This window comes from Hemitrygon akajei, chromosome 21 (genome assembly GCF_048418815.1).
Source record: "Hemitrygon akajei chromosome 21, sHemAka1.3, whole genome shotgun sequence".
Lineage (NCBI taxonomy): Eukaryota > Metazoa > Chordata > Chondrichthyes > Myliobatiformes > Dasyatidae > Hemitrygon > Hemitrygon akajei.
Window position 1 is genome coordinate 18,170,301 of NC_133144.1, and position 288,358 is coordinate 18,458,658.

General features: G+C 41.1%; 2 protein-coding genes across 5 annotated transcripts; both read right to left on the bottom strand.

Moving 5' to 3' along the window:
• Positions 1 to 9,656: 9,656 nt before the first annotated feature.
• Positions 9,657 to 56,467, bottom strand: LOC140714124 (deoxyuridine 5'-triphosphate nucleotidohydrolase-like). 3 transcript variants are annotated; one of them, XM_073024913.1, is made up of 7 exons: positions 56,329 to 56,467; positions 38,967 to 39,096; positions 35,794 to 35,885; positions 21,882 to 21,926; positions 13,143 to 13,217; positions 10,062 to 10,132; positions 9,657 to 9,976 (listed from the first exon to the last, which is right to left on the bottom strand). In XM_073024913.1, the coding sequence occupies exons 1-7, from the start codon at positions 56,336 to 56,338 to the stop codon at positions 9,920 to 9,922; spliced, it is 480 nt and encodes a 159-aa protein (XP_072881014.1). In that variant the 5' UTR covers positions 56,339 to 56,467; the 3' UTR covers positions 9,657 to 9,919. The 3 variants fall into 3 exon arrangements, with proteins under 3 accessions (XP_072881014.1, XP_072881012.1, XP_072881013.1); XM_073024911.1 differs by lacking the exon at positions 56,329 to 56,467 and adding an exon at positions 55,772 to 55,957; XM_073024912.1 differs by lacking the exon at positions 56,329 to 56,467 and adding an exon at positions 39,323 to 39,539.
• Positions 56,468 to 92,678: 36,211 nt separating this feature from the next.
• slc12a1 (solute carrier family 12 member 1) lies at positions 92,679 to 243,479 on the bottom strand. 2 transcript variants are annotated; one of them, XM_073024915.1, is made up of 26 exons: positions 242,913 to 243,479; positions 229,305 to 229,430; positions 227,435 to 227,510; positions 222,150 to 222,245; positions 191,015 to 191,154; positions 189,737 to 189,847; positions 189,486 to 189,597; positions 189,263 to 189,390; positions 189,077 to 189,161; positions 187,694 to 187,845; positions 184,220 to 184,327; positions 164,118 to 164,241; positions 161,361 to 161,462; positions 160,972 to 161,127; positions 157,960 to 158,059; positions 152,633 to 152,744; positions 149,717 to 149,857; positions 148,422 to 148,528; positions 120,923 to 121,005; positions 117,002 to 117,154; positions 113,253 to 113,375; positions 112,262 to 112,373; positions 99,024 to 99,110; positions 94,124 to 94,259; positions 93,945 to 94,012; positions 92,679 to 93,613 (listed from the first exon to the last, which is right to left on the bottom strand). In XM_073024915.1, exons 1-26 carry the CDS (start codon positions 243,321 to 243,323, stop codon positions 93,478 to 93,480), a joined length of 3,285 nt encoding a protein of 1,094 aa, XP_072881016.1. In that variant the 5' UTR covers positions 243,324 to 243,479; the 3' UTR covers positions 92,679 to 93,477. The 2 variants fall into 2 exon arrangements, with proteins under 2 accessions (XP_072881016.1, XP_072881015.1); XM_073024914.1 differs by having other exon boundaries at positions 117,002 to 117,157.
• Positions 243,480 to 288,358: the final 44,879 nt, after the last annotated feature.

Below are 288,358 nucleotides of genomic sequence, written 5' to 3' on the forward strand. Positions count from 1 at the left end.
TCTGCTAAATCTTCTTTTGCAGCCAACCAGGGGTTTTGATTTGCCTTTCTAGCAATCCTATGAGCAGTTCTCTCCGAAAGTTTTCTTGGGTCTTCCAGACCTCAACTTGACCTCCACCATTCCTGTCAACTGCCATTTCTTAATTACATTACAAACTGAGGAAATGGCTACCTGAAAACACTTTGCTATCTTCTTATAGTCTTCTCCTGCTTTGTGGGCATCATTTATTTTAATTTTCAGAGTGCTAGGCAGCTGCTTAGAGGAGCTCATGGCTGCTGATTGTTGGAATAAGGTTTGAGGAGTCAGGGTATTTATAAACCTTTGAAATTTGCATCACCTGGCCTTTCCTAACAATGACTGTGAACAAGCTGTAGCCCTTACAAGCTAATTAAGGTCTGAGACCTTGGTAAAAGTTATCTGAGAGCTCAAATCTCTTGGGGTGGCCAAACATTGGCATGGTGCTCCTTTCCTTTCTTTCCACTCAAAAATTGTACAAAACAAAAATAATACTCACCTTGCTTAAAATGTTGAAAAGAATGTTTCATCTTTAACTTTATGACTTTTGGAGATCAGTTCATCTTCTACTCACTTAACTATTCACAGTAACAGAAATTTTGACCAGGGGTGTCCAAACTTCTGCATGCCACTGTATTATCTTCAATCCCACGAAACCCTCTTTTGTGGAGAAACCTTTCACATGCAACTCTTACAAATCTTTAGAAAATGCAAACAATGACATTCATTGGCTTCCCTTGCCTAGTTCACCAAGAGATCTCTAATAAACTTGCTACACAGGGTTTTCTCTCTCGTAAAAATTGTGTTTGACCCTGGTTAAAACTGTTATGTTTGTCTGAGTACTCTGCTATCCCTTCCTTTAATAAAGAGCTCCTGTCTTTTTTTTTAAATAGATAAATGACAGTAGCCCCATGGTTCCCTCTTTTCTCTCCTTTCTCAAAAAGAGGTGATAAACTGTGTTTATCAATCCATCAGCATATTTGCAGAATCTAGTGAATTTGTTTTCCTCAACCCATTGTGTTTCATACAATTTGTATACATTTTTCAAATTCGTCACTGGGTATCCCAAGTTAATTAAAAATGCTATGTGAGAGTTCTTTCAAAAATAAATCAGTTGGACCAAATTAGCTATCAGTAATCTCTGATACTGCTTTGTCTCAGAATGGGAGTTGGTCCTGGCATTCAGCAGTACTGAGCTACATTATCATCTACCCTCTATCCTGACCTCAGGAATCTGAAATAGTATTGTAGTTCCTCTGTAGATAACCAGGGTAAAGGAGGAAAGGGTATAGTTCAATTTTGATTCCAGCTGCACGCTCTTTTTTTGCAATAATTCACTTACTTCATTCACAAAGAAATCTGTCATTTTCAGTTTCAGGCACTAGCCATGTTGCTTAGCTTACAAGTTATTACTACAGTTTACAAGTATGCATTGTCAATCACCTCACATCTAACAAAGTTTGACAAACTGATCTACGTGGTCACTTGAGATTAATTTAGCAGATGAGAATCTAATTTTTTTTCTGCGTCATTTCAATTTTTTGGCTACAAATGTATTTCTAAGGAAATCCAAACTTTCAAAGATAGTGCTACTGACTTTGTTTCTGTGAACTCCAATCCTAAAGCTTTACTTATCCAACATACTAATCTTCAGAGAAATGCATCTGTCCAACTGAGAACACGTTGCTGAATCAGGACCTAAATTTCCTCCCAGCTGCATTAATAATTCTGTCAGCTTCTCCCCCATATATCCAGCACTAACTGTACAAGTATGAACCAGACATGTTATTACTCCTGCACTGTAATTCTCCAGTGACTGTCTTCTGCACTAAGAACAGCAGACAGAAGCAAGGAGCTATACCACATTCAATTCTACTGAATTGTTAATTACCGAGGCAGTATATCTACAGCAAAATCTCTATCTGGCACACCAGACTTGATAGGTGTCCATTAATCAAATACACTTGGTTAACCTGATTAGCTACGGACATTCCCCAGCACCCTCAGGACTGATTGCTCAGCAACATCTTCACGTGGACCGCAGTTCCTCCCTCTGATGTGCTGGTCACTGCAGGGTGCCAATTAGTGATGTGCTGGAAAACCAACCTCTTATTGCACCTGAAACATTCAAATGTCACAGAATTGGGATTTTAAATAATTTTTAAAAGCATGAGCTTGCAATAGAATATTACACAATTTTCTTAGGTTCAAGAATGAAACTTTCCCTCCATTTCTGACCTGTAGGATTCTGGGTCTGATAGGCTGACTCTGTAACAGATGGGGGTTGATGATGAGTTTTCAGCCACCTTCACTTAACCCTCATAAGCTCCTGAGGAGAATCGGTTACTCAATGCCTTCCCGGTAATGTCCTCTCTGTTTTGAGTAGTGATTCTCTGGTTGTCCCAGACTCACATGAATGGATGAGGATTAATAAACCTTCCCAAGATCTTGAAAAATGTTCAAGAAATTTCTTCTTGTGTTGGAATCTGGAGTAGTTTCAAAAGCCTAGTATCAGGCTTTAAAGCTATCTCAATGTAATTGAGTCTCTGTGCTGGGAGAGAACATTAACATTTGCCCACTTTGTGAAATTGCTGAGACTACAGATTACCAATATATACTTTATGACATAAAATTGTATTGCTGTTGAAAGGATATAGAGGAAGCAGTGTCCCTGAGTAATTGAATTATAAGTTATTATGTAAATTGGGGATGGTCTTATTGAAAAACTAATGCAAATGTTTACTGGATTTCAGTGGATCTGGTTTATGTAGCCCATAACTTTTCCACCTTATCTGAAGCAGTGCAATACGGGACACAACCTGAAGTTGAAGAGGATACCAAAAAAAACCCAAAATGAATCTGTAATAGTTCACTGAACAACTGTGCACAGGAAATTAATGCAGAGAACACTGATTCATTACAATATGAAATGAATTTCTGGAAAGACAAATAACTTAAAAGTAATGAGTGGAGTATGCTTGACCATAAGACATAGGGACAGAATTAGGCCATTTGGCCCATCAAGCCTGCTCCATTTCATCATGGCAGATTTATATTCCCTCTAAATCTCTTCCTTTTGCCTTCTCCCATAAACTTTGACACCCTTATTAATTAAGAATCTTTCAACCTTTGCTTTAAGTATACCCAATGACTTGGCCTTCACAGCCACCTGACAATAAATTACAAATTCTCCATCCTCTGGCTAAAGAAATTCCTCCTCACTCGTTCCAAAGGGACATCCTTCTATTCAGAGTTTTTGTTCTCTGGTCCTAGACTCGTCCCCATCCCCTTAGAGAAAACATCCTCTCTATATTCACTTTATTTAGATCTTTCAATATTAGATTATTTTCAAGAGATTCCCCCCCCCCCCCCCATTCTTTTGAACTCACTGAATATAGGCCCAGAGTGATCAAACGCTCATGTTAGCCCTTTCATTCCCAGGATCATTCTTGTGAACTTTCTCTGGACCCTCTCTAATGCCAGTAAATCCTTTCTTAGATAAGAGGTCCAAAACTGTTCACAATACTCCAAGTACAGCCTAATCAATGCTTTACAGAACCTCAGCATTACATTCTTGTTTTTATATTCTAGTCTTCTCAAAAATAATACTAATATTGTATTTGCATACCTTACCATTGACACAACCTGCAAGTTAACATTTAAGGAATCCTACACGTGGACTCCCAAGTGCCTTTGCACCTCCTATTTCTGAACTTGCTCCTCTTAAATAAGTCTACATTTATTCTTTCTACCAAAGTGCATAACCATACACTTCACTACATTCCATCTGTCACTTCTTTACCCATTCTCCTAATTTAAGTCCTTCTGCAAACTCACTGCATCCTTAACACTACCTGCCCCTGCCAACCACCTTTGTACTGTCCACAAACGTGGCAATAAAGCCATCAATTACATCATCCAAATTATTGATACATAACATGAAAAGAAATGGTCCCAACACAGACTGCTGCAGAACAGCAGTCACTAACAGCCATCCAGAAATGTCCCCATTAACTCCCAGGTATCACTAGGGAGAAAGAGTAAAGAACTGAACCTTTATATGACAGGTAACCAGAAACAAACACATCATTGGCTAGTAAACTCAAGGCAGTTGCACCCAAAAAGTCTCAGCTTTATTTCTTCCAGGTAGACTGCAATTTTTCCCCCACATGTATTAGTTGGGATGGAAATAGGGAAGTGGGAAACACAGCAGGTTTACTGAGCACCATCTCAAGCAGCAATGCCATTGCTGCCTTTAACAAATGAAACTCCAGTACTGCACTACTTCTTCACTGGCCATTCTTTGTTTTCTGCTTTGTCAACAGTTACAATTAACCTTTGTCAAACTATATATTAAAACACATTAGAAACCTTTGCAATAAAAGCTATTAATATATTAATTGCCATGGGCAGCATAGCAGAATTTAAATTGAATCTATCACTCCCAGTATATAACTGAATATACTGCAAATACATGCCAAACTGAAAATTCAGGGAACTTGCCAATATTGGATAAGTTAACCATACAAAATCTACCAGGTGGTAAATGCCCAATTAGGAAATATAGTGAAATCACTGTGTAACCAGGATTTAAACTGTTTTTAAATAGTTGGGTTCTAAATTAGCGTTCATTGCAAATTATCCAGTACTAAACCTACCCCTATTATGAGCATTTTACATTAATCAGGAACTTCTCAGTATTGGACCTGTGGACTGGTCAGTTTTCTGCTGCCAAATGTTTGCTCGTGCCTTCAAGACTCCAACATCTGCTTTCACGTTTGCCTTGAGGATATCCTAGAAATGCTTTCTCTGTCCAACTCCTGAGCTAGTGACCTGACTAAGTTCAGAGACGTGGCTGGGTAGTGATATTTATGTTGGCTCCTCATTTGTGAGCAACGCCTGTTGTTCAAGGAACAGTGACTCCAGCTCAGAGGAGACTGCTAGATTGACTAGAGCCTGCTGCAAGGGCCTCAGACCTTGAAAGTATGATGATAAAAGGAAATGGAAAAACAGGACTAGCAGAGAAAAACTGCAGAGAATGAAATCAACAATCCAGACTTATCCATCCCACTCTGAAATATATTTGCTAACAACTTTCAGCATTCTTTGCCAAATATTCTGATCAGTGCCAAATTTTACTATTTATACAGTCTAATATAATTCCTCTTTGGTAAAGATGAATGCTTATTTGTGCTGCTTGGCTAGTAGACATCTGAATATATCCAGCTACAAAATTTCATAAATTTACTTGCCAGAAGTGTCTAAAACTCAAATGTCACATTGACTCCCTTCAATATAGATTATAAGCAAATTGGCATGCTTTTAACTTAATTAATTCAACATTTCCCTTTTCAATCTACAGTTATCTTCTCTGGGCAGCTGCTCACTATGTCTGTCCACACAGCAGCACCTGCATGCCCAAAACTTCTGCAGAACAGACAGTAGACTTGAATAATCAAAACAATCAGCATTCAAGCACTATTACTCAAAAACTGTACAATTACTTTTTAAGTTAACAGTAAACACATGCAGGGAGGTTTCAAATAGTCAAGAAATCATCCATAGACTAGAATAACTGACAAGATAGGCAGGGCTGCATCAGCTTCCAAGGCATTTCATACCCAGAGAGCATGGGATGGGGGAGGCAGGCAAATGAGTGCTACTGCCTTAAGAGACTATCAATATCACTACAGCAAAGTAGCATTGGAAAACTAATGTTTCAAGTGGCACAGGAGGCTGAAAAGCAACACTCAATTATTTAGGAACAGCCCCTTCACCTCTGCCATCAGATTTCTGAATTGTCCATGAACTTGTTAACACTACCTTGTTATTAGCTTTGTTTTGCACCATTTATCTACTTTGTCACATAGCAACGCTTATTTGCACTGTACTGCCATAAAATAAATTTCATGTCATACATGTCAGTGGTAATAAAGCGGATTCAAAATGTCAAAGTGACATTTTCTCATCTCAACTATAAATGGCCATTCCTTATTCTAATACTGTGGTCCCTGCTTCTAGATTACTCATGCAGTAGGAATATTCTCAACATCGTGTGCAGGTTTTAGTGAACCACATAATTTTCCTAAGCCTTGAAAATATAGGTCTAGCTCAATCTCTTCTCATACATACAATGCCAGGAATCAGAATCTGCTGCTCTATGGCTCTAAGAAAGACCAAACTATAGTGAAAACTCCAGCTTCAATCTCTCCATGTCACAGCGTCCCTCTTGGATTCAGAACCTCTTATAATAAAGACCAACAGGTCATTTGGCTTAATTGCCACCTGCATCTCCATGGTAACTTTTAGTAATATGCAGAATACTGTTTTGATATAATCTAATCCACATTTATCATCTGCTATGTCCTTGCTCACCTACTTAATTCACTTTTATCCTCCTTCCCATTTGCAATCCCAGCTGGTTTTAGCACGAACAAACTTGCAAGTACATTTAAATTTGGTACCATCAGGGCCAACTGTTACTGTGGCCTTTGAATAACGAATCAATTAGCCATGTAGAACCAACTGATCACAACTTGCCAACTTGAAAAATACTTGCTTACCCATTTTTCATTAGCCCATTTCCTAAGATCAACCTTCTGAACATTTTAGTACAGCACAATCAGCATCTCAATACCTATCATTGCGGTCTGATCTTGAGTCAAACAGGATTTCCCTATCATAGATTAATTCCTTGTCACTATGTCCAGAATTGAAGAATGCTAAACATTGTTTGCCAGGCATGGCCTTGAACTTAGCAGAGATCCTTCATGCAGCTACTGAATCTCAGAACATGGAAGGTCAAATTGTACCAGGTGGGTAAGGCCATTCATGTAATATGCTCCTTGTCAATGGAAGTTAGTGATATACTTTATTCACATTTAATCTGGCTTTTCATGACAGTCTTAAAGTTGCCATTAGGAATCACTTGGTCATTGCTCATTACTAATGTCACATTTTAATCATACTCAAATGGCTTTAAGTAGAAAGATACCAGAGCAGTAGCTGATCCACCTCTGCAGCATACAGTGGAGTTGTGTGTGGGAGATTTGTTAGCTTACTTTCAGGAATTGGACTGTTAAACAGGTGAAATTTGCAGTTGAGTTATTGTTAGTATTGCAGTTCCTGAAATGTGCCACAGCAGGATTGGACAAGCTGGTTCCCCTGTATCAATGATGCAATCAATTACTACAACTCTTTCTACCCTAAACTGGCAGTAGAGTTCAATAATGCGGCAGAATGAAGCTGCAGTTGAAGTTTTTGTGGAAACAGCACTCGTTGGCATAGTCAATGGGAAAGTAGTATTTACTTCAGCCTTGGATTCTTGATATAAAGTAGCTAGATCCATTGATGAGGACAAAATTATGGAAGACCAGTGCAGAAAAAGTTAACTCATTGAATTGGAGCAATCAGAGCAAATGTAAATCAGCTTTGTGAAAAATCATCACAATAGCAAAAGAAAAATCATAGCACAGCACAATGGCCTCTGTTCATGTACCTGCATCCTGGAAACAGGCCACATTAGGAGCACCTCTGTCTGGATTACTCCTGTTGAATTTTGTTTGGTGGAAAACAAATCTTTATTATATTGCAAAATGGCATGTTTCCACATTGGTTCCAGCAGAAATTCTCCTCTCTAGGGCTTATAGCAAAAAGACTTCAGCATTAACTATCACCAAATCGTGCAGATATGCATACTATCTTAAAATAAGCTTAAGACCACAAAGTTTAACTTCTTCAGAAAGTCTTTGGCGTACCTCCAGTTGAAAATATTTGGAAGTGGTCTGAATGTTGATTCCCCTCTCTTTCCACCAACACCCCCCAACTATTTTTAAACCAACTTGGATATAGCTGGTCACTATTTGGATTTTGAATCACATTTGCAGAAATATTATGTTAGTATCACCCCAGATTGGGGCAGAGCAGAATTTAACCACAGTGCAAGCACTGTATAATCAATGAACTATTCTGTAATACATCTAACATATAAAACACTCATATGGATTCAAATTTGAAAGATCAGCAGAAAAGGAAAAGCTGCAAGATTGCACGTGGCATGGTTGACAGAGAACTAAAACTTCAGTTCACTAACATGAGAATCACAGTGAATACTCGAGGAAGCAGGATGGGGCCCCAATGATTGAACCGAAATTCTGTCCTTTTCAACATTTCTGCAGACTAAAAGCAATGCTCCTTGCTTACCTATAAACTCTGAGCACTGCAGTTGCTACTTCTGTGCTCCACAAATCATCCATGCAACTTAAACCAGTGATCACTTCCCCTACTATGGCGAAATCAGTATCACTTACTGGTTAGTACTTGATGAGGAAGTCCAACCAACCATGTACAAGGATCATCTCCACACCCTCTCAAGGACCCCACTGCCACAGAAACCAGTATTCAGCCAATTCAATTCATTCCACATGAGATTAAGTTAGTCAATTTAAACATCGCTATTACCTTAGGAATAAATTCTTGAAACTCTAAGATAGCACTACATTACATACACAAAAGTTGAAGGAACTCAGCAGGTCAAGCTACAGCTATGAAGAGAAATGAACAGTCACTATTTCAGGCCAAGACCCTTCATTAGGACTGGAAGAAGAGTAGTTTCAGGCTTTTACCCTCTCAAAACACCAACTGTTCATTTCCTTCCATAGATACTGCCTGAAGCACTCAGTTCCTCTAGTACTTTAAGTGTTGCTCTAGATTGCCAGAATCTGCAGACTCTTCTTGTAGCAGTTCAAGAGCAAGCCAAATTTCAAAGCCAATTATACTTTGGACTGGATTCATAAAATTTTAATAATGAAGGGTGAAATGACCCATTTGAAGCTTAAAATTGTTAAAAGGTCTGACTGGATAGATCAGAGAATATTTTCCCTGGCTGGGTAGTCTAGAACCAGATCGCTCATAGATTGGGAGGTAGCCTCTTTAGGAGGCAGATGAAGTGAAATTTCTTCATGAGGGGAGTGATGTAACTTTGAAGTTCTCAAATTTAAAGAACCTCGGAGATGCAAACATTAAATCTATGGAAGAAATTGATTGGTTTCTGGGTAAAGGAAATTAACAAGATATGGAAACTATACAAGGGTGTGGCAGCATTGTAGATCAGCTATTATCGTGATGAATGGTAAATTGAAAGGACCAATCAGCCTATAACTGATCCTACTACTTGTTTTGCGTAAATGAACATGGAAGTGGCAGCAAACGTTTTATTTCCAGAAACTACATGACTGTTTCCCCACCGCTTGCCTTCAAATTAGCAAGTACGACTTCATGCTTTACCACTTTTCTACCAAGAAAAGCAGGCAGCACAGTAATGTAGCAGTTAAAACAACGCTTTACAGTACCAGTAACATCTAGTTCAATTCCCGCCGCTGTCTGTAAGGAGCTTATGCCTTCTCCCCTTGAGTTTCCTCCGAGTGTTCTGGTTCCCTCCTAGTCCAAAGGTTGGTAGGTTAATTGGTCATTATAAATTGTCCCATGATTAGGCTAGGATTAAATCAGAGGAATGCTGGACAGCTGGAATGCTGGAGGAAAGGGCTACAGGGGCCTTTTCAGTGCTGTATCTCAGTAAAAAAAAAACATGAAAACATTTTCGTATACAGATTGGTGAAGACATAAGCTTTAACAAAATGCAGTCTATATAAAAAAGTTATTTTTATTACTAATGAAATGAATTGCATAATTGTTCTAGTAATAGTTCACATAGTCACCATAGAAACAATTATCTCATAACCACATAACATACAAGTCTGTTTGTTTGTGTTTTGCTTTGGAAACATCCTGACAAAATGCAAAACAAATGCACCATAGATCACAACTTTTCATGAAGAATCCACAGTATGAAGCATCTTTGAAGAGAATTGGGCAATGCCTGACATGTTCTGGCAGAACATCCCGTTCAGTTTGTACCAGAGGAACCAAAGCCACCTGCACCTCGTTCAGTCTCATCCAGGCTCTGAAGAAGACAATAGGGTAAATGAAAGGAAAAGCTTCTTATCCAGAAAAAAAAATTAATTAAAGAGAATTTTAAAATTACTTGCCTTTAACTCCTCAAGTTCTGGATAGCAGATCCGTTCACATATCAATTGAGCAATACGATCGCCTTTTTTAACTACAAAAATAAAAAGTTGTAATTCAATACTCTTTAGATTTAAAATATTTAGCCCCCCCATATGCCTTTCATTTCATTGGTTCATATCTGACTGAACAGTTTACAATGTGTCCATCTGTAGCATACAAACAAATGTTCAAAAATCTTTCAAGTTATTTGAGTTCTAAGAATATAAAGCTTTTTTTGACTGAACCCTAGAATTTTTGCCACAACTTTAAAGATAACCACTTTAAAACCCTAATGCAGCAGACCAATCACAAAACATGCAAACATTTATTCCCCTTTGGGTTAAACTTTATTACTTAAATATTAGAAACAAACAATGGTCTCATTATTGTATAATGAAAATTTTATGCCTCGTTATTTTCTGTTTCAGTGTGGTAACCAAGACACCAAACAAATAACAATTTCTGGTAATCATCAAAGCAATTGGATAAATCTGCGCTATCTCTTGGTAGGACATTGAACATGAATCTGTTAAAATGCGGTGACGCATAAGCATCAGTTTCAGATGCCAACAGTATCTTTGTTATACCAAGTGCCATTTGTCATGTATTGGCCTAGGTCTCTTCAAACTTGGCAAGAAACTTGACTATGAAGCAAAGCCCAATTCTCTTCTCATCCCGTGCCTAAAACACAGGCATTCTTACTGTTGTCAGCAGAGATTCCAATGATTCCCCCCCCCCACCAAAGAGAGTGACTGTGGCCAATGCACAAAAAGTTCTACAACTTAACTCCTGACAGCAACAGATTAACAGTTCAATTCGGCCCTCCTACAAAGTCATATTTATAGACAATAGACAATAGGTGCAGAAGTAGACCATTCGGCCCTTCGAGCCTGCACCGCCATTTTGAGATCATGGCTGATCAATTCCTATCAATACCCAGTTCCTGCCTTGTCCCCATATCCCTTGATTCTCTTATCCATAAAATACCTATCTAGCTCCTTCTTGAAAGCATCCAGAGAATTGGCCTCCACTACCTTTCGAGGTAGTGCATTCCAGACCCCCACAACTCTCTGGGAGAAGAAGTTTTTCCTTAACTCTGTCCTAAATGACCTACCCCTTATTCTCAAACCATGCCCTCTGGTACTGGACTCTCCCAGCATCTGGAACATATTTCCTGCCTCTATCTTGTCCAATCCCTTAATAATCTTATATGTTTCAATCAGATCCCCTCTCAATCTCCTTAATTCCAGCGTGTACAAGCCCAGTCTCTCTAACCTCTCTGCGTAAGACAGTCCAGACATCCCAGGAATTAACCTCGTGAATCTACGCTGCACTTCCTCTACAGCCAGGATGTCCTTCCTTAACCCTGGAGACCAAAACTGTACACAATACTCCAGGTGTGGTCTCACCAGGGCTCTGTACAAATGCAAGAGGATTTCCTTGCTCTTGTACTCAATTCCCTTTGTAATAAAGGCCAACATTCCATTAGCCTTCTTCACTGCCTGCTGCACTTGCTCATTCACCTTCAGTGACTGATGAACAAGGACTCCGAGATCTCTTTGTATTACTCCCTTAACCAACTCTATACCATTCAGATAATAACCTGCCTTCCTGTTCTTACTCCCAAAGTGGATAACCTTTATTTATATTTAAATCAATATTTATATTTATATTTAAAATCAACAGGTGGAAATGATCATCATATCATCATTCAAAACAAACTGGAGGCACAGCCTTCCACGATAAACATGAGCTTAATTACATGACACATCTTGACAAGTTGAATTTTGTCCCAATCAGCAAAGTATTTTAATTACAACTGCAATATCTAAACCCAATCAAGCTTTCAAAATACCCAAAATACAATGACACTGACATTATATACCGTAGATTCCGGACTACAGAGCGCACCTGATTAAAAGCCGCTGGCTCTAATTTTAGAAATAAAATCAATTTTTTACTTGTAAAGGCCGCACCGGATTTTCGGCCGCAGGTGTCCCACGTTGTAATATGAGATATTTACACAGAAAGATATTACACGTGAGGATTTTTTAACTTTTAATTAAATCCATATGGTAACAAAAACAAATACATATTGCAAATGCTTTTTTTCGAACCGTGCCCGTAACGCGGCTACTTTTAAATATACGTTGCGTATACTTCTTTACTGAACAACATTCCAATATCTCCTAACGACTGGTAAAAAATATATATACTGCAGCCTACCAGGAAAAGTTATTGATCGCCTTTAACTTAAAAGCAGCGTTTTCGCTCCGCCGCTCGACCCCCTCCTTCCCGTTTATCGCAAACGGCATTTAAAAGCAGCGTTTCGCTCGGGTCTAATGCCCCCTCCTTCCCGTTTATCGCAAACTGGTATCCCACAAGACGCGGCGAAACCAGGTGTGACGTCATAGCATCCCGCGATGTAGTACAGAAAACAAATATAGTTAAAACTCTTCTAACTTTAACTAGAAAATGAATTACTAAGTGAAAATATTATAAACTAAATAACTGCCATAAAGGCAGCACAATGCTTTTCTTCGAGTGTTTTCCATGTTGATGAGGGTGAGTACAAATGACTGATTTACAATAATTTAATTGTGAAAGTGCGCTTGATTTATCGTACAATTTCATTGGACCTCTGTGAACTACTCATCAATTTTATTGGTCTACTGTTACGAGGCAAAATGTTTTCGGCGGCATGAAAAAAAATAATGTATTAGCCGCTCCGTTTTAAAGGCCGCAGAGTTCAAAGCTGTTCAAAATGTGGGAAAAAAGTAGCGGCTTAAAATCCGGAATCTACGGTATTTGCATTTCAAAATGCATTTTGTAAAATACTTTGTGACAAATATGAGCATCAAATTAGCAATTTTAAGGATTATCTCAAATTTGAAATGTTCTCTATGCCAGTATTTGGTTGCTTCACGTTAGTTAAATCCTACTCAGACGGCAGTTCCTATTTAGTAGCCACAGAGCATGTGGTTAAGATGCAAGATAAATAGAAAAAATTAGTGAATATGCTTTCATGTCGAAGTAACAGTAGTCAATGAATATTTACTTACCTTCAAAACTTTTTTTCCCAAGGTTGAATAGAACTACACCAACATTTCCTCTGTAATCCTCATCAATAACCCCAGCTAAGAAAAAAAAAGACAAATTATGAGGATTTGAACACAAAAATCATATTAGCAGGCATGCATTATTATTCACAGCCAGGCCAAGCAATTCATATAGCCAGTCTTTTGAAAACTTAAAAACTGTTTGATACTTTGGACAAGCAAAGCTGATCGGGGATTTGTAAATTATGAGACAGTATGTATTTGTACCTTTCGTAAGTAACCAAAGTGAGAGATAAGCTATTCTATAATGGATTTCAAATGGACTTCCGAATGATATTTCATTGGGTTTAATTTAAAAGTGAGAAAATATGGAACTGGATGTACTTGTGGTACATACTGGGATGTGACTAGCGTTCAGCATAACAAAAAATCAATTTGGAGCATGCTGACAATGCTAAGCTGGTAGCCAATTCAGAGCACGAGTTTCAAAAAGACAATGGGCAGGCTAAGTAGAAGGACATCAGTTCAGTATTTTAATCAAAACAAAAATCTCAGAATTGTGGATGAGCAGAGATTTATGGCCCCCAAATATTAAAAAATCTTGAGGATTTTTAAGTCAAATTTAACAGCAGCAGTAATTCCAAGAGAACCAGAATATAAAAGCAAGGATGTAATGCTGAGACTTTATAAGGCATTTGTCAGACTGCACTTTAGAATACTGTAAGCAGATTTGGGTCCCTTATCCAAGAAAGGATATGCTGGCTTTGGATGGGGTTCTATATGAATTTCACAAGAATGATTCTGGAAATGAAAGGTTTAATGTATGAAAATCACTGATGGCACTGGTCCTGTATTTGCTAGAGTTTAGAAGAACAGGGTGGGAGGAATCTCATTAAAACATATCAAATATTGAAAGGCTTAGATATAGAGAACATCCTCAGACTACAAGAACATCCCTTTAGAACAGAGATGATGAGGAAACTCTTTAGCCAGAGGGTGGTGAATCTGGTATTCATTGCCACTGAAGGCCGGAGACCATCATTGGGTACAATTTAAAATGGAAGTTGATAAGTTCTTGATTAGTAAGGGCAAAGGTGTGCTGAGAAGGTAGGACAATGGGGTTGAGAGGGACAATAAATCACTCATGTCAGAGCAGACTCCACAGGTTTAACGGTCTAAATTCTGCTCCCGTGTCTCATAGTCTTAAGGACTATATAGAACTGAATTGTTTAGCAGTGTAATTAAAGGTTTAGCATTAGCCATCCTTCAGCATTTTTTTAAAATAAAGCTACAATTCTTAACTGCCAGTAAAAATCACGGCCCAGCTTAATTAACTGTCATGGGAAAACTTTGGCAGATGTTAAATTTACTATTAAAATGTTTAAATAAACTTTAAGACAAATTGCTCAAAACCTCTCCTTAACACATTCATCTCCACTGAGATTAATAATTCAATGCGTTAGGGCTAGCTTAGGTTCAATGCTCAGATTTCCCAGCATACCCAGAGACTACAAGTTGATACTCAAACATAGACGAGGATGCATCAGGAAGTTTGACCCTTTAGTGTTCATATAAGCAGCCCTTATAAATGAATTATATGATTAATCTAGGCCTCACCACAAAGTACTGCTCACCATTGCTTAAAGACACATGTTCTTAAAAATAACAGGGAGTAATTATGAGGATACAACTGATACATACTTTCATAATAAATTTGAAAAGTCTAATGAAAGGGATTGATAAACTTGTGACAGCTTCTACAGTGGTCAGATGGAAAGTTATTTAGTGTTCCAACCACTAACCCCACACTGGATTCTTTTATAATCCCTAATGTAATCTAATCATAAATAGTAAAATGAAATGCAAGAATTTTTCCTTTTAGATTTGCTGTCATTCTCTCCCAATACTTCCTCTCCCTTTTATTTGCATGGGAACACCACAACAACTGTTTAGATCATGTTATTTACTACAGAATATTAATATCAGGGATAATTTTGCAATTTTCTCAGCAGAAATAGGCTCAAGTCCAAGAATTTGAAAACTAGCAGATCAATGAACTATGTTCACCACTTTGCAGGGTTCAGTTGGCATATTAAAAGTTTCTCAGCATCTTTTATTATTAAACGTAACAATATAATCAGCATTGAGTGCAAGGAAACAAAGTATGAAAGTATTAGCCAGTATGCAACATTGATAACGAATGACAGAAAAGCACACACTCAAAGCTACAGATTAAATATAAGAGTAGCAGTTAAACTAGTAGCAAATGGTTTTGTGCAAGTGTGACACTAACGAAGAACCACTTAATACATGTAACATTATCCTGGACCCCGAACAGAAAATGCCAGATTCTTCAGTTACAAAGATTTTTACAAGTATATGAATTCAGAGCATAACAGAACAATACAAGCCCTTTGGCTCACAATCTTGTGCTGACCTTTTAACCTACTCCCCCAATCTAACCCTTCCCTCCTATATAGCTCTCCATTTTTCTTTCAGCCACATGCCCAAGTCTCTTAAATATCTTTAATGTATCTGCCTCTACCACCACCCCAGGCAGTGCTTGTAAAAAAAAATAAACACCTACCTCTGACATTCCCCCCCCCCCCCCCCCAAATACTTTCCTGCAATCACCTTAAAATTATGTCCTCTTGTATTAGCCAATGCCACTTTGGGATTTGTTCCTATTAGTTTCTTGAAATATATATGTAGCAAAATGTAACCAAGGCAAATACATGCTTGATAGAGCTCTTTAGAAAAGCATATAATTCAGATAATGGCAGTAGAATCATTTCAAGCATGTATAAGGGGTTGTCAAATCTTAAAACACATTCGACTTCATACATTAAAACAAAATGGGAGAAGGAAGGAGGGATAATTATATCTGAGGAAGAATGGACAACAATATGGAGGTATCAATGGAAGTGTACCAGTTCACAGAAATGGAGTGAGTTTGGATGGAAAAACTTGGTAAGATCTTTTATTACACCCTCTCAGAAATCCCATTATGATAGTAACCTCCCTGTTTGCTGGAGAAATTGTGGAAATCAAAATGCAAATCATTATCATATTTTTTGGAACTGCCCTGTTATCAACAACTATTGGAGGGGGATGCACAATACCCTTCAAGACATCTTTAAATGTGAAATGCCCTTAGAGAGTAAGACCATATATTTTGGATATATACCTCAAGAATGGTTGAAAAGAGATAAATATTTAATGAATATATTGTTGGTGGCTGGTAAAAAGACTCTTACTAGGAAATGGTTATCACAGGAGAGCCCAACTTTAAATACATGGATGGAAAATACAATGGACATTTACAAAATGGAGAAGATAACAGCATCTGTTAACCATAAGCTGGAACAATTTGATTCATACTGGGAAAAATGGTTTAACTACATAATGCCTCACAGGCCTGATTTTATTCTCACAAATCAATGAATCTGTTGTTAAAAAAAGATCACTCCCTACTTGTACATAGTTCTTTCCTTTTGCTTGTTTTTTCTTTCCACTCTTTTCTCTAAGTGTATACCTCAGATAAATACTTTGTGGAGATTTGTGATATATATGATATATATATGTACGATGTCTGAAATACATCTTATGGAAATGTTTGTTTGATGATGAACTTCAATAAAAAAGTAAATTGCCAAAAAAAAGAAATATATATGTAGCATGGAGACATTGCAATTGCATTGATGACTTACAACTCAAGACACAGCTATTGTCTTTATGAAGTTAACACTGACATCATGGGTTTCCTCCAGGTGTCATAGTTTCCTTTAACAGCCCAAAGACAGATTAATCTGTCAGATCAATTACCCCTTAGTGTATGCAAATAACCAAAGAACCCAATGGGAGTTAACAGGCATATGAGATGTAGTTGCTGGGAAACAGGAAGAGAGGGGTGGAAATGAATGAGATTGCTCTGCTAACAGCAAACCTGGATTCAATTGACAAAATGGTGCCTTTGTGTTATAGTTAGTAACTTCACATTAATACTTGAAAGCTTCATGCTCTAAAAACTAGGACTTGAACTCTCCATTTTCCCTTTGGAGTGAGCTATAGTTAGATAGTTCAATTTAGTGCAACTTTCAAATATACCAGTTACCTAGTGAGAATACATTTTTTTAGCCGCTAGTCATTTTCACCTCATTATCTTCATTATTTCAAAAGCTAGACCTTAATGCCAAAATCATTAATGTAATTGGATTTGCTCATGCTTAATAATCAGCCATGTATGTGTGAAATGTACCATTATTTTGTTGCACTCATGTAGAATAACTATTTACTGCTGGCAACACAAGGGGGAACACGAAAAAGATGGTGTTGCAGGGAAAGATACATTATTCATAGATGTTGTCAATGCGTTTTTTTTGTTAAAAAGCACTAGGTTTACACATATTAAGCAGTTTATCAACAATAATAACAAGATTAACAAAAATTATGGGTCTCATCTCCACCTGGGGAATTTGAGAACAAGACATATACAAAAAGTCAAATACAGCGGGGGGGGGGGGATGTTAAAGTCGGAATAGTTTTGCAGTGTAATTATCTTGTTGTCCATCATATTCTGAACAACATTTCCTCCTTATTCACTTGCATTCAGTATGGAGCAAAAATATGAACAGCCTTTGATTTGCAAAGAACTCAAGACATAATTTAAAAATAAAACAGTATTTTTAACAGTAAAAATCAGATGAGTGCAATGCATCAGAATCTGCATCACTAGAAAGCAAATCTGACTTGGGGCTAAAATTAAAGCCACATTTTAAAAGCACACTAAAAGGAACAATCTGCAGAGGTTTGTGATCACAGGTATTAAAAATACTATCAAAATCTTAAAGAAAATCTTTAATGGATGATCTAACCCTTCCCTCACATATAGCCTTCACCAAGTCTCACTTACCAACAACACACATTACTTTAAATTCATTGCAACTAAGTCCAGATGTTTTGCTACACTTTTGGAGAAGTGGGTGAAAATCAGTTATTTTGCTAATACACAGAGCCAAGATATCATGTCCAGGCAGAACTATTTAAACTTATGGATGTACACAATTCCTTGGCTGACAAGAAATGCAAAGACTTCCATGCAGTTGGCCACACTCGATTACCCTGGAGATTCACCAAGTAAAAGGGCAAGATCAAACAAACCACATGAGATGAGAGGACATGCCTTTTTCAGCAATAAAGAACTGGCACAAAAGAAGGCAAAGCATGAAAGTTCTAGTCTGCACGACCCTCAAATGAAACAATTTAATTGCTCACGCACAAGGAACTAAATGACAATCTGCTTACACATCCTTTATATTTCAGAACTCCCAGCCTAGCTCTCTACAGTGATCTATTGTGAAATGTTGAATTTTATTTGCCCAGCTCCATCCTAGATCTACAAAAGGAACCCACTGGCATTTCATCAGGTAGTTCTCAAGAAACTTCAATGAAATGCCAGTGATCAAAATTTGCTATAGATGGTTCAATAAACTCAGCACTGTATTGGTTCCACTTGTGGAAATATTTCAGTAGAAGTTGTATTTCAGTGCAGTATCAATGAAAACAAAGAAAACCACTGAGCATGAGATATATATTAGAATATATCCGTAAATCTCAAACACATATCTCAATGTAACTAACAAGAACCCTGCTTTAATTTAAACAAAAAATTATTTTATCATAAAATTATTCTGACAATGTTACTTGTATAAGAGTTTACATGACTGAAACTGGAATCATATTGGGTGGCAGGTGTCAAGACAACACTACACTTACACCTCACATGTTGATATGTCCAATGCTGAAGCCCTACAGCTGCATGAAATTTCAGTTTGTAAATCTGGAGAAAGGTGATAAGCCTGAAATGTTTACTGTTTTGCTCCCTACTGATATTAATTAATCTTTTTCTGTTTGAATTTACATTTTTAGCTTATTGAGTTTCCTATTTCCAAGTCCTGATCACTGGATCTGGAGCATGGGTAGCCAGCACAGGAAGAGGAGACTGTTGTAAGGACAGAATGATTGGAAAATCCCAACTAAATTACTGTGTATAGATAATGGCAGAGAAAAAGACTGAAGAGGGAAAAGGTCCTGCAGATCTCCCTTCTAGATCTCCAACATGTTGTAGCTGTTGTTGTGTTGGAGATGATTAAGGGGATTCCTGTAATTCTTTGGTAGCTGACAGTCGGTTGAATTGAAGTACACTGAGGTAGTACAAAAATGGGGGAAAAAATGCAGAAAACACTTACATTACAGAGGGCAAATCAACAAAAGGGAAGACAAGATAGAATAAGACATCAGAACTGCATCTTTGGGGTACAAGAGATCCATCTAATTCTCTCATAACAGCAGTATTGAGGTTGTCCATGAGCCTAGTGATACATGTTCCCAAGCTACTGTCCTTCTGACCAATGGGAAGGGGAGGAAAGCCAGTGAGACCCCCTTGCTATTGTTGGCCATGAGAAGTGTAGATAGAATTCCAATGCATTGAGCAAACATATGATCAATTACTTCTATAAATGTCATATCTACAATGGGACAAGCAGATGCAATATTTGCAAATTTATATTTGTATGGGAAGTTGCAAAAAAAAAAAAAGAGGGGAAGCCACTCGAGACCATACAAAAGATATTTGCACTATCACAACCTTCATCCCTCCCTTATTTTAATTCCCTTAAATATCACCCCTCAGTCAACCCATCCACTGAGGCAATCCCAAGCCTGGGTTTCCAACTCTCCATACCTCTCAGCAACTTTTTTTTAAAGCAACGAGACCCCTTGATGTAGAATAAAAGCCCCAATTTTCCTGACATTATCTATCCTAGAGCCCAGCACACAGAAGCACCCATGAAGGCAGCATCTGTACTTGCTTGAAATTTTAAAGAGATTCTGTATGTGAAAACTGACAAACTTCTATAGACATAGAGTGGAAAGCATTCTGACAGGTTGCATCCCAATTTGGAAACTCCAGATCACAGGAACCCAAGAGACTAGTGTGGTGGAGTTAACCAGTTCCATCATAAGTACAGCTCTCCTCACCAAGGTACTTTCAAAAGACAATGTACCAGGAAGGTGCCATCATTAAGGGCCCCACCATCTAGGTCATGCCTTCTTATTGCTATCATCAGGCAGGAGGTACAATGAAGGCCCACATTTCAAGGTTCAACAACACCCACCCCGCTGCCATACATTTTCCTCAAAATGCACTAAGGTCATTATGTTTATTTTGCCATTCAAACTGTACATAATTCAAGTTTGTATTCACTGGTAGCCTTGTCTTGTAATGTACTATGATGCTGCAAAAAAAAAACATTTTTATATAATTGTCACCATGGATACTACGCCTATGTCAGTAAAGTGAATTTGTTGAACTTGAATTTAAACACTGTCCAACCCAACATTTAAACCTAGACAATTTTTTTTGGCAACAAATATGATACACATTACGCAGAACAACCTCAAGTAGCACTTAATGTATAGTCATACACAATGAAAGGGAACAGACCATTATGAAACCAAACATTTAACTCCAAGTTAGACAAAGGGAAAGTAGGTCAGACAAAGTGCCAAATATTAGACAGCAACATACAGGGAGAGAGGGGTTTATGCAAGGAATTCCAGAGCTTAGGGCCAACATGACCAATTATTGTTGGAATGAGCAAAAATCAATGCACACGCCAGAACTGGAAGGACAACCATTGAGGCTTCTAGAGCTAGAGCTGGCTGCAAAAATTGGAGGATTATCTGGAGAAGATAATGGCACTAAGGAATATAACAATTATTTTAATTAGGTCATGTTGGGGGAAAAAAAAATAGCATTTAGAGTCAGTTATGTCCTAGAAAGCACTATTCTCCTAGAAAATTGACTAGAAGACCATTGTAATAAACTTAGCTAGAAGTTATAACTAGTCAGCCAGCGGTGTAGTGGCATCCACAAGGGACTCTGAGGCAAGTGGCCCTATGTTTGAATCCGCTGGCCCCTTGCAGTTTCCATCTGTGCTGGGCTGAGCTCACAACACGGCCTTGTAAAACAGACAAATGCTAAAGGAATGGCAAGGTTGCCGCCTGATGAGCAGAAAGTAACAACAATAGATTACTAATGCACAGAAGCTGGACTGAAACAAAGCAGGTTTAGTAATAGATTGGATATTTCTTTAAAGACTTAGCTGTCAAATTTAACTCATTCAAAGGATGAAAACCGGGAATTTAATAAATCAATGAACTCCTCTGGCTGCTGGAAGGAGGAATGAAATTTGCAGGAAATTCAGCTTTAAGATGACAATTGGTGGTGTGGAAGGGAAGCTGTGGGCTACCCCTGTATTATGGAATGTTCTAGGGAAACTTAGGACTAAGACAATATCATGCATAAAGCAGTCCAACTAAATCTGGGATTATCAACAAGTGTCCATTTGTCATGTTTCATTGCATTTCATTGTCAATTAATATTTAATTAAATTAGCAATGCAAGAATTTATCTTGTAATTTTAAGTTCACAATTAACTCTCCAGATATGCCCTGCAAGTTAGTGGTGCTGTTCCGCATTTCAGATATTTTTCTTCCTAAACAGGCAACGCCATTCTGGAGATCAGCAGACTGTGCAAACCCCAATACCATCTATATTACCTTGCTCATTCCTCAGGCCAGAGCAGTGTTTATATTTGTCTGCTTATACATAATTTCCAAAAAAAGTGTACCGTTGATCACATGCAAATTTTGTATCGTATTTTAGTGCAAATACATCACCTCCAACATCAATGAAGTGTTTTGCTGCCAGTCCAGATCTTGGAGCTAGGAAGGATTAAGAAAAAATTGACAAGTTATTTACAGTCTCAGTTAAAACATATCTTAGTTATAGACTATTAGCACATATTCTATTTTGCCAACTTAAAATATTATATTCAGTTTTCAGTATTTTTAATTTCTGATGCTCAATAAATCTTTATACAACTCTTTCAAAATATGCAAAATACACTATAGACAGTAAAAAAAGTTAAATACCATATTAAAACATGCTATAGGAAAAACAGACAGTAAAAATTGAGCAGAATATAAAAACAGGAAATGACTAGTAGTAGTGAAAATTTTAAGATTAGACAGGAAAATTAAGAGTTTCTACTGGCTTTTAATAAAAAAGTTAACTAAATAAGCATTAGTTCTAATGAAAGAAAGTCTGGGAAATTAATAATGGAAGTAAAATGGCAGGAAATCAATTAAATGGGTACTTTTCAATAATCTTCACATTACAGGAAACAAGTAATGCCCCAGATATAGCTGTAATTTTGGAATGAGAAACTCAAAAATTGCAGCTACCAGAAAAGTGCACTGAGAAAACTGGTGGAACTACACAATCTTGATGGGTTTCATCCTAGAATATTATAAGTGACTGAGAAATTGGTTTCCAAAAAATTCTTGATTCAAGGAAAGCTCCCTAGATTTGGAAAATAGTGAATGTAACTCCTCTATCCAGAAAGTGAGACAAAGCAAGAAAGGCAAGGAAAATGTGAGAAATTCTAAAGGCATTTTAGATGGAAGAACAATTTCTGAAAATAATCAGGCAGTCAATGTGATTTTGTAAATCAGAAATCATGTTTAACCAATTAAGTTGTCCTCCTTTGCAAGGACTGTGCAGAAAGGGTAAAATGATGAATTCCATAAAATGCTACATCAAAAGTTATTGTAAAAAATAAAAGCCAGTGGTGCTGGAGGTGAATGTTCAGAGGAAGACTAGCAGGCTGACATGAAACAGCACAAGCAAATGGGTCTTTCTTTACTGGTTGCCAAGTGTGACAGAAATTGGTACTGAAGCCTCGACATTTTAATTTATATAAAAGACTTGAGGACAGCTGGCAAATTTACTGATAACACTGATAGGAAAATTAGCTACAAAAATAAAAAGAGGTTGTAAAGGGACATAGATATACTGGGGAAAAATCTGGCAAATGGAATACTACTGGAAAATGTAAAAATTGAACATTTTGCCAAGATTAATAAAAGTCTATTATCTAAATGGTAAGAGATTGCAGTACTTAATGATAGATCTCGCAAAATAAGAATACCAACAGGTTGTAGTTTATTGGTGAGAGAATATAAAAATAGGATATGCTCTGTCAGCCATTTGCAAGGCACTGTATTGTTTTTCTTAAGGAAAGATCAATGCAATAGAAACAGCTCAGACACTAATAATGGTCATGGTCTCATGAGCAAAGGCCAAACAGGCTAGGCTTGTATTTGTATTAGGAAATACATGGGCGATTTGATTGAAGTAACAAGGGAAGAAGAACAATAACTAAAAATATGGGGTCAACTGTTTGAAACAGACACAAAATTCTCAAGTTGTGCGACTGTGGAACTCTTCCTCAAAAAGAAAGTGTAACCAAAGTCTGAATTAATTTTGTTTTTAAAAAGGGTAGAGGTAGGTAGATTATTGATAAAGGGGCGGAAGCTCATCCTGGATCAAGAAATTTGCAGATTAGAGATTACAATTGCAAAGGTACAGCAGGGATTTGAGGATACAGTCTGCCCTCCTTATCCGCGGATTCAACCAACTGCGGATCAGGAAAACCCGGAAGTGCTCTTCCAGCACTTGTTGTTTGAGCATGTACCGACTTTTTTTTCTTGTCATTATTCCCTAAACAATACAGTATAACAATTATTTACATAGTATTTACATTGTATTAGATATTATAAGTAATCTAGAAATGACTTAAAAGTACAGTCGGCCCTCCTTATCTGAGGGGGATTGGTTCCGGGACCCCTCATGGATACCAAAATTCGCATATGCTTAAGTCCCTTATTCAACCTGTCTCAATGCCGTGGTTCTTAGGACCCAGCGGAACCCCAGACCTTATTTAACCTGTCTCAGTGCAGTGGACATTAGGACCCGGCACCAGAGCTCTGAATGCGCAGTGTTTCTGTTCACGAAAATAATCACGATCACAATTGAAAATAAAGTGGAAATAATAAAGCGATCGGAAAGAGGGGAAACATCATCAGTCATTGGAAAAGCATTAGGCTACGTCGGTCAACGATCGGAACAATTTTAAAGGATAAAGTGAGAAAGGCTCTGCCCCGATCGTAGCTACAATTATTACTAAGCAACGCAGTGGTTTAATTATTGGGTTTTGGAGTTTTGAGTTTTTGATCCTCCACATCAACCCGGCATGGTGGAGAGCGCATTAGAGAGCGATCTGTCCCAAGTCCCGAGTTTAACCCAAACAAGCTTCCAGCACTCTCTCGCAACAAAGAAGCATTCCTGCTTTTAACAAAACAAAGAAGCTATTTTGATTACATACACAGTAACAAAGAAAAAAGAAGAAACCCCCTTTACACGAGAATTTCCGTTCCCAAGCCTGGCGCTGAAACATATGTTCTTAAGTGTTTTATATGCATAGAAAGGAAAAATATATACTATATACTAAAACAAATGTTTGACTAACTGACGCTAAATAATACCGGATGTACCTGTTCTGACATACTAAGAGAACTTACGATTTTTTTTTATCCTGAAGCACGATAACCCACACACATCCTCCCGTATACTTTAAATCATCTCTAGATTACTTATAATACCTAATACAATGTAAATGCTATGTAAAATGGTTGTTATACTGCATTGCTTAGGGAATAATGTCAAGAAAAAAAAGTCTGTACATGCTCAAACAACAAGTGCTGGAAGAGCACTTCCGGGTTTTCGCAATTTGCGGTTGGTTGAATTCGCGCATGCAGAATCTGCGGATAAGGAGGGCTGACTGTACAGGCAGTCCCCAGCTTATGAATGAGTTCCATTCCTGAGTCCATCTCTAAGTCGGATTTGAAGTTGGAACAGGTACATCTGGTATTATTTAGCGTCAGTTAGTCAAACGTTTTTCTTAGTATATAGTACATATTTTACCTTTCTGTGCATATAAAACATTTAAGAAAAGTATGTATTTCAATAATTAAACTACTGTGTTGCTTAGTAATAATTGTAGCTTTCATCGGGGCAGGGCCTTTCACATGCTCCATTAAAATTGTTCCGATCATTGACCGACGTAGCCTAACGCTTTTCCAATGACTGATGGTGTTTCACCTCTTTCTGATCGCTTTATTACTTCCACCTTATTTCCAATCGCGATCGTGATTATTTTCGTGAACAGAAATTCAGAGCTACGCCAGGTCCTAACGTCCACCGCACCAAACATGTTAAACAAAGTCCGGGGTTCTGCTGGGTCCTAAAGACCACCGCACTAATTCAGGTTAAATAAGGGACTTCAGCATCCACGTTTTTTGGTATTCACGGGGGGGGGTTCAAAACCAATCCCCTGCAGATAAGGAAGGGCGACTGTACAAGTTGTAAGGAAAGGTTGAGTGGGTTAGTGAAGTGTACTTAATTTCAAATTTGAGTAATATTGATTAAGCATTCTTTTTACATAATTCTTTCCATAATAATAATATTGATCCCAAGTGGGAAATTCATTTGTTAAAGCAGCAACATTTAAAAACACATGTAACGCCCTGGTAAAGGTTTCACTGCTAACAATGTTCGGGTTATTGTTAGAGATAAGGGGCGCTTAGCAATGTGGGCCATTCAATCAGGAGAGAAAGCTGGAAGAGTGGGTTAATAAAGACAAGTTGCTCTCATTTCTGTGGAGTGAGGGGAAGGAGTGGTCTGATGTGGAAGGTCTGAGTCCTCCAGTGAAGGGTGAGAATTTTGAGCTGGTATCGGCCCTTTCATCCCTGGCAAATAAATAGCCACGTGCACCGGTGGAGAATCCCAGTTATCATAGGCTGAAAATGTTCTTAGGAATGATGCCCACCCACAAGGGGGAGGAGGAATGAGACTTAGGCAGAGCAGACCTCTCAAATGCTGGATGAGTGGCAGTCAATGTTCCCTCTAACTTTTAGTAGTCAGTGTGCACAAAAGTCTTATGTTGTGCAAATTTTTTTCTTGTGACAAAAGTATGTGCGCACTGAATGCACACATGGCAGTTTATGGAGGTTTACAAAATATTTGACATAAAACTGCACAGAGTAACAACAAAGTAACATACATATTTAAGTCACTCAGTTATTTTTTCTCTCTCCTCTTTGCCATTTACCCGTATTTTGTAAACTATCTAGACTAATAGAACTTGCATCCAATTGATAGCTTTTGATTCTCATTAACATATCCAAATGACATTCACCTAAACGTTTTCTCAGCTTGTTATTGAGTTGATTCATTAGGCTAAAACCTCGCTCACAGTCCACACTAGATGCAAGAAAGGTTCCCCCAATGTCCCTCAACTGTGCAAGGTCGCAAAACTATTCATTTTGAAGTACAAATGCCACCATTTGAGCAAAGCTTGAAATCAGTTTGGATTTAATTTTTTCTTGCACAGAAAATTTGAAATCATTAAACTGTCTAACTATTACAGTATTTTCAGCTAGAAAATCATATTTTAGACACAAGGCATTAACTTGTTCATGTGAAGTTTACGATATGAACACTGTCTGCCAAAGATGGCTGCCGCCGTGTTGCAGCTATACAAACCAGAACAGGAAAGGTGAGGTGACATAAATTAGTGACGTGCACTGCGGTACAGGTGTTCCCCCCCCCCCCCCCACACCACTTTACAAATGTAGAGCATTCCTATGAAACCCTTCTTAAGCCAAAGTGGCGTAAAGCGAAGAACCATTAATTTATATGGGAAAAATTTTCATAAAAGCGAAAATCTTCTTTTTAATTGCGAAAACAAGTTACTAATATAGGTCTTTTGTAAAAGCAAAGTGGCGTAAAGTGAACATTCATAAAGCGGGGAGGGCCTGTATTTGAAAAACCAACTAACTAGTTAATAGAAACATTTGGCTAAAAGATTATTTTCAGTAAGTATAATTACTAATTACTACATTATTTTAGGTAACTAACCTTTCATGCACACATTAACTTCCTTTGTGCGCATAGCTCAAAGGGAACATACGTAGCAGTGCTCTGATAATGTGAAAAGACAGCGACTGGTAGAGTCAGAGAGGTCCAGCTCATGAGGTAGTGAGATCCTTAAAGACAGAATCCTTTGGCTACTTCTGCGGGCTATACACAAGCAGTAGAGAACATTTTTGCATGATGGGAAGCCCAACAGAGCTTATGACAAGGTTTAGAAACATGTTTCAGAAGGTAGAGAAACCTTCTACCTACATTTTTTGGCTAAAGAGACAGCTGAGTTGCTTGCGGCATAGAGGGGCCATCCAAACGGCTGAGGTGAATCAGTGAAGGATGGCCCAAGTGGCGAAAGGCGCAATCACAGGATATGATTGTTCAGCTTCCGAATGTTTCGTAAGACGTGCCCCCCCTCCCCCAACTTGCTGAGCTGATCAGAGAACTAAGAGGGAAACACAATGGAGGAATGGGATGCCTGTCAGCAGGGTACAATCCTCGTTAGTAGCCTCCATTGCTGAAGTGACCCCTGATAGCCCATAACCAGGAATGTTACAGGAGTTTGTGGCAGATTTTAGAGCGGAAGTGTCCAGGTTGTTAACAGCAGCTGCTGCCAAAACCGATAGGGAGCTGGCCCCACTGATGGGACGTCATAAGGCTGCTGTTGTATGGGGTCCCCTGAAAAAGGGATGAGCCAGTATTGTCTGTTACAAATGTGGCAAGGAAGAATGGGAAAGGACAAGTGTGTGTTGACTGATATCAGACTCTGAGCTGGCGCATAGTCCCCAATCAGTAGACTGTTCTGAGGATCAAGGACACACTGGCCTGCCTTAGTGGTGCAAAGTGGTTCAGTGTGCTGGACCTGAGGAGTGAGTATGATCAGATACCCACGAGTGAGGCTGACAAGAAGGCAGCATGTATGTGTCCACTTGGATTCTTTCAGTTTGAAAGGATGCTCCAGGGCATATCAGGAGCACCGGCTATTTTCCAGCATGTCATGGAGAAAACTGTTGGGGATTTGAACTTGTTGGAGGTGCTGGTGTACCTGGAGGATCTCATAGCATTTGGATCCACTCTCGAAGAGCAAAAGGCGCAGCTACTGAAGGTGTCAGGCCTCCTGAAAGATGAAGGATTAGAACTGTCACTGGACAAATACCAGTTATACATCTTTCAGCTATGTTGGGAATGTAGTCTCACAGGATGGAGTAACTACAGAGATGGTGACCACATGGCCAAGGCCCAAGAATGTGAGCACCCTACACTCATTCCTTGGATTCTATGGGTACAATCAGAAGTTCACGAAGGACTACTCTGAAGTGAATCACTTTTTGAATTAGCTTCCATACGGTTACCTGCCCTTGGGGAAGAAAGGGAGGTGGAAAGGAGAGGATGGTAAAGATTATCTTAGCTCTTTGAAGACTTTTGGAGCAATATGGGATGCAAAATATGAAGGTCTTTCAAGTTGCTGAAGGAGCTGCTGACAAAATTGCCTGTGTTGGTTTTTGCAGACCTCCAATTGCTGTATGTATTGCATAGACGCCAGCAGAGGGGGTTTGGGGGCTTGCTGTATCAGGATTAGTGCACGGGTCAAGACCTTTCTCTTTCGTCAGCCAGAGTCTGTCACACTCCGAGCGAAACTATCCACGTGCACAAATTGGAGTTTTTGGCATTGAAATGGGCAGTGATGGTAAGTGATTATATGGCACCAAGTTCAAGACGAGAATGGACAACAATTCATTGACTTGTATCCTGACCTCGGCAAAATTGGATGTCACAGGCCATCGTTGGTGGGTGGCGCTGTCTATTTATGATTTCAGCCTGAAGTACCGGCCAGGGAGCAGATCATTGATGTGGACACCTTGTCCCCAAAATGCTCATGAAGGGATGGAAGTGGATGGAGTGTGGGAGAGATTTCCTGAACCTGAAGTTAAAACAATGCGCCAGTTTTCAATCATGGGGAAGTCAGAAGCAAGGCAAGGGCAGGATCCAGAGTAGTGGACAATTTGGGAGCTTCTGATTTTGCCATTCCACAGCTTACTGCAACCTGACTGCTCTGAATACTAAGCAGTTACCCGAGTTGAGCCCAGGGGAACTGACTGCCGCTCAGCAAGATGACCCTTGCATAGGTACTATTTGGTCAGCGGTTGCAAAAGGGGATATGGCCCAAGCTGAAAAGATGAAACATACTGCTGAGAGAATGGCGCAAACTGGAGTTGAGGAACCATGTTTTGTACTGGGTCACATCTCCTCCAGGTAGGCCTCGGCATTCCCAGTTGGTCTGCCTGAGAAGTATCGGAGGATTATGTTGAAGTCACTTCATGATGATTCAGGTCATTTGGGGTTTGACAAGACCCATGGATTGGTCAGAGATCGGTTCTACGAAGCCTGTATTTGGAGGAAGACGTTGCCTACAAGGGCCAGTCCATTATCCCATCTGTCGAGTGCAGGGCCACTTGATCTGGTATGTATGGAGTTCCTATCCATAGAGTTCAATCCCAGCACCACGGCAAATGTCTTGGATATTAATGATCACACCAGATATGCTCAAGCCTCCCCTACAAAGGATCAGAGGGTGTCCACCATGGCCAAAATATTATAGAAAAAGTATTTTGTTCATTATGACCTCTGCAGACAGATACATAGCAATCAGGGTAGGGATTTTGACAGTAAGCTCACACGAGTTAATGAGCATGTTTGGAGTTGAGAAGTTTAGGACTATGCCTCATCACTCTCAGGGTAATCCCCAACCCAAGAGGTTCAACCAGACAATGCTGAACATGCTGAGAACCCTGAAGAACAGCACGAACAAATGGAATCAACATTTTGGGAATCTGGTCCACTGCTACAACTGTACACAGAATATTCGGGCACAAAGCAAGGTTGCCCATTGACCTCTGTTTTGGGACTGGCAGGGAAGATTTGCCATAGAAGACTTATCTGAGTATGTGTCTGATACGAGGAGAGAATTGCAAAAGGCATTTGAATGAGCTGAGGTCTGCTACATAGCAGAATCAAGGAAAAAAGAGATCAAAAGGTTAGGTTCTCCCAACTGATGCCTGAAGGCGAGTTCTCAAAGAATTTGGGGCTACCAGGGAAGCAGTTGTTTGACCACTGGGTGGCTACACTTTACATAATGGGGAGTCAGATGCCAAATGTACCAGTTTTCCAGGTGAAACCAGAGGATGGGAATGGAGCTGTCAAAGATTCTCCATCTGAACCACCTTCTACCTCTAGGACAAGAGGTATGTGTTGACCCAGAGCCTGACATGGATCTTACACCTAGTAAGACTCTGCAGCGATGTGGGAGAACAGAAGGGCAAGCAGCGGACATGTTTGGAAGGGACGTCACCACTAAATATGGAATGGACTCAGAGGATGATGAAATGGAGGTGTGGTATATGCTACCCTTTGCAAACTTCCCAATAACTAACTAAAGGATTTCTAAACCTCCACACGCTGATGCAGATGAAATGGGGGAATAGCAGTGGGCAGGCATGTTTGTGGCTGGACATTGACGGGAGACAGGGCTCTAAAGTAAATGGGTATGGAGTGGAGCTCAACCAGTGACAAACCGAGTTGTTGGAAGGCCATGTAATGGACAGGGAGCAGCCTCTCCATGTAAACAGGAAAGATCTGGAGGGGACAATGATTTGATGGAAATAAGGTGCAGGAGTCCACTGGGGATCGGTGAATATGACTTTTGGATTTGAGCTCCAACCTGTGCACGTTTGACTGTTTAATCATAACGGGCTCTTTTTTTTCTCTATTAACTCTTTAGTCAAGTTAATATTCATAAAGATACTCCTTTTAATTGTTTGCCATGTGCAGTCCATTATTTCCTGTGACAAGCTGAAACAGGGCAGCAAACACACAACATACACAAACCAGGGCTTGGATGGGCGAGACATGCCAATTTCATGGATTTGGCAAGACCGGAGTGTGTATACCCTAGATGTACAAAGCCAGAGAAAGATAAGTTTCTCGACGATGAATTGGGAGACTGCCAACGACAGCTAATGAGCTGTTTTCCTAGACGCCCAAGAAGAAAGCGGGATTCACGCACTTAACAAATAATAGAGAATAGAGTAAAAACGGTAATAAAAAGAGTACCAATGTGTAATAATAATGTACAAAATAACATATTGTGTGTTCACCTGTTGCAGAGATGAACTGTTTGTATGTGCTTATTGTATTTAGTAGGAAAGATTTTCTGTAATGATCCTTGTGACAGTGGAGTTAAATGAGTCTGTCCGAAAAGGTACTTCTCTGCTTATTCAGCAGATCATGGAGAGGATGCTTCAGATTGTCCATAATGGATAACAGATTGTTTAGTGACCTCCTCTCCACCACTAACTCAAAAGAATTATTTAATTAGTACATGAATAGCATATGGAATTCATTGCTACAGGCAGCTGTGGAGGACAAGTCTTTATGTATATTCAAGGCAGAGCTCGATAAGATCCTTTATTGGTCAGGGCATGAAGGGATACAGGGAGAAGGGAGGAGATTGGAGCTGAGGAAAATTGGATCAGCCATGATGAAATGGCAGAGCAGACTCAATGGGCCAAATGGCCTAATTCTGTTCCTATACATTATGGTCCTATAGTTATTACATCACCATGTCATAAGTGTGCACCTTACTAAAGTGGAACTACGCGCATGAGCATCTCCTAGCTCCCATATTTTTCTTTCAAATCGTCTCTGGTGTTACAAAACAAAGGCGACAAGTAAATTCTGGAACAAACATGAGACGACTACCTACTTGTTGAACACAAGAAATAGGAACAGGCCTGTCCTGACCTGTCAAGCCTGCTCCACCACTGAAGCGCAGCACTTTATTTTTCTTCGCAAGGCGAGACACATCAAGTTAAAAATAAAAATGACAGATACTGGACGAGATTTATGAGTTTGTAAGCAGTGAGTACCAGGTGATAATAATAAAACTTTTAAAAATCAGAAATGGCCTGCTACATTGTAAAAACAGACACATTTGATTACAAAAAAGATAACTGGTTGATGCTTACTGAATGAATTGAGCAGTATTTTTAAGCAACTGGAATAACCAATGATAAGGGAATGCCAGTTTTGCTGAATGTAATAAGTGAAAAAGTTTGACCACTCCAACCAAACCAGCCAAAACAAGCTTTGCAATTAATGTAAAAATAAAGCAGGAACATTTACAACTGTGACCATTGTTGATTGGAGAATGCTTTCGCTTTTACAAGTGGAATCAAAAGGAAGGGGAGTCCATTTCAGCTCAAGTGGCTGAGTTGCCGAATCTGAGCATTTCAGTACTGCCAATTCAGTAGCTTAATGATGCACCAAGAGATTGTTTAGCTTGTGGAATCTTACAAGAAAGTATTCAAAAACAGCTGCTAACTGAAGCACAACTCACATTTAAAAGAGCTGTTGAAATCGCTATATCAATGGAAACAGTCACCAGAGACGTCATTAAGTTGCAGTGTGGAATGAAAGTGAGCATTAACAAAAAAAATTCAACATTTGAACAGACACCTACCTGGCCGAACCAAATTGTATTACATTGTGCCAGGGGCTCACAAAGATCAGACCAATGCAGGTTTAAAGGTGAAACTTACAGAGAGCATGAGGGGCAGACAAAAATAAATGGAGAGTACAGGGAAGAGAAAAATATTTTTTTTTAAATCAAGATGCAGTTTCAAAAAGAGCACTAATCTGCATGCTGTTGATAAAAACTGATAGTGATGAGAGTGACACATGACTGAGTAGCCTTGAGATTTACAATGTGAAAACTTACAATAGACAAATATGGCTTACACTAGAAGTGAATGGCAAATTAAATTAGAATTGGACACTGGCTTGGCTGCTTCAGTCATACCAGAAAGAGTTTGAACATTTCAATGATACTGAACTGAAGCCTGTAGATGACCCGACTAAGAACTTGTACTGGAGAGAAGACAACTCCTGTGAGAATGATGTTTATGACAGTGAAATTCAACAACTAATAAGCCACATTGAGTTTTATGTGGTAAACAGGAGTGCCAGCATCATGGGTGCATGATTGGCTGAGACAACTATAATTTGATTGGAGATCCAACCACAATTTGCATGCGACATCCCTTTATTAGTCAACTGAAAGTGAATTAAGGAAGGTACTGAATGATGCCACAACAGTGGTCCTGGATGACATTGAAAAACTCAAACATACCAAGGATAAAACAGTGTTAAATGCCACACCCAAGTTTTACAAAACCCATTCAGTTCCATATACTATCCATGATAAAGCAGCCAGTGAGCTGGATGGCACAGAGGCCAAAGCAATTCTTTCCAAAGTTGAGTGGAACCCACGGGCAACATCAGTGGTCCCAGTAGCAAAGAATAGGTCCATCGAGATCTGTGATGATTTTAAGGTCACCATCAACCCAGTACTAGAACCTAATGCCCAGGATAGAGGATATCTTTGCAAACCTCTCTGGAGGGAAACACTTCTGCAAAGTGGACTTAGCTGAGGCCTACCTACAGATGGAGATGGAAGAAAAGTCCAGCGTTTTCCACCATAAAGACTCATCAAAGGGCTTTATCACTGAAATAGGTTTATTTTTGAGGTGGCATCTGCACCTACACTTTGGCAGAAAGCTATGGGACCAGATGCTGCAAGGTTGCCCAGGCAGTGTTACCTAGACGACATCACTGCTACCAGTGAGGATGACAAAGAACATCTCCAAAATCTGAAGACACTTAAAAAGATTAAAAGATCATGGGCTCAGAGCATGACGTAACAAGTGCTAATTCTTTAAACCAAGCTTCACTTATTGTGGTCACACTATTTACACACAAGGATTACATAAGAGTGCTGAGAAAATTCAAGCAGTGGTGGATACCCCAAAGCCAAAGGACATGTCACAGTTGTGGTCCATTTCAGAAATTCTCAATTACTTTAACAGGTTCTTGCTAGATCTGGCTACTGTGCTTCACTCCTGGAACTCACTACTACAGATCGGAGGGGAAAAAATGGCAATGGACAAGGCAGTATGAGGTGGCTTTCAAAAAGGTAAAGGAAGTGGTGACGTCAGACATTGTACTCGCACACCATGATCTACATCAGCTTGCCTGTGACACTTTCCCTTATGGAATAGGTGCAGTCTTATCACATGGTAGTAGTGATGGAAATGAACACCGCATAGCCTTTGCATCACATTCCTTTACTACTGCAGAGAAAAAGTATGCACAGGTTGTAAGAGAGGCCTTGAGTCTGGTTTGGGATGCAAAATGTTTCAAACAGCACCTGTATAGCAGAGTTACTGATTACTGGCCATCAACCACTAGTGTCCATTTTCAATCCCCTGAAGGGTGTTCCACTAACAGCAGAAGCATGGATGCAGAGATGGGCTCCATTTCTTAGAGGACACAATTACGAGACTGAATCCAGGAAAACAATTAATCATGGAAATGCTGATGGACTATCCCATTTACCTTGGAAAAGGAAATACCTGAAAACTTACTCCTTTTGACGTGTTCTCCTTAATGCAAATCGAAAGTCTCCCTACTATGACAGAGATGATCCAAAGGGAAACTGGAAAAGACTCCAGTCCCTGGTTTACATGGCAACCCAAAACAGCTGCAATGTGCAGCAGAAACTTCAGTTTCCCACAGATTTACCAGAGCCAGGGCAAACTTGATAGGGGGTTACCTTCTGTGGGAATTGAGAGTTCTTGTACCATTCAAGCGGAGAGCTAAATTCTTGGGGAGACCTACATCCAGGAGTGGTCACAATGAAAGTGTTAGCTCAAAGTTTTGTCCAGTGGCTTGGAACTGATCAACAGATTGAGCAGCTTGCCATACACTGCTTGGGATGCCAATATGTCCAGAAGATGCCAAGAACAGCTCTTCTCCATCCCTGGGAATGGCTTGCATTGCTCTGGCAGAGGATTCATGTGAATTTTGCCATCCATTCATGGGCAAAAATTTCTTGGTAGTTGTGCATGCAGCTACAAAGTGGCCACAAGTGTTCCCAATGGCCTCCACTACAGCCTCACACTCTGCTGGTGTATTGGGAAGCCTATTCTTAAGGACTGGGGTTCCAGAACACATAGCCAGTGTCGATGAACCACAGTTTGTTGCAGGACAGCTTCAGCCATTCCTGGAAACAAATAGAATAAGCAACATATTACATCCAGACTGTATCTTACAGCTACAAACAGCTTGGCGGAAAGGTTTGTCCAGTCTAAAGAATGCACTGCCTGCAATGTCAGTAGAACACACTACACCAACTCTGAATCAGAAGCTTGCCAATTTCCTTCTTGCATATAGTAATGAACAATTGAACCAGCAATTCACCAGCTACGCTGTCGCTGGCTTGTCCCTTACGTTCATGCTTGGAGCTCCTCAAACCCAATCTCAGAAGGAGTATGCAAGTCGAACAGCTGAGACACAGTGAGGGATCCTCAAACACGGAGCTTCTACGTTTCACTGCTGGACAAGTGGGGAATTACAGAGGTGATCAAAAGTAGGTGCTTGGAAAGATGAATGGAGATTGCATCTGATATCATCTGGAGACAACGCATTGATAAAATAAGAAGAGTCAAATGTTAGAAAAGAATTGTGTCCAAAGCTGTCACAACCACTTTGTGCAGTCTGAGTCATCTCCTACAATCATCGAGGAGTTCCCTGAACCTGAGATATATAGGCATATTTGAGTTGAGATGCATTCTATAGTGAGTACTTGATAATTTAAAATAAAACAAAAATACATGAAAGCTAAGAGTAGCAATTATTAACACTTACCCACTCTGCCATAGAAACCAGGAGGAAGTGCAATCTGAATATCAGTCTTCACAATAACTTTATCCTGAGGAAGGATCACATAATCATAGGCACTGCAAGATAACCAGAGAATTGCACTGAACAAGCTGGAGTAAATAATCAAGAAAAAAGTGCACCATCCATGCACTTTAATACCCACCTCGTTCTTGAATTTATATGTCACATGATAAGTGGTTACTACCCACCAGGGGTGCAGTGCTGCCAGAGCTCACCAGAGCGTCGCTCCGGCACCTCGAAAAATAAGTGTCAAAATAAACAAGTGGAATTTAACAGCGGCCGCATATTAAATAGAGGGAATTTCACAAGAGCGGAGGTTGGGGAGAGGAGTTGGTGGCTGGTGGGGAAAATACCACTAACATTACGATAGGATAATTGATCATTTTTGGTGAAATCCTGGAGCTGTGACTGTTTTTTATTTAGGTATTGTGAAATTCATCCTCGCTCGACTCGTTGTTTCCCCAGCATACCCTGCTGTTGCCTCCCGCCATTTCACAGGTCCTCAGTCTCTCTCCAGCCGAGGGACGATTGTACACAAGTGTGAGCATTTTTCCGCTTTTTCCAATGGGTACCATTGGATTCCAGGTAGGAGCTATATTAAGCAAGGAATGAACATCAAAACCTAAGGTTAAAAGTCAAAAATAATGAAACAAAAATTCACTGCTCGCTTATCTTCGGCCTGATTTTGATGAAATATTCAAGATAATCATCCAAAATCCTCTTTACACCTGGATAAAGTGAATTTAGTTTTTTTTAAAAACAAGCCAAATGGGGAAAAACATTTCCAGGCTATAAGCTAGCTTTACGTTATTTCAACTATCATTAACAACGGATCAACCCCTTGGCCTCGCTCCACCAACTGTAGTTGATTGGAAAGAGGCTCTTTTTCTCTTTTTGCTGATAGGAAAAAAGAGTAATTTAGTGAGGCAATGAATGAGACAAAATGCATTTCCAAACCTCCCAAATGGTTGTTCTCCTCCCCGTTAACATTTGTCACTTCCAAAATACAATATTTTTTATTCATATACATATAATAACTTATGTAAAGATTCAAGCTTCTTTAACTTTTTATATATTTAAAGACTAAATCCTGAGTCAGTGGTGGAGGCAGATTCTTAAATTTCACTAGTGTGAGTACTAGACAGTTATATGGAGGAATTTAAGGTGAGGGGGTATATGGATGGTAGGGCAACATTGTGGGCCAAAGGGCCTGTATGTTCTAAACAGAAGCTGTATTGGTCTAACCATGTAATACCCGACATGGGAGGGTATTGTGAGTATCGACATTCAGAGGTACATTTCCTGTCCAACCACTTCTGCGAAAGAAACGGTACGAGGCAGAGTTGCCAACCTACTGCTTTTGATAGTAATATTCAGCAATACTTGTGGCTTCATTAGACGTTCTTTTTTTCATACTTGATTACTTGGTTCCAATTCAGGTGGCTGAAAGTGTAAAAAGCTTATTTGCTTTACTTGTTATTTTTATACCTGCTTAGGAACACTGCTAAGCGCTGCGGGCCCTGCTGTCCGCTCTGACTCTGTTGTATTAAGGCTGATTTATACTTGTGCATACAGGCTGCACCGTAGCCCTGATTTTCACTTCTGTGTAGGCTCTCGCATGCATTGGTCTACACCAAAACGCTAGTTGGCGGTGGGGTTTCTATGCCACTGTGTTGAGTTTCTTCGTGAGAGACATGGACGAGGAAATGCATTTCAAAGATTTTCGCATGTCAGCAGGTAGATCTGACGATTCAGTTCATCTATTTCTCATCAGTGTACAGACATGGCGGAGAAGAAGCAACCGGAAATGTGCAGGAGGAAATGCAATGCTACCAGGCGGACCAATCACAGTTGTTGCGGTCTGCGTCGCCACAACGTGGGAGTTACTTTTTTGGGAAGGTGCACGTCACCCTACAGCGTAGGGTAGGCGGTACGTTCGGCGTAGATGCGACGCACAAGTATAAATCAGCCTTTAGTAAGGCTACACCTGTGATGGTCCGTGGATTACTCGCCAATACAAAAGTAAATTTTTCTCACTAACAACCCTATGGCTTCTAAGCAAACAATGTTAACTTCTTTCTTTCGTAAACAAGCTGAGGAGCGTAACAAGAATAACGTACAAGACTGATAACAGTAAAAGTGACAAAAGCTGTTTCGCCTGCTTCTGGTTCAAATTTTCTAACTGGGTCCAAATGCAGTTCTGAAAGTAATGGCCCTTCAAAGTCAGGCTTGTATCCCTGTTCAGATGTTTTATTGTACCAGTTATACACTGAAATGTAGTGATAGGCTATAATCTTGTTAATGTCTTAACTATCACTATATTTCTGTAGAGCTCTGGAATTCATATTTCTTTCATCTTGGTTTAGTGCTTGACATTATAAGAGAGGGGTGTGTGTGGGCGCGCGTGCGTGCGCTTTAAAAAACCTAGCAATTTTCAATCATCTGAAACAGAAATACCACAAAAGTTATTAACTTCAAACTTTCTGCATAATCAATCACTGCACGTGCATGAAATGAGAGTTGTATAACTCATCTCCCACCTTAGGCCACAAACTTATCAATCAACCCCCTCCCCCGTACAGCTCCGGTACGTAAAGAATTGGCACTGCACCCCTGCTACCCACCCTAAAATGCCCCTTGTACAAGCAAGTGGTCATAAAATTAGAACAGACAGGCACCAGAAAAAAAGATGGTCAAGGGGAACAGAGAAATGTGTTCGCTCTGTTCAATGTTCAGCATTGGTTCAATGGACAGAATGGCCTCCTGCAATGCTATAACCCTAGAATTGTGACATACGATTGGGTGATTGGGTGCAGGAGGGATACACTCAACCCACAAGACAGAGTGGCAGGGGGAGGGGAGAGAAGAGAGCGCCGGAAGTGAACATATCGCGCGGGAAAGAGGAATGGGAAAGGAAGAGCATCAGAGCCCAGGGTGAAGGATTTGGTGGCAAAGTGAAAATAAAAACACGCGATAGCAGTGCAGGCTTCCTATTATGTATTTTCTTTTGAAGTGCGTCACTTTTGAAAAATCAATAAAGAGTGATGGGTTAATTGGAATAATAAAATGCGAAGGAAGATGCAGCCCAGAGCTCGGGAAACGGAGACAGGAGGCAGTTCCCCAGCCCGAAGACTCACCTGTAAAGGTCGTAGCCCGCCGCCCGGGCCGAGCCCCGTGTCGGCCGGTACGCATTCTCGCTCAGCTTGGCGAACTTGAGCACGGTGTTCTTCACCGGTGAAACGGGGTCAGCTGCTGAGTTCGGCATGGCTGGGGGAGAAAGGGACAATGACTTCTGCAGCTCTACCGCCTGAACTTTATCACTACCTTGCCTAGGAGGCTTTGTTACGTTAAGTTGCGCCTGGCCTTTTGATGGAGTTCTCCGATTTTTCGTGACTTGAAAGGTTGCTAATTCTCGGTAAAGTGTTGCAGTGGCACAATTTACAATAAACTCGGACCCATACAAATGTTCCTTCCCATTTGCTATTGTACTTACGATCGCTGTCGTTACACGCTTTCCGTTTCTTTGTCGGCATGGTCACGGGAATTGATAATAAATGATTTATAAAAACAGCCGAAGGCGTCACAGTTTCACCACAAAACGTTATTACTTATAGAAAGTACACTTTGCAGTCGATTTGTATGATTAAGAATCACATCCAAACACTTCGGAGATCCGAGGCAAATTGGACCCGGACGTGACAAGTCCAAAGAGCCCGCCAAAACCCGCGCTCCAATCAATCGCCACGTCAATCAACGTAAGCTCCAATCGGCCGCCCCGATTGGCAGCCGCCGCTCCAATCAGCGGCAGCCGTCGTCTCAGAGCGGGCGCGTAAGTCCCGCCCCTCCGCGGTGCCCCTCCCCCCGATTCTCTTCAATTCTCCCCTCAGCGACCTGTCGGCCTCTCTCCACTCCCTGGGTGAAGCCAAATGCACCCTCGCGGGGCAGCGTTTCATATTCTGCCGTGTATACTTTGATTAATACAGAATTGTGCATTTTCAAGTATTCCTCTGCTCTTTTCTCCTCATCTACCCGAGTTATACAGCGCTCCAGCTCTCATTACCTAACTTTATTTCCCTTCCCCACTAGTTTTATCTTCCCATCACCCCTCCCTTATCATCTAACTTACTGCTCAGAGTCTAGCATCCGCAACCCCTTATTCCCATGTCACCCTCTCCCCCCTTCATGAACAAGGCCGTTGCCGCAAACTGGGCCCACGAATCAACTACATGAAGGGTCTCAAGCCCGAAGTACTGATTCAACTCCTCTCCACAAATGCTCCCCGATCTGCTAAGTTCCTCCAGCATTCTGTGGCAACCCACCAATAAACCAAGCCAACAGATCGCCACAAACCAGGTCAACAGTTGAAACAAGATCATTCAGTCAACACACTAATAGGCTATTGGAGGGGGGGGGGGTGTAGGCTTTAAAAAATAGTAGCCATTAGTGAGGAAGAACATAGACAAAGAAATTAATCTGAGAATTTCTGGTATCTCACTTTCTCTGTCTCAGACCGGACCAGGTCATCTGACTGTGACACTGGCTCAGACTTTCTCTATTCATCAGCAAAGCCTTACCTGCTGGTCTACACTAGTGTCCTTATTGACAGGCAACCTCATTTACAACAAAACCCTAAGGAATCCTGGCCACACCCTGTCAGAGATGTTCCCTTTCTCTTATCCACCCCGTTCCCCCACTCCACAAATTAAAACTAATTATCTTCTCTCTTCTTCAGTTCTGATGGCAAGTTCTTCAACCTGTAAAGATAACTATTTCTCTTTGCAAGGATGCTGCCTGAACTGCTGAGATTTTCTGGCATTTTCCTGGGTTTCTTCTCATTCTTAAAATCTCAGGCATCTGCACTTTCTTTCTTGCTTTTCATGCACATTTATATGGTGTATCCAACAGGAACGTTCACCTCAGAATAAATTATGAAAATACTCGACAAGTTCATCAGCGTCTGAGGAACCGGAAATATGATGAGCGGTTCAGAACCAAAACTGGTTTAAGTGAAAACGATAGCAGCAAATGAGGAATTCAGCAGGTCATGCAATATCTATGAAGGAAAATAGACAATCAACATTTCAGTTGGAGACCCTTCATTCAGCAAACGGTTCAGTATCAGTAGATACTCAACATCCAACTACAACAATGTACCCAAAGGGTCCAAATACATGGTGCATGACTCCATGACATGTTAATACAGCACAGAGTTGCAGCAAGAAGATCTCACCACTCCAGCAACCTAGGTTTAGCCTTGGCCTCCGGTGCTTTCTGTGTGGAGTTTACACGTTCTTCCTCTAACTATGTGGGTATCTTCTAGGTGCTCCGGATTCCTCCTACGTGTGTGAGATGCTAAGTTAATTGGGCAATGTAAATTGACCTTAGTGTGTAGATGCGGCGTACAGTCTGTTGAGTTGATTGTAATATGGGGAGAATAAAATAGATTATGATAGGAATAGTGTAGAAATGGTCAGAAAACTCCGTGGGCTGAAATCAGAATCAGGCTTATTATCACCGGCATATGACATGAACTTTGTTAACTTAGCAAAAGCAGTTCAATGCAATACATAATCTAGCAGAGAAAAAATATAATAAAATAATAATAAATAAACAGGTAAATCAATTACAGTATATGTATATTGAATAGATTTTTTTTAAGCGTGCAAGAACAGAAATATTGTATATTTTTAAAAAGTGAGGTAGTGTCCAAGGGTTCAATGTCCATTTAGGAACCAGATGGCAGAAGGGAAGAAGCTGTTCCTGAATCGCTGAGTGTGTGCTTTCAAGTTTCTATACCTCCTACCTGATGGAAACAGTGAGAAAAGGGCATGCCCTGGGTGCTGGAGGTCCTTAATAATGGACGCTGCCTTTCTGAGACACTGCTCCCTGAAGATGTCCTGGGTACTTTGTGTGCTAGTACCCAAGATGGAGCCGACTAAATTTACAACCCTCTGCAGCTTCTTTCAGTCTGTGCAGTAGCCCCCCCCCTCCCACCCCATACCAGACAGTGATGCAGCCTGTCAGAACGCTCTCCACGGTACAACTATAGAAGTTTTTGAGTGTATTTGTTGACATGCCAAATCTCTTCAAACTCCTAATAAAGTATAGCCACTGTCTTGCCTTCTTTATAACTACATCGATATGTTGGGACAAGGTTAGATCCTCAGAGATCTTGACACTCAGGAACTTGAATCTGCTCACTCTCTCCACTTCTGATCCATCTATGAGGATTGGTATGTGTTCCTTCGTCTTACCCCTCCTGAAGTCCACAGTCAGCTCTTTCATCTTACTGATGTTGAGTGCCAGGTTGTTGCTACGGCACCACTCCACTACTTGGCATATCTCACTCCTGTACGCCCTCTCGTCACCAGCTAAGATTCTACCAACAATGGCTGCATCATCAGCAAATTTATAGATGGTATTTGAGCTAGCCTAGCCACACAGTCATGTGTATAGAGAGAGTAGAGCAGTGGGCTAAGCACACACCCCTGAGGTGCACCAGTGTTGATCGTCAGCGAGGAGGATATGTTATCACCAGTCCGCACAGATTGTGGTCTTCCGGTTAGGAAGTCAAAGATCCAATTGCAGAGGGAGGTACAGAGGCCCAAGTTCTGCAACTTCTCAATCAGGATTGTGGGAATGATGGTATTAAATGCTGAGCTATAGTCGATGAACAGCATCCTGACATAGGTGTTTGTGTTGTCCAGGTGGTCTAAAGCCATGTAGAGAGCCATTGAGATTGCATCAGCCGTTGACCTATTGTGGTGATAAGCAAATTACAATGGGTCCAGGTCCTTGCTGAGGCGGGAGTTCAGTCTAGTCATGACCAACCTCTCAAAGCATTTCATCACTGTCAATATGAGTGCTACTGGTCAACGGTCATTAAGGCAGCCCACATTATTCTTCTTAGGCACTGGTATAATTGTTACCTTTTTGAAGCAAGTGGGAACTTCTGCCCACAGCAGTGAGAGGTTGAAAATGTCCTTGAATACTCCCGCTTGTTCTTTGGCACAGGTTTTCAGAGCCTTACCAGGTACTCCATCCAGGCGGAGGTGAAGCTTAGGAGGGATAATGGCACATAACAGCAACTCCTTTGCTTGCCTCTTCGGAAACAGCTCTATTTCTATCTTTAACATCTTTATTTCTCCCTTTCAGGGTTGTTTTGAAGACCCTGACCTGGAGTTACACGCAGGCTTCAGTTCTTTGAGGGAGTGGGACCGGTTCTCCACGACTGGCCACGTTATTCGACATGCCAAGGGTTCGGCCTGAGAATCTCGATCGTGTTCGGAAGCCTGAGACCTCGGGGCTCTGGAGACGGGCGGATCGAGGGTCAGTTTCACAGCAGGAGACTCGTGTGTCATCGGGGAGGCCAGAAAATCTTTCACTGTGGGCCCGAAGACCCCAGGTCTTTGCAATCTTCGGACACAAAACTCGAAAAAAGCGACGGAACGGACTTTTAACATCATAAACCAGCGGGTTGATGTTATGTCTCCCTGCTCGCTGTGAAAAGGGGGGACACCTCCCTCTCCCTTGCCAGGGAGAGAGAGAACCTGTGGGTTGTCGAATTTTGGATGAAATGTGAAGCCTTTGGGATAACTTTGGTCTGTGTCTTTGCTATTGCTTGGCACATGCTTGGGCTCGGTGATTGTACCGATGCTTTTTTTTGCTGGTGAGGGGAGGGAGGATTGTTGCTCGGTGCTGCTTACGCGCGGGAAAGGGGAGCTGGGGGGGAGACTGGGGTTCTCATGTTTAAATGCTGTTCATTCTCTGGGGCACTTCTCTGTTTTCATGGATGGTTGTGAAGAAAAAGCATTTCAGGATGTATATTGTATACATTTCGATGACATTAAATTTGACCTTTGAACCTTCTGCCTTGCGAGGGTTCACTCTCTTTAAAGACAGCCTAACATTGGCTTCTGAGACAGAGATCACAGGGTCACCGGGTGCAGCGGAATCTTCACAGCTATAGTTGTGTTCTCCCTTTCAAAACGGGCATAGAGAAAATTGAGTTCATCTGGTAGTGAAGCAATGCTGCCATTCATGCTATTGGGTTTAGCTTTGTCCGACGTAATGTCCTGCAAACCCTGCCAGAGCTGCAATGTCGCCTCCAATCTCGTTCGAAATTGTCTCTTCGCCCTTGAAATAGCCCTCCGCAAATCATACCTGGTTTTCTGGTACAGGCCTGGGTCGTCAGACTTGAATGCCACAGATCTAGCCTTCATCAGACGACATAGCTCCTGGTTCATCCACGGCTTTTGGTTCGGGAATGTACAGTAAGTCTTTGTGGGCACACACTCATCCACACAGGTTTTAATGAAGTCAGTATCAACTGCAGCATACCCATCTCGGTTCAAAGATGAACCCCTGAATACAGTCCAGTCCACCGATTCAAAGCAGTCCTGTAGGCACTCCTGTGCTTCCCTTGTCCAAACCTTCTTGGTCCTCACTGCTGGTGCTGCAGTCTTCAGTCTCTGCCTATACTCAGGGAGTAGGAGTACAACCAGTGATCAGACTTCCCAAACTGAGGGCCTGGAATAGCACGGTAGGCATTCTTGATGGTGGTGTAACAATGGTCCAGTGTGTTCTTTCCTCTGGTATTGCAAGTGACCTGTTGATGGTAATCGCTGAGTAATTTTTTTCAGACTGGCCTTGTTAAAGTCTCCCAAAATGATGGTGAAGGCATTAGGGTATGCTGTTTCGTCAGCTACTGCTGGAATCTGAAACCAATGGATTCCTGCCGAGCTGATCAGTGTTTCTGGAGAGAAAACAACTGATCATTACAGGTGCATAACCTTCTCGCTCTTTCAGCATGCTGATGGGAGTTCTCCTTCAGATCCTCACCAATCACTCCCCTTCATACAGCACTTGCCCAGGCAACTGCAGGGAGATGCAGTACCTCATAAACATAAGACATTTTGCAGATGCTCGAAATCAAAAGAAGCACACACAAGTTCCTGCAGCATGTGTGTTGCTCTCGATTTCCACCATCTGCAGATGCTGCCTGTTGTGTTTTCTCCAACGTTTTCTGGAAAATGCAACACCTCCTGATTTACCCACTCCCTCTCCACCATCAAGGGATCCAAAAAAGCCCTTGCAATGATTTACTAGAGGATTGTTTTTCATGCTTATGACATAGACTCATTTACATTAGAGGAAATCTTCTGAAGTAGTCCTTCGGGATTGATAATGGCTTCGTTCCATTCAGACGTCAACAGTTGGGATGTGGCTGATGTAGATCAGTAGACTGTGGATGCAAGGTGGTCACCACCAATGTTCCCTCTACGGTGTGCACTTGTGCGTGCGCACACACCTTTTGCTTCTAGTGCATGAAGGAATTTACACTGCGCGCAAAAGGTTGTCACCCTCCACCTCGTTGGCACATTACCTATATTTCACGATGATAAACAATCACATTTCCTTTTCTGGTTTCTGATGTGGACAGTGTTGGCAACATGGAGTTTGTGATGATTTGTCTGCAGATTTTAGAACTGGCTTATTTATACTGTTTCTATTGAAGGAATTATTCAGTGCGCACACGTTGTTGTCACTGGGCGAAAAATTACAAGATTTTTGAGCACGCTGGTCATTACAAATTAGAGGGACTCAGTGCTGAGGGCATTGGCCTGAGAGGAGAGTCTGATATTGGTTTGCTTATCCTTCCATTGAGGACTTTGTGGGGACAGTGTTTGTTGAGATGCTCTTGCAGGTAGTCCAAGGCTCAGAAACATAGGAAGGCAGGGATCGCAGCTGCCAGGCAGACCATCAGGTTTGTACCAGGTCTGACAACTTGGTTTTCAAATGTCTTTTATTATCCAAAGACCAAAAGTGATGAAATTCACCATCAATGTCCCCCCTTGCTGGAAGATAGTTCCCGAGATATGGAAAATGCTTCAAGTTCTCCGGGTCTCGCCCATCAAAAGGCTGTGGAGTGCAACGGGGGAAGGTTGGTGGAGAATCCTGGTCTTTCAGACATTGAGCATAGATCCACCCTCAGGTATATCTCAGTGAACGAGTCAATAGTGTCTTAGAGATCGACACCCAGGTGGGTGTGAATGGAAGTGCCAACTGCCCACTGCAGCTCACTACTTTAGTCTTTCTGGCTCGTGTAGACACTGTGGATTGAAAAGTTTGCTATTTGTTCTGAAGATTAACTCCAGTCCTGGGGAGGATTGTTGGGAATTTTGTCCAACGATGCAGCAGGAAAGACTGGTAGACTTGTTGGTGCTGTGACAGGCCTTGTTTGACACCCATCCTCACTGAGATTAGTTCTGCCCTTGGTTAGTATTGTGACTTACTTGCTTTTGTGGAGCAAATGTGAGAGATGAATTTCTGTGGGTGAGGAGGGGGTTCCACGTTCTATCCTGACTGATGAACAAAGTCTGGAGTGAGATTACAGAAGGCCACATACAGAGGCTGGTGCCACTCCCCTTGTTATCATTAAGGTTTGCATGGAGTGGAGATCATTTAGACAGACACAATTCACTCTGCGATTCAGAAAGCAGGTCTTCAACCATGGGGAGGAGCTGGTTCATTAAGTCCTTGTGTCAGACATCAGAAAGACCTCTCTGTAGTTTCCACATCACACTTGTTTCCTTTTCTTGAAGGTCAAGTTCAAGTTTAATTATCATTCAACCATACAGTAATATAGCCAAATGAAACAGTGTTCCTTTGGGGCAAGGTGCAAACCACATTACCAACAGCACACTACACGTAGCGTATAGCACAAATAATGGTTACCATTATGCCATCTGACATTCTGTGATATACCTTTCTCATCCCAAGTGTGAACAAGGAGACTGTAGATTCAACCCCAGGATTTCAATGGGATACCAAATTTTCCTAGCACCTGTTCTTTTGAGTTGAGATGCCTCCTTCTTGTCAGTCGGGCGTGGATGCACCAAGCGGGCAGCTGTGGGATGGAGGCCAGAGGGCTCACATCAAGCTCCACACTGCAGTTAAGGTTTCGAAGTGTTCCATTCACAGAGGGCACTAACTACCTCTCTATCCCTGATCGTGGAGGGACAGTGCAGGAAGCACACTCATCGCCTGATCCCATACCTGCCCTCTTGTCTCCTGGGAAAGCTGTAATGTACACTCGGGGTCCAAGGGACCCTGCAACAAGTGCATCACACTAGAAGGGCTGACAGACACAAAAACTTTACCTTGTTTTATTTTATCTCAGTTGTCAATACTGCCCACGTCAAAAAGCTGGAACTGGGTATGTCCAAGTCTGACAGATGACACCTTCAACTCAGCCCACTTGGCACTGTTGACATCAGTAGATCTAAACAATTGCCCGATTTAAACCTAGAGGAACATTTTTTTCGTCAATTCGTATTTTCTCATGGCATGAAAGATGGCCATTTAGTCTACTGAATCAATACTGGACCTCAAAGCAATTCCATCTGTCCAGTTTCCCCAATTATTTTCTATACAGGCCGTTTCAAGGAAATGACACCTGACTATGGACAACAGAAAATATCAACTAGCTGTGGGAGGAAATCAGGCACAGGCAGAACATGCAAGCTTCGCACACAGAGCACTCGAAGTGAGGATTGAACTGTGCTACTCTCTACCCAGCACACATACATTTGAATTAGGAGCCAATCGACCCACATGTCATGTTCATGCCAATTTCCATCTTAAACACAACCAACGCCCTGGCCCCCACAGATGCTTGTGGTAACAAATTCCACAAGTTCACCACCCTCTGGCTAGAGAAATTTCTCCACATCTGTTTTAAATGGATGCCCCTCTACGCTGAGGCTGTGCCCTCTTGTCCTAGACTCCCCCACCATGGGAAAAATCCTTTCCACATCCACTCTGTTTAGGCCTTTCAACGTTCAAAAGGTTTCAATGAGATCCATCCTCATTGTTTTAGATTCCAGCGAATACAGACCCAGAGCTATCAAACTTTCCCTGTATGATAACCGTTTCATTACCGGAATCATCCTTGTGAAAATCCTCTAAATCCTCACCAATGCCAGCACATCTTTCCTCAGATAAGGAGCCCAAAACTGTTCACAACACTCAAGGTGAGGTCTCACCAGTGCCTTACAAAGCTTCAGCATCACATTCCTGCTCTAGATCTCTTGAAATGAAAGCTAACATTGCCCTTGCCTTGCTCACCACCAACTCAACCTGCAAGTTAACCTTCAGGGTGTTCTGCACAAGGACTCCCAAGTCCCCTGTATCTCAGATTTTTGATTTTCTCTTTTAGAAAATAAACTGCAAATTTATTTCTCCTACCAAATTGCATGACCATGCATTTTCCAATATTGTATTTCATTTGCCACCTTCTTACCCATTCTCCTAATCTGTCTATGTCCCTCTGCGGTCTTACTGTTTCCTCAATACTAACTGCCCCACCACCAATGTAGATATTAAGAAAGAGGATGTGCTGGAGCTTTTGGAAAGCATCAAGTTGGATAAGTCACCGGAACTGGATGGGATGTACCCCCAGGCTACTGTGGGAAGCAAGGGAGGAGATTGCTGAGCCTCTGACAATAATCTTTGCGTCATCAATGAGGACGGGAGAGATTCCGGAGGATTGGAGGGTTGCGGATGTTGTTCCCTTATTCAAGAAAGGGAGTAGAGATAGCCCAGGAAATTATAGACCAGTGAGTCTTACTTCAGTGGTTGGAAAGTTGATGGAGAAGATCCTGAGAGGCAGGATTTATGAACATTTGGAGAGGCATAATAGGATTAGGAATAGCCAGCATGGCTTTGTCAAAGGCAGGTTGTGCCTTACGAGCCTGATTGAATTTTTTGAGGATGTGACTAAACACATTGATGAAGATAAAGCAGTAGACGTAGTGTATATGGATTTCAGCAAGGCATTTCATAAGGTACCCCATGCTAGGCTTATTGAGAAAGTAAGGAGGCATGGGATCCAAGGGGACATTGCTTTGTGGATTAAGAATTGGCTTGCCCACAGAAGGCAAAGAGTGGTTGTAGACGGGTCCTATTCTGTATGGAGGTTGGTGACCAGTGGTGTGCCTCAGGGATCTGTTCTGGGACCCCTAATCTTTGTGGTTTTTATAAACGACCTGGATGAGAAATTGGGTTAGTAAATTTGCTGATGACACAAAAGTTAGGGGTGTTGTGGATAGTGTGGAGGGCTGTCAGAGGTTACAATGGGACATTGATAGGAATGCAAAACTGGGCTGAGAAATGGCAGATGGAGTTCAATCTAGATAAGTGTGAGGTGGTTCATTTTGGCAGGTCAAATATGATGGCAGAATATAGCATTAATGGTAGGACTCTTGGCAGTGTGGAGGATCAGAGGGATCTAGGGGTCCAAGTGCATAGGACACTCAAAGCTGCTACGCAGGTTGACCCTGTGGTTAAGAAGGCATAAGAATGCATTGGCCTTCATCAATCGTGGGATTGAGCTTAAGAGCTGTGAAGTAATGTTACAGCTATATAGGGCCCTGGTCAGACCCCACTTAGAGTACTGTGCTCAATTCTGGTTGCCTCACTATAGGAAGGATGTGGAAACCATAGAAAGGGTGCAGAGGAGATTTACAGGGATGTTGCCTGGATTGGGGAGCATGCCTTATGAGAATAGGTTGAGTGAACTTGGCCTTTTCTCCTTGGAGCGACGGAGGATGAGAGGTGACCTGATAGAGGTGTACAAGATGATGAGAGGCATTGATTGTGTGGATAGTCAGAGGCTTTTCCCCAGGGCTGAAATGGCTAACACAAGAGGGCAGAGTTTTAAGGTGCTTGGAAGTAGGTGCAGAGGAGATGTCAGGGGTAAGTTTATTACACAGAGTGATGAGTGCATGGAGTGGGCTGCCAGTGACAGTGGTGGAGGCGGTAACGATAGGGTCTTATAAGAGACTCCTGGATGGCTACTTGGAGCTTAGAAAAATAGAGGGCTATGGGTAAAGCCTAGGTAGTTCTACGGTAGGGACATGTTCGGCACAGCTTTGTGGGCTGAAGGGCCTGTATTGTGCTGTAGGTTTTCTCTGTTTCCATGTTTCACTCAATCCAGAATAGCTGATCCCCTAGTAAGCTCAATGACAAATTGCTTTAAAGAGCCATCTTGTAGGCATTCAACAAATTCACTTTCAAGATCCATTATCAATTTGTTTTCCCAATCAACCTGCATGTTAAAATCTCACATGACCATCATAACATTGCCCTTTTGAAATGCCTTTTCTATTTCCTGTTTTAGTCTGTAGTCCACATCCTAGTTACTGTATGAAGGCCTGCATATAACGGCCATCAGAGTCCTTTTACCCTTATAGTTTCTTAACCCAACCCACAAGTATTCAGCTTGTTCTGATCCTATTTCATATCTTTCTGATGATTTGATGTCATTCTTTACCAGCAGAGCCATGTCACCCTCTCTGCCTACCCTTTTAACCCTCCAATACAATGTGTAACCTTGGAATTCAGCTCCTAACTACAATCACTTCAGCCACCCAGATTATCTAGTATTGACCTAGGCCCCACAAATATCCAAAAACTCTGCTCGTACTACCTTCTGAGGACAAGAGTTCTAAAGATTCATAATGTTCTGAGAGAAAAGATTTTGAAGGCAAGTCCCCATTCTTAAACACTGGCCCCTAGTTCTAGATTCTTCCTCCAGAGGAAACACCTCCATCTAGATGGTCAAGACCCTCAAGGTTGTTTTTTAATGTTTTTATGAAGTCATGCCCGACTTTAAGTCCAGTCTATACAAGCCTGACCTGCTGATTTCTTCCAGTGTCTTGTTTGTTGCTCTAGATTCCATATCTACAGCCTCTTGTACTTCTCATTATTGGTCTAGTATAACCTTTTCAGTACTGCATCCAACTCGTTAACATTTCAATATTGTCACAACCACAACTAATGTATTGTTCTCTCAGTACTCATCAACAGCCCACAGAACCACTGGATGACAGAAAAAGTGAACGTATTTGCGTAATGTAGAGAAATAAAACCTTACCAAAGCTTTCAGCTACATGCACATTGTTCACTAAGTCCTCTTTAAATGTCACTCTGCACATATTTCAAAATACACACAGAAATGTTGGAAACACTCAGTGGGTTAAATACCCTCTGGGATGAGAACAGCAGTGTTAATGCCTCAGATCAAAGACCTTTCACCGAATACCTCTATGTTAAATAATCTTGAGTAGCTTCCCATAATATCTCACGCTACATTAGCTCTAGAGCATGTCTTTATAACATTTCATTCACAACGTTTACCGCTTGTAACAAAGTTCTGGGTGAACTGTTCCACCAGCCTGGACAAGTTTCACCCCCCAGAAATTGGGATTTCAGGCTATAAACCTTAACCCCTCCTGAAGATTATTAAGGTTATTAAGGGATTGGACACGCTGGAGGCAGGAAGCATGTTCCCGCTGATGGGCGAGTCCAGAACTAGAGGCCACAGTTTAAGAATAAGGGGTAGGCCATTTAGAACAGATATGCGGAAAAACTTTTCCACCCAGAGAGTGGTGGATATGTGGAATGCTCTGCCCCAGAAGGCAGTGGAGGCCAAGTCTCTGGATGCATTCAAGAGAGAGTTAGATAGAGCTCTTATAGATAGCGGGGTTAAGGGATATGGGGAGAGGGCAGGAACGGGGTACTGATTGTGTATGATCAGCCATGATCACAGTGAATGGCGGTGCTGGCTAGAAGAGCCAAATGGCCTACTCCTGCACCTACTGTCTATTGTCTATTGAACCTTAACCCTCTTCACAAATGCTGCCTGACCTGCTGAGCATTTTGTTTTTGTTCGGAACTCCTGCACGTGCAGGTGCTTTTTTTTTTTGGCTTTTCTAACTTGTTCCAAAGAAGGGTGCCCTAAATGGGAAATCCTACAGAGATCCCACCATTCAGTCTCAACACAATTTCATCTGTGTGTGAACTTCAGATATCTGCATGAAATATCTTGTACCTTTGAAGGCATCAAGCTAAATATCATCAGGATTAGTTTTAAGTCTCTTTATTGTTAACTGATTATATGAAACTCGTGCGGCATAACTTCGGGGTCACCTGTACACTTGGTATCCAAATATGAGTGGAATGTTGGCCTTCATTGCTAGAGGGATTGAACTTACGAGCAGGGATGCTGCATCTGTATAGGGTGCTGGTGAGCCTGCATCTGGAGTTTCTGGTCTCCTTACTTGAGGAAGCATGTGGAGGTGGTGCAGAGGAGGTTCACCAGGTTGATTCCAGAGATGAGGGGGGGTCAGACTGTGAGGAGAGATTGAGTTGCCTGGGACTGTACTCACTGGAACAGAAGGATGAGAGGAGATCTTATAGAAACATATAAAATTATGAAAGTGACAGACAAGATAGAGGCAGGAAAGTTGTTTCCACTGGTGGGTGAAACTAGAACTAGGGGACATAGCCTCAGGATTCAGGGCAGTAAATTTAGGATGGAGATGAGGAGGGACTGCTTTTCCAGGAGTGGTGAATCTGTGGAATTCCCTGCCTGATGAAACGGTGGAGGCTACCTCAGTAAATATATTTAAGACAAGGTTGGATAGAATTTTTGCATAGTAGGGGAATTAAGAGTTATGGGGAAAAGGCAGGTAGGTGGAGATGAGTCCATGGCCAGATCAGCCATGATCTTATTGAATGGTGGAGCAGGCTCAACAGGCCAGATGACCTAATCCTGATCGTGCTTCTTACGAAGATTGGTACAAAACCCAGTGAAAAGCCTCCAGTCGCAGGGCAGGGTTTAAGGGACTCAAAGCCCCGATTCAACATCAAGTTCCTGCTATTGATCATATCCCACTGTCTTCCAACTGCCTGAAGTGATATCAATTCCCTTTAGCTGACTTCTACCTCTGTTCCCTGGACTAATGCTGCCTGAAACTTTAAGTCAAAATACCATGGCAATGTTCTAAAGAATGATCAGGAATCCAACCAGTTTCGTTGTACGGTAAGGCCCTCTAATGATATGAAAGGCATTCGTTTTTTTCAGTCCACTGAGGCAGTTGGCAGACAGTTGTCTGAACTATGAGGGGAGGTTGGTACATGGTTAACATAAAACACAGAACAGTACAACACAGTACAGTACAGGCCCTTCAGCCCGCAATGTTGTGTTTACAGAGCGGTGGGGAAGAGGTAATACCAGCACCACCTTACAACAGCCTGTCAAAGCCTGCACTTTCTCGTTCTATTTCGCCACCCCTGGGCTAGAGAACACAGATGTTCTCTTCCAGGTCTGAGACTGTTCTAGAGATGAGGCAGTTGGTCAGGCTGGGTTACAACACTGAACAAATGCTCCAGACCTTCCGAAAGGGCCACCTTCCGCAGACCTTTCAGATTTGTTTACGCCCCAGTCTCGCAGCACAGGAGCTGTCTCTCCAGCTCGCTGAGATCCACTTCAACCTCCCTCTTCAGTCTCCCTGTATCCCCATCAGCTTCAGCACCGGGAGCAACATTCAGAAGTTTAACTCAGATAAATGAAAGGTGTTGCATTTTGGTAAGACAAACCAGGACAGGACTTACGCAGTAAACGATAGGGCCCTGAAGAGTACTGTAGACAGAGAGACTTGGGGGCACAGTATACAGTGCTCTGAAAGAGGTGATACAAGTAGTCAGGGTCACGGAGGGGACATTTGGCACTCTGGCCTTCATTGTTTAGGGTATTTTGTACAGGAGTTGGGATGTCATGCTACACTAGAGATTAGCGAGCCCACATGTGGAGTACTGTGGACAGTTCTGGTCACCCTACTTTCCGAATGCCTTACAAGGCGCGGAACGAAAGACTGTGTGGTGCGCCACCCCTCACACAGACAGTAGGTGGCCGTTGACTCACAAGGAGTTCATCCCCCTTGGCCTGAGTTGACATAGTAGGCTTTCCAAAGAAGGTCAGGAAACTGGGAATGGTAGAACACAGAACATAGAATTGTACAGCACAGTACAGGCCCTTCAGCCCACAATGTTGTGCTGACCCTTAAACCCTGCCTCCCATATAGCCCCCCCCCCTTAAATTCCTCCATATACCTGCCTAGTAGTCTCTTAAATGGTGTAAAGATTTACGGGGACATTACCAAGACTGGAGGACTTGGGTTATAAGGAGAGGCTGGACTGTTTTCCCTGGAGTGTAGGAGGTGGAGGGGTGACCTTATAGAGGTTTACAATAATCATGAGGTGTGTAGATAAGTTGACTGGTCACAGTCTTTTCCCCCAGATTAGGGGAGTCCTAAACTAGAAGGTGCAGGTGTAGAATAAGAGGGAACGTTTTTAAAGGGAGCATCTTTTTCACACAGAGAGCAGTGGGTATGTGGAACAAGCTGTCAAAGGAAGTGGTAAAAGCAGGTACAATTACCATTTTCAATAGACTATTGGACACGTTTAGAGGACAAGGAGGCCAAGTCAGGTCATTTGGCTGGTGTGGACAAGATGGCGCAGAAGGCATGTTTCTGTACTGTTTATCTCTATGGCTGTGTTGGCGCGTGGCCTAGTGGGCAAGGCATCAGACTAGTAACCTGAAGGTCACTGGTTCGAGCCTCAGCTGAGGCAGCGTGTTGTGTCCTTGAGCAAGGCACAACAACACATTGCTCTGTGACGACACCGGTGCCAAGCTGCTTGGGTCCTAGTGCCCTTCCCTTGGACAACGTCGGTGGTGTGGAGAGGGGAAGGCCTGCAGCTTGGGCAACTGCCGGTCTCCCATACAACCCTCCAGGCGCAGATCCATGGTCTCTCGAGACCGACGGATGCCACCACATATCTCTACGACTCAAAGGTCAGGAACAAAATTCACTTGGAGATCGGCAGAGCCTGGGGAGACCCACTAATGTTCACAGACCCAAGCTGGAACCTCTGCACAGCCCCCTGAAAATCCACTCACTGCTCACAGTGGAGCCTGCGAAAAATAAATAAGGTGTCTCCCAGCTGAATCCACTGCAGCTGGTAGAAACACCACTGGCTGCAATAAATCCCGTGGTCATTACAAGTGTCGGGAACCATCATCCTTGTCCAGACTGACTCCCATTCTGACATGTTCATCAATGGCCTCCCTCTGCCACAATGAGGCCAAACTCATACAGAGGGACACCACCTCATACTCTGCCTGCCTCCAAACTGATGGCACGAGCAGCAATTTCTCTAACACCCAATAATTATCCTCTCTCCCTTTCCCCTCCCCATTTATCTCCTTTTCCATTCCCCAATCTGGTTACCCCCTCTTCTCTTCCCCAAACCCATCCTTATGGCCTGCCATTAAACTCCCTACAGTTCCCCTCCTCCTTCCCTTTTTCCTGCCCCACTCCCATCATATTCCCTCTTCTTCATCCCTTCCACTCAATCGCTTCTCAGCTTCTTGAATCACCCCCCCCCCCCCTCACCTGGTCTCCTTCCCCTCCCCGCACCTTCTCACTCTGGCTTCACTTGCAGCCTTGATGAAAGGTCTCGGCCCGAAACATCAACTGTGTATTCATTTCCAGAGAGGCTGCCTGACCTGCTGAGTCCCTCCAGTATTTTGTGTGTGTGTGTGTGTGTGTGTGTGTGTGTGTGTGTGTGTGTGTGTGTATGTGTGTGTGTGTGTGTTTGTGTGTGTATGAGTGTGTGTATGTGTGTGAGTGTGTGTGTGTGTGTATGTGTGTGTGTTTGTGTGTGTATGAGTGTGTGTGTGTTTGTGTGTATGAGTGTGTGTGTGTGTTTGTGTGTGTGTGTGTGTGTGTGTGTATGAGTGTGTGTGTGTGTGTTTGTGTGTGTGTGTGTGTGTGTGTGTTTGTGTGTGTATGAGTGTGTGTGTGTGTGTATGTATGTGTGTTTGTGTGTATGAGTGTGTGTGTGTATGTGTGTGAGTGTGTGTGTCTGTGAGTGTGTGTGTGTGTGTGTCTGTCTGTGTCTGTGAGTGTGTGTGTGTGTTTGTGTCTGTGAGTGTGTGTGTGTGTGTCTGTCTGTCTGTGTGTGTGTGTGTGTGTGTTACTCGGGATCTCTAGCGTCTGCAGGATCTCCTGCGACTGGCTCAGGCCAACATTACCGGCAGTGTTCCTCCCCTGCTCGGCTCCGGAGCTGCAGAGCGCCCTTGGCAGTGCACGGGTCCCCGCCACCCAGCGGAGGAAGGAGCCCCCGACCAGGAGCAGGGGGCTCGGGTTACGGAGCATCGCCGACCAGAGCCGCCGGAGCGGCGGCGAGATGAAGTAGGGACGGAGCCGGAAGCTGCGACGATGCAGGCGGGGCCTGCCTGCGGTTCAGTCCGTCGGCGGTACGAATGCGGCTTATGTGTTAAAGTGAACCCTACGCTACATCAAACAACAGCTCACCGATCTGAAGCCTAATGGCTCGCTCCTGGCTCAGCAGCTACAGAATTCTTCCAGCTTTCTATAGTATTTTTAGGTTATTTAAAAATATTAAACTTCAAAGTAAACTTATTATACTCTGCGGGTATTCACAGTAAACACAATATAATCAATGGAAATCACCCCCAAAGGACCGAAAAACAAACTGCAAATACAAAATAAGAATAAACAAGCAATAAATATCGAGAACCTGAGATGATTGTGGACTTCAGGAAGGGTAAGACGAAGAAACACATACCAATCCTCATGGAGGGATCAGAGGTGGAGGGAGTGAGCAGTTCCTGGCAGTCAGGATCTCTGAGGATCTAACCTGGTCCCCAACATATTGATGCAGTTATAAAGGCGGCAAGACAGCGGCTCTACTTCATTAGGAGTTTGAAGAGATCCGGTATGTCAACAAAAACACTCAAAAGACTTATTTAGATGTACCATGGAGAGCATTCTGACAGGCTGCATCACTGTCTGGTGTGGGGAGGGGCTACTGCACAGGACCGAAAGAAGCTGCAGAGGGTTGTAAATTTAGCCAGCTCCATCTTGGGTACCAGCCTACGAAGTACCCAGGACATCTTCAGGGAGCAGTGTCTCAGAAAGGCAGCATCCATTATTAAGGACCTCCAGCACTGAGGGCATGCCCTTTTCTCACTGCTACCATCAGGTAGGAGGTACTGAAGCCTGAAGGCACACACTCAGCGATTCAGGAACAGCTTCTTCCCCTCTGCCATCCGATTCCTAAATGGACATTGAACCCTTGGACACTACCTCACTTTTTAAAAAAACATTATTTCTGTTTTTGCACGATTTTAATCTATTCAATATATGTATATTGTAATTGATTGATTGATTGATTATTATTTCCCCCCTCTTTTTCTATGTGTTGCATTGCTGCTACGTTAACAAATTTCATGTCACATGCCGGTGATAATAAACCTGATTCGGATTCTGAAGAGTCCTTGAAACTGAGTCCATAGGTTGTGGGAATGTTTTAGTGATGGGGCGATTGAGGTTGAGTGAAGTTAACCCCTTTTGGCTGAAGAGCCTGATGGTTGAGGGTAATAATGTTTCCTGAACCTAGTGGCTCCTGTACCTCCTTCCCGATTTCTGCAACCACATTCTCTATATTATTCAATTGGCAATGAAAACAGTTGTAGTGTAATTGATAAACGAGCCCAAGATAAGCAGGACATCAAAAATTTAGTTAAAACTCCAAGTGTTCCTCTCCACAGAAATCTTCAGTAAAAGGCAAAATAAAAGCCAAAATAAATGTATTCATAATAAAACATATTGTATACAAAAGAAGAAGTTGTGCAAGAGTTTAACATTGATGGTCAATACATCCACTAGTGTTAACTTGCTCTTTAAAACCATGACGCCTTTGCCACTCATGTGGCCCCCTCGGGGTGATACACTCTGTCACTGTTTGAGGGGCTTTGCCACGAGACTCAACCCTTCATTTGTGGTAGCAGATGGAGTCCAGACTGTAGTCCCTCCTCCCAGAGCCTTTGCACTGTTCACTCTGAGCTTCAGTACATCCCTCAGCATGCACTCATAGAATATCGACATTACAGCACATTACAGGCCCTTCAGCCCACAATGTTGTGCCAACCATGTAACCTACTCTAGAGACTGCCTAGAATTTCCCTACCGCACAACCCTCTAGTTTTCTTAATTCCATGTGCTTAACCAAAAATCTCTCAAAAGACCCGATTGCATCCACCTTTACCACCATCGCTGGCAGTGCATTCCACGCACCCACCACTCTCAGTGGTGTGAAACTTACCCCTGACATCCCCTCTGCACCTGCTTCCAAGCACCTTAAAACTGCCCCCTTGCGCTAGCCATTTCAGCCCTAGGGAAAAAGCCTATGGCTATCCACACGATCAATGCCTCTCATCATCTTATACACCTCTATCAGTTCACCTCTCATCCTCCATCGCTTCAGGGAGAAAAGGCCAAGTTCACTCAACCTATTCTCGTAAGGCGTGCTCCCCAATCCAGGCAACATCCTTGTAAATCTCCTCTGTACTCTCTCTATAGTATCCTCATCCTTCCTGTGGTGAGGGGACCAGAACTGAACACGGTTCTCCAAGATGGGTCTCACTAAGGTCTTGTACAGGTGAAACATTACCTCACGGCTCTTGAACTCAATCCCACAGTTGATAAAGGCCAACACACCGCATGCCTTCTTAAACACTGTCAACCTGCTCAGCAGCTTTGAGTGTCCTATGGACTCCGACCCCAAGATCGTACTGATCCTCCACACTCCACTCCACTCAGCCTGGAGAGTGCCAGTTGGCAGCATTCTGCTATGGATATCTCGATGAGCTAGAAGACCAACACCTTTTGGGTATACCAAAGGGCACTCGATACCTGTCTCAGTGTGTGTCCCCAGGCACAGCCCCTGGATGGGAGAGTCCTGCTGGGAACGAACCCTTGCCTCTTTCTCCACACCCTCTTAGCTAATCCACAGTCTGCAAAGAGCTAGGTAACCATCACTGCGGCCATTCGCAGGACGGGGTGCGTTTGGACAGGCAGGACCTAACTGTGAGGGACCCTCTCACCGCCAGCCAAGTGAGGTCCTGGTGCTTGCTGGTGAGTTCTGGTCACGATGCGTTCTGTCAGATGATCTGGACAGTCTGCTCAGGTAACCAACCCACAGTCTCCTTCATCCCCGTGCCACGGTATTTGCAGGACTTTCCGTACCGACTACTGCCCGCTGGACTTGTGGTCAAAGGTGTTTGCTTGGAAGAACCCTTTCACAAAATGGAGATAGTGTGACAACGTCCAGCTGATTGAGACTCTGCAGAGGATCTGGACCAGACCTGTCTTCCACAACGTCAGGGACAGGTAGAACCCCAGCATGTGGTGACACTTGGAGTCCACGTACAAACGTTTGTCCTTTGGGTGCTCACATTGGTGATGCAGCCACACACGAAGGTGGTTATCATGATGAGGGCCGAGCTGGGTAAACTTTCATTGCAATACTCCAGGGATGTGCATCGTTACCCATTGGACTCACTCCATCTTCAAACTCAGATAAACTAGCAGAGAGAAAAAAATATTAAAGTCAAATAAAGCATAATAATAATAAATAAACAAGTAAATCAATTACATAATTACGCAAAATGGGTCTCCTATTTCTGATGTCCTCCCTCTCCCCGTTCTTGGTGTGAATGAGGGTGATAGAAACATAGAAAACCTACGGCACAATACAGGCCCTTCGGCCCACAATGCTGTGCCGAACATGTCCTTACCTTAGAAATTACCCGGAGTTACCCATAGCCCTCTATTTTTCTGAGCTCCATATACCTGTCCAGGAGTCTTTTAAAAGACCCTATCGTCTCCGCCTCCACCACCGTTGCTCTCATCACTCTCTGCGTAAAAACTTACCCCTGATATCCCCTCTGCACCTACTTCCAAGCACCTTAAAACTGTGCCCTCTTGTGTTAGCCATTTCAGCCCTGGGAAAAAGCCTCTGACTGTCCACACGATCAATGCCCCTCATCATCTTATACACCTTCATCAGGCCATCCTCTGTTGTTCCAAGGCAAAAAGACCAAGTTCACTCAATCTATTCTCATAAGGCATGCTCCCCAATCCAGGCATTGTAAATCCCATCCATGTAAATCTCCTCTGCACACTTTCTATGGTTTCCACATCCTTCTTATAGTGAGGCAGCCAAAACTGAGCACAGTACTCCAAGTGGGGTCTGACCAGGGTCCTATATAGCTGCAACATTACCTCTCAGCTCCTAAACTCAATCCCACGACTGATGAAGGCCAATGCACCATATGCTTTCTTAACCACAGAGTCAACCTGTGCAGCATCTTTGAGTGGACTCGGACCTCAAGATCCCTCTGATCCTCCACACTGCCAAGAGTCTTACCATTAATACTATATTCTGCCATCATATTTGACCTACCAAAATGAACCACCTCACACTTATCTGGGTTGAACTCCATCTGCCATTTCTCAGCCCAGTTTTGCATCCTATCAATGTCCAGCTGTAACCTCTGACAACCCTCCACACTATCCACAACACACCCAACCTTTGTGAAATCAGCAAATTTACTAACCAATCCTGCCACTTACTCATCCAAGTCATTTATAACAATCACGAAGAGTAGGGGTCGCAGAACAGATCCCTGAGGAACAACAGTGGTCACCAACCTCCATGCAGAATATGACCCGTCTACAACCACTCTTTGCCTTCTGTGGGCAAGCCAGTTCTAGATCCACAAAGCAATTTCCCCTTGAATCCCATGTCTCCCTACTTTTTCAATACACCTTGCATGGGCTACCTTGTCAAATGCCTTGCTGAAATCCATATACACTACATCTACTGCTCTACCTTCATCAATGTGTTTAGTCACATCCTCAAAAAATTCAATCAGGCTCATAAGGCACAACATGCCTTTAACAAAGCTATGATGACTATTCCTAATCACATTATACCTCTCCAAATGTTCACAAATCCAACCTCTCAGGATCTTCTCCATCAGCTTACCAACCACTGAAGTAAGACTCACTGGTCTATAATTTCCTGGGATATCTCTACTCCCTTTCTTGAATAATGGAACAACATCTGCAACCCTCCAATCCTCTGGAACCTCTCCTGTCCCCATTGATGATGCAAAGATCATTGGCAGAGGCTCAGCAATCTCCTCCCTCACCTCCCACAGTAGCCTGGGGTACTGCTCATCCGGTCCCAGTGACTTATCCAACTTAATGCTTTCCAAAAGCTCCAGCACATCCTCTTTCTTAATAGCTAGATGCTCAATCTTTTCAATCTGCTGTAAGTCATCCCTACAATTGCCAAGATGCTTTTCCGTAGTGAATACTGAAGCAAAGTACTCATTAAGCACCTCTGCTGTCTCCTCCTGTTCCATATATACTTTTCCACTGTCACACTTGATTGGTCCTATTATCTCATGTCTTATCCTCTTGCTCTTCACATACCGTACTTGTAGAATGCCTTGGGGTTTTCCTTAATCCTGTCCGCCAAGGCTTTCTCATGGCCCCTTCTGGCTCTCCTAATTTCCTTCTTAAGCTCCTTCCTGCCAGCCTTATAATCTTCTAAATCTCTATCATTACCTAGTTCTTTGAACCTTTCGTAAGCTTTTCTTTTCTTCTTGACTAGACTTACAACAGCCTTTGTACACCACGGTTCCTGTACCCGACCATCCTTTCCCTGTCTCATTGGAATGTACCTATGCAGAACTCCACGCAAATATCCCCTGAACATTTGCCACATTTCTTCCGTACATTTCCCTGACAACATCTGTTCCCATTTTATGCTTCCAAGTTCCTGCCTGATAGACTCATATTTCCCCTTACTCCAATTAAACACTTTCCTAACTTGTCTGTTCCTATCCCTGTCCAATGCTATGGTAAAGGAGAAAGAATTGTGATCACTATCTCCTAAACGCTCTCCCACTGAGAGATCTGACACCTGACCAGGTTCATTTCCCAAAACCAGATCAAATACAGCCTCTCCTCCTTTTTTAATTTTTTTATTTTTATTTATTTATTAAATTTTAGAAAATTACAAAGAATAAATGTGATGATAAAATAGTGAGAAAAATAATATTAACCCTCCCCCCCTTAACCCTTATCTAAAGAAAGAAAAAAAAGAAGAGAAAGATTGCCTGGATATCGGAGGATCCCCACATACTCCATGGAGTTCAAAATAATTTTAATATTTATTTTTACTTTCCCCAATTACTTTATAATTTTATCTTCAAAGGACCTATGTATTTAATCCTATCTTTTGTAAGTATGGGAGCCAAATTTTCAAAAATATATCATATTCATTTCTTAGATTGTATGTAATTTTTTCAAGTGGAATACAACTATGTATTTCATTATTCCAACGATCCATAGTTAAATATAAATCAGATTTCCAAGTAACTGCGATAACTTTTTTGGCTACTGCCAATGCAATTTTTATAAATTTTTTCTGATACTTATTCAATTTAAGTTTCGGTATTGTCCCTTCAATGTCTCCTAATAAAAATAATACTGGACTATGTGGGAGTTGTACTCCAATAATTTGTTCCAATAAAAGTCTTAGATTTATCCAAAATGGTTGAATTTTAAAACAAGACTAAGTAGAATGTAAAAAAGTACCAATTTCTTGATTACATCGAAAACATTGGTCAGACATATTTGAATTTAATCTATTTATTTTCTGTGGTGTTATATATAATTGATGTAAAAAATTACATTGTATTAATCTAAGTTGAACATTTATTGTATTTTTCATACTATCAGAACATAATCTTGACCAGTTTTTTCCATCAATTTTAACATTCAAATCAGATTCCCATTTTTGTCTTGATTTATGAATTCCTGATTTAATTGTCTGTTTTTGAATCAAATTATACATACAAGATGTAAATTTTTTAATTTTTCCTTTTTGAATTAATATTTCTATTTCACTAGGTTTTGGCATCAACATTGTTTGTCCCAGCTTTTCTCGTAAATAAGCCTTTAATTGAAAATAACAGAAAAGAGTGTTATTTGATATTTTATATTTATTTTTTAATTGATCAAACGACATCAATATACCTCCTTCAAAACAATCACCTATATATTTAATCCCCTTTTGGAACCAATTATGTAAAAGTTTATTATCCATTGTAAAAGGAATAAGCCTATTTTGAATTAAAGTTCTTTTTGCTAATAAAGATTTCTTTATCTCATCGTCCATATTTACCTTATTCCATAAATCAATCAAGTGTCTTAATATAGGATATTCTTTTTTTTCCCGTATCCATTTGGATTCCCATTTATATATAAAATCTTCTGGTATGTTTTCTCCTATCTTATCTAATTCTATTCTAATCCATGCCGGTTTTTCTTCATCAAAAAAAGACGCAATAAATCTAAGTTGATTTGCTTTATAATATTTCTTAATATTTGGAAGTTGTAACCCTCCTAAATCAAATTTACATGTCAATTTTTCCAATGATATTCTTGACATCTTTCCTTTCCAAAGAAATTTCCTTACATATTTATTCAATTCTTGAAAAAACTTCTGAGGTAATTGTATTGGTAAAGTTTGGAATAAATATTGCAATCTAGGAAATATATTCATTTTTACAGTATTAACTCTACCTATTAATGTTATTGGTAACATCATCCATTTATCAAGATCCTCTTTTTTTTAAATAATGGCAAATAATTTTATTTATATAAATTTTTTACATCATTATCAACTCTAATACCTAAATATTTTATCCCATTTATTGATCATTGAAATTGAGTTACTGATCGACATTGATTATAATTTCCTTTAGTAAGGGGTAAAAATAAATTTTTTTAAATTTTTTTTATTAGTTTTTCAAAACATTTTACAAAATTAAAAACCCCAAATCCCAATGAGGAGCATTAATACAGCGCAAGATTAAGCATACAATAACAATATGCTACAAAGGAAGAGAATTTAACAAAAAAGCACCTAAATTAAAGACAAGTGAGCTTAGTGTCCTCCGCAAGCCCCACAACACAAGAAAAAAACAACAACTCCAGACCGACCACAACACAATATAGAGAGTATAAGTCAGAACAGTCAAACTCCCAGACTGTGAATACACTTAGCAACAGAGGATAATAATGCCTACTACCAGAAAAAAAAGGGAGCTGAAAGCAAGGGACCGAAAAGAAGAGAAAAAAAGAAAAAAAAACCCTAGTCAAGAGGAAGGTTATGAAAGTACTTGATAGAAGGTCCCCAGACCTTATGGAACTTTAGATCCGAATTAAGAACTGAATAATGAATTTTTTCGAGGTCCAAGCAGGCCATAATGTTGTTAAGCCTTTGCGCATGAGTGGGCGGGGCAACATCTCTCCATCTAAGGAGGATCAAGCGTCTCGCCAGGAGAGAGGCAAAGGATAGTATTCGGCATTTGGTCGGACCCAGACATAAATCTGTCTCGCCCCAAAAACCGAACAGAGCAATTAAGGGGTTAGGTTCTAGGTGCTGATTCAGAATACCCGATAATGTAGTGAAGACATCTTTCCAGAATTTCTCCAAGCTAGGACAGAACCAGTACATATGGATGAGAGAGGCCACGCCCCTCTTGCATTTATCACAGAGCGGACTAATGCCAGGGTAGAATCGAGATAGTTTAGATTTAGACATATGGGCTCTATGAACAATCTTAAACTGTAAGAGGCAATGGCGAGCACAAAGGGAGGTTGAGTTAACCGATTTGAGAACTGAGTCCCAGCTCTCCTCGGATAAGGAGATATTTAAATCCTGCTCCCAGGCCATTTTAATTTTATCCACAGGGGCCCGTCGTAAGGCTGCTAGTTTATCTTGGATAATTGAAATTAAACCTTTACCTAGTGGATTAATGGAAAGAAATAGCTCCATAGCATTTTTCGCAGGCATTTCAGGAAAGTTAGGAATTAAAGGAGCAGTAAAGTGTCGGATTTGGAGATATCTGAAAAAGTGAGCGTTAGGCAGGTTGAACTTAACGGAGAGCTGCTGAAAAGAAGCGAAGCGATTATCAATGAAGAGATCTTCAAAATGTCTAATGCCCTTCCTGTGCCAAACATGGAATGCTGAATCGTACGTAGTAGGTAAAAAAAGGTGATTAGGTGCGACAGGGCTAGAAACAGAAAACCCCTGGAAACCATAGCATTTCCTGAACTGAGCCCATATACGCAAAGTGTGTCTAACCAGAGGATTAGCTATTGATCTGGGCAGACTGCTAGGGAGTGCAGAGCCAAGAAGTGCAGATATAGATAATTCTTTAGTGGAGCTAGTAAGGGGTAAAATTTCACTTTTATCCCAATTTACTTTATACCCTGATACTTTCCCATATTCTTCCAATCTAAAAGATAATCTTTGCAAAGATTGCAATGGGTTTGTTAAATAAATCAAAACATCATCAGCAAATAAATTAATCTTATATTCTTCTTGATTAACTCTAAAGCCCCCAATGTCTGAATCTGTTCTAATTAATTCAGCTAATGGTTCTATTGCCAATACAAATAAAGCAGGTGATAATGGGCAGCCTTGTCTAGTTGACCTCGTTAAGCAAAATGGTGTTGAAATCTGACCATTTTTAACTACTTTAGCTTGAGGATTAGTATTTAAGGTTTTAATCCATTGTATAAAAGATTTTCCTAACTCATATTTTTCCAATACCTTAAATAAAAAATCCCATTCCAATCTATCAAATGCTTTTTCTGCATCCAAAGCAACTGCCACACTCATTTCCTCTCTTTTTTGTGCCAAATGAATTATACTAAGTAACCGGGTTATATTATCCATTGATTGTCTGTTTTTAATAAAACCTGTTTGATCCATATGTATTAATTTTTAGATAAATATTTAGATATTCTATTAGATAAAATTTTTGCTATTATTTTATAATCTGTATTCAACAAAGAAATAGGCCTATATGATGTTGGTTTTAAAGGATCTCTATCTTTTTTTGGCAATACAGTTATGATCGCTGTTAAAAAAGATTGTGGGAGTTTATGCATTCTTTCCACAGTATATTAATTCCATAAAAGGAGGAATTAATAAATCTTTAAATTTTTTATAAAATTCAGGAGGAAAACCATCTTCTCCTGGGGATTTATTACTCTGGAGTGATCCTAAAGCTTCTTCAACCTCTTTTAATGTAAAGGGCATATCTAATCCTTTCTGTTCTTCCAAATTTAATTTTGGAAGGGTTATTTGTGATAAAAATGTATCTATCTCAGCAATCTTATTTTGTGATTCTGATTGATATAGTTCAGTATAATTTTTTTTTAAAGTTTCATTAATTTCTAAAGGTTTATAAGTAACCTTATTTACACTTGTTCTAATTGCATTTATTGTTTTAGAAGCCTGTTCTGTTTTCAACTGCCAGGCAAGAATTTTATGTGATCTTTCACCTAATTCGTAATATTTCTGTTTAGTTCTCATAATTACTTTTTCTGTACGATATGTCTGGAGTGTATTATATTGTAGTTTTTTATTAAGAAGTTGTCTTCGTTTTTCTTCTGTCATATATCTTTGAGATTCTTTTTCTAACTTTATGATATCTTTTTCCAATTGATCTATTTCTGCCATGTATTCTTTCTTAATTTTAGATGTATAACTTATAATCTGACCCCTTAAATATGCTTTCATCGCTTCCCATAATACAATTTTATCCTCAACTGATTCAAAAGAATGTAAATTTGTATCCAAAAAAAATTGAATCTGTTTTTTCATAAAATTACAAAAATCTTGACGTTTTAATAAAATTGAATTAAATCTCCATCTATAAATCGATTCCTCCTTATCCATCATTATCATTGTCATTATCAAGGGGGAATGATCTGACAGTATTCTTGCTTTATATTCCACACTTTTCACTCTATCGTGAATATTTTTTGATAATTAAAAAAAATCAATCCTTGAGTAAGTTTTATGTCTATTTGAATAAAATGAATAATCTCTTTCTCTTGGATTAATTTTTCTCCATATATCAATCAGGTTTAAATCTTTCATTAATGATAAAGTTAGTTTTATTACTTTTGATTTTGTAGTAACTTTAGTTGACCTATCCAAAACTGGATCTAAACAAAAATTAAAATCTCCACCTATTAATATTTTATCATGTGCATCAGCCAAGTTCAAAAAAACTTCTTGTATGAATTTTGCATCATTTTCATTTGGTGCATAAATGTTCATAAAAGTCCATAATTCTGAAAAATTTTGACAATGTATAATCACATATCTCCCCACAGAATCAATTATTACATTTTGTATTTTAATTGGTAAAGATTTATTAACCAAAATTGCAACTCTTCTCGATTTTGAATTAAATGAAGCTGCAATGACATTTCCAACCCAATCCCTCTTTAATTTCTTATGTTCTGTTTCTGTTAAATGTGTTTCTTGTAAAAAAGCTATATCTCCTTTCATTTTCTTAATATATGTTAAAACTCTTTTTCTTTTCACAGGTCCATTAATTCCATTAACATTAAAACTTAAAAAATTAAGTAAATTAATCATTCATAATACCTTGGGAACTCTTTAAAATTCTCTATGTTGCTATGAGTCTCTCCCCAACCATCCAGGCAAAAAAGAAGAAAAATAGAAGAAAGCTAACTAATATATAAGGAAAAAAATCAAAGTACCCCCCCCCCACTAATGTTGCAAATAAAAAGAACACAACATTACCCCCCCCCCCATTTTACAGGTCATGGCAATCGCCATGATTGTACACGTGAAACTCGCAGCCATCAATCAGGAGCTCCTCCAGCTCCCCTGCAAAAAAAAAGAAAATATATTAGTGAAGAAAAAAAAGAAAATAATTAATATCTCTACTCCCAATTAATACTCAACTATTTTTTTTTATAAATGTCCGTCAAGTCCAACCTTGTTTCAGTCTTCATCATTAGTCCATTTCATTTCTATAATTCTTTACTCCTCTTCGTGGACATCAGGTAATTCTTGTACAAATTTCTCCGCTTTCCGGTAGTCAACGAAAAATCTTCTTTCTTCGTTATCCAGGAAAATTATCAATTTTGCTGGGTAGCTCAATAAAAATTTATAGCCCTTTTCCCATAAAGATTTTTCACTGGATTAAATTCCTTCCGCCTCTTCAGAAGATCGTAACTTATGTCTGGATAAAAAAAAACTCTTTTCCCTTCTATTATCAATGGCCCATTTCTCTTTTTAGCACCTTGAGTAGCTGCCTTTAAGATCATTTCTTTATCTTGGTACCTTAAGCATTTTATCAAAATTGATCTTGGATTTTGATCTTGTTGAGGTCTTGGTCTTAAAGCTCTATGTGCTCTTTCAATTTCAATTACTTGGCTTCCTTCTTTCATTTCCAAAATTTTCAGAATCCATTCTTGAAAGAATTTTATTGGATTTTCTCCCTCTGTACCTTCCATAAGACCAACAATTTTGATATTATTTCATCTACTAGAGTTTTCAAGCGCATCTATTTTTTCCAACATCCGTTTTCTTTCTATTGTCCAGGCAAGATTATTGTCTTCTATCTTATCTATTCTTTCAGTGTTTTCTTCCACTTTTACTTCCATCTCTTTAACTTTATTATCCATCTTCTTTTGTTTTTCCACCACATTATCAAGTGTATTCTGCATCCTTCTTATAGCTTTTAATTCATTCATAATATATATCAGGATATCTTTTATGTCTCCTTTAATCTCCTCCTTCTTTTCCTCTCCTTCTTCCTCTGAATTTCCCAAAGAGTCTGATTCCACTTCCGATTCACTTCCAATTTCACTTCCAGCTGTAGTTGGGATTTGTAGTTTTGTTAATATCTGTTCATGCATACTTGTTTCTTCGCGCATGTGTTGTTCTTGCCGTTTCTTCTTAGAGACCGCCGACATTGCTGCAACTTCCTGTCTCGCATCATCAGAAGTGCCATGCACTTTGCCGGGAGGAGATCCAACTTGAGTCGGAGGCTTCGCCGAGACGGTTAGGCCTTTTTCCCTGCCAATTTTCGCAGTCTTCGAAGTAGTAACTTTCTTCTGTTTCGGTTTAGGAGCCATATCAAAAGATAATCCTGAGTTACTTATAAATAGTTTCTAGTAGATATTTGTTAACTCTTCTTCATTTAAACCCTATTTCATTACTTTTTACGAGGGAGCTGGATTCCCAACGTCTCAATCCTGCGTCATCACGTGACGCCCCCCTCAGCCTCTCCTCTTGTAGGCTTATCTACATATTGTATCAAGAAACCTTCTTGAACACACCTAACAAACTCCACCTCATCTAAACCTCTAGGGACCTCTTGGCACCTCTAGGGACATGCCAATTGATATTTGGGAAATTAAAATCTCCCGCCATGACAATCCTGTTATTATTACACCTTTCCAGAATCTGTTCCCCTATCTGCTCCTCGATGTCCCTGATACCACTGGCTGGTCTACAAAAAACACCCAGTCATGTTATTGACCCTTCCTGTTCCTAACTTCCACCCACAGAGACTCCGTAGACAACCCCTCCATGTCTTCCTCCTTTTCTATGGCCATAACACTATCTCTGATCAGCAGTGCCACGCCCCCACCTCTTTTGCCTCCCTCCCTGATGATGAGGGAGTCTGACATGCAGCCAGCCAGAATTTCTAACAGGTCCACGTCCCTTCAGTTCTACTCCTTCACTTCTGCGAGCTTTATTCGACTCTAGAGAAAGCATGAAACCTCCAGGAACTGTGGCTGGTCCAGACTCTTCCACTTGCTATGTATAAAACCTCTGTGACAATAGATCAGAAGTGCTGGGAGGCTGTGCTGTCTATGAGCTTACTGTCATATAGACTGTTATGGAACGATCTGCAGATCCTCGAAATGTCTGACTGAGCCATCCTCCTCCTTAAAGCTGTGGATTACACAGCTCTCACCATAAACCTTTTGGAGGAAGCAGTGAGAGCACATCTTATCCTTTTTCTTGGAGTGGACCCTCAACCTGAATATGTTCTTGGAGGATTCTGAGGTAAAGAATTCTGACTGCCAGCTCTTCACCTCTCTCATTTTCACCCCCATCAACTACAGAAGGAGAAGTCTGTCTGGAGTTGGCCCAGCTCCCTCTGACTCTACCTTTGAGGATGAAGATCTACTTGGTGTCCTCCTCGGTTGCTTCCCAACTATGAATTGAAGAGTCAAAGATGAGCTTTGTGGTTCTCCTCATTGCTGTTCTAAAGGGATATCCTTCTATTCTGAAGCTGTGCACGCCGGTTCTAAATGGCAGTGAGTATAGGCCCAGAGCTATTATTGGAGTATAAAAGTTGCATTGTTTGCTGTGTAACCAAAACTATGTAGTCAGCTTTGAACTTGCTATTTGCTATGCATGTATCCAATTTAGTAGGAGAATGAAATCTTAAGAATGTAGATTATAATGGTGTGTTAATGAGAGGTAGCTAAGAGATGTGGATTAGAACATGATTAAGTCAATGGGTAGAAACAATAGTGGCCGATGTACTTGTGATACGCAACTATAGACCGATTGGATATGCTAATGCAACTAAACCAGGAGATTGCTATAAAAAATGCTATGTACAAGGATCGGTGGGCAATCGGCGACTAGCTCAATGACTGTCTCAGCTTTGATTTGCAAATTAAAGTTTAACCCTTCTTGAAGAATCTTCTGCGTCTCCTGGTCGTTTGTGGGGCACGAGAAACCACAACAAAATTGGCGACCGTGACAGGACCGGAAAGAGACCCGCGGAAAGGAAACGGCAGATTGGGGACGCTTCCCAGTCCTCTAGGGACCCCCACAAGGCTAACAGAATTAAGGGTGCACCCAAACAAAAGGTAAGCGCTTTTTGCGACAATTTGGACTAAGAATTCTGTTGGTTTTGGAGAGGTCTTGGAGACTCAGAAGTGTGGAACCACTGCCGAAGGGTCTCTCTGGTCCAAAGAATCTGGCAGAATTGGGGGTTAACAGGAGGCTCAGAGGATTGATCAAGAACACTGCAGTGAGGGTAAGTACAAATAAGCTAATAAGAAGTTAAGTGAAGAAAAATTCCACGTGGTGTTGGTAAGTCCCTGTGGATACCGCTTCGTATGAAACAAAGGTCTGAACGGGCAGGGAAAGGAAAAATAGAGAAAATCCTCGTGGATACCGCCTTAAGAGATAAGGGTCTGAACAGACGAGGTGCATAGAGAAAATCCCTGTGGATACCGCTTCGTATGAAGCGAAGGTCTGAACGGGCAGGGAAAGGAAAATAGAGAAAATCCTCGTGGATACCGCCTTAAGAGATAAGGGTCCGAACAGACGAGGTGCAAAGAGAAAGTTCTGTGGATACCGCTCTGAGTAGAGGTCTGTACAGGCAGAACAGAATAGGAAACAAGGCCAGTCCAATATATAGTTTAAAGCGCTGGTAGATAGACGATAGACTAGGCATAGAATTAGAGTAAATAATATTATCCAGTAAACGAACTGTGAATCTCTGAAATACCTTAAAAAGAGAGAACAACATGACAGGTAAAGGAACGGCAGTAGAGATTCTGAGCAAAAAATCCCGGTAAATAAATATGAGATCACAAAAACTTCAGAAAAATGGGAAAAGAGAACCAAAAACCTGGTCACAAAATGGCCAAGAGAAGGAACGTTTGATGTAAGCTTGTGCGAAGAAATGGAGGCACTAATTAAAAATTACAAACCAAATGATAAATCTAAGAGGGCAAAAAAGAGAACGAGAAATGGAAGTGCTAAAACTCTTCAGAACGGAGGAAGGCTGAGGAGGACAGGTAGAATATTGATTACAAGCGAGGAAGACACTAAGGTGCTGGAGAAACAGCCTGTTAGAGAGAGAGGAAGGTACAGTGAGAAGCTGGCTTCAGCTCCGTACCCGGATGCGAAAGAAACAGAAAAGCCCCCTCCCTATAATGAGGAAGGAACCCCTAAGCAGTGCCCCCTGCTGACGGGAACAGTAAACATGCAGGGAGAAGTACAGGTTTGGGATAATGAGGAGGAAAAAAGACAATACGAGAAGGAAAAAGCGGCGATATGGAAGGAGATACAGGCAGAAAGGATAAAGGTGGAACAGGCAAAGAGAGAAATGAAAGAAGAGATTGAACGGATGAAATACTTGAGAGAGGAAAAGGAGTATGAGGAGTATCGGTTATACCATAGAAATAAACAGACTAGAAAAGAAAGTGGCTCATCAGGGCAGGAAGAGATGAGGCATTCAAGAGGAAGTTGAAAAAAGATAGGAGATGAGAGTCTTGGAGAAACACAAGAGAGAAGGGAATCAAGCATGAGTAAGGATCATGAGGAGTTCCTGCCACAGGTGTACAGACACGGACAGGAAGAAAGAGAAGGTGACTCATTGGAGGAGCAAGAGTTAAGTGGAGAGAGAGAGGATGCGAGAATTTGTGGGGAAGAGGTACGAGGCCGAAGCCTAGAAGAGCAGAAGGAGGCGGTAGGGGAGTGACTTGCGGAAGTAGAGAGAGAGCTAGATAAGTTACTGAGAGGGGATTGCCAGAGGAGATGCGAAAAATACTCCAGGGGCCAACCAAGTATTGAATCAGGACAGAAAGGAAGGACTCCACAGGGAGACCAAGGGAAGAAGAGGACCCCGGAGACATTTGTGTGGGAGGCAGTAAAGACATACCCTGAGACAGATGGGGAGTCAGGTGAGGAGGAGAGCCAGGGCAGGTGGGAAGAAGGAAGAATGATGCCGTTGTTAGTTAAAGGATCAGGACAAGTGCAGTACATCCCTTGGGGATCCCAGGACCTAGAAGGGCTGAAAAACACTCTGCCCAATCTACATGAAGGAGCAGGGAAATGGATTAGAGCCTTTGAAGAAGAAACGGCAGGACGATTATTGGCTATGGGAGATTTGAAGGCACTATTGATGAGGTTGATGGGAACCTCCAAATTTAACAAACTAATGGAAATGGCTGGCATAGTAAACTCGAATGACCCGAGAACTGATGGAGACGGGTTTGACAGAGTGAGGCAGAGGGTATGGCAGGCCCTCAGGAAGCTTTATCCACCCAAAGTGGACCCCAAAGCCTTAAAGGGGGATCCAGTGGGAGACACTGAAAACCCAGCAGCCTACGTAGAAAACCAGTTGAAAAGGTGGAGACTGGAGACTGAGCAAGAGGTGGAAAATAGCTTATTAATCACCACACTGTTCCGACATAGCATTTTGGATGCAATGCCTCCGCAAGTAAAATCCAAACTGGAGGAAGTGGTTGGGCTGACATCAATGACCCCACAAGAATTTAGAGACCACGTAGTCCATGCGGTTGAGAAATACCGGAAAGACAAACGAAGGTTGGCTGAGCAGCAGGAAGAGGTGCAAAGAAAGTTAATACAAATGCAGCTCGAAGAACTCAAAAAGAAGGAAAAAGAGAAAAGCAAAAAGATGCTGCCAGCAATGACCGGTCCGAGTACTGCCATTGAACTGGATGAAGCACCACTATATGGAGGAACTGATCATACTGTAAGCCGGAAAACCCCATGCCAATAATCAACGTCTTTGGAGGAGCATTCCCACAAATGCCCTATCAGGAACAGACTAAATTCAAACAGCCCAGACAGGACTGGAAGTCCCAAGGAGGGGGACAGAGGAGCTATGGGCAGAGGGGACCAGTGAGGAAACAGGGGGAAAGAGAGGTAGAGAGATTGTGCTGGGGGCGTAATCATCCAGGTCACATAAGAAGAGATTGTCCGTTTACACCATGGCCTGTCACACACCAGCAGGAACCGATAAGAAGGGAACTAAAGTTTAGCCAAGGACCAGCCCCCACAGGCCCAAGCAGACCTGTGAACCCCTATGCGAGGTATTAGGGGTGCCCCAAGAACTCGAGTGGAAAGGGACATTACCCAATGATAACAAGGGAGGCAGATGAGGAACCCATTGTTCAGGTTATGTTAGAAGGGCAACTGACACCAATGATGATAGATACTGGAGCCACGTACACTTGTGTACAGCCACAGTATGCTCTTCACCTTCCCATGTCAGGAGAGTTTATTAAGACGGTAGGGTTCTCGGGGAAAACACAGTTGACACAGTGCACGACTCCAGTGCAGTTGAGAATGGGAAATAAAGGAATTGTTTTGCCGGTGCTAGTATTTAAAGGAACTCCGATTAATTTGTTAGGCAGAGATGCCTTATTGAAACTGGAATTAAAATTAGAATGCACCAGAAATGGGCTGAGTGTGGAAAGAGCAGGGGCTCAATTGATAGTGCGAGAAGACAAGAAGGCCAATGTCTTTTGGAAAGGAGACATCGCAGATCAGATTCAGGAAATCTGGGAAAAATGGAAAAAGGGCGTGCAGGCTATATTACCCAGGGCTGTAATGCCCAAATCTGAGCTACATTGTACAGTGATTTTTGACGAGACTCAGAACAGGGAGTTAGAGGAGAGATGACACCTGGAGGCATGTACCCAGCAGCACCTGGAAGGGGAGGCTGTGATAATTGGAAAGCAAGGGGCAGCTTTACAAGTTAAGTGGAACACCTTTTTAGAAAAATGGTACAGGATACCGGAGGCTGCGCCCCATGTAATGTTGTTGGTAAACAAGGGATATCAGTCTAATGACTTAGGACCCTTAGTTAAGAGTGCTGAAACCGTAACAGTGTGGAGGAAAATCACGCCAGAGGTGTGGATATCAGAAGACAACAATTGCATTAAAATAATGGTAAGTGTAGATATGGTAGGGACAGTGAGAGAGGTCAAAATAACTCCCCAACCACACATGCCATTGCTGGGAAAGGAAAGAGGCCAGCAGAAAGATAGAAGGTTAGATGAGTTGCCATCTATTCTGTGGTGTCAGCATGACACGGACGTAGGGAAAATAAAAACAGCTAGTCCAGTGGAAATAAGGCTGAAAAGGGGAGCAATTCCACCCAGGAGACCACAATACCCTCTAAGACCAGAAGCAGAAGAGGGAATAGCATTGACAGTGCAGGGGTTGCTTGAAATAGGAGTGCTTAAAAGAACAAACAGTCCATGCAATACCCCGTTGCTGCCGGTCTTAAAAGCAGATAAATCTAAATGGAGATTGGTGCATGATTTGCGAGCGGTAAATGATGTGGTCGAGGACTGGCCAGCGGTAGTCCCCAACCCACACACACTTTTGACTAATGTTCCACCAGGAGCAAGTTACTTTTCAGTGATTGATTTGTGTTCGGCTTTCTTCAGCATTCCTCTGGCCGACCAGTGTCAGTATCTGTTTGCATTTACTTACAGAGGTGCTCAGTATACCTATACCAGAATGCCACAAGGGTTTAAACATTCACCACATGTTTTTAATCAGGTGTTGAAGGCAGACCTAGAGGGCATGCCGTTGGAAAGTACATTGTTACAGTATGTGGATGACCTGTTGATTTGCTCCCACAGTAAGGAACAGTGTGAGCAGGACACTATAACTCTGTTAAAGAAGCTGGCACACGGAGGACATAAAGTATCCAAAAAGAAACTGCAATTTTGCACGCAGCAAGTGGAATACTTAGGCAGGGTAATATCCAAGGGAGTGAAGGCGATAGCACCAGATCAGATTGAGGCAATAACTAAGGCCCCCAAACCCCAGACTGTAGGGCAGATGATGACGTTTTTGGGAATGGCAGGGTACAGCTCAGATTGGATAGGAGAATATGCTGAGATTGTGGCACCTTTGAGAAAGATAATGAAAGAAGCAGGACATACAAATTTGAAGAATGGCTTATGAAGAATGGAGAGGCGGAGATAGCTTTCAATACTATTAAGCAGGAATTGCAGTCAGCACCAGCATTAGCTTTGCCTGACTACGAGAAGGTTTTTCATTTGTATGTATCCAACTGACAAGAGGGTTATGTCACAGTGGTTCTAACACAAGAGACAGGCACAGGAAAAGCAAAGCAGCCGATAGCATACTACAGTACGAGACTAGATGAGGTGGCTCAGGGGTATCCACCCTTTTATCAGGGATTGGCGGCGCTGTACTATGCATATGAAAAGGCATCATCTGTAACCCTGGGCTGTCCTGTGACTCTGTACACACACCACAAAGTAGCAGAATTACTGGAAGGAGGGAAATTTGTGCTGACGCCAGCCAGGATAGCAGCGTATCAGATGCTATTGACATTTCCTGACATAACCATACAGAGATGCACTACCAGTAATATAGCCGATTTTGTCCCTTTGGGCTATGAAGGAGGAACCCCATGATTGTGTAGGGAAGACGATGGCATTTGCCAAATTGAGAGCAGATTTACGGTCAGAACCACTAGAGGATGCAGATAAAAAGGTTCTATTCGTAGATGGCTCTTGTTACAGGGATTATGATGGAAATCATGCAGGGTTCTCAGTAGTGCAGCAGGATCAGTCGAGCTATAAGATTATTAGGTTGGAGTCCTGTCCCCAACCGTGTTCCGCCCAACTAGCAGAAATCAAAGCCCTGACAGCTGCATGTGAAATGATGGAAGGTGAGAAAGTAGACATCTATACTGATTCGGCATATGCTCGTGGAGTATGCCATTTGTTCGGGGCAGTGTGGAAACAGAGAGGTTTTTAAAAAAGTGGTAGAGATCCCATACAACATTGTCAGCGAATTCTAGACATAATAAAAGCCATGATGAAACCTAAAGCATTGGCTATAGTAAAATGCCAGGCACATAAAAAGGGAAATTATGTAATAACAAAGGGAAATCAAGCTGCGGACGAGGCAGCCAGAAAAGTGTCTGGATGTACATCAGCTGTCATTGCCCCCCAGGTAAGCCTAACTCCAGAACCTGTGGTAGAGGACCTAATTGAAATACAAGGTAAGGCAACTTTGGCAGAACAGACAATGTGGAGACGAAGGGGGGCCAAGCAGAACCCAGAAGGCTTGTGGAGCATGGAAGACAGTTTGTTGGTAGCGCCCACCCCTCTACTGACGATTCTGATTTCAGAAGCGCATGGGATTGACCATTGTGCAAGGGGGGAAGTGATAAAGAAAATAAAGAAGGATCATTTACTAAGGCAATGTATAAGTTGAAAAGTCTAAGAAAGGGAGTTAAACAGAATGCAGGGTTCGGACATCAGTCATTTGACTGGTTAGAAAGTAGACTCGGAGGATGGGGAGTATGGCTGACTAAAATGGCAATAACTGTCAGTATTGTATTGTTGAGCTGTGCGCTTGTGCTGTGCTGTTTTCTTCCTTGTCTCAAGTCTCTTGTAGTGTGTGCTGCAACCAAACAATTTCCAATGCTCGTGGCAATTACTGAAGCAAGCTTAGTAGAGAAAGAAACATCGAAAATGTATCGTTACAGCCTACAACACCTGCAGGATGAACTAGAGCAAAACGACAGTGTGGGAGTAGATTGTAAGGGCTTCTGAGTTTTTTTCCCCCTGTCTCAGGTACAAAGGGACAGGTTTTTGGCTCAGCGGCCCAAGGTAACAGGGAGAGAATACTTTGAGGTCTTGGCGCAGAAAATTATAGTTTAACCCGAGATTTGGGAATAAGTGCTTGAGTTTATTGGGGCTTTTGTGCACGGACTCTTAGTCTTTCTCTGTGTGAGACCCAATGGGTCTCAAAGGGGGGATATATTGGAGTATAAAAGTTGCATTGTTTGCTGTGTAACCAAAACTATGTAGTCAGCTTTGAACTTGCTATTTGCTATGCATGTATCCAATTTAGTAGATCGAAATCTTAAGAATGTAGAAGACAATGGCGTGTTAATGAGAGGTAGCTAAGAGATGTAGATTAGAACATGATTAAGTCAATGGGTAGAAACAATAGTGGCGGATGTACTTGTGATACGCAACTGTAGACCGATTGGATATGCTAATGCAACTAAACCAGGAGATTGCTATAAAAAATGCTATGTTCAAGGATTGTTGGGCAATCGGCGACTAGCTCAATGACTGTCTCAGCTTTGATTTGCAAATTAAAGTTTAACACTCCTCGAAGAATCTTCTGCGTCTCCTGGTCATTTGTGGGGCACGAGAAACCACGACAAAATCAAACACTCCTCATTCATTAATCCTTTCAGTCCCAGGTTCACTCTCATAAACCTCCTCTGGACCCTCTCCAATAGCAGTGCATCTTTCCCTTGATAAGGGGCTCAAAACTGTTCACAATACTCCAGATGCAGTTTGACCCATGCTTTATAACATCACATCCTTGCATTTATATTCTAGTCCTCTTGAAATGAATGCTAACATTGCATTTGCCTTCCTCACCACCAAGTCAGCCTGCAAGTTAACCTTTAGGGAATCCTGCACGAGGACTCCCAAGTCCCTTTGCATCTCTGATTCCTGAATTTTCTCCCTTTTTAGAAAATAGTCTATGTCTTTATTCCTTCTACCACTGTATTCCATCCGCCACTTTGTTGCTTCTCCTAATCTGTTTAAGTCCTTCTGCAGACAACCTGCTTCCTCAACACCACCTACCCCTCCATCTATCTTCAAATCATCCACAAACTTGGCCACAAAGTCATCAATTCTTTCATTCAACTCATTGACAAATAACTGATGCACTATCAATAACTCCAGAAGATTGGAAGTAGAGTAAAAACTGAAAGGCTTTTATTAGCAGTAAACTGGACCACGTCCATGCTGGATGACCGCCCTGGACTGAGGGGGGAGCAGTGCCCCACTCGCCTTTATACAGGGGTCTGTGGGAGGAGCCACAGGAGCAGTCAGCGAGGGGACGTGTCCAGACAGGTATACATAGTTTACCACAATAACATGAAAAGAAAGATTCCCAACACTGACCCCAGCAGAACTGTACTAGTCACCAGCAGCCAACCAGAAAGAGTCCCCTTTAACCCCATTCTTTGCCTCCTGTCAGTCAGCCAATCTTTTATCCACGCTAGTATCTTTCCTGTAATATCACGGGCTCTTATCTTGTTAAGCAGACTTATGTTGGGCACCTTGTCAAAGGCTTTCTGAAACCAAGTAAACAATGTCTACTTTGTGTGTACTACCTGTTGTTTCCTCAAAAAATTACAATAGATTTGTCAGGCAAGATTTGCCCTTGAGGAAACAATGCTGACTTCAGCTTCATGCGCCACCAAACACAAAACAGCACAGGCCCAGCCTGGTTAACCTCACCTGACAGGACAAAGCCACCATCCCAGTAATCAATCTGCTTACCTGTCACTGCACCCCACAACTGTAAGTACAGGCTGTCCCCTTTTACAGTCTTCCATAAGTCAATCTTGTCTGTAATTTGAAAAATACACAAAAAAACGTCAATATAGTTAGGGTTGTGAGGAAGCAATCAAAAGCATGTAAGGCTGATAAAGAAGAATTATACGAAGTTCTAAGGCAACGACTCTGCTGTTTGTTAGAATGGATTTAAGTACTGTATATACATCACACTGTTGAATTTAATAGTATCATGAGAGATCATTCATGTTTGAGGTGTCCAAAATCATGCAATTGTAACCTAAGTCAGCCTTTATAATCCTTCTTAGCTGGGGGACCAGACAATATACCAGATCTGTTCTCACCAGGGATCTCTACAACTGGAACAAGATGCCTCCTATGTTCATCTCTTTGCAAACACAATGCCTTCCTAATACACTCTTCTAGGGCTTCTAGCTGGGCACAGGTATCGAATATAACTAATGTTTCAAAGACAAACTCTGCCACCTTCTTCAGGGATGATGGCTGGACTGAAGAAGGTGGCAGAGCTTGTCATTGAAACGTTGGTTATAATCGATAGCTGTAACTGGCTGGAAACCTGAGAAGAGTTTATTCGTTAGTACATCGGGAAAGCACGAGACCCTTTTCATAATGCCTTCATACCTGCATGTTACCGTTCATTCACTTATGTACAATATCTCTCTGAACAGCACAATTCCATCTCTCACCATTTACAGAAACTCCATCTTTCTTATGATTTTCTACCAAAGGAGAATTTTTCCACCTTGTCACGTCCTTGTCATTCAAAAGCCTCTCAGTTTTGTATCATCAGCGAACTTGGACTTGGATATATTACGGATTATATGCCTGTGATGCTGCTGCAAGAAACGTTTTCACTGCACCTGTGCAGCCATGTACAGGAACTTGAGCACATGACAAAAAACTCAAAGTTAAGACACAGCTGAAACCTGGAGCAACAAATGAGCTGCTGGAGAAACTCAGCAGGTCGGACAATATCTGCGGAGGTGAATGGACAGCTGGCACTTCAGGTTGAGGCCCTTCATCTGGACATATTATACTCAAACCCCTCATTCAGATCATTGATGCAGATTGTGAAGAGTTGTAGCCATGCAAGTCAATTTCCAATGATCTGCAGAGCATAGAATAGTACAGCACAGTACAGATCCTTCTGCCCACAACGTTGTGCCAACCTTTTAAACTACTCCAAGATCAATCTAACCCTTCCTTTACACAAGGCCCTCCATTTTTATTTTATTCATATGCCTATCTGAGAGTTTCTTAAATGTCCACAATGTATTTGTCTCTACCACTACTCCCAACAATGCATTCTCTCTGTAAAAACCTACCTCTGACTTCCACCCCCCCCCCCCCAGATTTTCCTCCAATCATCTTAAAAGTACGTTCTCTCATATTACCCATCGTCACTCAGGGAAAAAGGGCCTGCTGTCCACTTTATCTATGCCTCTTATCATCTTAACTGTTTATAAATAATCTTTTATTTATATCAGTTAACCAATCACAATCCATATCAATATATTACCCCTAGTACCATGCACTTTATATTTGTTTGATAATTTCGTATGGCATCTTATCAAAGGCCTCTGGGCCACATCAACTGGTCCCCCTTCTCTATTCTGCTGGTTAGAACCTCAGCAAGACTCTTGACAGATTTGTCAAACCTGATTTCCTCTCCACAGATCCATTTTGCCTCTGCCTCATTACTATTGTCCAGTTGCCCCAATACAATTTCTGTTTTTTCTAACTCCTGATGTCAGGTGTTCCTTGTTCCCTCTGTCCATTCTTTCTTAACCAGTACAGTTACATTTCCAATGTCTCACTCTGTGAAAACTGTTCTGGAGTCAATGGAATTTTGGAACCTGCACTCACTATCTGCATTGGCATCTCTTCAATAATGGTTTCAAGCCCCTGGGATACATGTCATCATGTCCTGGGTATTTTTTTTTAAAGTTTTCAGACCTATTCATTTCTCCATTGCTAGTTTTTCACCTGCCAATTTCTTCATCCTCTTCATTCACTTTAAACGTACACTTGTCCATCAGTCCTCAGAAGTTCCCTGGTTGGTGAGAAAAGGTACAAAGTCTCTCTTTGGTAACTCTGTCATTAACTGATTCTACGACATAATTTCTCTGCTTTCAGTCTGTAAGGGGCTCACATTCAAAGTGGCAAATCTTTTTGTTTTACTATATTTCTAGAAGTTTTAATGGTGGTTCTGTTTTCCTCGTGAAATTAGTCTTAAATTCTACATTCCCTTTCCATATTAACGCCTAGGTCCTCCTCTGTGGAATTCCGGAATTTTCCCACTCTCCAGGCTCACTGCCATTTCACTTTCATCTTGTAATTTCATATAAACCCACTTCCCCGGTGGTTTTGTCTTAAAGGCATATAAATTATTTGTGAAATCCGTATTATTTTTTTGAACTTTACCTAGTGTCATCTCATACTTCATACCTTTATAGTTTGTTTAATTCATTTTAAGGAACTGGTTTCAAACTGAATGAAATCATTTTCAATGCCTGTATAAGCTTTCATTGTATTATGGCCGGGTGTTTCCTAATGACCTGTTAATCATCTATTAACCTGTTATCACTCTCCATTTCGCTGCTCCGCTGCAAAGCCTCTTCAGGGTATGGCCACTTTGAAGAAGTTTCCTTTCTCTCTTTGACAGGAGATCTGTGAGACCCTCTCTCAACGTTGCCCTTCTATGATCTCTGCTGTTCTGCTGCTTTTCAATCACACCCTCACCCAGAATCACGACTTTGGCTAGCTCTTTTTCCACTGCTTCCCTCCACCTCTTTATACAGGTTAACTCCTTTTTATCTTTTAGTCCAGAGTAAGAGTTTTGACTCAAGAAATTGTATCAAAAGGACTGACAGGTAGGCAGACGGGGTGGGGTGGCTCTATCGGTAAAAAAAATGAAAAATAAAAAAACTCTTCAGTTTGCGTATAAGGAGAAGGTGGGAGTGGAGGATGCTATCATGTATTTGCTGCACAAATCACTCTCTCACCTAGATGGGGCCAGTTGTTCTGTGAGGATTACATTCCTTGACTTCTCTAGTGCCTTTAACACCATCCAGCCCAAGATCTTAAGGCACAAACTAACGGAGATGGGAGTAGACTCTCACATGGTGGATTGGATAGTGGACTACTTGACAGATAGACCTCAGTATGTGCGGTTGGGAGACTGTAGGTCTGACACGGTGGTCAGCAGCACAGGAGCGCCACAGGGAACCGTACTCTCTCCGGTCCTGTTCACCCTGTACACATCAGACTTCCAATATAACTCGGAGTCCTACCATGTGCAGAAGTTCGCTGATGACACGGCCATAGTGGGGTGTGTCAGGAATGGACAGGAGGAGGAGTATAGGAAACTGATACAGGACTTTGTGATATGGTGCAACTCAAACTACCTGCGTCTCAATATCACCAAGACCAAGGAGATGGTGGTGGACTTTAGGAGATCTAGGCCTCATATGGAGCCAGTGATCATTAATGGAGAATGTGTGGAGCAGGTTAAGACCTACAAGTATCTGGGAGTACAGTTAGACGAGAAGCTAGACTGGACTGCCAACACAGATGCCTTGTGCAGGAAGGCACAGAGTCGACTGTACTTCCTTAGAAGGTTGGCGTCATTCAATGTCTGTAGTGAGATGCTGAAGATGTTCTATAGGTCAGTTGTGGAGAGCGCCCTCTTCTTTGTGGTGGCGTGTTGGGGAGGAAGCATTAAGAAGAGGGACGCCTCACGTCTTAATAAGCTGGTAAGGAAGGCGGGCTCTGTCGTGGGCAAAGTACTGGAGAGTTTAACATCGGTAGCTGAGCGAAGGGCGCTGAGTAGGCTACGGTCAATTATGGAAAACTCTGAACATCCTCTACATCGCACCATCCAGAGACAGAGAAGCAGTTTCAGCGACAGGTTACTATCGATGCAATGCTCCTCAGACAGGATGAAGAGGTCAATACTCCCCAATGCCATTAGGCTTTACAATTCAACCGCCAGGACTTAAGAACTTTTTTTAAAAGCTATTATTAATGCTTTTTGAGATAGTGAATTAGATGCATATCATATTTTTTTTACTGAGTTAAGTATTGTATGTTATTAGTTTTGCTACAACAAGTGTATGGGACATTGGAAAAAAAGTTGAATTTCCCCATGGGGATGAATAAAGTATCTATCTATCTATCTATCAAATCCTTAGTAAGAGGTGACATAGGATTGGAAGATGTAGAATCCTTATAGGTGCAGTTAAGAAACTTGCAGAAGTAAAACTACCCTGTGGAAGTTATTGTAAAAAAGGCAATGTTACTATAGTAACGGGGATTCAATAAACAGGTAGATAAGAAAAATCAGATTGGTGTTGGATCTCAAGAGAGGAGATTTGTAGAATGCATACAAGATTACAAGATGTTTTTTTTAAGAGCAGCTTATGGTTGTACCCACCATAGGAAAGGCAATTCTGAACTGTGCGTTGTGTAATGAACCAGTTTGACTAGGGAGTATACTTAAAGCAGAAGTTTATATGTTAGGGCGTCAAAGGTAATGGGGAGAAGGCAAGAGAATAGGGTTGAGAGGGATAACAAATCAGCCATGATGAAATGGTGAAGCAGATTCCATGGGCCAAATGGCCTAATTCTGTTCCCATGTCTTATGCCCTTATAGGCATTGACGGTCAATTTCCCTCCAAAGACACTGCCTGCCCAAGTTGTATGTTGCACCAGGTCCATAATAGCTTGTTCCTTTGTTGGGACCTCAACGTACTCATCAGAAAAACATTTCTTCCAGATTCCTTAAATTCATTCTCCACATTACTACTTTGATTCAAGAGCCTGATGGTTGAAGGGTGGTAACTGCTGTTGAACCTGGTGGTGTGAGTCCTAAGGCTCACCCAACCTTATTCCTGATGGCAGCAATGAGAAGAGAGCATGTACTGGGTGGTGGGGATCCCTGATGATGGATGCTGCGTTCCTGCGACAGTGTTTCATATAGATGTGCTCAATGGTTGGGAGGACTTTATCCCTGATGGACTGGACCATATCCGCGACTTTGTGTAGGAGTTTTTATACCAGGTTACGATGCAGCCAGTCAATAAACTCTTCAACACAAGTTTATCAAAGTTTTAGATGTCATGCTGAATCTCCAGAAACTCTGAAGGAAGAAGAAGCACTGTTGTGCTTTCTTCATAATTGCACTTACATGCTGGGTCCAGGGTAGATCCTCTGAAATAATAACAACTGGGAATTTAAGGTTGCTAACCCTCTCACCTCTGATGAGGACAGCTCAAGGACCTCTGGTTCCCTTCTCCTGAAGTTTATGATCAGCTCCTTGGTCTTGCTGACATTGAGTTGTTGTTATGACACCACTCAGCCAGGTTTTCAATCTCCCTCCTATATGCTGCGTTCATCATCACCTTTGATTTGGCCCGTGACAGTGCTATCATCAGCAAACAGAGAGAAAGCCACAGTTTGGTCAAGCATATAACCATATAACAATTACAGTATGGAAACAGGCCATCTCGACCCTTCTAGTCTGAGTAAAGAAATTCCCCCTCGTGTACCCCTAAACTTTTGCCCCCTAACTCATGTCCTCTTGTTTGAATCTTCCATTGACTCTCAATGGAAAAAGCCTATCCAAATCAACTCTATCTATCCCCCTCATAATTTTAAATACCTCTATCAAGTCCCCCCTCAACCTTCTACGCTCCAAAGAATAAAGACCTAACTTGTTCAACCTTTCTCTGTAACCTAGGTGCTGAAACCCAGGTAACATTCTAGTAAATCTGCTCTGTACTCTCTCTATTTTGTTGACATCTTTCCTATAACTTGGTGACCAGAACTGTACACAATACTCCAAATTTGGCCTTACCAATGCCTTGTACAGTTTTAACATTACATCCCAACTCCTATACTCAATACTCTGATTTATAAAGGCCAGCATACCAAAAGCTTTCTTCACCATCCTATCCACATGAGATTCCACCTTCAGGGAACTATGCACCATTATTCCTAGATCACTCTGTTCTACTGCATTCTTCAATGCCCTACCATGTACCATGTATGTCCTATTTTGATTATTCATACCAAAATCTAGCACCTCACACTTACCGGCATTAAACTCCATCTGCCATCTTTCAGCACACTCTTCTAACTGGCCTAAGTCTCTCTGCAAGCTTTGAAAACCTACTTCATTATCCACAACGCCTCCTACCTTAGTATCATCTGCATACTTACTAATCCAATTTACCACCCCATCATCCAGATCATTAATGTATATGACAAACAACATTGGACCCAGTACAGATCCCTGAGGCACACCACTGGTCACCGGCCTCCAACCTGACAAACAGTTATCCACCACTACTCTCTGGCATCTCCCATCCAGCCACTGATGAATCCATTTTAATACTTCAATATTAATGCCTAAAGATTGAACCTTCCTAACTAACCTTCCATGCAGAACCTTATCAAAGGCCTTACTGAAGTCCATGTTTACAACATCCACTGCTTTACCCTCATCAACTTTCCTAGTAACCTCTTCAAAAAATTCAATAAGATTTGTCAAACATGACCTTCCACACACAAATCCATGTTGACTGTTCCTAATCAGACCCTATCTATCCAGATAATTATATATACCATCTCTAAGAATACTTTCCTTTAATTTACCTACCACTGACATCAAACTGACAGGCCGATAATTGCTAGGTTTTCTCTTAGAACCCTTTTTAAACAATGGAACCACATGAGCTATATGCCGATCCTCCGCCACCATCCCTGTTTCTAATGATATTTGAAATATTTCTGTCAGAGCCCCTGCTATTTCTACACTAACTTCCCTCAAGGTCCTAGGGAATATCCTAGGATATTCACTTCTCACTTTATCCACTTTTATATTCCTTAAAAGTGCCAGTACTTCCTCCTCTTTAATCATCATAGTTTCCATAACTTCCCTACTTGTTTCCCTTACCTTACATAATTCAATATCCTTCTCCTTAGTGAATACCGAAGAAAAGAAATTATTCAAAATCTCCCCCATCTCTTTTGGCTCCACACATAGCTGTCCACTCTGATTCTCTAAGGGACTAATTTTATCCCTCACTATCCTTTTGCTATTAATATAACTGTTGAAACCCTTTGAATTTATTTTCACCTTACTTGCCAAAGCAACCTCGTATCTTCTTTCAGCTTTTCTATTTTCTTTCTTAAGATTCTTTTTACATTCCTTATATTCCTCAAGCACCTCATTTACTCCATGCTGCCCATATTTATTGTAGATATCTCTCTTTTTCAGAACCAAGTTTCCTATATCCCTTGAAAACCATGGCTTTCTCAAACTTTTAACCTTTCCTTTCAACCTAACAGGAACAAAAAGATTCTGTACTCTCAAAATTTCACCTTTAAATGACCTCCATTTCTCTATTGCATCCTTCCCATAAAACAAATTGTCCCAATCCATTCCTTCTAAATCCTTTCGCATCTCCTCAAAGTTAGCCTTTCTCCAATCAAACATCTCAATCCTAGAAACGAGAACAAGCTCTCATTTCTCTCCGATACAGCAATCTTGCTCTCAGGTCCTCAAGTTTTGTTCTCCACTGATTGCACATTTGTCGACAAGATGCTGAGTAGTGGAGGCCATATCTCTCTATGTTTCAGTCTGGCTTGTAATACCCTCCTCCTGCTTCACGTCCGATTATGGCGATGAGCCTTCATCCTTTTAAAGGTGCCATACCTGTCTAGTCTGCCAAGACCTTCAGACAATCACAAGATCTGAAGATCATTAAATTGATTTAAAAGTACATTGCCTCAAGGGAAGTTATGTGCTGCAGATTGCAGTGAGAGTAATTCAAAATAAGTGTATTTAAAAGAATATTTGGAACTATTGTCTGCAGCACATAGAACATTGCTAATGATCACCAATGCATCTTGATTGGTATATTAAAAGTAAAAAGGTTGCCAGGTAAGAGCGAGGCTCACTAGGAACCAAATAGGTAATATCTCTGCAGGATCACGGAAAATGGGTGAGGCTTTAAACAAATACTTTCCCTTTGATATTCACTAATAAGATATGGTAGCTGGAGATTCCGTGGAAGGAGGGGTGATATTCTTGAACAAATTACCTTTAAAAAGAGGACATTAGATGTTTTAGCCAACATAAAGGTGCATAAATCCCTGCAGCTTAATCAGGAGTGTCTCTAGATGTTATAGGAGGCAGGGATAAGACCATAAGATATAGGAGTGGAATTAGGCCATTCAGTCCATCAAGCCTGCCCCACTATTCTATCATGGCTGACCCATTATCCCTCTCAACTCCATTCTTTAGTTTTTTCCCTATAAACTTTTATGCACTGACTAAGAACTGCACAAATTCACTACTCTCTGGCTAAAATGTTCCGTCTCATCTGTGTTCTAAATGGACACCCTTCTATTTTGAGGCCACGACCTCTGGTCCTAGGCTACCTACTAAAGAAAACATTTTCTCCACATGCACTCTTTCTAGGCCTTTCAATATTCGATTGGTTTCAATGAGATTCCCCTCCCCCCATTCACCTAAACTCTAGCAAGTACATGTTCAGAGCCATCAAATGCCCCTCATGTTAACCCTTTCACTCCTGAGATAATTCGTGTGAACCTCCTCTGGACTCTCTCCAGTGCTAGCACATCCCTTTTCAGTTAAGGGGCCTAAAACTGTTTACAATACTCCAAGTGTGGTCTGACTAATGTCTTATAAAGCATTGTTCAGACCGCTAAAGTCAGGTAATTAAAGGCCAGTGTGTAGAATGTTGGAAAAAAATTCTGAAGGCAGGATCAATCCACATTTAGAAAGGCAGGCATTGATCAAGAATGGCAATTTTTTTCCCTGGGAGATCCTTTCTGATGATTTGATTTGTTTAATGTTGTAAGTAAATATATTGGTGAGAATAGTGCATTTAATGTTGTCCATGTAGACTTCAAGGACCCATATGGAAGGCTGGAGCACAAGAGACTTGAGGGGTGACCTTATGAGCCATATATTATCATGAGGGATAAAGATAAGGTGGATGATCACAGGGTCGGGGAATCTATAACTAGAATGGATAGATTTAAGGGAGTGCTGAAAGATTTAAAGGGGATGTGAAGGTGGTGAATATATAGAATGAGCTGCTAGAGAAAGTGGTAGAGATGGATACAATTACAATGTTTAAAAGTCATTTAGACAAGTGCGTAGATAGTTAAGGTTTATAAGGAGATGGTTCAAATGCAGGAAAATGTAACTAGTTCAGTTTGGCGCGGATGACTTGGGCTGTAAGGTCAATTTCTGTGCTGTATTGCTCTATAATTGGAAACCTTTGTCCACTGGGGTAGCAAAGGGGCTGTTCTGATTCCCCTACTGTCTGTTATGTGCATTAACAACAATTTTATTGAAGAGATACTATTAGTAAGCTTGCAAATGACACCAACACTGGTGTTGCGGATAGCAAGAAAGATAATTGGGCTACAGAAAGATATCCATCAGCTGGTAAGCTTGGCAGAGCAACGCGAGATGTAAGTTAATTCTCAAAGTGTAAAGTAATACATTTTGGGAGTTCAAATAAGGGTAGTAGACACAGCAAACATAGGGGAACATAATAATACAGGGTATATGGAATCAATCTTTATTAACTGGCATATGGAATAAAAGAAGATATGGAACAGCTTTACAAGATTGGTGAGGTCACATCCATAATATTGCATATGGATCTATACTCCTGTACACTCTAGGGAGTATGTCATTCTTCTGGTACAGTGCAGAGGGGACTCACCAGGTTGCTATTTGGGATGGAGTGTGTAAGTTTTAGGATGTGATTAGATAGGCTGAGTTTATTTTTCTAAGAGTAAAGAATTATGGAGTTTTGATGGAGGTGAACAAAATTATGAAGGGCATGGATAGGGTGGATACAGATAAACTTTTTCCCCATAGTAGATACCCATACTCAGAGGGCAGAGGTTTAAAGAAAGTAGGTTTAGAGGGGATAAAAGGAACCAGCTTTTCATCAAGATTGTTATAAGTCTGGAACACACTGCCTAAGGGTGGTGGGGGTGGAGATTCTCACAATATTTAGATATCTATATAATCACCGAGTACTGGATGGTCAGCATCAACAGGATAGGGCAAGAGGCCTGTTTCTGTGCTATACCACTCTACAGATGGAGGAGGGTTTTAGAAAGTACATTTAGACTAAAGCCAAGAATGACCATTTTTTCTCACCTTGTGTGTGTTTTGAAAAATGAAGCGTCTTTTGTGGTCCAGTGTTAACTAGTTGTTTATGATAACCATGTCACTTTAACTTAAGGGAATGGAGATCAGATTTACTAAGGGAGTGAGCAGGGTGAGAAAGGTAATATTTAGTCAAGACCAATGCATCAAAATCAGAGACAGGAATCATTTGCAGTGTTGAGATGCAGCAAGTAAACGTGCAGGTACAGCAGACAGTCAGAAAGTCAAACCGCATTCTGCTCTTTATGGTATGGGTTTGGTCAACACAGGAGTTTGGTACTTAAAAGTAAAGTCATCAATCAGAGATAGTACTTTGGTGAAACCACAAGACCATAATATATAGGAGCAGAATTAGACCACTTGGCCCATCACGTCTGCTCTACTATTTCATCACGGCTGATCCATTTTTCCTGTCAGCCCCAATCTCCTGCCTTCTTCCAGTATCCCTTCATACCCTGACAAATCAAGAATCTATCAACCTCTGCCTTAAATATATATAAAGACTTGGCCTCCACAGCTGCCTGTAGCAACAAATTCCACAGATTCAATACTCTTTAGCTAAAGAAATTTCTCCTCATCTACATTCTAAAAGGACATCCCTCTATTCCGAGGCTTGTGTCCTCTGGGTCTTAAGACACTCCCATCATTGGAAACATTCCCTCCAAATCCACCCTATCAAGGTCTTCCACCTTTCCATAGGTTTCAATTAGGTCATCCCTCATTCTTCTGAATTCCAGTGAATACAGGCCCAGAGCCATCACTCTTCATATGACAAGCTGTTTAATTCTAGAATCATATTCGTGAACTCCTATGAACTCACAAGAGAACTCAGTTTCAGCACATCCTTTCGAAGGTAATGGGGCCGCAAAACTGTTCACAATACCCCAAGTGAGGCCTCACCAGTGCTTTACAGTTTCAACATTACATCCTTGCTTTTATATTTTAGTCCTTTTGAAATGAATGTTAACATTGCATTTGTCTTTCTCATCACAGACTCAACCTGCAAATGATCCTTTAGGGAATCCTGCACAAGGACTCCCAAATCCCTTCGCGCCTCAGATTTTTGTATTTTCTCTCCATTTAGAAAATAGTCAACTCTTTCGTTTCTTCTACCAAAGATCATGATCTTAGACTTCCTGACACTGTATTCCACCTGCCATTTCAGTTTTGGTACCATAAGAGGCTTGGGTCTCCAAATCTAAATAGTCTGGAGTGCTGCAAAGGCTCATTCATTAGTCACCGCATGGCATCGGATGTTTGCAGACTAGCCAGTTCAAAGTTCAAAAATACCCAATGTCTGAAGCATTATTTCAAACCTTTCCTTTTGCATGCTGCTCTAGTGTGGTGCAGACAAGTTCGGTTCTGAGTGAATGAGATATAGCTGCCATAAAATTGGGTGGCACAGTACTGCAGCAGTTAGCATAATGCTTTACAGCACTAGCAGCCTGGGTTCAATTCTTGCCATTGTCTGTAAGGAGTTTGCTTGTTCTCCCTGTGACCATGTGGGTTTCCTCTGAGTGACTAGCAGGAGTGTGATCAATGGTCAGGTACATGAGAACCTGGGGTCAATGGGTGTTGGGAAGGGGAGTCAGGAGGTGGTGGGTGAAAGAGTTGGTGAGTCAGTTGTATGGAGGGGGCAAATTCCTACTGAGTTATACAAATACAGTACCTCATATGTGTTGCCTCTCTTATTGATTGCATTCACATGCTTGATATACTCATAGATTCACAGAGATATGCAGCAGGGAAATATGGTCTTCAGTCCAATTCTTCCAAACCAGCTGAGATACTCATCTAAGCTAGTCTGTGTTTGGCCCCCAAATCCTAAGACCTTTCTACAGGGGGCACTATTGAGAGCATCCTGACTGGCTCCATCCTCCATCACCGGCTGGTACGGGAACTGTACTTCCCTTAACCACAGGGCTCTGCAGAGAGTGGTGCAGACAGCCCAATGCATCTGTAGATGTGAACTTCCCACTATTCAGGACATTTACAAAGACAGGTGTGTAAAAAGGGCCCAAAGGATCATTCGGGACCCAAATCACCATCCACAAAACTGTTCCAGCTGCTACCTTCTGGGAAATGGTACCGTAGCATACAAATCAGGGCCAACGGACTCCAGGACAGCTTCTTCCACCAGGCCATTAGACTGCTTAATTCATGCTGACACAACTGTATTTCTATGTTATATTGACTCTCCCGCTGTACATACTAGTTATTATAAAATACTATAAACTGCACATTGCACATTTAGACGGAGATGTAACATAAAGATTTTTACTCATGTATGTGAAGGATGTAAGCAATAAAGTCAATTCAATTCATGATTCCAAACCATTCCTATCCACCTCCTTTCATAGATCATCTTATCACCGTGTGAAAAATTTGCCCCTTAGATTCCCTTCAAATCTCTCCCCTTGCATGTTATTGTTTATATTTACTTTGAGATACAGTACAGCAATAGGCCCTTCTGGCCCAACATGCCTGTGCCATCCAATAGCACCCATGTGACCAATTAACCTAGTAATCCATACATCTTTGGAATGTGGGAGGAAAATGGAACACTCAGAGGAAACCCACATGGTCACAGGGAGAACAAGCAAACTCCTTACAGACAATGGCAAGAATTGAACCCAGGCTGCTGGTGTTGTAAAGCATTATGCTAACTGCTGCAGTACTGTGCCACCCCAAATCCCTATGCCCACTGGTTTTAGAATCTTCTATCCTGGGAAAATGTCTACTTGCTTGATTATGCCTCTTAATTTTTATAAACCTCTACAAGGTTACCCCTCAGTCTCCAATGCCTCAGGAAAAACAGACCCAGTTTATCCAATCTCTCCTTATAACCCGAGCCCTCTTGTCCTTGTGAATTCTTTTCTGCTTTCAGCTTGAATCACAGCCATCCTGTAGCATGGTGACCAGAAATGCACACGATATTCTAAGTAAAAAAAAAACAAAAAGCTGGCAGAACTCAGCAGGCCAGACAGCATCTATGGGAGGAGGTAGTGACGACGTTTCAGGCCGAAACCCTTCATCAGGAGTGAAGTAACATGGGATGGTCGAGGGGGAATAAGAAGTGGGGGGAGAAATGAAGTAGAGAGCTGGGAAGTGATAGACTGGAGGGAAATAGGCTAGGGGGAAGGTGGAGAATTATGAGAAATAAAAGAGAAAGAAAGTTAGGGCTGGGGAGAGATTATGGTGAGGGGGGAAAAGGAGAGAGAAAGAGAACCAGACTAAAATTATAGACAGGGATGGGGTGGGGGGGGGCAGGGGTATCAACGGAGGTCTGTGATTTGAATACTCACACAATATTCTAAGTGTTGTCTAGCGTTAGTACTACTGCAACATGACATACACTCAGAGCTCTGCCTGATAGTCATATGCCGCAATAAGCCGTAATGTCCACATAGATGCAAGTTCATGTCAGCTTTTTGCCTCAAAGCCGTAATAATGGAATGGCAACACAATGTACTTTTGAAATATGCACTATCTGCACCAATCAGTCCCAATATTTTAACTTTAAATTTCAAATAAAAAACACAACTGAAATTTTGGAAATTCCAGAAAGACATAAAATGGTGTGTAATTTTATAATAGTCAAATGTTACCCTTGTTTGGATACTAAAGTGAGTCTGTTAACATTTCAAGTCATTTTAAAAATCTAAGCCATGTAATATTTTAATATAAATATAATTGTTATATGGTAATAAATTTAAACAGAAAAAAATGAGTATCATTTTGTGAAAGTAGTAGAGAATGCATATTCTATCCTACTGTTTTGAAGAAAAAGGGTAACATTAAATTCTAGTGTAATTTATTTCAACAATTACTTGACACAAGGTTATCATTAATGTTATGCAGATTACACAGTTAAACTGAAGTCATGGAAAAGTACACTCTACATGTCAACAAAAATATCTGTGTCATATTACAAGTAATTCCTCCAAATAGAATTGACCACATGAAAAAATGTTTTGTGCTTTCCAGAATTTTTGTTAAGAAAATGCATCTCATTTAACATTTTCTCATCTTTCTTTTAGCCAAGTTTTGATTCTGTGTTCCAGAATGTGACTTTGTCAGACAATATTAGACTTTTCTCAATCTATTCTTATGCCTAAGCTCAATGTTGAATAATACACTGTACATAATTATAGTTCAAAATGAGGGATAAAGTGTTTTTTTTGTGCTCAGATGAAAGAATATTGTTCTGTAAAATGGACTGGAAACTCCACTAAGATCTTAAAAGCCAAATGATTTTGGAACTCGATGATTGCAACATGATGATTACTTCCCTTTGGTGTAATGACTACACAAGTTAGAGTAATATTCCACCTTTGTAACATTACAGTGAAAATACAAATCATTAACACAGCAGCATATTAACCTTACAATTACAGATGGTGACCATACGTGAGAATACAATTTCAGAAGAGGAATAACTATTGTCATTATTTATGAAATGCATCAGAGAATTATAGAAACAAGAATTAAGCCCGATTGCTACTTAGATTAAGAGATTCCCTCTAGGCAACTCTCAAATATACCGTATGATAAATAAATGTGGCATTTGCTGCAACTATGACATGCATGTTACAATTAGGAGTAAAAGGTCAGCACATTTTTTTGATTTCCTCTGATCATTAAGACAGGAGGTAGATTTCTGGAAAGAATCTCCAACCAAGCCATATATAGGTAGCTTGATACAGCTTCTTTTCTTGCAATTGGCAGACTCCTAGAGTGTGACAAAAATAAAATGTTAGCACCTTTTAAAAAATAAGTCAGAATAATCCACTTGCAAATAAGCTGCATTACTGTTAGTAATACCTATAGGACTGGGATTTATAATCACTTTTCCCATTTATGGATTGAAGTAAAAAAAATCTTAAGAATAGGTCAGTATTTTAGTCAATTCACCATTTTGTTCTCTAATCTTTTCTAAGTGATGTCTAATCATAGCCACTTTCTCCACTAAAAATACAGCAATATGTACTTTTGAATCTGTCATGTTACTTTATCTAAATCACTACTTCAGGATTATGAACACATCTGTAGACTTTACATACACAACAATGATGTTGGCAGCTCGGGAGTTCTCCTGTAGAAGTTCATTGAGTCTGACTTGACGGTATGTCTAATTTAAAACAAAAAGCCAGAGTGTACATTTCTGTTCATCAAATAACAAAACAATTCATACAGTATATGTATTATGAATACAATAGTTTACAGGATTTTTTTTGCCTACCTTGTCTTTAAATCTCTCTAGCTCAGCATCGGTAATTTTCCATGGATACTCCTTCTGCAATATCTCAGCAGTTGCAGGATCCTTGGAGCTTTCATGCAGTTGATATGGTTCAATCAATTCTTCAAATGCTTTCCAGCTGTAATTAGTCATAATCAGCCAATCAAAGCACAATTATTCCATAATTAATAAATCTCACACCAAATTTCAAAGTAAATTTATTATCAAAGTACACATGTCACTAAATACTACATTACGATTCATTTTTCTTGAAGGCAAATATGGAAATATGAAAGAATTTATGACAAAGTATAAATAATAAACTGACAAAGAACCAATGATTGATTAGAAACCAGTGCATGTAAACACTTAATATCATAGCCAATGCCTTATGATTTACTAAGATTTTGTATATTGGACCGATATGCTGGAGCTCCCTCTCTCTGCTCTTGCACTTTATATCTGAACCCACATGGTCTCCCTCCACAAGACTGGTTTTTCGATTGACCGTGAGTAGCAGAGGCCTGGTTCCCCAAAATACCAGTCTGTAACAGTAACATCACAGGTTTGGTCAAAATTCAGAGATCACTGCACAGACACTTCATCGGACGAGGAAACAAATTGGGTGAATATAATCTGCACCAATCCCTTTTCTATCCTGTTAACAGTGATGCATTCAATGTCCAAATCACCACTGCTCTCACCTAAAACTTAGTTCAGTTGTATGATCAGGAAAACTGTGGCTCAGCACAACATCATCCTTGATGCAAATGGGGTCACTAAGTATAACAATGAGTGACGTCACTTATAATGATGCTGATCTCTTTTGTTCTCACTGAACAAAAGATCATGTTTGCTGTTGCGTGCTGGGGCAGCAGGCTGAGGGTAGCAGACACCAACGGAATCAACAAACTCATTCGTAAGGCCAGTGATGTTGTGGGGGGTGGAACTGGACTCTCTGATGGTGGTGTCTGAAAAGAGGATGCTGTCCAAGTTGCATGCCATCTTGGACAATGACTCCCATCCACTCCATAATGTACTGGTTAGGCACAGGAGTACATTCAGCCAGAGACTCATTCCACCGAGATGTAACACTGAGCGGCATAGGAAGTCATTCCTACCTATGGCCATCAAACTTTACAACTCCTCCCTCAGAGTGTCAGGCACCCTGAGCCAATAGGCTGGTCCTAGACTTATTTCCACTTGGCATGATTAACTTATTATTTAATTATTTATGGTTTTATATTGCTATATTTCTTCACTATTCTTGGTGCGGCTGCAATTTCCCAATTTCCCTTGGGATCAATAAAGTATGTCTGTCTGTCTGAATAAACTGTTCTTCACCGAACCAATGCAGGAGTTGAAATTAAGCAAAATAATGCTGTGGGTTTGTCAAAGTCACCCTTAGAAGTGGTTAATACCTCTGTATTATCTGGATTTACCCATTCTCTGCATCATATTTCTGAGGGGTCTGCAACTTGACATTGCAGAACAACTCAATTGTACTTTTGCACATTCCCACTGTCACCATTGCTGCAAGAAGTCTGATGTAAAATGCTGGATGGTATCATAAATCTGCGGTAGTAGTAAAAATATGATGAAAGAACATTACTCGCTTCTTCTGCAGAAGCTATCTGACTTGCTGAACAGTTCCAACATGTGATGTCATATTATTCCATCAATGATTGTGATAATGTTGACAGAGAAAATCATGTGGTATGTTGGTTATTTCACTTTTCTAAATAATGCTCCACAGTAAGTGCCTCAAGCAACTTGGTTTGGTGAGCAGCAAGCTTGATTTTCTGGCTCTTTGGCTTCTGTGGTACGTACAGAGAACCATAAAAAAAATTCAATATTTTTTCCAAAGGGGCCTAAGCTAAATGCTGATCAACCTAATAAGTAAACCTTCAGAGCATAATTAGAGGAAGTATTGATTGATCAAATGACTGTAAATGAACCTGCACTTGTGTTGTGCAAGTAGTATTCAGTAAACAACATTCATGAAGGGTAGCGTGGTTGGCTCTGTGTAGGAAGACTTTGAAAAGGAGTTTAACAAGGTACATCCAGACAAAATTGACTAGTTGTCACTAAAAATCTTGAAGAATAGATACAAAAATGCCTAAGGAAAAGGATGAAGGAGTTGAAACTGGTGCCAAGCTGCTTGGGTCCTAGTGCCCTTCCCTTGGACAACATTGGTGGCGTGGAGAGGAGAAGGCCTGCAGCTTGGGCAACTGCCGGTCTCCCATACAACCCTGCCCAGGCCTGCGCCCTGGAAACCTTCCAAGGTGCAAATCCATGGTCTCACGAGACTAACGGATGCCTATTATTACTATTATTAGTGTACGTCACTGCAGCATGTAACCTCATAGCTTGACATACTCCTTTTCAAATATTACCATCAGTCTAGGGTAGGGGTGCCCACAGACCCCTTGCTTAACGGTATTGATCTTTGGCATAAAAATGGTTGGGAACCCCTGGTCTAGGGCATCAACTCTGGTTCAAAAAGGAGTTCAGATCGCCTTACTGGGAACAATACTGGGCATACCTAAAATTGTTAAGGTACCAGCTGAGTGACGCTACAGTAAAGGAATACTTGCATATAAGTAATCAGTGGGCAATGGATATCAAGTTCACGTACAATAGATCTGATCAAAGCCTTAGGTCTCACCACATCATACTATAAATGGAGAAGGTAGTGCCCAGATCTTCAGTGATGATGAGACCCAGCATGTGAGTGCTAAAGGCTAAAACATTCGCAACTAAGTTAAGCCAGATGATCCATCTCAGCTTCCACCTGAGATCCCCAACAGCAGAGGAGTCAGTCTCCAATCAATTTCATTCAGTCCATGTGAAATCAAACAACAGGTGATGGAATAGGATACGGCAAAGGGAATATCTCGGGAGTGGTACTGAAGATTTATGCTCCAAATAAGCTGTATTTCTAGTCAAGCTGTTCTATTAATGATTAATTACTCAGCCATGTCCTATTCACAAAAAGGAGAAATCCAATTGTGCTAATTAATGCCAATCAATCAATAAAGTGACAGAAATGGTATCGAGTGGCACTTCCACCAAAGCCCACTTTGGGTTTTGCCAGAACCACTCAATACAAACGTCATTAGTTCTTTGATCCATGTTTGGATCAAGACTGTACGGTCCCTCTCTCCCTCTCACTCGGTGCTCCCGGAGAAAGGTCTCTACATTCGAATGGCCTCTCTCTCCCTTGATGCTGTCAGAGGATGAAGCCAGACAGGCTTAAGTCTTAAGCAAGGCTTAATTATCGTTTTTGTGGATTTGACTTACCGTAGTAGTTCACATTATGACGTGTTTCAGGTTTCTGGTCATTCCTTTATTTTGTTGCTATTTTGTGTGATTTTGATCGGGCAGCCTGCAAATAATGAATGATGGCGCTGGATTGAGCTGGACTGGGCTGAGTTAAATATGCCTGGACTCTTTCGATGATTTTGTGGGTTGGTGTTTTATATTCTGTGTTCTTTCATTAATCTTTTTGCCATTTGTGTGATTGGTTTCTTTTTTTGCAGGGAGGGCAGGAAAGTAAATGTTTTTCTTTGAACAGGGTCTATGGTTTTCTTTGTTTTGTGGCTGTCTGTGGGAAGTTGAATTTCAGGGTTACATACTGCATACATACTTTGATAATAAATGTACTTTCAATCTTTCCATTGGTTGTTGGAGGTTAATCATCAAATTTAATCAGAATTACATGTTTAATTATTTCTGATTGTTTTCAAGTATCTTTTTCATTTACAAGCCACAGAAAGCCTAACTGTTCAGTTGTCCATAGGGAGAAGACTGCACCCAGAAATCTAATCCTGGGTCAGAATGGACTTTAGTCTGAAAGGTTAACTAGAATAACCTCCAAATACCTGTCAAAACTGACATATGCACAGGTGCAATGAAAATCTTACAAAGGCACCGAGCATCAAATAAGCAGCATTCACAAGAAAAATATACATTAAACACATTTCTTTATAAGAACAAAAATGTAATTAGAACAAAATAAAGTCTATTTCAGTACAAAGTAATCAGAGTGGTCACAGTGCTGCTAAACTGTACAAATGCAGTGGTGATTAGGGCTTTGCTAGTTGGTTCAAGAACCGTAGCTGTGAAAAATGGCATGGCTCAAATGGTAGGGATTTTAAAATATTAAATAATTATTTTTAAAATGATTTTTAATCTCAAGAAGTTTTAGTAATAGTCTTAGAATTTTTGTGAATATCAGAGACATCCAGAAGTGCTCAAACATGCTAAATTTAGTCAGCTATCAGACTTTTGGTGTTTTCATGAGCTGGTACTGCACCACACATTGCCCTGTGTTATGCAGAGCCTCAATATTTAGGATAAAGATGGGTTTGGACAGAAACTCTGTCCAAAGATAATTTGTTCACTGTTACCATGTATAGGTCAATAGGAATTTGGGGAGGCTTGCTGCTTGTAGAAAGTTCCCGCCCATTAAAGTAACTCCAAGACATTGGCCAAAGAGGTAGAATTTAATAAGTGCCTTGGAAGAGTAAGAAAACAAAGATCGAGTGGGGTGGGGTTGGACAAATAGTTCACACCCTTGGCAGCTGAAGGCACTGACCAAGTGGAGTATTAAAAATTTGGGGATAATCAACAACAGATCATATTGCAAGTGTAGACCACAGAGAGTTGCCAAGCTCATTATAGGAATAGGAAATGGTTAAACCACTGAGAAAGTTAAGGAGCTGTTTAACTGAGAGGTACACAGTTAAACAGTGGGGAGGGGGAAGGCATTGAAAGGTGATCAAGGCAGTGTAAATTAGGAATGCCGATAGTTTTAGAGAACATCAGTTTATGGAGGTAAGTAGGGAGTAGTCAGCCAAGGGTTTGCTGGAATGCCAAATCTGTCAGCAACTGTTCATACCTCTCCTTGCTAGGTTTCACATTAATGTCTCCAATGACCTTGATGTCAGCACACTGAATCCTGAATTTTCCCAGAAGTGCGGCCATTCTGTATAAAACCCAGAAGAATGAAATGTGAAAAGAATGATTAAGAGAAAAGTACAGCAGACTCTGTAAACACACAGACACAACATTGTACCGGAAATACTTAGTAATGTAGGGAGCATATGTGGAGCTAAAGATGCTGCCCAATCTGATGTGCATGGCTACTATGCCTAAGCAATGTCATTTATCTTGCTGTTCAATTCAATCATTAAAATACTGGGGATTATCCTTTGTTTGAACTAATTCATTGCTAAGCTTTTTATCACGTCAACTCTTTCTCAAATATGGAGCTCAGAACAGCTACTGTATACACTGTATATTCATTTTCTTTATTCTACAGACTTGAAATTGTAGTGCTAGGTATATGTGCATTATAAGGTCAATGATTGCTGTACCGATGAATTTGGTTTTAAATCTATCACTGAGAACTTTAAAGCCAGGGGCCCTACTACAGAAAACAAAACCAAAAAAAAATCCAGCTTCTGAGACTGTGGATGAGACTGGGTTTGGTGCAAGGAAGGTTATGTACTGATTAGGGTCCTGTGGTTTTGTAAGATTCGAACCTAGGTGCTGAACAGTGTCATGTGATCAAATCTCTAAGGCTGCATTTTCCCATTCATTAACATTTCATAACAAAATATTTCTCTTTCAGTAAATTGTATCTTATGTCATATAAAATATAACTAACACTATTTTTGCCAAATGTCAGCTGCCACTCTGTAACCAATTCTGTCATCTCGCAAACATCTTTTGGCTCCCTTTGGTCCTCAGTATTATACATATTCAGCCTAAAAATTGGAGAGTATCTAGAAAGACTATGTGGCTAGGCACAGCTCAAATGCCATCTATAAATCTGCTGATGATACAACCATTGTTGGAAGAATTTCAGATGGTGACGAGAGGGCATATAGGAGCACGATATATCAGCTCATTGAGTGGAGTCACAGCAACAACCTTACACTCAACATTGCTAAGACTAAGGAACTGATTGTGGATTTCAGAAATGGTAAGGTGATGGTACACGAACTAGTCCTCACAGAGGGATCAGAAGTGGAAAAAAGTGAGCAATTTCAAGTTCCTGGAAGTCAGTATCTCTAAGGATCTATCCTGGACCTAACATATCAATGTAGCTCCAAAGCAGGCATGACAGCAGGTATACTTCATTAGGAGTTTGAAGAAATTTAGTATGTCACACTTGCAAATTTCTACAGATGTTCTGTGGAGAGCATTCTAACTAGCTGCATCTCTATCTGGTATGGGGTGGGAGGTGGGAAGTCTACTGCACAGGATTGAAATAAGTGGCAGAGAGTTGTAAACATAGTCAGCACCATCACGAGCACTAGGCTCCGTTCTATCCAGGCCATCTTCAAGGAGCAATGCCTCCAAAAAATGGCATCCATCATTAAGGACTCTCATCATCAAGGTTCTCATTGCAACTATCAGGGAGGAGGTACAGAGGCCTGAAGGCAGACATTCAACATTCAGAAACAGCTTCTTCCCCTCTTCATCCGATTTCTAAATGGATATTGAACCCATAAACACTACCTCATTAATATTTTATTTCTATTTTTGCACTACTTATTTTTTATATATATATATATATCTATATCTATCTATCTATCTATCATATACATACATACACTGTATATATTTACTGTAATTAACTTTTTTCCCTATTTGTATGTATTGAATTGTACTGCCACCGCAAAGACATCAAATTTCACAACATATGCCGGTGATATTAAACCTGATTCTGATTCTAAAGACACATTAATTCAGCAGTGTGGAGCAAACTGAAAATTATTTTCTTTGTGAGCTACCAATGCAAAGTTCTACAGCAGTAACGCTCATGCATTTTGTGCATGAATTAGGCTTTGCATGCTTTCTGCTTTGAAAGGCCTTGCAGAATGCACACAAAAGAAACCAATAAATCCCAAATCTGGGTTTGAGGGAGAAATCTTAGAAAAACATTTAAGCAAGTAGTTGTCCAAAACTGATTCTAGGGAATGGCTCTGCACTCTGAGCAGGCTCCTTTTCAATACTGTATTGGCTAAACAAACTTCACAACTGTTCTGAAACCTGCACGCCACCCACAGGCCACACACACATGGACCAGTATCAAGGATGTTCTGTAGGCATTACAGTACTAGATGCCAGTGTATGATTATGTATCCCTTTGTGTTCAAAGTCCCAATGAACAGCCATGAATGGAAATTGAGAAGTTTGTGGACATAGCCAGTAAATACTCGATTCCTCTATTACTGATTTTAACTTTATTCATATTGTGTGCTGTAATGCACCAAAATGTTGTAACAAGCAATACATTTTCTATGTCTATGCAAAAATTGGTATTATTCTATTTAATATGTATTCAAATTATATATGCATGTACTGGAACCCTATGGGCTGCTATTATATACTGCCCATTGTATTTGAAAAACTTCTTAACCTCTATCTTTCCTTCTAACAAAATTTTAAATCTTATTTGGTGCCTTCTCCTTCATTCTGTGCTCAATTTCCAACACAGCTGTGAAATAATTACTACACCCGTCTGATATTTCCTTCCAAACTTACACTTGATCCTCCAAGTAAATTCCCCATGGTCAAATCTTCACTATGTGATTATTTAAATTGGCCAAATATTACTATAAAACGAACCATGGGTTAGAAGATGGTGATTGGTGGAGTTCATAAGAACAAATATTTTTACATTGCTGTTGATTAGGGTCTGGAATGTCCTACATGGGTAGTAGTGGCAGCCTGTTCAACTGCAGCATTCAAAATTGAGCTGACTGTATCCAAAAGAAATGAATTGGCACGCAAAGAACAGGGAGTAGGAATAGCTGGATTACTTTTGCACAGAGTTAAAGATCATTCTTGAGCTGTGACATTATGGATAGCATAATGAAGGATTAACTAAAATGAGAAGCAGTCTTTATGTAATAAAAACTGTACAAAATTTAATTTCCAACTGATACTTTCTGGCAAATGAAACCAATCTGGGTGTGGGATATTCTGATTCTGACCCATTGAAACTACATGAGGAAAACCATAGACAATAGTTCCTGCTATTATCACATTGTTAAAGGTGTATTCCTGCCTCTTAATGCACAATTTAGGACCTGTCTAGTTTGTCATTTAATTTCTGGTTAGTTGCATATTCATGAAGCCATCCTTCACATCATAACAAAAGATACACACATATAGCAACACACACAAAAATGCTGGAGGAACTCAGCAGGCCAGACAGCACCTATTGAAAAGAGTAAACAGTCGAACGTTTTGGGCGAGACACTTCTTCAGGACCTTTTTCTGTTGTCTGGAGCTTGTACTCAAGAGACTTTTGGAGCAGACATCGATATTGAATATACAAAGTAGTTCTGCTAGTTGGAATGTGTTGCCATTGTAAATATGTAATTCTGTACATGTTAAAGTACGTGATTATAGTAATTGAACCCATAATTAATCATTTATTGTTATTTTTGTGTTGAAGATGTATAAATTCTCTTGGACTCCATCTCGCTAAGGTTCGCTATGCGAATAAAGAATTTGCAGCTCAGTTTTATTCAGTCACAAGTGCAGAGTGGCTACAGTGTTGCAAGGTTTGCAATTCTGGCAAAATAACATCAAACCAAAATGATGAACACAGCAAAGGTCAAACTACTTACACATTGCTGATCCTTTAAAGCGTGCGGGAATCAGTAATGGCACACTTTTAATAAAGTTATTAGTGGGGACTTCAAAGAAACAGAGGTAACAATATGAACTTCCAGAGATAAGAACACTATCCATAAACCTTAATATGAGATTTGCAGTTTTTAGTATAGGCCTGCTTATTAATGGCAAATTAAACAGTAAACTTTTACTGGAGTCACTTGTGGTGAAAAGAGTTTTCTTAATTATTAATGAATTAATATGCCATGACCTCTCATCCACAAAAACATTGACTGGCACTCCACAAAGCCTTTTTTGTTGCTCCATTTCATGGAGACAAATATTTTAAGCACATGGCTGTTGGTAGGCTGTTTAGCTTCAGCCTTCCCTCTGGAAATGCCTCCCAAAAGTTTTATCTTTCTGTCCTGTTCACTTCCTTTAAAAGGCTTTCTCAAATATCCATCCACCGTAATACTCTGATAATCTATAAATCCTGATGGCTCAGCATCTGGCTCATCCACCAGATGACATTGGCTGAGTTCATTTTGAACTCACTGGATGTCAATTTTCACATTTCATTTCAACTCACTGGCCTCTCACATTCCCTTAAAATTCACTGTGTTCACCAGAAAAATGATCAAAGATTTATCAAAGTATATGTGTTACCATATACTGCCTTGTTTCATTTTCTCAAAATGAAACACTAGAATTTTACAAAAAACTATGCATTATTGAAGACTGACAAACAACCTGTATGTAAAAGACAAACTATGCAAATAAAAATAATACTGAGAACATGAGTTGTAGAGTCCTTTAAAGTGAGTCTGTAGATGATAAGAATCAGTTTCAAGTAGTGGTGAATTAAGTCATCTACTCTGGTTCAGGAGCCTGATGGTTGTATGGGTCATAACTGTTCCTGAACCTGATGGTGTTGGACTAAGGCTTCTGTACCGCTGACCTGATAGCAGTAGTGAGACGAGGGCATGGCCTGGATAGTGGGGGTGTTTGTTAATGGATGCTGCTTTCTTACAGCATTGCTCCACAAAAATGTGCTCAAGGTGGGAAGGGTTTTGCCTGTGATGGACTGGGCTGTACCTACCACTTTCTTTTGCTCTTTCCATTCCTGTGAATTGGTGTTTCCATACCAGGCCATGATGCAACCAGTTAGGATATTCTCCACTTGTAATCTACAGACACGTTTGTCAAAGTTTTTGGTGACATGCCGAATTTAAGCAAACATCTAAAGAAAAGACAATGTCATTCCTTGTTAACTTCCAGCCATCAGGCTCTTGAACTAGCATGGATAACTTCACTCATCTCAACACTGAACTGATTCCACAACCTATGGACTCACTTTCAAGGACTCTAACTCTTGTTCTCAATATTATTTATCTATTTATTATTATTATTCTCCTTTGTATTTGCACAGTTTGTCTTCTTTTGCACATTTATTTGTCTTTTATTATACACTGTGTAATGTTTAAAAAAGTGAAGTACAAGCATGTTAGGTACTAATAGGAAATAAGATCCAATAGTCTGCAAAATCTCCCTCTCACTTTTATACACTGGTTATCTTCCCTCTACACTCTCGGTCCTGATGCGGTGTTGACCTGAATGTGGACTACCCTTTTGCCTCCACAGGATGCTCATCTTGCTGAGTTCTCCTGGATTTTTTTTTTTTTGCTTGTATTTGAAAATCTGCATGCAATGGTTTATAAAACCAAGCTTGTTTAAGTATTCATCCCAAAAAGATTTCTTCACTCCAGTGTATTTGTGTAGTGTATTAAAAGTCTTTCAGGTTTACTCTAATTTATTAAAGTGTCCTTTAAGTTACTGAAAAGTTGGCTGTTGAAAATTGCAATAGGGGCTCATGATTATGTTGCAGATTTGTCTTCAACTTCTACATTCCAAATGTTTCAACATTACATTGACTAAAGTAGTACCCAGGTGGAAAACTGATGTGATTTTGTTTTACTGCTGATGGTTTGTGGGCATTTTGAATTAAACAAACACGTTTATTTTTAAACACAGCAGTATTTGTTGATAAATGCCACACATCTTGACAATGTAGCCTTCAATATTAATATTGAAGGTCCGTACATACAGGCCTAACCTATTTATGAAAGTTGTGGCTAATTTGGCACTTGCCCTTTTACAGTCAATACAAAAATAACAGGGTTCTCTTTCACCAACAACATAGAAAGTCTGTACTTCATTCAAGCAAAGTAAGGTAGAACTGTCAAGTTCCAAAACCTCCAGATTTTGACTTACTGCCATTCTCCAGCTAACCCATATTAAGCAAAGGTACGGGAGGTACATGGCCTGCCTCCACTTTCAGAAAAGCATTTTAAAAAAATCACTCTTTGTCATTTCTGCCAAGTGCATTATGATCCTACCACCAGCCACATCTTCTCCTTTTCACATTCTGCAGGAATCAATCCCTCCACGACATCTTGGTCTGCTCATTCATTTCTCTCTTTTGCCTGGCACTTGCCATTGCCCTCACATATAGTTGTTACACTTATCCTTACACCTCCTCTCTCACCACTATCCAGAAACCTAAACAGTACTTTCAGGTTAGGCAAAGGTTCATGTGCACCTCCACCAGCCCTGTCTACTGCATTCGGTTCTCCTGATGTGGCCTTCTCTACATCGGCAAGACCAGATGCAGACTCAGTGACCATTTTGCAGAACATCTATGCTCAGACCACAATGGCCATCCCAAGCTCCCAACTGCTGACTAACTTCAGCTCTCCTCCCCCTTCCCACACTGACTTGTCCATCCTTGGCATTCTCTACTGCCAGATGAACACAAATATCCCCCTTGAGTAGTCTACAACATAATAGTAATTAACCTCCACCCCCCAAACTTTTACTTTTTCTCCCCCTTTGCCACCCCTTCTTTTCCTCTTATGTTTGTCCCCTTCCCCCTCCTCCATGCACCAATTTCACACACAGAAACCCCACCCAACCTCCCCTTTAGTTCCAATGGTCGAAGGCCTCTCTCCCTTCTCTAATAGAAGCACTCCCACTCCTTTACTAATCAGAATCCAGCAGTGGTGTTTCTGCTTATCTCCATGCAGAATCCGTCTCACATCTTTACACTACCCTCCCTACCTTGCTCCATCTGTTGTTTCCTTTTCTCTCTCTCTCTCTCTCAGCTTCTATCTTCATCTGCCATAGTCTATCAGTTCCAACCCTACCTGCACTACCCATCTTTCATTTTACACCCCTCCTCAAACCCCCAAATGCCTCAAAGTCCTTCTCATGCTAGCCACTTCGCCTCTCCTGATGCAGGTTTCAGTGCAAAACATTGACAGCTTAGTTCTTCCCACTGATGCTCCTGAACTTGTTGAGTTCTTCCAGCAGATTGTGTGTCATTTTAAAAAAATGACCTCTCTGCTTGGCAAAATCCAATTGTCCTTTTAATGACAACTGCATAGGGCTACATTTCAATTTTGCTAAAAACAGCTTCATGCAGGTCTGTCGCATCATCAGCTTCAAGCATGTGAATGAAAGTGCAGAAAGAGCATGAGCTGAACTTTAGAACCATAGAACGTTACAGCACAGTACAGGCCCTTCAGCCCTCCATGTTGTGCCGACCCATATAATCCTTAAAAAAAGTACTAAACCCACACTACCCCATAATCCTCCATTTTACTTTCATCCATGTGCCTGTCCAAGAGGTTCTTAAATACCCCTAATGTTTTAGCTTCCACCACCATCCCTGGCAAGTCATTCCAGGCACTCACAACCCTTTGTGTAAAAAGCTTATCCCTGATGTCTCCCCTAAACTTCCCTCCCTTAATTTTGTACATATGCCCTCTGGTGTTTGCTATTGGTGCCCTGGGAAACAGGTACTGACTATCCACCCTATCTATGCCTCTCATAATCTTGTAGACCTCTATCAAGTCCCCTCTCATTCTTCTACACTCCAAAGAGAAAAGTCCCAGCTCTGCTAACCTTGCTTCATATAACTTGTTCTCCAAACCAGGCAACATCCTGGTAAATCTCCTCTGCACCCTCTCCATAGCTTCCACATCCTTCCTATAATGAGGTGACCAGAATTGAACACAATTCTCTAAATGCCGTCTCACCAGAGATTTGTAGAGTTGCAACACGACCTCTCTACTCTTGAACTCAATCCCCCTGTTAAAGAAGCCTAGCATCCCATAGGCCTTCTTAACTACCCTATCAACCTGTGCAGCGACCTTGAGGGATGTATGGATTTGAACCCCAAGGTCCCTTTGTTCATCCACACTCTTAAGTAACTGACCATTAATCCTGTACTCAGTCTTCTGGTTTGTCCTTACAAAATGCATCACCTCACACTTGTCTGGATTGAACTCCATCTGCCATTTTTCTGCTCAACTCTGCAGCCTGTCTATATCCTCTTGTAACCTTCAACAAACTACAGCTCCATTCACAACTCCTCCAATCTTCATGTCATCCGCAAACTTACTCACCCATCCTTCCGCCTCTACATCCAGGTTATTTATAAAAATCACAAACAGCAGGGGTCCCAGGACAGATTCCAGTGGCACTCCACTAGTCACCGACCTCCAGGCAGAATACTTTCCTTCCACAACTACCCTCTGCTTTCTTCCTTTAAGCCAATTTTTTATCCAAACAACCAAGGTTCCACTTATCCCATGCCTCATGACTTCCTGAATGGGTGTCTCATATCTTGTCAAATGCTTTGCTAAAGTCCATGTAGACCACATTCACTGCCCTACCCTCATCAATTTCTTTTGTTACCTCTTCAAAAAACTCAATCAGGCTCGTGAGGCACGATCTTCCCTTCACAAAGCCATGTTGACTATCCATGAGTAGACTGTACTTCTCCAAATGCTCATAGATCCTATCCTTAAGAATCCTTTCCAGTAGTTTGCAGACCACCAATGTAAGACTCACCGGTCTATAGTTCCCAGGTTTCTCCCTATTACCTTTTTTAAACAAGGGACCTACATTTGCCATTCTCCGGTCCTCTGGCACTTCCCCTGCAGCCAAAGAGGATTCAAAGATCATAGCATGTTGGATGACAAATACTTAGTTGGTTAAATTTAAGGAGTTGGGAAAGTTTAGAAGCTAACTTGAAAGATCAGAGGATTAGACCATAAAAGATAGGATCAGAATTAGGCCATTTGGACCATCAAGTCTGCTCTCTGCTATTTCATCATGGCTGATCCATTTTCCCTCTAAACCCCATTTTCCTACTTTCTCCCTATAATCTTTCACACCCTGACTAATCAAGAACCTATCAACCTCCACCCTAAATACACCCAATGATCTGATCTCCACAGCCGTCTATGGCAATGAACTCCACAGATTCACCACCCTCTTGCTAAAGAAATGCCTCCACATCTCTGTTCTAAATGGATGTCCCTCTATTCTGAGAATGTGCCCTTTAGTCCTGGACTCCCTACCACAGGAAGCATCCTTTCCACATCCACTCTATCGAGGCTATTCAACATTCGAAGATTTCAATGAGGACCCCCCCCCCCTCATTCTTCTAAATTCCAGTGAGAACAGGCCCAGAGACATTAAAACACTCCTCATATGACAATCTTTTCATTCCAGAATGGGAGACAAGGAGATGGCGGAGGAACTGAACAAATATTTTGCATCAGTCTTCACTGAGGAAGACATCAGCAATATACTGGACATTCAAGGGTGTCAGGGAAGAGAAATATGCGCAGTCACAATTACGACAGGGAAAGTACTTAGGAAGCTGAATAGTCTAAGGGTATATAAATCTCCTGGACCAGATGGAATGTACCCTCGTGTTCTGAAGGAAGTAGCAGTGGAGATTGTGGAGGCATTAGAAATGATCTTTCAAAAGTTGATGGATTCTGGCCTGGTTCCGGAGGACTGGAAGATTGCAAATGTCACTCCGCTATTTAAGAAGGGGGCAAGGAAGCAAAAAGGAAATTATAGACCTGTTAGCTTGACATTGGTGGTTGGGAAGTTGTTGGAGTCAATTGTCAAGGATGAGGTTACAGAGTACCTGGAGGCATATGACAAGATAGGCAGAACTCAGCATGATTTCCTTAAAGGAAAATCCTGTCTGACAAACCTAGTGCAATTTTTTGAGGAAATTACAAGTAGGCTAGACAAGGGAGATGCAGTGAATGTTGTGTATTTGGATTTTCAGAAGGCCTTTGACAAGGTGCCGCACATGAGGCTGCTAAACAAGATAAGAGCCCATAGAATTACAGGAAAGTTACATACATGGATAGAGCGTCGGTTGATTGGCAGGAAACAGGAAGTGGGAATAAAGGGATCTCATTCTGGTTGGCTGCCGGTTACCAGTGGTGTTCCACAAGGGTCCGTGTTGGGGCCGCTTCTTTTTACGTTGTTTATCAATGATTTGGATTATGGAATAGAAGGCTTTGTGGCTAAATTTGCTGATCATACAAAGATAGGTGGAGGGGCCGGTAGTGCTGAGGAAACAGGGAGTCTGCAGAGAGACTTGGATAGATTGGGGGAATGGGCAAAGAAGTGGTAAATGAATTACAATGTCGGAAAGTATACGGTTATGCTCTTTGGTAGAAGAAAAAAAACGGGCAGACTATTATTTAAATAGAGGAAAATTCAAAGTTCTGAGATGCAACGGGACTTGGGAGTCCTCGTGCAGGATACCCTTAAGGTTAACCTCCAGGTTGAGTCAGAGGTGAAGAAGGCGAATGCAATGTTGGCATTCATTTCTAGAGGAATAGAATATAGGAGCAGGGATGTGATGTTGAGGCTCTATAAGGCACTGGTAAGACCTCACTTGGAATACTGTGCGCAGTTTTGGGCTCCTTATAGAATCTTCAGAGAAGATTCACTAGAATGATTCTGGGAAAGAGAGGGTTAACATATGAGGAAAGTTTGACCGTTCTTGGACTGTACTCCTTGGAGTTTAGAAGAATGAGGGGGGACCTCATAGAAACATTTCGAATGTTGAAAGGCATGGACAGAGTGGATGTGGCAAAGTTGTTTCCCATGGTGGGGGAGTCTAGTACGAGAGGACATGACTTGAGGATTGCAGGGTGCCCATTCAGAACAGAGATGCGAAAAAAAAATTTTAGCCAGAGGGTGGTGAATCTATGGAATTTGTTGCCATGGGTGGCAGTGGAGGCCAAGTCATCAAGTGTACTTAAGGCAGAGATTGATAGGTATCTAAGTAGTCAGGGCATCAAAGGTTATGGTGAGAAGGCGGGGGAATGGGACTAAAGGGGAGATTGGATCAGCCCATGATGAAATGGCGGAGCAGACTTGATGGGCCAAATAGCCGACTTCTGCTCCTTTGTCTTATGGTCTTATTGAAGAGGACACAAGCAAGGATGATGGCAGAACAGCAATAGCTGGAGTTTCTGCGAGAAACTCGGAAGGTGCAGGATAGATACATCCCAAAGAATAAATATTCTAAAGGCAGGATGATGCAATTGTGGCTGACAAGGAAAGTCAAAAACAACATCAAAGCAAGAGAAAAGGCATATGGAGTAATAGAGCAAAATTAGTAGGAAGTTAGAGGATTGGGAAGCTTTTATAAACCAACAGAAAGCAACTAAAAAAAGCCATAAGAAGGGAAAAGATGAAATATGGTCACCGAGCAATAACACCAAAGAGGATACCAAAAGACATTTTCAGATATATACAGTGGCATGCAAAAGTTTGGGCACCCCCGGTCAAAATTTCTGTTACTGTGAATAGCTAAGTGAGTAGAAGATGAACTAATCTCCAAAAGTCATAAAGTTAAAGATGAAACATTCTTTTCAACATTTTAAGCAAGATTAGTGTATTATTTTTGTTTTGTACAATTTTAGTGTGAAAAAAAGAAAGGAACACCATGCAAAAGTTTGGGTACCCCAAGAGATTTGAGCTCTCTGGTAACTTTTACCAAGGTCTCAGACCTTAATTAGCTTGTTAGGGCTATGGCTTGTTCACCATCATCGTTAGGAAAGGCCAGGTGATGCAAATTTCAAAGCTTTATAAATACCCTGACTCCTCAAACCTTGTCCCAACAATCAGCAGCCATGGGCTCCTCTAAGCAGCTGCCTAGCACTCTGAAAATTAAAATAAATGATGCCCATAAAGCAGGAGAAGGCTATAAGAAGATAGCAAAGTATTTTCAGGTAGCCGTTTCCTCAGTTCGTAATGTAATTAAGAAATGACAGTTAACAGTAACGGTGGAGGTCAAGTTGAGGTCCAGAAGACCAAGAAAACTTTCCTAGAGAACTACTCATAGGATTGCTAGAAAGGCAAATCAAAACCCCTATTTGACTGAAAAAAACCTTCAGGAAGATTTAGCAGACTCTGGAGTGGTGGTGCACTGTTCTACAGTATAGCGACACCTGCACAAATATGACCTTCATGGAAGAGTCATCAGAAGAAAACCTTTCCTACGTCCTCACCACAAAATTCAGCGTCAGACATTTGCAAAAGAACATCTAAACAAGCCTGATGGCTCATAAACTGTATCCTCTGCTCCCTGTATGGCCTCCTATTTATCGGTGAGACCCAAAGTACATTGGCAGACCGTTTTGCCAAGCACTTACACTCAGTCTACCAGAAAAAGCAGGATATCCTGGTGGCCACCCACATTAATTCTACTTCCCATTCCCATTCTGACTTGTTAATCCATGGCCTCCTCTATTGCCATGATGAGGCCATGCTCAGGTTGGAGTTATACCTTATGTTCTGTCTGGGTAGCCTCCAACCTCATGGCATGAATATCAGTATCTTGAACTTCTGGTAATTGCTTCCCCATCCCCCACCATTCCCATTCCAGTTTCCCTCTCTCACCTCATCTCCTTACCTGCCCATCACTGCCCTCTGCTGCTCCTTCTCCTTTCCTTTCTTCCCTCTCCGATCAGATATCCTTTATCTCTTTCACATAACAGCTTCCCAGCTCTTTACTTCAGCCCTCTCCCCCACCCCTCCCCCCACAGTTTCAACCCATCATCTACCATCTTGTACTTCTTCCTCCCCTCCCTCCACCTTCTTGGTCTAACTTCTCATCTTTTTTTCCAGTCTTGATGAAGGGTCTTGGTCCAAAACATCAACTGTTTATTCTTTTTCCATAGATGCTGCAGCTTGACCTCCTGAGTTCCTCCAGCATTTTGTGTGTGTTGCTTGGATGGGGTGGGGTGGTTTACAAGCTAAAAGCTTGGATGGAGAAGACTGCCACCAACAACAGTTGGGAATAAATTCTAAAGGCATGCTGAAAAAGTAAATAACTTAAGGAGGCACACTGGGACCAGGTTTCTGGTGGTAGCACATCATCTACTCAAACAATCCATTTTGTGGCAAGGGCGTCAGCTTCAGAATAGCAGTGAAAGCTCATTTCTGCACATAACCAGCAACCTTATGTTAAAGTGTAAAATGCAGAAGATCTAAAATCAAAATTACAAAATTCATGATCTAAGTTCCTAATTTTCAGAGGAAATTTCTCATTGTGATGATTACTATTCATTACTTAAGTAGGTTGGAACTCATAATTTTAACTAAACTTACGCGCGTTTCTCTTCATTAATACTGTCCACCTTCCCTCCGATAAAGATACGCAATTTGCAACCAGACCATTTTTTCCGTGTTGTTAACAGATAAGGAATAAGAATAGTCAAGCCTATCAGGGCAAAGACACTGGGATTAATAATTGAGATTGATTGTATAAATATTCATGTAATATGCTTACTTTCATAAAGATTAAAATCATTTTGTGTATTAGAATTACACCTAGGCTCTAATAGCTGACTTTAAAACTGTAAGCATTATCAGAAATACTTCCAATATTTTCACTATTTATAAACTCCTGGATACTTCAACTTGGTAAAATTAAGGCACTGAACAGGTTTCATAAAATAAGCAAGTATCTTCAGCATTAGCATTCCTGATGAATTAAAAGATGATGCATTTGAACCACATTCTATAAGAGTGCATAATCTACAATAGCACTTTAGTGCAGGACTGATATAGTGTTGAGCCCGTCTTTCGCAGTGTATGTTAAATCAATACTCTGTAGGCCCTCTTCCAGGCAGATTTAAATGATCAATGGTATTACAAGAAAGTTGAAATTTTCAAGGACTCCAGAACAATTTTTCCTCCCTTAACCAACATATAATATGGTTTTGTTACTCCTGACCATAGGAACTTGCTATGTACTGGATGCCACATTTTCACAACATAAAAGTGACTATAGGGCCATAGAATTGTACAGTATAGAAACAGGCCAAACAGCCCAACTTGTCCATGTGACCATTGAGCACCCTCCCATTAATCCCAACTCACAGCTCTTCATCCATAGCCCATTCTATGCCCAAGTGATTTGAGTGCACATCTAGACACTTCTTACATGTTATTAGGAATTATTTCTTTAAATATAAAATGTTTTCATGATCTTAATGTCACAAAAGACATCTTAAGAAAGCCTATCCTTTTACCAAAACATAACTTTATTCAAATGAACAGAATCACAAAATCTTTTGGAAAATGATATGCTTCATACCTCCGTCATCAAACAACCACCAAACATCTACTGTGCCTTTCTCTTGATTCTTTTTGAATTGCGCACTAGCTTCCAATAAGCGTTGATTGAAATTTGCAGCATAACCAGTAGAGATTTTGAAGCCTGAATATGACAAAGAAATTATTGTTTTTGTGCAGCCAGTATTAGTTGCCAATGAACAGCATACAAGTTCACCATGTCCTATTCGTTCACTTTCAATAAATAAATATAGTTTGTTAATTTGGAATTTAAACCCACGTCAAAAATGGTCTTGTTGATAATATTGGTTTCAAAATGGTTTGGAAAAAAATAAACTTAATAGGGCTCTGATATTTGACAGTTATATGAATCATACACACTAAATGTCTCTGTAGAGGCAGAAAAGTGCTGGACTGCAACTTTTGGCTTAAGAGATATAATTCCACTGTTCGGAAAAGTGACAATACTACTGCAGGAAATGACTCAAATATAAAATTACATCACATTTGTGACAAACATCTTTTAAAAAGTGGACAAAGGGTTCTTTGTGATGAATGAGGTTCCACAACCATAAAGTATGTGACATCTTGCAGAGTGTTCATTTTCATGACCTTAACTTGGATTAAATTACAACATGGAACCATCAATAAATACTTATTTCAAGGACAGCCACAAATTTGCCATGAAATTATTTCACTTCCACTGCTATACCCCAGCTCTGCCCAAGGTGACCTTCTCCTGAAGACCTTAAATCTGATTGCATATAGTCCATCTTCCTTTAATCTTATACTAAATGAATAAGGCAGGAAGGCCTAAACATGCTTCATCTATCAAGAAAATAATCCGTCCTTCTTTCCATCTGACAAACTTTTGACCAACTCCACAAGCTTTGTGCTCTATTACTGGTGATACATTTCAGGTGTTAATTAGCCATCAGAAAACAATGCAGAATGGAATACAATTTCTTCATCAATGTTTTAGTCTGCACCATGGAAGAATGTTATGAAATTCTCAATCATGAAGCATGTGTAGATCCACTAATCACAATCCACTTCATAGGATATTTGATCCAAATTTACATGTATAATGAGTAAGCAAGTAGAGATGTCAAATAACATGCAATGTTTGATTGATGTAATATGTACAAAGTTGTATTATGCAAAAAAGCCCTTCAAACACTGACTGTAAAATGATGTAGGAGTCTTTGTTAAAAGTTTGTAGTCTATCTGCAGTCTGAGATTACCATCTTTCTTAAGGCAGATTCACTATTTAAACTTTTCATCCTGAGAGATCATTCCCACTCAATCTCTCTCCTTGCCAAGCTCACCCATCTGTCTGGAATCTTTACTCAAATTCAGCCTCCACCAACTATGATTTCCTCTAGTACAGACTGAGGTCAATGACACTCAATCTTACTGCAATTTTGCATCTAACAAGCTTCCTACTGGAGTGGAGTTAATCAGCAGAATAAATAAGAAACTGTTCAATCTCTCTTGCTTCCATTCCAGAAGAAAGGAAACCCCAACCTCAGTCATCAAGGTGTGGTTTATAGAATGGTATTTATTCATTCAAAGTGTACAACAGAATGAACCACATGCTTTAAATCTGCAAAAGCATTTTCCACCACTATACGGAAGACAAGCTTCCACATTTTAGAAACTACATCCCAGTGAAGGCAAACTTTGACATTTGAAATTCTTAAATTACCTTCATTAGGCCAGGACAACAATTGGCTGTCTGAAGGGATCAATTCTGAAATCAAGCCCTCAAATTCAGCACAAAATGCATGTTTCACAAAGCAGCAGTTATCCCTGCATGCTTCCAAGACATGGACCAACTACAGAAGGCAACTCAAATAGCTAAAGGGGTCTTCTTTCATACAAGAACATTTATGCGATCTTTTATCAACACTGCCATGAAAATGTGCAACATCCTTATCCTTCAGAGAATCTCTGGTCCATAACAATCAAAATATTAAAAGGGCATTCAGGATTTCCTGTACCATCATAGGTTAGGTATCCAACACTGGTCTCTTCAACTACCTCAAAATCTATAAAACTGGAATGCAATTAAGTCATCTTAAGCCACAAGAAAATGTCAACCATTCTAAATCTATGGTCATGTTTTAGTTTGGGAAAAGGGAAAAAACATTTTGTACATTTCTTTTGGTTCCAAATGGCATATTGTTCTGCTACTGGTAGAAATCATAATGTACTAATTTAATTCCTGACTTTGTATGTTTTCCCTTTAAAAGCTAGATTAAAAAAAAAACAGAAATGCAATTACAACTGCCTAAAAAAAAAGCAATTCCAATGTTTCAGGGACATTTGCTTGAGATTTAAAATCAGTGAGATCGTCACTGTAATTTAAGTCTCAACTGAAGTTGTAAAATTAAGGTCCAAGCAATTCTGTTGACCTGATTTGTTAAGTTTACCCAAGGAATAGGGGGAAGAAAAACTATTTTTATTTCTAAATGCCTAACTATTTCTAAATGCCATCTCTTATCTTGGTGTTGCAAGGATACCCTCAACAGCATGGTGCCTGAAAAGGTTTATCCCATATTCCCTCACCTGGAGTTGTTCGCTTATTTATTTGGCAGCGTTGCAGTTCCTGCATTTCATAGCCCAGATAGATTGTTAAGAGTGTTGTATAAAATCACAAACCATGTAATAAATAGCCATGTCACAGTGACCAAATATCACATATCCTGAAAATATTGTATTTGTTGACCGACTGTGGTTAATTTTCTTTCCAACAATTAAATATTTTACTTTTGATTATCACTTGTCTGTTGCTAGCTCCAAATAGTTTCTATTGCAGTCATTCTTATTTTGGATGTCAAATTATAGTTCTTTAACCCCATGGTGTAATACTTTACTGGTTTAAAAAGTTTTGATACATCCATAACCATACTATAGATCTAAATTTGGATTGCACCCCTTGTTTACTCTGAACATTACCTTATCAAAATAATTTTCAATCCTGAAAATGTCTAAAGCCTCTTGATAATAACTCCCCCCTCCTATTCAGTGATGGAAATTGCTTTCTGACTTCACTTATTCCATTCTTTTATTTGGATTTCTGTTCTAGCAAAAAATGTATGCTTTATCTGTCTTACAGATTCCCATTTACTATCTTACTTTTACTTCTCAAATTGCCATTCCATTTAAACATTAATTAAATAATATCAAACTTAAGAGGAACCATAACTTTCAACTAAAAATAGATTGTATTATCTATTACCTTAGCTGAGCACTATTCCACTCTCCAATCCTACCTTATCTGTTGCCTAAGCTAGATTTCATTCACCATGTGCAGCAAGTCAATGATCATATGAGCATATATATATTAAGAGCAGACTACCTGGCCCCTTGAACCTGCTTTGCCATTTAATAAATTAGTGGTTGATCTGAAAGTAACCAACTCTATTCCTGCCTACCCACAGTAATCTCTCACCTTCTTGGCTTTCTTTAAACAAAATACATTCAACAATTCTGCTCTTTGTGAAAATTGGTTCCAAAATGTATGATCCATGGGAAAATCTATTTGACTTTACAAAGTTTCTGAAATTTGTTGAGAATCATTCAGCCTCTCACAGCAAGTGGCTGATGAAATCCTCAGAATGACTGACACCTATACTCAACAATTTCTCCAGGAGTTTCACTTGTCACCTACTGGAATTATGGTAGAAAATTGGAATCATGGCTAATATTTCAATATCCGGCTATTAATGCAGATTATCATTTTTAGTGCACACAGACAGGCCTTACTCTTCTGAGTATTCACTGCTAATGAAGTATTTGCATTATGTTTCACAGCTCTGTTCAAGAATTTCAGTGAACGGATTCCTCGTTTTCCATCCTCTTCTTCCTCTCTCTTAGCAGATTCCAATGCTAGTTTTTCTTGCTCTTTTCTTTGTAATTCTTCTATAAACAAAAGAAAAAAACTATTGACACCAGTGCACACAAAGATTTTGGACAATCATATAAAATCAGAAGCAATGCACTTCTATATAGAACATTTAAACTGTTACATAAATATTTCTACGTTATAAGGGAAAAGTAATACATGTTCTTGACAAGGACCATGTTATTTAAATTTCTTCCCAAGTCAGGATGGTCTTCAGACAATAGAGTGAAATGACAAAGCCCTTGCCAGATATTAATGGTCTGGTAACTAAGTTCTGACACTCTTGCTGTTTTTGCCAGAAGATTCACAAGAGCAGTTTTGTCCTTCTCTCATTGCAGCCAACTGCCATATGGATATTTTAAATAATGATATGGAACTTTCCCCTATAGAATCAGAATTTCAGCTCCATTTTTAGACATCACAATGAAGCACAAGTACACTGAAGCATTCTACTATACTTCTACTGACCAGATTATGCATTGCAACATTTTTAAAATAATTTTGTAAATGTTCAGCTGAATATTTGCCAATGTACTAATTAGAAGTATAACAAGACTCTGTTCTATGACTGCCAATGGAAGTTAAGTACACTCAAAGAATGGCAACATGTGAGGCCATGTAATATATTGGAGCCAGTTGTATCTGACTGTATTTGACAGAAGAATTACATTTTTACTGGCTAATAGGCCTACATTAGAAAAAACTGACGAACACAGAATCCTTACTGCAAGGAACAGCATATAGATTTTAAATCCTGTCGCTTACTCCTCATGATGAATTACCTACTATCTTTGGTACTTCCTCACAAAAAAACAAAGATTTCATTCCACCACACATTAGCGATTTAAAGAAAGGGGCCTACTCACTTTAAGCATAGAGGAGGCTGGACACTGACCTGAAATTGATTACTGAACTTTATTGATATATTATTGGAGCAAATTATGTTATTTTTGTTTGCTTTCAGTTAAAGCATACCAGTTTCAAAACAAAGGCTGAAAATCTGGTTGTCTGCTTCAGTAACAGTGATCAAAGACTGACCGATGACTGGGGAAATGCAGTTATCATACTTTTGCTTTTGATAAATAATGGTCATCCCTGAAAAGCATCTGTGAAAAAATCTCCTTAATCTCAGAGATTTCTGCATTAAACTTAATGATTATATCATTCTACAACAGTATCAATGTTGATTTGAGTAGTATAGGAGACCACCTTTCTATTATCATACTGTTTGGAAGAACAGATTCTGTGAGCCATCATATCAGTTCATTCTTGAAACAATATTATCAGTTAGAGACTGAAAAGAGTTTTATAAAAATGTTGTTGACTCAATAGTAAATAGTAACTCAGTGTGCTCCATAAATAATTTTCTTTTAAGTATTTAAATATCTTAGTGCACTTAATGCATATTAATTGTTATTAATGAGTAGAACATTGTAGGGCATAAATGCATTTGTACAAAGGATAGAACCCGAGTGGTATCTGCATTTTTTAAAATTATCTGTGAGAAGTTTATACCCCCAGCTCTTGGAGATAACTGGGCTTAATATTTACATCCATTATTATTTAGTTGACTTGAAACTTTCAATAATAGCCTTTCAAATAAAACATTTTGAGGACTTCTACTATTTTAACCATTTTACTCCAATGATCCAATGATTGGCTTTAAAATTTTCCAACTTTATAACTACGAATGGATCTTAAATAAAAGAGAATGTTAGCAACATTCAACAGGTCAGGTAGCATCTTTGAAAGAGAAACAGTTAATGTTTCAACTCAAAAAGCCTTCCTCAGAACCAATTAGATCCATGCTGCACAGCTCTAACATATTTCTATATAAATATCCTCAAAACAGTGCATTGTTCTTTATTACAATGAGATGAAAGATTGACACTAAAAATCCACCAAGATTTTGGCTTTTAAAATTTCGGTATTATTTACTCTTCTCTTCTTGACCCAAATTCAAATGATGAATGGCTGCTCCAAAACATACACTGAGTAAATGAATATGAAATCACTCTTATTTCCAAGTTATAAACCAACAGTGACCGTTTAACAGGATCACACATAAAAGGAACTCCACATTCTGCATGCCTGAAAGTCAAGCGACAATTCAAAGGTGAGTGTCAAGAATGGTCATTTGATTTTGAACTGAGATTTGCACCTGACAGTTGTTTTCTTCTACATTTTAGGAGTTAATTAACGTTAAAGCATTACAAAGAGTGCAGGAGAGATCCACCAGCATATTACAAGAAGTTGGATGGGCTGGATTTGTTCTCGCTGGAGTATAGGAGGCTGAGTAGTGACCTCAGAGATTTATAAGATTAAAAAGAACATAGATAAGGTAGATAGTAATTTTTTTCCCTAGGGTAGGAGGGTTTAAAATAGAAGGCATAGTTTTAAAGTGAGATGAGACCTGAGGGGAGGTTTCTCACACAGCATGGTGGTTATACAGAACGAGTTATTAGAGGAGATAAAGACAGATACAATTATAACATTGAAAAGCCATTTGGACAGGTACTTGGATAGGAAAGCATAATGGTACAGACCTAATGCAAGCAAGTGGATTTAACAAAGATATCATAGTTCGCAGGGTTAGTTGGACTGAAGGACTATGACTCTATACCCTATCCCCTTTAATCCTCTTGCTCTTTACCTTAAGCCTGTATCATCAAATCTCTAGATAACATCATTACGGGAAAAGAGTTCTGAGGTCTCCCCTCCCCACAAGGAAAACAAACACAGCCTATCTGATCTCTTCTCATAACTGAAATGCTCCATCCTAAGGCAACATCCTGATGAGTTTCCTCCATGTTGTGTACGTGGTCGGGTTACACAGCAAAACTATAAATAAAAACGCTAGAGACTGGAGCTAAGTTAACAAGGCTTTTTACTTACGAAACCCGAACTGAACACACATATATATAGATCAGTATGTGCCTAATAGTGCATGCTCAATACGTGTGACTCTGACATAAAGTAGTCCCATAATATACAGTGGGCTATATAGTACACTCCTCCCCTTTTAAGTGTATCAATTGTTTTGTTTTTTGTACTGAGGGCACTATGCTAAACAAATATGTTTACCCTAAACATACAATGCTTACCAATTGTTTACTTAGTAACTTAATAATATCAAGTTATGACAAAGTAATGTAATAATAATAATTATAACTCAAGTCTCTGGGGGGGGGGGGGGGGTCGTCCCTGCCCCTCTGAGTAACGTCTGCCAATAAACTTGGTTGTTTTAATACAGATTTCCATATAAAAGTCATGGAAAGTTAACCTCTGAGCACACATATATACAGATCAATATGTGCCTAACAGCGCATTCTCAATACGTGTTACTCCAACATAAAGTAGTCCCATAATATACAGTAGGCTATATGGTACACTCCACATCATTTCCACCTTCCTATAGCGTGATGACATTCTCTGAACATTCTCCAATATATTTAATACAAATAATTCAATCTTGATTTTTCCTGATGAAGGGCCTCAGCCAGAAACATCAACCTTATTTTCCTCTCCGTAGATGCTGCCTGATCTGCTGTTCCTCCAGATTTTGTTTGCTACCTTGATTTCTCACCACCGACTCAATTCTATAAAAATAATTTCAACTGACTGATAAACTCTTGTATATTGTACACAACAACTGAAACATTAACTCTCCTGAGAAAGTGATCATTTCAGTATTTGTTTCTACCAGGCAGCTTTTTACTCACATTTCAGATTTGCACATGTACATTTGCTTTATTGAGATTATTGCTGCTACACAATCCTACCTTGGAATTGAAGTATTTGAGATATATCAAGTCCTTGGCTAATCCTCAGAATTATCAATCCATATTCAAAATCAAAGGCATCACTGCAACAAAAATAATACATTTCAAAATAGCAAATGCATTCTTACTTTTAGTTTCTTTGTCAAATCTAAGTAAGATTAAATACTAATAAGTACTTTGTGCAGGTAGTTTCCCATTAGGTATACCTATTCATGATATAATGGAAAGGAGTTAGGATTTTCCATTTACCCATTCATTAAAATGGAAGAATTAAAAAAAATGATGCAGACCTGACTAACCTCAGTGTCCATATTTCTAAAGTACACTTATGGCACACAGAACTTCATGCTGTGAATATAAACTTGTTAAATCAAATATTGTGTTTAAGTTTCTCATTTAAAATAACCAGAGTAGTCAGAATAAACACATTAAATATGATTCAGCAACATAGAATAAACAGATTGAACACATTTAGCCTCATAAATACTTCAGCTATCTACCATAAAAAAAATTAAAGGAACTATTCTAAAAAACACTCAGTTATAACAGCATTCTGTACCCAAAGTTTAATCACAGTGTAGACAATTAAACTTACTTCAGAACTAACATGAAGGACATTGGAGAAAGTGGTATCTTTTTTTTGTCATATCTATTAGCAACTTACATTTGAAGACCATAAGATTCACTTTCATTCTAAAAGCACACATCAGAAAGTCCTTTCAGATGGTGAAATGTATTAAAAAATGCAAAACCCTAGACTTTAATCATTTGTGTTCAACCTCATCATGAAGTGCCATTTACTTATAAAGCACAAGCTGATTTAATGCTGATCAAACTAGTTGAAATGATTCTATTCAAACCACAAACAAGAGAAAATCTGCAGATGCTGCAAATCCAAGTAACACATACGAAATGCTGGAGGAATTCAGCAGGCCAGGCAGCATCTCTTCCATTTCATGCACGTCTGCTCTCACCCCCATCCTCCCGCCATGCTACCAGTATTAGGGTTCCTCTTGTCCTCACCTACCACCCCACCAGCCTCCGCATCCAGCACATCCAAACACATCTTTTCCTCCCCTCCATCTTCTGCTTTCCACAGGGATCGCTCCCTATGCGACTCCCTTGTCCATTTGCCCCTCTCCACTGATCTCTGTCTTGGCATTTATCCTTGCAAGCATAACAAGTGCCACATCTGCCCCTACATCTCCTCCCTCACTATCATTCAGAGCCCCAAGCAGCCCTTCCAGGTGAGGTGATACTTCACCTGTGAGTTGCTAGGGTCATATACTGTGTTGGGTGCTCCCGGAATGGCCTCCTGCATATCGGTGAGACCTAACGTAGATTGGGAGACCGCTTCGCCAAGCCTCTATGCTCCATCCACCAGAACAAGTGGGATCTCCCAGTGGCCACCCATTTTAATTCTACTTCCCATTCCGATATGTCCATCCATGGCCTCCTCCACTGCTGGGATAAGGCCACACTTAGGTTGGAGGAACAACACCTTATGTTCCGTTTGGGTAGCTTCCAACCTGATAGCATGAACGGCAATTACTCAAACTTCCAGTAATGCCCCCCCACCCTAACTTCACCATTTCCCATACTCTTGTCCCTCCCTCATGTTATCTCCTTGCCAGCCCATCGCCTCCTGGTGGTGCTCCTCCCCCCATGTCTTTCTTCCATAGCCTCTGTTTCTTTCACCAATCAACTTTCTAGCTCTTTGCTTCATCCCTCCCCCTCCAAGTTTCACCTATCACCTGGCGTTTCTCTCTCCCCTCCCCTCACCTTGCAAATCTACTCCTCAGCTTTTTTTCTCCAGTCCCACCAAAGGGTTTCGGCCCAAAACATCAACTGTACTTTTTTCCATAGATGCTGCCTGGCCTACTGCGTTCCTCCAGCAGTTTGTGTATGTTGTTGAAATGATTCTATTTGCAGGAACCATTTTGTTTCATCTGTACATGTTGAATACAACCATCTAATTTCTCCTGATATATATTTACTATTGTCTCATTAATGTCAGAATCAGTATCAGGTTCAATATCACTGATATATGGCACGAAATTTGTTGTTTTGAAGCAGTAGTACATGTGATACATAATAATAAAATTATAAATTACAATGTATATAGAAAAATAAGTAAGTATAGTTGGCTCTCCTTATCTGCGAGTTCCGCATGCGCGAATTCAACCAACTGTGAATTGCGAAAACCTGGAAGTGCTCTTCCAGCACTTCTTGTTCGAGCATATACAAACTTTTTTCTTGTCATTATTCCCTAAACAATGCAGTATAACAACTATTTACATAGCATTTACATTGTATTAGGTATTATTAAGTAATCTAGAGATGATTTAAAGTATACGGGAGGATGTGCGTAGGTTATCGTGGATCGGGATTGAAAAAAAAATCAGAGGTTCTCTTACTAAGTAAGTCAGAACAATTACATCCAGTATTATTTAGTGTCAATTAGTCAAACATTTGTCTTAGAAAGTAGTATATATTTTACCTTTCTAGGCACATAAAACACTTAAGATACGTATGTATTTCAGTAATTAAACCACTGCGTTGCTTAGTAATAATTGTAGCTTTCATCGGGGCAGGGCCTTTTTCACTTTATCCTTTAAAATTGTTCCGATCGTTAACCAACCGTAGCCTAATGCTTTTCCAATGACCGATGGCATTTCACTTCGTTCCGATCGCTTTATTATTTCCACTTTATTTTCAATCGTGATCGTGACTATTTTCATGAACAGAAATTCTGCGAATTCAGAGCTCCGCCAGGTCCTAAAGACCGCCGCTCTGAGATAGGTTAAGTTAGGTCTGGGGTTCCGCTGGGTCCTAAAGTCCACCGCACTAAAACAGGTTAAATAAGGGACTTGAGCATCTGCGTTTTTTGGTATCCGCAAGGGGTCCCAGAACCAATCCCTCGCAGATAAGAAGGGCCGACTGTAGTCCAAAAAGAGAGGGAAAAAATAATGAGATATTGTTCATGACTTCATTGTCAATTCAGAAACCTGATGGTGAAGGGGAAGATGCCGTTCCTGAAATGTTGAGTGTGTCTTCAGGCTCCTGTTCCTCCTCCTTGATGATAGCAACGAGAAGAGGACATGACCTGGATGATGGGGGTCCTTAACGATGGATGCCACCATTTTGAGGCATCAACTTTTGAAAGTGTTGTGGATGCTATGGAGACTAGTGCCCATGATGTACCTTCTTCTGATTTTGTACAGTGGGCCCTGCATACCATGCAGTGATGCAACCAGTTAAAATACCCTTCACAGTACATCTATAGAAATTTGCAAGTGATATTCCAATTCTCCTCAAACTCCTAAAACATAGGTGCTCAAGCCTCCTTTGTAATTGCATCAATACGTTGTGCCCAAGATTGATCCATAGAGCTGTTGATATCCAGGACTTGAAAGTGTCTTTGAAGGACTTATGATCTCTTTAGGAGTTCTAGTGTGCGTTCCCTTGCTTTCCCCTTTCTGAAGTCCACAATCAATTCCTTTGTCTTACTGGCATTGAGTGCAAGGTTGTTTTTGTGACACCACTCAATCAGCTGAACTATCACGCTCCTGTACATCTCATCTCCATCAGAAATTCTGCCAACAATAGTTGTGCAAATTTATATAGTATTTGAGCTGTGCCTAGCTACAGCAGTCAGCTAAGCACACATCTTTGAGGTACACCAGTGTTGATTGTCAGCAAGGAGGATATGTTATTTTGCACAGACTGTGGTCTCCCAGTGAGAAAGTTAAGGATTCAGTTAGAGAGAGGTAAAGAGACCCAGGCTTTGGAGCTAGTTAATTAGAATTTAGGGAATGATTGTTTGAACACTGAGCTTTAGTCAATAAACAACAGGTGATCCAATGCCAAGCAAAGAGCCAAAGAAATTGCATCTGCTGTAAATCTATTGTGGATATGTGCAAATTTTACAGCTCCAGGTCCTTGCTTAGGCAGGAGTTGATTCTGGCCAACCTCTCAAAGCATTTCACAGTAGATGTGAGCACCACTGGGCAATAATTGTTGAGGCAGCTCACCTTGCTCTTCTGGGACACTGGTATGATTGTCGCCCTTTTAGGCAGGTTGAAGCTTCCAACTGGCAGTGAAATATTGAAGATGTCCTTGAACACTCCCACCAGTTACTTGGGACAATTTTCAGTGACCCGCTGGGTACATCATCAAGGCCTGATGCCTTATGAGGGTTCACTGTCTGGGAAGATGTTCTGATGTTGGCTTCCGAGACAAAGGTCACAGGTTTACCAGATACTGTAGGGATTAGCACAGATAAAGTTTTATTCTCCCTTTCAAAGCCTACATAAAAGCATTGAGCTCATCTGGGAGTAAAGCATCACAGTCATTCATATTAGGTTTTGCTTTGTAGGAAGTAATGGCCTGCAAACACTGCCAAAGCTGACATGCACCTGATTCCATCTCTAACCTCAACTGGAATTGTTTTCTCACCCTTAAAATAGACTGGACTTGGACAGTTCTGGATAACCAGTCTTGAATGCCACAGAATGCCCTGTGTAGACTATGAATCTCCTGGTTCATCTATGGCTTTTGGTTTGGTTATGTCCAGTATATTCTCAAAGGCGCACACTCATCCACATAAGTTTTGATGAAGTTGGTGATAACTGTGGCATATTCATTCAGATTCAAATATAAATCCTTGAATATTGTCCAGTCTATCAACTCAAAGCAGTTCTGTAAGCACTCCTCTGTTTCATTTGACCGTATCTTCTATGTCCTCACCACTGGTGCTGCAGTCTTTCCAAACTGCAGGCATGGGATGGCACAGTAAGCTTTCTTGATGGTGGTATAATAGTAGTCAAGTGTGTTGGCTCCTCTGTTTCCACAGATAATATGTTGGTGGTAGTTGTTCAGAGATTTCTTGAAGCTGGCCTAGTTGAAGTCCCCCGCAATGATAAGGAAGGCAGTTTCATGCCTACTGATTACATTGCTTAGCTCCTCCAGTGCTTGCCTGACATTGGCCTGAGATAGAATGTACAGTGCTACCAGGATGACAGCAGAAAACTTCCTCAGCAGATAAAGTGGATGACTTTGATCGCTAGACATTCTAGATCAGGTGAGCAGAATTAAGACAGAACTGCCACATTTGTGCACCACGATGAGTTAGTCAAAAAGCATACTCCATCTCCTTTATCTTTAAAAGACTGATCTATCCTGTCTTAGCAGAGAAGCTATTGAGTTGTAATACGGCATCCGAAATGGCGAGGGATAGCCATGTTTCCATGAAGCACAGTACACAGCAGTCCCTGTTGTCACGCTGGTACAGCAATCTTGCTTTGAGGTCTTCAATTTTATTTTCCAGTGATTGTACATTCATCAGCAGGATAGTCAGGAGTGGAATTCTAAGGCCTATTTCAATCTAACTTGTAGATTGGCACAGCATCCCCATTTCCATTTTCTTAAAGGAGAACTGCACTAGTGATCTGAGTCTGCCGTCTAAGGCAGATAATCAGAATAATGGGTTTGTAACAAATCCCATCATCCTTAGGCATGTATCTTGTACATAACATTGAAAGTTATGATGTATGTGAAAAAATAAACCCTCTCACCACTTCCAGAACCAGTTCTACTTACTGGTACATGACGTACTTAAGCAATTTGACACAAAGATTCATGCACAGTATGTAATCTGATATCACTGAATACAATATAGGTATTATAGTACTTTGATCTAATTCAAGTCAGGGAAACTAGAAAAACAAACACATATGTAACAGACACAAAATTTTGGAAGAACTCAGCAAACAGGCAGCATCTATAAATAGTCAATAGTTTGGGCAGAGGCCCTTCATCAGAACTGCTGCCATCAGATGCTGCCTGACTTGCTGAGTTCCTCCAGCATTTTCTGTATGTTGCTCAAGATTTCCCACATCTTGGTGTTTATGTTGACCATAGCATTTCTTTCAGTTTAGTTCCTCAAATCACTTCCTTCAGGCTGTTTCTGGAATGTCTGGATCAGTTCCACTCTGGTTCAACAGACCTATAGAAATGGTATATGAACAGTGCAGCATTGACTTAAGATTAGTATCAAGTTGGCAACGGTTATGGAAACCGCATTAGCAGAACTCAATGAGGAAATTCAAGTAGAGCAGGCAGTAGCCGAAATCAAAAATCTAAAAAGGAATAGCCACAAACAGTCCAGCTCACTGTACTCCAAGCAGTAAGAAAGAGAAGTAACTTACATTTTTTTTCTGATATGCAATATCCTTTCAATATGTGATAATGAATAATTTGGGAGTTGGTGATATTCTTTCCCAGGCCCCCATTCTTATATATGGCAAGTCAGTTCTTATGATAATGCAAGACGATGAGCAATGATTTACAAGAGGGACACCTACTACTCATACCCAGCTAAAAGAATAAAGTCAGACTCATATACACAATCAAAGCCATCAGCATGTTGTAAACATGCTGCAGAAAGGTGTACAGCCAGCACCACCAAGGGATATAGATGGTGCCAGATTACCAATGTGGTGAACAACTTAAAGATAAAATGTGACTTGACTGCTGTTATAAAAGTGGATATTCACATTCAAGAGTCTATGTGTTAGTCAACTAAACATTGCAGATAGCTTTGAATGTATTCAATCTAGTTAAGAAAGTACACCATATAGACACTTTCTTAAAAACAGTAATTAAAGATCAAGTACTCAATAATTAACCTAATTGAATTAGCATTTCAGGCTGATGACCTTTCTTCACATATCCCAATAAATGCTGTGCAGGTGACTGATTTTGCTTTGATTTCTGAACTGTAGGAAATATTTGCTGAAAAAATAAGAAAACAATGAAAGGAAGGAACTTTAAAATGTGAATATTTTACAAGTACCAAGGAAAAGATGTTCTTTCATTATGCCAGATAACTATATATAATTGTATATGCTGCATCCCCGTATTTCATAATGAATTACATTAAGGAGATCCTGTTTGTACTTCAGCAAGGGCTCTGGCTGTAGTAGCCAACTTTAATGATTGAGTAGATACTAAATTGCTCCAGTGAAATGTCTCCCCTTTCCTAACGGAGCTGTCTGTTTAGTTATGTTTCAGGAGTTCCTGTATCTGTTAGGGAAACTTCCTGAGGGATCCCCAGGAAAGCCACAACTCCTTAAAAGCTGTAGTCAATTACATTACCATTGTCCATGCTGAATCTCTCTGTGCCACATAGTGACCAGAAAGACCATTATGGAAGCAGCAACAGGGCCCAGCTTATAGCAGGTGAGAAACCAGACACACATTGCTACCATCTGAGCCAGAGTCCAAATACAGCTTCATATTCAATTCTAGTCTTGAACATTGCACATGTTGACAGACCAATCATGACGTAACACTGATATACAGCTATGTGGGGATAGAAGTCTATAATTCCTTGAAAATTGTGTCACAAGTAGATAGGGTCATAAAGAGAGCTTTAGCTACAGGTGTCCCCTGTTTTTCAAACGCTCGCTTTACGACAACTCGCTGTTACGAAAGACCTACATTAGTACCTGTTTTTGCTAACCAAAGAGGATTTTTGCTTTTACAAAAAAAAGACACCCACTTTATATGTGTGGTTACCCCGAGAAAGACAACAATGACAGCGAAGCCTTGTGTGGGCAGTTGTTTGCGCATGCGTGTACGTGCGTACGCATGTGTGTAGGTATGTGTGTACATGCATAGGCGTGTAGGTGCACATGCGTGTACATGCCAATTTTTTTCCTCCAAATCGATTTTGGCTCACTGTCTTCCCAATTTTGATAAGTGAAACTACACTGTACCTACAATATTTCTACTTTATACAGGGTGTATATTTATCATATCATTCCTGCTTTTACTATATGTTAGTGTTATTTTAGGTTTTATGTGTTATTTGGTTTGATTTTTTAGGTTATTTTTTGAGTCTGGGAATGCTCAAAAATTTTTCCCATATAAATGAATGGTAATTGCTTCTTCGCTTTACGATATTTCTGTTTACAAACGGTTTCATAGGAACGCTCTACCTTCGCATTGCGGGGGAAACCTGTACATTGGCCTTCATAAAGCAGAGTACTGAATATAGGAATTGCAATGTTATGTTATATGAATTTGGAGTATTGTGTGAAGTTCTGGTCACCTATCTATAGGAAAGGTATCAGTAAAACTGGAAGAACACAAGAGAAAATTTATAAGGATGTTGCCGGGTCCTGAAACCTGATTTGTAGGGAAAAGTTGAATAGGTTAGAACATTATTCCCTGGAGCGTAGGAGAATGAGAGGAGATTTGATAGAAGTATACAACTCTATGAGGGGTATAGATAGGGTAAATGTAAGCAGACTATTTCAACTCAGGTTGGGTGAGAGTAGAATTAAAGGTCATAACTAAAGTATGCACGTTGAATTTTGTATTGAATAAGTGCATGGAGAAGAGGCTATAGAGGACCATAGTCCTTGTATGGGTTGATGGGAATAGGCAGAAAAATAGTTCAGCACTGACTTGATGGACTGTAGGGCCTATTTTGGTGCTGTAGTGCTTTACGACTCTATGAACAGCTACTGTACTGGTGGCTATGCGTGTAATCACAGTGTAAAACACAAGCATAGAACCAACGAGTACGAAAATAAATAGCTGCTGCATTGCCACTCCAGTCCTGGCCACATTTTACCTGCTTTCAGCAGGCATACAGTGGCATGCAAAAGTTTGGGCACCCCTGGTCAAAATTTCTGTTACTGTGAATAGCTAAGCGAATAAAAAATGACCTGATTTCCAAAAGGCATAAAGTTAAGATGACACATTTTTTTAATATTTTAAGCAAGATTACCTTTTTATTTCCATCTTTTATAGTTTCAAAATAACAAAAAAGGCAAAGGGCCCGAAGCAAAAGTTTGGGCACCCTGCATGATCAGTGCTTAGTAACACCCCCTTTGGCAAGTATCACAGCTTGTAAATGCTTTCTATAGCCAGCTAAGAGTCTTTCAATTCCTGTTTGGTGAATTTTCGCTCATTCTTCCTTGCAAAAGGCTTCTAGTTCTGTGAGATTCTTGGGTTGTCTGGCATGCACTGCTCTTTTGAGGTCTATCCACACATTTTTGATGTTTAGTTCGGGGGACTGTGAGGGCCATGGCAAAACCTTCACCCTACGCCTCTTGAGGTAGTCCATTTTGGATCTTGAGGTGTGTTTAAGATCATTACCCTGTTGTAGAAGCCATCCTCTTTTCATCTTCAGCTTTTTTTTTTACTGATGGTGTGATGTCTGCTTCCAGAATTTGCTATTTAATTGAAATCATTCTTCCCTCTACCAGCAAAATATTCCCCATGCCACTGGCTGCAATACAAGCCCAAAGCATGATTGATCCACGCTCGTGCTTAACATTGGAGAGGCGTTCTTTTCATGAAATTCTGCACCCATTTTTCTCCAAACATACCTTTGCTCATTGCAGCCAAAAAGTTCTATTTTAACTTCATCAGTCCACAGGACTTGTTTCCAAAATGCATCAGGCTTGTTTAAATGTCCCTTTGCAAACTTCTGATGCTGAGTTTTGTGGTGAGGATGCAGGAAAGGTTTTCTTCTGATGACTCTTCCATGAAGGTTGTATTTGTGCAGGTGTTGCTATACCATAGAACAGTGCAACACCACTCCAGAGTCTGCTAAATCTTCCTGAAGGTCTTTTGCAGTCAAATGGGGGTTTTGATTTGCCTTTCTAGCAATCCTATGAGCAGCTCTCTCAGAAAGTTTTCATGGTCTTCCAGACCTCAACTTGACCTCCACCATTCCTGTTAACTGCCATTTCTTAATTACATTACGAACTGAGGAAATGGCTACCTGAAAATGCTTTGCTATCTTCTTATAGCCTTCTCCTGCTTTGTGGGCATCATTTATTTTAATTTTCAGAGTGCTAAGCGGCTGCTTAGAGGAACCATGGCTGCTGATTGTTGGGACAAGGGTTGAGGAGTCAGGGTACTTATAAAGCTTTGAAATTTGCATCACTGGCCTTTCCTAATGATGACTGTGAACAAGCCATAGCCTTAAAAAGCTAATTAAGGTCTAAGACCTTGGTAAAAGTTATCTGAGAGCTCAAATCTCTTGGGGTGCCCTAACTTTTGCATGGTGCTTCTTTCCTTTTTTTCCCCACTCTAAAATTGTACAAAACAAAAATAATACACTAATCTTGCTTAAAATGTTGAAAAGAATGCTTCATCTTTAACTTTATTACTTTTGGAGATCAGTTCATCTTCTACTCACTTAGCTATTCACAGTAACAGAAATTTTGACTGGGGTGCCCAAACTTTTGCATGCCACTGTATATAAATGAACTGCAATAAAGCTGAAGCTGTTAGAGGAAAGGGAGAAAATAAATTCAGCTTCTCCACTTGGAGAGTGGGAAACATTTCCCTCTAGAGGAAATTTGAAAGAACAACCTGTTTTGAACATAAAATATATTGTATATTGTTTTCTGAATAGTCTGGATCACTGCTAATAGTTTACCTCTGAGTGTTTTCTACAAAATTGTCTTATTGTAGGAACAGGCAACTGGCATATCTTTTTTATTTTATTCTTTTTCTTATTTCCCTGTAAGATTGTTTCAAACAATATTTAAATTTTACTTTTGTTCCACTGAGTCTGTGTTTATTATAAACTGACATTTGGAGAGATCTGTCATAATATTTTAGAATCTTACACTGAGTTAAACTGATGAACTTCAATTCAAAGCGAGGATCTGGCTTCTGAACTATGAAGATACTTGGGGCAACTTGGGCACAATTGATTGAAAAATTGTAAAGAATTACCATATAAGGAATTAAATTATTGGCATTTAAGAAAATAACACAATTTGCAAAAAAAAAATCCTAATGCACAAAAAAGCACAGCATTTGATTGGTCTGAAGCTGACAGAAGAAACTAAAGTTTGTATTGACTCAAAAGTTTGAATTAACTCTAATAACGCATATAATGTTATAAGAAGCATGAGGACAGAAAGCATTTTAGGACTACAATATCCATAAAGGAGGAAGACAGAAAGAGAGTAAATTGGTGAGAAGGACAAAATGGATTATGGCTTCTGATATGCAAAAAGGGAAGAGACTCAAAGGTCAATATATAACTCTTACAAATAGGCAAATTTATAATGGAGAATAAAGAAAAGTGGAGAAATTAAATACTGTCTTGATAAAGATGGCTTATAGAGAAGTCATCTTTCAAAATTCTAGAGGCTCTGGAATGCTTCCTGCGGTTTGGAAAGCAGCAAAGATGAGCCCACTATTGAAAACAACTACTGACATATTGACATAGTGTTAAGTGACATATTGACATAAAGTGCTAAATTTATATAAAAATATAATAACAGACCACCTGGAAAAGATTAAATTTAAGAAAGGGAAATCAAGTTTGATTAGTCTATGGAGTTTTTTGAGTGTGTGACTGGTAGAACAGCTAATGGGGAACTAGTATATGTGGTGTACTTAAATTTTCAGGTTTCATGTGGAACTGGGGGTAACATACTGGAAGGGACTGAAAATTAATTAAAAACAAGAGTGGGAATAAATGGATCTTTTTCATGTTGGCAGACTAATGTAGGATACAACAGTGATCAGTGCACAGGCTCCAACTATTTGGTTGGTGGGAACCAAATGTTATATTTCCAAGTTCGCTGATGATACCCAACTAAACAGAACTGAGAGCAGGAAGCGGGGGGTGTAAGAGGCCCCAAGGGGAACATAGGCAAGTCAGTGAGCTAGAACATAGCAGATAGAATATGTGGGAAAATATGAGATGACCCACTTCTATGCACAATGCTGACAGATTGAGGAATCTGCATATCCTTGTACACATGCTGCTGCATCAAGCAATTAGGAAGACAAATGGTATGTCAGCCTTTACTAAAAGAGAATTTGAGCCCACGAATAAAGATCTCTTACTAACATAGATATTGAGACTGCACCTGGAATACCTCAACCTAGGAGGATAGACAGCAAGTTCATGAGAATGGCACTACCATCTACATGTCCTCTCCATATCACACAATATCCTGACCAGTGAAGTTATAGCCATTCCTACTTTGCTAGGTATAAATCTTAGAGCACCTACCGAACAACCTTGAGTACCTTCAGCATTGAAGAAAGTGGCTCAATCCACCTTAACAAGTAATAAACTCTGGTCATGCCAGGGGCACTGGATCGCGAAAATTAATTCTTGAAAAAGGTCTCTGATGAAAGAGGTGTAAACGATTGTGATTACCATTGTTTATTTAATTAACAGAAGCGGTAGTTTGGCATTACATTCCAGTACTGAGGCTACATCCACACTAGACTGGATAATTTTGAAACGCTGGTTTCGCGTAAAAACGATAGGCGTCCACACTATGCGTTTTTGAAAATATCTGTATCCACACTGAAACGGAGATTTCAGCGAATCTCCTCCTGCTGTGCATGTGCAGGACACATCTACCGAAAACAAGCGACATGTTTGGTGTCGAATCTCGCTGTAAAAACGATGGACAGCTGTTGGCTCTCGCGCAGGAGAACTTAAAACTAAAAAAAAACAAATACTGGAGCGTACGGCGGCAACCGACAGGGAGTTCATGGACAGATTGACCTGGCTGATGAAGAACATTGAAAAACTGACTAACTCTGTTGCATTAATAAAGCACCTTGTCAAATGTGTAAAACATGTCTGCATCAGTGTTATCTTGTATTTCCATACAATGTTACATTAGGCTGTTACACATCTATTGTCAGAGAAGTACTTGCATAAATAGGTAAACCACCTTCATACGAGCAAGGACGGAAAACAGGGCAAAGTGAGTATACTTATTTATTCAGTAAGTTATGGGTCAAAGTATCTGGTGAGTACATTTCTAACTCTTCTGGCTTCAGTCTCATTGCCGTCTGTTCTGAAATTGTTAGGTTGCGTTCAAGAAAACAATGAAATAGCACGCTGCCGTCTGATAGCGTTTTCAGAAGTCTCCGGTTAAGCCGTCCACACTGATCTGCCCGAGCAGCGTTTTCAAAAATATCCACCTTGGAAAGCGTTTTTGAAAAGCTCTAGTTTCAGGAAACGAAAACGCCGTTTTTAGTGTGGATGGAGGGTAAAAATGAAGAGAAAAAGCTTCAGTTACAGATTTATCCAGCGTAGTGTGGATGTAGCCTAAGGGACTGATTATGGTTGTGATTTGTGTGGGCTGTTTTAGTCTCTTTCTCTTTTAAGTATATAGTGGTATTGAGGAAATGCATGAAAATTTAGTACACTACATTGCTGGGATGGTAGGTTTGCTTTGTAAGGATGATCAAATAGAACAAGCACCAAGACCATGCTTGTCTGACTGATCCTTCCTGCACTGTTCGGAGTTTTACTTTCAATGTATGCTGCCAGTAACAATCTGGAAAACGAATCCCTGGTCAGGTTTGTCCTAAATAGTTGTATAACAGAGGGTTATAGTTGTATAACGGTGTCCCCTCGTTTTTAAGAACGTTCGCTTTACGACAACTCACTGTTACGAAAGACCTGCATTAACACCTGTTTTCACTAATCAAAGGGGATTGTCACTTTTACGAAAAAAAGATGCCCACTTTATATGTGTGTTTTCCCCGAGAAAGACTACAATGACCATGAAGCCTTGTGCAGGCTGTTGTTTGCGCATGCCTGTACGTGTGTATGCGTGTACGTGCGTACGCATGTGCGTACATATGCATGTACGTGCCGTTTATTTCCTCCAAATTGATTTTGGCTTGCTGTCTTCCTGATTTTGATAAGTGAAACTACAATGTACCTACAATATTTCTACTTTATTTAGGGTGTATATTTATCATATTATTCCTGCTTTTACTAGATGTTAGTGTTATTTTAGGTTTTATGTGTTATTTGGTTTGATTTGGTAGGTTATTTTTTTGGGTCTGGGAATGCTCAAAAATTTTTCCCATATAAATTAATGGTACCGTAGATGCCGGATTATAAGCCGCTACTTTTTTCCCACGCTTTGAACAGCTTTGAACACTGCGGCCTTTACTACGGTGCGGCTAATGCATGGTTTTTTTTCATGCCGCCAAAAACATTTTGCCTCGTAACAGTAGACCAATAAAATTGATGAGTAGTTCACAGAGGTCCAATGAAATTGTACGATAAATCAAGCGCACTTTCACAATTAAATTATTGTAAATCAGTCATTTGTACTCACCCTCATCAACATGGAAAACACTCGAAGAAAAGCATTGTGCTGCCTTTATGGCAGTTATTTAGTTTATAATATTTTCGCTTAGTAATTCATTTGTTAGTATTTTCTAGTTAAAGTTAGAAGTGTTTTAAGTATATTTGTTTTCTGTACTACATCCCGGGATGCTATGACGTCACATCCGGTCTTGTTTTGAAAAATACCGGTTTGCGATAAACGGAAAGGTGGGGGGGGGGGGGGGAGCGCATTAGACCCAAGCGAAAACGCTGCTTTTAAGTTAAAGGCGATCAATAACTTTTCCTGGTAGGCTGCAGTATATATTTTTTTACCAGTCGTTAGGAGATATTGGAATGTTGTTCGTGCACTGTTCAGTAAAAAAGTATACGCAACGTAATTTGTGTGTTACTGATACGTATGTATATTTAAAAGTAGCCGTGTTACAGGCACGGTTCGAAAAAAAGCATTTGCAATATGTATTTGTTTATGTTACCATACGGATTTAATTAAAAGTTAAAAAATCCTCACGTGTAATATCTTTCTGTGTAAATATCTCATATTACAACATGGGACACCTGCGGCTTAAAATCTGGTGCGGCTTGTACAAGTACAAAATTGATTTTCTTTCTAAAATTAGAGCCTGCGGCTTTTAATCAGGTGCGCTCTGTAGTACGGAATCTACGGTAATTGCTTCTTCGCTTTACGACATTTCGGTTTACACACAGTTTCATAGGAATGCTCTACCTTCGGATTGCAGGGGAAGCCTGTAATGGTGTTTACAGGAATGCAGTTGATTTTCCAGCAGCAAAAAACTTATTAGACTTCTGGTGCACCAAGATATCTGTAAGTAAATGCTTTTAATTGCACAGGGCATGCTGCAGGAGTATGTGCAGAAAGATACACTGAAGCCACTGCAAAGACTTTATGGGAGAAGGACCACAATTTCCTGCCAGCTTGGAATATGGCAGGGGTGGGGGTTGGGTGGAGGAGTGGCTGGGCTCTGAATAACAGCTTCTCAAACACTTCATACGTATATTTATAAACAGGAATTACAAGTGGCTTTGATGATCCTATAATCTCCGTCCCCAAAGCTTCAGGCTGCTTTTAGGAGGGTGAATCCATGGAAAGCTTCTGGACCAGGCAGGGTACCTGGCCACAAACTGAAGACCTGTGCTGACCAACTCGCTTGTGTGTTCACTGAGATCTTTAACCTCTCACTTCGGCAGTGTGTGGGACCCACCTGCTTCAAGCAGGCTTCAATTCTACTAGTGCCCAAGAAAAGCATGGTGACCTGCCTCAATGACAATTGTCCAGTTGCACTTACATCCCCAGTGATGAAATGCTTTGAGAGGTTGGTGATGAAGCATATCAGCTCCTGCCTGAGAGGTGACTTGGATCTGTTCCAATTTGCCTTACTCAAGCATCATGTCCACAGCAGATACCATTTCACTGGCTCTTCACTCAACCCTAGAACATCTGGACAGCAAAGAAGCATACATCAGGATGCTCTTTATCAACTACAGCTCAGCATTCAATACCATCATCTTTTTAGCTATGCTTTGTTCTGAAAACTACAATATGAAAGAAAAAGCACAGTTTGGGATTCTTGGAGGATTTTCACAATCTTGGGAAAAAATTAGAGAAGTTGATAATTCTACTCTTCGAGCCCATCACTGTGATCATGCTTGATCCAGTTTCAATACAACATTTTCACTGTTCCTATAATCCTACAGAGATTTTGTCTAAAACAGCTTACTCTTTACTGCCTTCTGTCATAAAAAGTTCCTTAGGTTTATCATCTTCTCCTTACAGTATTCAGCCCAAAGTCTCTTACCCTGTAAACCAAGACCATGATCCCTGGCTCTGCACCCTCTTCCAGGGAAAGCAATGTCCCTGCATCCAACCTATTAAGTCTCATTAGAAGTTTCTGAATTGCCACAATATCTGTCCTATTCAACTCTGATGAATACAGGCCATATTAACCCAATTTCTTAATAGAGCCCAGACCCAGACCAGGAATCAGTCTGGCATACCCTTTATACTGAGTCTTTGGTAAGGAAACTAAAATGATGTACAGTAAGTAACTGATCTCACCAATTGTGGCAGGATATCCTTGTGCCTATATTCAAAACACTTGCAAAGAAGGTTTACATATTATTTGCCTTCCTAAATGCCTGCTACATTTGCACAGATGTATTCAGTAATTAGCATAGGGAAGAATACTCAGATCCTTTTGTAAATTGATATTTCTATTACCATGTAAATGATATACTATCTTTGGTTTTCCTTCAAAGCAGATTTAAAGGTGAAACTACAAATAAATATAACAAAGTAGGACATATTCAAAGAGTATGTCAGGCAGACAAAAACAAATGGACTGCACAGGGAAGAGAAAAAGCTAAAAAGTCAAGCTGCAGTTTCAGAAAGAGCACTAATCTGCATGTTGTTGATGAAAAATCTGATAATGATGAGAATGAAGCAAGACTAAATAGACTTGAGATTTACAATGTTAAAACTAAGGAAGCAATATGGCTTATGCCAGAAGTGAACGTCAAGTTAATTCAAATTGAATTAGACACTAGCTAGGCTGTTTCAGTCATGCCACAAAGAGTATGAACACTATTTTAAACATACTGAACTGAAGCCTGCAGATATCCAACTCAGAACTTAATACTTGAGAAAAGATAACCCCTGTGTGAATGACCTTCATAACAATGAAATACAACAACCAACAAGCCATGCAACAAACAAAATGCTGGATGAACTCAGCAGGCCAGGCAGCATCAATGGAGAAGAGTAAACAGTCAATGTTTTGGGCCAAAACCCTTCATCAGGACTAGAAAAAAAAGATGAGAAGTCAAAGCCACATCGGGCTTGTATGTGTCAAACAAAAAAAGGAGGGTCAGTATAGTGGGGTTCTGATTGGCTGAGACCTACAACTTGATTGAAATTTTCAGTAAGATGGTGGCACACTCAGACACAGGAGCCTCTCAGGGGCCAACCAAAAGTGTTTCTGTCTTTTTAAAAACATTTTTTACGATCCCAAGGAAATGCTAGATTCCAAGAACTTCAGGTACTGCAGGTCTACCCCATCAGTAAGCTGCTTGTTGGCGGAGGAGCCGGACTTGGTGCAGACCGTGATGCTGCTGTCTGTTACAGGAAGGCATCAGAATTGGTGCATGAAGGCGACATGCAGTGTAACCTCAGGTGATTGTCTTAGACATTTTGTCTTGCAATTGCAAGACCCTGTTAGACATTGATAATGGAAGATACTGTGGCCTGTTTCCCTTGTTTGGTGGTGCGACAGATGTCAGAGGCCTCAGTTGTAGTGAAGAGTAGGCCTCAAGCTGCAGTGCAGCAGAGGAGACGCCAGAGGCAGTGGAATGCACTTGGTTGGGGACTGGCCACTCCCGTTGGTGCTGCTCTCCAGTGTTTGATTGGTGGAATGAGAGGCTGGATTGTGTGTGTGTTTGTATGCAGACTGCTGGGAACTACACCATCAACTTGTGAGGCATGTCACTCGGAGACTTGGGCTATATATATTTTTTGCCTGACTGTATGTGTGCTCACTATCTTGAATGTGCTGTCTGCCTGTTGAGTTGTGTTGCACCTTGGGCCCAAAGGAATGTTGTTTCATCAGGCTGTATTCATGTATGGTTGAATGATAATTAAATTTGAATTTTAATTTGAAATCCATACACAATTTGCATGCCACATCCTTTCTAATAAAGTCAACTCACCCTTTGAGCTTATTACTGCAGATCAGGAAGAAATGACAATTGACAGGGCAGTGTGAAGTGACTTTCAAAACAGGTAAAGGAAGTGGTGACATCATTCACTGGACTGACACATCATAATTCTTATCTTCCATTGAAGCCATGCCTTATGGTATCAGTGCAGTCATGTCACAGGTTATGAGTAATGGAAGTGAATGTCCCACAGCCTCTGCATCATATTCCCAGATTGTCAAAGAAGTCTTGAGTCTGGCTCAGGGTGCAAAACATTTCAACCAGTACGTATGGGAGAGAGTTCACCCTCATTACTGATCACCAACCACAGGTGGCTGTCCAACCTACAGCAGCATGAATGCAGAGATGGGCTCTGTTTCTTGGAGGACGCAATTACAAGACTGAATTCAAGAGGACAACTAATCATAGAAATGCTGATGGATTATTCCTTTTACCCTTGGAAAAGGAAATACCTGAAAAATTTACAATAAAAGACACTCCTCTGAACATATTCTCCCTAACACAAATTAAAAGTCTCAATATTACGGCAGTGATGATCTAAAGGGAAACCAGAAAAGACCCCACAGTCTTAGGTCTACATGGCAACCCAAAATAGCTAGAATGTACAACAGAAATTCCAGTTCCCCATTTTTACCAGCACTGGGATGAACTTACCCTTGACGGAGGTTGCTTGATGTGGGGATTGAGAATTGTTGTGCCATCTAAGCCGAGAGCTGAAGTGGTGGAGGAGCTACCTGCCGGTCATCTAGGTGTGGTTAAAATGAAAGCACTGGCTCGAAGTTTTGTCTGGTGTCCTGGAATAGATCAGCAGATCGAGCAGCTTGTCATGCATCCTGTGGATTGCAAACACAGCGCCTCTCAATCACTGGAAAAGGCCTGCATTGTCCTGGCTGAGGATTCATGTAGGTTTTGCCAGACCATTCATGGGCACAAATTTTTTGGTAGTAGTGGATGCAAAGTGGCCAGAAATGTTCCCAATATCCTCCACTACAGCCTTGCACACTGCTGATCTGTTGAGAAGCTTCTTCTCAACGACTGACGTTCCAGAGCATAGTCAGTTACAATGGACCACAGTTTGATGCGGAACAATTTCAGTTATTCCTAAAAAGAAATGATGCAAGACATATTACATCTGCACCATACCACCCAGCTACAAATGGCTTGGCAAAAAGGTCTATCCGGAGTCTAAAGAACATACTGTGTTCTTTATAAAGTCAGAATACACTACACTGGCACTGAATCAGATGCTCGCCTATTTCCTCCTTGCATATCGCAATGCAGCACACTCCACAGCCAATAACTCAGCTGTACTGTTCTTAGGTTGTCCCCTGCGCTTATGATTGGACTTCCTCAAACTGAATCTTAAAGGAGTATGTAGGACAAACAGCTGAGACAAACCGAGGGCTCCTCAAACAAGAAGGTTTGATGCTTCACTCCTGGACAATCAGTCATAGTGCAGGACTACAGAGATGATCATGAGTGGTTACTCAGAAAGATTTAGGACAGGGCTAGACCACTCTCCTACACAGTGGAGATTGCATCTGATATCATCTGTTGAGAGCAGTCAACTGTTGGAGAAGAAAGATGTTCACAGCTGTCAGAACCACCCGTCTCAGAGTCAACCCCTACAGCCATCGCAGAGGAGACCCCAGAACCTGAGATTGCTTCACAGCCATAAGTCTCACCTGCCAAGCAAAGTGATCCCCCTTGTCAGGAAAGAAGTTATCCCACAAGAGTAAGAAATCCTCCACAGTGATTAAATCTTTAGGCCTGAATGGGACTCTGTTACAAATGTCTATATAGTTGAATTATATAGTATACTGTGGATTGGACAGCGGAGCAGAGCAGAGCTTGAAAAACCCAATCTCCATAAAGGAAAGGTACCATCTAGTGGAACAGTGATCATAGGAATGGTCTGTCAGAGTGGCAAGACTTTGGCTCAATAGGCTTCGGCAAGGCAAGAAGATAAATTTACTTCTTATTTCTTTTTCTTATTTAACACTTGAAAGGACAGGAGGTACATCTGCAGGACCAGTATTCTGTTCTGGGTGTCAGATGTGGGATTTCCAGGAGACTTCCAGCCTCCCCAGTGGCTACATCTGCACCAGGTGCGTCATGATGCAGCTCCTTAGAGACCGTGTTAGGGAAAGTGAGGGGTTGATAGGCAAGAGTTACAGGGAGATAACTACCCAAAGGCTACAGGAGACAGATAAATGGGTGACTGTCAAGAGAAGGAAGGAAAAACATCAGACAATGGAGAGCACCCGTGGCTGTCCCCCTCAACAATAATTACTTCATTTTGAATACTGTTAAGGGGGGGTGGACCTACGTGGGGGAAGCAACAGCGACTGTGCTCTGACAGCCAGTCTGCTCCTGTGGCTCAGAAGGGTAGGGAATTGAAGATGGCAGTAGTAATAGGGGACATTATGGTTAAGGGGACTCCGTAGTTATGGGGATCATAGGCAATTCTGTGGGCAAAAAAAAAAAAGAAAAACAAATGGTAGTCTGCCCTCCAGGTGCCAAGGTCTGTGATGTTTCTGAACACGTCCACAATATCCTGAAAAGGGAGGATGAGCAGCCAGAAGTCATGGTACATATTGGTACCAACAACATAGGCAGAGAAAGTGAGGGTATCCTAAAAATAGAATACAGGGAATTAGGAAGGAAGTTGAGAAGCAGAACCTCAAGGATAGTAATCTTGGGATTGCTGCCTGAGCCACACGAGAGTGAGGAGAGGAATAGAATGAGGATGCAGATAAATGTGTGGCTGAAAAATTGGAACAGGGGGCAGGGATTCAGATTTCAGGATAATTGGGACATCTTCTGGGGCAGGTGGGACCTGTACAAAAGGGAAGCGTTGCACTTGAATCTGAGGGGGACCAATATCCTTGGGGGCAGGTTTGCCAAAACTGTTGGGAGTGGTTTAAGTTAATATGACAGGGGGATGTGAACCAGTATGATAAGAGCTGAGGATAAGTCAGCAGATTTACAAGTAGATGATGGGTGTAACATGAATGTCAGGAAGGACAAGCCAATGACTCCTTTTTGACAGTCAAAAGAATTAAATTGTCCCACAGAGGCAAAACTCAAAAAGGGAGAAGAATGCAGGACTGAAGGTACTGTATTTAAATGCATGTGGTATTCTGAACAAGGTCAATGAACTTGTGGCACAATTAGGGATTGGTCCGTGTGACGTTGTGGGCATCACTGAGTCGTGGCTGAAAAAAAGCCATAGTTGGGAGCTTAATATCAAAGGATATATTTTGTATCAAAAGGGCAGGCAGGAAGGGATAGGTGGTGGTTTGGCTCTGTTGGTAAGAGATGGAATTACCCATCTTTAGAAAGAGGTGACATAGGTCAGAGAAAGTCAAATCTTTGTGGGTGGAGTTAGGAAACTGCAAGGGTAAAAAACATTATTGGAATCAGATATATGCTTTCAAATAGTATCCACGATGTGGGATTGAGCTTGCAGAGAGTTAGAAAGGGCATGTAATAAGGCTAATATCACAATTGTAATGGTGGACTTCAACCTGATTGTTCCCAATCCCCTTGCATATTGGTGTCGGATGGCAAAAGAGGGAATTTGTTGAATGCCTACGAGATGGCTTTTTAGAGCAGCTTGTGCTTTAGCCTACTTGGGCAAAGGCTATCTTAGATTGGGTGTGGTGTAATAATCCAGATTTTATTAGGGAGTTTAGGGTAAAGGAACCCTTAGAAGACAGTGATCATAATATGATTGAATTCATACTGCAATTTGAGAAGGAGAAGCATAAGTCAGATGTATTCACAATGGAATAAAGGGAATTACAGATACATGAGAGAGGCGCTTGTCCAGGTGGTTTGCAAGGGGCTACTGGCAGGGATGTTGGCAGAGTAGAGATGGCTGAAGTTTCTGAAGATAGGTCATAAGGCACAGGATAGATATGTCCCACAGAAAACGTTGTTCTCAAATAGCATTGGTAGACAACCGTGCTAACAAGGGAAGTTAAGAACTGCATAAAAGCCAAGGGAAGGACATAAAATGTACCACAAGTGACTAAGAAGTTGGATGATTGGGAAATTTTAAACAAAAGGCAACTAAAAAAAGCTATAAAAGAAAAGATGAAATATGAGGGCAAACTAGTCAATAATATAAAGCAGGATACCAAAAGTATTTTCAGTTATATAAAAAGTAAAAGGGTGGTGAGAGTTGATATTGGACCACTGGAAAATTATAGCAATGAGGTAGTAATGGGGGTGGGGGGGGAAACAAAGAAATGGTAGATAAAATTAATGGGTACTTTGCATCTGATAGAGGTCTGTGAGTGTTAGGGAGCAGGAATGAGTGCCATAGCTATTACAAAGGAAAAAGTGCTAGGGAAACTGAAAGGTCTTAAGGTTGACAAGTAGACAAGATGGACTACATCCTAGAGTTCTGACAGTTGTTGCTGAAGAGATAGCAGATACACTGGTTATAATCTTTCAAGAATCATTTGATTCAGGCATGCTTCCAGCGGACCAGAAAATTGCAAATGCCACTCTACTCTTTAAGGAGGGAGGAAGACAAAAGAAAAGAAATTATAGGCCAGTTAGCCTAGCCTCAGTGTTTGGAAAAATGTTGGTATCAATTATTAAGGATGAGGTTTCAGGGTACTTGGAGACTAATGATATAATAAGTTAAAGTCAGCATGCCTTTGTAAAGGGAAATCTTGCCTTGCCTGAGAAATCTGTAAAGAATTATTTGCGGAAGTAACAAGCAGGGTGGATGAAAGAGAGACAGTGCATGTCATTTACTTGGATTTTCAGAAGGCATTTGATAAAGTGCCAAACATGAGGCCGCTCAATAAAATAAAATCCATGGCATTATAAGAAAGATACTGGCATGGATACAGGAATGGCTGACAGGCAGGAGACAACGAGTGAGAATAAAGGAATCCTTTTCTGGGTGGCTGCCAGTGACTAAGCATTGGGACTGCTACTTTTCACTTTGTCAGTGATTTAGATAATGGGATTGATGGCAGATGATATGAAGGTAGGTGAAGAGGTAGGCAGTGCTGAGGAAGCAATGCGATTGCAGAAGGACTTGGACAAATTGGAAAAATGGGCAAAAAAGTGGTAGATACAATATAATGTTGGACAATGTATGATAATGCATTTTGGTAAAAGGAACAAAAGTAGTCTATTATCTAAATGGGAAAAAAAAAATCAAACATCAGAGGTGCAAAGGGACTTCAGAGACCTTGTGCAAGACTCCCAGATTGAGTCTGAGGTAAAGAAGGCAAATGCAATGTTGGCATTAATTTCACTAGTCAGGCCACACTTGGAGTATTGTCAACAGTTTTGGGCCCCATATCTCAGAACGTATGTGTTGTCATTGGAGATAGTCCAGAGGAGGTTCATGAGGATGATTCCAGGATTAAAGGGGTTAACATATGAGGAGCTTTTGGCAGCTTTGTGCCTGTACTCACTGGAATTTAGAAGACTGCAGGGGGATCTCATTAAAACCTACCAAAAGTTGAATTGACTAGATAGGGTGGACGTGGAGAGAATGTTTCCTATGGTGGAGGTGTACAAAACTGGAGGGCACAGCCTTAAAATTGAGGGTTGACCCTTTAGAATAGAGATAAGGAGGGATTCTTTTTAGCCAGAGAGTAGTGAATCTGTGGAATGCTTTGCCACAGACAGCTGTGGTAGCCAAGACTGTGGGTATACTTAAAGCAAAAATTGATAGTTTATGGCGAGAAGGCAAGTGTATGGGGTTGAGTGGGATACAGGATCAGCCATGATGGAATGGCGGAGCAGACTTGATGAGCTGAATGGTTAATTCTGCTTCTCTCTCATGGTCTATATAGTTGATGCATTTTCTATTGAGTTGGTGCTTATAGCTAAGCAGGGAAGAGTGTTTTGTATTAATATCCAAGTAAAATTGGAATAATATTGTAAATATATTGTTTGAGTAAGCATTCATAGTTTATTTAAATAATGTGTTATATGTAAAAATACCTGCATTGTATAATTCATGATGCCACCATGTGATACATGTGCGCCTTGCTTAAAGTGAACACGAAGTTGGACTCACATTTTGGACTCCTGTGTCTTCCTTTAGATTAATGTTTTGGAGTTACAAATCATTAACAGAGGGAATGAAGGACAAGATAGGTGGTGATAGATGAAGCCAGGTGGTGGGGGAGGAGTTGAAGTAAGAAGTTGGGAGGTGTTATATGGAAAAGACAAAGAGCTGGAGAAAAAGGAATCTCATACCAGAGGAGAGTGGACCATGGCAGAATGGAAAGGAGCAGGGGCGCCAGGGACAGGTGATAAGCTAGTGAGGAGAAGAGGCAAGAGACCTGATTGCGGAACAGAAGAGGGAAAGGAAAAAGAATTAACAGAAGGTTGGTAAGCTGATGGAGAAGATCCTGAGAGGCCGGATTTATGAACATTTGGAGAGGCATAATATGATTAGGAATAGTCATCATGGCTTTGTCAAAGGTAGGTCATGCCTTATGAGCTTGATTGAATTTTTTGAGGATGTGACTAAGCACATTGATGAAGGTAAAGCCGTAGATGTAGTGAATATGGATTTGATAAGGTACCCCAAGCAAGACTTATTGAGAAAGTAAGGAGGCATGGGATCCAAGGGGACATTGCTTTGTGGATCCAGAACTCGCTTGCCCACAGAAGGCAAAGAGTGGTTGTAGATGGGTCATATTCTGCATGGAGGTCAGTGACCAGTGGCGTGCCTCAGTGATCTGTTCTGGGACCCTTACTTTTTGTGATTTTTATAAATGACTTGGATGAGGAAGTGGAGGGATGGGTTAGTAATCCTGCTGATGACACAAAGGCTGGGGGTGTTGTGGATAGTGTGGAGGGCTGTCAGAGGTTACAGCGGGACATTGATAGGATGCAAATCTGGGCTGATAAGTGGCAGATGGAGTTCAACCCAGATAAGCCTGAGGTGGTTCATTTTGGTAGGTCAAATATGATGGCAGAATATAGTATTAATGGTAAGACTGTTGGCAATGTGGTGGATCAGAGGGATATTGGGGGTCCAAGTCCATAAGACACTCGAAGCTGCTATGCAGATTGACTCTGTAGTTAAGAAGGCATACTGTGCATTGGCCTCTATCAACCGTGGGATTGAATTTAAGAGCCGAGAGGTAATATTACAGCTATATAGGACCCTGGTCAGACCCCACTTGGAGTACTGTGCTCAATTCTGGTCGCCTCACTACAGGAAGGACGTGGAAACCATAGAAAGGGTGTAGAGGAGATTTACAAGGACGTTGCCTGGATTGGGGAGCATGCCTTATGAGAATAGATTTGAGCGAACTCAGCCTTTTCTCCTTGGAGTGACGGAGGATGAGGGGTGACTTGATAGAGGTGTACAAGATAATGAGAGGCATTGATCGTGTGGATAGTCAGAGACTTTTCCCCAGGGCTGAAATGGCTAGCACGAGAGGGCATAGTTTTAAGGTGCTTGGAAGCAGGTACAGAGGAGATGTCGGGGGTAAGTTGTTTTTTTTTAAAAACAGAGAGTGGTGAGTGCGTGGAATGGGCTGCTGGCGGCGGTTTTTTAAGAGACTCCTGGATGGGTAAATGGAGCTTAGAAAAATAGAGGGCTATGGGTAAAGCCTAGGTAGTTCTAAGGTAGGGACATGTTCAGCACAGCTTTGTGGGCCGAAGGGCCTGTATTGTGCCGTAGGTGTTTTAAGTTTCTAAGGAGAAATTGATGTTCATGCCATCAGTTTGAAAGCTACCCACATGGAATATGAGGTGTTGAGTCTCCACCCTGAGAGTGGCCATTGATCAACACTGAAACAGGAATGGGGATAGGAAGTTAAATGATTGCTGTTATAAGTAAACCTTATACCAGTTTCATGCCTAGCCTGAAAATCTGGTAGAGATGTATGCAAGAATCATCAGTGAACTCATCGCTCTTCTCCGATAGTCTGAATGTCTTTTATGCTCAGTTTGATGCAAAAAATGATGTGCCGGCATGGAAGACCTCTCCCCCTCCTTCCCACCAAGCAGCAGGCGCTCTGTCTAGTCGCAGCAGATGTGCAGAGGACCCTAACCAGGGTCAACCCATGTAAACTGCAGGGCCTGATAATGTACCTGGACGGGTGCTGAGGTATTGGCAGACCAGCTAACTAAGGTTCTAACAAACATATTCAACATCTCTCTGGAGAGTCCACTGTCTCCTTAGGGTTCACGGCAGCCACCTTCAGCCCAGTGCCCAAGTGGGCGACAGTAATCTGCCTCAATGACTATATTCTTGACAGAAAGATCCCAGTCTGTCCAAGCTGGAAGAAACATCTCTAGTTCCATGAGGTTGAGCACCAGTGCTCCCCAGAGCTGTGTGCTCAGCCCGCTACTGCTCCTGACTGCACTGCTAGATCCAGTTCCAACCAATTCATCAAGGTCCTGATGACAATAGTGGTTGGCCTCATCAATAATGATGATGAGATGGCATACAGAGAAGAGGTAGAGTGGCTGGTAGAATGGTGAGAGCATGAGTCTCAATGTGGACAAGACCAAACGGATGATTCTGAACTTCAGGAAGGTCCAGGCTGACCACTCCTCAGTGCACATACACGGTTCCTCCATGGAGGAAGTTGGGAGCAGAAAGTTTCTGGGAGTACTGGTAATGGATAATCACACCTGGTCCCTCAAAAATCACCTTTTTGGTCAAGAAAGCATACCAGCATCTCTAACGTTGAGAAGATTGTGATGGGTTAGACTTCCTTCCCCCACTCGCCCCCCACTCCATTCTAACCAAGTTTTACAGGAGCACCTGACCAGCCTCGTCACTGTCTGGTACAGGAATTACAAGGCATCTGATCACAAGTCCCTACAAAGGATTACAAGGACCGCTGAGAAAATCACCAGGGTCTCTCTTCCACCCATTAGAGATATTTATCAGGAGTGCTGCATTCACAGGGACCTTAACATTGTCAATTATCGTTCCTATCCATCCAACAATCTCTTTGCAAACACCACCCCCCTCAACCATCAGCAGGAAGTACCATAGCATTCATACAAGCACTGTTGGAATGGGAAACAACTTCTTCCCACAGACAGGCCTTCAGACTACTGAACTCCCTGCCACACCCAGGTCATATCAGACATGAAGTGCCAGTAGCATAATACTTTATAACTTGTGTCATAAATGCATCTTATTTGAAACTTTATTTGTGATAATATTACTTTGTGTGTTATAAGTGTAAATTACATGTAGTGTGTTGTGCACCTGGTCTGGAGGAATGTTGTTTCATTTTGCAGTATACGTGTGTACAGTTGAATGACAATAAACGGAACTTGAAGACAAATAGAGTACATGAAAGAGCAATAAGTAACAGATGTAATGCATCTTCACATCTGACTGGCAGAAAACAATGAGAAAATATTTTCTTGATGAAGAAAGTGATACCAAATTCTATTTTCATTAATATACAACAAAAACAACAATGGAAATAGAAGAAAACTGAATTTGACAAATCTCTGAAGACATTTTGCTACAAGATATTTTTCTTGGCTCACATTATACCAAAGCATTACTGACATAATAAAGTCACTAACTCCAGATGCTACATTATATTAATTTTAATCAATAGATCAAAAACTACTTACTGCAAAATGCCAACGTAATTGTCAACATCTCGAAAATTAATAGTATGCCAGTCTCTCTTGTATCCAATCACAAGTGTGTTCGGCTTCATTCGACCCAGTCCAGAAGCCTGGTGTAATACAAGTTAAGCTATATCCTATTAAACAGTATTGGTAGTGTATTTTTCAGACAAACCATATTTCTCTCAGTTTCTTGGAATATTTTCCAATTACATTATACAAGAAAATTAGTATAACATTATAACTTAGATAAAATAAAGTCTTGGGAGACCTAATGCAGGATTCCCTCAAAGTTAACTTGCAGGTTGAGTCTATAGTAATGAAAGCATATGCCATGTTGTTACTCATTTTGAGAGGACTAGAATATAGAAGCAAGGACGTAATGCTGAGGCTTTATAAGGCATTGGTCAGATCATATCTGAATACTGTGAGCAGCTCTGGGACCATATCTAAGTAAGGATGTGCTGTCATTGGAGAGGATCCAGAGGTTTACAGAAGGATCACAGGGTTAACAAAAGGTTAACATACAAGTTGCATTTGATGGCTCTGGGCCTGTACTAATTGGAATTTTGAAGAATGTGGCATCACCTTATTGATACTTATCAAATATCAAAAGGCCTCGATAGAGTGAACATGGAGGGGATGCTTCCAATAGTCTAAGAGTCTAGGACCAGAGTACACAGCCTCAAAAGGACATCCCTTTAGAACAGAATTTCTTTAGCTAGACAGTGATGATCTATGAAATTCATTGTCACAGATGGGTGCGGAGGCCAAGTCATTTGGGTATATTTAAAGTAGATGTTGACAGGTTCTTGATTTTTAAGGACATCAAAGATTACAGGGAGAAGTCAGGAGAATGAGGTTGAGAGGGATAATAAATCAGCCATGATTGAATAGTGTAATAGACTCGATGGGCCTGATGGCCTAATTCTGCTATGTTTTATGGTCTAAAGACAGGAGGCTACTGTAAGCCTGACCATCTGTATAAACATGTTCAACAAAAGTGCCATGTATAAAATTTCATGTGAAACTTTCCGATTTTGCATTTGACAGCTAGAATAAAAATAATCTTGCTTCGTTCTAAATGTTAGCTTGGAAAAATATTGTCTATTTATACAGTAGAACATTTACCAACAGTATAAATTCCACAGATATTACATTTTAAAATATCTTTCATAATTAATTGAATATGAATCCACTCAAATAAATTCAAAAGCAAATCTGTGGTTTTAAGACTTGATCAGTATATTTAGTACCTCTGCACTATGGTAGTGGATTTGCTAATATAAAGCAATCACCTGAAGTAAGTACTTTACTCCATCTCGCAGATTTTCTCCAGCCACTGCTGCATAGAAGGCTTTCTTTTTGTTCTTTGATAACCATTGCTGGTATTTATCCATATTCATATTAATTTCACTGACTGACTGCTTCCGTGGACCCTAAGCATAGGATAACATGGATATGTTGAATGGTATTCTTTTGAACACATTTCTTAAACATCTGTAACTTTTATTTCATAAAATATACTGAAGCTTTCCCACCAATATTTACCATGTACAAACTTATTTCAGGGAAACATTTAACTTACCATTTTCCTTCATTTTCTTTTTTCTACCACCCACATAACTGCAATGCTCTATCTAGAGTTCTAATGAAATGCTATTTACCTGAAATGTCATCTCATTTTCTTTCCATCACACACAAAATGCTGGGAGAACTCAGCAACTCAAGCAGCCTCAATGGAGGCACCTTCATAGGCACCTACTCATCTGCTGAATTCCACCAGCACTTTGTGTATTACTTAAGACTTTCAGCATCTGCAACATACACTGATGCCACTCGATTTATGAGTGATCACAACATTTTCTGTTTTTGCTCCATCTAGTGGATAAACATGAGCAAATGAATCCCCAAGCATCAGAGTTCAAAAAATACTAACGCAATTAGTTCACCCTATGACTTTCAGAAAATTCGGTTTCACTGTTAATATCATTCAGGAATGGAATTTTAACCATTTTTTCACCATGCTAATCAAGGAATGTATACAAAAGCTGTGAATGCCCAATGACAAGACCAGGGAATAAACTGTTGTTTCAAGTCATATTGCCATCTGTAAACATTAACACATCTTTATCCTGTACAAATGTTTCAACATTTGACAATCTTGTTGATAGTTAAAAAGGTAAACCTGACATTACCATTAACTAATGTTTATAATTTTTACAAAACACATCCATTCTGAACAAAATTTAATCTCGTCCAAAACAGTTAACTAAATAAAACTTGAAAACTGCAAAGGATAATCACAACACAAAGAGGAAGGGTAAATAGACCACATTTTGTCCATTTTCAGCTAAAGTCCTCTTTTCAGATTCTGCTGTATATGAAGCAATCTAGGCTAAGACCTAACTTATTTAACACTGTACTGAAACTCAAAGCAAGACAAAGCAACCCAAATGAAAATTAAATCTGAAATGAATATAAAATGTAAATACACAGCATCAATGGAAACTTAATATTTCATGTCTGAGAGCCTTTGAATGAATGTCAGGCAAAGGGAAGCAATGTGTAAACTAGGACATATGGAAGTACAACTTGCATTTTTAATAAATGCAAGGTGTCTATGCGATCAATTATTTTTCCCATCTCATCCAATCACAAATGCTAAATCTTTTAGCTGCTTTGTTCTATTTTAATAAATATGTAAATAATTACACTTTTACTATGACCAACACATCTAAAATCAAACCTCACATCCTCTTGTCCAAACTAAACATCCATCTGAGTTGTTAAATGACAGGACTGCAAAAACATTACTTTGAGAGAGTAAAGAAAAGATTTACGAGGAAGTTGCCAAGGATGGAAAATTTTGGCTATGGGCAGAGAATGGATAAGTTGAGTTGGATTTCTTTAGCTCAGAGACAGGTGAGGGGAGATTTGTGCTGTATTTAATTAAATAAGCTAGATATAGTAAAGCCAGAGGGACTGAAATGAAAGCAAGAATCATTGCACTTGGTAGAGAAATCAGAGAGGAGACATAGCAAACTAAGAAAGTCATGCTGCGGCTCTGGAACTCTATGCCCAAGAGAGTAGCAGAAACATTTTAAAAAGTACTTGGATGTCCACTTGACAAACCATAATCTGAAGATGAAACTAGGTGCTGGAAGGTGCAATTAGGTGGTTCATTTTTCTATTGATGCAGACATAATGGGCTGGATGCCCTCTAGTGTTCTAAGATTTCAATGTTTTTATGATTTTCTATGATCTATTAGCATTCAAAGAAAATGGTCTATCAATGTAAGAGACTGATGCACCATCAATAACTCTTGGAGACGTGAGGCAAGATATAGGCTTTTATTGGCTGGAAGAAAGAACAAGCAGCAATTGACCACCACACTGCACCCTGGAGATTGAGGCCGGGGCGGTGTCCCCAATCACCTTTATACCGGGGTCCGAGGGAGGAGCCACGGTCAGTGGGAGGAGCCACAGGAGCAGTCAGCGGGGGGTGTGTGTCCAGACAGGTATATGCAGTTCACCACAGAGACTGAGACAGGTTCTGTAAGTGTCAACACAGATTACAAAAGGTAGAGAGACAGCTGTTAAATGCAACATCCAAAGTAGCCAATCTGCAAAGCTTTAAATCTAAAAACTTGCTACCTATGGATCAATTCTACTTGGTTATTTCTGCCTCTTGAAATTTAGCAATACTGTAGCTGCAGTTTTTTTTAAAAGAAAAGGAATCTTTATCATTCAACAGAAATAACAGACATTATTTTGCAATTTTTGAACATGAAGTAGGATACTGGAAACTGAAAGGTGGCATGGGTTTCACACACAAATCTCATCTGTGGATAATGACCTGGATTGCCCCTGTTTGAGGGTCTATGAACTTGACACAAACTCCATTGAAACCAGCCATCATCCCATTCTATATTCTTTCTTGCTACAAACAAGTCAACACACACTGTATTCACCAGCACCTGGCCCAAAGCATTAGTGCTCATCTTGGATGAGTGTTAATTTTAGAAGTTACAATCAAAGAGTCAAACTCAAGAGTTTTGTGTTATTACATGTACACTAAAGTTTCAGTTGAACAAGACTATAAGGGGACATCAGATATTTCTTCTAAACTGTTGTCATTATATGAACACTTACCACATTTGTACATTTTAAAAATGAAATGAATGGCAAGAGAAATCAGTAATAGTGATTACCATGTATACTTGACTACAGATGCACAAACTGAAATTTTTTGTGAAAGAAAGAGTTAAATCCAACAAAGCTGGTCTGGACATGGGTGATCCTGTCAATACAATGCACTGTGGCCTATGCAGGGGGAGCAAGGGAGGAAAGAGAAAAAAAAGAGTAAAAATTTAGTAAAGTCATCCACCAGATTTTAAAAATGATTCCTTAAAATAAAATTCATGTACAGAACAAATAAATGCTATAATAGGAGGCTGATAAATTCTATAATTCTATATTAAGATAGTTGGCTGCTAAAATGAGGAGGGCTAACTTCTGTATCCATAATCACCCTGTAATCTCCTGCAGTAATGAACTGGAGTTCATACAGAGAGCAAAGCTTCTAATAGAATTGGCAGTCCATCAAGCTCACATTTCAGGTGCACTGCTTCTGCTCATCTTTAGAATGGCAGTTTAAAACAAATTGTCTCCATTAACACTACATAAAGTGTCAAGTGTTCTTGGTCTCAACTTTGCAGTATTGTATTTCTTCAGCAGATCTGACTGTTACTGCATTGACTGACAGTTCATTTTAATTTGTTCTAACTGGTAATTCAGCCTTGCCTACCATGAGTATTTTTTTGATTGGAAAGAAATGAACAGCCTGTCAATTCATTTTTTGTTTAAATTAACTCAGTGGCAGTGTAATTGTTTACCAACTCAGATCAAATTCAATAATCACAATGCAAATAGAGTTAATTTACTATATTGGCAATGTGATGCATTACATAGTAGACTAAATCTTAGTTTGCAAGTTGCAGATGCTCATTAGCCTCTCTTCAAAGAAATGGGTAGCATTATTGATGTTAATCACTAATTTGAGCAGTGCTTTTTTTGTTTTTGCAGGTGAAACTTTTTTCTTATATGGTAAATTACAATACACAGCTGGGAGACTGAGAAAATTTAACTACCATAACCTGGTTATTAACTTTTCTTACACAGTAAGGACAGATTAGTTATTACAGTGGGCTTAACTTCTGGATCCCACTGCATAGCATTGAATAAGAATAGGACTGGAGTCTCTGGGACATTGCTTTCTTCTTCTGTCCATCAGAAAACCTGTTTAGAGAGGTCAGTATTAATTGGAAGAAGGTAAAAGGTAGCTTAGAAAAATAAGACTATGTGAATGTTTGGACTTTTCTAAAACCTCTTGCTTCGTTTATCCCCAGCCTCTGCCACACTTACCAACCTTGCACCTACACAATAATGACACACTCACCTAGATAAACATACAAATTATTTCTGTTTTGCAACTGATTTACTTGTTTTGACGATGATACAAAATTTGCCTCCTTCATGACACATAAAATAATCCGGGGCCCTTCTGGAACATTTAATCCAGAAGTGGGAAACTGTGCTGAAAACACCACAGCAACAACAGTAGAAGTATTACGCAAGTATGCTTTTGGAATTAATTCAAAGAGTGAGGGAAATTTCACCTGTGGATCTTTAATCAAACCAATACTATACAGTGGTGTTTACAAAGGACAGTTTGTTCAAAAAGATTTTGCAACTTGATAATCTATCTTAGATGGTCTAAAAAAAAGGAATGGTATTACATGGTCTTCCTGAAAGGGTTTGCACTTTGCTAGCTCTATGTATTGCCTTACCTGCTAATAAATCTTTTAGCTTGCTTTGTTTTGTCTATTACTGGAGTATTTATCAGTTTTCAAAGTAGGTTTGATGGAAATGATTCTTTTTTTTGAATGTGATTATTAATGTGATGGACTATAATTAACTGCATCTCTCAAGTCTTAAAGCTAGTACTATCCTGACCATCACGTGTGCAAGGCTGCAGAGTTCAGCTGAGAGCAGACTGCCTGCACGCTGAAGTTGCCAGTATTGCTTTTAACACAAATGAAAACTGGGGAAAGGCAAAACCATAACAGGAATGCTATTTACGTTTAATAAATATACTCTAAGTTAGAAATATTAAAAACTACAGAGGAACTTGGAACCTAGGATATTACACAAGTTCAGAATCAGGTTTAATTATTATTGGCATATGTTGTGAAATTTGTTGTTTGCAGCAGCAGTACATTGCAATATCTAATAACTACAAATTATATATGTACTATTTCTAAGCCTCTACCTCCCTATAGCTACATCTATATTAGCCATATAGATGTATTTATATTAGCAAGCTAGATACAGATATAGATCTATTAAATAAGCAGTGCATAAAGAATAAGAGTAAAGAAAAAAATACTGAGGTTGTATTCACGTATTCATTGTGCATTCAGAATTCTGATGTTGGAGGGGAAGAAGGTATTCCAGAAACACTGTAAAGTCATTCACTCACTCCTGTTCCTCCCTCCTTAATGATAGCAATGAAAATAAGGCATGTTCTGGGTGACAGGGGTCCTTAATGATGAATGTCACCTTTTTGAGGCATCGCCTTTTGAAGGTGTCCTGAATGCTGAGGAGACTAGTGCCCATGATGAAGCCGTTTGTGTTTACAACTTTCTGCAGCTTTTTCCAATCCTGTGAAATAGCTCCTCCAAACCAGACAGTAATGCAACCAGTTAGGACACAAGGTAACAAGCTGCTCTATGCAGTGCTCTTCTGCATAATGTATAGAACCTTAATGCTACTATGTTCCTCACAATCAAGAAAAAAGCTGTTTTAATGGAAAAGGAGTAACTGGATTTACAACCAGATATGCTTATCAAGATGGACAAGAGACAATACCATTTACATCCTCACCCCCAACAAATTCCCCACCAGATTTAAAAGTTTACATTTCTATCATACTGGTAATTATCCAGCATCTCTTTACAGTTAGAAACAATATATCAACTAAAGCTTTCATTTTAGAGTTGATTAAGTTTAAAAAGACTTAATGCCCAATTACTGTAATTTGTCTCAAATCAATTGTATTACAACAGCTTCATTCTGAGATTACAAAGTTTTTCCATTTAGTTGGACAGTACGAACATGAAAGATATCATCAGCAAACAATTCTAGATTCATAGTAAGTCATCATAGCAGTAAGACATAAATCATTTTAAATGAATAACTCAGAAATATTAGTATGTCTGTATCATGTGTCATTAACACTGGCTGAATGAGAATTTTTATGATTTTGATAACCATATAACCATATAACAATCACAGCACGGAAACAGGCCATCTCGGCCCTCCTAGTCTGTGCCGAACTCTTAATCTCACCTAGTCCCACCTACCCACACTCAGCCCATAACCCTCCACTCCTTCACTCCTTTCCTGTCCATATACCTATCCAATTTTACCTTAAATGACACAACTGAACTGGCCTCTACTACTTCTACAGGAAGCTCATTCCACACAGCTATCACTCTCTGAGTAAAGAAATACCCCCTCGTGTTTCCCTTAAACTTTTGCCCCCTAACTCTCAAATCATGTCCTCTTGTTTGAATCTCCCCTACTCTCAATGGAAACAGCCTATTCACGTCAACTCTATCTATCCCTCTCAAAATTTTAAATACCTCGATCAAATCCCCCCTCAACCTTCTACGCTCCAATGAACAGAGACCTAACTTGTTCAACCTTTCTCTGTAACTTAAGTGCTGAAACCCAGGTAACATCCTAGTAAATCGTCTCTGCACTCTCTCTAATTTATTGATATCTTTCCTATAATTCGGTGACCAGAACTGTACACAATATTCCAAATTTGGCCTTACCAATGCCTTGTACAATTTTAGCATTACATCCCAACTTCTGTACTCAATGCTCTGATTTATAAAGGCCAGCGTTCCAAAAGCCTTCTTCACCACCCTATCTACATGAGACTCCACCTTCAGGGAACTATGCACTGTTATTCCTAGATCTCTCTGTTCCACTGCATTCCTCAATGCCCTACCATTTACCCTGTATGTTCTATTTGGATTATTCCTGCCAAAATGTAGAACCTCACACTTCTCAGCATTAAACTCCATCTGCCAACGTTCAGCCCATTCTTCTAACCGGCATAAATCTCCCTGCAAGCTTTGAAAACTCACCTCATTATCCACAACACCTCCTACCTTAGTATCATCGGCATACTTACTAATTCAATTTACCACCCCATCATCCAGATCATTTATGTATATTACAAACAACATTGGGCCCAAAACAGATCCCTAAGGCATCCCGCTAGTCACCGGCCTCCATCCCGATAAACAATTATCCACCACTACTCTCCGGCATCTCCCATCTAGCCACTGTTGAATCCATTTTATTACTCCAGCATTAATACCTAACGACTGAACCTTCTTAACTAACCTTCCATGTGGAACTTTGTCAAAGGCCTTGCTGAAGTCCATATAGACTACATCCACTGCCTTCATTATGTTCTCAGCTTTATAACCTTAATTTTTTGCCAATCACATTTACAATTAAAAAACTTACTTGACTATTAAATGTTACCTGCAAATCATTTACCAATGGTTGCAATCCATCATGTTACAGAAAACTGGCTGAAGTGATTTTTCAGACCTCGAAATTTTGCTGAAACAGTAGAAGTCTGATAATCTGCTGACCATTCAGAAGTCCTACTATACTGGCTTCTGGCTCACCAGATAACGTGTAATTTTCACTCAATAGGAACTCATTATGTTCCCCGTGCACTCACTGAAACCCAGGTACCCATGCTCCAAGACCATTTCCCAGTTCCCAACAACTCACCAGGGCTTGAGTTCTAACATCCCACAACCACTCAATGGAGCCTCCAATTCCTGCTCTTGCTTTCCATTCACCAGGGTCCTTAAAATTGCTTTCCCTCCCACACAGCAGGTCCACAATTCCTGAACTCTATTCCATTTACTGGTGCTTCATTTCCTGCACTCCACTGAAACTTACCTAGTTTTGCTTCCCATACTCTGTTGAAGCTTACCGAGTTATTGTGGGGAAAAAATGAATAAGGTGTGCCATAGATTCAATCAGTATTTGTCCTATAATCCAGAAAATATGCTGGCCAAGCACCAAAGTCTTGAGCATGTTGATAGAGTTTAAAGTAGATTTAAGTAACAGCTTAATCAAATTATCCCTTACCGATTTCTTAATCTGCTTTCAAAATTAATCAAGACTGTCATACCGAGGCTGTGGTCAAAATTCAACATCAGGAGTTTACTACATATTTTGATCTTTAGAAACCAGGATGGTAATAATTGTCAAATTTTAACTTCAAAATTTTCCCAATCTCCTTCTATAATCCTTAACTATCTTCCAAGCAGCTTGACATAACATTGGCTAGATTTAAAAAGGAACTAAGATTAGTTGGTACAGAATTCAAGGATCTGACATCTAGAAGTCAACCTTCATTATTATGCTCCTATCATACCTGAAGTTCTTAATATGATCATTCACCCCAGTCAGTGAAAGAGCATCTTGTAGCGCAGTGACATAAGACATGGCTTGTGCTGAAGAGCCCCAATTCACCTCTGTTAAAAATAATATTTTTAAACTCAGTACAATAATCATCTTTTGAAACCATCAGTCATCACTGATTAAACATTATCATCATGAATGTTCAAAGAAAAAGTTTCACCTATTGTACTAGATGAGGTTGGCAAGCTGCTTGCACTAAATTTGCATTTGCTCATTTTCATTCCTTCACAGGCTTAAACTCCATACCAAACATGGACAGAATATGTGAAATGTGTTCAGTTAAGTCTCCCAAGTCTTAGAGGGCCCTATTCTGGAGGGTGCAATACTGGACCTTTTCTTAGAAAAAGAGGAAGGTAAAGTAACTGTCAGGGAACAATTTAGCTCTAGCAATCATAATTATATTAGTTTTAAGAAAATGATTGGAAAAGATAGGTCAGGTACACGGGTTAGAGTCCTAACTGGAGAAGGGCTAACTTTGGGGAATTTGGCAGAATCAAGAAGAGGTCGATTGGGTGAGTCTGTTGAAGAGAAAATAAAGAATAGCAAGTGAGAAGCTTTTAAGAGTGTGATATCAAGACAGCAGGAAGGAGCAGCATGTTCTGGTTAGCTTGAAGGGTAAACTGGCAAGCTAAAAGGAAGCATACATTGTGTTTAGGAGATTGGGGAGACTAATGAATCCCTCCATGACTATAAGACTAGAAATACTTTTACAAGGAAAATCAAGAGGGCAAAGAGATGGTATGATATGGATCTGGACAAATAAGATTTAGAAGAATCCCAAGAGGTTCTATAGCTATATTAAAAGTAAAAGGGTGACTAGGGAGAGAGTAGGTCCTTTCAGAGATCAGCAGGGCTGCTTATGTCTTGGGCCACAGAAGATGGAAGAGATTTTTAATTAAATATTTATCCATTGTGTTTTACTGTGGAGAAAATCAGGGTTGTTCAGGAGAGAAGGGAATTAAAAGAAAATGACTTGGAAGACAATTATATTACCAGGGAGAAGGCACTTGCAGTTTGACAGCGTTTTAAGATGGATAAAAACCAGGCCCTGATCACATGCACCCTTGAAATTTTTGGGAGGCTAGAGGAGAAATCATGAAGGGCCCTTTTGGAGATAGTAGCTCCATCGTCAGTCATAAAGACTGGACAGAATTCAGGCATTTGTAAAGACAAGAATCTGATTCGGAGTCAGCCATAGCTTTGAGATTTTTGAGGAGGTAACCAAATAAACAAACCAGGATGAGAGTTGGGCAATGGATGTTGTCTATTTGGACTTTAGCAAGATCTTCGACAAGGTCCTGCATTGTAGACTGTTCTGGAAGTTTAGACTCCATGGAATCAAGTGCTAGCTAGGTGGATTTAAAATTGGCTTCGAAGTAGGAAGCAGAGAGTGGCAGAAGGCTGTTTTTCCAAATGGTAGCCAGTGATTAGTAGTGTGCTGCAGGGATCAGTGTTGGAACCCTTGTTATTTGTTATTTAGATAAATGATTTGGATGTGAATCCACAAGGCTTGATCGTTCAGTTTTCGGATGGCACAAAATTAAAACTTGCTGATAGTGAAGGTTATTGCAGATTACAGAGGGTTCTTGGTTAGTTAGGGAAGTGAGCTGAGTGGCAAATTGATTTCAATATAGGCAAGCGTAAGATGAAGCATTTTGAAAAACAGAATCAGTGTAGGACATACTATGAATGGTAGGGATCTAGGAAGTACAAGTGCATGTTCATTAAAAGTGGCATGACAGGTAGACATGGTGGTGAAAAGGGCATTTAACTGCTGACTTTCTATCAGAGCACTGAGTAAAGGATTTGAAGCATTATGTTGCTGTTGTACAAGTCACTGGTGAGACTGCATTTGGAATACTTTTACCCAGTCATTGGAAAGATGTGGTTAAACTGGAAAGTGTACAGAAAAGACTTACAAGGATGCTGTCAAGACTAGAGGGTCTGAGTTACAGGGAGAGCCTGGTCAGACCAGGTCTTTATTCCTCTGAGTGTAGGAGAATGAAGGGTGACCAATAAGGTGGATGGTAGCATTATTTTCTCCAGGCTAGGGTGTCCAGTAATAGGCGGCATACATTTAGGATGAGGGGAAATATTTAAAAGGGGCATAAGGTGAAAATATGAAATGAGCTGCACTTGGATAGGTACATATGGGGGGTGGGGGGTGCTGGGGCTTAGAGGGATATGGGCTGAACCTAGGAAATTGGCACTAGATGGGTGAGTACTGTGGTCATCACTGACTCTTTGAGCCGAAAGGCCTGTACTTGGTGCAATATTGCTCTACATCACTAAGAGTACTGAATTTATACAGGCACATGAATTAACAACTTCTAGTACAGCTTGTTCCAAAAGTTACTCCAATAAAATATGAATTTTGAGAATGATTGGCTTTATTTAGAAATATTGGGACTAAGAAATTTTGACATATTTTGTGCATAATAGAGCTGCACTGTTAAACCAGGCTCATTATGTTAATTGCCAAGTCTGCAACTTCCAAGCATACAATTTTCTTCTAGTTCCTTTAAATCTAACACAGCAGTATGGGTAGATGCCCACCAGGTGCAGGAGCCAGTGGCTTACAACATTTCTTTAAACCATAAGAGCTGCGGTAGTCACATTCCAAGAGGCAATTTCAATGATATTAAACAAAACAAAAAATGAACTTTACTGCATACCAGACTCTGTGCTCAGAGAACTAGAGCAGAGCAGAAGGGATGTGGCCCACAGACAACAGTAATTCATGGAAAAGTATTCATGCTTGTATTAAATCTTCTCAACAGGAAGACGAGGGCCATGTGCTACCAATATAATGCTACTGTCAGCACATACAAATAGTTCTAGCTGTTGAGTTCAAATTTGCTGGAAAATCAGTATTGGAACCAGAAAATTTATTTTTAATATATTTGTAAATGTACATCTAAGTCATTATATTCTGCACATTCAGAAGCAAGGAAAAAATTCTCACCTGGTTTGTTGTAAATAACATAAATATTAAGGAATAGCACAATTGCAACTGTGATTACAGCTGCCAACCAGTTGATGACGAACATGACTGCACAGCACAAAATAGTTCCAAGTAACGAGAACCACATGTTGTATAATCTAAAGGCAGGACGCCACCCTATTAAAACAATCAATTATGAGTTTACACTTTCATTTATACTGCAAAACATAATCTCAACAATTAGCTATGTAAATGTGTTCAAGATGCCAACTTATACTGAATGGCCAAATTCATATTTCATATCAGAATAGAGTACTTGAATGCTAAAATGATGCTGGAAATTCAAAACAATGAAAGTTTAGAGGTCCTGTAATTTATACTCAGTTCCAATCTATATGCAAGTTACTGACCTGGAGTTTTTGAATATGAAGCATGAAAACATGAGAAATTGATAAGTGCATACGAGGCCAAGAAAAAGTTTGAGATAACAGGTGCAATAGTATTCAGTTCAGCTAGAAAAAAAAAGAAAGTAACATTTTAGATTTCATCAAAATACATTTTAAATTTTTTTTTAAAAAAGCCACGAGAAATTCTGTAGATGCTGGAGAACTGAAGCAACACACACAAAATACTGGAGGAACTCAGCAGGTCAGACAGTATCCATGGAAATGAACAAACAGTTGATGTTTTGGACCGAAACCCTTCTTAGGACTGGAAAGGAATGGGAAGACACCAGAATAAAAAGGTGGGGAGAGGGGAAGAAGGGTAGCTAGAAGGTGATAGGTAAAATTCAAATACCTTTCCAATAATTAGCCATCACTTTATTTCAAAATTCCATGATTTTGAACTTTTACTGTCAAGAAGTTGCTTCTATAAGAATCTGTAATTTTGGGGTCCTTCCATATGCAAAAATAAAGTACACACTGAAGAAAAACAATCAGGTTCTCCACTTTGTGGTTGAGTTCTTATTAGAGTCAGAGTCACGTAGCATATAAATAGACCCTACTGCCTAACTAGCCCACGGCAACTAAATTGCCTACCTGAGCTAGTCCCATTTGCCTATGCATTCAGTCCATATCCCCTTAAGCCTTTTCCATTCACACATTTGTCCAAATGATTTGTTCTAAAAATGTTGTAACTTCACCCACTTCCTCTAGCAGCTTGTTCCACATACCACCCACTCCTCCACCTTCTGTGTGGAAAAAATTGCCCCTTAGGTCTCACCTTAAACCTATACTCTCTAGTTTTAGACTCCCCTTTCCTGGGAAAAAGACTGACTATTCACATTATCAATACCCTCAAGATTTTATATACCTCAGCCTCCTCCACTCCAAAGAAAAATGTCCTAGCCTATCCAGTTTTTGCTTAGAACTCAAGACTTCCAGTCTTAGCAACAACATTGTTAATTTTTCTGCACCCTTTCCACCAATGACAGCCTTCTATAGTTGATCAGAACAGCCAACAGTACTCCAAGTGCAGACTCATCAACATCTTAGTAAACACAAAGTGCAATGCAGATGCTGTGGTCAAATCAAGACGTACAAACAAGCTGGATGAACTCAGCAGGTCGGGCAGCATCCATTGAAAGAAGCAGTCAACGTTTCGGGTCAAAACCCTTCGTCAACATCTTATACAGTTGTGACATGATGTCCAACTGTTGTACTCAATACCCTGACTGAAAGGCAACCATGCCAAACACCTTCTTCACGCCCTGTCTACTTGTGTCATTACTAAGGAACTATGTACTGTATCCCTGGGTTTCTGTTCTCTAAGGTCCTGTCATTTAATGTACAAATCCTGTCTTGGTTTAACTTGTCAAATTGCAACACTTAGTGCTTGCCCGAGTTAAATGCCATCTGCTAATCCTCGGCCCATTTCCCAGCCAATTTAGATCCAGTTGTAATTTAAAGATAACCTTCTTTAATGTCAACAAACTCTGCCATCTACTTTCTCACTCAAATTATTATTGTAGATGACAAAAGGCAGACGCAGCATCAAGCACATTGCTGGTCAAAGGCCCACAATCTTAAAAACACTCCACTACTTCTGAGTCTTACCACCAAGCCAATTTTGTATCCAACTGGCCGGCTCCTCCTTGATCAAATGTTAATCAATGCTGCACTGTAAATGTAAAAATGTCATGTGTGGATTCTATCGTGGGGTCAGATGCGTATTTTGAAATAAGGCATCCAAGAATGAGGGTGTCCAACAATTTACAAACGATTAGTGCAAGCTTGTACTTGAGAGTTTCAGAGTTCAAAATCTAAGTGAGGACTCCCTTATAGGAAGGTAGCCAGTTTAAACATTGCTCTAGCAGGAAGTGTTGATTACAGAATGCCTTCCTCTGAAACCGGCATTAAGGATTTTGGCAGCATCGCTTGTTGGAAGTCTTTTCCTGTTTTTCTCCAACTCACTTCATTTGAAGAAACCAGTTTGATTTTTGCAAGAGTTCTTCTAGCATTTCTGGCCACTTAAATTCTGGGGGTAATTTGCTGAATCACTTGAGGGTGTGGTGACTTGCATCCCAGTTTAAGTCAGTCTACTTGAAGTTAATTTTGTGGAGAATTGTACAGCACTGTGGCTACGATAAGAGGAGAAATACACTATATGCAATACAAGTGTTCGGATTTTGCTTTCAGCACAAGTTAAAGACTAGTTCCGTCCGGAGTAAACTATTCCGGTCATTATTAAGGCAAACACGGTACAAAATCTTGCCTGGATGAAATTTTAGATACCATGCTCTATAACATAGAGCACAGCCACAAAAAAACAACACTTAAGGACTCAGAAATCTTAAACCACCAAAAATCCATACAGATTAAAAATTAATTAATATAATACAATGTGCGCATTGTTTGGAAAACTGTCTTGCATTCAGATGAATCTTGAGTTCTATAGACACTTGTGATTCCACAAGGGGTAAAAATAACTCAAAATGTCCTTTTTTCAAAATAATTACACGTGTAATATTTTGTATTAATGTCACTAATGCAGCAATGGAAATAAGACTTAGATTTTATTAAGATGTTCAAGTTAAAGGCTTGATTTTATAGATACTGAGAATTTCTACTTTTTCTGTTTTTATCTCAGGACGTTGCAGGTTTCTGTAAAAATTCCAAACTACATTTTAAGAGCAATTTAAAGGATTGAAGATAAACCCCACTTACCAATCAGAATGAATGCAACAGCAATAAAGAATGCCAAAATATAGCTTCTAATAGGTTCACCATTCTTCCCATATCCCTTTCCAAAGAAATAAAGCCCCTTATAAATATTATCCTTGCAGAGTGCCTGTAGAGAAAATAAAGTCAGTTATTTGCAACCTAACAAACCCATTTCTACAGAGGAATTTTAGATCAGCAGCCATTTTAGCTACAAGTATAGACCATACTGTCCCAAGTGATAACCAGCTCAACCTACCAGCTTTTTCACCATTCCACTCATTAATCTTCAGAAACACAAGTTCTCCAGTTATATCAATAGGCATTCTTAATAACTTATTCCACAAGTTCATTACATTTTTGATGTAAAGATGTTAAGAAATCTTCTCCCTTGCTACTTAATACAGTAAAAAGAAAAATTGGCCATCAATTCCTACCTGTGCTTCAAAAATTTGACTAGGATATTACAAAAACATTGTTTTCTTAAAAAAATGAAGACAAATGTATCAATGGTTTTCAAAACAAGGAAAAGCTTCATTTGGTATTTTGTACTACTTATTTTCTGGGTACAAGAACAGACAGAATTTAGTCAAAGAGTACATAGTGAAGTAAAATGATGTGTGAGTAAAGTGTCAGTCAGTCATGCTAATCACAGTAAATCTGAATTCTCAGTCAAGGGGAAAAGAAACCAATAAAAAATTATTCTACCTTTTGAAATGTTGTATGAAGTATCTGGTCAAAGCTTTTTACCATCCATCCCCATTACCTATGTCTTGTTTCCTTTATTTCCTCTTGCAAATGAGTTATCCTAGTTCTCAACTTTAAATCTCTTCAACTTCACAACTTATTATTCTGTTTTTCATAATTATTATTCCATAATTACTCAATATAATTCATTGAAGTATTTGCTACAGGGACAGTGGATGCACTGGCTGTGAGCTTTCAAAATTCTCAAGAATGATTCCCACATATCGGAAATGAAGAAAATCTATTATTTAATAGGGGAGGAAGAAAGAAAACTTGAAACTAGAGATCAGTTCTCCTATTACAAGTTGCAGAGAAGGTGCTGGAATGTATTAACTGGTAAAAGAACACTTGTTAAAAATATAAAAATAAGCACGGTGAGATCAATATGGATTTATGAAAAGGAAATTATTTTTAGGTTTCTCAGTTTAAGGTTGTAAACTGGCAGAAATTAATAAGAATTAACCAGATGACTTGGTGTATCTGGAGTTTAAGGCTTTCAAAGCATCTTAATAAAATAAATTTCAAGTGTATGGAATTGGAGGCAATATACTGGTGTCAATTCAGGATTAGTAAACAGACAGAAAACAATAAGAATAATCTGTTCATTTTCAGGTTAAGAGGCTGGTACGATGATATCAGGATTAGTGTTATGACTTCCAGTTTCCGATCTATTTCAATGATTTGTATAACACTGAGTGTCATTTTCCAAATTTGTTACCGATACAAACCTAGCTTTGAAGCTTTTCACAGCCTAGATTTCCAAGTGTATAATCAGTTTAAGTAAATGTGCAAAGACAAAGAGGGTGGAATATATTGTAGAAACATGTGGAAAAAAAGGAGTATCTATTTAAAATAAGATGAAACGAGCATCTCATTTTAAAAAGATGTTCCTTTTATTGTATAAAAAGGAATATCTTTTTGAAAAGAGAGATTGAAAGGTATTGATGGTCAAAAGAACCAGTGAGTGTTCTTGTACATGAATTATTGAATATTAGCATCCAGATTCAGAAGGAAATTAGGAAGGAGAAGAGTAAACTAGCCTTTACTGCAAGTGGTTTTGATCACAAGAGTAGAGATGTCTCCTTCCAATTATGTAGGGCAGTTATGAATGCATTTGGAATACACTGACACCAAGGAGTGATATACCAAATGATAGAGAAAGCTTGGTGCCAGATTAAGATTAAGCAGACCATGCATTTACTCAAATTCAGTTGAATGAGTAATGACCTTAGCATAAAAAATTCTTATAGGCTTAAAGTGGATGTAAGGTTGAGGCTTCCTTGTCAGGGATTTCTAAAACCATGAAGGTTATAGTTTCAAGTTAAGCAGACAGCTAAAATGAGACAACATTTCTTCACCCACGGCACTGAACCTTTGGAATTCTTTAATCAATAGGCCTATCAAGATTTAGTTACGGAGTATATTCAAATTACTTTTTGGAATTAAAGAAAGCAAGGGATATAGGGTTTAGTGCAGGAAAGGGGTGCTGATGATCTTACTAAATATCAGAGCAAGCATGATATTCCTTTTGTTATACCCATCCCTTTCCCACCTCTACAACTGAAAATTTCCCAGTTCAAAAGGCTCTCAGACCTGAAAACCTGAAGTATTAACTGTTTCTCTTTCCACAAATGCTGCCATCTGATCTGATGTTTCCAACATTTTCTACTTTTTCCTCTAAATATCATATAAATTCCCTTTACACTATAGCCCACTCTTCTCTGTAACTTACAAATGTTAACTGTTTTTTGGTACTGATGAAAATCACTGATGTGCAATGTTTACCATTTTCCTTAGACCTACTGAGTACTTCTAACAATATTTTTATTCTTTAAGTTAATTAACTACAATTACTGAATCATTTGAGTAGTGTGAAGTCTCTGAGATAACCAATGCTCTCATCAGCATAGATCCATATGGCCCATTTCATATAGATAATTCGTTAAGCCAAGCAAATGACGCTGACTATGTGTAATTTGTGTTCCATGCCTGCCTTTATTTCTTCTAGTGAAAACTTTTTGGCTATTAGATTCAGCTTCTCAAAACTCATCTTCAGGGTAGGCAGCTTCCACTCCACCACTAAGCAGAATTTCCAAGTAATGACATGCACCCTGAAAACATACCCGAGGAGGATATTTCTGTCTGCCTTCCTGTTCTTCTGCTCAGCACTAACCATTCTTCCATCTACACGTCTACAAGAGTGCTTCAGACAAATGGCTAAGCTCCTCTGATGGCAAAGGCTTACAGTATAAGAATGAAAATGCTTCCAACCTTCCCTGGAGAACATTCCTAATTGACTACGATGGCACTGGTGAGTTACTTTCTTGAACCAGGACATCACAACATCTCCATATAGAAGTATCCCAGGCCCTATAACCTTCAGGTGGGGGGGAGGGGTTAAATCAAGCATTTAACACCCACCCCCACCTTTCATAATGAAACAATCAGTCACGTTTCTGACTACGAGTTGCGATTGAAGCTATGCCCAGGTGCTACAAATACTGAAAACTGGGAAGCAATACTAGCAATAGCACAAGAGAAGGATGGTTTCTTGTAGGGACATCAATAACATTTAATTACATCATCCAAAATCCACCTCTATCAAATTCCTGGATAAACCCAATCTTGAAGGCGGTAAAAAGCTGGTAAATGATTCATCTTCTGATTCCCAAAGCCATTTTTCTAGCACAAGTTAGGAATGTATCAATCCACTTGTCTGGACAAATGCTCCTCCAACAACAAAACAGCCTAGGTTCCACCTCCAACACTTCAACACTTACACCCTCCACCAGCACACCATGGCTGCAAGGAGTTCATCTGTCAAAGCACATTAATTAATCATCTTGCAAGAGGACACCTTCCAAGGCAGCATATTCTTCTATCAGTAGCCCATATGAATATATTAATTCTGTTACACACCATATAGATTTCAAACTTTAAAATTCAGAGTAAATTTATTACAAAAGTACATCTGTGTCACCATATACAACACTGAGGATTTGTTTTCTTGCAGGCATACTCAGTAAGTACAAGAAATATTAGAATTTATGAAAGACTGCACCCAACAGGATAGACAAACAAAACAAACTGTGAAAATATAAATGAAAAAGAAAATAGACACACTGGACAGCAAATTTTTTCAAAAGCGTTACTTCCTCAGAAATGTTTTGTAGTTACAATAGACCACTTGAAGCTAAAGACACATATAATTTCAGACTACTTGTATCACAAAGGAATTTGGAGAAACAAGAAATTAACATTTATTAAATATAATATATTTAATTGCATACCACTGCTGACACTTTACAATAGTTCAACTAAACTAAAAAGCATTTTGTTGATGATTTTCATTTGTACTCAGTGTCTGAGGCTATTCGCTCATGTGTCACAATAATCATCTAGCATTAATAGATTCCAGTTGCCTTGATACCGTTTCTCCATGACTACAATGTCCTAGTGAAACCTTTCACCACGCTTGTCACCGACAGCGCCAGGACTTACAGAGAAGTCTAAATGGGAATGGAGACAATAAATCTTTACTGACATGTTGCACTTCATGTTTGAAGCATGCTGTCAACAAGCTGCACATAGTTTGGTGCTCTGCAGTTGCCAAAATTTTCACAACATCCTTTAACATCCTCCAGTCAATTTTCTCCTGTTCCACCACAAGTTCTTAGAATTAATTGCCTGTCACTGATGAACTGTCTGATTTGTGGACCAACAAGAATGCCTTCTTTAATTTTAGCATCAATTATTCTTGGAAATATCTGTCTCAAGTATTGAAATCCTTCACCTTTTTTGGTCATTGCTTTCACAAAATTTTTCATAAGCCCCAGTTTTATAAGAAGAGGAGACAAAAATATCTTTGTTGGGTCTACAAATGGCTTATATGGCACACTTTTCCACCCTAGAGTCAACTGCTTACAGAGTGACCAATCCTTTTTAATGTAATGAGATTCTTTAGCGATGGCTGTCCTATTTGCAAATGGAACAACAGTACTCGGTGTATCTGAACTGTATTCCTAGTAAAAGCACTACTACTTTCAGATCAGCACAGACGTTCCAGTTGTAGTTACTGTATCTGTTTCAACAAGACTGCCAAATTTCAGTAGTTTTCTTTTATGTGTACTGCACAGCTGATAAGTGGATATTGCCATCGCGCAGCAGCACAGCTTTTAGTCTTAACACGGAAGAATCGATAAAAAGACGCCATTCTTGAGGATCATGCTGGCAACCCAAAGCATGTCCAAGCATGCCTGGACAAGATAGAAAACCTTTCAGCTTACATTGTGGGCAATATTTTAATTGGCCTGTATTATAAATTGAAAGTTTAAAAATAGGCGATTACAAAAAAATGACATATAATAGGGAAATAGCATGGTGATGATCATAATCAGCAGCCCAAAGTCCATAAGATACACCCAAAAGCATTCAGAAAGAAAAACCTTTGAAGTCCAGTGATAGAGAACATGAGATGAAGAATCCTTGAAAGTGGGTGTTTAAGTTTTGGCAACAGTTTAGTGATACGGCAAGTGAAGTAGAGTGAAGCTATCCCCTATAGTTCAAGAGCCTGAAGGTTGAGGAGTAATAACTGTTCCTGAACCTGGTGGTGTGGGTCCTGAGGCTTCTGTACCTTCTTCCTGATGGCAGCAAGAAGAGAACATGGCCTGGGTGGTGGGGTCCCTGATGATGGATGCTGCTTTCCTGTGACAGCACTCCATGTCGATGTACTCAATGATGATGAGGGCTTTACCCATGATGGACTGGGCCATATCCAATACATTTTGTAGAATTTTCCATTCAAGGGCATTGATGTTTCCATACCAGACCACGTTGCAACCAGTCAATGCCACACATCTACAGAAGTTTGTTAAAGTTTTAGATCTCATGCCAAATCTTGGCAAACATTTAAGTATTTCAAAAATTAAGTTCCATAAGGTTATCATAACCGGAGAGATGGGGCTCATCAGCTGTGGTTAGCTATAGACACTCATGGGACAGGATTTGGGATTAAATCTGAGGAAAAAATCCAGAGCTGGAGTCCCCAAGGCAGACCTATGTTAAGTTCAACTCCTGTGATGCCACTGGTGCCAAACTGTATCTGTCTCTGCCATTCCTTCATATCCATCAGCTGTGTGGAGAGGGGGAGCCCGCTGCATGGGCAACAGCTTACTCTCCATATTGTACTGGCCTGGCTTGTTTACAGGTTTCCCCCACTATCCGAAGGTAGAGCATTCCTATGAAACCTTTTGTAAGCCGAAATGTCGTAAAGCGAAGAAGCAATTACCATTAATATATATGGGAAAACTTTTTGAGCATTCCCAGACCCAAAAAATAACCTACCAAATCATACCAAATAGCACATAAAACCTAAAAAAAGGCATGTACACGCATGCGCACACACCTGCCTGTCACGGTCATGGTAGTCTTTCTCGGGGTAAACACAAGTTTAAAGTGGGCGCCTTTCTTCGTAAAAGCAAAAATCCTCTTTGGATTGCTTTCAGTTAGTGAAAACAGGTCCTAATGTGGGTCTTTCATAAAAGCAAAGTGGTGTAAAGTGAACTTTCGTAAAGCAGGGGACATCTGTATCACATAGGCAGCTACAGTGCAATATCCATGGTCAACTCCAACCAACAGAGGGCCTCATTATTTCAAAAATTTGAGAAGAAACATTGAGATAGAAAACTTAAAATTTTAGCAGTAATAGAACAGAGCTTAAAACGAAATTATCTTCCAACAAGTAAAAGGAATTGAATTACTTCAGTTCTTATTCACCTGCATTTCACCAAGGCTGCAGCTTCAGAATTCTATAAACTGTTTACACCACTTCAATACTTTTGAGCAACTGTTAGATTTCTCTGGGCAGCTCATAAAGCAATATACTTTATTCCCTATTAAAATTATATGATATAAATGATTTACTTTCTGCAAAGATTCACTTCACTGGACTCACACTAATATCACACCTCTTCACATTCCTTTAGATGTCAAAATTAGCAACTAAAATCAGGAAGAGAAAATATTACTCATGAATATTTATAGCTGTGGCACAATCAGGATTAGTGAGCCATTTCTGCAAGAGTCACTGAAGCAAAAACTGCCAAAGGCTTTTGAAAGTAATTAGAAATGCTTTGCAAGCGTAGTAACAAAAAAGTAGCCATTACCCTTGATCCTACTCTTGTAACCCATTAATGACACCAAGTACCAAAAATGGGAAAAATATTGTAATGGTTGATGTAGTAATAGTACAAATATGCAATTACTCCTCTCAAGCAATTCTTTATTCAAAGTTCAAAGTACATTTATTATTAAAGTATATGTACAAGCAAGTCTGCAAATGTTGGAAATCCAAGCAACACACACAAAAAGCTGGATAAACTCAGCAGGCCAGGCAGTATCTAGGAAAAGAGTACAGTAGACATTTCTGGCCGAAACCCTTTGGCAGGACGAGAGGAAAAAAAGCTGAGGAGTAGATTTAAAAGGTGGGGGAGGGGATAGAACCTAACCCCTTAATTGCTCTGTTCAGTTTTTGGGGCGAGACAGATTTATGTCTGGGTCCGACCAAATGCCGAATACTATTCTTTGCCTCTCTCCTGGCGAGACGCTTGATCCTCCTTAGATGGAGAGATGTTGCCCCGCCCACTCATGCGCAATGGCTTAACGACATTATGGCCTGCTTGGACCTCGAAAAAATTCATTATTCAGTTCTTAATTCGGATCTAAAGTTCCATAAGGTCTGGGGACTTTTTATCGAGTACTTTCATAACCTTCCTCCTGACTAGGGTTTGTTTTTTTTCTTCTTTTCGGTCCCTTGCTTTCAGGTCCCTTTTTTTTCTGGTAGTAGGCATTATTATCCTCTGTTACTAAGTGTATTCACAGTCTAGGAGTTTGACTGTCCGGACTTATACTCTTTATACTGTGTGGTGGTTGGTCTGGTGTTGTTGTTTTTTTCTTGTGTGGTGGGGCTTGGGGAGGACACTAAGCTCACTTGTCTTTAATTTAGGTGCTTTTTTGTTAAATTCTCTTCCTTTGTAGCATATTGTTATTGTATGCTTAATCTTGCACTGTATTAATGCTCCTCATTGGGATTTGGGGTTTTTAATTTTGTAAAATGTTTTGAAAAACTAATAAAAAAATTTAAAAAAAAAGATAGGGGGAGGGGATAAAGAAACACAAGGTGATAAGTGAAACAGTCCTTCCAGGTGATGCGACACTTTGCCTGTGAGTCTGTTGGGGTCATAAACTGTGTTTGGTGCTCCCGGTGTGGCCTCCTGTAGATTGGTGAGACCCGACGTAGATTGGAAGACCACTTCGCCGAGCGCCTACACTCTGTCGGCCAGAAAAAGTGGGATCTTTCAGTGGCCACCCATTTTAATTCCACTTCCCATTCCCATATGTCCATTCATGGCCTTCTCCACTGTTGTGATGAGGCCACACTCAGTTTGGAGGAACAACACCTTACATTCCATTTGGGTAGCCTCCAACCTGATTTCTCAAACTTCCAGTAATATCCCCCACACTCCTCCTTCACAATTTCCCATCCCCTTTTCCCCCCCCCTCACCTTATCTCCTTGCCTGCCCATCGCCTCCCTTTGGTGCTCCTCCTCCCTTTTTCTTTCTTCCATGGCCTTCCGTCTCTTTTACCAATCAACTTCCCAGCTCTTTACTTCATCCCTCCCCCTCCAGGTTTCACCTATCACCTTGTGTTTCTCTCTCCCCTCCCCCCACTTTTAAAATCTACTCATCAGCTTTTTTCTCCAGTCCTGCTGAAGGGTTTTGGCCTGAAATGTCAACTGTACTCTTTTTCTAGATGCTGTCTGGCCTGCTGAGTTCCTCCAGCATTTTGTGTGTGCTACTCTTCATACAACCTTGAGATTCATCTCCTTACAGGCAAGCCATAGAACAAAGAACCTCAACAGAACCCATTAAAAATGAAAGAAGACTGTCAAGCACCCAATGAATAGAGACAGAATAAGAACAAATTGTGCAAAAAGCATTCAGAAGTGAAGTTCTCAACACCAGGCATCACTGCAGCCGATTCAGAAGGCCTCAGTCCAGCACAGAGGTCAGCAAACCCCATGGCACAGCTCTCATCTCCGATCCTGAGACCCTGATCATTTCAATCTGACCCAGCACTTAAATTGGCCAAACCTCAGCTTGTTCCTCATCCACTGGCTTGGGCTCTGCTGTCTTGATAAGGTTAATACCCAACCTTCCAATTCGGCTCGGCTCTCAAATCGATCAAACCTTGGATTGTTCCTCGCCTCGACTCTGCCTTATCGAACTACCCGACCTTTTCACTTCAGCTTGGCTCTTACACCAATCAAGCCTTGGATCTTTCCATGCCTCACCTTGACTCCACTGCATCGAACTGCCTCCAGCCACTCCAGCAACTTCAGCCTGGACATGCTCCAACTGTCCTGCCTCAGCAAGCTTCCCAGTCACACCACAAAAATGCCACATCATAAAAGCAATTCAGCTCAACTCCAACAGCGAAGCCACAGGCACTGTTTGCAGCGATCCTTTACCAGAAAAAGTGTGAATAACAAAGTATTTAGTTACTTTCTTTGTTTCATTGACCACCAGCAAGCTGTTGCTCAAACTAGTACATAGCGCCATCTTAAACTGGTGTACAATGTACTTACATTTAAAACTTCATGGACGGATATGTAACTCTACACCAACTCTACATGATGCATGACAAAGCTGCTTCATGATTTAAAACCCTGTTTTCAGAGGGATATATGGAGATATCCCTTCTATTAAACTCGGTGATAAAAGATAGACTTAAGTCAGCTCCCTTTGACAAGGCAGTGGGTTTTGTCATTCATGCTGGTGTTCTATTCAAATATCATATTGTAACTCAGAAATTTTGTAAGAGAATATGTCAGGAGTACAGTGCTGGCCCAAGCACAGAGGAATCAACAGTTCACTGAGTTTTAATAAGAACTTGACAGATGAAAGAAAAATTAACGCTAAGTCAACAGGACCTCTAAGAACTCTCAAACTAACCAAAAACTAGTGCCATCACTGCGATAGTGACCTAGAACTAAATTAATACCACTCCTTTAACAGCATCTATCTAAATCACTAAACATCTTTCCCAGTATGTGGACTAAGGTAAGCAAGGAGTGTTATCATCACTGTGCTTCGATCAAGACTTGATAAGACTAAAACAACTGGAGAGAGTTAAAAGACAAGTAAGTACAGATACAAATACTTTATTGTCACCAAACAATTGATACTAGAGCGTACAATCATCACAGTGATATTTGTTTCTGCGCTTCTCGCTCCCTGAAGTACAAATTGAAGTAAATATAATAAAAATTTAAATTATAAATCATAATTAGAAAATAGAAAAGGGAAAGTACGGTAGTGCAAGTCAGGTCTGGATATTTGGAAGGATATGGCCCAGATCCGGGTCAGGATCTGTTCTGCAGTCTTAGCACAGTTGGAAAGAAGCTGTTCCCAAATCTGGCTGTATGTATCTTCACGCTCCTGAACCTTCTCCCAGAGGGAAGTGGGACAAAAAGTGTGTTGGCTGAGTGGGACTTATCCTTGATTATCCTGGCAGCACTGCTCCAACAGCATGTGGTGTAAAGTGAGTCCAAGGATGGAAGATTGGTTTGTGTGATGTGCTGGGCTATGTTCACGATCTTCTGCAGCTTCTTCCGGTCTTGGACAGGACAACTTCCATACCAGGTTGTGATGCACCCTAGAAGAATGCTTTCTACGGTGCACCTATAAAAATTAGTGAGGGTTTTAGGGGACAGGCCAAATTTTTTCAGCTTTCTCAGGAAGTAAAGGCACTGGTGGGCCTTCTTGGCAGTGGACTCTGCTTGGTTAGACCAAGCCAGGTCATTCGTGATATTCACCCCAAGGAACTTAAAGCTTTTGACCGGTTCCACCTGCACACCACCTATGTAGATGGGGTCATGCGGTCCGCTACTCCTTCTGAAGTACAAAGGAATCCTAACTGGCTGGGATGTGTCCTTCTCACATGCATAACTGTCATCTTCTTTCAGCTGCCCACCAGTGAGAGCGCACAGACTCAACAACAGTGACTTCCATAGTTGTGATTAGGCCCCCCTCTCTATGGTGCAGCTCCCTGTGCCTGCTGGAAGTCCCGAATGAAAGACTTCTCCAGGCCACACCCCTCCCAATCAACAGGGTACTGGACAATGCACCACACCCAGTGAGATGCCAGGATGCACCTGGACAGAATAGAACAGGGACCCATCCATCAAGCAGGGAGAGGTTGAGGGGGCTTGATTGGGAGGGAAGGGAGAGGAAGTCACTTCACAGATGATGGAGGGCACAACCTATAGGAGGTTCTTCTCCATTACAAATAGTCCCATGGTGTAAGACCAACTTGTGGCTCTCTACTCTGAATGGAAGATCTCTAGATGCCAGTCAGACTTTGTCCCCTGGTTTTAGAGGCTTCACCTGTCAGTTAAGCTGATCAGCCTGCCAAACAATTTGCTTCTGGTTGCGCAGCACAGAAGCCCTGGCCAAGTCTTCACATGCAGCAGGGACTCCAACGTCAATTTCTTGGGTCAGGGAACAATGCTACCTGGATTCCCTTTTGCCATTCAAAGAGGGACATGCTATTGCAGGGCGACTGAAGTTTATTGTGGGTAATCTCTGGCCTAACTGGATGTGATCTCCAGATTGTGGGGTTGGAAGAGACATGGCAGTGCAGGGTTGTCTCCAACTCCTGATTCACTCACTCAGTTTGGCCGTTAGATTGGGGGTGGAAACCTGATGAAAGGCTGGCTGTGGTTCCCAAAAGAGAATAGAAACAGTATGTGAACTGTGGTCCTTGATCAGACACTATGTCCTGAAGAAAGTTGAGCACATACTGAACCATGAGGTGGCAGTCTCACGAGCTGACAGGTGCTTGGGGAGTGCAATGAAGTGGGCTGCTTTAGAGAACTGATCCACCACAATTACCAGAATGGTAGTGTTCCCATATGATGGGGGCAAACCAGCAATGAAATCCACTGAGAGGTGGGACCAAGGCAGTGAGGCACAGGCAGACCAACAAGGGACTGACATAACATCTTGTTCTGGGCACAAATGGGACAGACAGAGATGAACTTGTGGACCCCTTAGGACAGACTACCACCAAAATCATCTCTATAAATTCCAGGGTCTGTTGAATTCTCAGGTGGTCAACCAGACGGGAAGGGTGACCCCACACCAACACTCTGGGACACACATTAGGAGGGACAAGCAGCAAACTGAGAGGTCCCCCACCATGGCTGAGATCTGACTGTTGGTCAGATTTCGCCACTGTTTCTATTTCCCAAATCACCGGAGCAGCTCTGCATGTGTTGGGGCTCTGGATTGGCTTTATTCTCAGATGTCAAAACTGGTGGGAGAGAGCATCGGCCATGATATTCTTGCTGCCAGGATGGTAGATGAGGGTGAAATTAAACTGAGTGAAAAAGAGACCTCAATAGCTAGACGGGAGTTGTGTCACCTGGTGTCATGAATGTAGGAGAGGTTTCTGTAATCTGTGCATACCAGATTACAGTTTAGCCATGCCTCCAGAGCCTCCTTGATAGAAGTTCTCAGTTCCCAGCATCATAGAAACATTTTGCAGGAGTCAAGCAATGGGAAAGAAAAGCACAGGGGTGCAGATGATTATCTGCTAAAGAGCGCAAGGGTAGTACAGCTCTAATGCCAATATCAGATGTAACAACTTCGACGGTGAATGGATGAGATACATCTGGATGTTGCTTCACCACTTTCCTAGTGCTTTATTTTTGACAATGCTTGAACTGCTTGTCCACTGGAATCTTGCAGAGGACTTCTTGGTGAGAGCAATTATGGGAACTGCAATGAGACTGAAATTTCTGATGAAGCAGAGATAAAAGTTTGCAAACTCCATGAAGCGCTTCACCTGTTTGACTGTAGATGGTTTGGGCCACTGGGCCTGCCTGAATTTTACACGAGTCCATTTGAACAGTGAAAGGGATGAGAATGTAGCCCAAAAACAACACCTGCTCTTTGTGGAACTTGCGCTGTCTGGCCTAGCATAAAGGTTGTTCTCAAGGAGCCATTTGGGAACCTTCCAGACATGCTGGAGGTACTCCTGCTGAGAGCAGGAATAGATAAAAATGTTGTCCAAATACATAATTAAAAAAACTGATTCAGTGTGTCTCAGAGCATATCATTGACTGGGGCCTGAAAAACAGCAGAAGCATTGGCCAGAACAAATAGCATAACAAGTTACTCAGTGGTCAGTGGGGGTGTTAAATGCAGTCTTCCACTCATCCCTTTCTTGGATGCAAACCTGGTTGTAAGCATTGCACAGATCTATTTTAGAGAATATAGCTTCTCTCTGGAGATGTTCAAATGCAGAGGTAAGCAGGGGAAGAGGCCAGTGGTTCTTCACCATGATGTTGTTGAGGGACTGATAATCAATGCAGGGATGGAGCTAACCATCCTTCTTGTTCACAAAATTGAAGCCTACCCGTTGGTGAGGTAGCTAGAGAGATAAATCCCAAGGCCAATGCCTCCTTGATGCATTCTTCCATGGCCACCATCAGGACAAAAGGGAAAGAGCCAGCCCCAAGGAGAAGCAGAACCAGGTAAGAGGTCAATCACAGTCATATGCTGGTGTAGAGGCAGTGAAGTGGCCTTCTTCTTACTGAAGATCTCAAGAAGGTCAGCATATTCAGCTGGAATATCAAACAGGTTCACACTAGCAGTTGGCTCAGGAGAGGATAAGCTGAAAGGGGCTTGCTCTGGACCAAGACAGATAGACAGGTATGCCAGTTGCCTATCTTGGAGCTCCTTTAGATTCTAATTAATTAGTGGTTGTGTTGGGAGAGCCAGGGAGTGCTAAGTGCTAGCAGCAGTTCAGGTGAATCAATAAGATAGAAGGAGAGCTGTTCCCTATGGTTGCCTCTAGCACAAGTTGGAGGAAACTGTGGAAAGGCAGATCTTGCCAGTGCCTAGAGACCAACCATCCAGAGCCTTGATATCAATATTCTGTCCCAACAATTCAGTTGAAGCTCTCCACCTTTCAGCCTGAGAGATATCCATGAGGCTCCCAGATGCCCCAGGGCCAATAAATGTCAGGAACCTGCGGGTCTGGGACCCACATGGCAGAGAAGCTGGAAGCATTAGTCGATTAGGGAAAGATGCTTACAGGGAGATTCAACCCTTCAGAATTCCCCTTCTTACTGACAGGACTCCTCTTTTACTGAGTGCTTGGGAACATGATGCCTGGAAGTGCCCTGGATTGCCACAGTACATGCAGGATTCTGTTCTGCACCGACCTCATTCCTCTTGAGGTAGGTGCAGGCATCCTACCTGCATGGCATCAATACTGAACTGACCTCGCTGGGCTTGGAAAATTAGCTCACACTAGATAAAGATTCTGCAGTCACATGGGTCACCTAAGTATCTGCCTGGTGGAGGAATTCTCAAATCAAGACCGGAAGCAGCTAAAGGAATTGAGGCATTATTGGCAGAGGTTGATGAGACTGCAATTGAGGTGGATGAGTTGGTGCCAGTGCTGGAAGTGGGGCTGAATGGTGGCAGTGAGGATGCCACCTGATTCTGGCTGTCTGTTGTGAGATGCTGAACTGTCATTGCAAGTGCTGACTCCTGTTCTTCCAGCTTAAACTGTGCTTGCAAGGAGCCATTTCTGCCAACCCAGCTTCTATTGACCAACTTCTCCTCCACTTGACCAACAGAATTCAAGGCTGATTTCAGCTGTTCTCTCTCTGCTGGGTCCATTTTGGTGATCAAGTCTTGCTGACAGGAGTTGAGTGATGGGGCCCAGAACACAGGGAGAGACATGGACACAGAATTAACAGTACACTGAGTTTTAAAAAGAACTGTTCAGAACAAAGAAATTAATGCTAGGCCAACAGGGCCACTAACTAAAAACTCTCAAACTAACTAAAAACTATCGCCGTCACTGTGGCTTGAAAGCAGTAATCTGGAGCTAATTTAATACTGTTCCTTTAACAAAGTCTATCTAAATCACCAATCATCTTTCCCAGAACGTGGACTAAGCCAAGAGGGAGTGTTGTTGTCGTTGTGCTTCGATCACGACTTGACAAGACTGAAATAGGAAGAGTTAAATACAAGTACAAAAAGAAAGCTTAATTGGCTGGAACGTGTGAATTCTCATGTGTTGTGATTGCCATCTTCTTTAAGCTGCCCAGCTGCAAGTGTGTTTAGGCTCAACAGCAGTGTCTGCATATGTTCAGAATAGTGCCAGAGCAAAGGTAATAAGGTATATCATACTCAATAGTACCATAATTGCTCTGAGAACAAAGAAGGTGGCCAAATGAACCACTTGGCATCAACTTACATACCACCTACATCTTAAACCCATCACTCCTACTGGAGCATAGGCCACCTATAGTACCTCAGAGTTCTCTATCTTGGGCAGTCTTTCAACTAGCCTCCAGGTGTAACCCATCTTCTTGGTGTATTCTTGCTCTTGCAGGAATGAGACCCGTGCACTGTTTTATGGGATGAGATTGCTAGTCCCATGCCCAACCCTCTCCTTTAGCAGCTGGGCTTGGGATGGTCCATGGCAGAGTTGCATACCACTTGTGGAGACTGAATGGGCTAGTGTAATTTTACAATGTTGCTAAAAACTTCTCAAACACCTAGAGACTAGAGTCTGAACTGAGAGAATTTATCCACAGATTAGTCAAGCAATAGCCTGATATTACTGAGCTCAGGATCAGATCTTCCTGTCAATGAGCCGGACTCCTCTACTGCTCTCCCAGATGTATCCTGTCCCACCAACAAGCAGAGGTGGTGACATACTAGTATTCTGATAGAAGGGAATAACCCTTAATTTCCATGTCTCATGGCATCAAGAGAAATCTGGCAAGGAGTTTACTCTCTGTCCCACAGTCTACCTTCAGCTGATGTAACAGTGCTTCCTGATATTGAACAATGCAGCTAAGGCAACAAACGTAATCTAGATAGGGAATTTCAATGCCCATTACAAAGAATGGTTTGATAAAAACAACCACAACCAAGTCCTGAAGGGCACAACTGCCAGACTGGCACTGTGGCAGGCAATGAATATATCAACACAAACCAAGCTTATTTGGCCTCTTCTCCATCTATCAATAACAGCACTAATAGAAGTGACCACTGTATAAATCTTCGAGGAAAAATGCCTTCTTTATACAGAAGATACCTTTCTTTGTGTTGCATGGCACTAAATGAGATAGACTAGACAGATCTGCATCCATTGAGGCACTGGACCATGAGAAGCAGCCAACACATCCACCACATTGAGATCTCTTAGCCTTTCACATAACCAAGCTAAAGGACGGAGAATGAAGAGCACGGCAGAAGCAGCACCAGAATACCTAAATAAGATACTAATTCAGTGCAGTTCAAACACATACATGCTAAGCAGTAAAATCACATGTATTTGTCCTCTGAGCTTAGAGATTACAACTGAAGGATCCAATTAAAGTTTCACATCTCATCTAGCTGCAAAGTGGTGGATAATTATATGGTCATTTGAAGGAAGCACAAAAACAAACTTGTCCTCAACACTGAAAATGTGCAGCATGTAAATTCAGAATTACATTCAGAAGTCTAAATGACTGATCGATCATCTTCCACTGAGATCCTTAACAAAGTCAGACTTTGGCCAATGATATCAAGAAACAACCGAGAGTACCACATAAAACAAATGTTGTAAGCATGCAGGTACATCAGGCAGTGAAGAAAGCTAATGGCATGTTGGCCTTCATAACAAGGGGAGTTGAGCAAAGTGGTCCTTCTGCAGCTGTACAGGGCCCTGGTGAGACCCCACCTGGAGTATTGTGTGCAGTTTGGTCTCCAAATTTGAGGACATTCTTGCTAATGAGGGAGTGCAGCGTAGGTTCACGAGGTTAATTCCCGGAATGGCAGGACTGTCATATGTTGAAAGATTGGAGCGACTGGGCTTGTATACACTGGAATTTAGAAGGATGAGAGGGGATCTGATTGAAACATACAAGATTATTAAGGAATTGGACACGCTAGAGTCAGGAAACATGCTCTCGATGTTGGGGGAGTCCAAAACCAGAGTTCCTAGTTTAAGAATAAGGGGTAGGCCATTTAGAAAAGTGTTGAGGAAAAGCTTTTTCACCCAGAAAGTTGTGGATCTGTGGAATGTTCTGCCTCAGAAGGCAGTGGAGGCCGATTCTCTGGATGCTTTCAAGAAAGAGTTAGATAGAGCTCTTATAGATAGCGGGGTCAAGGGATATGGGGAGAGGGCAGGAACGGGGTACTGATTGTGTATGATCAGCCATGATCACAGTGAATGGCGGTGCTGGCTCAAAGGGCTGAATGGCCTACTCCTGCACCTATTGTCTATTAAATGCTTCAGGATATGATGACATTCAGCTATAAAACTTAAGACTTGTACCCCAGAAGGAAGTGCACTTCTTGCCAAGCTACTTCATTGAATTACAACATTGCCATAATCCAAACACCGGGAAAAATTGTGAAGCTATGTCCTGTTTAGAAAAGGCAGCACAAAAATAATTATCACTAAATCAGTCTACACTTAAATAATCTCTTGAGTGATACTCCATCTACTGCTCTAAACATCCACTGCCTCTACTACCAGCATACAATTTGGGTGTAGCATATACAGAATACATGTAATTACCTATGATATGTGGCAAAACCTCAAGCTCTACTATCTAGAAAGACGAGAGTTTCAGATGCATTGGAACATCATTAACTGCATTTTCCTTTGCAATTCATGCTTAACTCCCCCACCCCCAACTTGGAATTATATTGTGCTCTTTTAATACCCAAGGTCTAAAGCTAGCATTCCTTGATCATTTAGTCTGAATCCTGGAGTACATTCAGAGGAACTACAATAGTTCAAGGCAGCAAGCAGCTCATTACTATTTTCTCCAGGGCAATAAACACCGTCCTTGCTCAAATCTCAAACAATAAAACAATAGAAATTTGAAGATGTACATTGTTTTAATTTGGTTGCACCAAAAGTTGATTATTAGACTAGTCTTAATAACACAATCAATTTTGCCAAACATTAAAACCAAAAATTCCAAACTAAAAAAAACAAATTCAAGTCTTAAATATATCAAGAATCGCTCATCCTAACACAGAACGCTAGTAGCTAAGATCACCACATATCTTCCTCCACTCCAAGTCATTCCTCTCCTATCTGTTCTTCAAACCCTTCTTCAGAACTTGTTTGACTGAGCTCTTCCAGCATTGGTTTTGTTCCACCTCATATTATCAAACTAACACTTCATATATTCCTTTCATGGCTTCCTCTCTAACATACAGGAAAGGAGCATATGAGGTGTTACACACGAGGAAATCTGCAGATGCTGGAAATTCGAGCAACACACTCAAAATGCTGGTGGAACACAGCAGGTCAGGCAGCATCTATAGGGAGAAGCGCTGTTGACGTTTCAGGCCCAGACCCTTCGTCAGGACACAAACATTAAAACCAAAATGAGATGCTAATTGAGTGCAGTTCAAACACATACATGTCCTGATGAAGGGTCTTGGCCCGAAATGTCGACAGCGCTTCTCCCTATAGATGCTGCCTGACCTGCTGTGTTTCACCAGCATTTTGTATACGAGGTGTTAACTTGATAATACAATGTGGAACAAAAACAAAAGGTTCTTTTCTTTCCATTCCCTGTTATGGGAATATACCTAGAAAATTCCTGTCATTGAGTAAACTTTGCTGCCACTTCTGCTGCTTTCCAGGAGCTTTTTAATTTTTTTAAACCAGTTTCATTTAGGAATTTGTCAAATGCCTTGTTAAAACCCCTGTAAAATGACACCTCATGTTCTACCCTTATACACACTCCTCAAAAAATTGAACAAAGATTACTTTGTGAACTGACAATACAAATATTTTGTAATAAACCTCAAGTTATAAGGTTAGGCAATCATTCATTGATGTGGACTTGCAAACTGGATGCAAGGAGACTGTCAGCATGCTCTCCTGTCTGGTAAACTATGTTAGTATTAAGGACTGTAGTGTGTAAAGAGCCATTTAGTTTCTCTTGATGAAATACTTCGCAGACTCCTTATTAAAATCATCTCCTATTAGGAAACCTTCAAATCAATTCTGTGGGAGATGAAGCTGTATTGTCAAGTACAGGTATGTCTCTGGTAGTCTCCTTCCTCCTGCTGCACTTCAGACTCTGCCTAAAGACCTTCAAGACCCATTATCTCTTTTGTCCTTCTCTAGTACCAGTTACAGTCTGTCACAATTATGCAGCATGCATTAGAGAGTGAACATAGAACAGTACACATGCCTTTACATGGTCTATGTCCCTCCATTCTGTCTGTACATGTGCCTGTACAACTGCCTCTTAAAACACTGCTTCTACCACACCCCCTGGAAATCTGTTCTATGTCACAACCACTTCATGTGCAAAAACTCGACTCACATCTCCTTTAAATTTGTCTCCTCTCACCTCAAATACTACACTTTAGCATTTAATGATTCCATCCTGGTAAATCCACCCTCTTTTTGCCTCTCAATTTTATATACTTTTATCAGGCCAATCCTCATCCTCCAATGCCCCAAAGGAAACAATCCAAGTTTGACCAACCTCTCCTTACAAATAATGCTCTAATCCAAACAACATCCTGGTGAACCTCTTCTGCATTCTCTCCAAAGCCTCCACTTCCTTCCTGTAACGAGGCACCCAGAAATGTATATAATACTACTAATACTGTATAACCTAACCAATATTTATCCAAGGGCAACTTGACTTCCTGACTTTTATACTCAATTTACTTACTGGTGAATACCACTCTATTCACTTGTGTTGATATTTTCCGTAAGCTATGGACTTGCATCCTAAGATCCCTTTGTATAACAATGTTCCTCAGAGTCCTATCATTGGTTGACAAGATGTTGATTAAATCAAATACAAATTATTAAGAGGAAACCAGGAATCTTTGTACACTACTTATCAGAAAATCACTCTGATAAAAAGACTACGATTGCCTTCACATGAGACAATGCTAACACCTGCACAATTGTTTTCAGATGAAAAATCAGAGCCGTCATAGAAGGCAAATCTCAATTCCAGCATCCAATTGCTTCATTTTTAAACTAGCAGTAAATTTCTTACATTTTACAAATGTGAAACAAGCACCCCAATTTGTATTGTTTGCTGGTAAATACTTAATGAATAAGTTAACACGTTTCTATTATAATTGAAAATGTTATCTGCTCTAACAATTCCATGCTATAAAAATTTTATGTCAATTTAATACAAATTTACATGTTCAGACAAGTGTTAATAAATGTGATAAAATGGTTTATATTATAACATTTATAACAGAAAATTAACTTTTCTTACCTGAAAAATCTTGGGTGCACTGACTAAAGAGGCCAGGGCAGAAGAAAGAGTAGCTGAAAAGATTCCAGCTGTGATGAGGGGTCCAAATCCAGACACCATGCTCATAACCTACAAAACATGTTACCGTAACTGCTGTTATATGCCAGTTCCTGGTATTCTGATTGTCCCAAGCCAGCCCCTTTATGCACTTCATGAAAGAGATTCAACATTACAGCACTGGTACCTGGAATACCACTTTGGGCATTAAACTCTGGATAATTCTTTCCAATGGTGTTTTATTTTGGCGCTCATTTCTGGGTCTCTTTTGGCTTGAAATTTTACAGCAAACAGAGGCACAGAAATTGGCTCTGAATAGGAAGTCTGCTCTTCATTTTCTTGGTGTCATTGATGCATGTTTGTATATATGTGAAAGGGAATACATGCTTTGGGGATGTCAATCATTTTCACATTCTGCATAAAAATGTGTTTTTTCAAGTCCCATACTTCTATTGAAATGAATTTCTCAGAGTACTATCCAGTTAAGAATTGCTCATCAGGATCAAGATTGCTCACCATATACAGTGGTATTCAAAAGTTTGGGCACCCTGGTCAAAATTTCTGTTACTGCTAAGCAAGTAAAAGATGACCTGATTTCCAAAAGACATAAAGTTAAAGATGACACATTTCTTTAATATTTTAAGCTAATTACTTTTTTATTTCCATCTTTTACAGTTTCAAAATAACAAAAAAGGAAAAGGACCCGAAGCAAAAGTTTGGGCACCCTGCATGGTCAGTACTTCGTAACACCCCCTTTGCCAAGTATCACAGCTTGTAAATGCTTTTTCTAGCCAGCTAAGTCTTTCAATTCTTGTTTGGGGGATTTTCACCCATTCTTCCTTGCAAAAGGCTTCTAGTTCTGTGAGATTATTGGGCCGCCTGGCATGCACTGCTTTTTTGAGGTCAGGGGACTGTGAGGTGCCATGGCAAAACCTTCAGCTTGTGCCTCTTCAGGTAGTCCATTGTAGATTTTGAGGTATTTAGGATCATTATCCTGTTGTAGAAGCCTTTTTTACAGATGGTATGATGTTTGCTTCCAGAAATTGCTGCTATTTAATTGAATTAATTCTTCCCTCTACCAGTGAAATGTTCCCCGTGCCACTGGTTGCAACACAAGTCCAAAGCACGATCGATCCACCCCCATGCTTAACAGTTGGAGAGGTGTTCTTTTCATGAAATTCTGCACTGTTTTTTCTCCAAACGTACCTTTGCTCATTGCAGCCAAAAAGTTCTATTTTAACTTCATCAATCCATAGGACTTGTTTCCAAAATGCATCAGGCTTGTTTAGATGTTTCTTTGCAAACTTCTGATGCTGAATTTTGTGGTGAGGACGCAGGAAAGCTTTTCTTCTGATGACTCTTCTATGAAGATCATATTTGTGCAGGTGTCGCTGCACAGTAGAACAGTGCAACACCATTCCAGAGTCTATTAAATCTTCCTGAAGGTCTTTTGCAGTCAAACAGGGGTTTTGATTTGCTTTTCTAGCAATCCTACAAGTAGTTCTCTCCAAAGGTTTTCTTGGTCTTCCAGACCTCAACTTGACCTCCACCGTTCCTGTTAACTGCCATTTCTTAATTACATTACGAACTGAGGAAACTGGCTACCTGAAAACGCTTTGCTATCTTCTTATAGCCTCCTCCTGCTTTGTGGGCATCATTTATTTTAATTTTCAGAGTGCTAGGCAGCTGCTTAGAGGAGCCCATTGCATGCTGATTGTTGGGACAAGGTTTAAGGAGTCAGGGTATTTCTAAAGCTTTGAAATTTGCATCATCTGGCCTTTCCTAACGATGACTGTGAACAAGCCATAGCCCTAGCAAGCTAATTAAGGTCTGAGACCTTGGTAAAAGTTATCTGAGAGCTCAAATCTCTTGGGGGTGCCCAAACTTTTGCATGGTGCTCCTTTTCTTCACTGTACAAAACAAGAATAATACATTAACCTTGCTTAAAATGTTGAAAAGAATGCGTCATCTTTAACTTTATGACTTTTGGAGATCAGTTCATCTTCTACTCAACTATTCAGAGTAACAGAAATTTTGACCAGAGATGCCCAAACTTTTGCATGCCACTATATTTCATGTACTCAGTGCACAGATATAGACTTATGGAACCTGCCAGTGGTATCCTGTACTTTAATCAATTTTACATCTCAAATCCATTCCACAAGAATCAAAAATATGTTACACAAATTTCCATGATATTGTTTTTGAAATCATTTTTATTTACATTTTTAAATTCCTTTAATTGAAATGTGGAAGAGGTTAAAGTTATTGCAGTAGCTTGCTAAACACCAATTTCAAGTTTGTTAATCTCTTTCATTACAAGCTAGATGAGTGAGGTCTTCAGTTGTCAGAAATTGAACAGCAGCACATTTTGTCCTGATGTGTGAACATAACAAAACTCTATTCATCGTTTTTTTTAAAAAGTTAAGCCATCTACTTGATATCTAAAAATATTTAAAATTTCAGTTAAATAAGAGTTATATTGGTGGGCTGGTGGGGTCTGGACTATATACACACATATTCTGTGTCGAATTTTTTTTTATCTATTCCATGTGTGTTTGTTGACTTGTATATGCAAGGACTGGGTATGAAGCCTTGGTGTGTTTCTTTTGGGGGGAGATGGGGGCACGTCTGGACTCTTTTATTCCATAATTGTGTTCTTGATGTGACTGTTGGTAACGTGCTTTAGCACCTTGACCCCAGTAGTAACACTGTCTTATTTGGCTGTATTCATGTATCGTTGAATGATAATTAAACTTGAATTGAATTTACATGGATTGGATTTCATATATATGAAAAAGATGTTGATCATTATTATACAGTACTCCATTTCTCACACACAGATTGTAGATGACCTGGATCTAAGGAAAGGGGAGACTGCCTTTTGAAATCGCCGGTGAGATCGCTCTGCTACAGAGAGGAAGAATGTGGCCCAGGTTTTCTGCATTTTGGATGTGGACTTGGACTGGACTCCCCTCACCCCTCCCCACCAGTCTTTTAGTTTTTCTGTATTCTGTGTTTTTCACTCGATCTTTTTCTATCTTTTATGTGCGGGGGAGGACAATTTGGGGGTTGATGTGTCTGTTCCGTTCTGTTCATTTTTTTGTGCAGGGAGTGAGACTTGGTGGTTAACGATCATGCTGCCTTTCTTTTCTTTCTTGGTTTCATAACCATCTGGAGAAGAAGAATTTCAGAGTTGTATACTTTGATAATAAATTAACCTTTGAATTGTTTACATGTTCACAAGTAACACAATCCTGAGTTGGAAATACCTTGCTTTCAAATACATCAAAATACTTGACCTCCCTACTCAATAGCACCATAAACCTGCAATATCTCAAAATGATCCATTATCACTTTCAAATAACAGTTAAAGATGGAGAATAAATGCTAAGTTTCCCAGTAATGTTCCCAGTCTGTGAATAAAAAATGAACTACCTGGAAGTTATTCATTAAACCAAAATTGCATGTCTGTGTGTTACAGATAGAGAAATCATATCCCAGTTTACAGGCTGCTGAACCATTGCAGTTTGTAGTGGAACTTAAGGTATCATTCACACCTCCAGTGGCATCACGCACAACTGTGGCACCTAAAAATGGGTACAAACACAAGAAATAAGGTGTGATTGTATAAAATATGCAAATAAAACTTTCAAATAGCTACGCAAGCCTAGATTTTTTTTAGTTCAAAAGACACATTAAAGGTGGTGTGTATGGCAGGTTAATGAATGATAATTTTGCAAAGTTACCATTGATTCCTACTGTGCACAAGACCCAAGTTAACACTTGCAGTACAACTGGCCTTGATATTTAGCATACTCATGTCTTTCTCCCATAACTCACCCTTCACAGAGGGTAATCTGCTGTTGGTTCTGAGGGGAGTGTCAGGTAACATTCAAAGAGTTGTTTGGAAAGGCAAGTTTATTTTTCACGAAAAGTGCACCTTCCTAAATCCAGTTTCCAGTGTTAAGATTTAGCGGGAAGGAACCTACTTAAAAAGGTCAATTTAAATTTACTCTAAAGCACACCTCTATCTGTTGTTTGTATCTATAGCATCAGCTTGGACCATGTTCCTAATGTGGCTTGAATCCATAAACTGACTTAAATCTGCCAACACTGAACCAAGGCTGAGAACAGATGAAAGGGAGGCAATATCAATCTGGACTATGACTTTTAGTTGGGAATTACTTTTTTAAATCTTCATGTAGAATCACAGAAAATGCCAATATTCATAGTCCACAGTACTGCAATTTGAGCTAGCAGCAGGTGATAATGAAGGAGCAGATGCCCTCCTGGCTATTATATTTCCAGAAAAGTCATGCATTTAATTTTCTGAAGACTTTAATGCTTGTATCCATAATATTTGCTGGAGGCCATGCTCAATGACTTTCCAACTATAGCTGTTAGCTGGGATGGAAACAGTAAAGTCTTTCATCTAATTTGACAATGCATTTACCTCTGCCTAGCATAACATGCAACCCTTTCCATCTCTGCAAATTTGGGACCAAAAGTACTCATCAGTTGTCGCAAAGAAAAAACAATCCATCTCATAATTAAGTTATGACACAAGCATTGTATAATTTTTAAAAATTAAAATAGCCTTGTAATTTAGTGTTTTAAATTCAAATGTACAAAATCTGGGCATGATCTTTTCTCCCATACTTCTCAGCCTACAATTTTCCATTCCTAACATGAATATTCCATGATGACTACTAATGCGGAGTACAAAACGTAGTCATAATGCATTCAGTATGCTTCTCAGTTTCTATATTCTTGTGGTCAAGTTTTAAACAATTAATATTCAAAAGAAATTGATCTTACCTACACAGATGGCAACAGCAATATAAGTTGAAGAAGTTATGAAGATAGCTAACATTGTTCCTTTAGGGATGGCTTTTTGAGGATCCTAAAGTACAATATTTTGAGTCACAAAGCATTGCTTAATCATTTTAAATTATCTTTAATTTTCAAAAGTCATTAGTATTTCATTACTCATTAGGAACACACCTTTAGATCACCTGAGATGTTGGCACCAGCAAGAATACCGGTAGCAGCTGGGAAAAAGATGGCAAAAACAGAGAAGAAACCTTCTCCATCCCTAAAAGATGGTCCAAAATTCTCTGCAAATATGTCAGCTGTACAGGTTTAAGAAAAGTTAAGAAACTTAAGTCCAGTGTTCAACTTTTAAAATTCACCAAAATGTGTTCTTTATAATACAATAAAAGCTTGCCTTGGTAGTTAAAGAAACCTTTGCCTTTTTTCCCAGTATTAGTTGGTATAACAGTTCCAATAAAGAAGTTACAAATTCCAATTAGAAGAATTACCAGAAGAATAACTTGAGCCTGTTAAAACAAATGTAGTTGATTAGTTCTGTATTAATGCCAGACTTATTAACACAGCAAACTGAACTGACTAAGGTATCACTTTACCTAAATATTACGACACCTTATAAAAAATCTGAAATATCTGAAAACACCTTACCTTGGTCTCCCATTCCATGCCAGCTACAGTTATTCCAAGTAGTATTACTACTGTAATGCAACCTATTATTCGGATATCACTGATTGGATCTACCATGAGTGCATTATTTTCCTGCAAAAAAAAAATAAATTCATTATTGGGAAATGATATTTAGAAGAACATTCCAATATACAGGCAGTCACTGAGTTACGAATGTCTGACTTACGGACAACTCATACTTACGAACCGAGGAAGGAGAACGCTGTCCGCCATTTTAAGCCGGATCACGACAGCGTCTGCCATTTTAAGTCGGATCGTGACGCCATCCACCATTTTAAGTCATTGTCGTTGTCACTGTGTTGAGTGTTTAACTTTGTATTTGGCTTAAATTTTTCTTAGTAAGATTCACCCTGACCCTGCACCCCCCCCCCCCCCCACCCGTTCCGGTCGGCTGGTGGCACAGTCAGATCAGCACCAGGCTAGAGAACGCAGGCTCCCGAGTTCGATTTAGTGACAGACCAGTCCCGTGCCTGGTTGATTATCGATCCAGTGACTCCCGTACCATCCGTGCCGGGTTGATGTCGAGCTCGCAACTCGACCTCCTAAGAAAAACGCTGCCACCTCCAGTTTAAATTCCCACGCCGAATATTGTGGAGGATCTGATATCCAACCCAGCACAGCCCCCACTTGTCCCATTTATCCTGTCTCAGTGCGGTGCAGTTTAGCACCCTGGGAAATCATTGCTATGGTCCTTAGGACCTAGCGGACCTAGGAAGATGGCTCAGGTCGGGACCTGCCGCCCGCAGCGTTTCTGCTCCATTGACGGGAAGCGATTGCGATTGAAAATAAAGTGGAAATAATAAAGCGTCTGGAAAGAGGTGAAATGCCATCGGTCATCAGAAAAGTGTTAGGCTACAGTCGGTCAACGATCAGAACAATTTTAAAGGATAATGGATAAAGTGAGAATAATGGAGCATATGAAACGCCCTGCCCCGATGAAAGCTACAATTATTACTAAGCAACGCAGTGGTTTAATTATTGGAATACATACGTCTCTTAAGTGTTTTATATGCATAGAAAGGTAAAATATATACTAAGACAAACATTTGACTAACTGACGCTAAATAATACCGGATGTACTTGTTCCGACTTACATACAAATCCGACTTAAAGACGGACTCAGGAACGGAACTCATACGTAACCCGGGGATTGCCTGTATAAGCAAATGTGGCACTTTTTGTAAATGAGTATTTAAATATGAAATCGGCATTTAGTGTCAAATACAAAACATACATTACCTTCAGAATATCCACCACAGTTTCTGCAAATCCAACGACATACATGGCCACAGCTACAGCATTAGCAAAGGAGAAGATTAAGCCTATCGATCCACCAAATTCTGGTCCCAAACTTCTGGAAATGAGATAGTATGCACCACCTGTTTCAATCGGAATATAATTAATTTAAACTGGAACTAAAATGCCATAACAGACTGCATCTAGATTATAATCATCTTCCAGTTACATGAGTACATGTCTTCAGTACTAGCCTCAAAAGGCGAACAGCAGATTCACCAGAACCTTCATCACAAGCATGTTTTGAGATACCGAGAAAACCAGGACACACAAAGAAATCATGCATCCCATGGAGACCTTGCAATCGCCACATAATCACCAGGATTGAATCTGAGACAACGAAGCTATATGGCAACCAACTGTTGTATCACTCGAGTTGTATAATTTTTCCAAAACAAAAGATTAGAGAAGTTTGATTGAGATTATCAGGATCTTTAAAGGAATAAATTGGGTGTGGAGGCTCTTAATCTAGCCAATGTTGGGCATTGAAACAGCAACATACTTATAAACAGTTAGGCCATTCAGAAAAGTTAGACTATATTTCAAAACAGAGGGTAGCGGAAGTCTGAAACTGCTAATGCTTTCACCAATATCCCCCCCAAAGAAAAGCTAAGAAAGCTAAATAATAGTTCAGTAATGGAGATCGATTGGTTTTTGCTAGTCAGGGAATGCAGAGCTATGACGAACTTTCTCAGTGAAATTCAATCTGTACTACACATGGGCATTGATCTTACATCATATTACATCACATAGCACAGTGGCTAAGATACATTCACTGGAACAGACAGAAAACCACAAAGCATACATCTGGCTGCTGCTTATCAATTACAGTTCAATGTTCAGTACCATCATTCCCTTCCCCACCCCTCCCTCCACTATAATAATCAGCAAACTTCAACACCTGGGCTTCTGTATCTCCCTCAACTTCCTTATTGGGAGACCACAATCAGTCAGGATCAGAAATTATACCTCTTCTTTGCCTGCAATCAACGCAGTTGCACCTCAAAAATGCAGTTTTAGCCATTGTTGCTCTCTCTATATTTACGACAGTATGGCGAAGCACTGCTCAAACGCTATTGATAAATCTGCCAGTGACACCACTGATGTCAGAACAATCTCAAATAGTGATAAGGAGGAATGGAGGAGTGAGAAAGATCGATTGATTTAGCAGTGTTTCAACAATAACCTTACATTCAACAACAGCAAGTACAAATAATTGATTGTGGATCCCAGAAAGGGGAAGTCAGAAGAACACACCAGTCTTCACTGGGAGGTCAGCGGTGGAAAGAGTGAGCAGTTTCAAATTCCTGGGCATCAACATATTGGAGGATCCATGCTGGGCCCAACACATTGATGCAATCGTGAAAGCACACAAGCAGCTCTACTTCATTAAGAGTTTGATTAAAACTCTTACAAATTTCTCTAGTTGTTCAGTATTCTGTCTGGTTGCATACAGTCTTGTACAAAGGCTCCAATGTACAGAATTGCAAGAGGTTGTAGAGGGTTGTGCCCCTCTAATTACTACTATCAGGGAGGTGGTAAAGGAACCCGAAGAGCCATATCAACATCTTCCCCTCCACCAGATTTCAGAATTTTATGAACACTACCTTGTTTTGTTTTGCACTTATTGTAATTTCTGGTCATTTCATGACATTGCAGCATATAGCTGCTGCAAAACAACAAATTTCACATCATACATGTCAGTGTTCATAAATCTAATTCTGATCCTTTAGGATCTCTGTGTTGCTGGAAAGGCCGGCATTGATTACCCATTCCCAATGTCTTCAAGAAGGTGGTGGTGTGCCACCTTCTTTTGCTACTGCATTCTTTGTTTTATTATTGTTCATTGAGATAGAGCGTGGAATAGGCTCTTTCAACCCTTCAAGCCACAATGCCCAGCAATCCTTGATTTAATCCAGCCTAATCATGGGACAATTTACAATGGCCAATTAACCAGCAATCCTTGACTAAATCCAGCCTAATCATGGGATAATTTACAATGGCCAATTAACCAGCAATCCTTGATTTAATCCAGCCTAATCACAGAACAATTTACAATGGCCAATTAACCTACCAACCGGTATATCTTTGGACTGTGGGAGGAAACCAGAGCACCTAGAGGAAACCTATGCGATCATGGGGAAAACTCCTTATTGGCAGCAGTGGGAATTCAACTTGGATCATCTGTACTGTAAACTGTTGTGCTAACATTATGCTACCATGCGCCTTGGTACTCATGATACAGATTCCCCACAGTGCTCCTTCCACTTCAAAGATACAGTCAAAATAATGATGAAGGAATAGGAATACATTTCCAAGACAGGATAGCGTGCAACTTGAAGGGAAAGCTGTAAATCGTGTCTTGTGATCCCATACACCCAAGACCTTTGTTCTCCTTGGTGATAGAGGTCAGGAATTTGAAAGATGCTGTAGGCCTAGTTAGGTAACTGCACTGCACCTTGTAGATGATACACGTCGTAGCCACTCAGCACTGGTAGTAAAAGGATTAAATGTTTATGGTTAATTGATGAATGATGCAAAGGTTCTGCAGTTGCACTGCAGGTGGATAGTCACAGAACCTAAGCAGGCCTTTTGCCACATCAAATATCGACCCAAACTCATCTCCATTTTCCAGCAGCTTCACAACCTTTATGCTGTGTGATTTAAAGCTCAACATATTGCTTGAAAAAAAAAAAAAAGAGTATGTTGCCTGTAACTGGATCCTTGACTTCCTCATCAGTCAGTGCAGGTCGGAAATAACATCTTCCTGCTGACAAATCAACACAGGTGCACTTTTAAAGATGAGTGCTTACCCTGCTGCTCCACTCGCTCTACATTCATGACTGTGGCTAGGCACAGCTCAAACACATTTATAAACTTGCTTATGATACAACTGTTGTTAGCAGAATCCCAGATAGTTATGAGGAGGCCTAGATGAGTGAGATAATTGGCTGGTTGAGAGGAATCATAACAACAGCCTTGTCAGTAACACCAAGGAATTAATGGTGGACTTCAGGAAGGGGAAAGCAGGAGAACACAGCAGTTGTCAATGAGAGGTCTGCAATGGTGAGTCAAGGGTAAGCAGTTTTAAGTTCCTGGCACATCTCTGAAGATCTATTTTGGGCCTAACATATTGATGCAAATATGTAGAAGGTATGTCAGCAGCTATATTCAGGAGTTTGATGAAATTTGGTATGTCTCCAAAGACTCTAGTAAATTTCTGCAGATGTACCAAGGAGAACATGCTGACTGGTTACATCACCATCTGGCACCACTGCATAGGATTGGAAAAAGCTGCAGAGGGTTATAAACTCAGCCAGTTCCATCACAGGCACTAGTCCCCTCACCATCAAGGACACTTTCCAAAGGTGATGCCTCAGGAAGGCGGCATCCAGGACAACCTCTTCTCATTACTACCATCAGGAAGGAGGTATAGAAGCCTGAAGATACACACTTAACATTTTAGAAACAGTCATTAGATTTCTAAAGGTCATTGAACCAATAAACTATTTTATTCTTTTTGCATTTATTTTAGTATATATTGTAATTTACAGTAATTCCTATGTATTACATTGTACTGCTGCTAGAAAACAACAGATTTCATGACATACTGTATGTCATTGATCCCAATTCTGAGAAGGCATTATGACTACAGGACTTGAGTGTAATTTTGCTTGCGAACAAGATTACTGGGGGGAAATCCTTAAGGACAGTTTTAAAATTATTTAGAAACATATGGCTTAATTACAGGGAGTGCAAGATTTTACAGACATTATCAACATGAACTGAAATAATATTGAATGCTTAGTAGATTGTGAAAGGAGAGGATCATGTAAGAGAAACTGTAAGAACACATAGGCATCACAGGCCCCCTTCAATTTTTCTCCTCTCACCTTAACTCATGTCCTTTATTTTTAAATATATTTTTTCAGGTCCTTCCCACCCAACAAGCCTGTGCCACCCAATTAAACCCACGTGACCAAATAACCTTCCAACCGTACCTCTTTGTGGGAAGAAACCAGGGCACCTGGAGGAAATGTACATAGCACAGGGAGAATATACAAACTCCTTACAGACAGCAGCAGGAATTGAACCCAGATTGCTGGTGCTGTAAGAGTGTTATGCTAACCACAACATTGCCTTATTGTTGCCTTGTTCCTTCCCCTGGAAGGAAAGAGCCTGGGTACATTCACCCAATCTATGCCATTTGTGACCTTAAAGTTTCAAGGAATAAAGTCCTAGCTTACCCAACCTCCCCCAATAACTCACACCCTGGAGAGAAGACAACATTATCATGAATCTTCTTTACACTTTTTCCAGATTAATGACGACCTTCTTATGGCAGGGTGACCAAAACTGGACACAATATTCCAAGTGCAGCATCACCAACATCTTGTACAACTCCAAGATAACATGCCAATGGTCTTACAGCAAACAGCATAGATTTGTGGAATTTGTGTTTAATTAACCTAAATGAACCAAGAGCTGTTGAGGTTGACATGTCTGGTACAACTTACATAGATGTTAGCAAGATTTTAGTAGGATCCATACCTAATATTGGTCAATAACCAGGGTAAAGACTTTGGCTTCATCCTAGGTGGCCAAGATACAGGGCTATGGGTGCTTTTGTGCCAGGCAGGCCAACTAAAGCAAGGGTTTGCAGGACCAAAATAACTGTTTGCAAGAGATGCAAAAAACAAATGATTGATAGCCAAGAAGAAATCTGCAGAGTACAGGAAAATCAATGGAGAGGTCAAAAATAGAAAATAAATGCGGAAAAAAGTTTCAGGCTAAAGAGCTTTCATCAGATCAAGATGGCCAAGATAGTGTCAGTGATCGGTGACAACTTTGTGGACTGCAGAAAATTGGACCAAAATTCCTCTTAAATATACTTCTTTTGAATTACCTTCACTGCAATCTGCAGCATGCAACTTTCCTCCAAACAATGGACTTTTAAATTTCCTCAACAATCTTTAGATCTCATGATCGACTGAAGAACCCAGACCAGTCAGACAGGGCGCCTTTAAGGCTCATCACTATGGCCAAAAGCATGGCAAAGTGAGGTGGTATGTGTTTTATGGTTAATTCTCACTGGTGCTCTGACATGACAGTTCTGTTGAACTCATTATGCCCTAACTTGGAACACTCAATGGTCAAATGCCGTCCATTTTACTTACCCCAGTCCTGACTGCAGTGTATAAACCACCAGCAGCCAATTGTAGCCATGTAGTTACAATGCTGCATGATGCTGTCTCCAAACAAGAAACAGCCCATCCCAACGCATTTCAAATTACAGTTAGAGACTTCAACCATGTTTGAAGAAAACCCTGCCCAATTATCACTAGCATACAACTTGTAGTACCAGAGGGCCCAACATACTAGACCCTTGCTATTCTAAGATAAGGAATGCCTATCGTTCCTTGACCAGAATGCATTTTGGTAAATCAGATGACCTCGCTATCCTCCTCCTACCTGCATAGAGGCAGAGCCTAAAAAGCAAGGATCCAGAGATTATGACAACTAAGAGGTGGTCACGAGAGGCAGAGGAGCGATTACGAAGCTGCTTTGAGTTGGTGGACTGGGCCATATTCAAGTACACATCTAGATCTAAATAAATACACCATGGTTAAACAGACATTACTAAAACAGTTGTAGATGAGTATGTTCCCACTAAATCATTCAGAGTCTTCCCTGATCAGAAGCCCTGCATAAACCATGAGATCCAAAATTTGCTGAGGGCCAGATCAGAGGCAATCAAGTCTGGTGACCAAGAAAGCTACAAGAGGTGTGGGTGTGATATCAGGAAAGCCATCGAACAGCCAAAGCAGAGATTCCACACCAAACTTGAAACAACAGGGAAGCTTAACAGCTCCACTGCTATCACCTCTTATAAAGTTAAATCAAGCACTGTGTGAGACAGCAGAGCTTTGTTTCCAGATGAATTCAATGCCTTCTATGCTCGCTAGTTCTGTCAGAACATGGAAAACCCATCACGAACTCCCACATCCCCCAGTGATCCCAGTCTCTGAAGCTGACATGCGAGCTCCCTTCAGGAGGGTGAATCCATGCATCTGGACTGGATGGGGTACCTGACCATGTACTAAAGACCTGTGCTGACCAACTGGCTGGTGTGTTCACTGAGATCTTCAATCTCCTGCTTTAGCAGTGTGTGGTCCCCACCTGCTTTAATCAGGCTTCCATTATACCAGTGCCCTAGAAGTGCATGGTGATCTACCTCAATGACTATCGCCCAGCAGCACTTACATCCACAGTGCAGAAGTGTTTTGAGAGGTTGGTGATGAAACATATCAGCTCCTGCCTGAGAGACAACTTGGATCCACTCCAATTTACAGATACCATCTCATTAGCTCGTCACTCAATTCTGGAATATCTGGAGAGCAAAGACGCATACATCAGGATGCGCTTTATTTATTACAGCTCAGCATTCAATACCATAATTTCCTCAAAACTAATCAATAGTCTTCAAGATCTTGGCTTCAATACCTCCTTGTGCAATTGGATCCTGGGTTTTCTTACTTGTAGATCCCAGTCAGTTTGGCTTGGCAATAACATCTCCCCAATCTCCATCAACATAACTGCACCAAAGGGGTGTGTTATGTTACTTCTGTTTAAACATACCGTGGGTTAACAGTAAAGAATCATATTCTGGAAGAATTAGAGAACTTTTATTTACAGTAATAAACAAACACGTCTTAACTCGGCCACATGCTGGAACATTCTGGCAATCCCACGCATGCTCAGTGCTCTGTCCAATCATGTACTGGCACATCACTGCACATGATATCACATCTTCCTTTCCTTAAAGAAAAACAATTAACAACATTAATCAAAACACATCTATATTAGATAACTGAAACTCTGAAGTTGGCTCTTTAAAGTCTTTGCAATTCTTTCTTAACACCGCTCCCTCCTCTGTTTGGACCATGCATGATCTGGTCTGTGTCCATGTGTTCATTTTATCTTGTATCATCACTTTGTCTCCTTGCCCTTCAGACAAACGTCTCCTTAAATCAGTCAATTCACATTCCACTTCCATTTGTAATGAAATTCGAATCTTCTTTTTTTCCATCTAATTCATTCATTAACTGTGTAATCTCTTTTTTATGCTGAGGCTTCATCATTTCAATAATATTTCTCAATTCCTTCACTTGTGCTTTCACTTCTTCCTTATACTGTGCCCACTGTGAGCGTTCTTGCTCTAGACGGTGATGAAACTGAATTTCATATTCTTTCAGTGCCCCTCCTCGGATTGCAAGACCCCGCAGCGGATAGTGAGGTCAGCTGAGATCATCAGGGGTCTCTCTTCCCACCATTACACTTACACCACACGATGCATCCGCAAACAGCATTACGACGGACCCCACGCACCCCTCATACAAACTCTTCTCCCTTCTGCCATCTGGGAAAAGGCACTGAAGCATTCAGGCTCTCACGACCAGACTATGTAACAGTTCCTTTCCCCCAAGCCGTCAGACTCCTCAATACCCAGAGTCTGGTCTGACACCAACTTACTGCACTCTATTGTGCTTATTGTCGTGTGTATTACGTATTGTAATGCCTGCACTGTTTTGTGCACTTTATGCAGTCCTGAGTAGGTCTGTAGTCTAGTGTAGTTTTAGGTAGTTCAGTGTAGTTTTTGTATTGTTTCATGTAGCATCATGATCCTGAAAAACATTGTCTTGTTTTTACTGTGTACTGTACCGGCAGTTACGCTCAAGATGACAATAAAAAGTGACTTGACTTGACATTATTGCTTGCATTGAAGCAACCTCCACCTGCCATTGCTTTTTCATATCGTCAACTGCCTCCTGTCTGGTTGTCTCAGACACTGTAGCTACTGCTTTTGTATTCTCCAGGTCAGCATTAGCCTCCATGAGCTGGACCTGCAGTTGAGTTACATCACCTTCTGCCGACTGTAATGCAACATTCTGTCGCTTCAGTTCTGCATCACTATCCAAGACTAAAACTCTTTTCACCAAATTAAGTCTTTCACAGGCAGATAAACCCAGAATTGACTGTACATTTTTTGGCACGACTACAATTAAAGGCATATGCACAATATTTTTGTGTGATACCTTTGCCACGCATGTTCCTTTAACTGGAATGTCTGCACCTGAATACCCCAGTCACTTTTATATTTGTCTGATGTAACTTTGGGCTTGGCATTAAATTTGGATTCTGCAAGAACATTTACTTGCGCTCCAGTATTCAGTTTAAATAGAATATTGTTTTGATTCACTTGAAACAGAATAGTCCAGCTATTCTTACTTTATTTTCACAAAGCACATCTATATTAAATTCCTCACATTCATCTTCAAGCAAAGCACTTACTTGTTTCATTTTATTTTCCTTCTTTTTACTTTTACAACAGCGTGAAAAATGATTAATCTTACCACAGCCATTGCAAATTTTGCCACATGTGGGACACTGATTTGGACGATGTTCCCGCACACAGCATTCACATGACTTTTTTCCTTTCAAATGCTGTCTTGCTCTGTCTGTTTTGTTGACACATTATTATATTTCTTGATATATTTGCGCTTTTTTTTTGCAGCGTTTACATGGCAGTTTTTGACAAGAAGCTCTTCAGCCTACAACGTCACGGTCTCAGAAGCTTTGCACAGCGCCAAAGCTTTTTTGAAATTTAAATCTTGCTCTCTCAGCAGCCTTTCTCTCACAGCATCATCTCGAATGCCACAAACAAGTCTATCTTTAACAAGAGAGTCCATGAGCAATCCAAACTCGCATGTTCTACTACATTTTCTTAACTCAGTAACATACTGATCAATCGTTTCAACAGCTCTCTGCGCACATGAAGAATTTATATTGCTCATACGTTAAATTACACTTGGGTATACAAAATAATTCAAATCTGTCCATTATTGACTTTAAATTGAAATTATCTCCAACTTCAAAGACAAAATTATTATATACCTCTACTGCATTATTCCTGATTACATGTAGCAAAAGCGCAGTTTTGGTTTTTTTTCTTGATTTTTCTTCATAATCGATCGCTGGTAAGTACAGTTCAAACTGTTGCTTGAATATCCTCCAATTCTCAGCTACATTGCCAGTCAGCTGAAGTTTTGGTGGGGGTCATAAACCTTCCATTTTACCATTTACAGCTTGAACTTTTTTCGATTGTGTTCGATTCTCTGGTATTATTCTTCCAGAACCGTTTCTGACACCATGTTAAGTTACTTCTATTTAAATGAACCATGGGTTAACAGTAAAGAATCATATTCTGGAAGAATTAGAGAACTTTTATTTACAGTAATAAACAAACATGTCTTAACTCAGCCACGTGCTGGAACATTCTGGTAATCCCACGCATGCTCAGTGCTCTGTCCAATCATGTACTGGCACATCATTGCATGTGATATCACCACAAGGTGTGTGCTTAGACCCCTGCTCTATTTGCTTTATATCTATAAGTGCGTGGCCAAGTACAGCTCCAATGCCAACTCAAGTTTTCTGATGACACCACTGTTCTGGGCCAAATCAAAAGTGGTGATGAGTTAGCATACAGGAAGGAGATTGAGTTATGACACCACTCACCCAAATTTTCAAAGTCAGTAAGACAAAGAAACTGATTATAGACTTTTGAAGAGAGAAGCAAGAGGTCCAAGAGTCAGTCCTCAGAGGATCAGAGGCACAGAGGGTTAGGAACTTAAATTTGCTAGGTGTTACTATTTCCAAGGATGTGTCATGGACCCAGGACTTATGTGCAACTGCGAAGAAAGTACGGCACCAATGCGTTTGAATGGAAAATCCTACAAAAGGTAGTGGATTTGGCCTAGTACGTCATGGATAAAGCCTGCACAACCATTTAGTACATCTACATGAATCATAGGAAAGTAGCATTCATCAGGGATCCTTGCCATCCAGGTCATGCTCTCTCCTCATTGCTGCCATCAGGTAGAAGGTACAAGAGCCTCAGGACTCGCACCATGAAGTTCAAGAACAGTTACTACCCCTCAACCATCAGGGTCTTGAATAAAAGAGGATAGCTATACTCAGTTGCCTCATCATTGAAATTTTCCTTCAACCGATCTCACATTAAGGACTCATTATTAAATATTCTCATTATTTATTGCTATTCATTTATAGTTATATTTACACAGTTTGTTGTCTTCTGCACTCTGGTTGATCTTTCATTGATCCTGTTATAGTTAGTATTTTATAAGTTTGCTGAATCTGCTCACAAGAATATGAATCTCAGAATTGTATATGTCACCAAATATGTACTTTGATAATAAAATTTACCTTGAACTTTGGGGGAAAAAAAGGAAATAAGTTACAGAGCAAGTGGTTGAAGGAATGGTCCAGACACAGGGAATATGTTACGGTGACACCTGGATAGTACTTAGAAGGTGATTATGCTTGTCTAGATTATATGTTGTGAAGACTTAAAACACACCCAGCATATCAGGCTGTACTAATGGACAGAAAAACTGGCCAATAATCACAGATGGTAGATTTACACATTGACAGCCAGTTCTGATAAACAGAAAGAACCAGTTACACAAAACTGAAAAATTAATACCAAGTCCAGAGGACTGCAACAAGCCAAGTCACATTTTAAGATGCTGTTCTGCTGTTCCTCAAGCTTTGGTTGGGACCTGTAACAAAGATCAGAGTGTGGGATGGAGAATTAAAATGGCAGACAACTGGAAACTGTAGTTTACTCCTGCTGACTGAGCACAGTGATTGACAAGGCAATCACCCAATCAATGCTTAATTTCTCCACGGTAAAGGAGGCCACATTGTGGCCACCAAATATAGTAAACTAGATTGAAAGATATGCAGCTGATACTCAATACTGATTTTCATGCAGGCATAGCAAAGGTAAATAAAACTCACAAAGAATCAATGTAATATATCTGTAAGGAAAAGGCAAAATAACCTATTGTTAAATGCAAAGAACACAAAGATCCAGATAAAGAGTAAGCACGCGAGACAGATACATATATAGATAAGGTGGCTATGAATACATTCATTTCTTAGCTAATGCACAGAATATAAATGCAAAACAGCTACATTCAAATATTAACTGCAAAAAGGGACAGGAGAGATCTTAATTTGATTTTTTTTCTATCTGTATTTACTCAGGAGACAGAGTCTACAGAACTGAGTCACAACTGCAATGATATCATGGACTGTATATGGATTATGGAAAAGGAGGTGCTAGCTGTCTTAATGCAAATAAGAGTAGATAAATCCCCCTGAACCTGACAATGTGTTCCCTCAGACATTGTAGGAGGCTAGTGCAGAAAGTGTAGGGGCCCTGGCAGAGAAATTTAAAACTTCTTTAGCCATGGGAGAGGCGCTGGAGGACTGGAAGTCTGGAGAAAAACCTGTTGTTCCATTGTTGAAGAAAGGCTCTAAGATTAAGCTGGGAAATTAAAGGCCTGTGAGCCTGACATCGGTGGTGGGTAAATCATTGAGCCTGACATCGGTGGTGGGTAAATCATTGGAAGGTATTCAAGAGACTGGATTTACAGTAAAATATTTAGAAAGGTGTGCCTGATTAGGAGTAGTCAAAATGGCTTTGTGTGGGAGGCCGTGTCTAACCAATCTTAGAGTTTTTGAGAAGGTTACCAGGAAAGTTGATAATCTTAGTAGATACTGGACTTCAGCAAGGCCTTTGACAAAGTCCCGTGTGGGAGGCTAATTAGGAAGGTTCAGTTGCTTGTCTTTCAGGATGAGATTATAAAATGAATTTGATGTTTCACAGGTGAAGCTAGAAAGTGGTAATAGATGGTTGCCTCTGGCTCAGAGCTTATAACTTGTGGTGTACATCAGGGATCAGTGCTGGGTCTTTTGTTGCTTGTCATCTATATCAACAATCTGGATGATAATATGGTAAACCAGGTGAGTAAATTTGAAAATGACACCAAGATTGGGGGTGTAGTGGAAAGTGAGGAAGGCTACAGTTTGCAGCAAGATCTGGACCAGCTGGAAAAATGGACAGAATAATGGCAGATGGAAGTTAATAGTGTGAGATGTTGCACTTTGGGACTTGCACAGTGAACTGTGGTAGAACAGAGGGATCTGGGAATACAGATCCACAATTCCTTGAAAGTGGTGTCACAGGAATATAGAGTCACAAAGAGGGCTTCTGGCACATTGGCTATCATAAATCAAAGTACTGAGTATAGGAATCGGAATGTTATGTTGAAGTTGTACAAGATATTGGTGGGCCCTAATTTGGAGTATTGTGTGCAGTTCTGGTCACCAACCTACAGGAAGGATATCAAAAAGATTGAATGAGAACAGAAAATTTACATGGATGTTACTGGGACTTGAGGACCTAAGTTATAGGTAAAGGTTGAATAGGTTATGACTTTATTCCCTAGACCAAAGGAGAATGAGGGGAAATTTGATGCAGGTATACAAAATGATGAGTGGTATAGACAGGGTAAATGTAAGCAGGCTTCTTCCACCGGGGTTGGGTTAATCTCGAACTAGAAGTCATAGGCCAAGGGTGAAAGGTGAAATATTTAAAAGAAATCTGAGGGGGAGCTTCTTCACTCAGGAGGACGACAGTGTGGAATGAGCTGCCAGCAGAACTGGTGGATATGGGTTCAATTTCAACATTTAAGAGAAATTTGGACGTACATAGATGGGAGGGGCAAGGAGGGCTATGGTCCAGCTGTGGGCCAATGGGACCGAGCAGAATAGTTCAGCACAGAGGGCCAAAGAGCTTGTTTCTGTGCTATAATGCTCTAATGACTGAATAATACTAATTGACTTGAGAGAGATGCACAAAAAGACAGATGTATAGAGACAAGGTGAGAAATCAAAGCAATTAAATCTCTCATGAATTGCCCTAAAATTAGTCTATCATTAGTACCCATCAGCATCAAGGATTAATTTTGTCATTAGGAAAAGCTGAAAATAAACTCCTGCAGTGACATATAGAGTAGATTACAGAGAAGATGCCAATGTAATGTAAGATTGATAGTGTCAACAGTTAAGGTTACTGGTAATTATATGGACGTCAAACTGATGGCCCATACTTATAGCTGATTTTTCAGCAGTCTTTCACAAGGTTAAAGATCAGAAGCAAAGAAAATGAAAGTCTATCATGGTGAACCTTTATAAACATGATTTTTCATGAGCTATTCAGGTCATCAGTTAGGAAAAATAAAAGCATAAGAGAAAGGGCTCAGAAGAGATGCAATAATATGGTTCCAGGATGAAAGTTTCACTATGAGATTAACCCTGGAGATGCTGGGGTTGTTCCTCTTAGAACAAAGGATAGCAGAGAAGAGATCTCATGGACATGTATAAAAAGGCAGTTTAGACAGGGCACACAGTTAAGCTGTTCTAAATAGTAAACGTCTCAAGTAGCAGGTATAACAACTATATTACAATTATAAATTTAGCTTACACACACTAAGTGCTGGAGGAAATCTTGGCCCAAAATATCTGTTTATTCCCCTCTGTAGATGCCACCCGATTTGCTGAGTTCCTCCAACATTGTTTTACTCAAGATTTCCAGCATCTTGTGTTTATAAATTACAAAGGTACTTAGGTTAAACAGGGGACAGTACTACTTTCCCAAACAGCAGGTTAAAGGTACCATCTCAGATCAATTTTAGTCAGACATCTTGAATCTATTACCCAGACTTGCAAAACTGATTATTATTTGTTTACAGCACATTCGAGACTAACACTTGCTGCATCTTGCAGTACCCTAGGGCAGAATACCATCACTAATAGCTACTCCCATCTGCAAACTCTCAGTTGCATACCTGATACCCTAATACAGACATTTATAATTAAGTACACAAATATTTAAGAAGATAGAATCAAAGCTACTTAATGAAGTCTGCGGGTACTAAATATCTCAAATTCGCTAAATACTTAAGCATCATTGTTTCACCTGACATACCTAGTAACCCCATGGACACAGTTGAAACTGCAGCCCAACAATGATGTCTCTTTATCCATGCCATCAGTCCATGCTTGCCCATTCCTGGGATAATCATAGCACAACACACTTACAGCACGTGACTACAGGATTCTGGATGTATCTATTTGCACTTGAATTCATAATTGTGTTTTGAAGCGACAGCTCCATAAACATTCTGATGTCTTCAGCCGACCTCCATTAAGAACAAAAAAAGATGAAAAGCAAGAACAATAATTTTAATGGATCAAATATTAGGTTGTAAACAAAACAAGAAATTAAGATCAACTCACAAATGCCTTTTAGTATCTGTGCTTAACCACAGACTTGGAGACATTTCCAATGAAGTGGCTGCTGACAGAGTATTGTTCTTGGCTCCAAGATACAGATCCTCTGAGATTGTATACTTAATAGGTCAGTTCCAGACTATCCAATACCAAATAATTGTCATCTAGTTTGCTCGGCCATGCCCATCCTCCGCTCTCTGTTCCTTTGCGTTTTTCCATGCAATCATAGGAGATGCAACACTAGTTCCTCACCACCATCCAGGGACCCAAAATCTTTCCACAAAGATTCACATGCACCTCCTCCAATCTCACTTACTATATTCAGGGCTCTTGATGTAGCCTCCTCTACATTAATGAGACCAAGGTAGGCTTGGCGATTGTTTTACAGAACACCCTACACTTGGTCCAGATGGCCTTCCAACCTCTCAGCTGCATGCCATTTCAACTCCTCCCACTCCCACACCAACTTGTCAGTCCTTGCCCTTCACTGCCAGGGAGAGGCCAAATGAAAACTAGAAGAACAGAACCTCATATTCCACCTGGGTATTTTTCTTCAGGTAACCCTCACCATGCTCCTTTTTACTCTCCTTCTGTTTTTTGCCTTCGATTTCCTCGCCTGCAGACACCAGTCAGTAGTTGTGTAATGACATAGGATTGCCTGACACAACTGTAACAAATGCTAAAAACATCCACGATTACAGATTTGGACAAGAGAATTAGAGGGAGGATCCAAGGGGGACTTTGTCCCCCATCCCAAGTGGCAAGCACCTGGCAAGCACTGTCTGGAAGCAGAGTGCTAACAACATTTAACAGAAATGCTGATGAGCACTTGAATCACTTGGGCATTGAGGTCAAGTGTGGGAAGGGTGACCTCTGGTCATTGTGCACATAGTGGGCTGCTTGACACATTTAAAATGTTGTACTATTTTATTTATTTAATACACACATACACTGATGTGGGTGTGCAGAGGAAAATATTAGGAAAATTTGAGAGGGGACAATGACATCAGGGTAGAGACATTTAACAGACAGCCAAAGGTTATGAGACAAGAATGAAACAAGAAGCTCAAAAAGGCAGTGAAAGTCCACAATTAAATGATGAAATTGCTAGTGTTAGGCTCCTAGTGCTACGTTTATTCTTGTGGCCAAGCATCTCCTCAAAGCAGGGAGTGTGGAATCACAGAAAGGTTGGCCAAGCCGAACTTGGACTACAAAAGGTCCAAATCCACCAAGGTAGCTGGACCTGACATTCAGTCTGAGCACACATTAGTGATAATACTATGGCAAGAATAAGTGTTCTGACAGGTCCAATGATCAGAGACATAAGTACTTAAACAAGTGCTGGTCCAGGAAGAGAAACAGTAGAGATAGATTGAATGAATCCTAGGTTTCCTCCCTCTACCACATTTGGGGTGTTGCATTCAAAGCATTCCTCACACTCATTAGCAGTGGCTCTCTCATCTCACCATCTAATTGGTCAAGCAGAAAGAAATCTCCGGAAAGTTACAGCAGGGATATAACTAATCCCCCATTAACAAGCCTATTGGGCAGAATGGTAGTGTAGTGGTTAGCATGACGCTATTATGGCTCTGAGCGATCCAGAGTTTAAAATTCAATGTCGGTGGTGTTCTGTAAGGAGTCTCTGTCCGTTGTCCCTGTGGAATGTATATGCTTTCTCTACGTCCTCTGGTTTCCTCCTACAGTCCAAAGATGCACCAGGTAGGTTAACTGGTTTTTGCAAATTGTCCCATGATTAGGTTAATCAGGGACCGCTGGGATAGCAAGCCTACTCAGCACTGTACTGCTAAATAAACAAACAAGCCAGAGCAGCAGTAACCCTGCCCTGACAATCAGCAGTGAAGAACTTTGACAGCAGCCAGTAATGCCAGTGAGGGCCAGAACCAACAAAGGCCTACTTTGAGGGCCCCATTTAAGGGAGTGAACATTGTACTGGCACCACCCAAAGATCTCCATGAAGAGTGGAGAACCTTGGACTCCAGGAACTTAGTGAAGACACCTGTGACTGGCCCAAGCATAAAAGATAGTATTTGGGACTCAGCCTGATAGTTAAAGTCTAAGTCATTGTTTCCCAACCTTTTTTAGCCAACGCTCCCCAAAGCACCTTCATACTTGCCTACGCCCTTCTTAGGCACAATATACTTTCTAGCACCCCCATAGCGTAAAAACAGGTCTACCATATGCTAACATGCGAAAAATGATTCTGCTTTAAATTTTTATGTCTTTAAGCCTAGCTTACACAGTACCTGTGCAGTGTACAGCAGCTTCAATATCAATGTGATCCTTGAGCTTGATGGTTCTTAACATGTGTTGCAATATCTAGTTCAAGTTGTGACAGCAAAAGCCTCAAGTCCCTATGCATAACAATGTCCAAGCGGTTTCTGTTTCTTGGTAGTATATGGTTCATTCAAGCCTCTAAAAAGGTTGATGGATGGAAATGCAATGAAGAGCAGTTTGGCTCTTCTCCAAAGACCAGGAAACTTCGTATGATAGTGTAGCCACATACCACAAAAAACTGACGTTTTTGAAAAGCAGTTTTGCTTCTTCATCATTCTGAATTTTGATAATTTCTTCTTGCAAGCTCTCTTCCGGTTCTTCCATCTTGCAAAGAAATGGGTTAATCACTTAGTCTGGAATTTCCAGATCATTCAAATCCTTGAATTGATTCTGAAAATCGTTCAGTCACTGGAGGTGTAAGCAGTACTCTATGGCACTTCCACAGATGGTGACTTGCAACTTTCCATGCAGGAAAACTGAGAATATTCTTCCCCCAACATTTTGCTTATATATTTCCAATTTTCCAATAAAAATGAACACTGCACTTTTTACCTGGATTAAATTGAAATTCTCACCCTGCAGTTTCATATTTAGAATGTTCATTTTGTCATACAGATTAGCTCGGTATGCCACATCTCCACATAGATGTTCAATCTTGTTTCCCAAGCTCTTGTTGACTTTGAGCAAAAATTCAACCAGTGTCATAAAGATCAAAGAAACATTTTAAACACCAGCCTTTTGACAGCCAATGAACTTCAGTGTGAAGAAGAAAGTGTTCAAATTCATCATCATCTTGCCATAAGTGGCAAGATATTCTGCTATTTAATGGATGAGCTTTCATTTTGTTGATAGCAGATTATACAAGAGTCATGCTTGAGAAAAACCATTGGCTGACTTTTTTGGCTGTAAGATACTGATGATGAATTACACAATGGATTGCAAACAGCCTTGGAATTTCGTTTTTCATAAATACCATTAAACCAGTATGGTGACCTGTCATATATGGTGCTCCACCTGTTGCACAAGAAATCATGTTCCTAATATAAATAATGTTATCCTCAATATACATTTTGAGCTCAGCATAGATTGATTCTCTGTTGATATTTGTTTTTAACATTTTACAAAAGAGAATCTCTTTGTAAACTTTTCCATTTTTGATAAACTGTACATATGCCATTAGCAATGCCTCATTGTCTCGTACAGTTGACTCATCCAGTTGTATCCCAAATTCTGCTTTTTGTAGCTCTGCATTGTTGATATGCAATGTCTTCACTCATTATATCAACATGACAAGCTACAGAGTTATTACGCAGAGGAAATGATTTTAAATTACTGGTATCCATTTTGAGAACAGTGCTGAGTATGTCTGATACAGCAGGAATTATTAATCTTTCACTAATTGTATGAGATTTTCCACACTTCACTATCATTTGGAAATGTTCTAAGAAGCATGAGACAACTATCAAGGTCATTTTTAGCTTTCTTGGCAAATGACAAGTGTGCAATATTTTTCAAATGCTTCTTTCATCATCTGGAACTGAGTGACCTTTTCAGGGTGCCTTTTACAGAAGTGTTCCTGAAATCATGATTTCATGAACCTCTCCTTTGTGGCATCTTCTCTCTCCAACTTCCACCAAACAAAAGACCCAGATTGCCTCGATGTCAGTCACACAGCACGAAAACACCCTCCCCTCAATGGACAGCCCACATTCCAAAGCACCCGTTATCTCTAACCATAACCCAAACACTGCTTCTACAGAAAGACTATTACATTAGCAGTGAAACCTTTTCAGGGTGTTTCAAATATAAAGGTAGCTTGCCGAGAACCAGCAATTAATATTCAGATTCTAATCTGAATCCTTGTCAATGTAATTTTCACTGTTGTGATTGTCTTCATCTTCACCTTGCTGTTCCTTTGCATGCTGCTGCTATCATTTCATCTGTGTTCATTTGCTGCCGTTGTCAACATCCAATAGGCATTCCCAGTTTGCGATAATTTTTTATTTTCATTTAGCCCCCTTTAATGAAGGATAAATATGCATGGCATGAGCCAAGTCTGAAGGCAGTGAAGCCTTGAATTCTAATCTTGCAAAGAAACAGAGTGCGTCAATAGAATGTTACATATCTGGAGTACGGTTTTATTTCATTCTCTTTAGATCAGCGATGCCCTATGTGACTTATTTGTAATACTGTACTGTCTAATGAAGCCATTAAAGTCATAATTATAGGACTATTGTTAGGGTGCAGCTTTCTTCCCCCCCCCCCCAGTATTAAATGATTAACTGTGTCTGTACCAAAATCTAACTTGTGCCCTTTCATTGGTCTCGCAAATATAAAGCACCCAGGTAAAACCCAACGAAAGGAATATTGTTGAAGTATCCAAAAACAGCAAGAACAAAAACCTGATCAGAAAGACTCCTTTAAAGTCAAGTAATTGCAGAGATGGTGGTTCTATTATAATCTTGTTCTAGATGTCAATAACCAGAAATGCCTCAAAAGTATGTAGATTAGTGGACATCAGGGAATGACCCAAGTAAGTGACCCAATGTGGAAGTCATATCTACAAACATAATTGCAACAATAACTTGACAAATATACTTATAGGCAATATACAGTAATTATATCCCAGTATCATTAGAATCATTAGAACCAGGGACATAACTTAAATTTCCAAATTTCTTAGCACAAACCAAAATAGACTAGTTAATATCAAAGAAATAAATGTATTTGACGAAATAGACAAAAACAGAAGTGTAGCTTGGAACTAAATATTTAGGACTTCTGCATAAAATTATAGGCAAAACAAAATTGAAAACTAAGGTGAAGACACAGCTCAAAAACAGTCATGCAGTAGACTCACAAAATGCTGGATGAACACAAGTCACCCGTATGGGTCCCAGTTATGCCTGCCTTTTTGTTGGTTTTGTGGAACAGTCCATGTTCGGTATCCATCCCCCTTTTTTCCTTCGCTATCGACGACTGCATTGGCGCTGTGTCTTGCACGCGTGCTGAGCTCGTCGACTTCATTAACTTTGCCTCCAACTTTCACCCTGCCCTCAAATTTACCTGGTCCATTTCTGACACCTCCCACCCCTTTCTTGATCTTTCTGTCTCCATTTCTGGAGATGGCCTATCTACTGATATCTACTATAAACCTACAGACTCTCACAGCTACCTGGACTATTCCTCTTCCCACCCTGTCTCTTGCAAAAAGGCTATCCCCTTCTCACAATTCCTCCGTCTCCACCGCATCTGCTCTCAGGATGAGGCTTTTCTTTCCAGGACGAAGGAGATGTCTTCCTTTTTTAACCAAAGGGGCTTCCCTTCATCCACCATCAGCTCTGCTCTCAAACGCATCTCTTCCATTTCCCGCACATCTGCCCTCACTCCATCTACCCACCACCCCACTCGGGATAGAGTTCCCCATGTCCTTACCTACCACCCCACCAGCCTCCAGGTCCAACATATAATTCTCCGTAACTTCCGCCACCTCCAACGGGATCCCACTACCAAACATTTTTCCCTCCCCACCTTTCTGCTTTTCGCAGGGATCGCTCCCTTCGCGACTCCCTTGTCCACTTGTCCCACCCCCATCCCTTCCCACCGATCTCCCTCCTGGCACTTATCCTTGTAAACAGAACAAGTGCTACACCTGCCCTTACACTTCCTCCCTCACCACCATTCAGGGCCCCAGACAGTCCTTCCAGGTGAGGCGACACTTCACCTGTGAGTCAGCTGGTGTGGTATACTGTGTCCGGTGCTCCCGGTGTGGCCTTTTATATATTGGCGAGACCCGACGCAGACTGGGAGACCGTTTCGTGAAACACCTACGCTCAGTCCGCCAGAAAAAGCAGGATCTCCCAGTGGCCACACATTTTAATTCCACGTCCCATTCCCATTTTGATATGTCTATCCATGGCCTCCTCTATTATCAAAATGAATCCAAACTTAGGTTGGAGGAACAACACCTTATATACCGGCTGGGTAGCCTCCAACCTGATGGCATGAACATTGACTTCTCCAACTTCTGTTAATGCCCCTCCTCCCCTTCTTACCCCATCCCTGACATATTTAGTTGTTTGCCTGTTCTCCATCTCCCTCTGGTGCTCTCCCCCTCCTTTCTTTCTCCTGAGGCCTCCCGTCCCATGATCCTTTCCCTTCTCCAACTCTGTATCACTTTCGCCAATCACCTTTCCAGCTCTTAGCTTCATCCCACCCCCTCCGGTCTACTCCTATCATTTTGCATTTCCCCCTCCCCCCCACTACCTTCAAATCTCTTACTATCTTTCCTTTCGGTTAGTCCTGACGAAGGGTCTCGGCCCGAAACGTCGACAGTGCTTCTTCCTATAGATGCTGCCTAGCCTGCTGTGTTCCACCAGCATTTTGTGTGTGTTGTCGTTTGAATTTCCAGCATCTGCAGATTTCCTCGTGTTTGATCTATAGATGGGTCTATGTTTTGGGCTGAGACCCTTCATCAGGACAAACATAGCACTCTTTGAAAAGTGATGAACTCCAGAAGGTCATGATGTAAAATAAGTAAATGGAGCCAAGAAACAAGTGGCAGAAAAATATATATATAAAATATTAAAAATAATTATTTTGAAGGCTCCCCCAGCTAATTATTTCCAATAGGGCAGATACCAGTACATTAGACTCTTGTTTCAAGGGTACAGTAATTATGGAAGATAATCTTCACATAGTATTCCATGACATCACCACCAGCAAGCTCATTGTTGACAACCTAGAACTCAGCGCTGACCAGAAACATAACTCAATTAGTTATAAAAATACTATGACTGCAGGAGCAAGTCAGATTTGTAAGGGCATCCTTCAGAAGGGTAACCCACTGAAATTATCTGGTCCAGACAGTATACCTAGCTAAGTACTGAAGACCTGTCTAATCAACCGGCTGGAGGTGTTTACTGACATCTTTAACCTCTCATTTCAGTAGAGAGGTACCCAATGGTTCAAGTAGGTTTTAATATACTTGTGCCCAAGAACATGGTAACCTGCCCCAATGACTATCATCCCTTAGTGCTTACATCCATTGTAATGCAATTCTTTGGCAGTTTCATCACGAAGCTCCTGCCTGAGGAGCAACTTGAATCCACTTCAATTTGCCTACCATAAGAACAGATCAACAGCAAATGCCATTTCATTGGCTCTTTACTCAGCTCCGAAACACCTGGACAATGAAGATGCATGCATCAGGATGTTCTTCATGACTACAGCTCAGCATTTAACGCTACCATCTCCTCAAAACTAAGCTCCAAGACATAGGCCTCAATACTTCCTTGTGCAACTGGATTCTCAATTTCCTCACTTCAGACCCCAGTCAGTTTGAATTGGCAGCATCTCCTCCACAATCACCATCAGCGCAGGTGCATCACAAGCCTCTCTGTTTAGCTCTGTGCTCTATTCACTTTATAATAATGAATGCAAGGCTAAATACAACTCCAATGTCATGTTTAAGTTTTCTGATGACACCACTGTTATGGGCTGAATCAAAGGTGGTGAGCAATCAACATATAGGAGGGAGACTGAAAATCTGGCTGAATGGTGCCACAACAACCTCTCATTCAATGTCAACAAAACCAAAAAACTGATTATTGACTACAGGAGGAAAAAACCTAGGGAGGAGGGTCAATAAGCCCTTGAGGAATCACAGTCCATGAGTAATCAAAGGTGGAAAACATCAACAACTTTAGACCTTGGACCAGCATGTAAATGCCATTACAAAGAAGGCACAGCAAACTTGGAAGCTTGCGCAGATTCAGAATGTAATCTGAAACTTTGACAAACTTCTATAGCTGCACAGTGGAGAATATACAGACTGGCTGCATCACCGCCTGTTATGGAAACACCAATGCCCAAGAACAGAAAAGCCTATAAAAAGTGATGGATACAACCTAGTCCATTACAGGAAAAGCCCTCCCCCCCCCCCCCCTTTGAGCACATCTACAAAGAGCGCTGCCACAAGAAAGCAGAGTCCAACTATCCTCAACATCCATGCCATGCTCTTTTTTCACTACTGTCATCAGGAAGGTGGTACAGGAGCCTTAGGTTCCACGCACCATTGAAATCGGCAATCGCCTCTGATCTGGGCCAAAATTTACGTGCCAGGTGGCACGTAATTAATTAGCTTGTTTATTTCGGCTTTTTCCTTAAAGATGTGCTGGGTGCGTTCCGCCTACTACTGCACCCCTGCATGCCTTGTGGCCCAGAGGTCGGGGACCACTGCATTGGACTATTCACACTGTCAAGAAACCCTCCTGGGTGCAATGAAGTTTCATCAGAGTAGTTTTGGAATAAGTGGTATGGCCTGTGCAGTTAGGCCGAATAATGAAAGTTTTTTATCTGTCAAGAAAATTCTAAAGGGCATATTCATTCAGCAATTACTTTATTTCCCCATGTCTAGGAGTCCTGAACAAGGAATTGGAGTATTGGAGTCTCAGATTAAGAAATTGAAAAACATCTTCAACCTGTACTACAAATCTTTGAAATTTCTTCTGATTACTGCAAGTGCCCTGGTGTAAAATGCATTTAAGCTAGACAATTTATGGACAATAAAGGGAATATAATATGTACAATACACGCATGTTTTTTTGAATAATGTTAAGTAAAATTATTGCTCAAATATTCCAAGTCTCACATTTTATATTCTCACATTTCACATAGAGGATGTGGCACTGCCCACGTTGAGGTATTATAAATTGAAAATGGGGGAAATGCAAGGAACATAGTAGAGAAATAACCTTACTGAATACTACAGATGGAAGGATATACCTTAGCTCTGTTCTTATACCTTGTGGTCTTAAGTAATGTATGTGTTCACATTTTAAGGGTGATTTTGCAATGCAACCACTTGCAAAATCAGGACTGCTTTAGCATTATAATTTGCATTACATTCAGCCACTGACTGCATTATATCACAGGGAGGGTCATGACTACTGTGGTCACAATGCAGTAGGCAGAAAGTAATAGATGGGTATCCTCTTTGGTCCTTGTCAAAAACCCTGCCAGACACTGGCTTCATCAATATCCCCAGGAATTCTCAAAAGACCAATCCAAACTATACACAGCCACAGCACCATTGGTGACTGAATATTTTGAACTATTCCCAAGATAACAGATTTCTAAATTTGATGCCTAGGGATTTTCCCCCACATTAAATACAACTATTATTGTAGGAAAGTCATCAAATATACAGTGTTTACCTTTCAAGAAACAAGCTTCCTTGGTGCTTTTGCTAATTTCTGTTAAAATTACCTGCAACTTCTCCAAATGCCCCTCAAATTCAGATTAAGCACAAGGTGATAGTGGCTTTACTTTACACAAAAATCTCCGAACATGTTTCTGGTTAGAATTCTATAACCTATTTAAATATTAGAAATTTCTAAATTAATTAAATATTAACATTTCTGAAAAGGAATAATTTTAAGACTATTTTTGTGAAACAGTCCAACACATTCATTCTACTATTATATTTAGCTGGTAAAGGTTTGTTAAAGTAATGAGAAAAATAATAACCTGGTTTGACTACATTTTAATGAAAAAAATACAGATTCAAAAACACACCTAATCTTTTAAAACACAAGCAAATCTTGATTTTCAGTGATTGAAATGCATAGCCATTAGACTTTTGGAAGCATTATTTCCAGATTTGAAAGAAGGGTAGTAATCTCTGGGTTGCTGCCTGTGCCACATGCCACTGACAGTAGGAATAGGATGATTTGGCAGGTGAATGCATCACTGAAGAACTGGTTCAGGGGGCAGGGGTTCAGATTTATTAATCATTAGGATCTCTTCTGGGGAAGGTACGACCTGTACAAAAGGGAAGGGTTACACCTGAACCAGAGGAGTTCTATATCTTAGTGGGCAGGTTGGTGAAAGTTGTTTGGGAGAGTTTAAACTAATTTGGCAGGGGGATAGGATGACGATGACGTTGACTCAGGCCCGAGAGGCCAGAGTCGGGCATTTTCATGCCTTACAAGGTGCGGAACAAAAGACTGTGTGGCGCACACAGGGATAGGAACTGGAGTGATAGTACTGAGGATGGGATAGTTGGTTTACAAACAGAGGCTATGTGTAGTGAAGAGGGGCTGTTGATAGAGCAAAATTGCAGTCAACAGAATGAGCTGCAACGTAAATGATGGAGGAAATCTAAAAGAGCAAATACAGGACTGAAGGTGTTATATTTGAAAGCGCTTAGTATGCGGAATAAGGTAGATGAACTTGTAGCACAGTTACAGATTGGCATGTATATTATTGTAGGTATTACTAAATCAAAGCTGAAAGAAGATTATAGCTGGGAGCTTAATGTCTAAGGTTACACTTTGTATCAAAAGGACAGACAAGAAGGCAGATGGGGCGGATTTGCTCTGCTGGTAAAACATGAAATCAAATCATTAGAAAGAGGTGATATAGGGTCAAAAGGTCTTAAATCATTGTGGGTACAGCTAAGGAACTGCAAGGGTAAAAAGACCCTAATGGAAGTTGTATACAAACCTCCCACCCCCAAAAATAGTAATCGTGTGGTGTACAAATTAAAAAGGGAGATAGAAAATGCATGCCAAAAGGGCAATGTTACAAGAGTGGAAGACTGTATGCTGGAAGTTCCAGGTGTCAGGGGTCATGAAGAGGGTGAAGTTAACAATGCTAGGGATTAGATTCTTGGGAAACTGAAAAGTTTGAACCAGACCTGGACCAGATGGTGTACACCTCTGGGTTCTGAAAGAGGTGGCTGCAGAGATTGTGGAGGCACTGGTAATGATCTTTCAAGAATCAATTGATTCTGGCATGGTTCCGGAAGACTGGCAGATTACAAATGTCACTCCACTCTTCAAGAAATGAAAGAGGAAGAAGAAACTATAGGCAAATTAGTCTTACCTCAGATGTTGGAGTCCACTATTAAGGATGAGGTCTCAGGGTACTTGGTGGCACACAATAAAATAGGCCATAGTCAGCATGGTTTTCTCAAGGGAAAATCTTGCCTGACAAATCTGTTGGAATTCTTTGAAGAAATACCAAGCAGGATAGACAAAGGAAGATTGGTGCATTTTATGTACTTGGATTTTTAAAAAGCCTTCGACAAGGTGACATACATGAGACTTCTTAACAAGCTACAACCCATGGCATTACAGGAAAGATTCCAACATGGATAAAGCAATGGATGATTGGCAGGAGGCAAAGAGTGGGAATAAAGGGGGCTTTTTCTGGATAACTGCCAGTGACTAGAAGTGTTCTACAGGGGTCCGTGTTGGGAACAATTCTTTTTGCGTTATATTTCAATAATCTGGATGATGGAATTGATGGCTTTTTTGCAAAGTTTGCAGATGATATGAAAATAGATGGAGGGGCAGGTTATGTGGCAGAAGGAATAGTGTAGGGAAGTGTATGGTCATGCACTTTGGTGGAGAAGTGAAAGGGTTTACTATTTTCTAAATGGAGAGAAATTACAAAAAAAAAAAAATTGAGGCAGAAAGGGACTTTGGAGTCCTTGTACAAAATTCCCTAACGGTTAATTTTCAGGTTGAGCCTGCGTTGAGGAAGGTAAATGTGCTGTTAGCATTCATTTCAAGAAGACTAAATATAAAAACAAGAATGTAACATTGAGACTTCATAAAGTACTTGGAGTATTGTGAGCAGTTATGGGCCTCTTATCTTAGAAGGGATGTGCAAAAATAAGGTTCCAAGGAGGTTCACAAAAATAATTCCAGGACTAAGCAGCTTGTCATATGGCTTTTAAATCGAAGCAAGAGGCAGAGAGGGAAGAAGTAAAGGCATCTGGGAGAGAAGCCGTTTTTTTAAAAACTGATCGGAGAAAAGAGGCTAGACTGCGCAGGTGCGTGACGTAGCACACCAAAGGTTTAAAAAAATAAAAAATAAATAAATAAATCATCATATACAGTGGCCATCAGAGTGGACTGAGGCAGAGTGGGACGGCTTTGGCTCAATCAGGCTTCGGCAAGAACAGGCAGAGGCAAGGTTTAAACGGGGCACAACTGCGCAAGTGCGTGAAAGTCGGCCTCCGAGATCAGCGGGAGAATTTAAAAAGCGAGCAGAGGCTGAGGACGAGCTTCACTCCAAGTGAAATAAGGCCAGGTAAGCTCCTTTAATTAATCTAATTAGCTTAAGAGTAGATAATGGAGGCAGCAGTTAGGGCAGTTGAGTGCTCCGTTTATAGTATGTGGGAAGTCAGGGTAAGCACAATTGTCCCTGATGACTACGCCTGCAAAAGGTGCATCCAGCTGCAGCTCCTGACAAACCGTGTTAGGGAACTGGAGCTGGAGCTGGATGAACTTCGGATCATTCATGAGGCAGAGGCAGAAACAAACAGGAGTTACAGGGAGATAGTCACCCTAAGAGTCAGGAGACAGGTAGCTGGGTGACTGTCAGGAGAGGGAAGGGGATTAGACAGACTAAGCAGAGCACCCCTGTGGCCGTTCCCATCAATAATAAGTATACCGCTTTGGATACTGTTGGTGGGGCGACCTACCAGGGACAAGTTGCAGTGGTTGCATCTCTGGCACTGAGACTGGACCCTCAGCTCAGAAGGGAAGGAGGGAAAAGAGGAGAGCAGTAGTGATAGGGGATTCGATAGTTAGGGGGACAGATAGGAGGTTCTGTGGAAGAGATCAAGAATCCCGGATTGTCTGTTACCTCCCTGGTGCCAGGGTCCGCGATATCTCAAATCGAGTTCTCAATATTCTCAAGAGGGAGGGTGAGCAGCCGGATGTCATGGTCCATGTAGGAACCAATGACATGGGTAGGAAGAGTGAGGAGGTCCTGAAAGGTGAGTTTAGGAAGTTAGGCGGCAAGTTAAAGGCCAGGACCTCCAGGATAGCAATCTCAGGATTGCTACCAGTATATGCCTGCGTTTAGAAATAGTAAGATAGCGCAGAACAACACGTGGCTGAAGACGTGGTGCAGGAGGGCGGGCTTCAGATTTATAGATAATTGGGCAGTTTTCCAGGGAAGGTGGGACCTGTTCCGGCGGGATGGTTTACATCTGAACTGGAGAGGGACAAATATTCTTGCAGGTAGGTTTGCTAGAGAGGCTCCAGTGGATTTAAACTAGATACAAGGGGGGAGGGGAACCAGAGTGTAGGAACAGATGTATGGGAGAAGGAAGAAAAAGACAGTAAAGTTGTTTGCACCATTAGAGATAAACAGAGGAAGAGGTGGAGAATTTCTTAAATGCATTTATTTTAATGCTAGGAGCATTGTAAGAAAGGTGGATGAGCTTAGAGCATGGATTGATACCTGGAAATATGATGTTGTAGCTATTAGTGAAATATGGTTACAGGAGGGGTGTGTTTGGCAACTAAATATTCCTGGATTTCATTGCTTCAGGTGTGATAGAATCAGAGGGACAAGAGGAAGTGTTGCATTGCTTGTCAGAGAAAATATTACAGTGGTGCTCTGGCAGGATAGAGGGCTCGTCTAGGGATGCTATTTGGGTGGAAATGAGGAACAGGAAAGGTGTAGTAACACTTTTAGGGGTGTATTATAGACCACCTAATGGGGAGCGAGAATTGGAGGAGCAAATTTGTAAGAAGATAGCAGATATTTGTAGTAAGCACAGGGTTGTGATTGTGCGAGATTTTAATTTTCCACACAGACTGGGAAGCCCATTCTGTAAAAGGGCTGGATAGTTTGGAGTTTGTAAAATGTGTGCAGGATAGTTTTTTGCAGCAATACATAGAGGTACCAACTACAGAATGGGCAGTGTTGGATCTCCTGTTAGGGAATAAGATAGGTCAGGTGACAGAGGTATGTGCTGGGGAGCATTTCGGATCCAGTGATCACAATGCCATTAATTTCAATATAATTATGGAGAAGGATAGGACTGGACCCAGGGTTGAGATTTTTGATTGGAGAAAGCCTAACTGAGGAGATGCGAAAGGATTTAGAAGGAGTGGATCGGGGCAATTTGTTTTATGGGAAGGATGTAATAGAGAAATGGAGGTCATTTAAAGGTGAAATTTTGAGGGTACAGAATCCTTATGTTCCTGTTGGGTTGAAAGGAAAGGTTAAAAGTTCAAGAGAGCCATGGTTTTCAAGGGATATAGAAAACTTGGTTCGGAAAAAGAGATATCTACAATAAATATAGGCAGCATAGAGTAGATGAGGTGCTCGAGGAATATAAAGAATGTAAAGAGAATCTTAAGAAATTAGAAAAGCTAAAAGATATGAGGTTGCTTTGGCAAGTAAAATGAAAGTAAATCCAAAGGGTTTCTACAGTTATGTTTATAGCAAAAGGATAGTGAGGAATAAAATTGGTCCCTTAGAGAATCAGACTGCACAGCTATGTGTGGAGCCAAAAGAGATGGGGGAGATTTTGAACAATTTCTTTTCTTTGGTACTCACTAAGGAGAAGGATATTGAATTGTGTAAGGTAAGGGAAACAAGTAGGGAAGTTATGGAAACTATGACGATTAAAGAGGAGGAAGTACTGGTGCTTTTAAGGAGTATAAAAGTGGATAAATCTCCAGGTCCTGACAGGATATTCCCTAGAACCTTGAGGGAAGTTAGTGTAGAAATAGCAGGGGCTCTGACAGAAATATTTCAAATGCCATTAGAAACGGGGATGGTGCCGGAGGATTGGCGTATTGCTCATGTTGTTCCATTTTTTAAAAAGTGTTCTAAGAGTAAACCTAGCAATTATAGGCCTGTCAGTTTGACGTCAGTGGTGGGTAAATTAATGGAAAGTATTCTTAGCGATAGTATATATAATTATCTGGATAGACAGGGTCTGATTAGGAACGGTCAACGTGGATTTGTATGTGGAAGGTCGTGTTTGACAAATCTTATTGCATTTTTTGAAGCGGTTACTAGGAAAGTTGATGAGGGTAAAGCAGTAGATGTTGTCTATATAGATTTCAGCAAGGCCTTTGGCAAGGTTCCACATGGAAGGTTAGTTAGGAAGGTTCAATCTTTAGGTGTTAATATTGAAGTAGTAAAATGGATTCAACAGTGGCTGGATGGGAGATGCCAGACAGTAGTGGTGGATAACTGTTTGTCAGGTTGGAGGCCGGTGACCAGTGGTGTACCTCAGGGATCTGTACTGGGTCCAATGTTGTTTGTCATATACATTAATGATCTGGATGATGGGGTGGTAAATTGGATTAGTAAGTATGCAGATGATACTAAGGTAGGTGGCGTTGTGGATAATGAAGTAGATTTTCAAAGCTTGCAGAGATTTAGGCCAGTTAGAAGAATGGGCTGAAAGATGGCAGATCGAGTTTAATGCTGATAAGTGTGAGGTGCTACATTTTGGTAGGAATAATCAAAATAGGACATACATGGTAAATGGTAGGGCATTGAAGAATGCAGTAGAACAGACTGATCTAGGAATAATGGTGCATGGTTCCCTGAAGATGGAATCTCATGTGGATAGGATGGTGAAGAAAGCTTTTGGTATGCTGGCCTTTATAAATCAGAGCATTGAGTATAGGAGTTGGGATGTAATGTTAAAATCGTACAAGGCATTGGTAAGGCCAAATTTGGAGTATTGTGTACAGTTCTGGTGACCGAATTATAGGAAAGATGTCAACAAAATAGAGTACAGAGGAGATTTACTAGAATGTTACCTGGGTTTCAGCACCTAAGATACAGAGAAAGGTTGAACAAGTTAGGTCTTTATTCTTTGGAGCATAGAAGTTTGAGGGGGGACTTGATAGAGGTATTTAAAATTATGAGGGGGATAGAGTTGACGTTGATAGGCTTTTTCCATTGAGAGTAAGGGAGATTCAAACAAGAGGACATGAATTGTGAGTTAGGGGGCAAAAGTTTAGGGGTAATACGAGGGGGAATTGCTTTACTCAGAGAGTGGTAGCTCTGTGGAACGAGCTTCCAGTATAAGTGGTAGAGGTAGATTTGATATTGTCATTTAAAATAAAATCGGATAGGTATGTGGACAGGAAAGGAATGGAGGGTTATGGGTTGAGTGCAGGTCGGTGGGACTAGGTGACAGTAAGCATTCTGCACGGACTAGAAGGGCCAAGATGGCCTGTTCCCGTGCTGTAATTGTTATATGGTTATAAGAGTGCTTGATGGCTCTGGGCCTGTATTCACTAGAATTCAAAGAATGAGGGGTAACCTAATTGAAACCTATTGAATGGTGAAAGGCCTTGATAGAGTGAATGTGGAGAGGATACTTCTTATGATGGGAGAGTCTAAGACTAAAGGACACAGCCTCAGATTGGGGGGGGGGCAGACACGAGGAGGAATTTCTTTAGCCAGATGGTGGTGAATCTGTGGAATTCTTTGCCACAAGCAGCTGTAGAAGCCAAATCTTTATACATAGTTAAGGGAGACATTGATAAATTTTTGCTTGGTCAGGGCATGAAGGGATACAGGAAGAAGGCAGGGGATGGGGACTGACAGGAAAATTGGATCCACCATGATGAAATGGCAGAGTAGACTAGATAGGCCAAATAGCTTAATTCTGCTCCTATATCTAAGTCTTAAAATATGATCAACCAATTATTTTCCTCTTATATCCACATTGTCACGATTTTTTCAAAGCAGTGTAAGAAAATTTTATAATTACCTCCTCGAACAATTCCATTGGTGCAAATGGCTGACATTGAAATACCCGTTAAGACAGTTACTAATGTACTTAAGCAAATGACGACCACGCCAAGACCTGAAAAGAATCCCAGATACACGTTAAGCATCTCTCACACTTAGTGATCTATGCAGCAATTCAATCCTTCATTGCTAGCTGCTGAACTAGAAGTCTGTTAAAGGAATCCAAGCTATACTCTTCCTTGGATACTTGAAATGTACCAATAAATAAAGGAAATACATGTACTAACATTCAGCAACTATCTGAAATGTACTAAAAACTGAAAGGAATCCTTGAATAGTGTACCTGTAATGTACCTATAAGAAAAATGTGCACTGGTTGCACCCCAGGAGTGAACATCCGATCCTTATCCTGTGTCTGTCTTTGTATAATTGTGAGCAAAGATTAAAGTATATAGGGATACAGGTGGGTTTTGACTACCTTTTGAAATTCAGTGGCTTTACTTTGGTGAAATGCATTTTTAAGAAAACAGGAGTACATTTGCTTTCCCTAAACAATCAAAATTTTAGTTAGCATGTTTTAAAGTTGTTACAAATTTTGTTAGTTGATCCAATACACTGGAAAATCTACTCATCTAGCACTGAAGTCCTTAAGGTGACAGATTATCGGAGATTTATTGTACTTGGCAAGTATGAAACTAGTCTGCTTCTTTCACATTCAGAGTCGTTGGTAATAAACAGAAACCAGAAAACCAAATGCAGAACCTATTTGAAATATCAGCATTCTTGTGCTGTAGTTATTTTAAAAATCTACTTGTTAAAGAGAATTTATAAAAAAAACTAAATAAGGCACTAAATACTAGGTTAGACCCAGAGGTTTGATGTTGTAACCATCATTGATTCATGGTTGAAGGATGGTTGTAGCTGGGAGCTGAATGTCCAAGGTTACACATTATATCGGAGGGATAAGAAGGTAGGCAGAGGGGGTGGTGTGGCTCTACTGGTAAAGAATGGCATCAAATCAGTAGAAAGATGTGACATAGGATCAGAAGTCTAGAAAATGAGGCAGGATAAATAATAATGGGGGACAAGCAAATGGCTGCTGAATTAAATGAGTTTTTTGCATCAGTCTTCACTGTGGAAGACACTAGCATTGTGCCAGATATTGTAGTGTGTGAAGGAAGAGAATTGGGTGCAGTTTCTACTACAAGGGAGAAGGTGCTCAAAAAGCTGAAAGACCTAAAGGTACACAAGACACCCGGACAGATGAACTGCACCCTAGGGTTCTGAAAGAGATAGTGTTAGATATTGTGGTGGCATTAGCAAAGATCTTTCAAAAATCATTGGAATCTGGCATGGTGTCAGAGGACTAGAAAACTGCAAATGTCATTCCACTCTTTGATAAAGGAGGAAGGCAGCAGAAAGGAAATTATAAAACAGTTAGCCTGACTTCAGTGGTTGGGAAGATGTTAGAGTCAATTGTTAAGGATAAGGCGATGGAGTACTTGGTGACACAAGGCAAGATAGTACAAAGTCACCATGATTTCCTTCAGGGAAAATCCTGCCTGACGAACCCGTTAGAATTCTTTGAGGAGATTACAAATAGGATAGATAAAGAGGATGCAGTGGATGTTGTATATTTGGACTTTCAAAAGGCCTTTGACAAGGTGCCATATATGAGGCTGCTTACCAAGCTAAGAGCCCGTGGTATTACAGGAAAGTTACCAACATGGTTAGAGCATTGGCTGATTGGTAGGAGGCAGCGAGTGGAAATAAAAGGATCCTTTTCTGGTTGGCTGCCAGTGACTAGTGGTGTTCTGAGGGGTTGGTATTGGGACCACTTCTTTTTATGCTGTATATAAATGATTTAGATGATGAAATAGATGGCTTTGTTGCCAAGTTTGCAGATGATACAAAGATTGGTGGAGGGACAGATAGTGTTGAGGAAACAGGTAGGTTGCAGAAGGACTTAAGACAGATTAGGAAAATGGCCAGGAAAGTGAGAAATAAAATACAATGTTGGAAAATGCACAGTCATGCACCTTGCTAGTAGAAATAAATGTATGGACTATTTTCTAAATGGGGAGAAAATCTAAAAATCTGAGATACAAAGGCACTTGGGAGTCCTTGTGCAGAACACCCTGAAGGTTAACTTGCAGGTTGAGTTGGTGGTGAGGAAGGCAAATGCCATGTTAGCATTTATTTCAAGAGGTCTAGAATACAGAAGCAAGGATGTGATGCTGAGGCTTTGTAAGGCAGTGGTGAGGCCTCACCTTGAGTATTGTGAATAGTTTTGGGCCCCTCATCTTAGAAAAGATGTGCTGACATTGGAGAGGGTCCAGGAGGTTCACAAGGATAATTCCAGGAATGAAAGGGTAATCATACAAGGAATGTTTGATGGCTCTGGGTCTGTACTCACTGGAATTTAGATGGATGGATGGGGGAGGGATCTCATTGAAACCTTTCAATTGTTGAAAGGCCTAGACAGAGTAGATTGGAAAGAATGTTTCCCATGGTGGAAAAGTCTAGGACAAAAGGGCACAGCACAGGATAGAGGGGTGCCCTTTCAAAACAGATGCAGAGAAATTTCTTTAGCCAAAGGGTGGTGAATTTGTGGAATTTCTTGCCACATGCAGCTGTGGAGGCCAGGCCGTTGGTTGTATTTAGGCAGAGACAGATAGGTTCTTGACTGGACATAGCATCAAAGGTTACAAGGAGAAGGCCAGGGACTAGGGTTGAGGAGGAGAAAAAAAAGTATCAGCCATGATTGAATGGTGGAGCAGACTTGCCGGGCCTGATGGCCTAAGGTCTAAGTAGGAAAACTGCCAGTCATTCTTGCTTAAGTGTCATGCCTCTCAAAAAGGCCTGTCATCAAAATACTTATCAGATTTTGAAAGGAAAAGAAATATCAGGTACAACTTTTTAAGCAAATGTTCTCTTAAAAAATTTCACACAGCCAATCTCATTTGCGAATTAACTTTTGATAGAAATCTGTACATGCCATTATTTATCTTATTAAGCATCTCAGCAGATGTGGAAAGGGCATTTTAAGAAAGGAAAAAAGCAAATGAATTACTTTGCTTGAATCTTAGCATTTATTTCATTTTTCCTTTATACAAGAGAACATACAGAATATGGTTTTACATATTTGAAGTTTTAACTTGTTCTTCAATATGCAAGGCAAAAGATTTGACAAACTTTTTTTAGATATGTGGCAGACAGTATATTGACTAACTGCTTCACAGCCTAGTATGGAAACACCAATCCCCTTGAATGGAAAATCCTACAAAAAGTAGTGTATACAGCCCAATCCATCATGGCCAAGACCTCCCACCACTGGGCACTACACAGAGCACTGTCGCAAGAAAGCAGCATCCATCATCAGGGACCTCCAGCACATACATAATGCTCTCTCCTCACTGCTGTCATCAGGAAGGTGGTACAGGAGCCTCAGGACTCACACCACCAGGTTCAGGAACAGTTATTACCCGTCAACTATCAATCTCTGGAACCAAATAGTATAACTTCACTTGCCCTATCACTGAAAGTTCCCACAACTTTCAAGGTTACTTTCAAGGGCTCTTCATCTCATGTTCAAAATTTATTATTATTATTACTACTACTTTCTTTTTGTATTTACAGCTTGTTGTGTTTTGCACACTGGTTGAACACCCAGTTGGTGCGATCTTTCATAGATTTGATAGAAGAATGCAGGGCTATGTATGAGAGAAGGGCTAGATTGATCTTAGAGTAGGTTAAAACATCAGCACAACATTATGGGTTGAAGGGTTTGTACTGTGGTGTCATGTTCTATGTTCTAAATCTGACAGGGTAACTGATAGTCCCAATCACTGCAACGGTGATTTTAACTTTAAAGAGGGTATTAATGGTCATGGTCAGATACCTGACTTCATCAAGAAAATTATGCTTTACCAAAGTCACTATTGTTGCAAACCCAATGGTTTGCAAACTTTGTAATGAAATGGTACCTTTATTCAACAAAGGTGGTAGGGATAAACCAGATAACTACAGACTGGTGACTCCAATGTTAATGGTAGGGAAAAAGTTCTCAGAGAAAGGATTAGTCTGCTCTTACAGCAGAATTAGTCAGCATAGGGTTCAGCAAAGCCTTTGTGGAAGATTGGTCTATAAAGTAAGAGCCCATTGGATCCAAAGTAATTTAACAAATTAGACAGGAAAATGACTTGTTGATAGGACACTGTAGATGAAGGTTGTTTATGTGGCCAGTGGTGTAATGCAGAGATCAGTACTGGAACTCCTGCTGTTTATCGCATACATTAACAAGTTATGTGAATGTAGAAGGTACATCTGTGAAGTTCAACATGAAATTCTGATTGGTTGCCAAGATGGCCACAGTTATGGCAGATAGAATTTATTCTTGAAAAACGTGATGTGATAGGTGTTGCATGGAGTAATTAAACTAGAAAATGCACAACAAATGTCAGATCCTAGGAAGATAAAGACAGAGCTATCTGTACATTCAGGAATCCCCAGCAACGTGGATACATGATTGTGAAAATATAAACAGGCCATTCAGCCAATCATCAATCACCCATTATACAGATCCCATTTTTGTTCTTCCTTTGTTTCTCAGGCCCTACCATTTTATATATATGTAATTTACAGTTACCAATTAACATAGTATCATAGTTGTGCTAAGAACCCAGGCAAGTATACTGGGAGAAATTGCAAGCTCCACACAGAGCATATAAACAGTTATGAGGGGAATAAATAAGGCAGATAATGAGAAAGTCTTTGTGCTTACCTGACGGGTCTTTGACCAGAAATCAACTATTTAAAGTAAAAATGTAGAAGATTTAAAGAACTTTTTTCACCTAAAGGGCATTTGAAATCTAGAACTCTTTGCTTGAGGATTGATTAGGCAGAGAGTTTCAACATTTAGTATTTAGATGAGCTCTTGTAACTATGGCATGGAAGACTGTGGGCCAAGTGCTGCAAAATGGGATTAGTACAGATGGATACTTTATGGCTGATAAACACAGAAGAATGAAGAGCCCATTTCTATGGTATTGCTCTAAGCTGCGATATACCAACTGCAGAAAAATTATAGTCACTCTAAAGAAGGGGTTCCCAACCTTTATGTCATGGACCCCTGCCATTAACTGAGGGGTCCATGGACCCCAGGTTGGGAACCTCTGCATTAAAGAGACAACTTCTGGTGTAAAGAGTCTTCTGGTGTTTTCCAATAGAAGATATAAAGTAGTGGCAAATATCACTCATCCTGAAACTTAATGGCACCAATTTATAACAAAAATGCAAACATACCTATTCCAGCCTGACCAACTATCCACGACAGTCGAATAAAAAGCATCACTCCCCATATATTTAACATGCACCGTACCTACAATACAAGACATTAACTAACTACAATTCTTAAAAGTGATAGTCATAGATATGAATCTGAAGAGAAAATTGAAACAGCTGCAATTTTGGTGAATAGAACTTCTTACATGTTAATAATTTTTTTGAAAAAATTCAAACCACGTCCATTAGAATTTGGTTATTTACACCCATCATATTTAAAAATACAAAATGACAAGACTATATTTTCCCTCAGTAGTATTTTTTTCTTGTTTCTTAACCTCCTGAGAAGGCAGATGGGAAAAAAAAACTTACATCAGCAAGCTGATACTAACATTTGCAAAAAAACAATCAGATCCAACCTTCACACGACATACCTCACAATGGCAGTGGCGATTCATCCATTTCCTGGACTACCGCTCTCATGCCCCCAACTTTCTACCAACAGCACAGAGGCAGAATTCTCTTGCTCGTCCTTCACCTTTCACCCTATCAGCCTTCACACACTGAAATGTGATGTCACTACCGGTCACATTTTCCCCTCCCACTCCTTTCTGATTTCTGCAGACATTCTATGGCTCCCAAGAACACTCACCCCTACTCTCCCACCCCTTTCATAGGAGGTACAATATTCATTTCTACACTTCCTCCCTCACACCTTCCAGAGACCCAAAAAAGTACAAGTGAAACAAAGTTTTAGATGCATATTCTCCAATCTCATTTATTGCATTCACTGTGGCCTGTTCTACATCAGCAAGACTAAGCATTAACTAGGTGAACTTTTTTTTTTGAACTCCTCTGCACCTACTGCAATGACCATCCTGACTTTCCACTTGCGTACAATTTACATGCCCTTCCTAAACCCACATTGGTCCTCAGCCTTCTCCACTGCCATGGTGAAGCTAAACAAGCCAGAACAATAGCTCCTAATTTTCTACTTGGGTAATCTATAACCTAAAGGTACAAATACTGAATTTTTCAACCTCACACAACCCACATGCCTAATCCTTTCTTTTTGCCTCTCCCTCCCACCCAGTTTCAGTCTCCTCCTTGCTGGTTTGATCTGAACACTCTACAGCTTCTGTTTTCCTATCCCTCTCCCCAAAATGGTTCCATCTACCTATCATCCCTCCCTCCTTCCTTCCATACCTGCCAGATTCCAGCACTTGCAGCATCTTGTGTTTCCACTTATCACCTTCCAGCCTCTGTCTCACATTTCAACCTCCCCTCAACTGGCTCCATCTTTCCCCTGATTCTTTCCTTGTCTGTCTCCACCTATCTCTCACCAACCACTCACTCCACTCCTCCACCTCCACCTCCTAGCTCTATCATTTCCTTCTCAACTCAATATATTAGCCATCTCCCCTCTACACTACAGCCCTGATGCAGGTCTCAACCTGAAATGATGAATTATAATTTGCCTACTCAGATGTTGCTTGACCCAGCAATTGTTCTTTGCTCCCAATGCAGCTTGAAAAGTTATTCCAGAAGAAAGTGATATTGGACAGGATAACCAAAATATAATTTTTTGTACCTGAAAAGCAACTCCTGTAAGCCATTATAGCTTTCAGTATATTGCATTTTGTGTTTATGATCTTGGCTCATTCAGTTTTATCTGAATACATTGGAAAAAATGCATGCTGGAGCCTACACATCTTCTCAAAAAGACAACACATCACTCATTTCCATTCTTTAAAAAATTTTACACTTCACAGCCAAATTATAAATTCTACATAACTATCCGCATTTTTCAAAAATGCAAACTCAGCTAAACCTTTCATTGTTATATGTCAATAAAAATAAGCATGCCATAACTTTAGCTGGAGTTCCTTACCAGCACACCTTTGATCCATCCAAACCTCACTAATTCACTTTCTGGAGGTTTTCTTCCTGCTTCATCACTTAATCCACCATCACCATTGGCAATACCTTCCACTGTACCAGGAACTGACACAATATCCTACAGATTAGAAAAAGTAACAATGATAATAATTAATAAACAGCACTTATGCAGAACTTGAGATCATGTGAAAAGTTACTTGTATAGAGTAGTACCAGAATATTAAAGTAAGTGGAGTTTGTCAGGGCTTTCTGCAGAGATCATTTGAGTTATCAGGCACTTGGCAAGGACCAATAAAAATAACTTATGTTTAAGCAGAGCAGCCATTATTAGAGTGGGACAGATTTAGAATGGTAACTGAGGCACTGGGTCAAGAGGCTTCAGTGAAAAGAGGCTGAGGCCAGTTTAAAGTTTCTGTCAAGATTCATTCTTTTTTAAAAAAAAAAATTGGTACCCAACTAGAGTAGCAAGAATGCATCTCAAGTCAATGATGTGCTACTCATACAAGACATAGGAGATCTGAGATATCTCCTGTCTCTCTGATTGCTACATCTGCAAGAAGTGAATGTGGGTGCAGCTCCTTACAGACTTTTAGGAAACTGAAACTGGATGACCTATGACTCATTCAGAGAACGAGGTGGTAATAGAAAGGAGCTACAGGAGGTAGTCACAGCTAAGTTGCAGGAGATGAGTAGTGTCAGAAAAGGGAAAGAACAAGCAGATATGCCTGTGGACATTCCCCTCAACAAGCATACTGCTAGAATGGGGGGGGGGGGGGGTGACCTTACTGAAACCTATCAAATAGTGAAAGGTCTTGATAGAGTGGATGTGGAGAGTATGTTTCTTAAGGTGGGAGAGAATAAGACCAGAAGGCTCAATCTCAGACTAGAGGGATGTCCTTTTAGAATGGAGATGAGGAGGAATTTCTTTAGCCAGAGTGGTGAATCTGTGGAATTCTTTGCCACGGGCAGCTGAAGAGGCTAAATCTTCATGTATATTTAAGGCAGTGGTTGACTGGTTAGGGCATGAAGGGATACGGGAAGAAGGCAGGAAATTGGGGCTGAGAGGAAAAATAGATCGGCCATGATGAAATGGCAGAGCAGACTCAATGGACCAAATGGCTTAATTCCGCTCCTATACCTTATGGTCTTATGGATACTGTTGAGAGCAGCAGGATAAACAATCTACTGAGGAAAAGTCACAACAACTAGGTTTTAGGCATAGAGACTGGCTCTGTGACTTAAAGGGGATAGGGGGAAGTAGAGGAGAGCTGTGGTAATAGGGGGTTTAAGAGTTAGTGGGACAGTAATTTTTGTGGACATGAAAGATACTCCAGATGGTATGTTGTCTCCTAGGTATCAAGGTCAGGGAGGCCACTGCTCAGGTTCACAACATTCTTAAGGGGGATGGTGAGCAGCCAGAAATCATGGTACATATTGATACCAACAAAATGGGTAGGAATAGGGATGAGGCTCTGAAGAGAGAATAAAGGGAGCTACATACAAAGCTGAAGAGCAAGCCCTCAAGGTTAGCAATCTCTGAAATGCTGTCTGTGCCATCTGACAATGAGGACAAGACAGAATGATTGGGCAGATGAGTGTGTGGCTGAGGAATTGGTGTGGGCAGCAAGATTTCAGATTTGTGGATCATTGTGATCTCATTAGGGAAGATATGGCCCTCACAAAAGGGACAAGTTACACCTGAACTTGAGGGGGACCAATATCCTTGCAGGCAGGTTTGCTTTGGGTGGATTTAAATTAGTGTGGCACAGGTATGGGAACCAGAGTGATAAGTCAGTGGATGAAGTAGTTAATGTAAAGGAAGAGAGACTGAAATGGTGAATAGTGCATAATTGCAGTGTAGATGGGTTAAAATGTGTCAATTTTTATGCAGGTAGTATCAGAAACAAGGGTAATGAACAGAGCATAGATCAATACGTGGAAATACAATGTTCTGGCCATGAGAGATTTGGCTATCACAAGTATAGGAATGGCTGCCAGATGTTCTGGGATTTAGACATTTCAAAAGGGACTCACAGGGAGGTAAGAGAGATGGGGGAGTGGCATGCTAACCAGGGATAGTATAACAGCTGCAGACAGGGAGGACATCCTGGTGGTATAATCTACTGAGTCAGTGTGGGTAGAAGGAAGCATTCACTCTATTATGCCCACACCATAGCAACAATGACAAAGGAGCAAATCAGAGGGAAGATTTTGAAAAGGTCCAAAAATAGGGGTTGATATCATGGGCAACTTCAATTTCGCTAATATTGATTGGTACTTCCTTAGTGCAAACTATTATGATGGAATAGAATTAGTTATGTGTATCCAGGAAGGATTCTTGCCATGGTACGTAGAGGAGAGGCTATACTGCAGCTGGTTCTAGGCAATGAACCTGGTCAGGTGACAGATCTCAGTGGATGAGCATTTTAGAGACTGTGACCACAACGTCCCAACCTTTAACATGGCCTTGGGCAGGGTTAGAAGCAGGCTGTAGAGGAAAGCATTTAACTGGGTTAGGGTGAATATGATACATTATGCAGGATCTTTGAAGCATAAATTAGGAACAGGTGCACTTAGGGGAATGCACAAAGGAAATGTGGAGGTTGTTTAGGGAGCACTTGCATAGTGTTCTGGATAGGCACGTCCCAACGAGGCAGGGAAAGGATGGTAGAGTGAAGGAACATTGGTTGACAAGAGATGTGGAACATCTAGTTAAGAGGAAGAAAGAAACATACTTCAGGTTTACGAATCAAGGATCAGACAGGGCGCTAGAGAGTTAAGAGTTAGCCAGGAAGATTAAGAAAGGACAGGAGAGCTAGGAGACACGAAAAGGCCTTGACAAGTAGGATTATGAAAACCCCACGGTGTTCTACACTTGTGAAGAATAGGAGGATGACTGTAGTGAGGTAGGACTGATCAGAGATAGAAGAGGAAACATGTCTAATCAGAGGCAGTGAGGGAAGTCCTTAATTAATTCTTTGCTTCAGCATTCATCTTTGAGAGGGACCTTAACAAATGTGAGAACAGAGAAAACAGGCTAATATGTTGGAACGTGTTGATGAGAAAATGAGGATGCGCTGGAACTTTTGACAAACATTAGGTTAGATAAGTCAACATGGCCAATGAGATATACCCCAGGATTCTATGGGAAGCGATTGCTGCATCTTTGGCAATGATCTTTGTGCTGTCACTGGTCACAAAATTGGAGGGTGGGAAATGTTATTCCTTTGTTCAAGAAGGGTAAGAGGAATAATCTTGGGAATTATAGACCAATGAATCTTACATCAGTGGTGGGCAAACTATTGGAGAGAATTCTTAGACAGGACTTATGAGCATTTGAAGAAGCATAGCCTGATTAGGGATAGTCAGCATGGTTTTGATAGGCAGTTTCTGCCTCATGAACCTGATTGAATTCTTTGAGCAAGGGACAAAACAAATTGATGAAGGTAGAACATTAGATGTGGTGTATATGGAGTTTAGCAAGGCATTTGACAGTTCCACATTTTATTTAGGGACCTTTAGAGGGTGCAAAGGAGATTTACCAGGACACTACCTGGATTAGAGAGCGGGGAGGGAAGGGTTAGATTGGTCTTGGTGTACATTAAAAGGTTAGCACATCATTGTGGGTCAAAGAGCCTGCACTGTGCTATAATATTCTATGTTCGCTTATTCAACCGGCAGATCCAAAGTTCTCAGAAAGCTTCCTTTTAATAAATTTGGAATTACAATACAATGCCATAGTACCCTGTATCATCATATTAATTCAGATGATGCAATAGATAAATGCTTCAAATTGTGATATACCATTTACTCTAACTAGAAAGGAAGGTTAGAGGAAAAGAATCAGGCAGGAATCAAGCTCCTGTTTGTTAGCCCATGATACACAAAGGAGGTGGACTTCAGTCACAGCTAGAGACTCCATTCACATCCCTGGAGAACAAGGCAGAACCAAACATTAATGGAAGTATTCGATTCTCATAAAGTTCCGATTATACAATAACACTTATTTCATCTCAAATCTTAAATTTGCTGCAGACTCAACTAATCTGCTATATATAATCTATGCTTTTGTCACCTCTAGCCTCATCATCTTCAACACAACACTGAGCAGCCTTTTCTTCAAAGCATGGCTATTTGCATCCTATATGTTTGCTGACTTACAGTGACAACCAGTTAAGAATCAAGCAATTTCTGGCATTACAGTACCGGTGACAAACAGCAACATCTTTCAGACAGCTTAAAAAACTACTGGATACTCTTCTAAATATACTTCTGAACGGCAATCAATTGCAGCCTATAATTTCCCTTTCAAGAATGTATTTTTGTACCAACTGAATGATCTGGCGCTTCTACAGTCTCCTGGGGCATTCAGCATGGATGAGATTGTGTCAATTCCTAATGGCAGAACACAAACCCGTGGTTGGCGCCATTACTCCATGCCAATTAACGCGTCGAGCAAGATTAAAATTGTCAAGGATGAGAGCAGAAAACGAACAGATGTTCAGCGCTGCCTGCCTGCGTTTGACTGGTATCTCTCGCTGCTGCCAGTGGGCAGAAGGTGCAGGAGTCTTGGATCTCGTGCCAATGGGTTCAAGAGCAGCTGCTGCCCTGCAACCATTGGGCTTCTGGATGGGCTCGCCTCAGCACCGAACATGCTCTGTAGTTGTGAACTTTTAATTGGGTACTCTGCAGTTAATTTTCCTTCTATTTTTATTTACTTTTTTTTACTATATGCATGATTTCATGGGGCACTTAATTGCTGAAGTGACTCTGCAGCTGTGGCCTGCAGCCATCAGCAGAGCACTGAGTACTCACATTTGGGGACTCTGCAGTTAATGTTGTTGGCTTACTTTTTATTGTTGGCATAATTTGTTCTTTTTGACATTGGGTGCTTGATGGTCTTGTGTGGGGTTTTTCTTTGAATGGGTTCTACTTTGTTTTTTTTCCTGTTTTGTGGCTGCCTGCAAGAAGATGAATCTCAAGGTTCTATACTGTATTCAAACTTTGATAATAAATGTTTAAAAATGACGTAGGACTTGAGGAACTTATAGGGAGGTTAGACAGGCTAGGACTTTGGAGGGCAAGGTAATCTTTGAGAGGTGTACAAGATCATGGGGGCATGAAAAAGGTGAATACACGCAGTCTTTTCTCTGGTCATAGGGAAATCAAGAACTGGGGGGACAAGTTTAAGGTATGTGATGCACCATTAATAACTCTCGGAGACGGGAGGCAAAAGATAGGCTTCTATTTGCTGCAAACGTGACCACAACATCTTGGAGACTGAAGGAGGAGCAGTGCCTCCAATCGCCTTTATACAGGGGTCTGTGGGAGGAGCCACAGGAGCAGTCAGCAGAGGGACATGTCAAGACAGGTATACACATAGTTTACCACAGTATGAGCAGAAAGATTTAAAAGCAACTTCAAGGCAACTTTTTTTAAAAATTCATAAAATGTGATATTTATGTGGAATTAACTGCCAGTGAGTTGTTAAGGCAGGTACAATAACAAGTTTTAAAATACAACTGGACAGGTACATGGATTGAAATGATTTAGGTTTGGTCCAAATGCTGGCAAATGGAACTAGCTTGGATGGGACATCTCAGTCAGAGTAATACAGCATGGAAACTAGTCTATCTATATAACTAGAAGAGAAACTGGAGAAAAATGGCACAACTTAGTGGGATTGGCCACCTTCCTTTTGTGCCAGTGAACCATGTTCTTATAATTGCATACTACACGAGTCACAGGATCAAGAATAGACTTTTATTCCTGCTCCACTGTGAAAAGATCATAGCTGATCTTTTATCTTAGTTCCACTTTTTTCTAATAACATTAGATCCTTTATTCCCTTTTTATCTGGAAATTCATAATCTGTTTTAGACTGTTATGACGGCTAGTGAATTACAAAGATTCACAACCATTCTGGAAAATTTTCCTCATCTCACACATAAATGATTGATCCCTTGTTTAAAATAAACAGTTTAGTTGTGACCTATGGTTCAAGATGCATCATCCAGAGGAAGCATCATACCTGCATCAAACCCCATTGGAATATCATATGTTTCAATGAAATCAGTTTGCATAATCTCAAGCACGAGGAAATCTGCAGATGCTGGAAATTCAAGCAACATCCCAGGAACTCACATTTGACTCTGCCTGCAGTTGTTTCTCCTGATGAGCTCTGAGGGCAACAGTCTCTGCCATGAGGAGGTACCTGACGTCCCTTTCACAATCCCTTCCACGCCTCTGGCACACTTTCTTCACCGTTTGTAATGGACCTGTCCATTATTTCATCCTTCGTCGGATCCATGCTTGCAACTGCCATTTCTCTGACTTTGTCACATCCTGCAAGGATCGTAAGATCTTCCATCTACAGACCCCAGAGCCTGCCAACTCCACCACTAGCAGGCATGAACTTCCGATCGCAGCCCCGGCCATCAATCTTGGCGCTACCAACCCAGAGCGTATTCAAAACCCGGACTCCAGCACCATCAACGCGGATTCAAAAGGCCATGGACACCTTCAAAGCAATTGCGCAGCCTCCAACTGCAACTCCAGCCTTGAACTCCAGGCCAGGTCTTCACGTGCTGCGATTGTGACTCCCGTCTCCCATTCCCCCACCACCACTCTGCAATCCCCTCTCCCTCAGATCCCATCATCAGCTCCTGGGCCCTCAGAGGCTCCATCTTCCTCCCACCCCAACCCTCCCCACTGACATTACCAGCCTCCCTCCCCCCTCTGATCCCAGCTCTCATCCGTGCCGGGTCTTTACTATCACCTCGGACCTTCAACTCTGAGGCAGAGCACTCCGTCCTCTGTAAGGGCCTTACCTTTGTCCCCCTTCGCCCACACCACAGCGAGTTCCGCGTACGCCATGACGCTGAACTCTTCTTCTGCCAGCTCTGTCATCGAGCCTGCTTCTTTGGCAAGGACTCTCCCACCCCAACTGATGACCCCTTCTCCCATCTTCAACCCTCCTCCTCTTCATGGACACCCCGCTCTGGTCTTCTGCCTGCTCTGGATCTCTTTATTGCTAACTGCCGACTGGACATCAACTGTCTCAACTTCACCACACCTTGTTCCAATCCCAACCTTACTCCTTCTGAATGCTCTGCTCTCCATTCCCTCAGCACCAATCCCAAACTTACTATAAAACCCGCTGATAAGGGAGGCGCTGTTGTAGTCTGGCGTACTGATCTCTACCTTGCCGAGGCACAGCGACAACTTGCTGATACCTCCTCTTATTTACCCCTCAATCATGACCCCACTAAGGAGCACCAGGCCACTGTCTCCCACACCATCACCAACCTTATCAGCTCTGGGGATCTCCCATCCACTGTCACCAACCTCAGTTCCCACACCCTGCATTTCCCGTTTCTAGCTCCTACCCAAGATCCAACTTTTACCCTGCCCTCAAGTTTACCTGGTCCATTTCAGACAACTCCCTCCCCTTTCTATTTCCATCCCCGGAGATGGCTTATCTACTGATATCTACTATAAGCCTACAGACTCTCACAGCTACCTGGACTATTCCTCTTCCCACCCTGTCTCTTGCAAAAATGCCACCCCCTTCTCGCAATTCCTCCGTCTCCGCCGCATCTGCTCTCAGGATGAGGCTTTTCATTCCAGGACAAAAGAGATATCTTCCTTTTTTAAAAAAGGGCTTCCCTTCCTCCACCATCAACTCTGCTCTTAAACACATCTCTCCCATTTCACGCACATCTGCTCTCACCCCATCCTCCCACTACCTCACTCAGGATTGGGTTCCCCTTGTCCTCACCTACCACCCTCCAGGTCCAACATATAATTCTCCGTAACTTCTGCCACCTCCAATGGGATCCCATTACCAAGCACATCTTTCCCTCCTCCCCCTTCTGCTTTCCACAGGGATTGCTCCCTACGCGACTCCCTTGTCCATTCATCCTCCCCATCCTTTCCCACTGATCTCCCCCCGGCACTTATCCTTGTAAGCGGACTAAGTGCTACACCTGCCCTTACACTTCCTCCCTCACTACCATTCTGGGCCCCAGACAGTTCTTCCAAGTGAGGCAACACTTCACCTGTGAGTTGGCTGGTGTGGTATACTGCATCCGGTGCTCCTGGTGCAGCCTTCTATATATTGGTGAGACCCGACGCAGACTGGAAGACCATTTCGCTGAACACCTACGCTCTGTCCGCCAGAGAAAGCAGGATCTTCCAGTGGCCACAAATTTTAATTCCACATCCCATTCCCATTCTGATGTCTATCCATGGCCTTCTCTACTGTCAAGATGAAGCCACACTCAAGTTGGAGGAACAACACCTGATATTCCATCCGGGTAGCCTCCAAACTGATGGCATGAACATTGATTTCTCCAACTTCTGTTAATGCCCCTCCTCCCCTTCTTACCCATCCCTGATTTATTTATTCTATTCCCCCCTCTTTTTCTCTCTGCTTCTCTCACAATCACTCCTTGCCTGTTCTCCATCTCCCTCTGGTGCTCCCCTCTCGCTTTCTGTCTCCCTAGGCCTCCCGTCCCACGATCCTTTCCCTTCTCCAGCTGTGTATCCCTTTTGCCAATCAACTTTCCAGCTCTTAGCTTTATCCTTCCCCCTGCTGTCTTCTCCTATCATTTCGGATTTCCCCTTCCCCCTCCCACTTTCAATCTCTTACCAGCTTTTCTTTCAGTTAGTCCTGACGAAGGGTCTCGGCCCGAAACGTCGACTGTACTTCTTCCTATAGATGCTGTCTGGCCTGCTGCGTTCTACCAGCATTTTTTGTGTGTTGCATAATCTCAAGTATAGCCCAGCCTGCTGATCTTCTCAGATAATACACCCACTATCGCGTGAACCACTCTGGTGAACCTTCTCTACGTTCCCACACCGCATGAACATTCAACCTTGGGCTGAGAGAGATCAGACTTGTAAAGAATATTTCTCACGAGTTCTCATCCTTTTGCAATAAAAGCCAAATCAGCATCTGTCATCCTAATTGCTTGCTATACCCTTCATGTTAACTTTTAGCTATTCCTGCACAGGTCGTCAGAACACCAATACTATTAAAAATTCAGTTTTGCTTATCAAAGCAAGGTTCTCACATCAGAATCAAATTTATTATCACCAGCATATGTTGTGAAACTTGCTATTTCTCCACATTACAGTTCTATCTGCCATGCTTTTGTCCACTCATTTAAGCCATCTCACAGACATCTCTTCTTGTATCCATTGCAGAGACCACACTTGGCACCTTCAGCAAAAAGTAACATGTTGCACTTGACTCCCTCATCCTAATCAATGACTTGGGTTGTGAACAGATGAACCCCCACCACAGATACCTGCAGAATCCCCCTACTCACAGCCCTAATTTGAAGATGGTTTGAACATTCCTGTCAGCCTATCAATCCACACCAATACATTACCTAAACACCAAACACTCCCATTTTGCTCAATTATGTGGTTACGTTAAAGGACTATGGAAGCCTGCATCATCTCCAAGGTTTCTTCACCCTTACCTATGCTGTTAATTCCAACAGATCTGTCAAAACAACTTTCCCTTTCATAAATCTATACTATCACTTCTCAATTCAAATCTTGTACAAGTGGCATGTTACTAACTCCTTAACAGGAGTCAGTATTGTAAGGCAACACTTATAAATGTGGAAGCTGTTCTAGAAATGTTTGGAAGATGAAAATTAGTTCACCTACAGCTATATCTTTAAAAATTCTAGGGTGAAAACCATTAGATTCAGGGTATTCAATTGTATTCAGTTCTATTAACTTATACTATACAACTTGGTTAAATTAGTGTTAATACTTCATTCCTCATACATCTCTACTATTTCCTGGTTTTCTGCATCTTCCTTGAAAATACAAGGAATACATGTTCATAGTCTTCTGCTGCTGTAGCCCATCCACTTCAAGGCTTGATGTGTTGTGTGTTCAGAGATGCGTTATACACACCACTGCTGTAAAGTGTGGTTATTTGAGTTACTGTCGCCTTCCTGTCAGCTTAAACCAATTTGGCCATTCTCCTCTGATCTTTCTCATTAAGAAAGCTTTTTCGCCCACAAAACTGCTGCTCACTGTATTTCTGTTTTGGTTTGCACACCATTCTCTGTAAACTCTATAGCTTAAAAATCCCAGGAGATCAGTAATGTTTGAGTATCTGGCACCGACAATCATTCCACATCAAGATCACATTTCTTCCTCATTCCGATGTTTGGTCTGAAGAATTGAACCTCTCGACCATGTCTACGTGCTTTTATGCACTGAGTTGCTGCCACATGATTGGCTGATTAGATATTTGCATTAATGAGGTGTATAGGTGTACCTAATGAAGTGGCCACTGAGTGTAGATCAATCTGATCAATATCTGTCATTTCCTTATTCCTCAATATGATTTCTCCTATTTCTGTGTGAGAAACTCATATTAACTGACACCAACAAGCACAGATTTCCTTTATTGCTAAACTACCTTCTTGGTCTACTTTTCCTTTCCCTATCAATGCCTGGCTCCTCTTTTGCTGAGTGCTGAAATTTCTCTTCTTCTCACCTCATGGCTTTTCTTAGTAATATCATAAGATTTTCTCTTCGATCTGCTATACTTTACTACATATCTTGACTACATATCCTGTTGGTGTCTTGTGGAAAAAAGATGACTTGTAAACAATTAATTCTTTAACTGCTAGCAATTGCTGATGTACACTTATGTTGTAATGGTTTCCTAATCTATCATAGACAACTCAGCTCTCCTGCTTTCAGATTTTAGATCCTGGTTTCAGAATGTACTAAATTACCTTCAATATTTATACAAACTATTTCAGCTTATGATCACAGGCATTAATTATATGCTATCTGTGTTGACCCAGCCCTTAACACTGATAGGTTCCTCTAAATATTTCTTGAATAGTCAGAAATAATAAAATCCAACCAAATTCTTCAAAGAGAGGGTGAATTTTGCAGAAAATTATGCAGAATTCACCTCACAGTTTTGGACAGCAATGCACAAAATGATGTTGAGAAATAAACCTGTGTAACATTAGGAACACACACAAAATGCTGGTGGAACACACCAGGCCAAGCAGCATCTATAGGAAGAAGCACAGTCGACGTTTCGGGCCGAGACCCTTCGTCAGGACTACCTATAGAAAAGATTATCTTTTTTTAAACCGCAAGGTTATCAGGATTGATACAAATGAACATGGTCTTTAAACAAAGAGGCAACAAGATAATAAATCAATTTCTTAACTAACCGATAAAGCACTACTGGATTGATCTAATATCAGTTTCTTAAAAGACAATGTTAGATTTTAAGCTGTTAATAAATGTCACATCCAAATAAAGCACCACTAATTCTAGTCACCTCCAGTGCCCACTGCCACAGGCAACTACAGGACTACCCAGCCACATTGGGAGGCAATATGGTGTACCTTACCAGCAGCCACTCCAGATTACCTCCTCTGGCAAATGTGGGCAAGCATGAACTGGTCACCCACCACTGATGGGAGATAAACCAGATCATCCATCAGACCAGATACATGTACCATAGCTACAGTTTCCTCTACATTGTTCCACATCATACAGCAATTCCTACATATTTTGTTTTATCCAACTTCTGTCCTCTACATGAGGACAATATGTCCAAAGTGGCAGATTACTCTGATATCACTCTTTAATACTGCTACTGTGATACGCTGCAGGAAGGACAACATCTTAGAGTTCATGTACCACCTCAAGGTACTATGGTCCAAAACTAGTCAGATTTAGATGCATATTCATTTATCATGTACATTAAGATATAAAGTGAAATGCAACATTTGATAACCGGCACAATCTAAAGATGTGATGGGACAGCCCACAAGTGACATTATACAATCCAATGCCAACACACAGCATGCCAACAATACTCGACAGAACCACACAGAGGACAGAAAACAACAACGTGTCAAGTGCACTGCTGTTTAATCCGTTTCCATATTATACAGCAATTCTATTAAAAGAAACAAAATCAAAGACCGGAAGCAATGGAGTCCCAAATAGCTTTACCCAATAATATCTTCAAGCTGGGTAGGAACCAATCCCCAATTCTTATCTTTCTATTGTTAACCACAGAATTGTCTAAACATTACTTCTTCTACTTCTAGATTGTTGCTGCCAAACAATTCATTTACTACAAAGAAGAATTTTTATACTATTTTTAGCTCTAGATTTGTCTATTCCATCTCAGTCCTACATCCACTCTTAGTAAATTGGAGGTCATCTGAAATTCACTGCTGCTACCTTAACGTGCATCATCCCACCTACCCTAAGCTTTATTTATTTAGAGATACAGCATGGAATAGGCCCTTCTGAGCCTTCAAGCAGTGCCACACAGCAATCCCCCAATTTAATCCTAGCCTAAACAGGGGACACTTTACAGTGACCAATTAACTTATCAAACAGGACTGTGAAGGGAAACTGGAGAACCCAGAGTAAATCTGTGTCATCACAGAGAGAACATACAAATACCTCACAGGCAGCAGCAGGAAAGGAATCCAGGTCACTGGTACTGTAAAGCAGTGTGCTAACCACTGTGCTACCTTGCTGACCTCCAATAAGTCCTTGACAGCGTTTTAAAATTCTCATTCTGGTTTTCAAATCCCTCCATGGCCTTTTAAGCTCTCCACCTCAAATCTTGAAACACAAGATTCTGAGATGACTTGACAAGGTAGATGTTGAGAAGATATTTCCCCTCATTAATAATCTTAAATATCGGCACACCAATTCAAAAGGAATAGGTCGCAGAATAGAGAGCTTCCCTGGAAGGATCAATAACCTTAGGAATTTCCTGCCATCTGGAACAGTCAAGGTCAAGACTTTAATGCATTCTCGTCCAAAATAAGACCCCTGTTTTTAACTATTGCAGTGTCAAAGTGGAGGCATGACCAAGGTCTCGCTAAATGGCAGAGTAGACCTTGAGTGATCATATGGCCCAATTACAAACAAGAGAAAATCTGCAGCTGCTGGAAATCCAAGCAAAACACACAAAGTGCTGGAGGAACTCAGCAGTCCAGGCAGCATCCATGGAAAAGAGTACAGTCAACATTTGGGGTGGAGGCCCTTCATCAGGTTCTGTTCCATGGCATAATTTCCTTTTTTACAGCAGGAGCCTCAGTTTGACATCTCACGAAATACTGGAGGAGTTCAGCAAGACTTCCGATGAAAGGTCTCGGCCCAAAACGTTAACCCTATTCCTTTTCATAGATGCTGCCTGACTTGCTAAGTTCCTCTAGCATTTCGTGTTACTCAGAAGACAACTTATGGCACTTCTTTAAAACTTCCTATACTGTCAGAAATGTCAGTCCGGATTTTGTGAACGCAATCACCTCAATGCTGAGATTTGCTCCCAACTGGACTGGTTAAACCTTAAATCTTAAAGGCAGTCACTAGATCAGAACCGAGTTTATTAACACTGTCTTATACGACGTGAAATTTGTTGTTTGCCGTAATATTATAAATTACAAGATAAATAGAGTAAACTAAAAGGTAGCGTTTAAGGTAGGATTATTGAGAAATCAGATGAAACAGGGCAGAGGGCAAACAGGAAAAGTAGTACCAGCACAGCCAGTAAACTCGCTCTCACCGTCTTCAGGTCTTCATGGAGATCGGCCAGGGTTGGCCTGCTGACTTTGACGCCGCTGAAACTGCCGGTATTGCGGTAGTAGTCGATGCGGGGCACCTTGTCCACTGTATTGTGCCCGAATGTCTTCAGGTGGGAATTGGTGATAGTGTCGTAAGTCTGTAAGAGGGTATCGGGGCGGAGAGGGTCGCAGGTCGTCGGGAAGCCGCTCCCCGGGCCCCGATATTCGAACGGGTGGAGGCGGCTCAGCCCTTCCTCGCTCTCGAAGGAAGGCGCCGCGTACTCGGGCGGCTCGTCGTCCTGCGAGAGCCCGGACGCGGGCCGCTCATCCACCAGCTTCACATGGAAGCGACTGCACGCAATGCCGTCCGGGTCCTCGACGCCCGAGAAGTTCGGGTTGTAGTCTCGCTGCATCGCCTCGCCTCGCCTCGCCCCGAGCTGACCGCGGGAAGGCAGAACGAAAGCCCCGGACACTTAAGCGCCTCAGCACAACCAACCACCCTCCCTCCTCGTCGTCGTCAGTAATCCCCTCTGCCGTCCCTCTCTCCACCTCCGCCCAATTCCCCTTCCCTCACTTTCACAGCGCCAGCAGCTTTCCCGCTTCTTTTATAGCGCCAGCGCCGCGCTTGCGCATGCGCGTGGCGGGGGCGGGCTCCTGGGCGCTGTTGGCACGTGAATGCAATGTGTACGCAAAACAAAATTTAATCGATGCATATGCAAGCATATAGCACAAATGCTTAATTGTAGCAGTAAAATTAGCCATTAGTAACATAAACTTTTAATTACCATGATTTTTTTTTTACAAAAAGCACATCCGTAGCGACTCTTTGGACAAACTTTTTGTTCCTCAGCCCAGCACTTTCTTTATCCTTTCAAGTATATTTATAAAGAAAGTTATTATTAATAAAATCCGTTATTTTTTCTCACCACCCTTTAATGAAAGGTGCGAAGCATTACTATTCAATTAGTCCCATAGTACTCACAAGTTATGTACACAAAGCAAACAAAACGTAAAGGTGTTAATATTTTACTGGACTTATATCGATTGACGTGAAGCGAGAATGCACTGTCTGGACAGCGGAGCGTTTCCAGAGCCCCTGTTTTCAATCTTGTTTTCCAGCATTCGCAATAATTTATTATTTTTGAATAAAAATTGACAGTGTTCAAAATCGCGAGAAGGTATCAAACAAGAAGGTTGCCATGTCCTATCCTTCTGCTCATGCCATGTATTACGTGGTTTATTTTACTCTTGTGTAAATTTGATCGATAAGTAACTACTTGGATAAAATAATGTACTTTATTGGCATTGCAATTTCCATTATTTTGTCAACTAAGAAAATACCGTTTTTGGTCATTTCTATATAATTTGATGAAAATCCCTTAAAAGAACACAGCATTTCTATTTAAAGTAATGGTAACACGAGCGATCTTAGTGATCGGTCTTATTTAGGGAGTTCGGACACGCATTGGTTCGATTGGACTACTCGTTTCTATAAACTCTTAGGAATAGCTGGAATGTGAAAACCTGAAATGAGCAACCTGACAGGAAAATAACGTTTACATTTCTTATCATTCCGGGGATGAAGACTGACTTTTGTGCACTGAATATCGATGAGATCTTAAACTGTTTCTCACAGGTAAGTAATTCGGCAACCTGCAATGAGTATGAAACAAACAGCTAAATCACAGCAACTGAAATGAACATCTTACAAACAGCAAATGTCAGAATTTAAAACAAAGCAAAAAGTGCTAGGAGAACTTAGCAGATCAGGCAGCATCTGTACACAGAGAGTTAACGTTTCTGGTCGACGTTAACTTCGATTCTCTCTTCACAGGCGTCGCCAGACCTGAGCATTTCCAGCACTTTTGGTTTTTTTTGTGTTACATTTTACAGGATTTTCTAATAAGATATAAGTTTGAAACCGCGTGCTATTAATTCAGGACGTAAATTTTAAATGAAGTGTAATTCCCAGAGCACAACCAACAATTAAAAAGTTAAAGAACTGCAAGTTATTAAATTCGAATTCGATGACAACGCCGTACCAAATACATCAAAAACTGCAGGAATCACTGGGGGCGGATAGTGATCAGTGGAAACTCATTTCTGTATATCAATGCCCGTTTCTGAATACCTGACAGTGGAAATTATACTAACTAGTTCTTATACACAGCGACATGAAAACTGATACGGTACAATGCGTTGTTTATCGCCCATAAGGTTTTTATTTCTTCTGGAATAAATTGAATCCAGAGGACGGTCATCTCCCACAGATTCTGAATATTTTAAAATTATAAACTAGGCAGTCAGAAACACAACAAAGCTACTTCAAGGGGAGGAAGGACAGAATGAAGCTGAGACAGAGAAACAGTATTTCGTAAGCAACACACATAAAACGCTGGAGGAACTCAGCAGGTCGGGGAGATCTGTGGAAATAAATAAATAGCCGATGTTTCGGCCCGAGACCCTTCTTCAATAATTCCCATTTGTTTCGAACATTTTATTGTATTGTTTAAATTTATCCAGTTTATAGCCGTAACATTCGGCTTCACTTTTATTTGGAGAACGAATTGTTTTCTACCTCTGGGAAACATTAAAATTTGCAAAGGGTAAAACTGCTGAAGAATTAATTGCTGTAAGACATTAATATCCCCGACATTAACTACCCTCCTGGTACACCGCACTTTCTCCTGACGCTATTCATTCTATTTTAGTGAAAGATTTAAAAATTCTACGCACAGGTACTGAGGGTCGGGAATGTTAAGAACATTTCACGTCACTTTTCTATTTGTTTTTATCCCCCAGATTACTTACTGACATAAAGGCAAAAGGTGTTTTCTTTCAATTTTTAAATAAAAGGTCAACAATTAAAGGTACAACTGCTGTTATTTTAGTTCCCTGTAAAGATTGCAATAACCGTTTCTCTACCTATCAGGAAGTAAATTTGAGGGGATGAACACGAATCTTTTCCATTGTGGTTGGATTCCTGAAATTTTTTTAGAAGTTTTTTTGACGTGGGACGGAGTAAAACACGGGCTCAGTCACGGGCTCAGATTTCCTTGGGCCATTTCACTCTGACAATTAGTACCATATTAACCATGTGATAAATTAGGTTTCACTAATATATTCCTCCCAATCCTTGCCTCTGCGGGTTGTAAGTATTTCATACTAATAATGATTGAAGTTGAATTTGGTTTGGAAAGTCTCATTTTGAAATGAAGCAAAATGAAACCATTGCACAACTGTAGGTATGACTTCTGCAGGAGAATTCCTGATACAGGATTATAGACTGCAGAGAAGTGTCCAGCTATACCGGACTTTGACAAACGATCTCATAGATACATGGAGTTTATACAGAAAAGAAAAAGGCCCTTGGCCCAATTTGTCCCTACCTATGAAGTTTCATATTAGAGTTAGTCCCATTTCCCTTTATTTGGCCCTTATCCATCTGAATCTTTCCTATACATGTTCCTGTTAAAATACCTTAAACATTATAATTGTACCCAGCTCTACCACTTTCTTTGGCAGCCCATTCCATATACCCACCACCCACTCTAAAAAAAAAACCCCTCAGGTCTTCTTTAATTCTTTCCTCTCTCATAAAATGTGTGGCTTCTAGTTTTAGACTCTCCTGCCATAGGAAGCCATGAGTATCTATGTCCTTCATACTTTTAGAAATCTACATAAGGTCAACTTTCAGCCTTCTTCACTCCAGGGAACATTATTCCAACCTATCCAATCTCTCCATATAACTCAAGCCCTCCAATCCAGGTAACACACTTATGAGCCTTTTCCTGTGACCTCTCTAGCTTAAAGCTCTTTGACATGAAATATTAACAGCTTTCTTTTCCACAGAAGCTGTTTAACTGGCTAGATTCATCCAGTATTTCTGCTGTTTGATACCAGCATTTGCTATTTTTTACCCCATCTTAGATCTGTCCCTAGACATCACTAAAAATAGGTAAGATGCATAAGACAGAGGCAGGAAACTTGTTTCCACTGGTAAGATTGCAGTAGGGGGTTGTGTTTGGGGTTGATGTAGTGACTGGAATGGCAGTATATACTGACAGACAGATTAGACAAGCACATTAAAAAACACGGAATGATTTTAATTGGGAAGTTTAACTTCCATATAGTTTGATATCAGTATTCAAACTCAGGTGAGCATAATCAGGAAATTTCCCAATTACGTTCAGGACCACATGAACCAAAAATATGGTAACTCAAGGGGCCACTCAGGCTCTCAGATCTGCTCATTGTTCACTAAGGTCCTGCTTGGTCTGATTCATTTGAAAGGGGAAGAGATACTTAGGTATGATGGTTGGGGGAGGACTTGAGCAACTACTTGTTTTTCTCCCCAGGCAGATGATTCTGTATATTTGTCAAGTGTTAATTTTGAAGTGTGAAACCCAACGAACATAATTGAAAGTTCATCAAACACAATGTAATACGTTGATATTCCTTCACGGAGAAATGTTTTCCACCCTCCAGACCTTTGAAAATGCACCAATATTTTTTTCCCCCAAAATACTGGAATTTTGAGCTGGAGTAGCCATATACTCAACGTGGCTACCAGGGTGGGTCAGAGGCTAGGAATCCTGTGATGAATAACTCCCCAAAGCCTGTAAATCATCTACAAGTTCAAGTCAAGGACGTGATGGAACACTCTCCACTTGCCCAGAGGACTACAGTTTCAACACCACTCAAGAATATCAACACCACAGGGGACACAGATAGTCAATCACACCAACACCAACTCACAGCGGCAGCAACGTGTACCATCTAGGGAATGAATTGCAGACTGCACTTTCTGTATGCACAACCTCCAGCAACGACAAGGACACACAAAATGTGGGAAGAACCAGCAGCCGGAAGTTGCCATCCAGTAACAGATCATCCTGACTTGGAAATATATCGCTGTTCCTTCACTATCACTGGGAAAAACGCTGGAAGTCCCTCCACACCCTAAGGACTGCAGGGGTTCAATAGGGCAGCTCACCACCACCTCCTGGGAGTAGCTAGAACGGGCAATACTTGATCCATCTGTGAAGTGCACATCCCTTGGAAGGGTTTTAAAAATAGTCCAGAGCTGAAGGTCCTTAAGTGGAAGGTTTTGATAAATAATTAAATATCAGACTGACCACAGATCTCATTAGAATTTCTCTGATATATCTACAACGAAACATTAATCTCTCGGAGACATCCAGAAAAAAGGTACTCTTAGACATTTTATATGAAGTGGGATTTTCTCATTTTATGTGAACTTTTTAGAGTGAAAGAATGTTTAAAGGTCAAGAATTGTACAACTAAGTTGGTGAGGGATCTCTTTGTTTCCCGATTGACATGAGAAGATGGGGTGCCATCAGTATTGGTCCATCAGTGGACCGTAGAGACAGGGCAGTATCACGTAATTAACATTTCAGGATCTGACTAGTCTTGACAATCCTCGAACCGGTGGAAGATCACATAGAATTGTGTAAGACTTTGAGAATAAATCTCTTAACCAGTTATGCACATGAGCAAAGTCACAGTGAGTTTTAGGTAGTGATTGTATCTCAGCAGACAGCAGATCACAGTCATATTACAAGTCATGCATCAGTGCAGTTCTCATTGTGAATTGTCACTCTCCTGAATCACACATACAGGGATATTTATGCTGACATTTATTAGAAGGTGACTACCTCAGTGTTAAATAAGAATCAATTTTAGTCACTTTTACATCTGGGGCCTCACACCAGGTTGGAGTTAAATTGCAGCTGGGGATGCTCAACTGTTTGATGTAATGTGTTTAAAGAATCAAATTGGGTTCCAGCTCTTGTGACTTTGTCAGTTTTGTGCATGGTAACTAAGATCCAAAGGATCTGGTCTGTACCATCCACTGGGGAGGCAAAATACTCGAGATGTGAAGTAGGTATTTAAATGTTGAGTTATAATGAGAAATTCACTGAACTAATTATGATGGAATTTCTTAAAGGTGCAAAAGTTTGCTACATCATTCCAGAATGTCAAGAAAGTTATGAAAAAATGAAATTATTCGAGAGGCAAACTATCGTACTTTAGGAAATCAAAGCAGGGCAGGATATACAGAGTAAATTACAGGGCTCTGGAGAGTGTTGTAGAACAGAGAGACCTAGGGGTCCAGGCACATAGTTCTCCGAAAGGGGTGACACAAAGTGACACTCCTGCCTTCATCAATGAGGGGACAGAGTACAAAAGTTGGGACATCATGTTTTTTAAAGGTAAAGACCAACATTATTTGTTACATGTACATCAAAACGTACAATGAAATGTATCCACGAGGAAATCCGCAGATGCTGGAAATTCAAGCAAAACACACAAAATGCTGGTGGAACTCAGCAGGCCAGGCAGCATCTATAGGAAGAAGTACAGTTGATGTTTTGGGCCGAGACCCTTCGTCAGGACTAACTGAAAGAAAAGATAGTAAGAGATTTGAAAGTGGGAGGGGGAGGGGGAGATCCAAAATGATAGGAGAAGACAGGAAGGGGAGGGATGAAGCTAAGAGCTGGAAAGTTGATTGGCAGAAGGGATACAGAGCTGGAGAAGGGAGAGGATCATGGGACGGGAGGCCTAGGGAGAAAGAAAGGGGGAGGGGAGCACCAGAGGGAGACGGAGAACAGGCAAGGAGTGATTGTCAGAGGGACAGAGAGAGGAAAAAAGGGGAAACAAATAAATAAATAAATAAATAAATAGATAGATAGATAAATAAGGGATGGGGTAAGAGGGGAGGAGGGGCATTAATGGAAGTTAGAGAAATCAGTGTTCATGCCATCAGGTTGGAGGCTACCCAGACAGAATATCAGGTGTTGTTCCTCCAACCTGAGTGTGCCTTCATCTTGACAGTAGAGGAGGCCATGGATAGACATATCAGAATGGGAATGGGACGTGGAATTAAAATGTGTGGCCACTGGGAGATCCTGCTTTCTCTGAATGCATCATTTACATCAAATTAAACCAGCAAGGATTGTGCCGGGCAGCCGGCATTTCCAGCACCAACGTGGCTTGCCCTCGGCTCACTAGTCCTAACAGTATGTCTCTGGAATGTGGGAAGAAACCAGGACACCCGGAGGAAGCTTGTGCGGTCACATGGAGAGCATAGCAAACTCCTTACGGACAGTAGCGGGAGTGAAACCCTGCTGTGAAGCAAGGCATAACCACTACACCTCTGTGCAATTGTACAAGACGTTGGTGAGACCACAAATGCTGTCTCCTAGCCATGGGACGGATGTTATGAAGCTGGAAATAGTGTGGAAAAAATTCACAAGGTTAGTACCAGCACTGGATAGCTCGAGTTATAAGGAGAGATTTGATAGATTAGGCTGCCTGAAGCGTAGGAGGCTGAGGGGTGACCATATACAGGTATGTAAAATCATGAGGGGCGTAGATTAGGTGAATAGCATAGTCTTTTCTCTAGGGTAGGGAGTCATCAGAGAGGCAAAGTGTACACATGCCCAGCGAATCCACTTTCAGGACAGTGGCGGCATGCGGCGCATGTGGAAGGACATTTAGGACATCACCAATTACAAGACAACATCACCTGACTGTGCGGGTGATGCCACCGTTCCAACGTACTTCAAGGCCACCACCATCGTCCCCGTGCCGAAGAAGCCTTCAGTGTCCTGCCTAAATGACTACCGTCCCGTTGCACTCACATCCATCATCATGAAGTGTTTCGAGAGGCTCGTCATGAGGCATATCAAGACCCTGCTGCCCCCCTCACTGGACCCCCTGCCGCTTGCGTACTGTCCCAACCGTTCAGTTGACAACACCATTGCCATCACCCTCCACCTGGCCCTAACCCACCAGAACAAAAAATACACGTACGTTCGAATGCTGTTCATAGACTTCAGTTCAGCATTCAACACTATCATCCCTCAGAAACTGACTGCAAAGCTGAGCCTACTAGACCTGAACACCTCCCTCTGCAAATGGATACTAGACTTCCTGACTGGACGTATTGGTAATCATTTTCCAATGTTCTATAGATTCAGGAACAGTTCCTACTGATTGGAGGGTGGCTAATGTTGTCCCACTTTTCAAGAAAGGAAGGAGAGAGAAAACAGGGAATTATAGACCGGTTAGCCTGACGTCAGTGGTGGGAAAGATGCTGGAATCAATTATAAAAGAGGAAGTTATGACACATTTGGATAGCAATAGAAGGATCAGTCCGAGTCAGCATGGATTTATGAAGGGAAAATCATGCTTGACTAATCTTCTGGAGTTTTTTGAGGATGTAACTATGAAAATGGACAAGGGAGAGCCAGTGGATGTAGTGTACCTGGACTTCCAGAAAGCTTTTGATAAAGTCCCACATAGGAGATTAGTGGGCAAAATTAGGGCACATGGTATTGGGGGCAGAGTACTGACATGGAATGAAAATTGGCTGGCTGACAGGAAACAAAGAGTAGCGATTAACGGGTCCCTTTCAGAATGGCAGGCTGTGACCAGTGGGGTACCGCAAGGTTCGGTGCTGGGACTGCAGCTGTTTACAATATACATTAATGATTTAGATGAAGGGATTAAAAGTAACATTAGCAAATTTGCTGATGACACAAAGCTGGGTGGCAGTGTGAAATGTCAGGAGGATGTTATGAGAATGCAGGGTGACTTGGACAGGTTGGGTGAGTGGGCAAATGTATGGCAGATGCAGTTTAATGTGGATAAATGTGAGGTTATCCACTTTGGTGGCAAGAACAGGAAGGCAGATTACTATCTAAATGGAGTCAAGTTAGGAAGAGGGGAAGTACAATGAGATCTGTGTGTTCTTGTACATCAGTCAATGAAAGCAAGCATGCAGGTACAGCAGGCAGTGAAGAAAGCTAATGGCATGCTGGCCTTTATAACAAGAGGAACTGAGTATAGGTCCTTCTGCAGCTGTACAGGGCCCTGGTGAGACCCCACCTGGAGTATTGTGTGCAGTTTTGGTCTCCAAATTTGAGGAAGGACATTCTTGCTATTGAGGGAGTGCAGCGTAGGTTCACAAGGTTAATTCCCGGAATGGCGGGACTGTCATATGTTGAAAGATTGGAGCGACTGGGCTTGTATACACTGGAATTTAGAAGGATGAGAGGGGATCTGATTGAAACATATAAGATTATTAAGGGATTGGACACGCTGGAGGCAGGAAGCATGTTCCCGCTGATGGGTGAGTCCAGAACTAGAGGCCACAGTTTAAGAATAAGGGGTAGGCCATTTAGAACAGTGATGAGGAAAAACTTTTTCACCCAGAGAGTGGTGGATATGTGGAATGCTCTGCCCCAGAAGGCAGTGGAGGCCAAGTCTCTGGATGCATTCAAGAGAGAGTTAGATAGAGCTCTTATAGATAGCGGGGTCAAGGGATATGGGGAGAGGGCAGGAACGGGGTACTAATTGTGTATGATCAGCCATGATCACAGTGAATGGCGGTGCTGGCTAGAAGGGCTGAATGGACTACTCCTGCACCTACTGTCTATTGTCTATTGTCTATTGACTGGGAGACCTCAGTCAGTCCGGATTGGAGGCAACATCTCCAACACCATCACACTGAGCACGGGGGCCCCCCAGGGCTGTGTGTTCAGTCCACTGCTGTTCACTCTGCTGACCCACGAATGTGCTGCAACACACAGCTCGAACCACATCATCAAGTTCGCCGATAACACGACCGTGGTGGGTCTCATCAGCAAGAAAGATGAGTCAGCTTACAGAGAGGAGGTGCAGCGGCTAACGGACTGGTGCAGAGCCAACAACCTGTCTCTAAATGTGAACAAAACAAAAGAGATGGTTGTTGACTTCAGGAGGGCACGGAGCAACCACTCCCTGCTGAACATCGACGGCTCCTCGGTAGAGATCGTAAAGAGCACCGAATTTCTTGGTGTTCACCTGATGGAGAATCTTACCTAGTCCCTCAACACCAGCTCCATAGCAAAGAAAGCCCAGCAGCATCTCTACTTTCTGCAAAAGCTGAGGAGAGTCCATCTCCCACCCCCCATCCTCATCACATTCTACAGGGGTTGTATTGAGAGCATCCTGAGCAGCTGCATCACTGCCTGGTTCGGAAATTGCACCATCTCGGATCGCAAGTCCCTGCAGCGGATAGTGAAGTCAGGTGAGAAGATCATCGGGGTCTCTCTTCCCGCCATCATGGACATTTATACTACACGCTGCATCTGCAAAGCAAACAGCATTATGAAGGACCCCACGCACCCCTTATACAAACTCTTCTCCCTCCTGCCGTCTGAGAAAAGGCACTGAAGCATTCAGGCTCTCACGACCAGACTATGTAACAGTTTCTTCCCTCAAGCTATCAGACTCCTCAATACTCAGAGCCTGGACTGACACCTTTACTGCCCTATTGTCTTGTTTATTAATTATTGTAATGCCTGCACTGTTTTGTGTACTTTATGCAGTCCTGGGTAGGTCTGTAGTCTAGTGTAGTTTTTTTTTCTATCTTGTTTTTACGTAGTTCAGTGTAGTTTTTGTACTGTTTCATGTAGCACCATGGTCCTGAAAAACGTTGTCTCATTTTTACTGTGTACTGTACTGGCAGTTATGGTTGAACTGCCAATAAAAAGTGACTTGACTTGACTTGACTTGACTAAAACCAGAGGCAATAGATTTGCGGTTAGAGGGGAAAGAACCTGAAGGACACCATTTTCATACAAAGGGTAATGGAATTCAGTCTCTCCAGTACAGACCCTCAGCAGCTCCCATGGGTAATAACAATCTCAGGATTTTCATTCAGGTCTCAGCAGTTCTTCCGGAATATCCAAATCCAGATCCACTTATGTTACATGGAATTTCCATGATTGCCTGAGGAAATATCTAAATTAATACCCTGATTTAAAAACAGAGACTATCCAAAACCAGAAATTCAATCCTGGAAAGACATTTCAATTCATTGATATTAAGGTTTTGTGCATCAGTTTTGATTAGATTTTGATTCTATGATAGGTGATAAAACCTGTAGCTATTCAATGGAAATAATTATGGGAGAGGTGCAAAATAATTTGTACTACAAAATCAGTATGACACAATTTTACCTGAGTATAACATTGAAAATATATTCCTAAGTATCTACCAAAATATTAATCCATCTTTTAATCTTCTTAGAATTGAATGCACCTGTTGTACGTTTGCAGCATACTTGTTTAGATTTCAGTTTCTTGACATCTCATTTTGCAAAGTGCCATTAATCCTAGGCACTGCTTCGTTCCTGTTCATTAAGTGCTCAATGTGCATTTTATTAGTCACAGGGGGAATATTGCATCTCATTTTCAAGATTATTTGTTCTTAAAACATTATTACAACACTCTCACTCAGGGTTAGAAAAAAAAATACAAGCAAAAAAATACAAGTTGGCAAAGAAGAAGCTTCCAGAGTGAAGTAGTTCAGCTACACCAGCCACATACTTAATGCATCTCCGTGAAAAAATGTGTAATTGAAAACTACTAACAAGCAAAGTGTATTCACTAAAACAGTGGGTAAACTGGACTGCTGTTGAGGAACCAATTTGTGAGGTGCAATCAGAGCTTGGATTGACATATTACCAGCACCATGTTACCACATTGTTGGAGCTTCCGCTATTTGCTGTTTATTGTCCACCATCATGCATGATGGGACATGGAACAACCTCAAAGCTTTGATCTGATCTATTGGTTGTAGATGGCTTGCCTCTGTCTAGATGCACAGTCCTGTCATTAAACAGGTTCCATGTGTTTGCCTCGTGACTTCACCCTACTTACTGACCAATAGCAATGATAGAGTGAGAGTTATTCCATGGGGTTACAAAGTACGGTGGTAAATATCTCTGCTCCTGCTCATGGTCGGCAGAGCCTCAGGAATGCCCAGTTCTGAGTTGTCAGATCTGGTTAGTATTTATTCCATTTAGCCCACCTATGCTGCCACACAACATGTGTGAAGGAGGGATTTTGTCTCCATAAAGACACTCTAACCATGGATAATGCATCCAGAGTAGATAGATTTGTGAGGATGAGGGTAAGTAGATTTATCCCTGGTGTTTGCTCACTCACTACCTGCCACAGACCCAGTCTGCCATCAACATCTTTCAAGACTCGAAGTCATCGCTCTTCTTCCTGAATGCTCAGTTTGATCCACAGCAAGGAAGATACCCCCCACCCCTTCCCCTGAGGAGCAGGCATTCAGTTTAGCCACAGCTGATGCGAGGAAGACACTAAGCAGGGTCAACCCACATAAAGTCCCAGGGCCTGATAACATACCTGGTCGAGTGCTGAGGGACTATGTAGCTCAGTTAACAGAGGTCCTAATAGACATCTTCAACATCTCTCTGCAACAGTTCACTGTCCCCTCAAGGTAGACACCATCATCCCGGTGCCCAAGAGGGTGACAGTAACCTGCTTCAACAACTATCATCCAGTGGCTCAGAACAATAATGAAATGCTTTGAATGGCTGGCTATGGATCACATTAAATCCCATCTTCCTGCTACATTGGACCCTTTCCAGTTGGCTTATTGCTTAAGTTGGTCAACTAATTATGCTGTAGCCTCTGCATTCTGTTGTGTTCTGTCCCATCTGGAAAATGCTGCCTCATATGTAAGGATACTGTTTATTGACTTCAGCTTGGCCTTTAATACAGTCAACCCTCAGAAGTTGGAGGGTAAATTGTCTTCATTGGGTCTCACAACTTTTCTCTGTAACTGGATAGTTCTTAGCTTCATTCCACCCCCCTCCAGTCTTCTCCTATCATTTCGCATTTCCCCCTTCCCCCACTACTTTCAAATCTCTTAGTATCTTTCCCTTCAGTTAGTCCTGACGAAGGGTCTCGGCCCGAAACTTCGACAGTGCTTCTCCTTATAGATGCTGCCTGGTCTGCTGTGTTCCGCCAGCATTTTGTGTGTGTTGTTTGAATTTCCAGCATCTGCAGATTTCCTCATGTTGGATCCTGGACTTCTTGACAGAAAGGCCACAGTTGGTCCGTGTTAGCAGAAACATCTCTAGCTCCATCACACTGGTGACCCCTAGGGCTGTTCATGCTGCTAGGACCAGTTCCAACCAAATCATCAAGTTCGGTGCTGACTCCACAGTGGTTTGTCTCATCAACAGTAACAACATGACTCCGTACAGAGAGGAGGTCGAGCGGCTGGTAGAATGGCGCGAGCACAACAGCTTGAGTCTCAACATGGACAAGACCATAGACATGATTGTGGTCTTTAGGAAGGTGCAGGTTGACCACTCCTCATGCACATACAAGCATCATCCATGGAGGGAGATAGGAGCAGCAGGTTTCTGGGAGTGAACATAATGGACGATCTCACCTGGTCCCTCAACAGCACCTCCTTGGTCAAGAAAGCACAGCAGTATTTCAACTTCCTAAGGAGACTGAGGCAAATGAGGCTCTTCTTCTCACCCCCCTCCACCTCACCCCACCATTCTAACCATTTTTTACAGGAAAACCATTGACAGTGTCCTGACCAGCTACAACTCCATTAGTACGGGAGTTTTAATGCATCTGACCACAAGTCCCGACAAAGGATTGTGAGGACTGCTGAGAGGATCATCAGGGTCTCTCTTCCATCCATCAGAGGTATTTATCAGGAGCGCTACATATGCAAGGCCCTTAGCTTCATCAATGATCCTTTCCATCCATCCAACAATCTCTAGAAACCCCTACCCTTAGGCAAGAGATAGCATAAGAGCTGATAGCACGAGAAACAGCTTCTTCCGCAGGCTGTAAGACTTCTGAACTCCCTGCCACTTCACAAGTCTCATCACCCACGAAGCACCAGCTGCGTTGCACCATTTACTTTTTAACTTGTGTCTTAAACGCACCTTATTATTTGTTAATTTACTAGTGGTAACATTGCTTTTTGTGTTACGTCTGTGAGTTGTTACCTGCTACGTTGTGCACCCTGGTCTGGAGGGACAATGTTTCATTTGGCAGTATACATGTACATGGTTGAATGACAACAAACTTGAACTTGAAAGTAGAGTGTATTGGCATGTGCACAAGTACATGTTTGCACGGGTAAAATGAAAAACTTACTTGCATCAGCATCGCAGGTACATAGTATCAAATGAGTAAAATTCACAAAAAAAGTACAAATTAGACAGAAATTATACACAATTTTTATAGGAAAGAATACATTCAGAACAATTAATAAAAAACCATTGTAGTGCAAAGTAATCAGAATGGTCTTAGGGTTGCTCTACTAGGCTAGTGATTAGGGTTGTGCAGGTTGGTTCAAGAGCTGACTGGTTGAAAGGAAGTTACTGGGTTGGGAATGACTTTACCCTGTCCAGGTTTAGTGACTTTACCTTGTCCAGATTTGATGCCATCAGCATAGCTGGTTTTTCCTCTTTCCGATCAGGTGCACCAGTTAACAGGTAACAGGTAAGTGACTTGCTGGGCAATTTCAGAATGGAGTTGGCAATCGACTTCATTGCAAAAGCCAGTGCCTAGTGAAATGATGAGTGTTGTTCCAAGCTTTGAATGAGATTCATCACACTTTGTACAGAACCTAAGCACTAGAGAACTAGCTGTTCCTCTGTCACACCTGGGTGTAAATAATTGTCCGGAGGGGAAGCAGGCAAGTGGCAGGGGCTGAAATGGACATTGCTGGGATGGGAGATTGAATAAATGGCAATGACTGGCATGCGCTCACCCTGGCTCACTATACTACAGGCACACAGCCATAGCGAAAATGCACACAATTTCAAAGAAGCAGGAAGACCATAAGGTATAGGAGCAGAATTAAGCTATTTGGCTCATTGAGTCTGCTCCACCAGGAAAGCAAAATTTAAAGCAGAAAATGCAAAAAGCACTTAGTAGGTCACTAAGGATCTGTGAAAAGAGATACTGAGATAATATTTCAGGCTGAAGACTCCTCCTCAGAATTCTAGCATACTGTTTGAACTTCCAGCATACTTCCAGTGATGTAGGGGGGAAGAGTTCCAACATTTTTGAATTTTATTTCAGATTTACAGCATAGAGGTGTAGAGTCAAAAGCCAAAGAGAGGGCATATAATAGAGCAAAATTTGTGAGAAGTTAGAGAATTGGGAAGCTTTTAAGAACTGACATAAGGCAACTAAAAAGGTCATAAAGTAAGAAAAGATGGAATACGAAGGCAAGCTAGCCAATAATATTAGAGAGGATACCAAAAGTTTCTTCAGATACATAAAGTGTAAAAGAGAGGTGAGAGTGGATAGCAGACTGCTGGAAAATAATGTTAGAGAGGTAGTAATGAGGACAAGGAATTGCGGGTGAACTGAATAAGTATTTTGCATCAGTCTTCACTGTAGCAGTATGCTGGAAATTCAGGAGTGTCGGGGGCAGAGGTGAGTGAATGTGTCATTACTAGGGAGAAGGTGTTTGGGAAACTGAAAGGTCTGAAGGTAGATAAGTTACCTGGACCAGATGGTGTACACCCCAGAGTTCTGAAAGAGGTGTTGATGAGATTGTGGAGGCACTAGTAATGATCTTTGAAGTATTGTTGGATTGTGGCATGGTTCCAGATGACTGGAAAATTGCAAATGTCACTTCACGCAGCAAGAAGGGAGACAGGCAGAAGAAAGGAAATTATAGGCCAGTTAGCCTGACCTCAGTGGTTGGGCAGATGTTGGTATTGATTGTTAAGGATGTGGTTTCAGGGTACTTGGAGGCATATGATAAAATAGACCAAAGTCAGCATGGTTTCCATTAGGGAAAATCTTATCTGATAGAATGATACATCCTGCAATGCACTCTGACACATCATCAGTGATGTAACTAGGGGTAACAGGGTGTTTTGGGTCTTTCACCCGGGTGACCCTGCTAGAGTTGATCAGGCCCCGACGTGTCTGAGAAGCATTCTGCCACAGGTCACTCCTCCTGATTCACAGCCATCCCGAAGCTCACTCTGCTGCCTCTATGGTGCTCCTGACAGCTTTCCTCTTCTGGGATTCTGAGATGCCCATCCGGCTGAGGACTCAGCAGAGGGATTGACCAGCAAACCCTCTGCAGCCCTCCCCTGTGGGCCTACGGTGTATCCACCACCCCTTTCTGCAGCACTCCTCCACCAAGTCTTGGTACTTTGTCTTTTTCCTTTCATGGGCCCCCTCCATCTGGTCTTCCCAGGGAGCAGTCAGCTCCAATATGACTACCTGCCTAGATGACTCTGACAGCAACACAACGTCTGGCCTAAGCACAGTCCAGGAGATGTACTCAGGGAATCTGAGCAGTTCTCCTAGGTCGACTCTCAATTACCAGTCTTCTGCTGCTCCTAGGAGGCCAGCATGCTCCTTGGATTGGGTTTGAACCTTCTCCCCTGGCTTGCTAAAAACAATTGCTTGCTTTGCTGGGCAATGGCTGGGCACAAGGTGTCTGCCACTGCCTTCAACACCTGTTCGTGGCGCCAAGGATAATGCCCCTTCTCCAGGGCATTTGGCCTGCAGCTGAGGGTGTGCTCCAGTGTCCTCTTCCCTTGGCAGAGGAAGCATGCTGGTGTTTCATCCTTGCCCCAGCGGTAGAGGTTTGCTGGGCTTGGCAAGATGCTATAGATGGACTGGATCAGGAACTTGATGTGGTGGGGTTCAGCTCGCCAGATTTCACTCCGTTACCTGATCCCATCTTGTCCACGCGCCTTGTTGCCACAAGCCAGCGATCTTGCCGTCACGATCTGTAGCTCCTCCACAGCAGCACACCCCTCCTGCCGGACCAACTGGCACCTCGCTCTTCCTTGCCCCTTATCGTGGTGGACTGTTGGGAGGCAACCCAAGACCACCTGTCCCGATGCCACTGAGCCCATCAGCACCCTATGGCACATTGTGCTTTGGCTTGTTCAACTGCATCCTGTGCCCTGCACCTCGTGCCCGTCCTCACCGCAATGCCAGTGTGTGAGACCTTTGGGTCACTGGACTCTCTATATCGCAGGGGTGATCTCGCTCACAGTCTCAGTCTGTTTTTCTTCCCGTACAAGGCAATGCTGCTTAGGCTCCTAGGCAGACCCAGCCACCTCCGTAAGAGCTGGCTGATGTCTCTCCCAAAGGTCTCAACAGTTGACAGTGGGACATCATAGACTAGCAGAGGTCACAGGATCCAAAGGAGCCTTGAATTTGCCTGGCCACCCTGACTTGTCCACAGCAGCCAACCATTGCTACAGCTCTTCCCTGACTGCTTTGATGGATGTTGTATCATTCGGTGAGCTGTTAAACACCTTGCCGAATCTGCTGGCACTCTTTAAAGAAATAACAAGCAGGATAGACAGAGTATTGGTGGATGTTGTGTGCTTGGATTTTCAGAAGGCCTTTGACAAGATGCCACACATGACGGTGCTTAACAAGCTACAAGCCCATGATCTTACAGGAACGATTCTAGCATGGATAAAGCAGTGGCTGATTGGCAGGAGGCAAAGAGTGGGAGTAAAGGGAGCCTTTTCTGGTTGGCTGCCAGTGACTAGTGGTGTTGCACAGGGGTCTGTGTTGGGACTGATTCTTTTTACATTATGTGTTAATGATTTGGATGTCTGAATTGATGACTTTATAGCCAAATTTCCAGACAATATGAAGATAATTAGAGGAACAGGTAGTTCTGCGGAAGCAGAGAGGCTACAGAAGGACTTAGACAGATTTGGAATACAGGGAAGGAAGTGTCAGATTGAATACGGTGTTGGGAAGTGTATGGTCATGCACTTTGGTAGAAGTAATAGAAGTGTGAAATATTTTCTAATTGGTGCGAAAATACACAAATCTGAAGTGCAAAGGGTCTTGGGAGTCCTCCTGCGGGATTCCCTAAAGGTTAACTTGCAAGTTGGATCAGTGATGGGAAGGCAAACGTGATGTTAGCATTCATTTTGAGAGGATTGGAATACAAAAGCAAGGATGTAATGTTGGGGCTTTATAAGGCACAGGTGAGGCCTCACTTGGAGCATTGTGAGCAGCTTTGGGCCCCTTTTCTAACAAAGGATGTGCTGACATTGGAGAGATTCAAAGGAGGTTCCCAAAAATGATTCTGAGAATGAAAGGATTATCAAGTGAGGAGCATTTGATGGATCTCACTGGAATTCAGAAGAATGGGGTTGGGGAATCTCATTGAAATATATTGAATGTTGAAAGGCCTTGATTGAGTGGATATGGAGGGAATGTTTCCTATGATTAAAGAGTCTAAGACCAGAGGACACAGCCTCAAAATAGAGGGATGTCCATTTAGAATAGAGATAAGGAAGAATTTCTTTAGTCAGAGAGTGGTGAATCTGTGGAATTCTTTACCACAGGCAACTATGGAAGCCAAGTCTTTATGTATATTTAAGGCAGAGGATGATAGATTGTTGATTAATAGGGGCATGAAGGGATACTGGGAGAAGGCAGGAGACTGGGTCTGAGAGGGAAAATAGATCAACCATGATGAAATGGCAAAGCAGACTCAATGGGCCAAATAGCCTAATTCTGTTCCTATACCTTATGGTCTTATAGTCAGAGTTATGTAGCATAGAAATGGGCCCTTCAGCCCAAGTGGTCCATGAAGACCAAGATGCCCCATCCAAGCGAGTCCCATTTGCCAGTATTTGGCCCATAACCTTGTAAGCCTTTCCAATCCACATATCTGTTAAACTGCATTTTGAAAATTATTGGACCTGCCTCAGCCACTTCCTCTGACAGCTCATCCTCATTGTTACCAACGTTGTGTAAAAGAGCTGACAGGCAAGTTCCTCTTAAATCTTCTCCTTTCACCTTAAACCAATGCCCATGAGTTTTCAGTGCCCCAACTCTGGGAAAAATTATTGAAATCATTCACGCTTTTTTTGCCTCTCAAGATGTTATACACCTTGAAGATCAACTCTCCATCTCCTACACTCTAAGGAATGAAGTCCTAGCCTCTCCAACCTCTCACTGTAACTCAATCCCTCAAGTCTTGGCAGCGTACTTGTAAATCTCTTCTGCACTCCTGCCAGCTTAATAACATCTTTCCTACAGCAAGGAAGCCAAAACTGAACACAATACTCAAAGTGCAGCTTCATCAGTGTCTTTTACAAATGCACCATAACTTTTGTAATCAATGTCCTGACTTATTAAAGTCAGTATGCCCAAAGCCTTCATCACCACCCTGTGTACTGTGACTCCAATTTCAGGGAACCACGTACTTGCATTCCAAGATCGCTCTGTTCTACAACACTCCCCAGGGCCCCAATGTTCACTGTGAAAGTCCTACCTGGATTTGACTTTCTGAAATATATCACCTCACACTTATCCAAAATGAGCTCCACTTGCTATTCCTTGGCCCACTTATTCATCTGATTAAGATCCCCTTGGAATTTTTGATAATTTTCTTCATTTTAGTGCCATCTGCAAACTTACTAACCATGCCTGTACACTCTTATCCAAATTGTTGATATAGATGTCAAACAACAACAGGTCTAGCACTGCCCCCTGAAGCATAGCATAGTACATGGGCTTCCACTTTGAGAAACAACCCTCTGCCATCAACTTTTGCTTTCTAGAATCAAACCAATTGTGTGTCCAATTACGAGGAAGTCTGAAGATGCTGAAAATCCAAAGCAACACACACAAAATGCTAGATGAACTCAGCAGACCAGGCAGCATCTATAGAAAAGAGTAAACAGTCAACATTTCGGGCCAAGACCCTTCATCAGGGCAGATGTCTTAAAAGGTATGAAGGCAGATATAGTGAAACCCTTCATCCAGCTCTCTTTGATTTCCATGTGATCTAACTTTACAGAGCAGCAAGCCAGGTGGAACCTAGGCAAAGGGTTTCTTGAAGAACCTTGTCTACTACTCTGCCTTCATCAAGTCTCTTGGTTATTTCATCAATAATTCAATCAAGTCTGCAAGACATGATCTTCCATGCACAAAACCAAGCTGAATACCCCAATCAACCCCTATCATTCCAGATTATGTTTATATTATCTTTCAGAATCCTCTCCAGCAACTTACCCTCCACAGATGTTAGGCTTACCTGCCTCTAGTTCACAGGTTTTTCTTTGCTGTCCTTCTTAAATAAAGGCACACCATTCACTCCCCTCTTGTCTACGGTACCTCACCTATGCCTAACAATGATGCTGGCATCTCAGCCATAGCTCCCAGTTTTTTCTCTAGCCAACTATCGTGTTCTTGAACAAACCTGGTTTGGCCCTGGAGATCTATCTACCTTAATACCTTTTACGACATCCAGGACCAACTCTACTGTAACGCAGACCATCTCCAAGATCTCCTCATTTACTTTTCCTAGATCCAAAGTTTTCACGTCTTTCACCATGGTAAAAAACATTAACGGCCTTGTCCATCTTTTGCAGCTCCACACAAAGGTGTCCCTTTTGGTTTTTGAAGGGTCGTATTCCTTCAATACACTTTTAAAAAATCTCTTCACATTTTTCTCAATCTTCTCTGCCAATGTTAACTCATTGCCCTCTTCTTGCCCTCTTGATTTCCTTCCTGAGCACATTTCTGCATCACTTATACTCCTCCAGGGATTCAGTTGATCCCAGCTGCATGTACCTGAACCATACCTTTTTCTTTTCTCTGGCCAGGGCCTCAATAACCCCTGTCATCCAGGTTTCCCTATTCCTATCAGCCTTGCCCTTCACTCTAGCAGGTACAAGCAGACCTTGAGCTCTCACTATTTCCTCTTTAAAAGTCTCCTACTTTCACAAGGCCCCTTTGCTGCATAACAGCCTACTCTAATCAACCCTGTCTTGTATCGTCAAAATTCACTTTGCCCCAATTTAGAACTTGAACCTTTGGACCAGTCCTGTCCCTTTTCATAACTATTTTAAACCTAATATAACTATAGTCACTGATCCCAAAGTGCTCCCACATTGCCACCTCCATCACTTGCCCCACCCTATTACCCAAGAGTAGGTTAAGCTTGGCCCTCACTCTAGTAGAGCCCTCTGTATATTCCCCAAGGAAAGTTTCCTGAGCATACTTAACAAATTTCACCACACCTAAGCCCCTAACAGTATGACACTCCCAGTCTATGCTAGAAAAGTTAAAATCCCCAATATGACATCCCTGTTATTCTTACAGCTCTGCACAATGTCAACGATATTTGTTCTTCTAATTGCCATTGAGTATTTGGGGCCAATTGTGCAATCCCAACAATGTGATCGACCCTCTTCTTATTTTTCAGCTCCACCCATGAAGCCCCATTGAATAATCCTTCAATAATTTTGTCTCTGACTACTGCTGTGACAAAAATGCAACCCCTCCTCTCTTTCCTCCACTGCTAACCCACCTTAAGCACCTGGAACATTAAGTTGCCGGTCCTGTCCCTCCTTTAGCCATGTTTCTGTGATGTCTAATGTTCCAGTCCCAATAAACATTCCTCACTCTTAGCCAGTCTCCTGCCTGCCATGGCTATCCAACTTGCTATCACTGACTGCTGCATCACTTTCCTATTCTTGCCCTCCTTAGTACTTGTCATTGGAAGTAATCCAGAGCAGACTACCCTCAAGGTCCTGTTTTTAGCCTCCTCCCGAGCTCTCTATGTTCACTCCGCAGGATCGCACCCCTTTTTCCTCTGACATCATTACGCCAACATGCACAATGACCTCTGGTTGCTTACCCTGCCCCTTGATAATTTTCTGTAGCTGCTCTTGGACCCTGGCACCAGGGAAGCAACACACCGGTCCAGAGCTCCTTTTGTGGCCACAGAATCTTCTCTCCACCTCTACCCCCCGTCACTGAAGTTCTTCCTGGCTTCACTCTTCGCTGCTGAGTCTCGGAGCCAGTTCTGGTGCCACAGGTCTGGCTACTACTGACTCTCCCTGAAAGGTCACCCCCCAAACAATATCCAAAACTGTACACCTGGTCTCAAGGGGAATGACCGCAAGGGAATCTTGCACTATCTGCTTACACCTGGGCTTACCAACCTAGGGTCCATAGACCCCTCGGTTAATGGTAGGGGAGCAGGGCATAAAAAAGGTTGTGAACCCCTGACCTATGCCCTTTTCCCTTCCTGCTGGCCATTCAGTACTGCCTGTACCTTAGGTACTACACCTACACCTCATATCTATGAAACTCTCAACATCTCAGATGATCCTGAATGGGTCCAGCTGCAGCTTTAGCTTCTTCCTGTGGTCAGTCAGGAGTTGCAGCTGGGCGTACTTCCCACAGGTGAAGCCTTCGGGGATTCTGGCCGTCTCCTAGATCTCCCCCATCCTGCAGAAGGAGCATGCCACTGCCTTAAAGGCAGCACAGTAGCTTAGTGGTTAATGTAATGCTTCACAGCGCCAGAGATACAGGTTCAATTCCTGCCACTGTCTTTAAGGAGTTTCTTCATTCTCCCCGTGGATGTGAGTGTTTCCTCCAGGTATTCCTATTTCCACCCAAATTCCAAAGGTGTATGGGTTAGGGTTAGTAAGTAATGGGTGTGCGATGTTGACACTTCTGTGGGCTGCTCCCAGCACGTTCTCAGACTATGTAGTTGATGGCTGATGCAAATGATGCACTTCACTGTATGTTTCAATGTTTCAATGCACATGTGACAAAATAAAGCTAATCAAGTTTAATCTGATCTGATCTAATCTAACCTAACTGCCACCTGAATGATGTGAGACTAGAAAGGAAGTTCAAGGAACTTTACTTGTGCCTTTAGCCATTGAAGTCTTGTGAGCTGAAGCAGCAGAAGAAAGGGACCTGGGAATAGAGATCCACAAATCCTTAAAAATTGCATCGCAGGTCAATAGGCTTGTAAAGAAAGCTTTTGGCACATTGGCTTTCATAAATCAGAGCACTGAGTATGGATGTTATGTTGAAGTTGTACAGGACATGAGTGAGACTGAAGGTGTTGTGAGCAGCTCTGCTCACCTATCCATAGGAAAGGAATCAACAAGCCAAAGTGTGCAGAAACAGTTTCCAAGGATGTTGCCATGACTTGAGGACCTGAGTTATAGGGGAACATTGAATTGGTTTGGAATTTATTCCCTGGAGCGCAGGAGAATCAGGGGAGATCTTATAGAGGTATACAAGATTATGAGGGTATTGATGGGGCGAATGCATGCAGGCTTTGTCTCCTAAGGTTAATTGAGACTTGAATTAGAGGTCATAGGTTTAGAGTGAAAGGTGAAATACTGAAGGGGAATATGAGGGGAAACTTCTTCAGTCAGAGAGTGGTGCTAGCGTGGAATGAGCAGCCAGCAGAAGTGGTAGGTGTGTGTTCAGTTGAAGTTTGCATAGGCTTGTGGATGAGAGAGATATGAAGGGCCATGGCCTGGGTGTAGGTAGATGGAGCTAGGCAGAAGGTCAGCATGGACTAGGTGAGCTGAAGAGCCTCCTTTTGTGCTGTAGTACTCTATGACTCCATGAGTCCTAACCTACCACTCAAACACTGGCCCACTCTCACAATGGCCGTTCCACAAGAGACTTTGCATCTGCAGAGTTCTATTTTCATTTACTCTCAAAGGGAAGCTTCCTCCTCCTGTTTACATTACTCCCATTATATTTTAATTTCCCAATCCAAGCACTCAGGGTAAGAGTTGCAGGCAAATATTGACAAACTGGGCAATCCTTGAAAATAAATTGGACAAAGAACCCAAAGGTGTAACTTTGGATCGTTGCTGCCTTCCTGGAGCCAGTGTCAAATCATTTTTCCCATTACACCTGTTTATTACCTAATGAATAATTGAAAAGCGGGTTTCCATCTACACACTGAAAGAAGGTAAATTGTCCAGCTTTTTTTAAAGAGAAGGTATCTAGGAGAGAATACTCAGTGGAATGTAAAATCTCCAGTTACACAAGAAAGTTGATAAGAAGGTCCTTGTATGTGGATATCAATTATTAACTTGGCAGAATGAAGCTTGCTTAGTCCAGTTTCTTTTCCATTTACAGGCGAAAGGTTCATGCCAAAATGATAGGCTGCATTTGAATAGATCTGCTATGTAGTAGCCAAGGGGTTAGTGTGCTCAAAAGTTCCTGTTAAGCAAGAGATCTCTTGGGAAACTGAGAAACACACACAAAATGCTGGAGGAACTCAGCAAGTCAGGCAACATCTATGGTGGGAAATAAACGGCTGATAATTTGGGCCAAGGTCCTCCATTAGGATGCTGTCCCTCTATAGATGCTGTCTGACCTGCTAAGTTCCTCCAGCAATTTGTGTGTGTTGCTCAGGATTTCCAGCATCTGCAGAATCTCTTGTGTTTATGACTGGGAAATCGGATTAATACGTTCCATCACATTTGATGCCAGGATCACAGGCAAGCAGTTTGTTCAGTTGGGGGTTGAAACCTTGGAATTCTCAGGCCCAAAATGAGGTTCAGTCATAGTTTTCATTAAAAGCAGAGCTCTGTATTATTCTAGACATGAAGAAAATGAAGGGATATAAGGCCTCAACAGGAATATGTCTTTGAGGCAGAACAACAGCCATGATACTGATGAATGGTGGAACTGGTTCAAAAGAGCTACATGGCTAACTCCCCTTTAGGTTTTGAATCTTCTGTAACTATAACTAGGAGACCAGTTATATTGGGGGAGGGGGTAGTTAAAAATCAGTCACTGAATGGATGTAGAGTTATGGAGAGTCAGGGTTCCTTTTCTGAAGCCAACACTATACTAGTTTTTAAAATGACAATTCAGAAGTCCACATCAGCTTCTTATTCCAGATTTATTTAGTTTTCCCTTTCTAGCAATAGAGAATTTGTTCATATTCTCTGGATTATTAATCCAGTAACAAATATTGTTACAGCATCACAACTAAAAGTAACAAAAATGGCGATGCACACTGGTCTCTGCCGCTATCTTGTGCCTTTGTCTCCACTGCCATCTTGCACCACGTGGCTTTCAGCCATTTTGTGCATGCTGCTCAAGATTTCCAGCAACTGTAGAATCTCCCGTGTTAATAAAAATGGCTGATGGCAATCATCAGGACAGCTTAGATTCGGTGGTTTATACTATAATATTGAAGTTCAAACCTGCTCCTCTCATCCTGCATGGCGATAACGAACCATTGCTGTACAGTTCAGCTTGCATATTTTGCATCTCAGCTCACACATTTGTCCTAAAGGTGTAACTCAGTCCAATTGAGTACTAGTTTCTTGGAAGGAAGAAAATATTTCCTGGCAAATTATCTGCTCCTTTCCTCATCTTGGAGGAGACACTCAATTGACTTTTGCCAAGCACTGTAGACAGAATCTATCTGCCAGCAGGACAGAATGATACTCTCATCTCTGGCATAAGCTTGTACACAACTGACTGGGCTAAAAATGAAAATTCCATTATTAAAAATTAATGTTTGCGATATTCAACTGTTTAAACTCATAAAACCTGGAGTCAGAGACATTTTTATAATTAGAATTCACAACTTGTTTGATGCTACAAGAATCATTTTCTCTTAAAAGCAGAGATGAGCAATAACTGAGTTTTCAATTAGATGCCACAAAGCAGACACACTTGTATACAAAGAACACAGTGCATTAGTATTCGCAATGTGGTCCTTGAAATACAAGTCAAACTTAGCTTCTATTCTACACAGAATAACCTTGAACTGTTCCGTGTTCTTCACGGGTCCAGTACTTAGTATGAAGGTGAAAACTAATGTTAAGCAAGAGACTAATTTTATAACTAATTGAACATTAATGGCAATCATTTACCTGCAAATAAATTCCTTATGTTGTGTAAAAGTAGACCTGCCTTAAGAAAACACCCCAGTAGATCTTAAGATGGTGCTGACATAGATTTTTGCAGGGGCATTAAGCACCGACGAAAGATTTGGCAACAGAGGCTGATTATCTAAGCAGGTCTGATGTGGTAAAGCATTATCTTGTTCTTAAAGACCCCATATCAGGGAACTTCCTCTTCCCATTGCCTTGCACCTCACCACCACCCACCTCCCTCAAAATGAACTCTTGTATTACATTGTGGAATTAGTTCAGCATTTGATTTGTTGACAACATGGCCTTTTAACATGGTTATGTGATACTTACTGTGGATTATTCCTATTTTAGACAAACACTTCAGTAGAATTTAGCTTGTCTTTTAGGTTTGCTCAACTGATGGGTTAGCAGTGGGGCAGGGTCGCAGGGGGCAGCCGGCCGCTGTGGGCACGTGGGAGCCCAATTCTGCATCTTGCTGGAACAGGTGGTTTCTCAGGAGCAAGGAACAAGTTGGGGTAATGCAGCCAAGTGTGCAGCAGGTCACTGCTGTGAACTGGGAATAAACAAAATGTTGGATCAGCAGCATATGGTTGGGAACTGGTCCTTGGACCAGCCTCAAGGAACAGCTTAGTACTAATCATATTGTGCTGTCTAAACAGTGACTATATGAGACAGATGGTCAAGTGTTCCAAGTAAAGAGCTTCAATTTGACCAATACAGGCACTTCTTTGATTTACAGAAGGTTTACAATTCTGGAAAATATTTTAAGCAAAATTTCATAAACGAAGAACGTTGAATATTTTTGCAGTGTATTCCTGTGGGTCATTCAAATTAACAAAAAAAATATATAAATTGAGCATATGTGTATACACTCAGTGGCCACTTTATTAAGTACACCTGTCCACCTGCTTGTTAATGCAAATATCTGATCAACTGATCAGGTAGCAACAACTTAGTGCATAAAAGCATGCAGGCATGTGATTCAGTTGTTGTTCAGGCCAAATATCAGAATGGGAAAGAAATGGGACCTAAGTGATTTTGACCATGAAATGATTGTTGGTGCCAGATGGGGTGGTTTGAGTATCTCAGAAACTGCTGATCTGCTCGGATTTTCACACACAACAATCTCCAGAGTTTACAGAGAATGGTGCGGAAAACAAAAAACATCCAGTGAGTAAAAGCACAAAATGCTGGCGGAACTCAGCAGGCCAGACGGCATCTATGGGAGGAGGCAGTGACGACGTTTCGGGCCGAAATACATACCTCCTCCCATAGATGCTGTCTGGCCTGCTGAGTTCTGCCAGTATTTTGTGTTTTTATTTATTTCCAGCATCTGCAGATTCACTCGTGTTGCCTTTGAGCATCCAGTGAGTGACAGTTCTGTGGACAAAAATGCCTTGTTAATGAGAGAGACCAGAGGAGAATGGCCAGATTGATTCAGGCTGACAGGAAGGTGACAGTAACACAAATAACTATGCAATACACCAGTGGTGTGCAGAAGAGCATCTCTGAACACAGAACACATCGCACCTTGAAGTGGATGGGCTACAGCAGCAGAAGACACACCAGGTTCTACTTCTGTATCTCATAAAGCGGCCACTGAGTGTTTATACTCTAAAGGGGCTAAAGCAAAGATTTGTAACTTGAGAATTTGTACGGTTGCAGTAGTATTTGGCATTTAATTTGAGCTTCTGCTGATATACTGACTTCTGTAGATGAAGGAGGAGACAGCCCTGGTTTTGGTTTGTGTCGCATTAGCCACAATTGTCTGCCTCCAGGCTGAAGCAGGAGATTTAGTGGCACTGATATAAAGATGCCGAATTGTAGGTGTTACTTACAAATATGAAACTGGTCTCCTGCTCCTCTCTCTGTAATTACTGTAACCACAACTGCCTTGGATGAAAATTGGTCTGAGGTTTTGTTTAGAACCATAAAGTTTTATAGAGTTTGGTACAACATATGGAGATCACAAAATAAGTAGAGATCTGCACCAAGGAGTCAGCAATATAGCTTAGGTGTTTAACATTTATTACATAAATACTTTAAAAACCTGCTCTGCCCAAGACCACAAAAGAATTGCGCAGTTGTGAATGAGTTGTAGCCCAGTCCATCACACAAACCAGCCTCCCCTCCACCTCCAGCTCCCTTGGGGTGCCACACAGTAGCACAGCAGTTAGTGCGATGCTATTGCAACTTGAGGCGTTCCGGAGTTCGGCGCTCAGTTCCAGCACCGTCTGAAAGGAGTTTGTACATTCTCTACGTGAGTATGAGGTTTTCCTCCGGATAATCGAGTTTCCTCCCACAGTCCAGTTAGTAGGTTAATTGGTCACTGTAAATTGTCCTGTGATTAGGATAGGGTTAAATAGATGTGTTGCTGAGCAGTGTGGTACGTTGGGTATTTGGTTAATTTATCAAAGTTTCAGTGTCCACCATCTCACTTCTTCTTTGATTTGGTCTTTCTTACTTTGCTTTGAAGATTAGCAACAAGATCTTCTACCAAAGACAAATCCGATGTCCATTTCTATTTTATCATAAATGTTGGTTTCAGCACCCTCGGCCCACATTCCCCTCCGGACATCTTCCCCACCATGCTCAATTACTCGCACACCGGTCAATAATTACCTCACTGTTAACGCAGAACTGCCCTTCCAAGTTGTAAACCATCCTCACGTGACATTGTCCCATTTGCATTCATCACCAAATTTCTTCCTACCAATTTAACCTCAGATTTTCCACAATACCACATGGAAAGCTGATATATGGAAACATCACTGTTCCTTCATCCCCAGGCCTAAGTAATACAATGCACTGTGGGAGATCAGGAAGACATCTTTATTATGATACGTAGAGATACAAATTTCTGGTTTACAATAGAAGCATGCCGTAGATGGTTTGTTAGTTTCACACAGAGATTGATATAACATCAACAAAGCTGCTGGAATCTGTAGCAACAAACAAGATGCTGGAGGAACTCAATGGGTTAGGCGGCATCTGTGGAGGGGAATGGACAGCAAGTACTTCAGGTGAGCCCTTCCTCTGGACTCCAGAATTTCAACAAATAAACTAAACAATACCCTGGCCCTTAAAAGATATATAAGAGTAACATTAAACAACCAGAATTTATGGATTCAGCTCTCATTATTCCTCGGTCATTCATTTTTGGTCATATTCCCCCCCCCCCCATCCTCTTTTTTCCTCCATTATTTATTCCAGGGAACTTTAGATCGTATGTGTATAATTGGTCTATAAATGTGCAAGTGTAATTTCAAAGTTCAAAAGTTCAAAGCAGGTTTATTATTAATGTACATTTACATCACCATACACAACCCTGAGATTCATTTTCTTGCAGCCATACTCAATATATCCATAATAGAATAATAAGCATAACAGAATCAATGAAAGACCATATTGACTGGGTGTTCAACCAGTGTGCAAAAGACAGCAAACTGTTCCAATAAAAAAGAAAGAAATAATAATAATAAATAAGCAATAAATATCGAGAACATGAGATGGCGAGTCCTTGAAAATGAGTCCATGGGTTGTGAGAACATTTCAGTGATGGGATGAGCAATGTTGAGTGAAGTTATCCTCTTTGGTTCAAGACCCTGATGGTTGAGGGGTAATAACTGTTCCTTAACCTAGTTGTGTGAGTCCTGAGGCTCCTGTACCTCTTCCCGAGAAGACAGCATGTCCTGGATGGTGGGGGTCCCTGATGCTAGATGCTGCTTTCCTGTGACAATGCTTCTTGTAGATGTGCTCAATGGTTGGGAGGGCTTTATCTGTGATGAACTGGGCCTTATCCACTACATTTTGTGATCTTCCATTCAAAGGCATTGGTGTTTCCAATCACAAACAAATCCAAACAACGCACACCAAATGCTGAGGTCCTCCAGCATTTTGTATGTGTTCACTGGTGTCTTCATACCAGACTGCAATACAACCAGTCAATATACTCTCCACCACACATCTACAGAAGTTTGTCAAACTTTTAGATGTCATGCTGAACCTTCATAAACTCCTACGGAAGTAGAGGCACTGTCGTACTTTCTTAGTGATTTCACTTACATGTTGGGCCCGGAACAGGTCCTCCGAAATGATAACACAGAGGCATTTAAAGCTGCTGACCCTCTCCACCACAGCCATGACAATCTTTTTTTTTTTTTTTAATTAGTTTTTCAAAACATTTTACAAAATTAAAAACCCCAAATCCCAATGAGGAGCATTAATACAGAGCAAGGTTAAGCATACAATAACAATATGCTACAGAGGAAGAGAATTTAACAAAAAAGCACCTAAATTAAAGACAAGTGAGCTTAGTGTCCTCCCCAAGCCCCACAACACAAGAAAAAAACAACAACTCCAGACCGACCACAACACAATATAGAGAGTATAAGTCCGGACAGTCAAACTCCCAGACTGTGAATACACTTAGCAACAGAGGATAATAATGCCTACTACCAGAAAAAAAAGGGAGCTGAAAGCAAGGGACCGAAAAGAAAAAAAAACCCTAGTCAGGAGGAAGGTTATGAAAGTACTCGATAAAAGGTCCCCAGACCTTATGGAACTTTAGATCCGAATTAAGAACTGAATAATGAATTTTTTCGAGGTCCAAGCAGGCCATAATGTCGTTAAGCCATCGCGCATGAGTGGGCGGGGCAACATCTCTCCATCTAAGGAGGATCAAGCGTCTCGCCAGGAGAGAGGCAAAGGATAGTATTCGGCATTTGGTCGGACCCAAACATAAATCTGTCTCGCCCCAAAAACCGAACAGAGCAATTAAGGGGTTAGGTTCTAGGTGCTGATTCAGAATACCCGATAGTGTAGTGAAGACATCTTTCCAGAATTTCTCCAAGCTAGGACAGAGCCAGTACATATGGATGAGAGAGGCCACGCCCCTCTTGCATTTATCACAGAGCGGACTAATGCCAGGGTAGAATCGAGATAGTTTAGATTTAGACATATGGGCTCTATGAACAATCTTAAACTGTAAGAGACAATGGCGAGCACAAAGAGAGGTTGAGTTAACCGATTTGAGAACTGAGTCCCAGCTCTCCTCGGATAAGGAGATATTTAAATACTGCTCCCAGGCCATTTTAATTTTATCCACAGGGGCCCGTCGTAAGGCTGCTAGTTTATCTTGGATAATTGAAATTAAACCTTTACCTAGTGGATTAATGGAGAGAAATAGGTCCATAGCATTTTTCGCAGGCATTTCAGGAAAGTTAGGAATTAAAGGAGCAGTAAAGTGTCGGATTTGGAGATATCTGAAAAAGTGAGCGTTAGGCAGGTTGAACTTAACAGAGAGCTGTTGAAAAGAAGCGAAGCGGTTATCAATGAAGAGATCTTCAAAATGTCTAATGCCCTTCCTGTACCAAACATGGAATGCTGAATCGAACGTGGTAGGTAAAAAAAGGTGATTATGTGCGACAGGGCTAGAAATGGAAAACCCCTGGAAACCATAGCATTTCCTGAACTGTGCCCATATAGATAGATAGATAGATAGATAGATAGATAGATACTTTATTCATCCCCATGGGGAAATTCAACATTTTTTCCAATGTCCCATACACTTGTTGTAGCAAAAACTCATTACATACAATACTTAACTCAGTAATAATATGATATGCATCTAAATCACTAACTCAAAAAGCATTAATAATAGCTTTAAAAAAAAGTTCTTAGGTCCTGGCAATTGAATTGTAAAGCCTAATGGCATTGGGGAGTATTGACCTCTTCATCCTGTCTGAGGAGCATTGCATCGACAGTAACCTGTCGCTGAAACTGCTTCTCTGTCTCTGGATGGTGCTATGTAGAGGATGTTCAGGGTTTTCCATAATTGACCGTAGCCTACTCAGCGCCCTTCGCTCAGCTACCGATGTTAAACTCTCCAGTACTTTGCCCACGACAGAGCCCGCCTTCCTTATCAGCTTATTAAGACGTGAGGCGTCCTTCTTCTTAATGCTTCCTCCCCAACACGCCACCACAAAGAAGAGGGCGCTCTCAACAACTGACCTATAGAACATCTTCAGTGTCTAACCAGAGGGTTAGCTATTGATCTGGGCAGACTGCTAGGGAGTGCAGAGCCAAGAAGTGCAGATATAGATAATTCTTTAGTGGAGCTCAACTCCATTGCCACCCAGTTAGGGCAAAAAGATTTTTGGAGGTGGATTTTATTAATTCTAGAGCGCTTATTCTGCCACAGATATGACAAAATAATAGAGTCTAAGGAATCAAAAAAAGATTTAGGAATGAAAATTGGGATAGATTGAAATAAGTATAAGAATTTGGGGAGAACATACATTTTGACAACATTGATATGACCTACCAAGGTCATAGATAGAGGTGCCCATTGTACCAGACTCTGTTTTGTAGCATATGAAAGATTGACAAAGTTTTCACGAAAGAGATCTTTAAACTTCCTTGTGACTGTAATTCCAAGATAAGTTAATTGATTATGGACTACTTTAAAAGGGAGATCACGAAATATTAGTTCTTGTGCTTCTTTATTAATTGGGAAAATTTCATTCTTATGTAAGTTGAGTTTATAGCCAGAGATCTGGCTAAACTGGTCAAGAAGTGAAAACATTAGAGGTAAGGATGTAGACGGATATGAGAGAAAGAGTAGTAGGTCATCAGCATAGAGAGAGACTTTATGCTCAACACCCCCTCTCCAAATCCCGGTCAGTTCAGGACATTTTCGAAATGCTATCGCCAGAGGTTTTATAGCCAAATGAAAGAGAAAGGGACTTAAGGGGCATCCCTGACGGGTGCCACATTTGAGATTGAATACTTGGGATTTCTGAAAGTTAGTTAGAACAGAAGCAGTAGGACACAGGTACAGCAATTGGATCCAAGAGATGAAACTTTGGCCGAGGTCAAATTTTTCTAAGACTGCAAAAAGGTAGTTCCACTCTATACGATCAAATGCTTTCTCCGCATCAAGGGAGATAACACATTCAGGAGTCCCAGTTGGAACTGAGAGCCATGACAATCTGTTGTGATATTTAGACCTAAGACTATCTCCACCTCAGCACCATTGATACAGACAGGGGTGTGTACTGCCCCCATCTCCTGAAGACAACGGCTGCCTCTTGTTGACAGGAGAATGCACCGACATACCCCAAGAGCACGATCTCTGGGTTGTGACGTCAGGGAACACACATTCCTTTGAAACCACAGGAGATCACTGCACTGTTCTGACCAGACAGCTAGCAATTGAATTCCAAGAGTCAGCATAAACCCGAGGTGGTTATCACTGAAAATTACTTCGCAGTCACACGCGGGGATGGATACAGGAAATGTCAATTCTCACTTATTCTGACAGTAAGATGCCTTTCAGTTCCTGCCCTGTGGAACAAATGGTGACCCCACCAGGAGTCCTCAACACAACTCAGCCTCTCTGAATAACTCTAATCCTGTAGTCGGCACCAGCCTCGAGTGTTCTCTGAGTGGGAGGGAGCGACACTAATATCTGGTTGCCAGTTCAAGCTTTGAGTAGACAGAAACATCACCTTGAAATGGTGGGGCTACTGGGGTTTAGGTGGGCGACCACTGGTGACAATTCAAACGTGACATTCCACCCAGAAAGTTGAAATAGGACAATCTCCTTGCATTAGAGACCTACAGAAATCTTCCAAACACCCAAGGTTAGTTAAACTTCCTGGGGTATGTGTCACCAGAGTTTTGGAGTCTGGAACCTCGAAGTGGCAACAGACCATCATTGACAATAGCTACAAGTATTCGTTAATGTTCATACAGTTAACGGGTGTAAGACAATCGGTTTGCTTTAATTGAATAAAGGGGGTAGGAAGTGAGAAGCTAGAGTGCTTTTCTTTCATCCACACATTTATATCATTACACCAGGTGGCAGACCGAAGAAAAGAGACGTTAAAGAAACAGTTCAGGTTTTCACATCTTCCAACTAACAGAGGTTTTTCTCCCTGACAGGTTAATCCTGTGTCTCTGTCTCCGGATACACTGCCTGACCCACAGAGAGTTTGATTCACCACATCACAGAGAGATCTTTGGGGAGGGTGTACGCAGATTTAGCTCGATGGAAGGACAAGTGGAGACTGTAATTTAAACCCACACATGACGGTGTGCTTTATAAATGGGAGAACATTGAGTAAGGAAGTCAACGGCCCTTCACAAACTTTGCAGTGGTTGGAGGACTATGTCCAGCTCTGAGGACTGGCCACAATAGGGGCCCTTAGTTTAGTGGTGAGATTGGAGAAGTCAGCCTGGTCCCAGAGACAGAAAGGGCTGAGTGGGGATCTGATGTAAAAGTCTGTTTTACACCCCTTACCTGCATGGATAGTCTCACGGGAACGAGCGAGCAAGGCGCTTGACCATCAGGATTTCTGAACAACTGGATGCTGGATTATTGGAGTTTACCTATTTGCTGGAAAGAATGCAAGACATTGTACTACCACAACTTCAGACTGTCACAGAGTTCACCAATGCCAATTAAGTGGTTTTGATGTGTTGCCACAGTAATAATGAATTCCCACAATTTAGGCAGTAACTAAGTTTTCAGTCAGGAGACATAAATTTACGATAATCATATAAGACCAAGAATATGCCAAGTTCTTGGATGTAATAATTGGTTACCAACCCCAGAGTCAAAGTAGTATCATCTAGAAGAAAGGGCATAAATATTAGAAGAAAAAATGGTAGTGAATGGGGAAAGAGCAGGACTGATCGTGTTATTCTTACGTATGTTGTGAGATGCAGGCATTGATGGAAAATCCAACATTGCATTCCATCCCCAACTGCCTTTCAAAAGTGCAGTCCTTCTGATGGAGGTCCACTTGAAGTTGGATGGTTCCAGGATTTAAACCTAGCAACAATGAAATGGTGACGTACTTCCCATCCGAGAACGTGTGCGATTTGAAGGGGGAATTTGCCGTGGCACCCACTGTACTCATTCTACGTGTTGTTAGATGCCTCCCATCCGCGAGGATCTACTGAATTGTCTGGGAATATGGTGCACACTGCGGCCACGGTGCGCTGGTTGTGGAGGGAATGGGTGTTCAGGGTGGAGGATGGGGATGCCAGTTGCCTCCTAAATTCTAGAGTGTTTTTGTTTTCGTCTGTCCTCGTCGCCTTGGACCGAATGGCATCCTAATGTACAGAGTGGTTCTGTGATTCCAATTCTGTGAAGGAATTGCTAACAATATCCCACAGGACTGGAAGCCAATGAATGGGAAGTCTTCAGTGTTTGAGGATCTAAAACACCACAATTCAAGCAGCTGTCAGCTTATCTCCTCTAACCAGTATCTACAGTCCAGCCACATTTCTGACATCATGATTTCTTATTTAGATTTTCTCCTCCCTGATATCTTTGGGGGAATATTTGGAATTATTGTTGAAACCTTACTGATTCAAACTGTGGAAAGGATTAGTGTAGATGAGGGGATATCTGCAGAGGTCCTGAGGGGAGTTATATTCAAACTGTGAAACAGGTCAGTGTACACGAAAGGACATTTGTAGAGGTCCTGTGTGGGATCAGATTCAAACAGCAGAGAGGATCAGTGTATAGCTGGGAATTTTAACAGAGGTCCTGTGGGAACTCACATGCAGGCAGCCCAAGCTGGAACAATGCATGCATACTTGCTGCATGTCTTTCCTTCAGCAGCAGCAGTGCTGGGAGCTTACTGGGCAGTTTGGGGTTAATGAGGAAGGTCATTCCAGGATACCATCACATTGGTAGGTAAGCTCCTCAGAATCCTTGAGGACTGCATCATTACCACTTCAGCAGCAGCAGTGCTGGGAGCTTCCTGGGCAGTTTGGGGTTAATGAGGAAGGTCATTCCAGGATACCATCACATTGGTCGGTAAGCTCCTCAGAATCCTTGAGGACTGCATCATTACCACTTCAGGTTCAGCCACGCAGGAGAACGTTCTCAGAACTCGAAGTTTCACCACGCTTGCTGTTGGTTATGTGGAGCATCTCTCTATCAACTTCTTGATTTACTTTCTGCAACTTTGCCTCACTTCTCTATCTTCCCAGCCAGAGCAGGATAGGGTTCACTGGTCCCCCCCACCCTTCACCTTCAGGAAAACTCCACTGCTGAAGTCACCTTTCCCACCTGTCAGCATTCCAAAGGGTCTGTTGGCATTTTCCCAGGCATCCGCAGGAAAGGCAACACCTGAGCCTCCACTTCTCCTACCCCCCCACCCCCCCCACCCTCCCATCCCGGACCCAAGGAGTCTGCCAGGTGAAGCTGTGATCCACTTGCACCTCTTCAGCAGTGTGGTCATTGCATTCAATTTTCACAATCCGGTCTCCTCTCCACCCGAGGAACACTGACCTCTCACTTTAATTCTCCCCCTATTCACTCTGCTTTTCCCGCACTATTACAATGAGTGCCAATACAGACCTGAGGGACAGCACTTCATCTTCTTTCTGGGCACATTACAGCTTTCTGGACTCAATAATGATGGTGGTGTAGTTAGCATGGATTACATCTGCCACACCACCTCACTCTCCTCATTTTTACTGTGTCGGGGCTTCCCTCTTCAGTGTGGACACCTTGAAGAACTATAATGTCCTCACTGACTCCTGAGAACTTCTGGCTGTGGTCAGTCAGTGGAGGAAGAACACTGGGGACGGTACTGAGACTTTGAGTCCAGGCATCAGGAGCACGCAGAGGACCAGTGGGAGAGGACCACTTCAATAGCGGCCATGACCCACACTGTCATGCTCCTCTGGCCTCATCAGCAGCCTCCAAACTTGCGGAAAGAGACGGACAACAGCTCGTCTTCTATCTGAGGGAGTGATTCAGAAGGTGCACACGGGGATTTGAAAACTGAAACAGTATCCAGTTTTTCTCTTTCCAGCTTTGTTGTCAATCTGCTGAGTGTTTCAAAGTTGGTCCTTAGTTCATTTACTGCTTCGCTGTACAATTGCCCCATCTATAATAACAACTTGGTCAAAAGGGGTTTCAGAGGCACTTTGCCTCCTGAGCAGCATTGCTCACCAATTGAAGCCCGTTGTCTGATACCAAGGGAAGTCTATGGACCATACTTCCGCACACTTATCCCTCTGCTGTTTAAGCTTTCCCGTCTTATACGTCACCCACCTTTTCCGGAGCGATCACCTGCTGTCTGTGTGTCCAAGAGTATCTTTCCAATGAGATATTAAACTGAAAATCAAAGAAACTGCCTGAAATAAAAACAAAAAATGCTTGGAAGACTCATCAGGTCAGTCAGCATCTGTGGAGAGAGAAAGCTGTCAGAATGATAAGTTGGGGCTCTGCACTTTCAGTGTGCGTATGTCACAATATTGTCTGAGACAGAGGGAGTCCTTGGCTGCATGCTAGAAATTCAAGACAGTCAGGGAGCAGAAGAGAATGAAATTGCTATCACTAAGGAAAAGGTGCTTGGGAAGTGGGTAGATAAGTCACTGGATCAGATGGACTACGCCACAGGGTTCTGAAACTGAAGGAACTATGGAGGAATTGGTAGTGATCTTTCAAGAATAGCTAGATTATGGAATGGTTCCGAAGGTCTGGAAAAATGCAAATGTCGCTCCTCTTTTTAAGAAGGGGGAAGACAAAAGACAGGAAATAATAGGGCAGTTACCCTCACTTCAGTGATTGCCAAAACGTTAGAGCCCATTATTAAGTGTGTGATTTGGGGAGACCTGGCCTAACTCCGCTCCTATGTCTTATCATTCTGCTGGGACTGGAGCTGGGCTGGGTGCTGTTGCTGAGTGGTTTTAAGTAACAAGGGTGGCAGCTCTGGACACCCTAGGGAACACTTGCCTACAGTCAACACCTCATGATCTACCTCAATACTGTTTTAGAGCACCCGCCGTTGTGTGAGCAGCAACCAAAAGAAAATTTAAACAAGTTACTTGTTTCTACTTTCTACAGTTTGCCATGACTCTGTCAGCCTCTGGTTTTGTTGGAATTGCCTACAATACAAGTAACCCATGTTAGTGTCAGCCCACACATTTCAAGTGTGGTATAACTGTACCCACTCTTGACCTCTGCTCTGTCTGAAGTTTATCTACACAAGATCTTCACTCACAGTGTTGTTCCTTGCTCCTTAGATTTGACCAAGGACATAGGAGCAGAATTAGGGCCATTTGCCCCACTGATTCTGCTCTGCCATTCCATCATGCTTGATTTCTCATCTCCCTCAACCCCATTCTTCTGCCTTTTTCCCCATAACCTTTGATGCCTTTAATAATCAAGAACTCATCAACCTCTGCTTTAAATATGCCCAACGACTTGGCCTCTACAGCCATCTGTGGCAATGAATTCTTCAGGTTTACCACCCTCTGATTAAAAAAAATTCTTCCTCATCTGTTAGAAAATTGCAAATTGCATATTTGGTTGCAAGCAGTAAAATCTCGCCACTGTAACTTTGATGTGCTTGCTGTGTGGTGCTCTGTAAGATCCCCATAACCAATGAAGAGTCAAAGACCACCCAATGGTAACATGAGAATGCAATTTAGTCCCTACTCTGGCAGTGCCACACTAACCAGAGGCTGTGAAATGGGATTGAATCAATCTAATCATCTGTGGACCAACAAAGGCAGAGGCCATTAATAAAACCTGTTGTTAGAAGTCCAATAGTTTTATGACTGCCCTCTTTCCTTGTCAGCAGTTTGTTGGCTCAAACCCCCCTGTCCTGTTTTTGAGTAGAGTATATGATGCTGTTATAGAATGGATACAGAACAGGAGGCTGTTTGGCCCATCATGTCTGTGCCAGCTCTCCACCAGTATAATTCTCCAGTTCCACTCACGGACCATTCTTCATATCCTTTGACAATATTCCCTCCCCATATATTTATCCAATTCCCCTGGAATCCAACAGAGGAATTTGTCCCTACTGAACTGAACAGCCTCCCACCATCTACTTCAGTCCACTAACCATCTTATATGCACTTAGTGTCCAATTTATTTGGTACACCCTGTATCTAATAAAGTGACTACTGAGTGTCTGTTTGCGATCTTCCACTGCTGTAGCCCATCCGCTTCAACATTCGACATTCAAAGGTGTTCTTCTGCACGCCATTGGTATAACATGTGGTCATTTGAATTACTGTTGCCTTCCTGTCAGCATGAACCGATCTGGCCATTCTGGTCTGAACTTTCTCGTTAATAAGGCGTTTTCACCCACAGAACTGCCACTCACTGGATTCTTTTTGTTTGTTTTTTTGCACCATTCTCCGTTAAGTATAGGCGCTAGAGACGGTTGTGTGTGAAAATCCCAGGAGATCAGCAGTTTCTGAGGTACTCGGGCATCAGCAATCATTTCACGGTCAAAGTCACTTAAATCACGTTTCTTCCCCATTCTGATGTTTGGTTGGAATAACAACCGAATCTCTTGACCATGTCTGAATGCCTTTATGCATTACATTAAGAAATATTAACAAGCATATGTACAGGTGCACCTAATAAAGTGGCCACTGAGACCTTTTCTCCTTTCAGCTTTGTATCGTCTTTCCAATTTATCCTTTTAACTCTACTCCCTAATCCCAGGAACAATCCTTGTAAATCTTCTATAATGCCCTCACATCCTTCCTATAATAAGTTACGAGAATTGAACACAGTAGTCTAGCATGTACATACCACAATACTCATTAAAAAACTTGGCTAAACTCAATCATCTCCCTACATTTCTGTTGGAGCTGCAGTATATTTCCGTATGCATGTACACTGTCAAATACTTATTTGTGTGTAATTTGTTATGTTTTATTTTTAAATTGTGGAAGACACAATATAAATGCAAAAACATATTGCTTTGTTTTCCTGAGATGGCCTTTCTTGGAATCTAATCTTAAATCATATTGATGACTATTCATCTTCAAATTCAGCCTGGGTTGCTCATCCCCTTTTGCATGTTAAATGCTCCTGTCCAGGGGCACTGAGGCAGCAGGAAACTGCATCAGTGTTAATAAACATTTTGGGATGGAGATGATCAAGCAATGGTTCAAAGTCACACTGAAGGTCAAGAGGAAGGGAACCATTGTCCCCCTATTCTCTGCTTTTGCATTCTAGGGGAAACGCATAGTTATACAATGGATGCAGGACTGTAATAAACTTGGGGTACACATGACAGCTAGTGCAACGCAATATCTGTAAAAACTGCAAATGGCCATCAGACCAAGGATTAGAGTCGTAGAGTCATCCAACAGTCCATTCAGCCCAAAATGAGTACCTACACTAGCCCACTTGCCCCATATCACTCTAGACATTTCCCTATCCATCTTATTGCAAGAGCAATGGAGCAGGTGGAATGGATGGTGAACAAGAACTTGGCCATCGGGTGTGGGCTGCTCCCATTGTTGCTGCGGGTGCAGTCGATACCCCATTCCCATGCCTTGGCCATCATCGGCTTCATCTGGAGGTCCGGAATGCATTACATCTGTTGGCTCACGATGGATCACTCTCCAGAGAAAGGAGGAGAAAAGGTACCCAACGTATTGCAACTGCAAGTGCCGCAGCCTCACAAGCTCAATCCTGATGTCCGGTGCCATTTGCTCTCTCCGTCACCACATCGGTTTTGTCTTGGTCCTCCAGTTTCCCTTCACATCCGTGCAGGTTGGTTGGTTAATCGGCCACTGGGTATAGGTGAATGGCAGAATCTTGAGGGAGGTGGAGGACCCAGAAAGAGTAAGAAAAATGGGACTAACATTGATTGATGGTCAGTGTAGATAGTGGGCTGAGGGACCTACGTCAATGCTTTCTCTCTGTGACTTTATAGCTCTCATGCTGTGAGCCACCCTTGTGTGTGGCTACATCCAGCTGTACATTGAAAGTATAGAACCAGCTGTTCCAGGTTGTGCGAAAGTGGGACCTGACATTGCCGATCAATATTCTATCCAGTTGGACCTTGTCACATTACTTACCCTTTAGACTCTTTTAGAGAAATATTTCTGCACAGAAGCACCTTTGACAAAGGTCCTTGTTGACGTTTGTCCTAACTAGCCGCACTCTTTGATCTATAGGCTGTTCCCTGGGACACACACTGAGACAGAAATTCAAGACTGTTTAATGTCATTTCCTGGACACCAATGTAAAGGAGAATGAAATAATTGTTACACGGACCTGATGCAACACAAAGGATAAAGGGCACAATAAATATAAATGCAAAGGAGAGTTTATATACATAGACTGATTGTATAACGCTAGGCTGTACAAAAGGTTCATTTTTTATATTGTCAAAGTATGCATTACAATACAACTCTGATATTCATCTTCTCCAAATAAATACAGAAAAACCACGGGAGTCGTTGAAAGGAAAGACATCAACTCCCTCCCCAACAGAAAAAGGAAAAAGAAACAAAACTTGCAAACCCTGAAACCCCCACCCCCTCCCTCGCACGAAAGAACTAACGGATCGCCCGCACTATAAACGGCAGACGGAACATCAAACTCTAATCCCAACCCCTCCATCGCACTAAAGCTAAAAGATCGCCCAGCTGGAAAATGGCAGCTATAATATGAAAAAAACCCAAAACCCCAACCCCTCCCTCACAACAAAAACTGTGACAGTAACATCAAACCCCACGTAAAAAAGAACGGCGACAATAGCATCAAACCCCAAACACACAAAATATAACAGATCAGCCACACAGAAAAACCGAGAACATCAGATCACAGAAACCAACACATCGCCCACCCAGACCCCCAACCCGCCAGCTGGCAGCAAAAACGAAATCTCAGAAAACTGAAGGAGAAAGCCATCAGGTGACTGACAGGAAATAATAAAGTAGTGATGGAGTTAGTGGGTGGAGGTGTTGACCAGGCTTTCTGCTTGGGGAAAGTAACGGTTTTTGAGTGTGGTGGTCTTGGACTGGGTGTTACATAGCCTCTTCCCTGATGGGAGTGAGACAAACAGTCCATGAGTAGGGTGCGTGGAATCCTTCATGATACTACAGGTAACAGGATTGTTCAGTCTTTCCTGCATCTTATCCTTGATGGTAGGTTGTTGCTGGTGCAGATTTGCACAGTTTTAACTACCTGTTGTACACCCTTCCTGCCTACTGCAGTGCGGTTTCTGTGCCATGCAGTGATGTAACTTGTCAGGATGCTCTCTACTGCACACCTGCAGGATGATGTGAGTGTGGATCTGCAAAGTGCAGCTCGCTTCAGCCTCCTCAGAAAGTGGAGGCATTAATGAGCTTTCTTGACTGTGTAGGATGTGTTCTGGGACCACGAGAGGTTGTGTGTGGTGTGCACTCGCAGGAGTTTGAAACAGCTTGCAGCTTCCACTGCTGTAAAGACCATCATGAGTGGTGGGCGTTCTCTTGAACTTGATAACTATGTCCTTGGTCTTGTTAACATTGAGGAAGAGGTTACCTGCCTGCCACTAGGTTTGAACTCTTCCACCTCCTCTCTGTAGGCTGTCTCACCATTGTTGGGGGTGAGCCTCACTATGGTTGTGTCATCCAGGAACTTGATGACGGGATTGCTCGGGTGTCTGGCGGTGCAGTCACGTGCGAGCAGAGTGTACAGTAATGGGCTCAGCCCACAGCCCTGGGGGGCTGGGGGGGCTGCACTCGTGTTGAGGATGGAGGAGCTATTGTGCATCCTGGCTATTTGTTAGGAAGTCCAAAACCTACAGTCTCCATTATAGAGTGCTTCTGTTGGGAAGCATTTTGGTCCAGTGTGGCAGGAATGGAGTTTCTGATGTGTGTCGTTACCAGTCATTCAAAACATTTCATTATGATTGGCATCAGTGCCACCAGATGGTAGTTGTTTAGTTCTGAAGGTGTAGAGTCCTTTGATACAGGGATAATGGTGGCTGATTTGCAGCATATGGGGACAGCAGCCTGGATGAGTGATGTGTTGAAGAAGGCTGCAAAGACATCAGGGGTGTGCACACTCCCACTGAATACTCAGCCCGGGGTGTTGTCTGGCCTGCTCACCTTACGGGGGGTTGATAACCTGCAGAGTCCTTCCCACGTCTGCTGCTGTTACAGAGAGTGGCTGATCACCTGGGAAGCGAGCAGCTTTCGTGGCCCTTGTTACGCTGCTTGCCTCGAAGCGTGCGTAGAAGTTGTTTAGAGCATCAGGGACACCTGTGTTGCCGGAAGATCAACCTGGTGAAAGAAAGGACTGTAGCAATTTATTTACTGTGCATATATTATGAATAAAGTTTAATCCTGAAATTTACAAACAGTAAAAAAATTATATCATTAACCAAACCATTCTACTAAATGAATTTAAATACAGTTCAGCATAACCTACTATCAAGTAAACCTAATTTTGAATTTGTTTTCAGCACTATGTTCTTAACTAATTTGACAACAACCTATCTGGAGGCCATTCTGTCCATTGCCTCTATACTAGATCACAGAACAATCCCATCAGCATATATCACCTCTTATTTCCCCATAACCTCTTCTCTCATTGACCACCTCCCAATTCTCTCACAACCCTCCTATACCTGAGGTAAGTTCCAGTAAGCAGTTAACCTATAGCACGCCTTTGGGATGTGGGGAGAAACCAGAGCATGCTGGGGGAACCTGGATGGTCACAGGGAGATTGTGGAGGGAAACTTGATTGGAAGGGGACACTAGCAGGGATGATGGCAGAGCAGCAATAGCTGGAGTTTCTGGGAGCAATTTGGAAGGCACGGGATCGATTCATTCCAAAGAAGTAGTATTCTAAAGGCAGGATGATGCAACTGTGTCTGACAAGAGAAGTCAAAGCCAGCATTCAAACCAAAGAGAGGGTCTATAATACAGTAAAAATTAAAGGGAAGTTAGAGGATTAGGAAGCTTTTAAAAATCAACAGAAGGCAACTAAAAAAGCCACAAAGAAGGAAAAGATGGATTACAAAGATAAGCTTGCCAATAATATTAAAGAGGATATCAAAAGTCTCTTCAGATACATAAAGTGTAAAAGAGGGGCAAGAGCAGATATCAAACTGCTGGAAAATTATGCTGGTGGGGTTGTAATAGGGGACAAGGAATTGGCAGATGAACTGAATAAGTATTTTGCATCAGTTTTCACTGTGGAAAACACTTGCAGTATGCTGGAGGTTCGAGAGTGTCAGGGGGCAGAAGTGAGTAAAGTTGCCATTGCTAGGGAGAAGATGCTTGGGAAATCGAACTGGATATGTCATCTTGACCAGATGGTCAAGGGTTCTGGCAGAGGAGGCTGAAAGGATTGTGTTGGTGTTAGTAATGAACTTAAAGGAGTCTATAAATTCTGGCATGGTTCTGGAGCACTGGAAAATTGCAAAAGTCACCCCACTCTTCAAGAAGGGTCTCGGCCTGAAACCTCGACTGTTCACTCTTTTCCATAGATGCTGCCTGGCCTGCTGAGTTCCTCCGGCCTTTTGTGTGCGTTGTTCACGTCGGAATATGAGATCCGTTTTGTGGATGTTGGAGTGGATTGTTAAGGATGTGCTTTTAGGGCACTTGGAGGCACATGATAAAAAAAAGGCCGAAGTCAGCGTGGTTTCCTTAAGGAGAAATCTTGCCTGAAAAATATGATGAAATCCTTTGAGGAAATAACAAGCAGGATAGACAAAGGAGAATTGGTGGATGTGTACTTGGATTTTCAGAAGGCCTTTGACAAGATGCCACATGAGGCTGCTTAACAAATTAAGAGCCCGTGATATTATAGGAAAGATACTAGCATGGTAGAACATCGGCTGATTTGCAGGAGGCGAAGAGTAGGAATAAAGGGAGCCTTTTCTGGCTGGCTGCCAGTGACAAGTGATGTTCCGCAGGGGTCTGTGTTGGGACCACTTCCTTTTACATTATACCCCAATGGCTTGGATAACAGTATTGATGGCTTTGTGGCCAGGTTTGCAGACAGTATGAAGATAGGTGGAGGGGAAGGTAGTGTTGAGGAAGCAGAGAGGCTAGAGAAGGATTTAGATAGATTAGGAGAATGGGCAAAGAAGTGGCAGGAGTACAGTGGAGGTAAGTGTATGGTCAAGCATTTCTGTAGAAGAAATAAAAGTGTGGACTGTTTTCTAAATGGAGAGAAAATCCAGAATTCTGAGGGGCAAAGGGACTTGGGAGACCTCGTGCTGGATTCTCTAAAGGTTAATTTGTAGGTTGAGCCTGTGGTGAGGAAGGCAAATACGTATTAGCCTTCATTTGGAGAGGACTAGAATATAAAAGTGAGGATGTAATGCTAAGGCTTTATAAGGCACTGGTTAGGCCTCACCCTGAGTATTACTATCAGCTTGGACCCCTTATCTAAGAAAGGGTGTGCTGACATTAGAGATGGTTCAAAGGAACTTCATGAAATGATTCTAGGATTAAAAGGTTTATCATATGAAAAGTGTTTGATGACTCTGGGATTGTACTCCCTGGAATTCAGAAGAATGGGGTGGGGTGGTATCTCATTGAAACCCATCAAATGTTGAAAGGCCTCGATAGAGTGGATGTGGAAAGGATGAGAAGAATTTCTTTAGCTAGAGAGTGGCAAATCTGTGGAATTTGTTGCCATAGGCGGCTGTGGGGGCCAAGTCTTTGGGTATATTTAAGGCAGAGGTTGATAGATTCTTGATTAGTCAGGCCACAAAGGCATTTAGGAAGAAGGCAGGAGATCAGGTCTGAGGGAAATGAATCAGCCATGAAGTGGTGGAGAAGACTCATTGGGCCAAAGGACCCCAAGGAATTCTGATTGGTCACAGGGAGATTCTACACATACAGAACCAGAGAACATCTGGGTAGCTCTAGCTGTGAGACAACAATACTAAGTCCTTTACTATGGTGCACATACTGAGATGTTCCAGTACTGGGAGAGTCTCGAATGCAGGACATAACTACTGGATTAGGGAGTAAGTCAAGTAAAACTGAGCTGCATAGAAACTTCTTGTAGTGGTTGGTGAACCTTTAGAATTTTGTATACCATGGAGGACAGACCATTGGGAGCATTTAAAAGGGCCAGACAGGTTTTTATGAAAGAGA

What these genes read in the sequence shown, in the direction of transcription:
- slc12a1 (XM_073024914.1), bottom strand. Translation starts at nt 243,323, where the DNA reads ATGCAGCGAGACTACAACCCGAACTTCTCGGGCGTCGAGGACCCGGAC. An exon ending in CTGTGGTGGATATTCTGAAG is followed by an intron (nt 189,848 to 191,014) that starts GTAATGTATGTT and finishes TTTTTTTTGCAG; the next exon opens with GAAAATAATGCACTCATGGT. An exon ending in TTCATATTCAAAAACTCCAG is followed by an intron (nt 161,128 to 161,360) that starts GTCAGTAACTTG and finishes TTGTTTTAATAG; the next exon opens with GGTGGCGTCCTGCCTTTAGA.
- LOC140714124 (XM_073024911.1), bottom strand. Translation starts at nt 55,895, where the DNA reads ATGCTCCGTAACCCGAGCCCCCTGCTCCTGGTCGGGGGCTCCTTCCTC. An exon ending in ACACTTCATTGATGTTGGAG is followed by an intron (nt 13,218 to 21,881) that starts GTGATGTATTTG and finishes TTTTTTTCTTAG; the next exon opens with CTGGGGTTATTGATGAGGAT. An exon ending in CAGAACTTGAGGAGTTAAAG is followed by an intron (nt 9,977 to 10,061) that starts GCAAGTAATTTT and finishes TGTCTTCTTCAG; the next exon opens with AGCCTGGATGAGACTGAACG.